Here is a 245,918-nt window from a genome sequence, read left to right as displayed (position 1 = left end):
GTTTCCAGAAAGAAATGGGTATCTGGGGAAGGGAGTGGAAGGGAGACTTACATTTTGGTGTATTTATCTTTTTATACTTTTCAAACTCTCTACTCTCTATATACATTACCAATTCAAAATAAAGATTGGTTTTAAAACTATTACATGTATATTTATTCATTTTAATCTCTATTATATTAGTGGCTTGAGTGATGCATTTTAAAATCAGCAAGGAAAATGTGGAATAATTTCCCATGATAGATTTAAAATAGATTTATTTTTAAGCTTTTTAGGGACCATTAGAAATACTAATTAAACAGGAAGCACTTTTACAGGGGACAATTTTACTGCAGCATCAATAACATCAGTGTAAATCCACGTAATTCTGAAGAGCATAAATGTGAAATTTCACTCAATAATAAAAGAGTACATAGTGCAGGAAGTGATTAATCTCTCCATACTAATATCCTTATTCAAATAGTATTTTGTAACTTGTGCTTGACTTCATATGTTTGGCTGGTGTGGAGCTGTCTGGTCTGAAAATCTGCATTAAAACAAATGTACATATGTTTTTTTAACAAAAAAACATTTGTTCATTTTAACCCTACATTTCTTTCTTTTCATCCCTCAAATGGTTTTTATGATAACAGAGTTTTTCAGACCACTTGAGGCGCTTCTGAATTATGCAGTAAGACAAAAAATGGGTATTGTAAAATTATCCCTGCCTTATGGTAGAAGAAAAAACTGTTTCCTCTGCAGAAATTTTTAACTTCTGAAACTGATTCTGTTCTTTGGCATTCAAGAGAGCTCTAAACATGTTCATTCACCAGACTTCATTAATCACCTTCTGTGTGCCAAGCACTGTACATTTGATTAGCAATCTTTTACTATGCATTGTGTTCATTTTCTACAACATTATTCTCATTACTTACTTATTTGATGCCTCAATTACCTAATTAAAAAATGTTGCTTTTATAATTCTTGCCATCCATTTATCTATCAAGAGCATTAAGAAGTAGCATTGGTATTTGGGGTGTAGGCTGAAGTAAACGAATAATTATCTCAATTTTTGTGAAGACATCTTAAACTATGTTAAAAGACAAGGTACAGTTAATTTCTTTGACTATTCCATGAGAGTTTGGAAAAAAAACCAACTGTATTCTTTTGTTATGTTCCAAAAAGATAATGATAAACTGGGAGAAATATAGAAAATGTATGTTGAACAAAATTTTATGCTTCCTAATATGGGGAGATTCTATGATTTGGCCCTAATTTTAAAAATAGGCAAAAAATATGAACACCAAATCTTCTAAAACAACATAGATGCTCAATAGATACGTTAACATTCTTCCTTGCTATTCCTTTCTATTGTTTTCCCATTCCTTATTTTCCTGATTTCTAGACTTAACTTTATTCCTTCTTTACTTATTATTTCCTTGGGTTTTTCCATAAAATTTTTCTTGTTTTTTTTTTTTTTTAAGTTGAATTCTTAGTTCACTTATTTTCATTCATTGTTTATTTTTTATTTTGATAAATATACTTTAATCAATGCATTTATCTGTATTCTATAAGTTTTGAAAATTTTTTTAAACTTAATTCTATACATTTAAAATTTTCTTTTTAATCAGGATTATTCAATGCCATATTTATTACTTTCCAGATATATGGATTTATAAGCCTATGTTCTCAATTTCTAATTACCTTGAATACTAATCAGAAAATATATTGTATATAATAGCAATCCTTTGGAATTTATGGGCTTCCTGGGTGATGTGGTTCATAGTCATTTTTTAGCCACTTTCACAGGTGTTCTATAAAAAAAATTTGTATTATCTATTCATTTATTCATTACATATATTTAAACTGTAAATCATACTATTAAATTTAGAAATTTGATTATATTTAGCTTATTTAATCTTATAGTATCTGAGAATGATTTGTTAAAAATCACTATTTTTTTTTCTGTTATTATTTTTGTTGCTGTTTTTTGTATCTGAAGCAATTTAGGGTGTAAATGTTTAAGTATAATATCATCTTCTTAATACTTATACCGGCAAATATTTCTTCATGACCCCCTTCATTACATTAAATTCTATTTAATCTGACACTGAAACCACAACCCTGATTTTCTTTTCATTCATGTATGCCTAATATATTTTCTTCTATTTATTTTCAATTGTTTGTATATCCTTTTGTTTTAAAAGTGATTCTGTAGACAACATATTTCTGGATCTTTAAGTCTTTATCTTTTGATCTATTAGAGTAACTAACTTACATTTAGTATGGTTACTGTATGGAGTTACTATTGCCATACTATTTTAAGTTTCCTAATTACCACACTTTAATTTTGTTTCCTTTCTCATCTTTTTCTCTTTTTATTCCCTTTCCTTTCCTACTAGATAGATCAATATTCTACTGACTTGAAAATCATACTTTTTATATCTAGTTTTCTAATAACTGTCCTTTATTTATTTCCTCTCTCTTCATCTCTATCTCCCAAATTTGGGAAAACTTTTTTTTTTTTTTTTCAGTATGAAGAGCAATAGAAACTGACTCTGAGAGCACATAGTATTCAAAATCTTTTGCCTTTGCCAGGTTCTTATCTGTGTTCTGCTGTGTCATCGTTTTCCTGAATAAGCAATACTTAGGTTGCCTGGGTTGGGAAAAGTCACAGGGAACAATTGGGGAAAGTCCTGATAGGATCTGAAATTGGTATTCAGTCATAAACACTTGTGCTCTGCTTACGATCTCCAGTCAGAACTCTACCACAATTTTGGAGAGGAATTCTGTTACTTTCTAGTATTTTTAATTAGCTGATGGATATAGTTAGTACATTTACCTGAAATTAGCTAATTAAATCATTTTGGCATATTGCCTCTGTGATGTTAAAAATCCTCTCTTCAACTTTAGATTCTTAAATTCTCATCTGCCATTTATTCATTTATTCACTCAATATTTCAGTTCAGTTCAGGTCAGTTCCTCAGTTGTGTCCAACTCTTTGTGACCCCATGAACCGCAGCATGCCAGGCCTCCCTGTCCATTACCAACTCCCGGAGTTTACCCAAACTCATGTCCATTGAGTTGGTGATGCCATCCAATCTCATCCTCTGTCATCCCCTTCTCCTCCCACCCTCAATCTTTCCCAGCACGAGGGTCTTTTCAAATGAGTCAGCTCTTCGCATCATGTGGCCAAAGTACTGGAGCTTCAGCTTCAACATCAGTCCTTCCAATGAACACTCAGGACTGATCTTCTTTAGGGTGGACTGGTTGGATCTCCTTGCAGTCCAAGGGACTCTCAAGAGTCTTCTCCAACACCATAGTTCAAAAGCATCAATTTCTGTGCTCAGCTTTCTTTATAGTCCAACTCTCACATCCATACATGACTACTGGCAAAACCATAGCCTTGACTAGATGGACCTTTGTTGACAAAGTAATGTCTCTGCTTTTTAATATGTAGTCTTGGTCATAACTTTCCTTCCAAGGAGTAAGTGTCTTTTAATTTCATGGCTGCAATCACCATCTGCAGTGATTTTGAAGCCCAGAAAAATCAAGTCAGCCACTGTTTCCACTGCTTCCCCATCTATTTGCCATGAAGTGATGGGACCAGATGCCATGATCTTAATTTTCTGAATGTTGAGCTTTAAGCCAACTTTTTCACTCTCCTCTTTCACTTTCATCAAGAGGCTCTTTGGTTCTTCTTCACTTTCTGCCATAAGAGTGGCATCTGCATATCTGAGGTTATTGATATTTCTCCCAGCAATCTTGATTCCAGCTTGTGCTTCATCCAGCCCAGTGTTTCTCATGATATACTCTGCATATAAGTTAAATTAGCAGGGTGACTATATACAGCCTTGACGTACTCCTTTTCCTATTTGGAACCAGTCTGTTGTTCCATGTCCAGATCTAACTGTTGCTTCCTGACCTGCATCTAGGTTTCTCAAGAGGCAGGTCAGGTGATCTGGTATTCCTATCTCTTTCAGAATTTTCCACAGTTTATTGTGATCCACACAGTCAAAGGCTTTGGCATAGTCAATAAAGCAGGAATGTATGTTTTTCTGGAACTCTCTTGCTTTTTCAATGATCCAGCGGATGTTGGCAATTTGATCTCTGTTTCCTCTGCCTTTTCTAAGACCAGTTTGAACATCTAGAAGTTCATGGTTCACATATTGCTGAAGATTGGCTTGGAGAATTTTGAGCATTACCTTACTAGCGTGTGAGATGAGTGCAATTGTGAGGTAGTTTGAGCATTCTTTGGCATTGCCTTTCTTCGGGATTGGAATGAATTTATAAAGACCCTAATAAGTGTCATCTACTGTAGTTTCAGCTGGAATAAAATACAGCACAAAACCAATAATCCTTTCTCTCAAGATGCTCTCTTCATGGTGGGGGGTGGGCATAGACAAATCACCCAGTAATTATAAATGTAATAAGAGCTACAGTAGTAAATGTAGTAAGAAAAAAAAAAAAAAGACCAAAGAAAATAGGGCCACTAACTCTGACTGGGGAAGTAAGAAATAACTTCACAGAAGACATGACTCTTGACTTGGGTCATGAACAATAGATGAGTATTTCTGTTGTGAAAGATGACGGAAATTCAAGTTGTTGGCTGCAGGAAGCAAGGGCAATTGGGGCGAAAAAGAAGCTTATGAAGCCCCATGAAGAACTGAGCATATAATACATTGAGAATCGAAGGATTATTTGGCTGAGGGAATGGGGGGACCATGGGCAGCAGTTATAAGACTAGAAAGATTTGTGCTTTGAGCTTTAGGAAATATGTATCTTTAGTTAGAGATTTTTGAGCAGGGAAGGAAAAGTAGATGTCTAGGGAGGACACAGAATGCAAGAGAGAGACAGAGAGACACAGAGAAAAAAAAGAGAGCACACTAGTGCCTGGAAGAAAGGAAACAAGCTAAGAGGTTGCAATGAATCTTTCCAATCTTATGTGCTAGCTTGGGCTCTTATAATTCTCATGTAGTACAATTTTTAAACTAGGATTTGACTGAATGTTACAGCTTCTAGTCAATGCTGAAAACATTATAATATTGGGATGGTAAAGGAGCACTTTAAAAAAATATATAAGGTACACTTTCGGATACATCGGTAGCAGTGCCTACAGGGCTGTTTAGTAGATACTTCTTCATATTGTCAGAGATGCATCTCATGAACATATGCTTTGGCCTTTTTGAGGGGTAGCAGTGGAAGTGGAAGGTTTGGGGGTGTCAGAGGATGATTTATTACCCCACCATTTAGTAAACATCATATACCTGCAGATTTTTGGTATAATAGCCACCAAACATTTTAAATTGTATCTTCATCCTCTTGTCCTTTTCTAAATTCAAGTGGTCAAACTATAACTGTATACTTTTTAATGTGCATACAATTCTCTAAGTTTCTGCAGGTGATACAATGTTAGTAAGAAAGTAATAGTTTACCATGTGGTTCATTCATGCAATAAACCAAATGTATAAATGATAATGTGTGTGTGTCTTACATCACTTCACTTGTGCCCAACTCTGTGCGACCCCATGAACTGTAGCCTGCCAGGCTCATCTGTCCACGGGGATTCTCCAGGCAAAAACACTGGAGTGGGAAGCCATGCCCTCCTCCAGGGGGTCTTCCTGACCCAGGGATGGAACTGGAGTCTCTTATGGCAGATGGGTTGTTTACCACTAGCGCCACCTGGGAGCCCATAAATGATAATAAGGCAAGTTATATAAGATATCTTATATACCATAGTATAATAACCTTACTGAACAGGATAGAATAGATTTACAGCAAGGTAACAAACAACTCCTGGAGAAGGCAATGGCACCCCACTCCAGTACTCTTGCCTGGAAAATCCCATGGATGGAGGAACCTGGTGGGCTGCAATCTATGGGGTCGCTAGGAGTCGGACACGACTGAGCGACTTCACTTTCACTTTTCACTTTCATGCATTGGAGAAGGAAATGGCAACCCACTCCAGTGTTCTTGCCTGGAGAATCCCAGGGACGTGGGAACCTGGTGGGCTGCCGTCTCTGGGGTTGCACAGAGTCGGACATGATTGAAGCAACTTAGCAGCAGCAGCAACAAACAACTCCACAATCCCAGTGGCTTAACAAAGTGAAAAAAGTTTATTTCCCACTCATAGGAAGTGTGCTGTGTGCCTGGGAGGTTCTCCAAGACAGCTGTCCTCCATGTGCTGATGCTATGATCACAAGAAGCCTTCATGGTGGACGTTTCCACCATGATCACTGAAGGGGAAGAGTCGGGCTGGACAGCAAGAGTGAGCTGGGGCCTGGACTACTGGCCTTAAATGCTTCTACTCAAGATGTGACCCAGGCCACTTCTGGTCACATTTTCCTGCCAAAACAAGTCTTATGATTTTGTCTATCTTCCCATGTGTCAGGATACAGAGAGGATCAGATATTGGTAAAAGTAATAATGCTCATTAATGCCTGATAAGATAAACATCACACAAAAAAGTCACAAAGAAATGGCTGAGGGCCTGCCAGAGAAGGAAGCAATCACGCTTAGGATGTTATGTAATAAAAGACAGTTCTTCTGTGTTTCTGTCAATAAGTAGATGTTGTTTATTGCATCGTGTTCTTTCACCAGTAGGAAATGGCCTGCCAGGGCTCCAAATTCAATCCTAGCTCCCACGCTTGTTGATTTGATAGAACCCACAAGACGTCTGTGCTTTCCCCAGATCTCTGTTCTTTTCTTTGTCTTTTATAGATCTCAAATATGTGGCCTAGGGAAATGGATCTGTATAAGAGTTTCTGATAAGGTTCTAGAATGTTTTAATCATATTCCAAGAACTTGTCTCTGCTTCTTGAGACAGGGTTCTACTTTGCACAAAGGCGTGGTGGTGTGAGTAAACCAGCTGAGTAAATCTAACCCATTAATAATGTCTTTATCTTGTAGCTTAAATTCTATTTATGAGAGCTATCAGGGTGCATCCAGAAATTCAGCATAGGAATAATAATTGATCATTGTGATCCTACATAAAGGATAAAAATAGTCCCAGAACTTTATAGAAAGTAAGAATACCATTAAACTGAAAAAAATAATAAGAGAGTGAGAGAAACCTAGATTTTCATTTTTCCTGTAAGTTCTTTGCAGAAAATTGAGAACTTTCAGTTTTTTTCCCCACTTCTTTTGTTTACTTTTTACCTCTTAATTATAATTCAATGAGTGAAAAGAACAAAAGTCCAATTTGCTTTTAAAAAAAGAACCTTCATATATATGGAATTTAGAAAGATGGTAACGATAATCCTGTATGCGAGACAGCAAAAGAGACACAGATGTATAGAACAGTCTTTTGGACTCTGTGGGAGAGGGCGAGGGTGGGATGATTTGGGAGAATGGCATTGAAACGTGTATAATATCATATGTGAAATGAATCGCCAGTCCAGGTTTGATGCATGATACAGGATGCTCGGGGCTGGTGCACTGGGATGACCCAGAGGATGGGATGGGGAGGGAGGTAGGAGGGCGGTTCAGCATGGGCAACACGTGTACACCCGTGGTGGATTCATGTCAATGTATGGAAAAACCAATACAATATTGTAAAGTAATTAGCCTCCAGTTAAATAAACATATTTAAAAAATTAAAAAAAAAAAAAAAAAGATAGCCAGACTTTCTGTTTAAAAAAAAAAAAGTAACTTCTTTCTTTTTAAAAATTAGAATGGTTAGATTTTCCCTAGAATGTTTTTTGTGTTCCTTGGAAATATATTGACATATTACTGCATATAAAAGGGTGAGAAATCTCTGTACTAGCTCTGAACTGGGTAGATACAATGAATAAAATGGAACTTTTCCATATTTTAAGAAATCGGCTGCACCAAAAGCTACGAAGATGCATGTTTGTCATACCATGTCATATCTTAAAGTGAAATTGGAGTTAAAAATACTTTATCGTGATTGTGTTTGCACGCAGTTTGCATGCAACTCTGTTTCCTTTCAGAGAAGTTGTAAAGCAAAATAAGTAGAGGGAGATTTTTAAAAAGATAATTCTAAAATACTATTGACAAGTAGTGCAGGTGGCTCTGACTTGAGCAGTAACTGTTGATCAGCCATCCTAAGGCAGGTTGGGGGGGGGGGTGCAGTTCTGAAGAGAAGGCAGGAAATATGTTCACCCTGGACATGGGCTAGGTAGAAGCACAGGCGGAAGTGGCAGTGCTGGCCCTGTAGGAAGATTTGGAGCATTTTCTGCTTTGTCATCAACAGGCTGCTGGAGGATGTCATGGCTTTCACCTGAGAGCACGTGAGAGCATATCTGAAGACCAGAACCAAGTTCTGGTGGATCAAAACTGGGTCTCCTGCATTGCAGGCAGATTCTTTACTGTCTGAGCCCCCTGGGAAGCTGCAAGATGGACAATAAAGTGTGCGTGTTAGTGGCTCAGTCACGTCCAACTCTTTGCAATCCCATGGACTATAGCCCACAAGGCTCCTCTCTCCATAGGATTCTCAAGAATACTGGAGAGGGTTCCCATTTCCTTCTCCAGGGGATCTTCCTGACCCAGGGATTGAACCCGGGTATCCTGCATATTCTTTACCATCTGAGCCACCAGATGGACAATCAGTTAAGTTCAGTTCAGTCGCTCAGTCATGTCCGACTCTTTGTGACCCCATGAATCGCAGTACACCAGGCTTCTCTGTCCATCACCAACTCCCAGAGTTCACTCAGACTCACGTCCATCGAGTCAGTGATGCCATCCAGCCATCTCATCCTCTGTGGTCCCCTTCCCCTCCTGCCCCCAATCCCTCCCAGCATCAGAGTCTTTTCCAATGAGTCAACTCTTCGCATAAGGTGGCCAAAGTACTGGAGTTTCAGCTTTAGCATCATTCCTTCCAAAGAAATCCCAGGGCTGACCTCCTTCAGAATGGACTGGTTGGATCTCCTTGCAGTCCAAGGGACACTCAAGAGTCTTCTCCAACACCACAGTTCAAAAGCATCAATTCTGTCACGCTCAGCTTTCTTCACAGTCCAACTCTCACATCCATACATGACCACAGGAAAAACCATAGCCTTGACTAGATGGACCTTTGTTGGCAAAGTAACGTCTCTGCTTTTGAATATGCTATCTAGGTTGGTCATAACTTTCCTTCCAATGAGTAAGCGTCTTAATTTCATGGCTGCGGTCACCATCTGCAGTGATTTTGGAGCCCAAAACAATAAAGTCTGACACTGTTTCCACTATTTCCCCATCTATTTCCCATGAAGTCATGGGACCGGATGCCATGATGTGGGGGGAGACCTCGGAGGAGAAAGTCTTGAATCACCTTCAGCATCCTAGTGGGGAAGCTGATGAGAGTGTGATGAGAGTGTGGGTTGTGCCAGAAGTCAGAGGAGAAAGCCAAGGGAATGTTGGTGGAGCTAGTCTGGCAGGTAGAGAAAAGCAAACTGTCCTGAAGGAGGGTTGACATTTACAGCTGTTGGACTGCACTCAGTAAGAATGGGTTGACACCTGGAGGAAACTGAAACAGCTCCTCATTTTCTCTATTCTGTTTTTACATGTATTTTTCTTTTGCTCATGTAACAGTCTCCCCTGGGCTTCCCTGGCGGTTGAGATGGTAAAGAATTCATCCACAATGTGGGAGACCTGGGTTCCCTCCTTGGGTTGGAAAGATCCCCTGGAGTAACCCACTCCAGTATTCTTGCCTGGAAAATTCCATGGACAGAGGATCCTGGCTACAGTCCATGGGGTCCCAAAGAGTTGGTCAGGACTGACCGACTAAGCACAAGCACAATCTGCCCTAGGGTCAGTGATTGGTGACCTTGATATGGGTGTAGATTGTCAGATGTATTTGGTTCATAAAAAATAACTTTTGTTTGGGAAATGCTCTCACAAGGGAAATAGGACTTAATCAAAACTTTTTTCAGTTTATTTTTGTTAGTTTGCGGTGTTTTGAAATGTTGGGCAAGGCCTTGTATTTTGCTGTTACCATGTGACCGGATTGTTTTCTGGAATTTTGGAGACTTGGGATCACAATCTTCCAACTTTAGAGGTGCAGTGGAAGGCACTACTTTGATGTAGTGGATGAAGAATGTAGGAATGAGACTGCTTTGGGTAAGACTGGGAAAAACCAAAAGACAGATGGACATGGAACATGGTGGGAATATATTTTGGAACTTGAATACCTCTGTGAGAGAAAGGAAGAGAGTGGTGTTTTGTGGCATATTGTCTTGTGCACACTGTATAACCTGTCAGGTGTGTTTATTTAGAAAACCCATTCCAAACAGATACGGGGTGGTAATATTTAAGCATTTCGAGTGAGGGGAAGTGGGTTGAGGAGGCAGTGGAAGGAAGTGGGTTGATTATATTGTAAGATATAATCTTACAATAACCCTCTCTTAGCTCCTTCCCTGGTGGCTCAGACAATAAAGAATCTGCCTACAATACAGGAGACCTAGGTTCGATCCCTGGGTTGGGAAGATTCCCTGGAGGAGGACATAGCAACCCACTTCACTCTTCTTGCCTGAAGAATCCTCACGGACAGAGGAGCCAGGCGGGCTACTGTTGGGTTTGGGAAGAGTCGGATGTGACTGAGTGACTAAGCGCAACTCTGACCCTAAAGGACAAAGCAGTTTGAACAGGGAATGATGGAGTACACTTTACTATTGTAATATTCTCACACAATAGAGAGGTTTAAGAGAACAGCATCAAAGAGACAGTCTACCAAGAGCCTTGAGAGCCTTGAGAAAGGGAAAAGCATATCAGAGCCAACAAAGTTCCTTCTAGGTCACCAGGGTAGTAGATCTGATTAGGACTTGAGGTCAAAATCAAACGTGTAACAAGTGTTCATTTCCCTTGAAAAACAAAGACCTAAAAAACCTTCCTTAAAAAAAAATATTCTTTGTTCAGATGACCAAAGCCCCTGTGTGTGTTAATGAAAGAATCATAAATTTCTTTTGAAATGGAAAAAAATTCATCATAATTTTGTGATTTAAAACATGAGTATTTTTTGAGATTATTAGTAAATAAGATTCAGAAATCATGTAGACTTTAGAAGGAACTGAAACCAAGCAAATATGATTACTTAAAAAAAAAAAGTCTTAGGGTCCCATTGAGAATGGTCCCCTCTCCAGAGGGCAGCAGAGACACCCAAAAGAAAACGGAGATCTCGGCGACCCGAGAGAGGACGAGTTGGTCGGGGCAGGGCCGGCGCTGGGCGCAAGACTGCTGCCCGAGGGGCGGGTTGGAGGAGCGGTCGGGGACCGCGGCCGGAAAAAGAGGCAAAGAGGTGACTTCTCAGATAAGCTTTCAGAGACGACGGTCTCCGCCCGCCCGCCCGTCCGGAGGCGGGGTGGCAGCCCGATTAAAGAAGCAGCCAGCCTGGAAGGAAGGAAGAAGTGAGGGAGGGACGGGAACAGTAGGAGGAGGAGCAGCGAGCTGGGCTGCAGCGACCGGAGGAGGAGCGGCCCCCGCGAGGCCGCGTTTCGTTTTTGTTATTTTCCACCGAAGTAGTTTTCGCAGGCCCTCCGGGGGTACCGATCGCGCCGAAGCCCAGGGACCCCGACCTTCCAGGTGACAGCCGGTCACCCTGGTAGGAATCAGCTCCGCCCCAAGTCACCCCCTCCCGCCCGCCCACAGCCGGTTCCCCGCCCAGCCTCCCTGTGCCCGCCCGCGGCGAGCGGCGGCCGCAGCGGCTCTGCAGCGCCGGAGAGGGCGGCGAGGGCCCTCGGACCCCGCGGAGCCGCGGACGAGGAACGGGAGGTCTGACCCCACGCGCGAGCCCGAGAAAGGAGAATGGCGATTTAACTCGCCCTCTTCAGCCAGTCCTGCTGGCCGGCGCTGCCCGGGTGCCCGCCGCCAAAGCCCGGGAGCCGCGCCCGGAGAAGTGCTGCATGGGGCAGGGCCGTTAGGGCGCGGAGTTCGGGGTCGCGCCGAGTAGGGCGCACGGCCCAGCGCAGCAGTTGGCACAGTTTCGGCGGCGCCTTCAACGCGAGAACTGGGGGGTGGGGGGCGCGGCGGGCCTTTCCCCCGCCTCCGTGCCCTCCTCGGGAGGAGTGAGTTATGGAGCCCCCCAGCTGCATTCAGGATGAGCCGTTCCCGCACCCACTGGAGCCCGAGCCTGGCACCCCGGCGCAGCCTGGCCCGGGGAAGCCGAGCGACAAAAGGTTCCGGCTGTGGTACGTAGGGGGGTCGTGCCTGGACCGCAGGACCACGCTACCCATGCTGCCCTGGCTCATGGCCGAGATCCGCCGGCGCAGCCAGAAGCCCGAGGCGGGCGGCTGCGGGGCGCCGGCGGCCCGCGAGGTGCTTCTGGTGCTCAGCGCGCCCTTCCTGCGTTGCATCCCTGCGCCGGGCGCCGGGGCCACTGGGGGCTCCGGCTCGACGGCCGCGCAGCCCAACCCGGCCGTGTTCATTTTCGAGCACAAGGCGCAACACATCTCGCGCTTCATCCACAACAGCCAGGACCTCACCTACTTTGCTTACCTGATCAAGGCTCAGCCCGACGACCCGGAGTCACAGATGGCCTGCCATGTTTTCCGCGCTGCAGACCCCAATCAGGCAAGACCGCGCCGCTCCGAGGCCCCGGGGAGGGTCCGACACACCCGGGAGGAGTGGCGGGGCTGCGGGCTCCGGTACCACCAGTTAAGGACCGGCTCTGGTCCGGCTGCTGGCGCGCGCCCTCCACGTGGCGCACTTGAGCGCAGCTGGTCCGGCTCCTCGGACCCCGAGTTCGGGAGCTGGCTTTTGGGGGCGGATGGGGTGGCGGGAGCAGATGACCCGCAGGAACGAGGAAGAGAGAGGGACGCTGAGTGGCTTCGAGACGGCAGAGGAGCTAGGACGATGCGGGGAGCAGCGCACGTCCTGGCAGGATCCCGACGTCTTGGGGTGTGACTGGAGAGATGGCATGCCCGGCCTTGGTCGAGGGTGTGAGTGCGTGCAGGTGTGTGTTTGAGTGAACGCGGGAGAGGGTTGGGTTCCTAAAGGCCCCCGCACTCACCCTGGGTCTTGGTCGAGCCCTGTTCCTTAGCCTCTTGGATGGTCGCATCTTCGTCACAATAACACCTGCAGGTCTCCGATGTGGGAAGATGTTTCAGAGCCGGGCTTAGGGAGAAGTTACTAGACACTGTCAGATTGTCAGCAAAATACGAACCCGCGTTTAGATGTTGAGCGGAAAGACTTTTTTTTGTGTGCCGTTTTTTACACACTAATTGGAGACAGAATCAATACCCACTTGCGTGATTTAAAAATCAGTGTCTTAGAAGAGGCAAAAAAATCTCTTTTCTAATATCATTTCTCTCGAGTTTACGAAATCGAGGTGCCTGTTACCAAACAGTACATTTTTACTTCCTTAAGAAACGGACACAATCCTTTTTTCTTCTGGAGAGAGAGATTTAAACAGTCTTTACCACATTTTGGTTGTGTCTTGAAAAACAACACCCCCTCCCCCCCTTTTTAAAAAAATGTGTAAGAGTTTTTTTTTTTTTTTTTACCGTGTCAAAAGTCCCTGAGATGCTGTCATTTTTTAGTTATTTATTTGTTTGGGCAAAGTACTTAGATTCTTTGGGAAAATAGTGATGTCTAAATGTAAATCAATAGTCTCAGTTGTACTATGTGGCCAGGTTCTTTAGCAGCTGGCCAATTAACAGATGAGAAAAACATTCTATAAGGAAGTCTTTAATTTTTGAAAATTCATATGATACTAGAATATATACATTTTCAAAAATTAAAGCATCTAGTATCTGTAACGGAGAAGGAAATGGCAACCCACTCCAGTATTCTTGCCTGGAGAATCCCAGGGACAGAGGAGCCTCGTGGGCTGCCCTCTGTGGGGTTGCACAGAGTCAGACACCACTCAAGCAACTTAGCAGCAACAGCAGCAGTATCTGTAACAGAAAGACTGTCTGTTTAATAGCTTTCCACAAAAGCCCTATAGTTCAGCTGAAGAAAATCAAAGTTCAATATCTTCTGATTCCATCAGTTACTTTGTAAGCTAGTTTAATATGCTCAGAACTCCCAGTGTGAAGAGAGCAATTTTGATTTATGGGACCTCTGTTACATTATGGTAAAATACCTTATTACAGATGATCTCAGAATCCTAACCATGGTTAAAATGAATTTCATTTCATACTTATCTGTTCAAAATTTATTTTTAGCTGTCAGCTATGTTGAAGTTGGAGGGCAGCATGTTCTTTATTTCCACTGTTGTAGTATTGTATTTATCACTATCTTTATTGTTTTAAGGTTTTGGGGTTCTGTGAGTAAGATGGAAGTAGTGGCATTTTTTAGGACTTTAAGGAATATTTCAAGATTCTTGATAGTTCTTTCCTTCAGGTCTGAAGCATGACACATCATTGCTAATTTCACTGATGGTCAAGGTTTGTCTCTGGATTATAGCACCTTAAATTCTCAACAGTAGCTATTGAGTTTTCCCTGGACTCATTGAAGTTTAATTAAAACATCCCATTTTATTTACCTTCCTTTTTGTGTTTAGATTTGAGAGCCTGAATGTGCGGTCACTTTACAAATAATAGCATGTGTAAGCTTATGTACCCGCTATGTAGGAGCAGTGGAAGCCAAATGGCTTTTTGATAAAAGAAGAAACAAATTTTTCCTGTTTATTGTCATTTCCTAGTTGAGTCTTTGATCTAAAGATGTAGATGCCTATTTGCCCCAAACCTAGAGAGCCCCTGGCAGAGGATCATTAATTTGAAAGGCCAGATGTTGTCTACTTAAGAATTATCTCCAGCCATAAATCAAGGGTTACAAACCTCCACGGCTGGGAGGATGGTTGAGTGAGGTCCATGGAGAACTAAATAGGGAAATTCTTTCTCAAGGTGCTGCTCAGCTCCAGATGGAAATTACGTTAACAGAATATAAGCTCAGTGTTGACCAAACTTCTGATTTCTCAAGAGAAAATGGAAATTTGGATTTTTACATATGAGTCCACATTTTAAAGTATTAGCAAGTATTTTAAACATTTAAGAATCCTATCTGGGCTAAACAAAACACATCTGAAGTTTGGCTTCAGAGATCTAAGGACGGCCACTTTTGATCTTGCGCATAAATATTTGTTGAGTGGCCAAGTGCAGTCATTAGATACTGTGCGCTCTTTGTCACATTTCCTTTTGAAATAGTGAGGAGAGTTAGAATGATTTGGAAGGCAGAATTTATAAGTCAGATTCCCAGTAGTGATGATTCCGCAGTTGAACTTGTTTGAGGATGAATTCACATTATTTCCATCCAGCAGTATACCTCATATAGCGTAGAATCTCTGGATTTTTCTGAGCACCTATGAAATGAGAAGGAAGAAAATTTGCTGTTTGCAATTCTACATTTGAAGTAGAGACTTATTTGTTCTTGTTTAGTCGCTAAATCATATCTGACTCTTGCGACCCCATGGACTGGAGCCCGCCAGGCTCCTCTGTCCATGGGATTTACCAGGCAAGACTACTGGAGTGGGTTGCCATTTCTTTCTCCAGGGGATCTTCCCAACACAGGGATTGAATCTGCATCTCCTGCATTGGCAGGCGGGTTCTTTACCACTAAGCCATCGGGAAACCCCAGAGAATTATTTAGTTGGACTTTAAGATTATGGCTAAATCTCCTAAGTATTTTCTACAGTTCCTGAACAAAATATGGAAGGTAGCCTGGAGCAGAAGTCCTGCAAACATCCCTAAGTAAACTAGCCTCTGCTTTGTCTCTCTTGCCTGTCCCTTTTCTGAAATAGACTTGTCTGTTGGTTGACCATGTAACTTATTGTTTAATGCAGGACAATTTTTATGAGAAAGGAGGCGTCGTTAAACTTACACCGGCATAACAACTATAAAACTGGACCATTTAGGGCAAACAGGAACATAAATGACCATAGATAAATGGAAAAGTTTGTGTTTCTGCCAAGTCACTGAAATGGAGGATAGTGGTTTCTGTATATAAAATGATGATGTTTTGCAGCATATCTACTCACACATCTTTTGTGGGGTGGATCTCTGTGTGACCTCAAAGATGAGAGTGCTGTGTGTATGCGAGTAGCTTGGGTCTGTTGTGGGGAGTTGCCATAGTGATGTGCCCTTTGGCTCCACACCTTCCTGGTGGGTAAGAGTCAGCCTGAGGATGCTAAACCTTAGTCAGCCTGGAGGAGAGCTCTGCCATAATGCTCTGATGCAGAGCTATTTCTCCCAGGTGCAAAGAGAGGTGTGGGTTGGGAGCAAGTGAACTAGTTCCAGTTCAAATATATGCCAATACAGATTGCTTCCCATTTATTCAAGCCTGTGTAGTCTTGCATGGGAGGAATGTCAGTCAGCACACATCAGCCAAGGTTGGATATTTGAAAAGTGCTTAACTCTGCATAACTTAAAAAACAATTACACTGGCATAAATTGAGTTGTAGACTTAAAACTGGTTGGAGAAACCAAGAATCTCTGATTCTATACCGAAAATCTTGGGAAGGTCACTAATATTCTTCAAAGTACTTACCTTTATCTACTTTCAGAAAGAGCCTGAATGTTGCATTCAGAAAATACTACATACTGAGCGACTTCACTTTCACTTTTCACTTTTATGCGTTGGAGAAGGAAATGACAACCCACTCCACTGTTCTTGCCTGGAGAATCCCAGGGATGGGGGAGCCTGGTGGGCTGCCGTCTATGGGGTCGCACAGAGTCGGACACGACTGAAGCAACTTAGCAGCAGCAGCATTATCTCCATTTCCCCATTAAAAAGCAGAACTTGTTTTATGTTATATATATATTTTTATATTAAAAATAAGAATTGTTAGTGTTTGTAACGCTTGTTAGAGATTACATGTATTTGCATAAGACTCAACAGCATATGTTTCAGATTACAGAATGAGTAGTCATTTAAAACACAAAAACATGATTGCTGTAATTTTCATTGATTTCGTTTGTGTATATATTCCTTGAAGCTCACAAGAATGTACTTTCAAAGAGATTTTACAAATTGTGTTCTTAAAATTAAAAAGTGAACCCGACATGGTTTATTTTCAACTCTAAGTTCTCTAAGCCTGTGGGTTTTTTGCTTCTTTTAAAATAGTATTTTCTGAACTTTGCTCAGATAACCAATTTTCACCCATATATTTTCAAAAGATCATTTTTAGTGTTGTCAGAGTTGAGGATCAGTGGATCTGGGAATATACAAACAAGGAAACCAGAGAAATAGAAACCTGGAAATTTTCACATCTCTCTCTATGCTTTCCAAGTACTTTGTGCTATTCTAGACAGGTAGCTCTCTTCCCTCGTGTTTGCTCTGGTCACTTTTTTTGTTCTCTCCCTTTCTAATCTGAGGTGGATCTAATCTGCTTTGGCTTTGTGGTAGGATCCTGACTACCTTATCTAGGGGAAGGGTAAAAATGTATACCCAGAGACTCCCACTTGTGAATTGGCGTGTTATAGTGAAGATGGTGGTGTTTGGTATCAAGGCTTGTTTATCATAAACCAGAGCTTCTCAAACTTGAGTGTGTGTCAGAATCACCTGGTAAGCTTGTTCGAACAGACCGGTGGCCCCCACCCTCAGTTTCTGATGTTATCAAGTTCTCTGATGATGTTCAGACTCTGGTCTGGGGACCACGGTTTGAGACCCACTGCCTTCAGTGATTCTGTTCATCTGGTTGGCTATATAATCCTTTCTATTCTCTTGGTTATTTTTGTAGCTGTTCTCAAACTTGAAAGCTCAGGGTGAGTGTGGGGAGGAATAATATCTACAGAAGATTTTTAAGAAACTCTTCATTTTATAGCTTAATAAGCTTTGCCTATTTTCTTTGCTAGATAGACATTATTCTGCCAGACATGCTGAGTCTAGCCCTATGTTTAATGAAAACATTACCTTTCAAGCCAACGTTTTAGGTTCTTCAGATGGCATAATCAATTTATAAGGAATATAGTCTAATGTTCAGTTATGATACAGTTTTGCAAAAATCAAAGCTTTATTTATTGAATCTGCAGAACTAACATGTAAAACATCAGTATGTGTAACATACTGTCTAGTAAGAAAAAAATCAGGCAAGAAGAAACAGAATTGATAATTTGGTGAAAAGGATTATGACTACTCTGAGTGATTATTGCAAACTTTTCTCTCCTTCCCCTTCTTCCTCCTCCTTTTTCTTTTTAAAATCTCACGGCTTTTGTTTGTTTTGTTAAAATCATCTGGATGGTGATTTTAGACGCCCATTTCTTTTGGGCTGTGTTGCCGTGTTGTTGTGGCTCCCCAGGTAGCGCTAGTGGTAAAGAACCTGCCAGCCAATGTAGGAGACAGAAGAGACACAGGTTCAATCCCTGGGTTGGGAAGATCCCCTGGGGAAGGGCATGGCACCCCACTCCAGTATTCTTGCCTGGAGAATCCCCATGGACAGAGGAGCCTGGTGGGCTAGAGTCCATGCAGTCGCACAGAGTTGGACACGACTGCAGCGACTTACGATGCACCACCACATGCCATGTTTTTAGTTAGAGATATCCCCCTGTAAAATGAGGGACAGATCAATTATAAACTAATTTTGTAGTACATTCAGAATTATTGACCAGATAAAGGATTTTGTTTGAATTGTGGTCTATATAAAATATTAACACAAATTTAGTAATTCATTGGGAGGCATCAACTAAGCATGCCATTGGCTTGTTACTTTAAGGGTGTAATGTGATTACAAACATACACAATAGTACGTCTATCTAAATAGCTTTTTAATGCTTAAAAGCTAACCTTTGTTGAGCTCTTGCTGGATGATATTACTGCCTTTAGTGCTTGTCCTAGGTAATCACATTTTATCCTCACAGTAACAGTGTAAAGTATGTATAAGTCTTCCTCCCATTTTACAGATGAGAAAACTGAGCTAAAGAAAGTTTAAATATTTCCCTAAAGCACAAAGCTTGTAATGGTAGAAACAGTTTTCAATCTGTGTGAATAGATCTCTTATCTGTTACTCTAAAAATATGATTTTAATTGTTAGTGATAGGAAGCTTTATGCTATCACTTTTTCCCCATTTAAAAAAAAATATAGTTGTTTTATTTTGTTTTCCAGTTTTACTGAAGTATAATTAACAAGTGAAAGTGTGTTAGTTGCTTAGTTGTGTCCAGCTCTTTGTGATCCCATGGACTGTAGCCTGCCAGGCTCCTCTGTCCATGGAATTCTCCACGCAAGAATACTGCAGTGGGTTGCCATTCCCTTCTCCAGGGGATCTTCCAGACCCAGAGATCAAACTGAGTCTTCTGCATTGCTGCTGCTAAGTCACTTCAGTCATGTCCAACTCCGTGTGACCCCATGGACAGCAGCCCACCAGGCTCCCCTGTCCCTGAGATTGTCCAAGCAAGAATACTGGAGTGGGTTGCCATTTCCTTCTCCAATGCATGAAAGTGAAAAGTAAAAGTGAAGTCGCTCAGTCATGTCTGACTCAGCGACCCCATGGACTGCAGCCTACCAGGCTTCTCCATCCATGGGATTTTCCAGGCAAGAGTACTGGAGTGGGGTGCCATTGCCTTCTCTGGTCTTCTGCACTGGAGGCAGATTATTTACCATCAAAAGTTGTACATATTTAAAGGTATAATGTAGTGTTTTCATATACATATCAAATGGAAGGATTACCACATCAAGCTAATTAACATACCCATCAACTCAGACAGGTATTGTTTTCTCTGTGTGTGTATGGTGAGAAAACTTAAGATCTACTCTTATGGCAAATTTCAAGTATACAATATAGTATTATTAATTATAGTCACCATACTCTCTATTAGATCTTCAGAACTTTCTCATCCTGCATAATTGAAGTGTGTTTCCTTTGACCAACATCTCCCTATGTCTCCCATCCCCCAGCCTCTGGCAACCACTTTTACTCTTTGCATTTATGAGTCTGACTTTTTAAATTCCATGTATAAGTGAGATCATGCACTGTTTGTCCATCCCCCACCCCACCCCCGCCCCACTTTTTAATTAAAAATCTCCACATTTAAATGTATTCACTGAATTTATAAAATAATAATGAAATGCTGAATGCATGCTTGGATATAGTTTTGCCAGTGTGTATTTTTGTTTCACTGGAAAGTGAAAAGTCTGCATGATCTGTTAGACTGGTGAAGCTGACCTCTAGTCTTTTACATTGTGTCTTTAGGAGTGGCAGGAAAGTAAACTGTGAGAGTCTTGTTTGCAACCTTTGTAGCTACTTTGAGGGGAAGTGTTGCCGCTCAGTCATGTCCTACTGGACTGTAGCCCACCAGGCTCCTCTGTCCTTAGAATTTTATAGGCAAGAATACTGGAGTGGGTTACCATTTCCTTCTCCAGGGGATCTTTCCAACCCAGGAATTGAATCTGGGTCTCCTGCACTGCAGGCAGATTCTTTGCTGTCTTAGCCACCAGGGAAGCCCTGATAACTACTTTAGTTTAGAATAAAAATTCTTTAGGATATGTATTTAAGAATGGGTACAACCATGCATTTGTTTTATTGACCCTTAAAGGATATAAATATTGTAAAGTATAACAAAGTAGAAAGTATAAATTATAAAAATGTAATATCAAAGTATATAATTATAAAGTGTGAAATTATAAAATATAAAAGTAGTGCATCTTACCATCATTATAAAACATATACAATAAAGCAAAAAATATTGGTATCAAGTTGTGCTATTTTAATTACCTTGGGTTAAAGGGAAAGAATACGTAAATTTTAAGGTTATCCCAGTGACCTGATGGGCTGATATATGATTTTGCAGGAGTTCAAGTAGGGAAAGGTGGTTCAAAACAGCATTCATAGGTTCACAATAACTTCAGCCTGCTGAACCCACGCTGTGGCAGCCAGTGCCATAGGCATGTGTTTGGGAAAATAACATCGTTCATCACATTGAATTTAGCTCATTAGTGTAATTGTTACTGGTTTTATACTTGTGTTTGTGGGTATTTTGAAAGTTGGCTTTGGTTTGAAAATTGTTTAAAAGCTAGAGCTGTAAGTATCTAAAGTTTATGTCTAGATTTTTGTGACCATATTTAAAGTAACAGTAAAATAATCATGTTAACATCTTAATTTATCTTCAAAAGTATTCTAACAACCAAAGGTAAGTTCAGAAAACTCCTGGCTTAAACTTTCAGGTGTTATTTAATATGACTCCCATCATCTATGATCCTATGACAGAGAGAGAAAAAAGTATGAGATTAAAATTTTGATGGGTTTAATTTCAGATAATCTTAACACAGGTATTTGCAGCTCTATGAAAAAGATACAGAGGTATTCTCCAAATTACTGATCCCTTCCGAGTTTTATTTCTTGTAAGAGGTTGGGTTGGAAAGAGGATCTCCTAGTAATGTGATCTTCCTGGTTAAATATAGAAGCCTAAATTTGCTGCTTCAGATCTTTTATTTTGTGGATGCCCTGGACGTGAGTTAAGTGAACTCCGGGAGTTGGTGATGGACAGGGAGGCCTGGCGTGCTGCGATTCATGGGGTCGCAAAGAGTTGGACACGACTGAGTGACTAAACTGAACTGAACTTAACTAGTTGGATAGTCCTCACTTTCAAACTCTTGAGAATTTTTACAGGAATTTCTATAATTGTCAAAGTTAGAACATAGAACTTTGTACTGTCAGTATTATATAACTTCTGAGTAGTTTGAAATCAATTTCAGATTGCAAGTCAAACAGTGTTTCTGGTTGAGCAAATCAAGTAATATTTTATGTCTCACAATTGTATCTTCATTCACATTTTCCATAATAGGTTATACAATGTGGACAGGTGTATTTATGGCTTAGGGTTTTACAAAGCAATAAGCAAATCTGTCTTCTGGCCTCAGACAGCTCCCAGTTTTTTCAATTCACCTCTTGCCCTGACTTCAGCCATTTAATTCTCATTAGCTCGGCAGCTCGAGGGATTTTCTTGAGTTTACCTGAAATTAAACTGATGGCTTTCCTTCTTGGTTCTGCAAGTATTTCTGTTCCTTAGATTTCCAGTGTCTTAATACCGGGCTTCCTAAGTGGTGCTAGTGGTAAACAACCTGCCTGCCAATGCAGGAGATTTAAGAGATGTGGGTTTGATCCCTGGGTCGGGAAGATCTCATGGAGGAGGGCATGGCAACCCACTCCAGGCAAGGCAGTGTCTCTTGCCTGGAGACTCCCATGGACAGAGGAGCCAAAGAGTCGGACAGGGCTTAAGCAACTTAGCACGCACGCACATTTCTTTATACCTGGTGGGATACCCCATTACTCTGTGTTGCATGCGCTGCATCCTCCACTTTGGAGACTACCCAGTGTCTACTGTCGGACTCTTAAATATTGTGCACTGCCTGCTTGATTGAATTTCTTTCCACTTTTGGAAGCTGGAGTTCCCCCTTCTGAGGGATGATCTGGTTGTCTGGTCCTTACCCCTTCCTGTTGGTTCCCTCCAAAGCTGTTAGCCATTATTTACTGATTTTATTTTGGCTTTCATATGGAATTTTGCTAAGATCTATTGGCAGGAACATAGCCTAGTAGTGATAGGTAGTAGGCACGATCCCTCTATATTCACCCATAATTCTATATCTAATTTGAGGAAGATTCAGTAGGCTGAATTTAGGAAACTAGATTTCTGTCTAGTTTCTAATAGTACTGATAAAGCAATATGAAAGTGGGTGGTGTTATATTTTATTTTTCGACAGCCCTTTATATTTTAACTTCCCCCATTGATCCTCAATTCAAATGGCCATATTGTTCTGTTAAAATAATAATGGCATTTGATAAAATTGCCTGCTCTATATTCCTTAAAAAAAAGTGTGTTAGTTATAGCAATAACTAATAACTAATATAACTAACCAATACCACTAACCAATAACTAATATGACATGTAGGATCTGGAAGTTAATTGATATTAAACCTTCATTTCTGTTGGAAGTTAGGGTGAAGATATGTTGAGATTATATTGTTCATTTTAATAACTGGAGTATGAACATGACCAAATTAAATCTAGCTTAATTAATATATGAGGTAGTATTGAAATTCTTTGGAATAAAAGTATATTAAAAAAAATCTTCAATTTCTCAACTATTCTTACCTAAGCCCGTCTTGTAGTTTAACAGAGTTTGTTATCTCTCTTTTGCTTGATCCACCACAATTATCCAGCATTTGATTCTATCTTTAGAAAGTATGCTCTAAACTTCTAGGAACCATGTTAAAAAATAATAGATATATATTCATGATAATATTAGCTCTAAGCAGTATATATGTGTTTAGTTTCTTTTTCAAACTTTGACTTCTTTCTTTTCCTCTTTTTATTTTTTAAATTGTGAAAGTATGATAGCACATTTAATGGGAGACTTGGAAAATACAGAGCAAAGTTACATATAGTTCCACTATATAATACAATTATTTTTTTAAGTAGACAAATTAAGATTTTTTTAGTTGGAGTTTCAATATGAAACTCAAAAATTAATGGAATGAACAGACAGAAAAGTAGAAGGTATAGTAGACCTGAAAAGCACTGTGAACCAATTCAACCTAATTAAGATGAATACAGTTTTCACACAACTGCTAAGTCACTCCAGTCGTGTCCGACTCTGTGCGACTTCATAGACGGCAGCCCATCAGGCTCTCCGGTCCCTGGGATTCTCCAGGCAAGAACACTGGAGTGGGTTGCCATTTCCTTCAGCAGGATGCAAATATGTTCGTTTTCTTGACTCAGATCAGATCAGATCAGATCAGTCACTCAGTCGTGTCCAACTCTTTGCGACCCCATGAATCGCAGCATGTCAGGCCTCCCTGTCCATCACCAACTCCTGGAGTTCACTCAGACTCACGTCCATTGAGTCAGTGATGCCATCCAGCCATCTCATCCTCTGTCGTCCCCTTCTCCTCTTGCCCCCAATCCCTCCCAGCATCAGAGTCTTTTCCAATGAGTCAACTCTTCGCAGGAGGTGGCCAAAGGACTGGAGTTTCAGCTTTAGCATCATTCCTTCCAAAGAAATCCCAGGGCTGATCTTCAGAATGGACTGGTTGGATCTCCTTGCAGTCCAAGGGACTCTCAAGAGTCTTCTCCAACACCACAGTTCAAAAGCATCAATTCTGTCACGCTCAGCTTTCTTCACAGTCCAACTCTCACATCCATACATGACCACAGGAAAAACCATAGCCTTGACTAGACGAAGCTTTGTTGGCCAAGTAATGTCTCTGCTTTTGAATATGCTATCTAGGTTGGTCATAACTTTCTTTCCAAGGAGTAAGCGTCTTTTAATTTCATGGCTGCAGTCACCATCTGCAGTGATTTTGGAGCCCAGAAAAATAAAGTCTGACATTGTTTCCACTGTTTCCCCATCTATTTCCCATGAAGTGATGGGACCAGATGCGATGATCTTCGTTTTCTGAATGTTGAGCTTTAAGCCAACTTTTTCACTCTCCACTTTCACTTTCATCAAGAGGCTTTTGAGTTCCTCTTCACTTTCTGTCATAAGGGTGGTGTCATCTGCATATCTGAGGTTATTGAAATTTTCCCAGCAGTCTTGATTCCAGCTTGTGCTTCTTCCAGCCCAGCGTTTCTCATGATGTACTCTGCATAGAAGTTAAATAAGCAGGGTGACAATATACAGCCTTGACGAACTCCTTTTCCTATTTGGAACCAGTCTGTTGTTCCATGTCCAGTTCTAACTGTTGCTTCCTGATCTGCATACAAATTTCTCAAGAGGCAGGTCAGGTGGTCTGGTATTCCCATCTCTTTCAGAATTTTCCACAGTTTATTGTGATCCACACAGTCAAAGGCTTTGGCATAGTCAAGAAAGCAGAAATAGATGCTTTTCTGGAACTCTCTTGCTTTTTGCATGATCCAGCGGATGTTGGCAATTTGATCTCTGGGTCTCAAACTTTAGCATGCATCACCTGGAGGGTTCATTTTCATGCTGATTGCTGGACCTCCATCCCCAGAGTTTCTGATTCAGTAAGTGTGGGGTGGGGCCAGAATTTGCATTTCTAGCAATTCCCAGGAGTTACTGATGCTGCTGGTGCAGAACCTCACTCTGACAACCACAGCTCTAGCCTGGGGGCTGACACACTCTTCCCTTTGTTTTTCTAAACACAGTTTTCTGTGAACACACCCCCCACTCATCTATTTACATATTGTCTATGGCTGCTTTCATTCTGCAATGACAGTACTGAGTGTTTTTGACAGAGACCCTATGGCCACCAAGCCCCAGGTTTTTATTACCTGGCATTTTATAGGAAATGTTTGCTGACCCCTTCTCTAGCAATCCTGTTAAAAATAGGTATTTTTATCTCCATTTAATAGATGAGAAAACTAAGTCAGTAATTTTCCTAAGGATGCAAGCCAGCAGTAGCAGCAGATCTGGATTTCCGAACCTCATGCCTTTTCTGAAGCCCACTTTGTAAGTTTTTTATCAATGGCCCTTAAATGTGTCTGTATAGCCCAGCCCTCTTCTCGGAGTGCCAGCTTCTTTCAGCATTTACATGCTTACTTGACATCTGCATGTGAATATGTAGTTGCTGATACTTATAACCTGGGAATTATATTTGAGTCCTAGTTTTCACTTCCCAAGTACAGTCCTGATGAAGAACAGTCCTCATTGAAGGAAGTCATCATGTTGATTCTGCTTTCAACACTGACTTTTTTTAAATTTTTGGCTGCACTGGGCACGTGGGATCTTAGTTCCCTGACCAAGGATGGAACTGTGTCCTCTGCAGTGGAAGCCCAGAGCCAACCACTGGACTGTGGGAAGTCCAAAACTTAGTTTTTAGTATGTCCATGTCTCTCTAAGACCACTGCCACCACCTGGGTCTAATTCTCGTCAGGTCTTTCTGGGACTATTAGACTCCTCTCAACTATTCTCCCTGCTCTACTTTTGCTCTCTTATCAGTCCCTTCTTCAGTGGAAGCACAAACCAGACCAGATTCCCTTTGTGCTGAGAGTAATATCCAAATTCTTCTCACACAACCCTGCATGGCTCCGCCCCCCCTCAGTCTCCTCTTGGACTGCTCCTCTCCACATGCTCCCTACATTTCAGTCATCCTTAGCCAAGTCCAACTCAGATCACTGCAGAGTCTTCACAAGTGTGGTTTCCATTCTTAGCCATTCTTAGGTTTCAGTTCTTTGCTTGACTCACAAATAACACATCCTCAGATTGGCATCTGACAACGGTCTATCTAATAAAGTCAGTAGATATCTCAATTTTTCACTTATATCTCAGCCCTTTATTTGTTTTCCTTTTGGCATTCACACATTTAAAATTAATTTAAAACACATTTTCTCTGAATACTGTCACCACCTCTAGAATGTAAGCTCCAAAGAGACAGCAATCTTGTCTGGTCATGGTTGTATCCTCAGATCTGCTGCTGCTGCTGCTAAGTCACTTCAGTCATGTCCGACTCTGTGCGACCCCAGAGACAGCAGCCCACCAGGCTCCCCCATCCCTGGGATTCTCCAGGCAAGAACACTGGAGTGGGTTGCCATTTCCTTCTCCAATGCATGAAAGTGAAAAGTGAAATCCCTCAGTCGGGTCCGACTCCTAGCGACCCCATGGACTGTAGCCTACCAGGCTCCTCTGTCCATGGGATTTTCCAGGCACGGGTACTGGAGTGGGGTGCCATTGCCTTCACCGATCCTCAGATCTACTCCTATAGTAAAAGTTCTTGCTAACAAGTTGAAATTAAGCAAAGTAAGAGTTGGCCCCTACCCTCAAGGAATTTAAATCCACTGGTGAGAACTTAAAGTCTCCTGGCAGTAATTTGCATGTGCTCTCATACTTGTTGCTTTTCCTTAACTTTAAGAAGTGTTGATTTTATTGGTTGTGCAATATTATTTTTTCTTATGAATACTTATAATTTTAAAGACATCATACTGCTTACAGTATTAAATGTGGTTTAAGCAGATATTTTTTAAATAAGCAGATATTTTAAAAATTAGTAAAGTTATGCAGTTTCTGAAAACAAAACTGTAAACTCATTTGAGATGGACCTTTCCCCTCCCATATCAAAACACAAGAATTTTAGTGAGGCTGCCAACATGAAAACGTGAATGTTTGAATAATGTGAATCAAACATTCAGGCACCTGGAAGGTGATCAGCAAGAGCGGTGTTGTGAATACACCCTTGCAAGATTTGGATATATTTTAGTTTCAGTTTAGATGTTATTAGGCTTCTCCATGGAAATAAGGTCTCATTTGGAAGGCTATTTATTTTCAAAATACTTTGAATGGCTTCTGTGTTTTACTCCCAAATCTAAAATAGACCTTTTAAACCTTATCCTTAAAGGGGCAGGGAAGTGCTTAAGAGGTGTCTCAAAAAAAAAAATTTTTTTTTTTAAGTCAAAAAAGTTAAGTGAATGAATGGTGAGAAGACACCAGGGTAACCAGGGATGGGAAAGAAAAAAAAAGATATGGCCCATGTCCACGGTGAACTGTTGACCAGTAATAAAATGTATGATTTGTATTCTGGATTTCTTTATTTGCTTAAATAGCATACCCTTGTGACAGAGTGTTTTTTGGCTTGTTTGTCTGTATACTTCCTTTGTATTCTTTTTATCTAATGTTTGTAATAAGAGCAGTTGATAGGTTAGTTTTAGTTTTCAGTGCCCACTGAGGCATGTACCAAGCCACACATAAGATAGTATTCATGCTTGGCAGCTGTATCTCCATGGACTGGAGGTCAGCTTTAAAGAAAGAAAAAAACGACACAAGGAAAGATGATCTTATTTTTCCAGGAAAAATAAGTGCCAAAGTTATTTACCTTTATAGAGACGCCCATCTCTTCTCTTCCTTAGGAAGGGCATATTCTCCTCATTCCTTCTTTGCCTTCAGGCATAATCTGTCCACCCATGAGCATCTCTGCAGTTTTTTGAATGTTGGTCCCTTGTATGGGGTAGGAGCTGCCTCTGCTTCATTGATGGAGCCCTGTGTATTTACTGAATGAGCATCTCTGTTTTGTCATTTCCCTTATTTTTAAGTGATGGAAATGATCTTTGAAAGCCAACTCTACATTAGTAGGCTTGGCTTGAAGATGTAGATATTGCTGATGGTACATTTTTCTTTTCTTTTTCTATTTTTTTTTAGCTGTGGGATCTTAGTTCCCTGACCAGGGATTGAAACCATGCCCCCTGCAGTGGAAGTGCAGTGTCTTAACCACTGGACCACCAGGGAAGCTGCTGATGGTGCCTTTTTTTCAAGCTAGCACATGTAGCTGCTTATTATGGCAAAAGGCAAATATGTAAATAGTTTAATAGCAGGTTTGCCTATTTAGCTTGTTGTTTTTCTTTGCTCCCAGAGTGGAAGAAAAACTCACAAGCCTGTTCTGAGGAAGGAGAGGCTGTAATGTACACACTAAGCTTGAAGGCTGGTGCTTGTTGGCAATGGATTCCCTAACCCTGTTCACATTACCCCCATTGACTTAGGAACCAGGAAGATGGACAGCTTCTGGGTGGATGTGGTTGCACCAATTTATTGTCTCTCTGGAGACCTTGTTTGCTGTGATCAGGCAGTGATTTTTTTTTTTGAGAGTGGAATCATTTCCAGACATTGACAGTGGGAACTGACATATGTATGCCCTGCAATTTTTTCTTACCTGTTTACATTTCCAGATGAATTATTTTTAAATGTCATGCTGTCACCATGAAAAGGAGTTAAAACAAATGGTCTGCAGATACTCAGAGATCCCTTAATCAAATGGAGACTTTGATTAGCTTACTAAAATTATTCACTTAAAAAAATGTTTAAATGTCCTCAGTACCTGATACTACAAAGGACTTTGTATATGTTTTCAGTGTGGAGGTCTTACTCTTAATGAACAAAGTGTTTGTCTAATGCGGGTGGGCTAACCATGGGAAAAATCCCATCCTTTACTCAAATCATTCTCTATTTTGGACATGTTCACATCTGATCTCTCTCAAAAGAAGTGACTGTCTCCTACTGGAGTTTTCATTTGCTGTTTGGTGACTTTGCAAAGAAGGAAGGATTATTGACTCTGCAGGTGTGACCATGTGGAACAGAGATAACAAACCTTCAACTAGAGAAGGCAGACTGGACCCAGGAAATTAAAGCTCTGGGCTCCACTCTTCTGTGATTAATCATGTAACACGAACACTCTGTTAATCTAGTTAGTTAGTTAGTGTTAGTCACTCAGTCGTGTCTGACTCTTTGTGACCCCACGGATTGTAGCCCGCCAGGCTCCTCTGTCCATGGAATTCTCCAGGCAAGAATACTAGAGTGGGTTGCCATTCCCTTCTCCAGAGGATCTTCTCAACCCAAGGATCGAACCCAGGTCTCCTGCATTGTAGGCAGATTCTTTACCATCTGAGCCAGCAGGGAAGCCCTCTGTTAATCTGGATCATGGCTTTACCACTTGCTCTTTTGTTCATCACCGCAGTCACTCATTTACTTATTCTCTCAACATCTTTTCATTTATTCAGTTCTCAGGGGAACTGAATGTTTCCTGTGTGCCTGGCACTCCATTGAGACTGATCTATATAAAATAAACGAATTCCCTGCTTCATGTTTCTTAGACTTTTGTGGAGGAGTCAGACAAAACTGTGAATAAAGAGAATAGCACATCGTAGTAGCTGAGTGCCTGGCCTCTGGAGTCTGATCACTGAAACTCAAAGCTCTACCATCATTGGGCTCCATGCTCTGGGGAAGTTCCTGCCTCTCTCTGTATCTTGGTCTGCTCATCTTTCATATGGAAAGCGTAGCATTGTTGTGAAAGTTAAATGAGTCCATTGATATAAACTGTTTAAAATACTGCCACCTCAAAGTACTCTGTAAATGTTAGGTATGTGTCCACCAGTGTCCAGTTTCGAAGGTGATAGAGTCTATGAAGGCAAAGACTGTGGTGCTATGAGGGAATAAAAGGAGGAAACTTTAGACTGGGTTGTGAAGTAGATTCTCCAGCTCTCTTTTCCTAATCAAATCTTATAATTCTCTTAAGCTGTCTCTCCCTCTGCCACTCAGCCCATGTGCTACAGAAGGCTGGTCTCTGCAGCTCTAGGATTTGCCCAGTAATCTGGTCCCTGGAGAAGGGAATGGCTATCCACTCCAGTATTCTTGCCTGGAGAATTCCATGGACAGAGGAGCCTGGTGGGCGACAGTCCATGGGGTCACAAAGAGTCGGACATGACTAAGCAACTAACGCTGGTCCAAAGCCAATTTATAAGCTTATAACTGGAGACCTAGTGGTCCCAGGGAATGCACCCGTTTGTGCCAGGGCAAGATGAGAGAAGTTTTCCCTTAGTTGTTGTGTGCAGAGTTAAAGCCTGGAACTGTAACTGCTGTTTCACTGCCAAAGTGATGGTGATACAGAGGAAAGTGCTCTGGAGACATCTGGGAAAAACTGTCCCTGAACTCTGATAGGAACAAGGCTGATAACCACCGACTTGCAGACTTTTGCAGTTTGGGTGCATTGAGTTGTGTTTTTGATGGTGGTGGTGGTTTACTCACTAAGTTGTTCTGATTCTTTTGAGACCCCCATGGACTGTAGCCCACCAGGCTCCTTTGTCCATGGGATTCTCCAGGCAAGAATACTGGAGTGCGTTGTCATTTCCTTCTCCAGGGGATCTTCCTGACCCAGGGATCAAATCCATATCTCCTGCATTGCAGATGGATTCTTTACTGACTGAGCCAGCAGGGAAGCCCATGTTTTCTTCTACTTGTGGTCAAAAGTAAGAGCTGAGTCAAGGAAGGCTTATTGTGGAGATGATAATTAAGGATGATTTCCAAGTTTTCTGACTCTATTTTTTAATTTTTGGCCTTACCCCATGGCATGTGGGACTTTAGTTCTCTGACCAGGGATCAAACCTACGCCTCCTGCATTGGAAGGCAGAGTCTTAACCCTTGGACCACCAGGGTTGTCCCCTGACTTTTTTTTAAACTAATGGGTGAGTTTGTTACCATTTACAGATAAGAAGAAGGTTGGTTGGAGGAATTGGGGAGAAATAGGTTTTAGGTCAGAAATCTTATTTGTAAAATGAGAGGGCTGGAATGTTAGCAGTGATTTGCACACCTTTTCTTTTTCTGACCAAAGATTCCTAAGAGAGATGACATCTTTCCATCAGTATTTGTGATTTCTAGACCATTGGCAACTATTTTGACCAACATTGGTCTGATCAGAATCTCAGCAGGGGTTATAAAGGGTGATCTGAGGATGTTTTCCAACCCAGTTGCACATGAGAACCTTGTGGGGAGTTTAAGGGAAGTATACAGTCTACTAGATTCTTGGGCCCCTCTCCAGAAACACTGCATCAGAATCTCTAGGGTGAGACCTGGAAAGCTATTTCAAAACTGGGACTGGGGTGCAGCCAGCTTGGCACTTACATGCAGCTTGGGTTTGGGGAGCCTCTGCTTTAGGGGGTGCCAGGTCCCTTCCTGTACAGCAGGGTCCCAAACCGGAAAGTGGACTGCACAGCAGGAGGTGGGTGCTGGGCTAATGCCTGAAGCTTCATCTGTATTTACAGCTGCTCCCCATTGCTTGTATTACAGCTCTGCCTCCTGTCAGACCAGCGGCAACATAATAAATGTAATGCCCTTGAATCATCCTGAAACTCTCCCTTCTCCCCTTGGTCCTGGGAAAAATTGTTTTCCATGAAACCTGCACCTGGTGCCAAAAAGACTGGGGACTATTGCTGTACTGGGTTTTATTTTTAAATTAATTAAATTTTAATTGGAAGATAATTGCTTTACGATGTTATGTTGGTTTCTGCCGTACATCAACATGAATAAGCCATATGTATACATATGTCCCCTCCCTCTTGGACCTCCCTTCCACCTTCCACCCCATTCCACTCCTCTAGGTTGTCACAGAGCACCAAGTTTGAGCTCCCGGTGTTGTACAGCAAATTCCCACGGGTTATCTATTTTATATATGGTCGTGTATATGTTTCAGTGCTACTCTCTCAGTTCATCCCATCTTCTTCTCCCACTGTGTTCACAAGTCTATCCAGGGTTTTTGATGACAACTCCAGGAACCAACTTCAGTTAGCTTAAGCCCAGGAAATAGCATGTACCATAGGGGTGGCTGCAGCCCAAAATGCCTCAGCTGCCATCAGGACACTATGGCTTCTTGATACTGCCTTTAGTCAAATTGTTATCATTGTTTCTGTCTAGAGTGAGAGTCAAAACACCGTGTCTGACTGCTGGTGATGTTGTGAGTATATTAACAGTTGCCAGATGCCTAGGTGTTTGATTGATGGTTATTAGAGCATCTGATACTTGAACAGCAGTTACAGTATCACTTCACTTATCAGTACCTGGGCAATTCCATGAGAAATCAGGTGGCAGATCAACCTCCAGTCCACAGGCTGTGCTCTGTAGTCACTGTGTGGACATTATTACCCATGCTCGGCCAAGTTAGAAGATAGAATAGCAATGGATGATGCCTGTCATCAACAATGAGAGGGGGGCTTGGAGAAGAAATGAGTCAAGGACGCACTGAAGCACAATTAGGTGCTGTGTTATAAGCAGTGGGGGGATGAGATGTCTGGGAGTGGGTGAGCCCATGGGGAGGGTACTGGCTCCAGAGCTGAGACAGGGCCCCCAAATGCAGAGATGCTCTGCAGGAAGCAATTTCTCTAATTAATGTAATTAAAGCTTTATTTATGGTCATTTGGGGCTGCACTGCAGCCAGGCAGTTTGCCCAAGGCAGTAATGATTCTCTCAGCTTTGGAACACGATGCTTCAGGCCTTTTGGGGGCGATTCAGCTCTACTTTGCCACATCTTTTTCTTTTTCCCCTCCAACATCTACTGTCACAGGATTATGAGTGGCAAAAGGAGAACATTTAATCCTGGAAGGAGGCAGCATATTAACTCTTTTACCTCCTAAGATAGATTTCTACTTTAACTTCCCCAGAAGGAAAACAGGTTGTAAATACAATAATCTTTCCTTTGCTTATTTGAGATGTTGGTAATTGTCTTAAGTGTCATATTAAGCTTTAGAACATTGGACACATACATGATTGTTCCTCTGGCTTCAATTTGCTCTCCCTAATTGAGCTGGCTTTTATATTTAAGCATTTGTCCATTGGAGAAGAGCAAGAATGATAATGGTGTCCATGAAGGATTTTTAGAGCATGATTTGGGGTTATGTGTTAGACAGTGGAAGCCATGAACATTTCATAGTTGTCAGAGTTTTAGTTTCCTTGTCACCACCATTGTTATCAGCTCCAGCAAGGCCATTTACAAATATTGGTTGAGGCTAATCAAGTGTAAGGTTGGTGAGTTAGCCACTGGGGATAAAAGGTTTGTGATTTCTGCAGAAAGAGATAAACAGATATAGTAGCGTAAGCTTGTGTTGATTACCTGGGAAAGCTCCTCAGAGAATACACACTTGTTGGGCCTCTCTGTATCCCCTGACATGCAGGGGATTACAGGCCCTGGTTCTAGAATTTAAAAAATGGCAAATAATAAGAGAGAGGTGTGTTTTTTTTTGTTTTTTGATGCATTTATGTTCCTAATGAAATGTGACTGTTAATTTGAGACTTTTTAAAGTCAGTACATCTATGTAGATGTAGCAATGAAGAACTCAGTGATTAGGACATTTTAAGGACAGTGTTTTTTTTTTTTTTTGTTATTCTTAAATTTCTATAAAGAAGGTGGCATTTATGGGTTTAATCAAGTAAAAAATTTGTTTAAATGGCTTCATGGTGATTTCCAAGAGCATTTACATGCTCAGAAATGTAATCACGCCACTTTGAAAACACAGCTACAAAGTGTATCGCACCTCATACTTTTTGAAGCTGTAGTATCAAAGAGATTGATAGCCTCATTATATATGGAAATGGGAGCTCAAGACTGTATGGTAACAGAAATCCACAGACAGTCCTTCACTTGGAGTCCTTTCTGGAATGTGGTGAGGAACAAATAACCATTGTCTTTAAGTCTTTTTTCTTTTGAGCTATCACTTGCATTTCTTTTAGGCTATAATGTATTGTAGATTCCAAGAGGTGTAAAAAACATTAAACAACAAAAGTAGTAGTAAGGTGATAACGAGCTCCTCATTGCTTTACTGCTTACTTTTTGTGGCACAGACACTCACTGGCCCCCAAACATAGAGCAGAGTTTTATTTTTGTGGAATCTTGGTTCCCCAACCAGGGATTGAGCCTGGTCGTGGAAGCTCCTGGCAGTGGAAGCTCAGTCTTAACCACTGGACTGCCAGGGAATTCCCATACAGCAGAATTTTAGATGGACTCTTTTGTGAGCTAGTGACTTAAGAAATCACTGATGGTATTGAAGGTGATGATGAAGAGTCATGTTGATTACTCGCGGAAACACTCCGAATGGGTGTGGCTTCATCTTCTAGAATGCTAGCGTCTAGGCCCTAAGACTCTAGTCGTGGATGGGGTAGATTTGGTCTGACTGTTGACTTCAATCCTTGTTTCTCTCCTTTTTGATGCCTAACCCAGTTACTCTGAGAACACCCACACTCCTTAATGTGGCTTCACTTCTGCCCCTTCCCCCGGCTCCCATCCTGTACCCCGGGTCTGTCTTCCAGCCTCTCGAAATTTTTTTACCATTTCTCATGCCCAGCTGCCCTTTCACATCTCTATGTTCACAGACTGGTCTTTTTGTTGGGAATGTCCTCTTATCCACTCTCCTGGTAGTGTGGTGTCCTAATCATCACAAATGCTACTCAACTCATTTCTGCTATGAAATCTTTGCGGTCAACCCCCAGCCCCCAGGTCAAGGTTTCTTCTCCTTCTCTGGCTCCCACCCTTGTGTATGATGAAAGTTATCTTACATCCTTAGTGTTCATTTGCAAGCCCTTCTCCACTGCTAGTTTGTAAAGGCATTGAAGGTGGAGACAATGCCATTTTTCTACTTTTTGTATCTGACACAATGACTCATATGTATTTCTCATTCATTGTATGCTTTGTTGAAATGATTTTAACAACATATATACTTTTTGTTGTTGTTTGGAGTGGTTCTTTCCTGAGTAGGACTGTGCTATGTGTCTAAGAAGTGTGACAGTTGACCAGGGCCTAAGGGGTTTATGTTGTAATTGGACGAGAAAAGACACAAAGGAAAAACATTAAATAATTAAAGACAGCGAATAGTACTACTTTTATTTTACACAAAGAACATGGAGAAAGCATATAGGTCCTCCATAGAGAACTGAGTAAAAGATGTTATATTTTATACAGAAGAGGAAAGGTATGGGGAAGTGAAATAGAGTATGTGCATATATTTTGGAGGAAGAAAATCAAGGAAAAAAGGCAGTGGCAGAGATCAGAGACCACATGGAATGAGGAGAGCTAGCAAATTCTTTCAAGTCTTTTCCCTTTCTATAAAGTAGGAATAATATTTGTACCTGTCTCTCAGAATTATGAAAAAGAAATAAGATGATTCATGTAAAGCATGCAGCAAAATGCTTGCAACAGAGGAAGGGTTCTCATGATAGTAATCCGTTATTATGATTGTGATTATAGTTGTGATGATTATTTTGGAGTGGCCAGGCATAAAAACACCCCTTTATGAGGGAACCGTAGAAATCTAAGCCAGACAATCTGTCAGAAATGCAGTTAGAGAAATAAAGGCAAGATAACAGGTCAGGGATCAGATGCAAGCGGGAATGAACACACTGGTCAGTGTTGTGGGGAAGGGAAGGCAGAGAAATGTGAAGGGCAGATGAGAAGGGAACACAAACAACTGGTGAAAAGAAGATGACCTTGAAGCTAAGCAGTGCTTGCCCCAGGCTGGTTAAAATAAAAAAAGATCTACTTCCTGCTGGGACGGGAGCCCATCTCTGAGCGTGCCCAGCCAGAGGGCCTGCTAGTAGGAGCAAGTGTCCCAAAGGAGTGAGCAGGTCATTAGGGGCACTTATGGACAGTGGGAGTTGCTGTAAGGGCAGATTGTGACAAGAGATAGGGCGTGGCTTGTTGAGACAAAAGATTGGCCAAAAGGTTTATTGGAAACAGGATCCCAGTTTAAGTTTACATAGGGCTTTCTCTAGAGCTTCTCTGGTTGCTCAGTGGTAAAGAATCTGCCTGCCAATGCAAGAGATGCAGGTTTGATCCCTGGGTCGGAAAGACCCTCCTGGAGAAAGAAATGGCAACCCACTCCAGTGTTCTTGCCTAGAAAATCCCATGGACAGAGGAGCCTGGTGGGCTACGTTCATGGGATTGCAAAGAGATGTGACTGAGCGAATGAACAACAACCCAGGGCTTTCTCTTTCTGCTGCCCTAGGTTTGAAAGGCAAGGTCTTGCAGTCCAGAGATGCCGTCTGTCTCCTGGGCCCCAGGGGAGTCCTCAGCCATTTGTTTGGTCTTTCTCAAAATATTAGAGAGCTCCTATGTCTGGTGTTTCAGCTTTGCAGTGGCGCTTTAGTCACTAAGTCGTGTCCAACTGTTGTGACCCCATGAGCTGAAGCCTGCCAGGCTCCTCTCTCTGTCCATGGGATTCTCCAAGCAAGAATACTGGAGTGGGTTGCCATTTCCTTCTCCAGGGGATCTTCCCGACCCAGGAATCAAACCCAGGTCTCTTGCATTGCATGCAGATTCTTTTCAGCTTTAGTAGATCTTTATTTTATTTTACTTTATGTTTTTAAGTATGAGCTAAAAAAGACAAAGCCTTGTTTATTATCCTTGTGGAAATGTTGAGAATTTTTGTCATGCAGTATAACCAAACATTTTCTACCTAAGGTGTATACAGGAGTCAGAGTATATTTCCAACTTGCATGTTTATAAAAAATCACCCGAGGTGCTTGTTACACAATTTGATTTCTAAGCCTCACCCCAGACCTTCTTTATTTCTAGTGAAAGCATCTTGGAATGCGTGTTTATAAGCATCCCAAATATTTCTTCTGATCAGGCAACTTGGATAAATATCGCTTGTGACAAATGGAAGTCTTTTAAATTCCCCTGTCCTTGTAGGTCAGGGATTCTAGTTTTCATTCTTAAGTCATAGTCTGATTGTGCTCTGATTCAGGCTTTGAGAAGTCATAAGAAAGGTTTACTATATTCTTCTAGATAGATGAAGAATTAAACATAGTGGTTCTCAGCTGGGAAGGGTACTGGATTTTTATTCCCCCAGGCAGCGTTTGGTGATGTCTGGAGGCAGGTAGCTTAGTGATAAAAAATCCACCCGCCAATGTGGGAGATGCAGGTTTGAGCTCTGAGTCGGGAAAGATCCTCTGGAGGAGGAAATGGCAACTCTCTCCAGTATTCTTGCCTGGAAAATTCCGTAGACAGAGGAGCCCGGGCTATAATCCATGGGGTTGCAAACAGTTAGACACAAATGAGCATGCATGGCACAGAGGCATTTTGGGGTGTTATACTGGGGCTGTGGGTGCTATCTGTGTGCGTGTATGTGTGTGTTACGTCACTTCAGTTGTATCTGACTCTTTTTGACCCCTTGGGTTGTAGCCCACCAGGCTCCTCTGTCCATGGGATTCTCTAGGCACCCACAATCTACAGTGAACAAAACCTCCTCCCACAAAGAATTATCTCGTTGAAAATATCCATAGTGCTAAGGTCGAGACTCTCTGGTTAACCCTTAAGGTCTGTCTGTATTAATTAAATTAAATTAAACTTAATTTAATTAAAGTCAATTAAGGCTTAAGTTGGGGTATAATATATATCTTCTTTGATCACCATCCATATTAAGATGTAGAACATTTCTCCATAAAAGAGTAGGTCAAGTAAAAGTAAAGCCGAACACTTGCTAGACTTTGAGGTAGGTCCACCTCAAAGCCTTTCCCTGGTGGCTCAGACGGTAAAGTGTCTGCCTGTACTGCGGGAGACCTGGGTTTGATTCCTGGGTCGGGAAGATCCCCTGGAGAAGGAAATGGCAATCCACTCCAACATTCTTGCTTGGAAAATCCCATGGATGGAGGAGCCTGGTAGGCTGCAGTCCATGGGGTTGCAAAGAGTGGGACACGACTGAGCGACTTCACTTTCATGTTAATGATAATGGAGTCTTTTTTCTATTTTTTTTTCTTACTAAATCATACTTCAAAGATTCCTTTAAAATGGAATCAGAATGTAAAAGCACTTATGAATTGGTTTGACTGTCAAGTCATCCTAAAGTTTTGCAATTTTTCTCATTTGCCTTTATGGCTGTTTCTTCTGTACTTGATTTGATAGCAGTTTTTTGTTTCAGTGACTTGCCTCAGTCCTGTAAGACATTTTTTTTTTTTAGGAAATTTTTATCAGTTTATATTGTAATTACTTGAATATGATTACAGTAGCAGCTATTGAATAGCTGTATAGTGAGTACAAACAGGACTGGGGACAAACACAACAGACTTAAAGATTTAACTAGGGGCACGGAGAAGCTTCCCTGCATGGAAGATGGGCCCCTAAATACTAGTTGGCCGGGGCTGTGGGCACATGGGACTTGCATGTTTTACAGAGGCACTGAAGGTAAGGGTTAAGTCATTAACTTATTTACGGGAAGGTTGATTGAGAAAGGTCCTTCAGTTTTCAGTGAGTCATGGGTGGATGGAGGGAGAGAAAACCAGATATTTCAATCTTTTTGATTCACTACATAGAAACCGTCTTTACTTTCTCTAACTTCTCTAAATTAGACAATGAAAATTTAAATTTGGATTTTTCGCCAGTTCATATTTTCTGAAAAGAATCAGAAGTAGATTAAAAAAGTAACTTTATATTTAATTAGGAAAAACAGGTGTTCATGTTTGCATTTTTCCTAGATAGTACTTAATTTTCAAAGTAGAAGGAATAGTTTGGGATTAGATAGATGAATCTGACAAATGTAAAAGACTATATTTGAGTACGTTTTCAATGTAATTATGTAAAGTACCTTGCAGATATATTTCAAAAGCAAAATATATCTTTTAAAGGTGTGTACCTTTAGGTCAAATCGTTGTAAACCCTGGGAAAAAGGACCAGGGACTTGCAGCCTCTTGTCAGGTCTTGCTTGTCTGTATTTGGAGTTAGCCTTGTACCAACATGCCAGATTCCACCCATAAATTCTATTGAAAAGTGGTCTGCCAATTTGAAGCTGCTTGTTGCTTAATAAAGTCTAGCAGCTTCTTTCTATATGTTTTCTGTAAAAGCTGAATACATATACCAAGATAAAAGTCTGTGTTTAATTTTGTAAATGATAGTATCTTTTACTTAAAATTCTTCAGTTAAAAGTTGGAAGCAATTTTTGCATGAAGTTTTAAGTCCACATGAACAATGTTTTTGTATATTGTAGAAGTCTTATAAAAACTTAAAATGGAATATCTATGCTAACATTGGTATCAATTTTAAGAACTAGAAAGTACCATATTAAATAATATAAGTAGATAGTTTAAGCTACACTTTGGAATAGTAGATTATATACTTAATCACAATTGAGATTTATTTTATGATGCACTTTTAGAAATAACTGTATTTCACAAAATATTCCTTTTGTTTTTGTTTTTGCATTATTTATTGCTGGCAATTCCAAGTATCAGAATCCCCTTATGATTTTTCTTTCTTTTTTTTTTTTTGATTTTTTTCTTGTTCACATCATTAAATGAGCATCTTTTAAAACAGAAAAAATTTTTTCTTCCTAGTGGAAGCATAGGCATTACTATATTTATAATTAATATTGTTGCAAGAAAATTAAATAACTTGGTTTAAATATGTCTAAGTGGAACTCAATTATTTGGCAGTAGTTGGGCGGGAAAATAGGAATTGGTGCACAATCCAAATCTGAGTTTTAATTGTATAATTTATTGTGTTGAAAACAAAAGTTATGATATATGAAATGTATTGCTTATTAGAGATTCTTAGGGAATTTGGATTTGAATAACCAACAAAATCTTGTAACCAGCTTAACTCTAAGTATGCCTCTCTATGCTTAAGGATACTTGGAAACAAAAACTGGTCTACCTAAAAATCTTATTTATATTATTCATAAAGAAGTGTAATATCAGATTTAATTAATTCAGAAGTCTTTCACTGTGACTAATTTTTGGCAGATGCATTGGAGATGTGAATAATAAAACTTGTGCAAGCTGGTAAGAGTTTTAATACATTTGAAAATAATTTTCTTGAAATTTTGCTTTTTTTAATAGAGAAGACTGTAATTTACTAGTACCAGTATTTTCATAATTCTCATTTTATGTGTTCATTAAACCTGTGTGTATTGAATTGCTACTTTTACATCATAGTGGTCACAGTTGCCATTCATTTCTTGTGCCTTTTGCCCTTGTTTTTTCTTCATTGGTTTGTGCTGTCAGATTTGCCATCTTAGCTCTAGAGGTGTACTTCATTTAATGCAATAACAATGACCCTAAGACTCTGCATGTATCATATTTTAATATTACTCCTTCCTTTACTTTATAATTTCAGAAAGAATTGTCAAGCCCTTTAGTGCAAAACCTTTTGATAACACCTTGGATATTTCTTTCATTTTTAACATATACATATATATATATATATATATATATGAATGTATGTATGTTATATTTTTTCCTCCTGGGAAATTACAAATGAAAAAGATAATATTGGTAAATTTACCTTCTTCTGATATGTGTTCAGAGCTCTGATTTACATCCTGAAACATAATTATGTGGCAATACACAGAGGATTGTGTATTAAGGTGAGCCAGGGAAGCTTTCCCAGTTGTCTAGAGTTTTACTTGAGTCTTCACTACATAGGCATGAATAATTGAACTCAGTCTCCAGCCCTCTCCCCTCTCAGGTTATCACAAAGCCCCACCCTCTAATTATGTGACTGGTCCTTCTCAGGAGTCTTCTTGTTGGGTTTACCACCCATCACCTTAGAATTGTAAACTATTGAGTAAGGGCTCAAGGACCCACTGTGAATAACAAGGATACTCCTATCACTTGGGAAACTCCAGGGATTTAGAAGCAAGACAAATTCTTATTACAGACTTTTTGATTCCCCCTGAAAGTATATGAGTAAATCACTTAACTTGTTTGAGTCTCAGTTTTCTTGTCTGTATAATGGAGGTAATAGGACTATTATTAGAGAAGAAGCAAATTGCCTTACAGTTATGTGCACATTTGCACTGTAATCAAGTGCTGTTTTTAAGAATCAATAGATAATTTTTAATTGCTACGTGTAAACATACAGCTAGGTCTGTCTTTGTGTAATTTGTTTCCCTATTTATAATATATATATATATAAAACCTATGTTATTATATATTTTACATGTTATATTAAATATGTAAATATATTAATATTTATGCAGCATGTTTTATATTATAATGTAAACATATAGTTAGAAATACATATGGAAGTGAAGTGAAAGTGTTTGTCATTCAGTCGTGTCTGTGACCCCATGGACTGTAGCCCGCCAGGCTCCTCTGTCCATGGAATTCTCCAGGCAAGAATACCGGGTGGGTTGCCATTCCCTTCTTCAGGGGATCTTGCCGACCCAGGGATCGAACTTGGGTGTCCTGCATTGCAGGTGGTTTCTTTACCATCAGAGCCACCAAGGAATATATACTAGAATGCAACTTATAATGTCTGGAGTTACTCAGAATGTACTGTTGTCTGCTCAGAAGTGGGCGACCTGATTACCTTTTGTACTTCCTTTGTAGAATATTTGGAGCTTATGACCAAAATACCCAAATTAATATAGGAAAGCTCCATATGTTCAAACTATGAGCACATGATATGAGCATATATTTAGGAAACTATGGGCATACCTTTCTAAAACTTGTCACATTGATTGGCAAAGCTGAATTAAAGCACCAATTTAAAAATGAACTATCATTACAAATCTTTATTATCTGTAGCAGTAAAAATAATAACAATTTGTGATTTATAGAAAAATCATCTTTGTTTCATATTTTTCTAAGAACTATTAGGAAATCAGTCCTAAATATTTATCGGAAGGACTGATGCTGAAGCTGAAGCTCCAATACTTTGGCCACTTGATGCAAAGAAACTGACTCCTTGGAAAAGACCCTGATGCTCGGAAAGATCGAAGGCAGGAGGAGAAGGGGACCGCAGAGGTTGAGATGGTTGGATGGCATCACCAACTAGATGGACATGAGTTTGAGCAAGCTCCAGGAGTTGGTGATAGACAGGGAGGCCGGGTGTACTGCAGTCCATGAGATTGCAAAGAGCTGGACATGACTGAGTGACTGAGCTGAACTGAAAAACTATTATTAATTTTTTCTGATTAAATATTAATCTACATTCCATTGCCTAACCTGTCTATAAAAGTTGTTGCAAATTGCCAACAAGTAATTTTCACCAGCGAAACTGATGGAGGTTAAACTATATCTTAAAACACTTCAGTCCTTCATATGTGTGTAAGGTGGACAGAAGTAATTATCTGGATCACAGGAGATAACATTTTAGTTGTGGTTTTCTAGAAATGTCATATGAAAGTCCTTTTTCTGCTCATAAAGTGTCTACTTCAAGCTTTCTATGTGGCCTGTGGTTTTAACTTGAGGGGGACCCCCAGGGCTATACTGTCTGGAGGTCTTAGACCCCTCACTAATTATCTTCAACTGGAACAGCTGGTTTTATTTGATTTATGTACTGGGATTCTATGAAAAAATCTTTGAAAAAAAGAGTTCCTTTGAGCCCCCAAAGCAGGCTCGTTCAGAAATTGCTGGTCCAAGAGAATGTTTACGGCTTAACATAAGCTGAGCAACTGAGAATTGTAGTGGAGCATAACGGAGTAGAGGGAGGGAGAAACAATACTCAGGGCAGAGAACAGATTCGTTTTCTCTCCACACACCACAGTGAAAATGGGAAGAAGGTAGTGTGATTATTTGGCAGCCAACCATATGCTACTTGCTGGGATTATGCTGTACTCTTTTTTAGTTGAGATAAAATTTGCAGAAAATAAAGTGAACTATTTTAAGTAAAATGTATAATTCAGTAGCATTTAGTACATTCATAATGTGGTGCAACTATCACCTCTGTTTTCATCACTATGTTGTATATTAAAATTTTATTTATACTGACCTTCTTTCTTAAAACTTTCTTCTTTCTTACTGGGCATCCCTGGTGGCTCAGCTGGTAAAGGATCCACCTGCAATGCAGGAGACCTGGGTTTGATCCCTGGGTTGGGAAGATTCAATGGAGAAAGGAAAGGCTACCCTCTCCAGTATTCTGGCCTAGAGAATTCCATGGACCGTGTAGTTCATGGGGTCGCAGAGTTGGACATGACTGAGTAACTTGTACTTTCTTTCTTAAAAGCGCTAGGAGATGGCATCCAGTAAAGACTGTTACTAAAACAGAAGTGGACAATTGGAACCAAGGAAAGGAGACAGAGGCTAATATTTTACAGATGTTAATGTCATGTTTATTCAGTGTCAGGGTTGATTCTTAGGCTTCCCAGCAGCAGAGCAATAAGGTACATCTGATAAGTAACCTAAAAGCAGAGAAAAATGACAGCTTCTCAGTGGAAACAGTTTTTCTCAACACTGGGTTCTAAATGAAATCTGTCATTTGAGACTTCATGTGACATTGGAGTGACTGCAGTTTTACAGTGGATACGGAAGCATTTTAAATATGACTTTTTGTGAAATAACCTTCAATAAAAGCTAAGGGCACATTGTTATTCTGTGAGATGATGGTAGGAATTTAGGTATAGCAGAATCACACGTATTTGGCTTCTACTTGCTTGATCTCCAATTAGTTCAGATACTTTTTTTTTTTTAAAACACTAGAAAAAGGCCGAATGTGAGGCCTTAAGAAGACCTCTGTCAGTAGGTCCACAGGTGATGGGAGCCTGGTTGGGCCGGGAGTATTTTTGTTGTTTTCTTTTTTAAAGATGTATTTATTTATCTATTTTTAGTTTTGCTCAGTAGTGTTCGACTCTTTGCGACCCCGTGGACTGTAACCTACCAGGCTTTTCTGTCCATGGGATTTTCCAGGCAGGAGTACTGGAGTGGGTTGCCATTTCCTTCTCCAGGAAGTTGCCCTGGGTCTTTGTTGCTGTGTGAGACTCTCTCTCGTTGTGGCGAGTGGGGGCCACTCTTGGTTGCAGTGCGTGGGCTTCTCACTGCAGAGCTTCTCTTGTTGAGGAGCACTGGCTCTGGAGGCGTGGGCTTCACTAGTCCAGGCTCCGGGGCTCTAGGATGCTGGCTCAGTAGTTGCGCCCCACGGGTTTAGTTTCCCCGCAGCATGTGGAATCTTCCTATATCAGGCATCGAATCCATGTCCTCTGCATTGGCAGGCAGATTCTTAACCACTAGACCACCAGGGAAGCCCAGAGGTAGGTTTTAAGTGAGTAATAAAATACAGTTTCAAAGCTAAAGTCTTTTTTTTTTTTTAATGAGGCATAGATGATATAAAGTATAAACCATGCTGTGCACAAATTTATACTACTACTGCACATGGTTCCAGAGGTTACTTGTTTCAGCCAATGGATGTTGTGGGTGGCAAACCTAGAAGTAACTGGGAGATATTACAGGCAAAAATTTCCTTATGTATATTTGGTAAATTTAAGAATTAGAATAGTTTTGATTGGTTCTACACACCTACTTTTAAGTTGCTTTTCCTAAGTTTTGCTAATTTATAGTGCAACTAGGAGTTTGAATCCAGTTTCATTGAATGTTTTTGTAAGTACCAAGTATGATCATTAACACTTTTTTCTAATTTAATACAAAAAAAAAAAAAAAGATTTAGAGGAGGGAACTAAAGGCCATGGTAACATAGTGACATCAGACATAAGCTATATATTTTTTACTTCAATTTTATTAAAAAAAAGTCTATAAAATGTGGAAAAAACAATACCATGGACACAGCATCCCTTCATGTAAAGCCACCAGTTTTTAACATTTAGGGACCTTTATATTACTTCCTTTACTAAATGCTGACCCATTTGAAAGTAAAATGTAGATATGTCAGCATGTATCTTTTAAAAACAAAGACATTTTTAGTCATTGCACAACCACCCTATTGTCATTATAGCTAAGACATTTAACACTAATATAATAAAGTTAATTGTATACAATTTGTCTTCTAATTTTTTCAGTTGTCCCAGAAATGTCCTTTTCCAATTTTACCGAGTCCAAATTCAAGTAAGGAGCATACCTGGCATGTAGTTGTCATGCCTTTTTAGTCCCCTTTAATCTAGAATCTCCCCTGCTGCCTTTTATCTTTCATAATATTGATGGTGTTGAAGAGTACAGGCTAGTTTTTATATAGAATGCCTCCAGTTTGGTTTCACCATATTGTATTTCCTGTTAGATTAAACATTATGACTAGAATGTTGTATAAGTGAGACTGTTCTTTCCATTTCATCACACCAAAGAGACATTCAGTGTCTTTTGTTCTGTTTTTGGTGATGCTGCATTTGATAACTAAGTTAGGTAGTATTGCCAGATCATTTACAGATGCAGTTGTAAATGAGGTTTTTTTCCTTAATTTTTCTTCCAGATAGTTTGTTAGTGTATGTACATACAACCGATTTTTATTTCTGGAAACTTTACTGAATTCATTTATTAGTTTGATTTCTTAGTTTTTAAAAAACATTTTTTACTTTATATTGAACATATTAATTAAAATAAGTATTTGATTTATGCTTCTTGGCTAAATAAATGAAGTGCTAAAATGTAAATCATAAAGCATGTGAAATGAGTAGGCTTTTTGTAGAGAAACCAAGTGTTTTGGTAATGAGAAAATAAGATAATAAACAGGCAGTTTTCTCCAGTGAGCTAAAACACTTTCCCAAGTCATGATTAGTAACTAATAAACTTTATCAAACTACCCCCTCATCTTTTAAAAACAAACTATACCAGTCTTTAAAGATGTAACATATGTAAATTTTAGTACAAGTTGCTCCAATTATGACTTCTAAAATGTGAAAATGTCACTCATATCACAGCTTGTGAAATTCCTATCTTTCATAAGAATTTTGCATATGCATTGACATATTTGAACTAAATGCATATAATTATATATACTATCTGATTATAATTAGGTACCAGTTCATTGATATTATATAGCATTAACACATATAATATTAACCTATATATCATAAATAATTTTTAATTTTAACCCCATGGACCGTAGCCTGCCAGGCTCCTCTGTCCGTGGAATTCTCCAGGCCAGAATACTGGAGTAGATAGCCATTCCCGTCTCCAGGGGATCTTCCCAATCCAGGGATCAAATCTGGGTCTCCTGCATTGCAGGTAGATTCTTTACTGTCTGAGCCACCAGAGAAGCCCCGATATTAATATATATATATATATATATATATATATATATATATATTATAACGGAGAAGGCAATGGCACCCCACTCCAGTACTCTTGCCTAGAAAATCCATGGACGGAGGAGCCTGGTAGGCTGCAGTCCATGGGGTCGCTAAGAGTCAGACATGACTGAGCGACTTCACTTTCACTTTTCACTTTCATGCATTGGAGAAGGAAATGGCAACCCACTCCAGTGTTCTTGCCTGGAGAATCCCAGGGATGGGGGAGCCTGATGGGCTGCCGTCTATGTGGTCGCACAGAGTTGAACGCGACTGAAGCGACTTAGCAGTAGCAGCAGCAGCATATATCATAAATAATTTGTAATTTTAATGAAATGGCTGGTGATATAGTAATGCCCTGTCACTGTTCAGATTATACAAGTATGGCCATGGTGCTACTACACTGGATGACCTTTAGTGTTCTGGTTTGTTCTAAAATAAAGATGCTAGTCTTTGACTTAAGTATATTTCATTAATTCTAAGATACCTATGTTCTCCCCACTTTAATATCTCTGCAATCTGGATGCGTCTTACTGTCTATGGCATCTTAGGTTTGATTGTATGTGTTAGTCGCTCAGTTGTGTCCGACTCCTTGAGACCCCATGGACTGTAGCCTGCCAGTCTCCTCTGTCCATGGAGTTCTCTAGGCAAGAATACTAGAGTGGGTAGCCATTCACTTCTCCAGGAGATCTTCCCGACCCAGGGATTGAACCTGGGTCTCTAACATTGCAGGCAGATTCTTTACCATCTGAGCCACCAGGGAAGCCTGGTTAAGGACAGGCTTATTATTAAGGATAATAATTATAGGAAGGTGAGATTACTGAAATGGTTTTCAAAGCAACCATGACTCAGGATTACCTGAAATAACTCTTCAAAAATGGAAGTTTCTAGACTTTCAGTCAAGCTTATTGAATGAGCAGTCATTGAACTAAACTGCAAGTATGAAAGTAAGATGGCAGCAACATTTGAGAACTTTCTGGGAAGCAGTGGTAAGTTCCACTTACTACTTGATGGCACTTTTTTGAGGCTTGAAAACTTTTGTGCCATCAATCGATGTGCCCTTGCATGTTGCGTGTTAATAAATTGTAAATTTGCCAATCCAGACTTTTTTCTTTGTTTTTGTACCAATCGTAAATCCAAAATTAGATGAAGTGAGTATTGGCAGTACTGGATATTACTCTGGGTGAGTAGCTGCTGTGAACCTGCTGGTTTTAGTGCTTATGTTCATTGATGGTTTAACAGTTTAGAAAGCATTATGCATATATTATGTCATTGGATGCTTGCAGTGGTGTCTGGGAAAAATACAATAGATGACTAGATGTTATTATGCCTTTTGGCACAAATGAGGCAATAACATGCTCAAGGTCCATATCTAGTTCATATGTCTCCACAAGAAGTCCACTGGGCCACTTGGACCAGGAAGTGGTCTGTTCTGCACATTTCAAGATGTTAAGTATTCTGTATCAGTCTACCACAGAAACCTAGCACAATATTGTAAAGCAACTGTACTCCAATGAAAATTAATAAAAAAGGTAATAAAAATTAAGATTGTTGCCATTTTGAGTAAAAATAAAGTTATTCAGTAACAACTTGAACATTTTCCAGAACAGTGGTGTGTTCTATGTGCTGTATGGGACACAGAGAATTACAGCATATACCTGAAGATTCTTTCAAATTCTGTAAAGACATAAAAGTGAGAAATAGCATTATCTGTGTGGTTACATCAAAGAAATATCATTCAAAAATTCTAGCTTCAATAGAGTATGAGGAAAAAGCATGGATTCACAGAACTTTGTTGCCAACATTTAGCTCTTTCATTGGTTAAATGTCTCTGACCTTGAGCAAGTGACTTTTTTCTGAGTGTTGTTTGAAAAATAGAGAAGATTGTATCTATTCACAGATTTTGTGAGGATTAAATGAGATCATGTACAAAAAGGAACTGGAAAATTTTCTGGTTCATTTCATAGGAAGGAATCAGTAAGTGGTTGTCATTAATATAATTTCCTTCCAGTAATGAAATATTAAAAGTCATAATTAATTCACATTATAAATTAATGTATTAACACAATACTAACACAAAACTTAAAATTAGGTTTATAAACAAACATACAGACTGCAGGGATAAAATGATCAACCCTAGAACCAGATACGTTTTATTTTATTTTTTTCTCCTTTGAGTTGTGTTACAGGTCTTTAGAAGGCTTATAGAAAAGCTGTGGAATACACTATAGTTTTTTTTTTTAAGCCCAAGATTCCATGTTCCATCAAGGTATTCAATAAAATAAATGAAACATGCACAAAACTTGACTTCTTATTTACAGTGTGAAATTATTAAACTTTTGAAGCCTTTTCTCCTATTCTTTTGCACTTTATATTCTCTTATAAATTGATGGTCACAGTGTTTCTTTATTTACTAAGGAGAACCATTGATATAGCAGCTAAATATTATTTTATTAGCAACTAAATATTATTTTACTTCCTTGAGCATTTGGGAGTGCCTAAAATCTGTGATTACTTTGCCTTTTTTCTCTGTTACTCTAACAGCTAGTGCTTTTTTCAGGTGTTTGTTTTTTTCCTAGTTTATCTGCTTATAAATGCTTTACACAAACTTCAAAAGTTACCCCTTCATGCCTCTATGTGTGTGCTAAGTCACTTCAGTTGTGTTTGACTCTGTGTGACCTTATGGACTGTAGCCCACCAGGCTCCTCTGTCCATGGGATTCTCCAGGCAAGAATAGTGGTGTCGGTTGCCATGCCCTCTTCCGGGGGATCTTCTTGACCCAGGTATTGAATCCGAGTCTCAGGTCTCCCTGAAATGGCAGGCATTTTTTTTTTTTTTTTTTTAAGCCACCAGTGCTGTCTTGGAAGCCCTGTCATGCCCCTTGTCCTAATTCCCTCCACCTGGATTTCAGAGTTGGTGGCCTGAAGTGCTTGACACACCAGGTGAAAATATGTCTTACCTTTAGATTCATTTTTCTTGGTCTCTGTGATTGCTGATGGCTATGCAATACAGGAGACCTGGGTTTGATCCCTGGGTCAGGAAGATACCCTGGAGGAGGAAATGGCAACCCACTCCAGTACTCTTGCTTGGAGAATCCCATGGGCAGAGAAGCCTGGTAGGCTATAGTCCATGGTCACAAAGAGTCACACGTGATTGAGAAACTAACACTTTCACACACATGATTCTAAGTAGGGCAAGTTCAGTTCAGTTCAGTTGCTCAGTCGTGTCCAACACTTTGTGACCCCATGGACTGCAGCATGCCAGGCCTCTCTGTCCCTCACCAGCTCCTGGAGTTTACTCAAACTTATGTTCATTGACTTGGTGATGCCATCCAACCATCTCATCCTCTGTCATCCCCTTCTCCTCCTGCCTTCAATCTTTCCCAGCATCAGGGTCTTTTCCAACGAGTCGGCTCCTCACAACAGGTGGCCAAATATTGGAGTTTCAGCTTCAGCATCAGTCCTTCCAATGAATATTCAGGACTGATTTCCTTTAGGATGGACTGGTTGGATCTTCTTGCAGTCCAAGGAACTCTCAAGAGTCTTCTCTAATACCACAGTTCAAAAAGCATCAATTCTTTGGTGCTCAGCCTTCTTTATAGTCAAACTCTCACATCCATGCATGACTACTGGAAAAACCATAGCTTTGACTAGATGGGGCAAAGCAATGTCTCTGCTTTATAATATGTTGTCTAGGTTGATCATAGCTTTTCTTCCAAGGAGCAAGTATCTTTTAATTTCATGGCTGCAGTCACCATCTGCAGTGATTTTGGAGCCCAGAAAAAATAAAGTCTCTCACTGTTTCCATTGTTTTCCCATCTGTTTGTCATGAAGTGATGGGACTGGATGACATGATCTTGGTTTTATGAATGTTGAGTTTTAAACCAGCTTTTTCACTCTCCTCTTTCACTTTCATCAAGAGGCTCTTTATTTCTTCTTCACTTTTTTGCCGTAAGGATAGGGTCATCTGGGTATCTGAGGTTATAGATATTTCTCCTTGCAGTCTTGATTCCAGCTTGTGCTTCATCCATCCCGGCATTTCGCATGATGTACTCTGCATATAAGTTAAATAAGCAGGGTGACAATATTCAGCCTTGATGAACTCCTTTCCCGATTGGAACCAGTCTGTTGTTCCATGTCCAGTTGTAACTGTTGCTTCTTGACCTGCATACAGATTTCTCAGGAGACAGATAAGGTGGTGTGGTATTCTCATCTCTTTAAGAATTTTCCACTTTGTTGTGATCCACATAGTCAAAGGCTTTAGACATAGTCAGTAAAGCAGAAGTAGATGTTTTTCTGGAACTCTTGCTTTTTTGATGATCCAGCGGATGTTGGCAATTTGATCTGTGGTTTCTCTGCCTTTCTAAATCCAGCTTGAACATCTGGAAGTTCATGGTTCAGGTACTGTTGAAGCCTGGCTTGGAGAATTTTGAGCATTACTTTGCTAGTGCGTGAGGTAAGTTCAACTGTGTGGTAGTTTGTGTATTCTTTGGCATTGCCTTTCTTTGGGATTGGAATGAAAACTGACCTTTTCCAGTCCTGTGGCCACTGCTGAGTTTTTCAAATTTGCTGGTATATTGAGTGCAACACTTCACAGCATCATCTTTTAGAATTTGAAATAGCTCAACTGGAATTCCATCACCTCCACTAGCTTTGTTCATAGTGATGCTTTCTAAGGCCCACTTGACTTTGTACTCCAATATTTCTGGCTCTAGGTGAGTGATCACACCATCATGATTATCTGGGTTGTGAAGATCTTTTTTATATAGTTCTTCGGTGTATTCTTGTTACCTCTTCTTAATATCTTTTGGGAGAGACTGACTTTGGGGGAAATTGGGTCTTGTTCTGATAGGGCAAGACTTCCTGGCAAATACAACGTAGTTTTAGGGATGAGGTAGAAGAAGAAGGCATCTCTCTGCTCTGTGAGGATGGAGCCTCCCTGGGGCTTCTGATGAGCTTTCTTTCTTTCCCCTTAGATGAGAATCACCGATGTAGAAAAAAGAAAGAGCGACAAGTGCTTCTGCTGCTTCAGTTATGGCTTCAGCTCTAGAATGGTGGCTGAAAGGCAGAGCTTCATAAGTGCTTGGTTGACCTCTAACAGGGAAACCCAGCTCCCCCATAATCTGGAAATGCTGTGATGAGAACTTTTCCAACCATTTCCTTGATCTTGCCTACACTTGGCAATGTGCTTTGATTTGTATATAATTATGTTTTTGTTTCATGTTACTACTTTCAAATGATTCTAACCAAAGTACTGAAACATTTTGTGAATTCATATGGAAGTGCAAACATTATCTTGTTAAAAACCAGACATCTGACAAAAATCTAACTGCCTTTGTGTCTGTAATTCTAATTTTCATGTTTTTTTTTAGTAAACTTTAGAAACTCTGTGGCAGAACTTGCCTTTTAATTTCTTGATGGTTAAACTTAACAGGAAACAAAGCCGTTTACAAAGTTATTTGTAAGTGACAAATTGTGACCACTGTATTCTCTTTTTCATCTGCCCACGTTCAACTAGGGGCCTCTAAGCCTAAGTAACTAGTTATTTACATAACCCCAGAGAAGTTATGATGATATTTATAAAATCAACAGAGAAGTAATTACCTGTAGCAGTTTATCTGCAAAGGTGCTCTCCATCAGGCTGAGTGTTGCTGCTGTTTTTAGGAGAGATCAGGACACCAGCAAAGGGGCCTGCCTCCCTGGTGGCTCAGATGATAAAGAATCTGCCTGCAGTGCAGGAGACCCGGGTTCAATCTCTGGGTCGGGAAGATCCCCTAGAGAAGGGAATGGCTATCCACTCACTCCAGTATTCTTGCTTGGAGAATCCCATGGACTGAGGAGCCTGGTGGGCTGCAGTTCATAGGGTTGCAAAGAGTCGGACACGATTGAGAGACTAACGCTTGTACAGGACCCCAGGAAACAGTTGTCAGCATTGGCAGAATAGGGAGTCTGCACTGTTTTCTGTTTTTCTTTTTCTGTCACCTTTCACTGTCCTCTCTTCATTTCCACCCCTCTCCCAAATCAGTCATACTTAAATCTAAATGTTAGTTTTACAATATATTCTCAAACCAAAAATAAGTGATTTTACAGTTGTTTTCTATTTTGAGGTATTCTAGTATTGCTGTATTTTGTTACTGATGATCATTAGACTCTTCATTATAGTAACATTATATTAGGATTTTCATTATAAAAACATTAGTTCTAACAACCACAATGACTAACATTTATTAACATTGATTACATGCTAGATTCTCTACTAAACATTTTATTTCATTCTAAGACTATTCTGTGGATGGGTTTTATTATTAGCACTGTTTCACAGATGAAAAAACTGAGGTTTTAAGAGGTTAAATGTGAAATGGCATTTGATAAAAGCCAAATACCACTTCCTCTTCTTCGAGACCTGACATTTTTGTTTTGAGGTTACTGATTATATCATTGAGGAAGCTGGAAAAGTATCCAGGTATAGTGTATATTGTGATGTTTATAAAGTATTCAAATGTTTTCTGAATCATTATTTGGGTAGCCTTAAAATGGAAATGTCAATCATTATTCGCTATATTTAGTTCTGTTCTCCTTGTCACGTTGACTGAGCTTAAAGACTGCGTGTGGCTACACTGCAGCGTTAGGTACACGGTGTGTAATGAGTCTTGTTTGTCTTTTTATGAGCGGAACACACACATAAACTGTATCACAGATCACGTTGTGATGGTTGCTGTAGTTTGGGGGGTTGTGTGGAAATTGCGGTGGGAACAGAGAGAATGTGACGATTGATTTTTACTGGCAGGATGGGGGGAAGCTGTAGAGTCTGTCTCTGTAGTTAACTGATCTTGTTAAAGCTTGTGATTTTAAATTAGTTCAAATTGTCACGACTGTAATTTTCCAGCAAGGTCGATGTTGAACGCTATCTGTGCCCTGTGTCACACAGGCCTTCTTGAGTTAAGGCAAAGAAGAAGGTATATTTTTAATCTCCTTAGAGAGATTAAAAAATGTAATGCTTTTAAGGTACCTCTGTGTGTGTGGGGGGGGCTATTTAAATTTTTTTTATGAGAAAGCAGTTACCTCCATTTTTATTTTTGAGATTGATTGTGTGTGTGAGTGAAGTCACTTCAGTCATTGTCCTACTCTTTGCAACCCTATGGGTGGTAGCCTGCCAGGCTTCTTTGTCCATGGGGTTTCCTAGGAAAGAGTACTGGGAAGCACCTTGAGATTGATTAGCTTTTGATTTTTGAAAAGTAAGCACATTATAATCATTTCTTCATATTAATTTGTGGCTCCTGTGGAATGAATTTGGTGCCTACTCTTGAAAATATGATTTCTAGATGAGTCCCCAGAGATACTTCCCCTGTATCCATTTTGTATATTGTTGTGTATACAGAGGTATAGTTTTTTTTTTTTCTTAAAACCACTGATTATGTCCTAGTCTCTTTTTTTTTTTATCACCTAGCACTTAGCAAAGCACCTGGTTAATAGAAGGTAATCATTTGATCACTGAATGTTGAATGAATATTAAAGTATGGTGGTTACAAACATAGGTTCAGGCTTCATTGTATATTTCTTGCTTTTAGGCTAGACTTTACACTTTCAGAGCACACGTTGTTTTGTTTTTTTTTCCTTCTAAAACTTAACTCTGTCAGTAACTCTGCTACTCAACCCCCCTGTCTGGTTTCTCATTACCTGAAAGGTGAAGTCCAAGTTTATGCATGGCTTACAGCCCACTTCACATGGGACCTGGCTCAGCGTAGCCTCAGACTTTCTCAAGGGACCTACTCCTTCTTGGAGATTTAGCCATTTCATTTGTATACTCCCCACCCTCAATGGAAATGTCCTTCTCTTGTTTCCAAAGTGCTTATTATCTTATTGTAAATGTTCATTCACTTGTGTGACTTTCTGGAAGTACTTGAAGGTGAGACTTTCTACCTTGATATATTTATATTGTACATCTTTTAAATACCAGAGTTTGGTAAATAGTGGATCAAAAAATGCTTGTCTAAAGATAGTGAACTGTCCTCAGAATTCCTCATAAAATCAGATATTAATTTTAACATTTACCATATTATTTTCTAAGTAGTTTTGAATATTGTATACATACAAGTTTATTTCATACTGACCGTTTGTAGGTAATTAAAAAAAATGATTCTGTTAGTTTCCTATTGCTACTGTTACCAATTAATGAAAACATAGAGGCTTAAAACAGCACAAATTTATTGAATATAGTTCTGGAAGTCAGAAGTCTGAAATAGGTCTAAGAGACTAAAGCATTGACAGGGCTGCTTTCCTTCTGGAGGTAGAAGAATCTGGAAGGAAGTATCTGTCCCTTGCCTTTTCCAGCTTCTGGAGGCCGCCTGCATTCCTTGGCTTGTGGCTCCCTTCCAGCCATTGCATCATTTCCACATCTGTTTCCATCCTTCTGTCTCTTCTCTGCCTCCCTTGCCTGTCTCCTTCCCTTATAAGGACGCTTGTGGTTACATTAGTCTCACTGGGATAATCCAGGATAATCTATCTCAAGATCCTTAATTTAATCACACCTGCAAAGTCCCTTTTGCTTTGTAAGTTAATGGGGATTACAACATGAACGTCTTTCATAGTTGGCATTATTCTATCTATCACTGGTTAAATTCTCTTAAAAACTAGTTTTCCTAAACAGGCAATAAAGCAGAAATAGTAATTGACAGAAAGAAGACTAGATTCAGAGGTGGATTCTAAGCAACCACAAGTGAAGTCTTTATCTATGCTGAGATTTAGATATAGTCAGCGGTTTATAATTTCTGTTAAACATTCTCCATGTTAGACACCCTTATTATTTTGTATATATATTATCTTTGAGTGAGTAAGTAGTATAATTTGTTTATTGGAGACAGAACACAAGGGCAAACAATCAAGCATATTGGTTTTCAGAGTTCCAAGTCATCATTCAGGCTGATGACACAGTATTAAATATGAACTGTTAAAAGTAAAAAACATGAATTTTATCACAATACTTGGCCTTAAATGAATACAAATCAGCATAAGATACTCTAAGAGCTAAAATTTATGTGTAAGTTTAGCATGAAGATGGCAAATTTCATTTGAAGTTTCCATCAAGAAACTGGAATTAGCTCTTGGGTGAGAAACAAGACAAATTTTCTAGAGATTTTCTCTTTGGGAAATATATTTATAGAATGTTCAAAGAGAAGCATTGATTGTTATGTTGCTTTAGCTTATCTATAGCGGCAGCAGCTAAACTCTTTGCCCTCAAAATGTATGGTGCACAGAATGCTACAGCGTGTTAAATATTTGGTACTAAAAATGTAGCTCTCCACCTAAATTACCTCAAAGCATAAATATTTTTATCTCATCCTATGCCCTTCTTTACTAGATAGGCACATAACTGTAGGAAACTATTTCTATGTTTTCTAAAATATGAATCTAAGGCAATTGGATTAGCCACTGTTTATCTATAGTAGACGAAGTCAGTATTAAACTGCTACAAAGAGTAAGTGAAGAGACTTGCATGCTTTTGGATGAAAATCTTAACATTGTAAAAATGTTCCAGAATATTTTACTGTTTATAACTTGGATATTGAGTGTTATGTGGCTTTCCATGTGCTTGCCTTTTAGATCTACCATTGTTATAGAATTCAGTTACAAGTTTGATGGCTGTGCTTCCTAAAACTTTAGGTCCATGGAGGATGTTGTTGGGTTTGCCCCATTTTATACACTGGGCGGGGGTGCTTTCATTTCCCCATCTTTAGGCAGTTACAAGTGACGAGGCTTTCTTAAGGTGGGTATTTTAGGAGCAGCTAATATTCAAAGACATGTTTCTAGAGAAAACAGAATGTAAGCATTGCTCAAATAAATTGGAATGTGTTTTTCTTTAATGGTCAAATTAATAGAGGTGCTTATCTGCTTTATTCTTTATCAGTTGTAAGTTTCCAGTAGTTCCCAGGAAATTTTAATGAACGGAATATATACAACTTCAAGAGAAAAGTCTGACTATGAAAATTTAGAAGGGGGAAGTTATCTTTTTAAAGAGCAGTTCACCATCATTTTAACTATTGGATAAAGCAGAGTGACAAAAAGTTTATGAGGGTAAATTGGAATGTGATGGGAAAGTCTACAGATTTTCTTTTTGCCATGCTGTGCTGTGTTCAGCTGTGTCTGACTCTGCAACCCTTTGGTCTGTAGCCCGTCAGGCTCCTCTGTCCATGGGGTTTTCCAGGCAAGAATACTGAAGTGGGCTGCCATTTCATTCTTCAAGGGATCTTCCTGAGCCAGGGATTGAACCCACATCTCCTGTGTCTTCTGCATTGCAGGCGGATTCTTTACCACTGAGCCACTGGGGAAGCCTTTTGCATATTAGTTTAGTTTTTTTGAGTATCTTCCAGGCTAACACCATTTCCCACAATTTGTAAAAACTGCAGATATATTTTCTCTAAAATGATTTAGAAAAGATTTTAAAAATCAGGTTTATAAATGATTTGTAGCACCAGTAGAGACTCTTTAGGCAGACCTCGGCCTGCAACCAAAGTTATGGTATCTTCCAATAGTTCACAGGGAATAATAGTGATTTCTCAGTGATGAGGTCAGGACACATGACAGCCTGCTTGGTTTGTAGAGGAATTAGCTGCTACTGGTGAATTAGCTATTTTCTGGGCTTCTGTTATCCACTGGAGAACTTTTAAAGACACCAGCTACTTTTTAGTGTATCAAGTCTGAAAAGTTGCATATTGATGTTTTGTGGAAGAGTTAGAAATAACTCCACATTTTGTATTGACCTAATGAGAGTATAACTTCAAAGAGTTTACTTGAAGGGAGTAATATTCCTGTGGACTTAAGGAATGTGTATACCTCAGCCAACTGAAGTAGAATTTTTTTTAAACTACTTTTAAAAAGTTTTTTGTTTGTTCTGAAATAATTTCAAACTCATGGAAACATTAAAAAATTGCAAAGAACTTTCCTCTCGCTCAGATTTTCCACTTATTAACTTTTTGCCAAGTTTGCCTTATAATTCTCTCTTAATATATTTTAACATTTTTTTATGACTTTTTGAACTATTTGAGAGCAAGTTGCCCTACCCAGTTAATACTTGTGTGTTTTTCCTAAAAACAGACACCCTGATATAACAGAAGTGCTAGCATCACTCTCAGGAAAAACCATTGATCTATTATTACCATTTAATCCACAGACTTCATTCAGATTTCATCAATGATCTCCATAATACCCTTCATAGGTCCAGGATCCAGATCTAATGTCTCTCTAGTTTCCTTCAATCTGAAGTAGTTCCTTAATCTTTTCTTCTCTTGACATTTTTACACAGCATTGCTTACTTCTTGAAGAGGCCAGTTATTTTGTAGGATGTCCCTCAATTTGGACTTGATATTTCCTCCTGATTAGATTCAATTTATGCATTTTTGGAAGGAATACCACATAGGTGTGTCCTTCATCATACTTGGAGACACAGGATGTTGGTTTGTCCCATAGATTTGGTGATGATAGCTTTTATCACTTGGTCAAGATAGTGCCTGCCAGATATCTCCAGAAAGAGAATTTTGTTAAGAATTTGTCCTTGTCATTTAATCATTAGTATTTTGTGAGGACATGAGTTTGAGCAAACTCTGGGAGATGGTGAAGGACAGGGAAACCTAGTGGGCTGCAGTCTATGGAGTTGCAAAGAGTTGGACATGACTGAGCAACTGAACAACAACAAATTTTGTGAGGAGATACTTTCCAGGTTCTTATGCATTAGCTTTCATTGATAACTCTTTTTTAAACTTAAATTAATTTTTATTGATGATTCTCACCTGAATCCATCATTACTATGATGGTTGAGAAATGGTATTTTTTTTTAAATTCCATTATTCTATCTTCTGCAATTAGTTGGCATTCTGTATCAAGTTGAGCTATACTCTGTCTGTTTGTCTGTCTGTCTGTCTATCTATCTGTATCTTTCAATCTTTCTATTTTTCTACTGGCAGAAATTCATGGATTCCTATTTTGGGCAAGGAGCTATAATCTGTTACTGACATTATTGTTTTGGAGATCAACTTGTCTCAGATTTGGCCATTACAGCTCCTTCATACTGACTCCTATCTCGTTTTCGATGCCCTTATCATTCTTTGAACGTTTTATTCCGGTACGGAAGCACATTTCAGGCTCATTTACCCTGCCCCGGTCTGAGAATCAGCCATTTCTTCAAGCAGCCCCAGATTCCTGTAGTGGAGGATGGTGTTCAGAAATCAAGACCTGGACACTTGGTGTGCTCATTGCTCCTGGGCATCTTAGCTTCTAGGATCTCGCAGCCTACAGACTTACAAGTTATATATATGTATGTGTTGTCTTAGTTCAGTTGGGCTATTATGACAAAATACTACTGACTGGATGGCTTAAACAACAAGCATTTGTTTCTCAGAGTTCTGGAGGCTGGGAAGTCCAGGATCCCAGGGGCTGGTAGATTTGGTGTCTGGTGAGAGCCCTCTTTCTGGCTTGTTATATCCTCATGTGGTGGATGAGGAGAGAGAGGGAGCACAAGGGAGGGCTTTCTCTTTTCTTTTAAGGGCACAGATCCCATCATGAGGACTCTACTCTCTTGACCTCATCTGTGCTTAACCTACTGAAGGTCATATCTCCAAATACCATCACTTTGGAGATTAGGGCGTCAACGTAGGAAGTTTCAGGAGATGCAGTTCAGTCCATAACATGCATATACATTTATATACATCTGTTTCTGTGACTGGACTTCCCTCGTGGCGCAGTGGGAAAGAATCCTTCTGCCAATGTAGGAGATGCGAGTTCAACCCCTAAGTTGGGAAGGTCTCTTGGAGAAGGAAATGGCAACCCATTCCAGTATTCTTACCTGGAAAATCCCATGGACGGAGAAGCCTGGCATACTACAGTCCATGGGATCTCAAAGAGTTGGACATGACTTAGCGACTAAGCAAGAATTTCTGTGGCTACATATTTTTTATCTGTTAAAAACTTTGAGTTTTTAATATTATTAAAGATATTTACTAATTTTAAAACCATGTAGTCACACAAATACTTCCAATTCCAACCCAACACTGCAGATTATTCTATACTCCCACTTTAATTTTTTACTCCCTTTTTCATCAGTGGGAAACTTGTCTTTCCTTATCCTCAACTGTTAATATTCTCAAATATTTACATATTTGCTTAATCTCCCTGTATGTAACAAACCTTCCAATTGAGTTGGCTGCTTTCTTCATCTTTACCATGTAGTCCCCTGATCACATGTAATACCTCTTTGGCCACAACCAGACCGGCTGAAGCTTCAGCCTCAATGAACATGTCAGATATGCCAGCCAAGTAGCTGATCATCCTGGCAACTTCACATGAATAGGCAAATGCATCAGGAATAAGGTATTATCTCTGTTTTCTGTGGCAGGTTTAAACTTGTTGCATTGAGAAACTTAATCTCATGTTTTAAAAGTAAGCAATAGAAACAACATGATACCCTTGTGATATGATTTATTGCTTGCCTTAACATTTTAATTTCATATTTGAAGGTTGAAAAGATCAAATTAGAAACGTCTGTTAGAGTTTTTATTGATGAAATCTTCTTTTGAAGTTAACATGAAGGAATCATGTCTGTATTTGAAGAGGTTTTGATTATATCAGTGGTATCAGGCTATTTTTTTTTTAGGTGTTGCAATTGTGTATGTTTTCTCTCTCCTCTTTATGTGGTAAATGTAATTAGAAGTATTGAAAGTAACCATTTATAGGTCTGTGAAGTTCTCTGAACTTTTTCATTCTACTGATTAAAAAATATACAGTGTCTCATATCCTTTCTTAGACTGAATCTGCATTATTAAAGTGTTTTGAAATCTTATATGTCAAATATCTTTTAGTTATCTGTTCGAAGCTTTATAACTTGCCAGTGAGTCTTTTTTACCTTTTAGTATGAGTCTGTGTAAGATAGTATTATATATGGTATACAAATGAGTCAAATATATTAGGAAAAATCTATCTCTCTTAATTTATTTACTTTGCCTTTATGGCAACGTTCTTTGCCTTTATGTTACACTCATATACCTCAATGTTTGTAAAAGAGGAAAAAATCTTGGCATTTTCATTTCTTAACAAGGAAAGTTGATTGTTTTTATTTTATGACATACTGTGTGTGCATGCGATGATAAAAATATTAACACAGAAGTGGGAACAGATTATGCACAAAATCTATAAGTTCTTTAAAAATTCTATTTTGCACTTTATTTCTTGTCTAATGTCTCCACTGACCTGACAGGAGGTACCGGTCTGTGGCCCAGAGGTTGGGGACTCCTGTTACAGGTTAAATCTTCAATCTCAGTTTTGTTGTTGTTTAGTTGCTCAGTCGTGTAGACTCTGCTGTCCCATGGACTGTAGCCTGCAAGACTACTCTGTCCATGGGATTTCCCAGGCAAGAATACTGGAGTGGATTGCCATTTCCTTCTCCACAATCTCAGTTTACCTAGCATATGGTTGGTATTATCATTTTCCATTTACGGATAACCCATCTCAGTTTACTCATCCGTAAGTGGAAGATGATAATACCAACCATATGCTATGTTTATGAGGAGATAGAAAGTATGTCCAACTCAAAAGCATCAGTTACCCTCTTAAACAGTTTATATATTAGTGTCACCTTTTGAATTGTTTTCTCTGTGCCATTTTCGTTTTTATCTGAAAGTGGCTGTAAATGCCCACACCTCCTCAGTCCAAAGTTCAGCTTCCCATATCGTGCTAACTGAGTGCTGGTACCTCTGTCTTCTTTGTACTCCCTAATGCTCTTCTCTGCCTCGTCCATGATGTTCCATTTCAGTGGGTGGTTGTTGACATTCTTGTTGTGTCATGGGCATTGTTTTGTCTGTACAGGGCTGCAGTCCACTACAGAAACCCATGCCTCAGAACATGTGGTTTTAGTGAAACTTGCAGTCATGGTTTCTCCTGGCTCCCAGGCTGGAGTGCCTCTTCTGTGCAGATGGCTCACTTACATCTTGCCCACAGCTCTAGCTCTGGGCATGGGCCAGACCAGATAGAACTCTTCTCTGGATACTTCATGTGTGAGTCCATGCTTTTCTGTGACAGGACTGGAAGGGGCTCCTGCAGCCAAGAGGGAAGGAAGCCAAGGGTGGCAGGAGAATGGAGGATCCCTGGTTTCAGCTGTCTATAAAGCCAGTTCTTCACTGACCCTTTCTGGTTAAACAAAGAAAATGAGTTCTCTTTATTTGCTTAAGCCAGTTTAAGTTGGGTTTCTGCCACTTTTCACCAGAGAATATTTGCCTGGAATCTTTTTCTCTCCCACTCCAGTTGACTACATTTTACTCATGCAGTAGGCTCACTTCAGGCTAATTCAGTTCTTTGAAAAAGTCCACTCTTAACCCTGAGACTGAACCAAGTTGCCTTTCTCTTTTCATAGTTCCTCTCAGTACTGCTTTCTTAATGTTTCGCATATTATTTTGAAATTTATATGTGCACAAGTTTATGTTTTCCTCTGTATTCTGTTCCTGGAATATAGTCTGAAACCTTTAGTACCAATTCAGATTCAGGTACGCTGTAAATTCTTAATTTTTTTTTTTTTTTTAATTCACTGAATGACAAGGGAAGGATTTGCTGACTGGTAATTATATGTGGGATTTGATTGCAGAACTCCCACAGGACTGGGGGAAACAGAGACTCTTGGAGGGAACAAACAAAATCTGGTGTGCACCAGGACCCAGGGGAAAGAAGCAGTGACCCCACGAGAGACTGTGCCAGACCTGCCCGTGAGTGTTTGAGGGTCTTCTGCGGAGGCATGGGTCGGCCGTGGCCTGCCATGGAGACGGGGGCACAGCCAGCAGCGGTTCTGGGCGTCGTGTGTGGTCGTAAGTCCTATTTGGAGATCGCCAGTAGCCCTACCTTAGAGCTTATAGACTCTTGGACTGGGTTACTTCAGGCCAAACAACTAACCAGGAGGGAGCACAGCCCCACTCATCAGCAGACAATTGGATTATATGCAGATGATTCCTTAATAAAGATCTTTGGTAACAAGAATGAAACTTAAAATGCCTTTTGTTTTTATCATTCCAGTTGTTGCCTAACACTGAGCATTAAAGTAATGATGATCATTTAGAAAATGTACCAAAAATCTTCCTATAATCCTACCACCCGTATGCTTGATAGTCTTATGACATGTGTTTCCTCAGAGTTCTCAAGGCTGAAAATTGCATAACAAAACCAACATCCAGGTTGCTCATAATAATTAGTACATATTACTTGCTTCTACAAATCAACTAGAAAATTCTATCAGTTATAATTTCTAGGCTGTCTTTTATAATTGATTGTTTAGAAGTGTTTAGGAAAGCTGTTCAAAGCCCACTGCAACCTCATTTCCCTTTTATTCTCTCTGGAACACCCCCAGAATTAGCTCAGCTTAAGCTTGCCATGGGTGTTTGCTTGCCAGTGTTCCCCAGGACCTGATTTTGAGTCCAGCCCATTTTAAGCCACAAGACTTTGCTTCACCTTGTTTTTGAATGAGAACCAGCAAGGATTTTCTCAGTTACATCAACAGAATTGTGGGGAGTAGTGTGAGAAGGCAAGTTTGAGCAAACACACCCAGGGAAGGAACCCAGTTGGCCATATTAAAGGGAGGTGTGGGTGGACAGAGATGGGGTTGCTATGCCTTGGGGGAGCATGTGTTCACATCCACTCAGATCAAATGGGATCATACAGGAATGCAAGATTCGAAACAGAAACAGCCATCTGTGTGTATGATAAACATTTGGTAAGTTGTGATTTCTCCATCTGCCTCCTGATGAGCTGGGGTACTAGGCTGGTGCAGAGAAAACAACACTTCACAAGAAAAGCCCTTGTAATGACCTCTTTCCTAAATTCACATGGTGACTCTTTGATTCTACCTGGAAAAAAGATGGGGCTATAAGAAATAAAAGAGATGTGAAGTGTGTGCTTAGGTGAGGTGAGGGAACAAAGTAGAGAAATGGCTTCTTTAGTTTAGAAGTCACAAAATCCCATTTATTTCATTTTGAAGCAATGAAACCACGCTAAATTAAACTCCATTTGCAGACTAGGAAGTGTTCAGCCTTTAAAGACATGTGTGTTTCACAGTGAGAAAGGAATGTCTTCCAACTTTAAGTGTAATTTTTGTCATCTCTTCATCCAGATAATAAAGTGTTGTAATTTCCAGTTACAGAGTAAATCCGTGATAAGATATAGCTACAGATACTCTGAGAATGTTCCCTGTAAACTCAGATTCTCCACTGTCACATTCATTTGTTCTAATTTTATTTTCACCAGGGTGCTCACTCATAGAATAATGAATAAACTGTTCTGCTCAATCTTTGGAGATTTAGAGTGAAGTACCTTTAGCCAATATGGATCATTCTATATGAACTAAGACTAATTTTAGTTCTCCTCCTTCTCCATAAGGGTATTTTGGGAGAGTGAAAGTGAAAGTGAATGTGTTACTCACTTAGTCATGTCCAACTTTTTGTGACCCCAAAACTGTAGCCCACCAGGCTCCTCTGTCCATGGGATTGTCCAAGCAAGAATACTGGAGTGGGTTGCCATTCCCTTCTCCAGGGGATCTTCCTCACCCAGGGATTGAACCTGGGTCTCCTGCATTACTGCAGGCAGATTCTGGTATTACCATCTCAGCCGCCAGGAAAGCCCCATCTGGGGGAAGTTTATTGTATAGATTACAAGTTCTTCAGGACTACTCCATTCTCTGGGTTCTCAACCTGTGGTTTTTCAGGGATTGTCTTTGCATTTCACGGTTGTCTTAGTCCATTCAGGATGCTTTAACAAAAATTTCATAGACTGGGTAGCTTAGAAATAACAAACCTTTTTCTTGCAATCTGGTCCCTGTTAAGTCCAAGATCAAGGTGGTGACAGATTCATTGTTGCCATTTCTGCCAGGTGGGAACTCATAGGTGGCTGTCTTCTTACTATAACCTCCCTGGGGTATCTTCACACATGAGGGCAGAGCCTCATGAGGCCTAATCACTTCCCAGATACTATCATGTTGAAGGAGTAGGTTTCAACATATGAATTTAGAGAGGTCACCAGCATTCAGTTTTATAGCAAGTATATTAAGGTTCCCCCCCACCCCCATTTTTTCTGGTTTGGCCCAGAGATTTTCTTTTTTCATTTTGAGAGCAGTTAACCATAAATAGATTTGGGGGTCATTTAAATTGATAACTTTTATTTTACCAGGGATTTCTTTTGAAGAAAAATTGTCTAGACTTTCTTATCTGACAGAACTATAAACTCCTACGCATGGAAGTCCTGACACATTGCACTACAGTTGTTTCGCCTTGAAGCTTTGGATGTGCAAGGTCAGACCAGAAGATCCTGAAAGTGCTGGGTTAAGCCTGGATCATTGTTTTTTTTTTTTTTTTTTTGTCTTATATAACAGGGTATTTTTTTTTTTTCTCTAATTTTACTTTATGTTTAAACTTTACATAATTGTATTAGTTTTGCCAAATATCAAAATGAATCCACCACAGGTATACATGTGTTCCCCATCCCGAACCCTCCTCCCTCCTCCCTCCCCATACCATCCCTCTGGGCCGTCCCAGTGCACCAGCCCCAAGCATCCAGCATCATGCATCGAACCTGGACTGGCAACTCGTTTCCTACATGATATTTTACATGTTTCATTGCCAATCTCCCAAATCTTCCCACCCTCTCCCTCTCCCACAGAGTCCATAAGACTGTTCTATACATCAGTGTCTCTTTTGCTGTCTCGTACACCGGGTTATTATTACCATCTTTCTAAATTCCATATATATGCGTTAGTATACTGTATTTATGTTTTTCCTTCTGGCTTACTTCACTCTGTATAATAGGCTCCAGTTTCATCCACCTCATTAGAACTGATTCAAATGTATTCTTTTTAATGGCTGAGTAATACTCCATTGTGTATATGTACCACAGCTTTCTTATCCATTCATCTGCTGATGGACATCTAGGTTGCTTCCATGTCTTGGCTATTATAGACAGTGCTGCGATGAACATTGTTTTATAAACACAGCCCAGAAGTTCTGTCCCATGGTAGGACCTTGGGTTTACTAACTGAGCTGTGCAACTGGATTCTTTTTTGTGATCAGGTGGAAGTAAGGTTTGCTTTCAGTGATGGAAAGGGAGGTTTGCTTTATCTTCTTATGGAAGATATCTTCCATAAGATAAGATACCTTATGGAAGGGGAGGTTTCCTTTATCTTCTCTAGGCTGTTGATTTCCATACTGACTTACTTTAAAGAGTAGGGTAAGACATTTATAAACTTGTAACTTTGTGTGCTATGTTACTTGAAAGAAAACATCATCAAACCTAAGGATATCATAGACAAGAAATAGTAATAGAAGAAATAGTAAGTAAGTAAGTAAGAAATAGTAAGTAATGATGACTTAGAAATCCCATATAAAATGTTAAAAGATATTGATTCTTTTTATTATGATACTTCACTGACTTTATAGATTCTTACTCCACAGTGTGGTTTCCCTGAATCTATTTGCTCTACTCTTATACAATTTTCTTTAGACATTGGCATGGGATAACAATTCAGTAGTTGCTCAGGCATCAAAATTGGAGTATTTCTCTTTGACAGTCTATCTTAATCTGCTTTAACTCTAGAAAGAAATGAAAGTAGTAGCTAATATATTTGGATATGATTTTTAAAGCACCTTTTTATAAGTCATGTCATATGAATCTTTCAACTGCCAGGTAAGTAGTCATGATGAATGTCTTTATCTCAGTCTTATAGATAGGAAAATAGATTTTGTCTGAGAGTTAAATTTCATGCTGGAGATCACACAGCAGCTTCAGTGACAGGGTTGAGATCAGAACACAGAATTCTTGCTTGGCTTGATTTTTTTCTTTCAATCACTGATGTTCCCTCTACAATGGAGACTATTCATTTTATAGAAAGATATTCAAGGTCACTGTAAATTGCTATACAGGATTTCTTTAAATAACCAATTTCCATAAACATTGATAACTTGATTTATTGATGTTTGATTAACAGGGTGATGGAATTATTTTCACATTGGAGTTTTAAAGGCAGTGTTGATGGCATGATCAGTCTTGAGGTTTGTAGTGAAAATGTGTACCCTTTCTTAAGTAGGACCTCCCCACTCAATATGCTTTTAAGAATTTTACCTAATGAATGAAGTGACCAGGGGATAGTGGTAGGAATCCTGATGCAGGATGGTAGAATTCTGGTGTGGCATCTGTAATTGCCGTATAGCTTTAGAATTGCATTGTTCCACCTTAAAAGAGTTGTCTCTGAAACCTGTCCCTTGACCACCTCATTTGTTCATTTATTGATCACTTTAAAAGACATTTAATTTTTTTAATCTGGTAATTCCTCCAATCAATTTTGTATTTTCTCTTAGGCTTATTTGTAAAAAAAAAAAAAAAAAGGGAACTTTCTTAGTTTCTTTTTAAAATTTTTATATTATTTGGGTATCGTTGATTTACAATGTTGTGTTCATTTCTGCTGTATAGCAGAGGGGTTCAGTTACACATATGTGTGTGTGTATACACACACACACACACATATATATATATATTCTTTTTCATATTCTTTTCCATTATGGTTCATCACAGGATATTGAATACAGCTCCCTGTGCGATACAGTAAGACCTTGTTGTTTATCCATTCTATATATAATAGTTTGTGTCTGCTAATCTCAAGCTCCCAATCCATCCCTTCCCCACTCCACTTCCCTTGGCAACTGCAAGTCTGTTCTCTATGTCTGTGAGTCTGTCTCCTAGATGAGTTCAGTTGTGGCATGTTTTAGGTTCCACATAGAAATGCTGTCATGTGGTATTTGTCTTTCTCTTTCTGACTTACTTCGCTTAATATGATAATCTCAGTTTCTTCTTTAGTATGGTAATTTTCTCTTGAGACTATCCTTTCTAGTTATCATAGAGTTCCTCTTCAGAGTATATAAAACAATAATTAATATTTTAGGTTGCTCAGAATACTCTTAGATTACTATTAATTAAAATTTACAGCCATGAATGTCATACTTATGGTTAGTGAGCCCTCCTGGAAAAGTCACAAAATACCTCAGTTTCAAGAATTGAATTTTTATCACCAGACAGATAATTTAAACAAAAGTAATACTTAAGAATATGTATCAAAATTTTACTGTCCTCAAATATTGTAGTTTGCTTTAATTTTGCACTGTTATAGTTTCTGATATATTCTATACATATTTTATTAAGATGAAAAATGGTATTAGAAAATGAGCATTGGCCATTGAACAGAATAAGAATGATTAGATTTTATGTCTTGTGTACAGTTTTTGTAGAAACCAGTCTAAATTCTTGGGCACAGTGAAATGGAACCAATTCTTCATTGGTCAAAAGGTGAAAAAACAAAAAAAAAGACATTTACAGCCAGTAGCAAAAGGGAACCTGCCAGTGGAGAGCTGGCATTTGAAGAGGACGCATCTTCATTCAGCTGTCTGGAATCAAATCCAGGTCTCCCACATTGCAGGAGGATTCTTTACCATCTGAACCACCAGGGAAGCCCTAATTGATAATAAATATTATATAAATTGGCTTCCTAATTTATAGGGACGCTGGTGGCTCTAGCTTACTAGGTGGCACTAATGGTAAAGAATCTGCCAGCAAGTGCAGGAGACATAAGAGGCATGGGTTTGATCCCTGGGTGTGAAAGATCCCCTGGAGGAGGGCATGGGAACCCACTCTAGTATTCTTGCCTAGAGAATGTCATGGACAGAGGAGCCTGGTGGGCTCCAGTCCGTAGGGTCACAAAGAGTGCAACATGACTGAGGCGACTTAGCACAGCACAGCATTATATAGATTATAGGAATGCAATATAGTGATTTGCAGTTTTTAAAGGTTATACTCCATTTATAGTTATTATAAAATATTGGCTATATTCCCATTGCTGTACAATATATCCTGTAGCTTGTTTTATTTATGCATAGTAGTTTTGTTTATGCATAGTACTTCTTAATCTCTTACACCTATTTTGCCCCTCCTCTCTTCCCTCTCCCCACTAGTAACTACTGGTTTGTTCTCTATATCTCTGCGTTTGCTTGTTTTTAGTTCTAGCCACTAGTTTATTGTTTTTTTTTTTTTTTAATATTCCACATATAAGTGATATCATAAATATTTATCTTTCTCTGTCTGATTTATTTCACTTAGAATAATACCATCAGTTCCATCCATGTTACTGCAAATGGCAATATTTCATTCTGTTTTATGACTGGTAATATTCCACTGCATATATGTACTTAATCTTTATCCATTCATCTGTTGATTGACACTTAGGTTGCTTTTCTACGTTGGCTTCTATGAACTATTTTTGAAATAGTATTTTTGTTTTTTATGGATATATGCACAGGAATGGAATTGCTGGATCATATGGTACTTCTGTTTTTAGTTTTTTGAGAAGCCTCCATGCTGTTAGACACAGCGGTTGTACCAGTTTACATTCCCACCAACAATGTAGGAGGGTTTTCAATTCTCCACATCCTCACCAACATTTGCTATTTGTGTTCTTTATTCCATGTGATGGTACATGATGAAATGGTGAAATGATATAAAGATGTATGCATATTTGCTCTTTTCCATCCATGACCTTTGATAATGGACATTATAATATGAATAAATGTCTTCTGCCTCTTTGCACTGTTTTCCTCTATGTTTATGCATTTATATGTGCATTCCTATCCCTAAGCATGCATCCACACACATGCAAAGGCACACAAAATGCCAAGTTTGAGCAAATTACTGCTGTGATATTTTTGATATTCACAAACTATGAATAGGGACTTGATGTCTGTTATAGGCTTGATCCTTTTTCTCAGTTCAGTTCAGTCGCTCATCGTGTCCGACTCTTTGTGACCCAATGGACTGCAGCACGCCAGGCTTCGCTGTCCATCACCAACTCCCAGAGCTTGCTTAAACTCATGTCCATTGAGTCGGTGATGCCATCCAACCATCTCATCCTCTGTCATCCCCTTCTCCTCCTGCCTTCAATCTTTTCCAGCATCAGGGTCTTTTTCAATGAGTCATGTCTTTGCATCAGGTGGCCAAAGTATTGGAGTTTCAGCTTCAGCATCAGTCCTTCCGATGAATATTCAGAACTGATTTCCTTTAGGATTGACTGATTTGGTCTCCTTTCAGTCCAAGGGACTCTCAAGAGTCTTCTCCAACACCACAGTTCAAAGGCATCTATTCTTTGGCTCTCAGCTTTCTTTATGGTCCAACTCTCACATCCATACATGACTACTGGAAAAACCATAGCTTTGACTAGATGTACCTTTGTTGGCAAAGTAATGTCTCTGCTTTTTAATATGCTGTCTAGGTTGGTCATAGCTTTTCTTCCAAGAAGCAAGTGTCTTTTAATTTCATGGCTGCAGTCACCATCTACAGTGATTTTGGAGCCTCCCCCAAAATGAAGTCTTTCACTGTTTCCATTGTTTTCCCATCTATTTGCCATGAAGTGATGGGACTTGATGCCATGATCTTAGTTCTAAAAGTTGAGTTTTAAGCCAACTTTTTTGCTCTCCTCTTTCCCTTTCATCAAGAGACTTTTTAATTCTTCTTCACTTTCTGAATAAGGGTGGTATCATCTGCATGTCTGAGCTCGTTGATATTTCTCCCAGCAATCTTGATTCCAGCTTGTGGTTCATCCAGCCTGGCATTTTGCATGATATACTCTGCATGTAACTTAAATAAGAAGGGTGACAATATGCAACCTTGATGTACTCTTTTCCTGATTTGGAACCAGTTTGCTATTCCATGTCCAGTTTTAATTGTTGCTTCTTGACCTGCATACAGATTTCTCAGGAGGCAGGTCAGGTGGTCTCATATTCCCATCTCTTTAAGTAATTTCCACCGTTTGTTGTGATCCACGTAGTCAAAGCTTTGGCGTAGTCAATAAAGCAGAAGTAGATGTTTTTTTTGGAACTCTCTCACTTTTTCAATGATCCAGAGGATGTTGGCAATTTGATTTCTGGTTCCTCTGCCTTTTCTAAATCCAGCTTGAACATCTGAAATTTCACAGTTCACATACTGTTGAAGTCTGGCTTGGAGAATTTTGAGCATTATTTTGCTAGTGCATGAGATGAGTGCAATTGTGTGGGAGTTTGAACATTCTTTGGCATTGCCTTTCTTTGGGATTGGAGTGAAAACTGACCTTTTCCGGTCCTATGGCCACTGCTGAGTTTTCCAAATTTGCTGGCATATTGAGTGCAGCACTTTCACAGCATCGTCTTTTAGGATTTGAAATAGCTCAACTGGAATTCCATCACCTCCACTAGCTTGGTTCATAGTGATGCTTCCTAAGGCCCAAATGATTTTGCATTCCAGGATGCCTGGCTCTAGGTGAGTGATCACACTATTGTGGTTATCTGGGTCGTAAAGATCTTTTTTGTACAGTTCTTCTGTGTATTCTTGCCAACTCTTCTTAATATCTTTTACTTCTGTGAGGTCCATACCATTTCTGCCCTTTATTGTTCTCATCTTTGCATGAAATGTTCCCTTGTTATCACTAATTTTCTTGAAGAGATCTCTGATCTTTCCCATTCTATTGTTTTCCTCTATTTCTCTGCATCGATCACTAAGGAAGGCTTTCTTATCTCTCCTTGCTGTTCTTTTGGACTGTGCATTCAAATGGCTATATCTTTCCTTTTCTCCTTTGCTTTTCGCTTCTCTTCTTTTCTCAGCTATTTGTAAGGCCTCCTCAGACGATCATTTTGCCTTTTTGCATTTCTTTTTCTCAGGGATGGCCTTGATCCCTGCCTCCTGTACAGTGTCAGGAACCTCCATCCATAGTTCTTCAGGCACTCTGTCTGTCAGATCTAATCCCTTGAATCTATTTGTCACTTCCTCTGTATAATCATAAGATTGTACATTTGATTTAGGTCATACCTGAATGGTATGGTGGTTTTCCCCACTTTCTTCAATTTAAGTCTGAATTTTGCAGTAAGTAGTTCATGATCTGAGCTACAGTCAGCTCCCGGTCTTGTTTCTGCTGACTTTATAGAGCTTCTCCATCTTTGGCTGCAAAGAATATAATCAGTCTGATTTCAGTATTGGCCATCTGGTGATGTTCATGTGTAGAGTATTCTCTTGTGTTGTTGGAAGAGAGTGTTTACTATAACCAGTGTGTTCTCTTGGCAAGACTCTGTTAGTTTCTGACCTACTTCGTTTTGTACTCCAAGGCCAAATTTGCCTGTTACTCTAGGTAGCTCTTAACTTCCTACTTTTGCATTTCAGTCCCCTATAATGAAGAGGACATCTTTTTTGCATGTTAGTTCTAGAAGGTCTTGTAGGTCTTCATAGAACTGTTCAACTTCAGCTTCTTCAGCATTCCTGGTTGGGGCATATAGAATGGTTTGCCTTGGAAACAAACAGAGATCAGTCTGTCGTTTTTGAGATTGCACCCAAGTACTGCATTTTGAACTCTTTTGTTGACTATGATGGCTACTCCATTTCTTCTAAGGGATTCTTCCCCCAGTAGTAGATATCATGGTCATCTGAGTTAAATTCACCCATTCCAGTCCATTTTAGTTCCTAAAATGTTGATGTTCACTCTTGTCATCTCCTGTTTGACCACTTCCAATTTGCCTTGATTCATGGACCTAACATTCTAGGTTCCTATGCAATATTGCTCTTTACAGCATTGGGCTTTACTTCCATCACCAGTCACATCCACAACTAGGCATTGTTTTTGCTTTGGCTCCATCTCTTCATCTTCTGGTGTTATTTCTCCACTCTTCTCCAGTAGCATATTGGGCACCTACTGGCCTGGAGTGTTCATCTTTCAGTGTCCTATCTTTTTGCCTTTTCATACTGTTCATGGGGTTCTCAAGGCAAGAATACTGAAGTGGTTTGCCATTCCTTTCTCTAGTGGACCACATTTTGTCAGAACTCTCCACCATGATCTGTCCATCTTGGGTGGCCCTACACAGCATGGCTCGTAGTTTCATCGAATTAGATAATGCTGTGGTCCATGTGTTCACTTTGATTAGTTTTCTGTGATTGTAGTTTTCATTATGCCTGCCCTCTCAGGGATAAGGATAAGGGGCTAATGGAAGCTTCCTGATGGGAGAGACCGACCAAGGGGGAAACTGGGTCTTGTTCTGATGGGCAGGGCCATGCTCAGTAAATCTTTAATCCAATTTTCTGTTGATGGGCGGGGCTGTGTTCCCTCCCTGCTCTTTGGCCAGAGACCAAAGTATGGTGGAAGTAATGAAGATAGTGGCGGCCTCCTTCAAAAGGTCCTATGTGTGCACTGTCACACTCAGTGCCTGCGACCCTGTAGCAGGCCACCACAGACCCATGCTTCCACCGGAGACTCTGGGACACTCATGGGCAAGTCTGGGTCAGTCTTTTGTGGGGTCACTTCTCTTTTCTCCTGGGTCCTGGTGTGCACAAGGTTTGTGCCCTCCAAGATTCTGTTTTCCCAGTCCCGTGGAAGTTCTGTAATCAAATCCCACTGGCCTCCAAAGTCAAATTCCCTGGGGGTTCTCAGTCCCTTTGCCAGACCCCCAGGTTGGGAAGTCTGTTGTGGGTCCTAGAACTTTCTTAACAGTGCAAGAATTTGTTTGGTATAATTGTTCTGCAGTTGGTGGATCATCTGCTCGGCAGTTCTATGGTGGGATTAATGGTGACCTCCTCCATGAGGGCTTATGCCACACCCAGGACTGCTGCACCCAGAGTCCCTGCCCTTGTGGCAGGCCACTGCTGACCCGTACCTCCACAAGAGACACTCAAGCACTCAAAGACAGGTCTGGCTCAGTCTCTGTTGGGTCTCCTGTGTGCACAAGGTTTTGTTTGAGCCCTCCGAGCGTCTCTGGCAAGTATGGGGTTTGATTCTAAATATGATTTTGCCCCTTCTACTGTCTTGCTGGGGTTTCTCCTGTGCCCTTGGATGTGGGGTATCTTTTTTTTTTTGGTGGGAATCCAACATTCTCCTGTTGATGGTTGTTCAGCAGTGAGTTGTAATTTCAGAGTTCTTGCAGGAGAAGATACCTGGCCTCCTCTTCATCTTTCCACTGGCAAGCAAATTGTGCAAACCCCTCAGAATATGACTTCACCCTTTTCTTTCTGCCAGTTCTCCCCAAAGCTCTGAGAATCGGGGTGGAAATGAAACAGAGTGAGATCTTGTGGGACTCTTCAGGTACAAATCTTTTCTGTGTCCCCCTTTTTATTTGCAGGAAAAAGACTTCAACCTCCTTAACCTTCCTTGAGTTCCTTTTTCTAGTGGGTGATTTTATGATATGAAGGCATGGTGTGGTAGTTTTACTTGCTCATTGATGCTTAAGAATGAAACACCAAAAACTTTCTCACGCAAAGCTAGGATTGACACCACTTTGACTCCATGCAAGGAGATCCAACCAGTCCATTCTGAAGGAGATCAGCCCTGGGATTTCTTTGGAAGGAATGATGCTAAAGCTGAAACTCCAGTACTTTGGCCACCTCATGCGAAGAGTTGACTCATTGGAAAAGACTCATGCTGGGAGGGATTGGGGGCAGGAGGAGAAGGGGACGACAGAGGATGAGATGGCTGGATGGCAACACCGACTCGATGGACATGAGTCTGAGTGAACTTTGGGAGTTGGTGATGGACAGGGAGGCGTGGCGTGCTGTAGTTCATGGGGTCGCAAAGAGTTGGACACGACTGAGTGACTGAACTGAACTGAATGGTAATCTGGACATGTAGTATGAGAGATTTGGTGACAGGTGATTCAGCAGTGGCAGTTTCCACAGTTAATGTATTCTTATCTTTAGGACGCTTCGGTTTTTAGCTAGTGGGCCACCGATTATCATTATTTTTCTTAAAGTTAGCCATTAAAGACCAAAGTTGTAATGGTTGGAAATATGGGAGCCCTAGGAAATGTGTGATGAAAAGGGTCTCAGTGACAACTTGTGTTCTCCTATTTACTTCTCTCTCCATCTGCCCTGAGGGTGTTAGTGACAGGCTCTGTTCCAAGAAGGCAAAGGCGTTGTAATACTGCCTCCTGTGCTGTATGATTCCATTTCAGAGTGAACCAATGAACTCATTCAGGGAACTGTGTCTCCAAAATTACTTTGGAATAAAATTGTTTCTCATTTGCCTATTATGTTTTTGTTCCTGTGCTGTTCAGTCTTTGATTCTATACACAGAGTGATTTACTAAGAATATTAGTTTTCTTTATAAGAGTTAAATGCAATGGTTATACATTAATTCCTGACTTTTTTTTTTTAAGGAAACTCTCTTATAGATTCAGATCAGTAAACAGCATTCCGGTTTTCCAATAGTTGTTATTATATATATGATTTTAAAAAGTAAGGATAGAGCAGAAACGTGCTGGATGGATATGCAAAACACATGACAGATTCCTAGGTAAATTCTCAAATTTTCCTCCTTAAAAAGTCTGATTTGGTAGTTAACATCAGACCTTAGTGTAGAATGCTACAAAACAGATGTATGTTTCAGATCTGTCTCTTGCGAGAAGCTTTTACACTGTAAAGTGTGAGCTTTGCTTGTTTTCCTCCTTGTCCTCCCCTCCCCCCACCCCACACCCCGCAAAACCCTCCCAGTTCAGTTCAATTCAGTTCAGTCGCTCAGTCGTGTCCGACTCTGTGCGACCCCATGAATCGCAGCAAGCCAGGCCTCCCTGTCCATCACCAACTCCCGAAGTTCACTCAGACTCACGTCCATCGAGTCGGTGTTGCCATCCAGACATCTCATCCTATGTCGTCCCCTTCTCCTCCTGCCCCCAATCCCTCCCAGCATCAGAGTCTTTTCCAATGAGTCAACTCTTCGCAGGAGGTGGCCAAAGTACTGGAGTTTCAGCTTTAGCATCATTCCTTCCAAAGAAATCCCAGGGCTGATCTTCAGAATGGACTGGTTGGATCTCCTTGCAGTCCAAGGGACTCTCAAGAGTCTTCTCCAACACCATAGTTCAAAAGCATCAATTCTTCGGCACTCAGCTTTCTTCACAGTCCAACTCTCACATCCATACATGACCGCTGGAAAAACCATAGCCTTGACTAGACGGACCTTTGTTGGCAAAGTAATGTCTCTGCTTTTGAATATGCTATCTAGGTTGGTCATAACTTTCCTTCCAAGGAGTAAGCGTCTTTTAATTTCATGGCTGCAGTCACCATCTGCAGTGATTTTGGAGCCCAAAACAATAAAGTCTGACACTGTTTCCACTGTTTCCCCATCTATTTCCCATGAAGTGATGGGACTGGATGCCATGATCTTCGTTTTCTGAATGTTGAGCTTTAAGCCAACTTTTTCACTCTCCACTTTCACTTTCATCAAGAGGCTTTTGAGTTCCTCTTCACTTTCTGCCATAAGGGTGGTGTCATCTGCATATCTGAGGTTATTGGTATTTCTCCCGGAAATCTTGATTCCAGCTTGTGCTTCATCCAGCCCAGCGTTTCTCATGATGTACTCTGCATAGAAGTTAAATAAGCAGGGTGACAATATAAACCCTCCCAAACTATAATAAACAGTACTGAGGTACTCCTTTAATAAAGGCTGCATTTTAGCAATCTTTGGTTTTTATACCTATAGAGAATACCAAGTATTAAAAACCAAGTTTTATATTATTTGCTTCCTGACTTTATTTTTGTGGTTCATACTTTTGTTCAGCTCTTTTTCCTATTGCTAAAGAAGGAAATGGCAACCCACTCCATTATTCTTGCCTGGAAAATCCCAAGGATGGGGGAGCCTGGTGGGCTACAGTCCATGTGATCACAAAGAGTCAGACACGACTAAGTGATTAACACACACACACACACACTATTAGGAGTGCATTCTAAGTTACTTCAAAACTATTAGGGGGGTGTTTACCAAAGTGCATCAGCAATTGATGAACAGCTCACAAAATGAATTATTAGGAGAAACATAATTTAGCATTTCTTTTTGCTCTTCTAAGCAACAGAAAGTTATTTAAATTGTGAATAAAGCACTGTTATAAATGCTGTAGTGGATGCAAAGATGAATGAGACCAGTGGTCCCACCCCTTTCGTGATCATCAAGTCTGGAGGAGAGTGATGTTTGTGAGTAATTTGAGAAGGTGAATGTGGGAGTAAGGGCAAGTGCCCATGAGGTCTCTATGCAGCAGGGGCCAGGCTCAAGCCTCAAGAGTGGGTGACAGCAGTGTGAGGTTGATGGGCTACTTTGAAAGATTTGTCTTAATAATGTTGATGTACATGGTACTTCAAAGTTAGTGTTTTGCCGATGTTCACTCTTTCTCCTTTTGTTTAAAGACTTTTGATTTGGGGATGTTTCCCCTTTGATGTAGTTTTTGGACAATCAAAAGCCTTTTGTGGTTATTACCAGCCATGGGGTTGAGCAAGACTGCTTTCAAGCCTGTGTAGACATTTGTTCCATGAGGTAAGAACTTGAGCCAGTGGCTGAGTAGTTCCTAGAATCTCAACTAGTGTTGCTCAGAAATGGATTTGAATTTGAGGTGACAAAGAAAAGCATTATTTGATTTATATGTGTTTATTCTAATATGTCTAGAATCACAGGGTTAGCAGTAGCCAAACATAACAAACAAAAAGCTTAACCTCCACTCAGTTGTTAGCTGTATGCCTGATGCTTCTTGTGAAATCATGTAGTGACAGGAATCAATCACTGTGTTAGTTTTGAAAAAATGACTTGCCTTAAGCATTATCTAAAATAATTTTTAAAAGGTCATTGCAAAAAAGCCAATATAACTAAAAGATTTCAAATTTATTAAATGACTGTGTTCTTGGATCAATGTTTTGTAATTAAAAAAAAATTAATTTATATTGAGAGAGAATAAAACCTGTGGTATAAAAATTAAGTAAAGACCTGTTCCCAAAGGAATTATACTAGAAAAGTCTTAAAATGGAGACTGAGCAGAAGTAGCTATGGCGTTACTAGATCATGTAAGTTTTTGTTTATGGTCTCACAGAGAAACCTTCCTTCCCCAGCCTTCAGTACCTAGAATTGTAGAGTAAATAGTGTCTGGAATTGATTGATGTCTTCACCTGCTTGGGTTTATTCCCCCTCCAACTTGGTTATTCAATTTCCTTTCTTTTTTACAGTTTTATTGCCTTTTTATATATTTATTTTTTCAATTTGAAAAGAAAACCCTCTCTCTTTCATAAATTGTAGCAAGTTACTAGTCCTGACCAATCACCTCTTGTTTAAGTGCTTCCTTGTGTTCTTACTGCTGTATTAACCAGGGGGAAAATATACATGTTATTGTGTCCCTTTCTTTTGGAAATCAATTATATGGAGATTTACTGAGATATTTCCCTAAAACTTACCAGTTAGCTTTAAACAGAGAAGAGACCCTTAAATATATAGATTTCCATATAAATTAAGCGTTAATATAGGTAAAATTACAATAAAATGGTAGCAACTTTCTCTTGACTGAGGACAAATACCAGCTGCCTGTGTAGATCTAGTTTGTGATTATTACTTGGGACTAATGTTTTTAGTTTCTAATTTAGAGTGTTATTGGTTTTTGAAACTTTCCCTCCCAAGATTAGCTATGGTATAATTTCATTATAATACATTTTCTCTGTCAATTAGGTCATTTAGTCTAACTAGTAGGGATTGCAGCTCTAAAATTGGCCTGACTTTTTGAAAATATAATTTGAGTTAAAACTATAAGGTAAATTAAAGGAAAACTGGTAAACAGATGGTGGCTAGACCTACAAACTGATGGAACACTAAAGCAAAAATTATTTTAAAACCTGAAAATAGTTGACCGAATTCTGTATTTTCCTTTATAGACAAAGTATCACATTAAATATCTCCTATTCTGTGACATTTAGAAATGCATTGAAGATCCCTCCATCCTTATTTTTATTAGAAAAGACTATTTTTCTTAGAAGACACATTACATTGATGTTACCTTTAACATAAATGCCCAGAAAAGGTCCTTTTCACTGTCTTCCTGGACAGTTATAAAAGATAACTGGATAAATGTGTAATAGAAGTATAGCAATTTTTAAAAGATGGATTTAAATATTGGAAAGGATTGAACTTTTGAAAGAATTTTCTTTGATAATGAAAAATATACAGTAGAAATTTTCAATGTTTTCAAAGGAACTTCTGATTTTTCTTCTGATCCAAAAGTAATTAATTTTCCACTTGAAATGATTAATGGATCATGGCTTTATAAATAGATGATAGAAAACATGCTATCAAAGGGTATTTTAAGATGGAAATAAAGGAAATAGTTATCTGATGTTGTTTGTTACAGCTTCTCATCTTGGTTATGAAAAAAAAAAAGGATGCTCTAATATTATCCTGTAGTTGTCCCAGAAGCAGTGGCTTTCTGATTTCAGGCCTGAATTATTTTGACTTTTTTTCCCTTAATACTGTATTTTTCAGACAGCATCCCAAGGAACTCCTTGAGGTCAGGGGACAGATGGACTCATCTTTGCTCAGCAGTTCACAATGGATGTAGATCAGCAATATTAACCCCCTAAGTGTTAATAAGGTCTTTGTGTATTACAATGTGTTTTAGTGGCTCAGTTGTGTCCGACTCTTTGCAACCCCACCAACTGTAGCCCACCAGGCTTCTCTGTCCACGGAATTCTCCAGCAAGAATGCTGGAGTGGGTTGCCATTCCCTTCTCCAGGGTATCTCCCTGACCCAGGGATTGAACTTAGATCTCCTGCATTACGGACTTCCCAGGGGGCACTAGTGGTAAAGAACCCGCCTGTCAGTGACACTGGTTCGATCCCTGGATTGAGAAAATTCCCTGGAGGAGGGCCCAGCAACTCGCTAAGTATTCTTGCCTGGAGAATCCCCATGGACATAGGAGCCTGGTGGGCTGCAGTCCAGTGAGTTGCAAAGAGTCAGACTTAGTACGCACCCACGCTCCTGCATTATAGGCAGATTGTTCACTATCTGAGCCACCAGGGAAGTAAGGTGGAAGTTGCTCAGTCGTGTCCGATTCTTTGCGACCCCATGGACTGTACAGTCCATGGAATTCTCCAGGCCAGAATACTGGAGAGGGTAGCTATTCCCTTCTCCAGAGGATCTTCCCAACCCAGGGATGGAATCCAGGCCTCCCACATTGAGGATGGATTCTCTACCAGCTGAGGCACCAGGGAAGCACAGAAGGTGTCATTAAAAACAGCCCTTAGTATACAAATATATGTGTGGCTGGGTCCCTTCACTGTTCACCTGAAGCTATCATAACGATTGTTAATCAGCTATACCCCAACTCAAAACAAAAAGTTAAAAAAAAATAGTCCTTTGTTTACTAACTGTGCATTTTAGTGCACAGTCTTTATAACCCATGAGCCTATGCTGGGGGCTTCCCTAGTGGCCTAGTGGTAAAGCATCCACCTGCCAACGCAGGAGATGGGGGTTTAATCTCTGAGACAGGGAGATTCCCCGGAGAAGGAAAAGGCAACCCACTCTAGTATTCTTGCCTGGGAAATCCCGTGGACAGAGGAGCCTGGTGGGCTACAGTTTGTGGGTTCGCAACGAGTCGGACACAACTGAGCCACTGATACTTTCATCTTCTCTTTTGCTAAAAATGTTGTCGAAATACTTCCTTACTTGTTTTCATTTTTAAAAAATTTTTATTTGTTTTTAATAATAAAGGAAATGAGGCACATTTCTAAAGCCCACAATTGCTGCATTGAAAACAAGATTTATTAGAGAAGTTCTATTTGTCTAGTCTATGATATGCTGATTTATATCATGTTTTTCTTCCAAGACACTACACACAACCAATGGAATAGCTGTGCTCCTTTGAAGTGTAATTGTTCCTAGCAAAAACAGTTATTCTGCAATCCTTGTTATAGAACATTTTGTAATGGGAGAGTATGTATAAATATACTCCAAAGAAATATTTAGCAACAGGGCTTCCAATTCTACAAGAAATCCCTGAAGACTCTATACCAGACCCTTGGGGGTTGCAAACATGAGTGGAACTCAATGCCTGTCCTCAAGGACTTTGGTCAAGTTATTTCGGGATAAGACCCCACAGTTAGGGAGACTGAAAATAGGGTCAGAGAGACCAAAACCAATGACGGTCACAGACCAGAACCAATGATGAATTCAAGGATGGAGAGATTGTAATGTGGCCAAATAAAATGGCCAGAAAAGACTTTGTGAGGTCAAGGGTTTGTTTTATTGTCAGTGTTCTGAGGCATCATTTGTGCCCTTGAAAGATTTGCAGCTGTGCTGTGGTGCCCAGCTGTTCCTGTAGCTCATCATTTCTCTGAAAGAAACTTGGAAAGCCATTGTGACACGGCTGCCAAGATGTTCTTAGTGCCTCATTTGGGGTAAGTGGGTAGGGTTTCTGTTGAGAGGTAAACATCTAAATTTTGAATGAAGAGTTTTATTTGTTGACTGTCTGAATACCTGAGGTTGGGCTCTTAATAATAGCCAAGTGTGTAAGCCTGCTTAAATCATTCCTACTTTTATTAACTTCTTGGCGTGTTCTATTCACTCAAGTTCCGTGTTCTATTAATAACTAATGGCCTTGTTCAGCCCCTGCATGTGCTGTGTTTCCTTCGCTAGAGGTTGTTCACTCCTTCCTGAACGATTTCCTGCTTTTATGTTTTCTTGCTCTCTTCCTTGTTCCCATGGCATCTGGGTACTTCAGTCTATTAGGTGTGACTTGTTACATTCTTATTGGATAGAATTCACAAGGATCTCCCAAGGCAAAATTGTATGGGGTTATTTGAAACTTTTGTTATTTCTGATTATGTTCCAGGGAGCTTTAATAGCCGTCTGATTAAGATTCCGGCTTATCTTCTTGCAAATAGAGAGATCTGCATTTCAGATTGTTTTTAGCACTTGTAAATTTCTCATTTACTTACCTCATCAAATCCCCCTTGAGACTTGGGTAGTTTCGAACTACAGAAGGAAGGCTGCACATGTAGATTGTGTGACTGTGTATGTACTGCAGCAGCACTCTGAAAAGAAATTCAAACCTTTTAAAATTCAAAACTTATGCTCAAAACCAAAAATTTAAAATCCCAAACTCCATGCTTAGGATTTACATATTATAGATAGGGCCTTGTAGTTGCAGGGCTGGCTGCAGCTGGTGAGGACTGGCTGGGAGCCGTCAGTCAGTGGAACTTCCTTCGCTGGGATCAAATGTTTTTGAAATAAGAGGAGTCCCTTTTCCTTTTTGTTTTCTGCTGCTCCACCCAGAACTCATCTCTCACTCTTTTTGGAGGAATTCTCCAGATCCAAGCTCTTTGTCATTCTCTGGTGCTATCCTTTCCTCTAAAACATGTTACAAGCCATTCTTTATTTTCCCCCTCTTCGTATTTGTTAATGCAATCTTCTTCCCATTTCTGCCCCATGAAATCCTGCTCTTTCCTTTAAAATCTAGCAAAAAGCCTCTTCCTGTATGAGGTCTTCTAATCCTATCAGAAAATGTAATCTCGTAGTGGCATATTCTTTTAGTGCTTATTGTTTGTGGTATTCTGTGGTTATTTGTATATATCTCACCACCCCTGAGGACAGCCACTGTATCATATAATTTTTAAAATATTCTTTATAGCATATAGCCTGGTATCATGCACATGGTAAGCACTCAGTAAAGATTTTTGAATTTAATGCAATTTGTGAATCCCAAATGTACCACCACCCGTAAAGTAGTGATGACTGGGAGGCCACAGTTAATATATGATGCCTGCTTCAGTCTTATCCTTCAGCAGATTGTTATTCACTCATTTACCACCATGTGCTTCTCATTCATTTCCTTCATTTGTTTCTTTGACTGCACTGGGTCTTAGTTTCAGCACACGGATCTTTGATCTTCAATGGGCATGCCAGTTCTTTAGTTGCAGCACGTGGGATCTAGCTTCCTGACCAGGGATCGATACCGAGCCCCCTTCACTGGGAGTGGGGAGTTTCTGCCACTGGACCACCAGGAAGTCCCTCATTTCCTTTTTAAAAAAGTTTTAAATTTATTTTTGGCTGTGCTGGGTCTGCGTTGCTGCATGTGGGCCTTCTCTAGTTGCAGCCAGCAGGGGCTACTCTAGTCGCGGTGCATGGGCTTCTCACTGCAGTGGCTTCTCTTGTTGGGGAGCGCGGGCTCTAGGGTGCACGGGCTTAGTTGCCCAGCGGCATGTGGGATCCTCTCAGACCAGGGATCAAACCCGTGTCCCCTACATTGGCAGGCAGATTCTTAACCACTGGACCAGTGGGAAGTCCCGCTCATTTCCTTCTGTAATGTAAGAAACAACATCTGTTAGAGTATTTGGAAGAGTACTTTTCCTCATTTAATATTATTTTAAATAGCTTTTCCTATATAACATCAGTTCAGTTTAGTTCAGTTCAGTTGCTCAGTCGTGTCTGACTCTTTGCGACCCCATGAATCACAGCACGCCAGGCCTCCCTGTCCATCACCAACACCAGGGGGTGCTTAATCTGAACTAAGATATTTCATCTGGTCTGTTTTTTCTTAAAGCTGGTAATAGGCTATAAGACTACAAAGTTGGTAGAATCTGTGATCTTAACTAGATAGATGCATTTTTAGGTAGCAGTCCAAGGAATTAGGGGGGTAAGAATGTTGCAACATCTTCAACAACTTTTTTTTTAATCCAGCACTGGAATTGGAAGAGGTCAGAACTGTAAAGAGGCCAGATGATTGCTTAAAAACACCTCTCAGATTGCAACAGAACCTTGACTAGCAGATTAAGCTCCATCCAAACTTTCTGAAGCAATTATCTGAGGGAATTATAAAGTCAGTTGCATAGTAAAGGGGTTCCTTGGGTAAGGTTCATATTCAAATTTGAATTACTGTAAAAGTGCCTTGAGTTATTTATATTTATTATGTCCATTTGTGCTTATGAGCAAGAGTCAGGGTGGGAGGAAGGAAGGGAGAGAGAAAGAATGAAAAGCGAGCCTGATCGTGTTCTCTGGAGCTTGGGGAACAGAGAGAACCATGTAACATTTATGCCAGAGGAATCTCAAGGGAAGAAGCTGGCTGATGGAGACAGTGGCAGAGAGTAGAGAACAGTGGGTGGGGAGTCTGTTTTCCCACTGACAATGGGCTGGAGATATTCCATGGAATTGTAAGTGACCATCCCAAGAAGGTATGCTGGCGTTGGTCACAGATGGGTCAGGGAGCCCATATGTGGGTGGAGCAGACATCTCTGGGCATCTGAATGGCAAAGCAATATAGGTATTTGTAGGGCAGTTAAGAATTTCTCTGGTGGCGCAGATGGTGAAGAATCTTCCTGCAATGCAGGAGACCCGGGCTTGATCCCTGGGTCAGGAAGATCCCTGAAGAAGTGAATGGCTGGACTTTCTCTGTGGACAAAGGAGCCTGGCAAGGTACAGTCTATGCGATCGCAGATAATCAGACACGACTGAATGACCAACACATTAAGACTTTCTCTGCCTCCCCAAGGGGGTCGCAGGCAACTGCACAGGAGCCAGTAGGATGTGCCAAGGAAAGCTGCTAGTCAAGGGAAGAGAAAACGGCAGGTCTGAGCCAGGGGAGGGCGACACTCTACTTTTGCATGAAGTACGGAATTTGGTTTCTATGTGAACTGGGTATTTAATTCCGGAATTGAGACTCTTTTAGAGACTTTTCATTATCCAACAACACCTGGCACCCAACTGTGAGGCCTTAGATTTAAGTCCAGAGGAAGATTCAGCCTGCCTCAATGGATTTGCAGGGCTCCTCTGTCCATGGGACTCTCCAGGCAAGAATGCTGGAGTGGGTTGCGTTTCCTTCTCCAGGAGATCCTCCCAGTCCAGGGACTGAACCCACGTCTCCTTTGGCTCCTAAATTGGCAGGTGGATTCTTTATCACTGAACCACCAAAGGAGAGGAAAAGTTGCTTTATGACTTTGTGTATTGTACTTTGTGTCCTCAGTCTTATCTCTTCTCCTGACATTAAAGTCCTTGAGGGTGAGACCTTGGAAATTAGAGGGAGTTGATGTCTTTCTGGAGAAGGAAATGGCAACCCACTCCAGTATTCTTGCCTGGAAAATCCCAAGGACAGAGGAGCCTGGCAGGCTGCAGTCCGTGGGGTCACAAAGAGTTGAACACAACTGAGTGACTGAGCATGCATGTCCTGATGTCTTAGTCCTCAGGTCTTAGTCATCTTTGTGTATTGTGTATAGCTTAATATACCCATTTGTTCAATATGTATGTATCGAATGAATATTTGGTTGTGAGACTAAAGCAAAACATGACCTTTAAAAAGCATAAAAGTACAGTGATTTTTTTAAATAGAATTTTAAATTTTAGAGTCATTTTAGATTTACAGAAAAATTACAGAGATAGCACATAGAGTTCCTCCATTCCTCATGGTCAGCTTCTCCTTTTGTTAACATTTTATGATTTTAGTATGGTATATTTGTCACTACTGATGAATGAGTGATCGCTTTTTATATGTGCAAATTCTACTTCTTACAGTAGGAGGAAATAAAGGAAAACATGCCATAGTATTTATTGCAAAGAGTAGTCATTTTGATTTGTAGATCAAGGGTTTATACCAAGTATTTGTTAAACTTCTTCATGAGTTTGCTTTACATAAGTAATGTGCTTCCTAATTTCAGTTATAAATCAAAATATATTGCAAAATTCCTAGCAAGTCATATCACTCAGTTCCTTGACCCTTGAATTTCACAAAGTAGTTATGCTTTTTTTTTAAATGGTTAAGGAGGAACTTGATATTTATGTGAGCTGTCATTTTCTTTATTCCATGATGGATTGTTTCCTGTTGCTGCCAGAAATAATACGAATTAAAAGTTAAGATTATTTTTGGTTCAGGTGGTTGTATACCAAACCAAAAATATCAGGAGATGATCAAGTAAAACTCTTTAACCTAAGAAATTTTCCTCCTTGTATACCAGCCTTAATATTTTTGATCCAAACAAATTGTGTGCTTTCTCACAAGATAATTGGAAACAAAAAGTCATTTAATGTAAGAAAAATATTTGAAAAACCAAAGTCTAAAATAAATTCAAGCAACAGAATGAATTTTATATTCATAATGTGATGCACACTTTGCTGTTTGCCAGAACTACATTTGGTGATCTGTTATTTAATATTTTTGTGTTCACAAACACAGTTTAAAGCATTAAGGTAAAGAGTGCCAAGGTTAGAAGTACTTTCAAATGGTATGTCTGTGTAAAATGGCTTGATAAACTTGTTTTTGCAGAATGTAATGACCCTGAGGGAAATTTCATCCATCTAATACTTTTCTAGTGTTAGCCATTCTCAGCAGTGTGGTAGTCACCGGGTCTCTTACATCATAACTGCTACCAGTGCTGGTGACTGACTGTAATTGAATGTCTTACGCCTCTCCAAACTCAATGTGTCTAAAATGAATTCATCTTTTAAAGTCTTGATTATTTCTTCTGACATCCCTCTTTAATCTATGGTAGTAACCACCCTTATGGAAGAAAGTGAAGAGAAACTAAAAAGCCTCTTGATGAAAGTGAAAGTGGAGAGTGAAAAAGTTGGCTTAAAGCTCAACATTGAGAAACGAAGATCATGGCATCTGGTCCCATCACTTCATGGGAAATAGATGGGGAAACAGTGGAAACGGTGTCAGACTTTATTGCTTTGGGCTCCAAAATCACTGCAGATGGTGACTGCAGCCATGAAATTAAAAGACGCTTACTCCTTGGAGGGAAAGTTATGACCAACCTAGATAGCATATTCAAAAGCAGAGACATTACTTTGCCAACAAAGGTCTGTCTAGTCAAGGCTATGGATTTTCCAGTGGTCATGTATGGATGTGAGAGTTGGACTGTGAAGAAAGCTGAGCCCTGAAGAATTGATGCTTTTGAACTGTGGTGTTGGAGAAGACTCTTGAGAGTCCCTTGGACTGCAAGGAGATCCAACCAGTCCATTCTGAAGGAGATCAGCCCTGGGATTTCTTTGGAAGGAATGATGCTAAAGCTGAAACTCCAGTACTTTGGCCACCTCATGCGAAGAGTTGACTCATTGGAAAAGACTCTGATGCTGGGAGGGATTGGGGGCAGGAGGAGAAGGGGACAACAGAGGATGAGATGGCTGGATGGCATCACTGACTCGATAGATGTGAGTCTGAGTGAACTCCGGGAGTTGGTGATGGACAGGGAGGCCTGGCGTGCTGCGATTCATGGGGTCACAAACAGTCGAACATGACTGAGAGACTGAACTGAACTGAACTGAATTCAGTGACCTCTCCTCAAACCTCATACTTTACCATGATTTTCTTTCTTTCTACCCTTGCATTCAAACATTCTTCACATTTTGACTTTGAATAGTCTTTGTATGCATTTCTTCCTTTCTACTTCCAAATCCTTAGTCCACAGCTGGATTACCTCATATCTGGATTATTGAGATGGCATCCTAACTAATCTAATTGTGTCTATTTCTAAGTACTTCTATCATTTCAACATACTAAAAATCTTTCAGTGGATGGTTCTTCCTTCCTCTAGAATGTGATATAGGCTTCTCAGTCTGATTTTGTAGGCAGTTCACCTCTTAGTAGACTTTATTGAGAACTCTTCTTTGCCATGCCCCTGAGTTTTTTCCATATGTAGAAGGAAATTTCAGTGCTCTTTATTGAGACTTTCTACAATGAACTAGTGTTTGTTTAATAAAGTCAACTCTTTTAACAGCATCATCCAGGACTCAGTTGGAATTGTCCACCGGCTTAGGTGTACAATCCTCCTTGTCTCACATAAAAAACTGAGAATATACTCAGGCAAGCTGACTCATTTATCCTTGCTGTGCTGTGCTTAGTCACTTCAGTTCTGCCTGACTCTTTGCAATCCCAACTGTAGCCCTCCAGGCTCCTCTGTCCACAGGATTCTCCAGGCAAGAATACTGGAGTGGGTTGCCATGCCCTTCTCCAGAGGATCTTCCTGACACAGGGACTGAACACAGGTCTCTTTGTCTCCTGCATTTCATGCAGATTCTTTATCCACTGAGCTATCTGGGAAACCACCCTTAGTCTTCTGAAAATTTTTAGGATTAAGTAAAGTTGGTATTGCAAGTAGAGGTAATACTTTTTGAGCCCTAGGGTCTTAAGAGACACTGTTAGCATCCTGTGCTTGGGGCTATTACTACAGTATTATACAACAATTCCAGCATTGTTCTTTCTAAACACTTTCTTTGTTCAAAATGTCCCAGCCTCTGAAGCATTTTTAGAAAAGTCCTTTCCCTCAAATGTTTGTAAGCTTGAGAGGGATCCTAAAGGCCTCACGGGGCAAAGGCTTTTGTAGGTATATCATATATTGATATATAATTATATCCGCTATAACACTGATAACATTAATTGGGTTTTACAGAAGACCTCACATTTCCTACCAAGTGGTAACTAGTTTCATTTTGTTACATTACATTGTGAAGGTGAGAAGAATGATAGTGTGTATTTTATTTACTCTATCTGCATTAAAATTTGAGTTGTTGTCATGTTTACCATCTGCTTCCTTTTTGGGCTCAGTAAATAAAAGTAAAGAACAGCTTTGAAGAAGAAGATTTATATCACTTGCAAAACACACTGCACAGCATTAGGGTACTTTTGGCCTCTTTATCTCTGTGGACTTATATAGCCTTTGCCACTTGGAGTCATGGTCTGTGTGAAGTGTCTGGCATTTGAGATTGGTGAAAATATTTTATATCTATGCTTGAAATATAGGTTGTGAACTTCCTCTTTTTAAGGCAGTTGATTTCACTATTAATTTCCATGTGGTTGTTCTGAAACAAAACAGGTGTTTAATTTTTTGACTGCACATCATGTAATAGTATTCTTTGCGGTGTGCCATGACCCATCTTCTTAAGCAAATATAGCACGTGTGGAGTTTATTTATAGTTTTGACCTCTAGTCTTCATTGGCACCTAGTTTATTTGGGGCATAATTCACTAGGGCTATAGGTTGCAATTGTTAAGGAGTCAGCTGAGGAGAAGGAGACAGAAGGCACATTGTCCTACTGTGTATAACACTGAGGTGTGCCCACCCTCAGATTACTATACACGTTAAGGGAGGGTGTGGTTTCAGCAGACTGTAGAGGAAGACAGACTGAACAACTTTGAGTATGGAAGGGGGAGATAATATAGTAAAGTTTTGAAAATGTATTAAATAGAGCTAATTGGAGCTACCATCTATTGAGTGATTATCACCAGCATACGCTGTGTTAAGAGCTTTATGTATATCAGCTTATTTAGAGCTCACAACAGTATTCCCAGAGGACTTTGATTTCCTTTGAACAAAATAGGCAACTGAAGTTTAGGTCTGTGGCAAATAGGGATAAAGTAAACAAGAATGAATTTGGGGAACAAATATTAAAATCCTGAAACTAAGGACATTTTTTATAAATTCTGTGAAATAGATCAGAACATTTTTTTTTTTTTTTTAAGATCGGAACATTTAAAAGGTTTGCATCAGATTCATTTCCCCCAGAGGCGACAGAACAGGATAAGGATAAACTGATAGCAGTGTCTTAACATCCTAAGATTAGAAGGGGCTTTTTACAGATATCTAAAAGATGGATTACAGAGAACATTTATGCCCTTTTTGAAGATGTTTCTAGGCAGCAGAATATTAGTTTGTTAAAGAGATTTATGGTTTTGTCCCTTAAAGCTATATTTAGGAGTTTGTTTATTTTACTGTGAAACTTCACCAAGGATTAGTCTGAATCAAACTGTGCACCTCAAGCTGAAGTGAACTAATCAACTTGTAAAAATTCAAGAAGGGCTCAAATACTTTAAATTATCTATCAACTAGAGTATTTTGAAGGAAAAAAAAGTCTAATGAGTAATTTTGAATGAATTCACACTGGAAAAGTATCAAATGTTTTCTAAGACTACGGAAATGAATTTATACTAACTGAAATTATAGTCATTTTCTTAGTCTTAAATTGAAGCAGTTGACAAACTTACTTGACAGAAGTGAAAAAACACTTTAAAAATTGAATTAAAAAAATAGAAACAAATTGTACATATTAATTATAGAAAAAATTTGAAAACAAATTTAGCAATGATGAAAAAAATTGCCCATAACCTACCATCATTGTAATATGAATGTTGGTAAGATTCTGTTTGTAGATTCATTAACTGTAAAAAAAAAACACAGATGTGTATAATTATATACACACACATGCATATATTCAAACTAAAACATCTAATAAAAGTTTTCTTGAGGGTAAGACTGATAACTTACCAGTAGCTCTTTCTGAAAAACTGGAATTTTAATATGTTTGGAAGCAAGGGAGTGAGAAATGGAGAGAGAGAATCTAGAGTTTGCTCTAGATGAAATGATTAAGACCAGAAATTTCCATCTGGCAATAAACAAGCCAAAAATGATGTTAAAAAAACAATTACATTTACACTAGCATGAAAAAGAACAAAACAGAAATAAATTTAGGAAAAGAAGTACAAGACTTGTTCATTAAAAACTACAAAATGTTATTGAAAAACAATGAAATCTACTAAATGGCAATTCATCTTTGTTCATGGATTGGAAAAATTAATATGGCTAAAATGGCATCCTCAAGTTGATCAAGATATTCAGTGCAATCACTTTTGGAATCCCAAGGGCTTGTTTTTTTGTTTTTGTTTTTTTTTTCAGAAATTGGCAAACTTATCCTGAAATTCAGGAGACCTAGGATACTCAAAGCATTAAAAAAAATTACAAAGTTGGAGGACTCACATTTATCAGTTTCAGAATACAAAGTTATAGTAATCAAGACAGTGTGGTACTCACATCAAGATAGACATGGATCTATAGAACAGAATTCCAAGATGAGAAATAAACTCTTACATTTATTGTAAATTAACTTTTGGCCTGAGTGCTAAAACAGTTCAGTGGGGAAATAAATGATCCTTCCAGTGAGTGGTGCTGGGAAAGCTGTATTGTTGTTGTTTTAGTTGCTAAGTCATGTCCAACTCCTTAGTGACCCCATGGACTGTAGCCACGAGGATGAACTTGCAGCCTACTTCACATACTATCCAAAAACTAACTTAAAGTGGATCATAGATCTAAATGTAAGAGGTAAAACTATAAAACTCCTAGAATAAATGTGGGAGCAAATCTTCATGACCTTGGATTTAGTCAATGTTTTTTTAGATATGGCCTCCAAAATATAAAGGTCAAAAGAGAAGACTAAGCTGGACTTTATCAAAATTAAAAGGTTGTGCACTTTTACCTTCAAGAAAATGAAAGGACAATGCGTAATATGAGAGAAAATATTTGCAAATCATATGTCTAAAGGGACTTATAACCAGAATATATAAAGAACTATTACCACTCAATAATAAAGACACATCATCCAATTAAAAATGGGCAAAGTATTTCAATGGCATTTTCTCCAAGGAGATATGCAAATGGTCAAATGCTCAGTGTCTTTTGCCATATTGAAATGCAAATCAAACCCACAAATTATTACTTGACACCTACCCGAACAGCAATGACAAAAAAGACAGACAGTAACAAGTGTTGACAAAGAAGTAGAGTCATTGGAACCTTCACACATTGTTGACAGGAATGTAAAACATTAATCATACAGCCACTATGGGAAATAGTCTGGAATTGCTCAAAAGTTTAAACATAGAGTTACCATATTACTCAACAGTTCCAAGAGAAATGAAAACATAGTGTATGCAAAACTTATAGATGAATGTTCATAACAGCATTGTTCATAGAAGCCAAAAAGTGTAAACCACTCAAATGCCCTTTAAGTGATGAATAGAGAAACAAAAGTGTTATGCTTATACAATGGAATATCATTTGGCAATAAAAAGGAATGAAGTTTATGAATTACTAATACATGCTATGTAGAAGGCAATGGCACCCCACTCCAGTACTCTTGCTTGGAAAATCCCATGGACCGAAGAGCCTGTTAGGCTGCAATCCATGGGGTCGCTAAGAGTCGGACACGACTAAGCGACTTCACTTTCACTTTTCACTTTCATGCATTGGAGAAGGAAATGGCAAGCCACTCCAGTGTTCTTGCCTGGAGAATCCCAGGGATGGGGGAGCTTGGTGGGCTGCCGTCTATGTGGTCGCACAGAGTCGGACATGACTGAAGTGACTTAGCATAGCAATACATGCTACAACATAGATGGATCTCAAAAAGTGCCAAGTGAAAGGAACCAGTCATAAAAGACCATATTGTGTAACAACCATTTATGTAAAATAATAAAAACTGTGAATAGAGAAAATAAATTAGTGGTTTCTAGGAGTTGGGTGAGAGGGGAAAGGCTGAGGATTTGGAAGTGTGACTGGTAACAGGTACAAGGTTTCTTTCTGGGCTGTTGAAAATGTCCTAAAATTGGGTAATGGTGATGACTGCAGTGAAAGAGGAGAGTGAAGAAGCTGGTTTAAAACTCAATATTCAAAAAACTAAGATCATGGCATCCAGTCCCATCACTTCATGGCAAATAGATGGGGAAACAATGGAAACAGTGACAGACTGTATTTTCTTGGGCTCCAAAATCACTGCAGATGGTGACTGCAGCCATGAAATTAAAAGATGCTTACTCCTTGGAAGAAAAGCTGTGACTAACCTAGACAGCATGTAAAAAACCAGAGACATTACTTTGCTGAAAAAGGTCCATCTAGTCAAAGCAATGGTTTTTCCAGTAGTCATGTATGGATGTGAGAGTTTGACCATAAAGAAAGCTGAGCGCCAAAAAGAAAAAAATTGATCCTCAATTCTGATGCTTTTGAACTGTGGTATAGGAGAAGACTCTTGAGAGTCCCTTGGACTGCAAGGAGATCCAACCAGTCAATCCTAAAGGAAATTAGTCCTGAATATTCATCGGAAGGACTGATGCTAAAGCTGAGGCTCTAATACTTTGGCCACCTAATGCAAAGAACTGACTCATTGGAAAAGACCCTGATGCTGGGAAAGGAGGAGGAGAAGGGGACGACAGAGGATGAGATGGTTGGATGGCATCAGCAACTCGATGGACATGAGTTTGAGCAGGGTCCTGGAGTTGGTGATGGACTGGGAAGTCTGACATGTTGTAGTCCCTGGGGTTGCAAAGAGTCAGACACGACTGAGCCACTGAACTGAACTGACCTGATGACTGCATAACTTTGTAAATACACTAAAAATGAATGAATTGTATGCTTTAAAAAGGCAAAATTTGGGATATGTAAATTATATATTCACAAGACTGTTAAAAAATGCAGTAGCTTATTTTGTGAGATTTCCTGGCTTATTCTTTCTTCTTTTCTCTGGACCTTCTCTTTCCTTTTCCTGTTCTGCTCAAGTTTGATTTCATGTCTAGCAGTTTCTTGTCAATCTGAGTTCCCATCTTGAGTGTGAGCGCTGAGGGGAGCAGTTTCCAGAGTTTAGCCCCTTAGACTTGGCCATCAGCTTTCTCATTCATCTGTTTTTGGAGTAGCCAAAAGCCTTCCAGTTTCAGATGCTGCTCTGACGTTGGCCAGCAAGGCTTTGTAGTAAGTACCTGTTGGTTACTCTGGTTCTCAGGCTCCTTAGTCACCTTACTGCTTCACTTTCTTCCTTTCTTTAGAGATTCAGGGGCTGTGCAAGTCTTGCAGCTGCGTGTGATTTCTACCAAATGATTTGTATTTTTTGGGGATTCAAGAAGATACTCTCTCACCTGGTTTTGTTGTGGATGTTGTCCAGGGTTTTGGTTTTGGTATTAGTTGTTCTGTTTTCATGTGGAGATTTGGGAAGATTCAAAGCTATGCTTCCATTGCTATGACTACCATTTTTCTAGAATTCAGAAATGTAACCTTTCTGACTCCTTGAGGAAGAGGTTTGGAAAGAGTCTGGCAAAAACAGGACATCCTCCTGGAGATTTAAATATCCTTGAAAGAAGAGCCTGTGGCTCATTGGCCTTCTAAATCCAGCACCTAGCACAGGCCATGGCATAGGATAACACCCAGATAAACATGTGTTGAGTGAATAGAAGTGCAGAGTGATGAACAACTTCTTGAAGGAGAGCATGCTAGAATTTGTAGCCAGCACCCTCTTACCAGTGTTGACAAATGGGGGCCTGTCTAGATGGCTTCCTCTCCTTACACATGTAGATCAGAAACATGTCTGAAGCTTTGGGCAGCTATTCAACTGCATTACCTGCTTCAGTTTATCAAGAACTTTTGAGAAATGATAAGAATTGTAAGTTTTCAGTATTCTTAGGGTGTTGATGATCTAGGTTGCCTGAATTCTAAAAGTACCTGAATGACGGTGTTAGATCCTTCATTGTCCCCGAGGTGTTGGGTCTCTGTCCCAGAAGTCTTAGATTCCCTTAGGTCCTTCATAACCTTAGATTCATTTTCTAACCCTAAACTACGCTAACTAACCTTTCTTGTGGGTAAATAAACCACATGTATGGGATAGTATCTTGCCATGCAGGATCTTTTCAATCTGATACAGGGGAAAACTGCCTGATCTTTCCTGAGCTCTCTGCTTCTCTAATAAATCACTTTTATTTTTTCTATTCCTAGGAACTTTGAAAACTTAGTAAATAGAGCTATATATCTTAAAAAGAGGAATTTCCTCAGGTCTCATCATTCTTCTGAAATTTCTGAGTTGCCTTGGGCTGGCCATGCCATGTCTTTCCTGAGTCTCTTAGCCTCATCACCACTGACTTCCCAGGGTTCCATTTAGTTTGATGAAATTGTGCTGAGATAGAAATGGAGTTTCAAGGCATAAAATGTGCTGTCCGTTATTTGTGTTTTGACAAAGACTTGCAATGCTTTAACTCGGAGAAGTTGAGTTGAGTAGAAACATGGATACCTTTGCCATTTTTCAAGTCCAGATGATGTCTGATGATCTTCGACATAATAAAAAAATAAAAAATACAATTACAAGGAGCACAGCATTCACTGTGAGTAGCTGTGAAGATGATTACTGTTACATCTCTGGGTTGGACTCTTGAATAGGTTTCTTCACAGATTCTCTTGAGATATGTGTATCAAATCAGCTTATTAAAAAATATGGGCATATTGCCTTAACAGTTGGCTGCCTTTAGACACTGCAGCTGTTGGAAAGGCCTGAGTGAACTAATTAAATTATGGTTGAAAAGCCCCTCTCTCTGACGTTAACTAGTACTTGCCATGAACACCCTTCTTAAAATACTGGTGGTTGGGGAGAGAAAGATGTGCAAAGAATACAGACAGCTGCATTTATTTTCAATTTGAAAAAGGAACTAAACGCACAAAAATGCCATTTACATTCTTGAAAGTTGAGTGAAGAATTGTAATCTTGGTATGCCATTTCTGAAACTTTTTGAAACTTCCTTCTTTTGGTTTACTCTTTGCAACTCTGCCCAATTTTGTATATGGTGGTTAGTTTAACTCTTTAAATTGATGAATTTTTGGCTTAAAGCTTCCCTATATTTTAAAGTGCTTTTTAAAATGATAAAAGATGCTTATGGCAAAGTTGATGTAATATGAAAAAATGAAATGAAAGTGTTAATCATTTCATTTTTTCATATTATATAAACTTTCCATAAGCATCTTTTATCATTTTTAAAGAGCATTTTAAAATATAGAGGAGCTTTATGGTGAGGTTTATATAATATATCAATGTATAAGCAGTAAGAAAGCCAAAAATCAACTTCCCTTTTAATTCTCTTTTCCTTCAGGAAGTTGCAGACTGATGCACACCCTTCTAGGCTTAAAAAATACATATATGAAATTGATTTGACATTTATATATTCTATTTATAAAAATTGTGCCTACCATTTACACTGTTCTGCAACTTGAATTTTTTTTCACCTAATAGTTCATGATCTTTTCTCCACATAGATTAGAATGTAATGGGCTGAATTCTCCATTTTCATATACATAATGGTATATTGCTTGTTGCCCTATATATAAGAAAGATGTCAGAAAGAATGACAGCCCTACCCAAACAGTTTGCCCTTCTCTGTCTCTAGCCTGAATAGATGCACCAGTACCTAGAAGTCATTCAACAGCTGTCAAATCAATTACACGGCTTCTGGTGACAAGAGGAGAAGCAGCAGCTGGTAGACAAGTGTAGCCACCCCATTTCTGAGCATGGGAGGAGGGACAGCAGATGACATATTTCTGCTATTGTTCCATTTTTAACTATATGATTTCTTTTTAGGTGTTTCCTTTTATAATAATAAAAATGATTTTAGTGAAGCATTTAAAAAAGTGATTTAGGTCAATGACAGAAGAAAAAAATTACTCATAGACCCTCATTATTCAACTTAATTATTGTTAACATTCTGGTTAACATTTTGTTAAATTTCTTTTTTCCCATGTTATCTCTTAAATATGTTGTTGGAAACAGTACTTTCCTTCTGTGACCTTTCTCCTCAAAACCCATCATAACCATGAGAAAAAAATAAGGGAAGTCCCAATTAAGGAATATTTTACAAAATGCCTTGTATGTCTTAAAGCTATAAATAACAAGGAAAATATGAGATACTGTCACAACCAAGGGGTGCTTAAGAAAATATGACTACTAAATGTGATGTGAGATCCTGGAACAGAAAAGGACATTGGGGAAAAGCTAAGGACATCTGAATAAAGCATGTAGTATTAGTCGCTCAGTTGTGTCCAACTCTTTGCAATCCCATGGACTGTAGTCCGCCAGACTCCTCTGTCCATGGGATTCTCCAGGCAAGAATACTAGAGTGGGATGCCATGCCCTCCTCCATGGAATCATCTCAACCCAGGGATTATACCCGGGTGTCCCACATTGCAGGCAGATTCTTTACCATCTGAGCCAGCAGGAAAGTCCCTGAATAAAGCATGGACTTTGGTTAAAAAAAAGTATCATTATGGGCTGATTAATAGTGATAAGTTCACCATGCTAGAGGAAGATGTTAACCACGGGAGAAATTGGTTTTAAATTATATGGAAAGCCTTCATATTACCTTGACATTTTTTCTGTAAATCTAAAACTATTCTAGAATAAAACAAAAAAGAATTATGTTGTAATGATACCATGTATACAGTTTTGTATTCTACTTTTTCTTACTGTGTCATCTTTTCAAAAACTAATGATTGTTTTTATTACTCAGAATGAATACACTGTAATTCACCTATTTCTTTCATGTGGGATATATATATCATATAAATTATTTCTAATAGTAATGCTCTGAAGAATGGCTGTATCATTTGTTTATATCTTGTTCTAAAAGGATTTTTGAAAAATAATTTATTTTTAAGACAAATTTAATAATTTTCAGAAATATTTCTATATTTAATTTGAGGTGGTGGTGGCTAGATTCCTAAAAGTGGAGTTAAAAAGTTAAAAAGTCAAGTTGTATGAAGGTATTAAATATTTTGCCCAATTGTTTTATGAAAGCCTATTCTTAATTACAGTTATACCATCAAGGGCTCATTTTACTGGATCTTCTCCAGCACTGTGTATAATTTTTTTAAATAATCTTTTCCAAAACTAACATCTTCTTGATTTAATCTATATTTCTTTATTTTTCAATTATCTTTATTTTACCACTTCTCCTAAGAATAATCTGCTCATGATTAGAAAATTGGCAGAAGACCTGAATAGACATTTTTTCAAAGAAGACATCAGATGGCCAACAGGCACATGAAAAGATGCTCAACATCACTAATCATCAGAGAAATACAAATCAAAACCACAATAAGATAGCGCCTTGCACCTGTCAGAATGTCTATCATTCAAAAGACCACAAATAACAAATATTGGCAAGGTTGTGTGGAAAGGGAACCTTATTATTCTGTTGGTGAGACTGTAAATTGGTGCCATCACTCTGGAAAACATTATGGATGTTTCTCAAAAAATTAAAAATAGAGCAACTATATGGTCTAACAATTCTGTGATTGGGTATGTCTGAGGAAAATGAAAACATTACTTCAAAAAGATACATGCACCCCAGTGTTCATAGCAGCATTTGTTTACAATAGCTAAGATATGGAAACAACCTGAATGTCTGTCAACAGATGAATGGATAAAGAAAATATGGTGATATAGACATAGTGGAATATGACTCAGTTGTAAAGGAGAATGAAATTATGCCATTTGCAGCAATGGATAGACTTAGAGGGTATTATGTTTAGTGAAGTAAGTCATGCAGAGAAAGATAAATACTGTTTGTTATCACTTAGATGTGGAATCTAAAACATAAAGCAAATGAATTAATATAACAAAACCAAAGCAGACTCACAAAGAACAAACTAGGGGTTAGCAGATGGAAGAGAGAAAGGGGAAGAGGCAAGACAGGTGTAGAGGTAAAGAGGCACAAACTACTAGGTATAAAAAAATGAGCTACAGGGATATATTGTACAACACAGGGAAATGTAGTCAATATTTTATAACAATTTAAATGGAGTATGATCTATAAAAATATTGAATCACAATGTTATACACCTGAAACTGATATAAAGTAAATCAACTATACTTCAGTAAAAAAAGGATTATACATTCATATCCTTTGTCCTACTTGAATATGTGTTTTTCTTCTCAATTTGTTTGAGTTCTTTAAATGGTAAACACAACAAATTTAACAGAAAACACAGAAAGATGAAGTATTGGGTTCTTTTATAATAATGTCATAGTACACCTAGGACGAGGGAAAAGTATAAGTTCCCATGATAAAATCTAATGCAATTGAAATTTGTATCATAAGAGATATAGAAATGATAGTAACCAAATCATGTTGTAAATCTAAAACTGTGTTGTATATCAATTATATCTCAACAAAACTAGGTAAAAAGCTAATAATAATCAGTAGTAAATTACTTTCTTTGTATATATATGTATTAATTATTTTGCAACAACATGTGAATTTTGAAAATGTTGGTATCTTTAGCAAAATTATTTACACTTGTCTTTATCCATTAAGGTATCTACCAGATCAAAATTAGTAAAAACTTAATAAATTGTGAACATGTTAATGTCCCCCCCCAAAAAAAAACCTACACAACCCCCACAGTATTTCAGAATGTATTTTAAGCAATATAAGTAAATGGATATCATAATAAAAACATTTTGTTTAGCAATGATAAAAGCTAGTTGTTAGTGAACATTTTTATTACTATCTGTGAAATTAGAACTAATAATTATTTTCATGCTGTTTCCCCACCAAAAGAATCCACACATTTTTCTCTGAAAAATAGTGATGATGTGAAGCTGAGGATGTGGTGGACAGGGAGGAATTAAAACTGTTGATTTTGGATCTATGATACCTGGCCAGGTACAGGAGTAGGTCGTCATCCATGGGTGAAAGGCAGTTCAGTGTTCTGGTTTGGTTTATCTTGGACCTGCATTCCTGGAGCAGCCCTTAAGAGAGGGGCCCTGGAGCATGGGAGCTGCGTGCTCTTTCCTCATGACTGCAAATGCCAGAAATTCTGTGACACTGGACTGTGCATTTCATTCACCCAAGGCCCAAGGGCTGGCTTGCTTCACACTTCCTCTGCTTTTGACTGGAGACAGAAGTTCAGACACCTTGTGTATATAACTTTACCTCTCTGTGAGTTCTATTTTTATTTTTTGTTCTTAGGCAGTGTATGTTTTTAGGTATAAAAGCGTCCTGTATCTCACTTTTACATTTTTTGGGTCAGTTTATTGGGGTACCTTTATTCTGTGCTCGTCTGAATTAAAATTGCTATGTAAAATGACTTACAGAAATCTTTTTATCACAGATTATAATATTTTGTGTGTGAGTATATGTTTACTCCTAGAGGAGGGCATGGCAACCCACTCCAGTATTCTTGCCTGTAGAATCCCATGGATAGAGGAGCTTGGCAGGCTACAGTCCATAGAGTTAAAAAGAGTTGGACATGACTGAAGCGACTGAACACACATGCATGCATTTACAAAAGAGTGGAAGACTGCATGGAAAATGTTTTTTAAAGTTTTAGGTACCAAATAAAATATATAGAATCAGGTAGGCAGATGACCTTTAAAATAGAGAACATGATGAGAAAAGTGAAGTGAAGTTGTGTCCAACTCTTTGCGACCCCATGAACTATAGCCTACCAGGCTCCTCTGCCCATGGGATTTTCCAGGCAAGAGTGCAGGAGTGGGTTTCCATTTCCTTCTCCAATGATAGAAATTTACCTTTAAGTATTTTATCCTTTTCTTTGCTGCCATTACCTGAGAATGGAAGCATTTTATTAGAGCAGAGTCATCATTATGTAATGGATCTTTCTTACATTGAAAGAATGCTGAAATGTTCTATTCAGTCTTTTTGAACTTTTCAACCAAAGCTTTAGGTCAGAGGAAAGTGAAGCTGTACATGTGGAGAGAATGGGGGTGACAACTTTGCAGTCTGCTACAAGCTCTAAATTTCTTTGAAGTTTTGCTTATGTTAAGAATTAATGCAGATTTTAGTCTATTTTTTAATACATCCTGTTTATTTTCATATAAAAATGTTTTAAATTGCTTGCTAATAAAATTATTCAACCCCTTCCCTCCAATCTATAAGTAGGAAAGATTCTGCTAGGATTCATGTCATGTATATCCTTGACTTTGGGCACACTTGACTGACATCGTCCATCCTAAAGGAGATCAGTCCTGGGTGTTCATTGGAAGGACTGATGTTGAAGCTGAAACTCCAATACTTTGGCCACCTCATGCAAAGAGTTGACTCACTGGAAAAGACCCTGATGCTGGGAGGGATTGGGGGCAGGAGGAGAAGGGGACGACTGAGGATGAGATGGCTGTATAGCATCACTGACTTGATGGACATGAGTTTGGGTAAACTCTGGGAGTTTGTGATGAACAGGGAGGCCTGGCGTGCTGCGGTTCATGGGGTCGCAAATAGTCAGACACGACTGAGTGACTGAACTGAACTGACTGACATTGTTAGACATCCTACAGAACACACATAGCTTTGTTTAAGTAACTTTATAAGAGATAGAAGAACAGTTCAAGATCTACATGTTTTCAGAGGTGCTAGTCTGAATTTTTATGTGAAATGTCCTTTTGAGCAAAAGTCCACAGGTTCTCATAATTTGAGTAACACCTCATTGCTTCATATTCCCTTTCATTAACTCGTTCATTAGTTTCACAAATAGTCTAGTCTCCAGGACTGAAAAAGCATCCATCTTCATGGAGCTTACAATGTAGTTTTATTTACGACTTCAAGTTTTACAGACACATTCTGAAAGTAGTTTGAATTTGTTGCCTTTACTTTCTAGGAGTTTAAAAAAAGTAATGTATAAAAACATCTTCCTTAATCTGGCCAATAAATATGCTACATTCTGTGGGTGACAAATTGTAGATTAATCTGCAAATGCTACTAACTATTTTTAAGAAGGAAATGTCTCCTTGCCAGAGTATTATATTTTTAAACTTTATACATAACTCTTGATAGAAAAGAATTGATTATGTCTCTGAAGTTAGAATATTGTGTTCTTTCTGATTGTACTTTACTTTCAGCTATTGAAATACTGCCTAATGTCAAGATCACTCAGTGTCATGTACTGACTTGGAAATATTTCTAGAGGTGATTCTTGCCTGTGAGGTACGTGACTCATAAACAGTCATGCGTACAAATTCCAGCAGGTACCCTCCCCCTCTCTGCTCACCCCATCATCATGAGGGTGACCATGAGAAGGAAGCTTGGGCTTTGTGAAGATAACAGGACAAAGTAAAAGAGGAATTAAGAACAGATAAGGAGAGCTGATCCTGGAGACAAGCAGGCAGGAGGGTAGGGCTTGGGGCCAAGGAGAAGGATGGTATGTATAAGTTCCCCTTTGAAACACATTTTCTTTCTTTCTAATTTCCAAAATGCAAGTCCATGGGGTTGTAAAGAGTTGGACACAACTGAGCGACTGAATAGCAACGACAGCAAAAAATTGTGGGAATTACAGCATACAGAGATGGAAAGTGAAGGAGAAATCATCTAGTTCTTGTCTAACACTAATTTGTGTCTGACTCTTTGTGACCCCATGGACTGAAGCATACCAGGCTTCTCTGTCCAGCACCAACTCCTGGAACTTGCTGAAACTCATGTTCATCGATTTGGTGATGCCATCCAACCATCTTATCCTCTGTTGTCCCCTTCTCCTGCCTTCAATCTTCCCAGCATCAAGTCTTTTCTAATGAGTGAGTTCTTTGCATCAGGTGGCCAATGTATTGGAGTTTCAGCTTCAGCATCAGGCCTTCCAGTGAATATTCAGGCCTGATTTCCTTTAGGATTGACTGGTTTGATCTCCTTGCAGTCCAAGTGACTCTCAAGAGTCTTCTCCAGTACCACAGTTCAAAAGCATCAATTCTTCTGTGCTCAGCTTTCTTTATAGTCCAAGTCTCACTCCATATATAGCTACTGGAAAAACCATAGCTTTGACTAGATGGACCTTTGTTGGCAAAGTAATGTCTCTACTTTTTAATATGCTGTCTAGGTTGGTCATAGCTTTTCTTCCAAGGAGCAAGTGTCTTTTAATTTTATGGCTGCAGTCACCATCTGCAGTGATTTTGGAGCCCAAGAAAATAAAGTCTCTCACTGTTTCCATTGTTTTCCCATCTATTTGCCATGAAGTGATGGGACCATAAGGCATGATCTTAGTTTTTTGAATGTTGAGTTTTAAGCCAACTTTTTCCCTCTCCTTTTTCACTTTAATGTGTATGTAAAGGAAGCTAAAGTCTATCTCAAGTGATTGCCAAGTTCATAGGGTTAATTGGTGGCAGCCTATATAATACCTGTGGCTTCCCTGGCTGGCTCAGCGATAAAGAATCCACCTTCCAATCCAGGAGACATGGGTTCAATCCCTGGGTCAAGAAGATCCCCTGGAGAGGGACATGGCAACCCACGGACAGGGGAACCTGGTGGGCTACAGTCCATGGGGTTGCAGAGTCGGAGATGACTTAGCGACTGAACGACAACAACATATATGCCTCTAGATTCCAGAACGTATGCTTGGATTTTTCACACTTGACATTCTTTTTCTGGAGTGCTCATTGCCCGTAGGAGACAATGGGCTGTAGAGCTGAAAAGGTGGTCTGAATCCAAATTGTGGAAGGTTTTGTATGCATGCTGAGATGTCTCTTATGTGTGTGGGAGAGCTAGTGATGATTTTATGCATGGGTGTGACATTAGATTTGCGTCTAGAAAGGCAACTTTGACTGTAATTTGGAGAACGATTAATGTCCAGGGTAGTGGTGAGTGGTAAAGGGATATTAGAAAGTTACTGGAGTAATTCATTCAAAAAGTGCTTAGACTGAATATAAACAGTGGGAGTAAAGAGAAGGGTGAACTTGTTAGAGCAGTATTGGGGAGGTAGAGAGAGAGAAATTAGTGAGATTTTGTATATTGTTGGTAGTTGTCGTTCGGTCACTAAGTCGTGTCCAACTTTGCAACCCCACAAACTGCAGAGTGAAGGGAGAGGGAGAAATTAGACGTTTTTTACTTTCTTGGGTGCATAACAGGTCACGTTAAAATTGGCCTAAGCCGATACCTATTATTTAGTTGTCACTATCGCGCAGTTTGGGCAGGACTTCGTAAAGATAGCTCTCTCTGCTCCATGTGGCATCTGACATAGTTGGAATTTTCAGCATGTCTTCTTCCCTGTCTGGTGCCTCAGCTGAGGTCACTGTCAACTCGGAGTTGGCCGGAATCTCTCTGGTGTCTCCGCATGGCCAGTTTTAGCTTCCTCATAGCGCGTCAGCCTCATGGTAGTCTGACTTCTTATATGGCAACTATTTTTTCATCAGCGTACAAAAATAGAAGCTGAAGGCTTTCTTAATGCGTGGGTTTAGAAATCTCAGGACGTCATTTCTACTGCATTCTATTGGTCAGAGCAGTCACAGGTCCAGGCGAGATTTAAGACATGGGAATAATTTATTCCCATGAAATAGTTTATGGACATATATTTAATCCACCACAGTCTGAATTCTGTCCACAAATTATTTACATCCTTTGACATGAAAAATATACTCACCCATTTCTAAGATGCCCAGCAGTCTCATTCTATCACAACAGATAGAATGCTGTGATTCAGACTCAAACAGCAGAATCTCATTTGCTAAATCACGTCTAGGTGCAGATGAAGTGTGTTGGGTATGATTTCTCAGATGCAGAAAGCTGTGAACTAAGAGAAGTTACCTGGTCTTCCTCTCCAATATAAAATGAATTTCACTTATAAGTGGTATCATACAGTATTTGTCTTTCTTTGTAAGTCTTACTTCACTTAGCATGAAACCTTCCAAGTCTACCCACGTCGTTGCAAATGGGAAAATTGTATTCTTTTTTAATATATTCATTCATTCTTTTTTATATATATTATATGTTACACTTATAGGAAATAAAATGCAAAAATGTTTGACGTATCCCCTTTGTCTTTAAGAATCTCTTTGTTTTTACCCTGGTGAGATAAAGGGTAAGTGTTCACAGCTTGTTTCAAGACAATTTGTCTCTGAACTTTATCTTTTTAAAAAAAATTAATTTATTTATTTTAATTGGAGGCTAATTACTTTACAGTATGGTAGTGGTTTTTGCCATACATTGACATGAATCAGCCATGGGTGTCGATGTGTTCCCCATCCTGAACCCCCCTCCAACCTCCCTCCTCATCCCATCCCTCAGGGTCATCCCAGTGCACCAGCCCTGAGCACGCTGTCTCATGCATCGAACCTGGACTGGAGATCTGTTTCACATATGATAATATACATGTTTCAATGCTATTCTCTCAAATCATCCCATCCTTGCCTTCTCCCACAGAGTCCAAAAGTCTTTTCTTTACATCTGTGTCCCTTTTGCTGTCTTGCATATAGGGTCATCATTGCCATCTTTCTAAATTCCATATATATGTTAATATACTATATTGGTGTTTTTCTTTCTGACTTACTTAACTCTGTGTAACAGGCTCCAGTTTCATCCACCTCATTAGAACTGATTCAAATGCATTCTTTTTAATAGCTGAGTAATATTCCATTGGAGAGGGTGCAGAGAGAAGGGAACCCTCTTACACTGTTGGTGTATGAATGCTAACTATGGAGAACAGTGTGGAGATTCCTTAAAAAACTGGAAATGGAACTGTCATACGGCCCAGCAATGCCACTGCTGGGCATACACACTGAGGAAACCAGAATTGAAAGAGACACGTGTACCCCAATGTTCATCGAAGCACTGTTTACATTAGCCAGGACATGGAAGCAACCTAGATGTCTATCAGCAGATGAATGGGCAAGAAAGCTGTGAACTTTATCTTTTTAAAGCACTTCTTTATCCATTCATCTGTTGATGGACTCAGGTTGCTTCCATATCTTTGCATTTGTAAATAATGTTCTATGTGCATTCGGGTACGTGTATCTTTCCAAATTAGTGTTTCTTTAATGGTATTTATTAAAATTTCCATGTCAATTCTACAACCTTTGCCTTTTAAAAATCTCTCTTCTACTTCCACTTTCTAGTTTCTGGTGTCTGTACTTTTTTATATTGATAAAATTGATATTGTTACAGCATGATGTGCCCATAGTTAATTTCATGCTTTGTTTTTAGATTGATTCTAAGATTTAATCATTAGTAATAGGTCATGCTGTTGTAACTCTGTAAACATTCACCAAAGCATCAGTGTGCCATGATTATATGTCTTTTGTTTTACAGCTTTTTTTGGTTTGCTTTTTGTTTTCCCGGAATCTCTACCAATGTTTTCTTGCCCTCTCTGCTGTAATTATATCCTTTAATTCTTCTAACATTTCAAGCCTACTAGCCAGCCTGAAAGCCCTTCCTTTCCTAGGTACGGGACTGATGGCACCTGTGCCTGTGGCACAGCCCTTGAGATTGGAGTCACTGTTTCCTTCATCCTGTGACTTCCTGTCTCTTATTTTACTGTGTTGTTTTGTTCAAGCATATTTTAAAATAGCTTCTCCAAAACATTTGTATGGGTGAACCTTCTGAATCTTTTTTGGGTGGGTGGAGATCAAGACATATGATTGAGGGGCTTTGGGGGAGGGTTGAAGGACCGGGAAGACAATGAGATCCGATGTGCTCCAAAGCTGGGATCTTTCCAGATTCACAGTTGCTGAAAACCCAAGTCTTTTCTCATCTGAAAATGTGTCTATTCTTTGACAAGAATATTTTTTCAACACTGTAGAAGAAGAAATACCTAAGTACTCAGAACACTCTATGCTCTAAATGCCTTGCAGTTACGCTCTTAATAAATGTAAAGGATGTGCTACTTGGTTTGTGTTTTTCCCCCCAAAATCTATGTTAGAATTGTTTGTCTATTTCATCAGTTTAATTTTTCTTTTTGGTGTTCATATTTTTGAATTGTAGGAATTGCATTCGGACATTCATTGTTGTGTTTATTTATTGATAATTAATTCTGTTAGATGACAAACTTGTAAAAATTTTTCCTGTATGGAAATCATTCTCATGAAGCAAATAGATAAGCCTCCTTTAGGGGAGAAAAATGCCAAAAGGTTTGAAGTATCCTTTTTCAGTCTTTATTTAAGAATCTCTTTACTTTTTTCCCTGATGAGACAAAGGCACATTGTTCAGAGCTTGTTTCAAAACAGTTTGTCTCTGTAGATGAACTTGAACTTTATCTTTTTAAAACATAGTTAACAAGATCTGAAAAGGTTTCTGAGCGATGGTAGTGGTGCTGCTCTTGGGTCAATTCTATTATCCCCCCTTTGAAAACAGCTGTTCAGATGGTAAAAGGTTGAGATATAAACTCCATTAACAGCATTCATGCCTGCAAGAAAAATGCATTTTATTGTTTTAGTATAGTGACTAGAACTGTCTGTGAGTCTGTACTGAATTTTTTTCTGCACCTGTGGAGGTGTGAGATTTGAAGCTTGTGATTTATAATGAAGGAGACTGGATTAAGCATTTACCCTTTACCTAGGTTATCAGCATGGGAAATAACCCTGTGGAAAACATTGCCTGAAAGCAGGAACTACATTAATAGCAGGTCATGAGACAAACAAGGTGCCCCGTCGGAAAGTGCAGAGCCAGTGCATTGCAAAAACAATCTGATCCTGTACACAAATGAGGAAACTTAAAGAGGCCAACCAATGAAAATGGAAGTAACACAAAAATTAATTGGATCTGGAGCGATCCAGGATACATACCAAGGTGCTATTTTTTTTTTTTTTTCTTTAGTGGATTGTGAACTGCTTTAACTGTTTGTAGGTTCGCTATTTCTAGTAACTCATCATATAATACAAAGACTCATTATATACATAGCCTTTAATAGGATAAGGGGCTTCCCTGGTGGCTCAGATGGTAAAGAAACTGCCTGCAAGGCAGTAGATCCAGGTTTGGTCCCTGAGTCAGGAAGACCCCCTGGAGAAGGGAATGGCTACCCACTTCAGTATTCTTGCCTGGAGAATCTCGTGAACAAAAGAGCCTGGTGGGTTACAGTCCCTGGGGTCGCAGAGTTGGACGGGACTGAGCAGCTAACACTTGATAGGATAAAGCTATTTTTATTATAATGTTGGAGGAATGCATTTCATATTATGACTTCTGAACTTCTGAACTTGGAGAAGGCAATGGCACCCCACTCCAGTACTCTTGCTTGGAAAATCCCATGGACGGAGGAGCCTGTTAGGCTGCAATCCATGGGGTCGCTAAGAGTTGGACACGACTGAGTGACTTCACTTTCACTTTTCACTTTCATGCATTGGAGAAGGAAATGGCAAGCCACTCCAGTGTTCTTGCCTGGAGAATCCCAGGGACGGGGGAGCCTGGTGGGCTGCCATCTATGGGGCCGCACAGAGTCGGACACGACTGAAGTGACTTAGCATTTGCATAGTGTGCTATGCTTAATTGCTCAGTTGTGTCCAACTCTTTGAGACCCCATGGATTGTAGCCTGCTGGGCTCTTCTGTCCATGGGAATTCTCCAGGCAAGAGTAATGGAGTGGGTTGCCATGCCCTTCTCTAGGGGATCTTCCCAAATCAGGGATCAAACCCAGATCTCTGGCATTACATGCGGTTTCTTTACGATCTGAGCCACTAGGGAATCCCAAGAATACTGGAGTGGGTAATCTATCCCTTCTCCAGGGGAACTGCCTGACCCACTCCAACCCGGGTCTCCCGCATTACAGGCAGATTATTTACTGGCTGATCTACCTGGGAAGTGCTTTATAGTGAAGAGTTAGCATTTTACACGTCATTCCTGGTTAGATATTCTGCAGAGATAAGAGCCACAGCCTCTATGGGAAGCAGTCACTGGGGAGAAACAGCAGTAGATGAATCCCTTTCTGGCCTAACCTTACCCACTGCCTGGTTGACACAAACTGGTACATGTACCTCCTGGGTTCCCATCTCTTTGGACTGTATTCATTTATTTTAAAATTTGTATTTATTTATTTTTGACTGTGTGGGTCTTCGTTGCTGCGCAGGCATTTCTGTCTTTGTGGCGAGTGAGGGCTAGTTGCACTGCGCGGGCTTCTCATTGCGGTGGCTTCTCTTGTTGCAGAGCACAGGCTCAAGAGCTGTGGCGCACGGGCTTAGTTTCTTCATTGCTTGTGGGATCTTCCCGGATCAGGGATTGAACCCGTGTCTCCTGCATTGGCAGGCAGATTCTTTACCACTAAGCCCCAAGGAAGCTCTCTTTGGATTTTAGAAAATTTATACTTTGTCCTTTAACTTCCCTCACAAGACTACTTTAATACTTAAAGGAATGACAATATTTTTTCAGAAAATATATTAAAATTTGATAAATTCATTTTTTAATTCACACACTTCTGTGTGCAAAATCTCCATGTTTAGTGCCTCTCCTCTGTAAATGGCTTTTTGTGTACTTGGCAAGCTTTATACTGAATCTAATAACACAATCTTTTTTTTTCCTCTTGAGATAATCGTCTTTTAAAACTGATTCTGTAAAATTGAGGTAACATTCGTTTATAACTGGATGCAATCTTTTTGAATATGGTGATATTTCCACCCACTGTACACTTTGCCAAATCTAACAAGAGTTTTGCACATAGCAACTGCTTGATACTGTTTGTTGAATGAAATTAATTAGATATAGTCCTGCTTCTATTGTTGTTTCTCTTCAATTCAAAGTCCACATTATGTTTGTGTAGTAAAAGCACAGCAGTGTTGCTTCCAGAGTTCAGAGTCACCGGCAAAAAACATATTTGATTTGACTTATACTGAGAAATAAAATAGGAACTAGACAAAACAGCTAGCTACACTCTTTAATTTTCTTAAAAAGATTGGCTGGCAAATCTGGCTTCTATTGTATTTGAAATATGAAACAATTATTTGCATTATTTAGTAATACTCTAGCAAGTATTTGACATATAGGTGATTCTCGCTGAGCACTCATTTTTTCTTTTTTGATTTTTTTTTATTTTCTTTTTTGTTTCACTTGAAACATCTAACAAACGGATTTCATAAACAGCCAAATGTACCATTGTTCTTTTCATGAATGTCAATGGTTTTGATGACCTTCTGTGTTTGATGATGATGTTTATTTTTCAGAGTTGATAAAGACCATAGCAAGATCTAAAATCTGTGTGATCTAGATGATGATTCTGCTAAAGCTAGGTTAATAAGTAAGAAAATAATATGGTGGTATGAATTCGAGCTCAAAATAAGTTGGTCTGAGATGATAGTAAACTTGTGTTTGCTTCTCAAAGTTAACTATAACATGTTGTCCTTATAAGGTAATTTTACAAGTCAACCTAGAATTAATTGAAAAGCACTTTATAAGGTACTGGAATGTCTACATTTTGTAGACTTGGCCTGTTCATAGCAACCAAATGGGTGGTAGTGGGCATTATATTATCTGGTGGATCTGATAAGCTAAGCCTGTCCATCAGTTGGTATTTGTCAAAATGTTTGAAACAGGGCCTGGCACACTATAAGCCTTATATACTTTTTATTATATAAATATTGAAAACCAAGAAGACCTTAATTGCTGTAGTTAACGGGTTGGTAAGTGTAGCATTCCAGAGACCAACTTAGTAGGATGAGGGTCAAAAACTCAGAAGGCACAGGTTTCAGGGGTAAGCAAGAGGTGATGGCCTCTGATGTCCAAGGTGTGTGTGTATATGTGTGTTTCTGCCTTCACCAGCAATGTGTTCATTCATAGTATGGGTGGCAAGGCAGAATATAAAGGCACAAACATGCAGCTAGGCGATTAGACGTGGAAAGAGGAACTGGTGAGAGCTTTTTTTGGATATATATACAAAAATAATATGTCTTTTGTCTATCTATCCATCTATCCACACACACACACACACACACACATACACACACACACTCACATACACATATACAATGATTCCGACAAAACAAGTTATAGAGAAAGATGAGGCTTTGTCTTTTGATAACTGCTGACTCATATATTAATACTGTAAGATCTGCTGTAATTTTCTGATCTCTTTGTAAATCTCTTTGACGTTCACATGCAGTATCCTTAAACTTTCATTCCAAGCCTTGACATCCTTGAAGAATATCTACAACCCTGGAAATACATCTTATGGTTTCAGCTGTGAGAAAGACAGGATTCAAGTAGGCATATTGCTTTCCTGTTTTAAGTATGAGAAAAAGAATCTGTAATATTGGAATCTGTCCATTAAAAAACCAAAATATTTGAACCCAGGATAGATGATGAGAAACAATGGCTACCATTTAGTGAGCACTTATGTGCCAACCATATATATTCTCTCATTTAATCCTTACAGTAATCATTTGAAGCAGGTCTCATTAAGCCATTTTATACATGAAAAAAAGATTAAAGTTTTAGAGAAGTTAAGAATACATTTGTATAAGACCACAGAGCCATAAATTGGAGAGCTGGTATTGGAGCCTGTTTGAACAATTTTGGAAGGTATTAAAATTTGATTATAACCTATATGTCCTTAAGTTTAACAGATAATTGAATTCAGTGGAGATAACTTAGGTTAATGTTTTTATACTTTATTGCTGTGGGCATGGTAAAATACTCTATTAACCGTGATTCTCAAATATGGTTGTGTATCTCTGGGTTCCCTGAGATGCTTTCAGTGGGTCAGCAAAACTACTTTCATCATAATGTTAAAATGTAATGTGTCCTTTTCACTATGTTAGCATTTGTACCGCTTGTCTGGAAGCAGTGGTAGATAAAACTACTGATGACTTAGCACGAATCAGTGTAGTGGCGCCAAACTTTACTAGTAGTCATTATATTTGTCACCACCAAGAATTCACAGTTAAAAAAAAGGCCAGGTTCATTTGAGAATATCCTTGATGGATCAGTAGAAATTACTCAATTTATTGAATTTTGTCCATTGAGAGCACATCTTTTTAACATATGTGACACAATGAGAACTGCATACACAAATACAGTGGTTGTCTAGAGGAAAAGCATTTGTGCATTTGTATGGGTTGTATGGTGGGCAGAATAATGACCCCAAATATTTTGGTGCCCTATTCCTCGGGACCTCTGAATATATCACCTTAGGTTGAAAAACTGATTTTGCAGATGTGGTTAAGGTTAAGGATCTTGAGATGGGGAGCTTATCCTGAATTATACAGGTAGGCCCAGTGTAATCACATGTGTCCCTAAAAGCAGATGAGGAAGGCAGAAGAACAGCTTACCAAGATGTGATATAAGAGGGACTGGATCCCTGTTGTTGGCTTTGTAGGTGGAGGAAGGAGCCACAAGCCAAGGAGTGGGATTATTCATTATTTTTAGTGAAATTACATCATTTAAGTTCATGTGTAAATAATTTGTTGTTAAATGTACTTTATTTAAATGTATTTAATTTAAATGTAATTTTAAATGTATTTTATTTAAATGTATTTTAAAGGAATTAAAAATATTTAAAATTTTCTCAACTGTAATTTCTAAAATGACAAATATTAACATAACCACAAGCACAAAAGTTCTTTGAAGTCTTTCATTTTAAAGAATGAGAATTGCTGTTCTAGAGAGCCCTTTAAAAAGGATGATAAAGATGTATAATTATTGACATGGAAAATGCTTAGGGCATGTTTTCAAACACAAAGGAGGTCACAAAACCGATGCTTAGAACCATCCTATTTATTCAAAATATTATTCCTTAATTATATGTGCATAAAAGAGATCTGGAGGATGTTCACTAAAATTTCATTCATTTTTGGATGAGTTTTTTTCTCATTTGTACTTATCTTTATTACTTTATTATTTTACAGTGAGCACATATCATTCAAAAAACAACAAAGCTATATAAACCCGCATTTTATTATTTATTATTATTATTTATTATCAACCCTGGGTCTTCTACATTGCAGGATGATTCTTTACCATCTGAGCCACCAGGGAAGCCCAATAGGAAAACCATATAAAGCATGTATAGTGTGTTCGCAAAAACTGTTCTTATAGTGCATTCTTTTTAGACATGCTAAACGGTAGTTGAGGTTTGTGGTCCAAATTTATTGCCCTAAACTTTAATGTAGTAATTTGAATTACATGTTTAATTAAGGTGATATTATTGGTAGCTTGACCTAGTAGATACTGATATTGGATATTTGGTAATGTGACTGTACGTTAGCAACTTTATGAACCTTTTTGTTTTCTGTCTAGTATTTGTGGATAATCCTTGTAAGAAGGAATTAAACTGATGATGTTTATAAAAACACTGCAGATTGTTTAAGATCATAGCAGGTTGCAGCGACTTTGTAGTGTACACAGTTAATCATAAGAAACCCAGTGTTTGATATCAACTTACTGTTATCATGAAATCACCTTTGATCTTATCCTGTCAAGGTTGGAAATTGTTATCTTCACTGTCTTGATCCAGTTAGCATGATTTAGAGTGTGGGTTATATAAATCTACAAAATCTAGGACAGTTTCTTATCTGTAAAATGAGGATAATAATAGAATTACCTCCAAGATGTGAGGATTTAAGGGATAAAATATGTAAAGCATTTAGAACAGTGCCTGGCACATAACAAGTACTTGATAAAAGCTACTGTTTTCTAGAAAGTGCACAAAGTAAGTAGGAAGCAAATAGTACTTACAAAGAGCTGACTTCTCCCAATATTTATTTGCAAGTTGTTCCTGTATTTATTTTAGTGATGGCTATGCAAAACCTCTTATCAGCTTTTCCTTTTAGAGTGGGCACCTGCTTTTAGAGTAGGTGGCATTCATGATTTGATTAGTACTGTTTCCCTAAGTGAAGACGCTCTGGTTTTGAGCAAGAACTTATTTAGTATTCTGATCTAGGAAGGCAGGCACAACCACCAATTTTCCTTTGTTTGTTCATTCATTTGTACACTCACTTTTGCAGACATACATTGAATGTGACCCATATGTGCTAGGGTTTGTGCTAGAGACAGAGAAAAAGGCATGAGACACATCTGGGCAGAAGCCATTGGTAACTAAAAACGATACATTAAGTGTCTTTTGGGGGGGACGCAGTGGATGCCATGGGCGATTTGATTTGAAGGGCTGTGTTATAGCTACTGGGTTCTTGAGCCAGGCACCCATTGGAAAGGGCTCTGAAGGGAACTTTTCTCCAGGGGAATTGTGTTAGTCAGAGGTCAGTGTAGGCAAAGGACCTCCCGGGCTGAAGCGCGGTATAGCTTTGTTCTTGGTCTCACTTGTTCCAGTTCTCTGAGGACATCTTATCTTTGCTGATATGGCAGTTATGCCCTAGAGGCAGTATGCAGGGAAGATTTATTTGTGATACTGCTGTGTTCTTCACGTTCTGTTCACTGGGCTAAAAGACAGCATTTGTGTTTATCCAATATTTATAGGTCATCAAAATCTTTAGGAGTATTTCAGAAAGGCAAGGAGGTTTCTGAAAGATTTTTCCTTTAGGTTCTTTTAATCATACCATAACTTGAGGGGTTTTTAAAAATATATATAATTTAGAGATTAATTTTATTTCAGAAATGTTGAAGAAATGCCTCTCTTAAAATACTTTTTTCCCTGAATCAGTCCACAAACTCATAGATGAATCACAAGAAAACCATTCAGCTGACATTAGTATAAGAAAATATTTTTTATTATAATTGAATTTTCATAAACGTGGGCTCATATTCTTATCTTTCGCAATCGTATGTCTTTGTACTGGTTTTTTTTTTTTTTTTTGGCCCCTTCATCTTTTCACGTTGACAAACTGAAGTAGAATTTTTAAGAAACTGGAAACTTCCTGCTAAGTTGATTTGAAGCAGTGCTGCATGGGTGTCCAGGAAGGAATATAACTCACTGGAGATAAGTTTAGAAGTGACTTAAGAGCTGGACAGCAGGAGACGAGAAAGAACAGTTCAGGGAAGTGGACAGATGGTGTGTCCAGGAAATAGATTATGAGAAAAGAGAGAGTTTTAAGCAAGGAATTTCAGAATCTTGTAGGAGACACATGGAAGAAGTCAGATTACATACGAGTCAGAATTAAGTACCATGAGGCTAAAAACAAAGTGTTCATGCAGCTTATTCAGTAGGTATTTATTGAGTGCCTACAGTATGCCATGAGTGGGAGGGAGATAATTTCTATTTGAAGAATTCAGGATAGGCTTTTGATAGAGTTCATAAAATTTAACTTGCCCATGAATGGTATACAGAGGACAGAATTCTAAGGCAGTGCTGTTCAATTGAAATAAAATGTAAGCCACATATGTCATTATAAAAGTTCTAGTAACCACTTTACAAAAAGAAAAAAGGAGTTTAAAAAGTACAAACTTGCAGCTATAAGATAAATGTTGTGTGGATGTGATATATGGCATGGACATTGTAGTTAGTAATACTGTATTATTGAAAGTTGCTTTACGAGTAGATCTGAAAAGTTTTCATCACTAGAGAAGACATTTTGTAATTTATGGTGATGGATGTTAACTAGGCTTTTGTTGGGATCACTTCACAATATACGTAAATATTGAATCATTATGTTTTATCAGTTCAGTTCAATCACTCAGTCGTGTCCGACTCTTTGCGACCCCATGAACCGCAGCACACCAGGCCTCCCTGTCCATCACCAACTCCCAGAGTTTACCCAAACTCATGTCCATTGAGTTGGTGATGCCATCCAGACATCTCATTCTCTGTTGTCCCCTTCTCCTCCTGCCTTCAATCTTTCCCAGCATCAGGGTCTTTTCAAATGAATCAGCTCTTCGCATCATGTGGCCAAAGTATTGGAGTTTCAGCTTCAGGATCAGTCCCTCCAATGAACACCCAGGACTGATCTCCTTTAGGATGGACTGGTCGGATCTACTTGCAGCCCAAGGGACTCTCAAGAGTCTTCTCCAACACCACAGTTCAAAAGCATCAATTCTTTGGTGCTCAGCTTTCTTTATAGTCCAACTCTCATATCCATACCTGACTACTGGAAAAACCATAACCTTGACTAGAAGGACCTTTGTTGACAAAGTAATGTCTCTGCTTTTTAATATGCTGTCTAGGTTGGTCATAACTTTCCTTCTAAGGAGCAAGCGTCTTTAAATTTCATGGCTGCAGTCACCATCTGCAGTGATTTTGGAGCCCAGAAAAATAAAGTTAGCCACTGTTTTCCACTGTTTCCCCATCTATTTGCCATGAAGTGATGGGACCGGATGCCATGATCTTAGTTTTCTGAATGTTGAGCTTTAAGCCAACTTTTTCACTCTCCTCTTTCACTTTCATCAAGAGGCTCTTTAATTCTTCTTCACTTTCTGCCATAAGGGTGGTGTCATCTGCATATCTGAGGTTATATACCTGAAACTAATATGTTAATATATCAATACCTCCTTGCTCATAACATTTGTTCAATAAAATTTTGCTGAGTCAAAGGATTTAAAAAAAGAAGTAAAAAGAAATAGGTGAAGTTAGTTTTAATAGTATACTTAAGTATATCTAAAATATTGTAATTTCAGCATATAATCAGTATAAAAATTATTAATGAGTTCTATTACATTTTTATCCTATGTGCTTGAAATCTGCTATGTGACTGTACCAGAATAATATGAAAGGGGTAGGTTCAGGTTGAAATAAGATTTATGGTTATTTTGTGCATTGGTGCCCCATTGCTACCTCTTAAGAACTGTAAAAGTTGACTTTGAAACCACCAGCCAACATGGTTCTATTTGGAAAAAATATTTATAAATTTCAGTGTTGGCTTTGAATGGGATTTACTGTCATGGCCATCAGAAGTGCTCTGTTGTCTTTGAGTGAAAAGCTGTAATCTCATGATTGTCTTGGAAGGTTGGTCAGAAGATTTTCTGCTTCTTCCCTTTGGGAAAGATGTTGAAACACCTCGTCCACTCTTAAGGATGTATTTCTTCAGTTTTGACATAAAATCCTTCTTTTTAGAACTGTTCCATGATTTAAACACTCTGACCTAGCTAACCTCCATTTTTCTTTTTTGATTAGCTCTGACTGATGCCTTTTTTCCTGATGAATCATCGACGATTATGACAAGAATGCAGATTGTTCCTGATTTCTGTTCTCTCTTCTTTTTTAATAAATAAAATTTTAAACTAGGTATGTGGCCATCCAGAAGCAGGACTACATTTCTTAGCTTTCCTTACTGCTACAACTTTCTCTAGTTTTGGCCAGGGCAGGTGTAAGTAGATTGTTTTGAGGGGGCAACTTCCTTAAGAAACCTTAAGAGTGTCCATTATATTTGTGTGTGTGTGTGTGTGTGTGTGTGTGTGTGTGTGTGTACATACCTCTTGCTCTCTTTTTCTGTTATTTGCTCCTTACTCCTGCTGCTTGCAGTACAGTTGCCACTGTTTGGGACAATGGGGTTGAGTCCCCCAGGGCGTAGCGAGAAGATAAAAGGAACCTGAGTCTTTGATATTTAATGACACAATGTCAAAACAAAACAGCCTTGGACTGTCAACTGACTTTTTTTATGAGACAGAAAAAAACTTCTGTTTTGTGTAATCAAATGCTGTTTTGTGTTTCAGTCATAGCAGATGAACCCCATCCCAACAATTGGGTTCAACAGGTTATATGTAATATTAACAGCTTTTTAACATCTATGTTAATGTATATTCTCATAGACTTATATACTAGTCAGGACTCCTAGAGGCAAGGGTGAAAACCCTCCACCCTATGAAAAGATCCTGAGTGACCCCAGAACTGGAGGAGAACAAGAGCACATTTAGGCTTCCCTGGTGGCCCAGCTGGTAAAGAATCCCCCTGCAATGTGGGAGACCTGGGTTTGATCCCTGGGTTGGGAAGATCCTCTGGAGAAGGGAAAGGCTACCCACTCCAGTATTCTGGCCTGGAGAATTCCCCAGACTATACAGTCTGTATGTATATAATATACAGACTGTATATATATATAGACAATATACAGACACAACTGAGTGACTTCTGCTTTTCACTTTCCCAGGTGGCGCTAAGTGGTAAAGAACCCACCAGTGCAGGAGATGTAAGAGACATGGATTCAATCCCTGGGTCAGGCAGATCTCCTGGAGGAGGGCATGGCAACCCACTCCAGTATTCTTGCCTGGAGAATCCCCTGGACAGAGGAGCCTGGTAGGCTACCATCCATAGCGTTCCAAAGAGTCGGACATGAGCAAAGCGACTTGGCATGCATGCAACAACACTTTAGTCACATCTCCAAGGATGTCTACCGCCTGAGACCCCAGGACTCTCTTTCTCTAAGTCTTGGCTTTAATTCTGTCTTTCTTTAGGTTTCATTTTGTGTTACTCTAGACTAGTTTTCTCCAGTGAAGTGATATGGCCACCTGTTTCACCAGACTAACTTCCTCAACAGCTCGAGAACTCACATGGAAAACAGTTGTATGAAAATCTCACCTCCTGTTTGAAAAATACTAGGGAGTTACTCAGATTGACCTGGCTTGGGTCACGTGCCCACCCCTATATCTGTCACTGGATCCACTGAGATTACATGCTTTCCACTGTGGTCTGCTTTGTGGGGGGTGGGGGGGGTGGGGAGATTGGGCTCTGGAAGGGTGCAAACATTGACAGCATCTACTAGAACCATTTGTTCTAAATTGAGGTGGGTGCTATTTAGATAAAACAGTGCCTATTTCAGCTGATAAGTGATAAGAATCATCTTATTCTTTCTTAAAAGCCGTCACATGTATGAAAAATGAGGACTGCTAGTATGAGGACTGCTAGTTTGCTTTGAGTTTGCTTTCTGACTTTGACGTTGTGAATTTTTGCAAGATATAACACAGGTAGATCCCATGGAAAATTTTAATGAAAAACAATTCTGGCCACTTATCACAGTATACAGGCTAATTATTAGTTGCCACCAAACAGATTTCTTTAATTTCTTTTATCTGCAGTCAAGTTGATTAAAATGTCAGCCATGAAGCATTGCTGTAACTATTAATCTTTTTGAAATAGATATGAAAATGCATTTGGGGTATTAAAAAACTAAGACTTTACAACATGAAGAATATTTCAGTGCCAAACATTCTATTTAGAATTCTCAAATGAGGGTTTCCTTCAAAGAATTAAAATTTACCAGTTAAAAGTTTTACATACATGAAATCTGGTAAGTAAAAATAATTTGGGGGGCAGAGGCTTTGAGTTACCAATGTTTACTTGAAATCTTAACAAATTTATGAAAGATCAATTAATTGAAAAGTAACAGTGTCATATGATTGATTTCTGAAGGGGAGAGGAGATGTCTGTCCACAGGTCATGTCCAAGGGTGGATAGGACTGTGCTTCTGCTGGGTAAAGGCTAGTCATGTCACAGTACGCTCATCCAGGTGGTTTCAAGTGATCTGGTGACATTTCAGAGACCTCAAAGGTTAAGGTTTATTGCTTGGGGAGTACTATATTTATTAATCTGATTTTAAGTCAGATGCCTGTAAGGTGCACAGCCAGAAAGTGTTCCTTCTCTAGGTCTGAAAGACTCAATGTTTTCATTGTTTTCTGCAAAGATGACAGGAACCTGGAGTGGTTTGGATCCCCTTAATCATTACATGAATTTGAGCAAACGTGGGGAGATGGTGAAGGACAGGGAAGCCTGGCCTGCTGCAGTCCATGGGGGTCACAAAAAGTCAGACATGACTTAGTGACAGAACAACAGCAATCATTATATGGTTTCCTTTGGTATCATTTAGCCAGATCACACAAAGGGCAAGGGGGAGATCTTTGATATTTACTGAACAAAGAAGCATATCTTTAAACAGCTTATATCAGCTCTGAAAAAAATTGTTTTTCTGGTGAGAAACTTTTCTAGGTACAATCACCACGTCTTTAACAGAGAAAGAAGGAATGATGGTCCCAAAGGCAAGTCTTGATACAAGATTTTATTGTACTAATTTTTCATTTCTCTGAGTGCCTTATGACACACTGTTTTCAGGAGTTTACCTCCACTGGAAGGGCTGGAGAGCACAGAGAGCATTCCAAGGTGTATAGTCGCTGTGCGGAGACACAGTCCCTACGTGGAGACACTCTTTTCCTTTCATCCACGGAGAGGACAAGTCAGATCAGAGATCCAGCATGTGGTTGCTTGCTGTTTTTGACTGTGCTGGTTCTTCAGTGCTGTGCACAGGCTTAGCTGCAGTCTGTGAACTCAGGTGCAGCATGTAGGATCATAGTTTCCCGACCAGGGATGTAACCTGGGCCCTCTGCATGGGGAGCAGGGAACCTTAATCACTGGGCCACCAGGGAAGTCCCCTGGATGCCTGTGATTGCCTTTCCTTCCAGCCTAATTTTGGAGAGTAGCAAATGTACGTTTTCCTTTTTGTCCTTGAATAGCAGGCAGCTAGGACTTTTTCTTCTTTGTGTAAGGAAGAAATTCGCACATTTAGGGGTTAACGGTAAGGTCTACAAGTCACCGATGCCTCTGAACACAAGTTCAAGAATGTTGGATTATTTTCCTTCGCAAGATGCTCATTCATCACTGCTGTAGGGTATAAATATCTGAGGTAATAAGGAAGGTCAGGACAAAAATAGGTTTCTGAGAAACTCATGACACTTTTTGCTTTTTGATAACATTACAGCTTTATCGTCTAATCTCAGCTGGAGCTGGTCCTGTCCAGGTCCCTCTGGGTTTAACCTCTTGTCTTTGGCCTCTTTTCCAGAGTTCGTTCTGTTTCACAACCCAGCATTGCTCAGAAAAGCTCACTTCTCAAGAGTTCAGACGTTTCATAAGTTAAAACTACTTATCAAGTGTCCAGTTTTAGCGTTTTGTTTAGGTGACTGTTCTTTCATATGTTATGATAAAGAACCAAGACATATCTTTTTTATTAGGTTTATTATGTCCTTTTTGAAAATATCTAATAGATTAAATGTTTTGAAGGGTTGATATTGACATACTCTAATTTTTTCAGTTTATTAACTTATTAATTTATCTAATCAGTTAAAATTCCAGTTAATTTACTAGCCGATGGTTAATATTCTAAGACTAAAATGGGAGCAGTGGTAATAAATGGTATTTCATAAACAGTGGTATTTTTCAGTATTATAAAAACTTAAAATTTTTTCTTTTTTTTTTGCTTAGGTAAACTAGTTCATGTGGGAAAGCTCCCTCTAGTGTTTGTTGTAGTAAATACAAATGTTGTTGAACTATATTTTTTGAAAACAGATTTTATTTCTGTAGGGCAATTTAAAGATTTGCAATGTAAGGTCCAGAGATTTCCTGTACGCCCCTGCCTCCCCACATTCACAGGCTCCTCACTGTCAGCATCACTTATCAGAACTGTCCATTTGCGCCTACACTGACACATCATCGTCACCCAAGTCCCTAGTTTACCTTAGGCCTCCTCTTGGTGTTGTACATTTTGGGTTTCGACACATTTATAATGACACACACCCACCATTACAGTCTCACACAGGGTATTTTCACTGTTGTAAAATTCTCTGTGCTTTGTCTCCACTATCTCCATTCCTGCAACCATTGAAACTTTTTATTGTCCCCATCAGTTCAGTTCAGTTCATTTCAGTCGCTCACTCGTGTCCGACTCTTTGCAAACCCATGAATCACAGCACTCCAGGCCTCCCTGTCCATCACCATCTCCCGGAGTTCACTCAAACTCACATCCATCGAGTCAGTGATGCCATCCAGCCATCTCATCCTCTGTCGTCCCCTTCTCCTCCTGCCCCCAATCCCTCCCAGCATCAGAGTCTTTTCCAATGAGTCAACTCTTCGCAGGAGGTGGCCAAAGTACTGGAGTTTCAGCTTTAGCATCATTCCTTCCAAAGAATACCCAGGGCTGATCCCCTTCAGAATGGACTGGTTGGATCTCCTTGCAGTCCAAGGGACTCTCAAGAGTCTTCTCCAACACCACAGTTCAAAAGCATCAATTGTTCAGCGCTCGACTTTCTTCACAGTCCAACTCTCACATCCATACATGACAACAGGAAAAACCATAGCCTTGACTAGACGGACCTTTGTTGGCAAAGTAATAGTCTTTGCCTTTTCTAAAACATCATATAATTGGAATCATGCAACAGGTAGCCTTTTCAGATTGGCTTCTTTCACTTAGTAATATGCTTTTAAGTTTCTTCCATGTCTTTTCATAGCCTGATGGCTCATTTCTTTTTAGCCCTGAATAACATTCCATTGTCTGAATGTACAACAGTTTATTTATTCATTCACCTACTTAAGGACATCTTGGTTGCTTCCAAGTTCTGGTAATTTTGAGTACACTTGCTTAAAACATCAGTGTGCCAGTTTTTATGTTGGTATAAGTTTTCAATTCCTAAATACCAAGGAGCAAGGTTGCTGGATTGTATAGTAAGAGTATGTTTAGTCTTGTAAAAAGAAACCCAATATATTGGATTTCCCTGGTGGCTCAATGGTAAAGAATCTGCCTGCCAATGCAGGACACATGGGTTCGATCCCTGGTCCGTGAAGATCCAACATGCCCTGGAGCAACTAAGCCCACGTGCCGCAGTTACCGAGCCTGTGCTCTAGAGCCGAGGACCTGTAACTCCTGATGTCCGCGCCCCGCCTAGAACCTGTGCTCCACAACAAGAGAAGCCGCAGCACCGAGAAGCCAGCACTTTGCAACTGGAGAGTAGCCCCTGCTTGCTGCAGCTACAGAAAAGCCTGCACAGCAACAAAGACCCAGCACAGCCAATAAATAAGTAAAATTATTTTTTTTTAAGTATGTTTAGTCTTGCAAGAAATCACCAAACTATCTTCCAAAGTGAGTGAACCATTTTTCACTCCCACCACCAGTGTATGGAAAGTTCCTTTTGCTCCATATTCTCATAGCATTTGGTGTTGTTAGTGTTCCAGATTTTGGCCATTCAGTTAGGTGTGTAGTGGTATCTCGTTTTCATTTGTATTTCTCTGATGACATATGCTATGGAGTATCTTTTCATAATGGTTATTTGACATCTGAATATCTTTTGAGGGGAGGTGTCTGTCAAGGTCTTTAGTTTATGTTTTAAGGTCTTCTTTTATTGCTGAGTTTTAAGAGTCCTTTGTGTATTGTCAACAAAGGTCCGTCTAGTCAAGGCTATGGTTTTTCCAGTAGTCATGTGTGGATGTGAGAGTTGGACTATGAAGAAAGCTGAGCACCAAAGAATTGATGCTTTTGAACTGTGGCGTTGGAGAAGGCGCTTGAGAGTCCCTTGGACTGCAAGGAGATCCAACCAGTCCATCCTAAAGGAGACCAGTCCTGGGTGTTCATTGGAGGGACTGATGTTGAAGCTGAAACTCCAATACTTTGGCCGCCTGATGCAAAGAGCTGACTCATTTGAAAAGACCCTGATGCTGGGAAAGATTGAGGGTGGGGAGGAGAAGGGGATGACAGAAGATGAGATGGTTGGATGGCATCACCGACTCAATGGACATAAGTTTGGGTAAACTCCGGGAGTTGGTGATGGACGTGGAGGCCTGGCGTGCTGCGGTTTAGGGTCGCAAAGAGTCAGACACAACTGAGCGACCGAACTGAACTGAACTGTGTATTGTGGATAACAAGACTTTATCAGCTGTGTCTTTGGCAAAATGTTTTCTCTCAACCTGTGTCTTGTCTTCCAATTCTCTTGATACTGTCTTTTATAGAGCAGAAGTTTTAATTTGAATGACATCTACCTTATCAATTTTATCATAGATTGCATCTTTGGTTTTGTATCTAAAAAAGCATGACCCTACCCAAGGTCATCTGAGTTTTCTAGATTTGAGTTAATTTTATAAACAGTGTAAGGTCTGTGTCTAGATTAATTTTTTCTGGCATGTAGATGTCCAGTTGTTGCAGAACCATTTGATGAAGGGACTATCTTTGCTCTGTTGTTCTCTCCTCTGTCAAGGTTCAGTTGACTATATTTATGTGAACCTATTTCTGGGCTGTCTGTTTCATGAATCTGTTTTTCTATTCTTTGGCCAGTTCCACACTGTCTTGATTATCATAGCTTTATAGTAAGTCTTGAAGCCAGATAGCACCAGTCCTCCTGCTCTGTTCTTTTCCTTCCGCTTTGTGTTAGCTATTCGGAGTTGCTTGCCTCTACATATAAACTTAAAATAAGTTTTCCAACCTGCTGGGATTTGATTGTGATTGCATTGAATTTATAGATCAAGTTGATATCTGGGCAACAGAGAGTCTTCCTACTCATGAATATGGAGTATTTCTCCGTTTATGTAGTTTTTCATTGATCATGTTCATCAGAGTTTTGTAAATCTAGTATAGATCTTATACATATTTTGTTAGATTTATACCTAAGTATTCATTGTTGGGTTGTTAATATAAATGACATTGGGCTTTTAATTTCAAAATTCACTTGCTCATTGCTCACATATAGAAAAGCAGTTGACTTTTTTATATTAACCGTGTATCATGCAAGTTTTTTTTGACTGTACCACCTGGCCTGTGGGATCCTAGTTCCCCAGCCAGGGATAGAACTTGCATCCCTAAGGTGGAACTGCTGAGTCTCAATCACTGGATGCCAGGGAAGTCCCTTGTGTATCCTTGCTATAATCACTTATTAGTTCTAGGAGGGGTTTTTTTGGTAAATTTTTATTTCATATATTCTGCAGACAATCATGTCATCTCAGAACAGTATTATTTCTTCCTTTCCAATCTGTATACTTTTAGTTTCCTTTTCTTGACTATTAGCAAGGACTTCTAATATGATGTTGAAAAGAATGGTGAGAGGAACACCCTTGCATGTACTTGATCTCAATGGAAATGCCTTGAATTTCTTACCATTAAGTATGATCTTAGCTGTAGTTTTTTTTCCTAGATCGTTGAAGAAATTTCCTTCTATTCTTTATTTGCTGAGAGTTTTTACCATGAGTGGGTGATGGATTTTATCAAATGCTTTTTCTGCTTCTATTGATATGATCATGTGATTTTCTTTTTCAGTCTGTTGATGTGATGTGACATTAATTGATTTTTTAATGTTGCACCACCTACATACTTGGTATATAATTCTTATTATACATTTTTTTTGGATTTGTTATGCTAGTATTTTGTTAATTTTTGCATCTATATTCATGAGAGATATTGTTTGTAATTTTCTTATGATGTCTGTGCCTGGTTTTGATATTAGGGTAATGAGTTAGAAAGTATTTTCTCTGCTTCTGTCTTCTGAAAGAGATTATGGAGAATTGGTATCACTTTGTTTTCTTAAGGGTTTGACAGGATTCACCAGTGTATCCATCTGGGCCATGTGCTTTCTGTTTTAGAAGATTAGTAACTAGTTATTCCATTTAGGCCTATTCAGATTATTTATTCTTGTCTGTGTTTTGGCAGATTATGTCATTTAAAGAAATTTTCCCTTTCATCTAGGGTATCAAATTTCTGGTCATGGAGTGGTTCATAGTATTCTCTTATTATGCTTTTATTTTCCATAGGATCTGTAGTGCTGTTCCCACTTTCATTTCTAATATTAGTAATTTGTGTCCTCTCTCTTATCTCTTAGCCTTGCTAGAGACTGATTGATTATGAGCTGTATATTTTTAAAAGTGTCAGCATTAAGCAAATAATAGGACTGATTTGATGAATAGAAAACCTTCTGTTGAATAAACACACAGGGGGTCGATCTTACCTTGAAAGTGTTTTGTGATTGGGTGGAAGGTTATGCTGCATTTGAAAGTGGGTTTCATAATGCCGGCATAAGTAAATAAATAGCAGCTTTTCAGGATTGTTTCTTAGATGCCTCATTCTGTTTTTCTACAGTTTAAAAATGAAAGATTAACTTTCTTGATGACATGGCTGCAATAAGGTTGATTTTCTTGCATTGATGCCTGTGCTTACTTCACCTGTTTTGGTTGTATCTGTATAAATATCCATATCTGGAAAAAAGAAATATAAAGTTACTTTTCACAAGTGATACAAATATTCTATATTCACACTGTGTTATTCTTATTTTGGTAAGGTACAGGACACTTTTTTCCCCTACCACATGCAAACCTTTTCCAAAATTTATTTCTTATACATGCATACATGCCTGCTCAGCTGCTTCAGTCATGTCTAACTCTTTGGAGTCAGACATGGACTGTAGCCCGCTGGGATCCTCTGTCCTGGGGTTTTCCAGGCAAGAATTTTGGAACGGGTTGCTATTTCCTCCTCCAGGGGATCTTCCCAACCCGGGGATCAAATATGCATCTCCTGCACTGGCAGGTGAATTCTTTACTGCTGAGTCACCTGGGAAGCCCCCTGTTTTTATACAACTATTACTTGTATGGGTTAGCTCCCCATCTCATCCTAGGCAGAAGAAATAGTTTACCTGTATTATTTCACTTCAGGGTGCAAAACCCTGTCTTCTAATTTCTGGTTGATTCCTGAATTTCATCTAAGATACTTGAGTTCTCAAGTTAAACCTTCAGTTAAATGCAAATTTCTCCATGAAAGAGTTGTAGGAGTCACGTTTCTACATCATCACAATACAGAAAGTGTAGCCTGAGAGTTCTAGAGATAACATCACTTCACAGTTTTGCCCACAGTAAGCCTTGAATTAAATGATTACTGATCAATACTTATTTGATCTTCTTCCCGTCCTTACCTCAGCTGATCATCATGCTTTCAGTTTTCCTAAGAAATTACAGCATTCAGAGGTGAAATTCTCCAAACTCTGACCTCTGTGTCTTCCTCAATCTGCACCTTTTGAGATGAACTATCCATTCCTTGGGTCAGTTCAAATTCTTCCACTGATTCCCTAGATTCAGTCCCCTCTTGCCTACTTAAAGATGTTGCTAGCAATTCTACTCTCATTCTCCACATCATCCATTTCTTCTTCACTATTGAAAACTGAAGGCTTCCCTCGTGGCTCAGACACTAAAGAATCTGCCTGCCAATGCAAGAGACCCAAGTTCAGTCCCTGGGTCGGGAAGATCCCCTAGAGAAGGGAATGGCTAACCACTCCAGTATTCTTGCCTGGAGAGTCCCATGGACAGAGGGGCCTGGCAGGCTACATACAGTTCATGGGATCTCAAAGAGTTAGATGTGACTGAGTAACTAACACACACTGGAAATTCTGTATTAAAAATTGTCATTTTGACTCACTTGTACCTCCAGCTACATCCCTAAAAGGTTGCCTGTACCTAATGTTTGGATTTTGTTCCTGAAATTTTCTTTTGAACCTACTCCAGGAAGGCTTTTGCCCTAAGCCTCACCAAAACTTTTCTTGTCAAAATCACCAATGATCTCCTAGTGCTTACTACTTCTTTCTGGGAAACTTCTCCTACTTGGCTTCTGACTACCATTCTTTTCTGGTTTTACCCTAGGCTCTTGCTGTATTTTCCTTATGGCACCCCACTCCAGTACTCTAGCCTGGGAAATCCCATGGACAGAGGAGCCTGGTAGGCTGCAGTCCATGGGGTCGCTAAGAGTTGGGCACGACTGAGCGACTTCACTTTCACTTTTCACTTTCATGCACTGGAGAAGGAAATGGCAACCCACTCTAGTGTTCTTGCCTGGAGAATCCCAGGGATGGTGGAGCCTGGTGGGCTTCCGTCTATGGGGTCACACAGAGTCGGACACGACTGAAGTGACTTAGCAGTAGCAGCAGTATGTTTCTCCATCTCCCAAACTATAGGCATTGTGCATCAAACGGCTTGGTTCCTGGAGATATTTCTCTTTGTGTCTAGCTCATCTCTAATCTCTCCCTCTTGCTCTGTCTCTCTGTGTCATCTGTGCTCACTTTTTTGATTAACTCCTCTAATCTCATGGCTTCAAATGCCATTGATATGCATTCCAGTTTTTCTTTCTCAGTTCTGTCCACAGCCCTGAGCTCTAGACATGTATACTTAACTGCCTACTGACATCACCCCTTGGATGTCTGTAAGCTTTTCCAAAATTAACAATCTAAAATGAAGCTCCTACTTCTTAAGCCACCCCCATCCCTCATCCTGTTTCACGGCAGCTCCATTTTTCAAAGTCCTCTGGCCAAAACCCATCAAGTTAATTCATGCCTCCTCTTCTTTTATAGTCCATCTTAGATCCATCAACAGATCATGTAGACCATGGCTTTAAAATGATCTTTAGAAGCCTGTACCTTCTTACACCTTCCCTTGCTGTTGCTCTTGTGTGAACCACCCCTGGCTCACCCTGAGAATGGTAGGCTTCTGCACCCCCTGCATCCTTGCCATCTATTCTCCATACAACAGGCAAAAAAATAAAAAAGTGTTAATCTCTCAGTCATGTCTGACTCTGTAGCCCACCAGGCTCCTCTGTCCATGAAATTCTCCAAGCAAGAATACTGGAGATGGTTGCCATTCTTTTCTCCAGGGGATCTTTCTGACCCAGGGATCATACCCCGGTCTCCTGCATTGGCAGGTGGATTCTTTATCATCTGAGTCAGGCAAAGGGATTCTTTAAACATGTAACTCAGCACTCTGCAATGGCTTTCTGTCTCACCAAGGGGTCAAAGCCAAAGTCCTTTCAAGGCCCTGCAGGATGTAGATGCCCCCTGCTCCCCACAAGGGCCGCCAATAATCTTCTGCTCTCTCACTCACATCCAGCCACATTGACTCCTCACTCTTCCCTGAACACACCAGACGAATCTCTGCTTCATGGCCTTCGTACCTGGTGTTCTATCTGCCTGGAATATTCCTCCCCCAGATACCTGTAAGGCTCACCTTCTTGCTGACTTCAGCTTTTTACTCAAATGTGTTATATAGATTCTTTTCTTTAAAATTGCAACTATTCTGATGTCTCCTCCAAATTTTCTGTACCCTTTTCCTTGCATTATTTTTCTCATTGGCAATTTTCACTATCTCAGATCCTTTATGATTCATTTATTCATTCTATACCCGCTACTACAATTTAACTTTCATAAAGGGATTTTTTTTTTTTTAATCAGCAGCTTCTCACTTCCTCCATCTCCTTGCACAGCACATGTCAGACTTACAGGTTAGATTTAATTAAACATTGTTGAATGCTTTCATTGTCTCAGCACTGTGTCAGGCACTTTGCACATTTAGTTTAATTTCCCTAGTTTACCTTTGAAATAAACATTGCGATTCTCATTTTGCAGATGAAAAACCAAGAGACTATGAAAGATATGGCATCTTTTCTACAGACAGTCATAGCTACTGGAATGAGCTTTAAACACTAGACCTCTTAACTGCGTGTTATGTGCTTTTCTAATATGCTGTGCTACAGACTAATCTACTTTTAAAAGAGTGATGTTTTTGAAATGGAATTTGAAAAGGACTGTCCTTGTCTATCCTTTGCCATCTAACTTCTCACCCATCCCATCTTCTGTCTTATTTCCCTGTTTATTTATTCCCTGTCTTATTTCCCTAAAGTCAGCCACTACTAAGGATATTCCATTCTCTTAATAAAAATCATGAGTCCCTGCAGGGAGCTCAAACTGGTGCTCTGTGACAACCTAGAGTGGTGGGATGGGGTGGGAGGTAGGAGGGAGGTTCAAGAGGGAGGGGACATATATATATACACCTATGGCTGATTCATGGAGAAGGAAATGGCAACCCACTCCAGTATTCTTGCCTGGAGAATCCCAGGGACGGCGGAGCCTGGTGGGCTGCCATCTATGGGGTTGCACAGAGTCGGACATGACTAAAGCAACTTAGCAGCAGCAGCAGCATGGCTAATTCATGTTGGTGTATGGCAGAAACCAACACAATATTGTTAATTATCCTTCAATTAAAAATAAAAATATATCTATATAAAACATGAGTCCTTGGATTTCCTGTAAGTTACTCTTATTTATTTTACATCTGATCACTTATTCAAATTTTGAATGGTCATAGAGGCATAAGTCATATCTTTTGGGGAAGGAATCAAAGATATGCAGTGAGGCAGAATGGAAGGGCAGCCCTTGGTAGGAAGTTTAAGGACTTTCTGTCTCTGATGCTTGAGCTAATGCAGAGGCCGCCAGGAAAGAAGCAGAGAAGAGGTGAGCCAAAAATTCATTTGGAGCAAAGGAACTGAGAATATCTAAGAACCAAAGTCTAGTCTGAGAGGAAACTGCCTTGGCTGAAGCCCAAGATTCCAATTCAAGCAACTTGTCTGACTCCAGTGTAAATGGTAGAGATATTCTTGCTTTCTTTGGCTCCAAAGAGTCTCTCTACTTGTAATCTCATTATTTTCTTCTTTCTTGGTTTAACTTTTAATGTAAACCGTTTGTTTCCACATCTGTAAAACAAGATAGTAGGGACTGGTGATCCCATAAGGGACCCTTTAAGTTTAAAATTCTGTGATTTTAAAATCACTGCATTTTTCTATTCAATTTTGATTCTAGACCTAGTGATAATCAGATACTTTTTTTACTGTGCCAAATTTACCATAGAATAATAACATATATTTAACCAAATACAAAGAATCACTGAAATACTTTTGGGTAAAAGTTAAAATGGTTTAAAAATCAATTTTATTTCTTAGTGAGATTATCAGACACCCTCACCTTAAGAATGATAACACAGACTGAGAAGGCTTCCCAAGTAACTGGAGCTGGAACATCTTCATGGGTTCTTCAATAATGGTGATTTTTTTCCCCTTGATGTAAGTAAGCTATTTCAGGGCACATATATAGCTTCCAAAATTACTTTCCATTGGTCGAAGATGAAGTTTTAAAAGCCAAACAGAAATTATAATATTTAATGACCAAATTAGTCTTTTCTTAAAATGCTGAACTAATCTTAATAGTTTCTTAAGTAAAACAGAATTAGAAAGGAAATCTACCTGTTTCCTAATGGCATATACTAGTTTCAAAGCAAATACATTTTCTTTTCCTTACTGTCTCTCTCCTCGACTGGGACTAGTTTAAATGATCAGTTCTTCTCATTTGTCAGGTTTTTGCAGTTTACTTGAAATGCTTCCTAGTATTCTTCCTCATCTTTTCTTAAATACCCTTCCCCTATTTTTTGTGAGGGCTTCCCATGTGGTGCTCAAGGTAAAGAACCCGCCTGCCAATACAGGAGAGACATGGGTTCGATTCCTGGATCGGGCAGATCCCCTGAGGAGGGGAATGGTAACCCACTCTAGTATTCTTGCCTGCAGAATTTCACGGACAGAGGAGTCTGGTGGGCTACAGTCCACGGGGTCGTAAAGAGTCAGATATGACTGAAGAAACTTAGCACACACCTCTTTTTTGTGCTGACCAAAATCTTGCTGTGCCTACTATAATTATTATAAAAAGATTAATAATGAATCAAGCAGCAAAGATCATTTTAGTTGTGAAAGAATTTACCCAGTTATTTTCTTTACTTTGAATATTTTTTTACTTTAAGAAGCTTATTTTCATTTCATATTTGTATCCACTTTTTAAATGTTTGCTGAAGTTCATCTGTTTATCAGTGAATTCTATGAGGAAAGAAGACATTGTAGATTAATTTTCTCCTACTTTCATAATTAAAAAGCCTTGGACACTTACACTTATTTAAATAGCATAAGAAAGACAATGGTATTCAAATTTAAAATGCTTCTTTTTAAAGAAAGCTAAGAGAGTCTATTCTTTAGCCCTGAACAATCAGTGTGTTTCCTGACTGTACAGTCAGGAAATACTTTACTTTTGAAGCAATAACGGTTATTCCTGGGAAGTTTTATAATTGGCTGCACAGTGATAACGTGGACTTGAACAAATACAGCAAAATTACTGCTGGCTTATCTAGAATGAAAGAGAACTTCTTAAGTGTGACAGAGTGCTACTACTGAGGATTATATCAGTTTGGCATATTCACAGCTCTTGGAGAACTGCTCCAATTTTCTGCTGGCTTCCTGACCAAAGGTATCTTTTCCTTTGTGTTTTTCAGCATCCTGATAATTTTTCCACCCCTGGGTTTGCTTAGGCCTTTAGACATCAGCATGGGGTGGCTGTAGAATTTATTTTATTTTGAAATTAAGTGGAGAGTTATTTTTACAATACCATTGGATTTCTTGGAGTGTAATAACTAATTATGGTAATTAATTAATGAGAAACAACAGTCTGACATCCAGGGACCTAGGGGCAATTTTTTTTCTCCAGAGTGAGGAATCGCTTTAATGTCTGAATTTTGATATTTGAGCTTATATCCTTATTTTTCTCTTAGAAATTATACTTTTAATAAATTTCTATTTTCTTTTTTAAATTAATTTATTTTAATTGAGGATAATTACAGTATTGTGATGGTTTTGCCATACATCAAAATGAGATCCCTGAAAGTGTAAGGACAAAACACTGGCTAAAGGTGGCACCGTGCTTTTTCTAAATGTCATGAGGCATTTGAATAAAGCCCAATTTATTTTATCATCTGTTGAATTGGTTATTGTATGTTAATGGAAATGAATAATGTCAATAACTTGCAATATTTCTGGCTTAATGACAGAGATGATTTTCCATCTCCTTTTAATGTATATTATTTTGTTCCCATATTGGCATCAATGTAGAAATGAGCTTGTAGAAATCTGGATTTAGATGAGATCTTAATGAGCATCTATCTAGTCTTCCATTTTACTAGGGAGGAAATTCAGGTGCAGAATGACACAAATTCCTGGCAGATCTGGGGTAGAGTATAAATCTCTTAATTCCTGGGTAGAGCGATTATTCATTCTTTTAAAAATATTGTTATTGTGCACTGCCATACAATAAAACTTTTGCCTTGAATTGGCACTGAATCTGCATCAGACTCTTTGCAACCCTGTGGACAGTAGCCTGACAGGCTCCTCTGATCATAGAATTCTCAGGGTAAGAATACCGGAGTGGGTAGCCATTCCCTTCTCTAAGGGATCTTCCTGACCCTGGGATTGAACCTGGGTCTTTTGCATTACAGGCAGATTCTTTATCATCTGAACCACCAGGGAAGCCCATAAATCTTTTAATTCCTGAGTAGAGGGATTATTAATTCCCTTTTTAATATTGTATTTGTGTGTTAAAATTATGTGCTGCCATAGAATAAAACTTTCGTCTTGAATTGGCATTGAATCTGCATCAGACTCTGTGACATGTAGGCAGATTCTGAGCAGTGGTGTGTCCATGACAAGAGTAAGAATAACTAGAGTTATTTTTTTAATGAAGTCTCAGCATCTGGAGACATTCCTGCCACACACATTCACTTCCTAGCTGGAGCGAGCACTGAGGAGAGTAGAAAGCGTCAGCTCTTCATTTTGGGGAGTGCCAGGTTTCTCATGAATTAGCAACAGGAATTTGCTAAACCTATCTCAGTCCTGGAGAACTTTCATCAGGGTTCTTGGTAGTTGTTCACTATTTGTATACTTCTGTTTGCTGACAGCTGTCAATCAGTTTCTTCTGAGCACGAAATTCTCTCCCAGTGGTCACATGGAAAAAAACTCTAGTTAAGACACAAAGTCATCCCAACTCAGTCTTTCACTTATGGGCTTACAGTATAATATTAGAGAGAAAAAGAGATGTTGTAAGATGCAATACATTCAAGGAGTCAAATTCATTCAAAAGCACATATAAATCTAAATATATGTCAGTTAACACCCAGTGGTAAAAAATCTTCCTGCTAATGCAGGAGACACCAGTTCAATCCCTGGGTCAGGAAGATCCCTTGGGGAAGGAAATAGCAACCTACTCCAGTATTCTTGCCTGAAAAAGTCCATGGACAGAGGAGCCTGGCAGGCTACAGTCCACAGAGTCACAAAGAGTTGGACATGACTGAGCACTCATGCAACATAGAATAATACTGTTTTCCCAAAATGCCTTGTGTATGTGCAAGTACTGGATAGAGATTTTTTTCTCTCGTGTTGCTTCTGATTGATCTCTTAAATAAATGTCTCAGCAGAAAGTTTTTGTGGTCCTCTAATAACTCTTTTTCTCACCAAGGACATTTTACTGTCCTTGCTTTATCAGTGTGTCCCTTTGGTATGGGTGCTGATTGTGTAGGCACAATCTCCAGAAGGTCTTCCTGACCCAGGGATTGAACCCAGGTTTACCTGCACTGCAGGCAGACACTTTACCCTCTGAGCCACTAGAGAAGCTCAATTGTGTAGGCAGGGGCTGTATAATATTAACTTACATGTGTGATTACACTTAGAAGAAAAAATAGAGTGGAATGCTGTTAGATCAGTTTCATAGCTGGAGCCTCTTTGCAGCCCAGGTCATTGAAAGCTGCATTTAGTCCTGACCTCAGAGAGGATATTAAAGGATATTAGAATCTATGTCTTATGGTGCAATTAATAATTCAAATTATTGGAGGATTAAATTACTTAGCTTAGTCAAAGTGATAAGCTTTGCTTCTATCAACTGAGTTATTAACTGGATTATATTTAGATGTTGAGCTTTTACTTGCAGTCACGGGGAAGTGTCCTGTGGGACTATAGAAATTCAAGCACTAATCAGTTCTTCACATAATATCTCTCAATATAATAGTAGAGAAAAAGTACAAACATATAATATTGAGGAACTGATACAACTAATGTTGAACTGACTATATTTTCAGTCTCAGTGATAGGATATGACTCTAATCATCAGTAAAATATTTGTCACAAGATAAAAATTCTGCAGGTTCAAAAACATCCTACAGATAATATTTTTCTTATTCTGCACTCCATAGAGAGACTTTGGAAATTTAATTGCACTAGAGTTGCAAAATCGGATGAAAAGTATTAGATAAACTATGGTTAGTGAGGAAGGAGGGGTTTTGCCTAACCCACTAGAGTCACTGTATAGACATTCTACAGGGTTGAATGTCTAGGTCAGTCTCCGGCCCTTGTCAGATACTAAAACAAAAAGAAAATGAGAGAGGGCTAAGGTTGCTGATCATATGTTAGTACAAAGCATCTGACTTCCCTGGAGATATGTCAGTTGTTCAGGGTGAGTCACTGAAACTATAGCATTTGGACTTTATTCTTTCCCAGGAAATATTCTGCTAGCAAATGGAAAGTCTTGTAATTTTAAACTGTGAAAACTCTAGCCATATATCCCGAATAATTATGTGAAAAAGAAGAAATTCTGGTTTTAGAATGGTTGCTGGTAGATTTAAATAAATACCATATATGTCTGAAGGTGAAGCAACCCTGCATATAAAATGATCTGTTTCCCAAAGGTAAAAATTACCAGAAAAGGTTTCCCCTTTCCCAAGTCCACATACTGAGGATCTACTTTATACTCGAACTTATTCTAGGCTATGGGGATACAAGGAAAAATGTGGGAAAAACCCCAGAAATCACCACCCTCCTAAGGGCTTCAGTTCAGTTCAGTTCAGTTCAGTCGCTTAGTCATGTCCGACTCTTTGCGACCCCATGAATCATAGCATGCCAGGCCTCCCTGTCCATCACCAACTCCCGGAGTTCACTCAGACTCACGTCTATCGAGTCAGTGATGCCATCCAGTCATCTCATCCTCTGTTGTCCCCTTCTCCTCTTGCCCCCAATCCCTCCCAGCATCAGAGTCTTTTCCAGTGAGTCAACTCTTCGCATGAGGTGGCCAAAGTACTGGAGTTTCAGCTTTAGCATCATTCCTTCCAAAGAAATCCCAGGGCTGATCTCCTTCAGAATGGACTGGTTGGATCTCCTTGCAGTCCAAGGGACTCTCAAGAGTCTTCTCCAACACCACAGTTCAAAAGCATCAATTGTTCAGCACTCGGCTTTCTTCACAGTCCAACTCTCACATCCATACGTGACCACAGGAAAAACCATAGCCTTGACTAGACCAACCTTTGTTGGCAAAGTAATGTCTCTGCTTTTGAATATGCTATCTAGGTTGGCCATAACTTTCCTTCCAAGGATTAAGCGTCTTTTAATTTCATGGCTGAAGTCACCATCTGCAGTGATTTTGGAGCCCCCCAAAATAAAGTCTGACACTATTTCCACTGTTTCCCCATCTATTTCCCATGAAGTGATGGGACCAGATGTCATGATCTTTGTTTTCTGAATGTTGAGTTTTAAGCCAACTTTTTCACTTTCCTCTTTCACCTTCATCAAGAGGCTTTTTAGTTCCGTCCAAGGTAAGAGAAACCCAAGTAAGACGGTAGGTGTTGCAAGAGGACATCAGAGGGCAGACACACTGAAACCTAAGGGCTTACATTCTGGCAAATCAATTACATAGAATGTTCAAAGGGGTAAGTGCTATAGAGAGTAATAAAATGTGGGAGAGGGGGTGGAATTCCAGGGGAATGCTGGCTGTCAGAGCATGTATGTGTGTCTTTTGGGGTAGGGGACAGATGCCACCTCGAGGTGACACTAGAGCATGGATTTAAAGGAGGTGAGGAGTGAACTGTCCAGTTATCTAGGGGAGGAGCTTGGAGTTCAGAGACCTTCAGGGAAGAGTGTGCCTGGCATGTCCAAAGAGTAGCCAGGACGCCAGTGAGGGAGAGAGCTGGGAGGAGTACGGTCAGAGGAAACGGGGTGAGGATGAAAAGATGAAATGCAAGTTGAGCATCTCAAGGTCACACGGAGGATGTGTAGCCACAGTGCACATTTAATCTGTTTGTTTCTCATGTGCAGAGAGTGAGGGCCCTGTAGGACAATGTAAGGATTTTGTCTTTTACTCAAGAAATGGGGAGCTTGGAAGATTTGCAGATGAGCACCATGACAAGTTTAAGAAGGATTCTTTTTACTTTTGAGAGTACGTTAAAGGGGGCAAGGGATACCAGTTAAAAGACTGTTGCAGAAAACCAGACGGGAGATAATGAGTTGTATTCCATTTTATGTGAATGTACCACTTTTGGGCTTCCCTGGTGGCTCAGCTGGTAAAGAATCCACCTGCAATGTGGATCGACCTGGGTTCGATCCCTGGATTGGGAAGATCCCCTGGAGAAGGGGAAGGCTACCTGCTTCAGTATTCTGGCCTGGAGAATTCCATGGACTGTGTAGTCAGTTCATGGGGTCACAAAGAGTCTGACTGAACGACTTTCAATTCAGTTCAATTCAATTAGCTCAGTGATAAAGAATTGGCCTGTCAATACAGGAGAAGCAGATTCGATCCTTGGGTTGGGAAGATCCTCTGGAGAAGGAAATGGCAATCCATCCCAGTATTCCTGCTTGAGAAGTCCATGGACAGAGGAGCCTGGCGGGCTACAGTCAATGGGGTCGAAAAAAAGTCAGACACGACAGAGTGACTATCAGCAACAGTACCACCTTTATTTTATCTGTTCACTGTTTTCCTGTCAGTTTTATTGCGATATAATTGACATACAGCATTGTATTTAGGTCAAGGGGTACAACATAATGATTTGATACAGTATATATTGCAAAATGATTAACATAAGTTAACACCACTCACCTCAAATGGTTACAGATTTATTTTTCTTGTGAGAAGAACTTTTAAAATCTACTCGCTTAGCAACTTTCAATATACAATATGGTATTATTAACTCTAGTCACCGTGCTGTACAGAATATGCCAAGAACTTACTTTTCTTGTCACTGGAAGTTTGTACTTTATATTTTCAAGTTTCTATTGAGCTTTCTATTTGTTTTCATATCCCCAAATATTTTGTTCATCTTAGATCTTTAAAAAATCATAGCTATTTAAACAATATTTGATGAGTGACTTAGCTTCTTGTTCAAGTCATATAGTAATATATATATATATATATATATATATATATTTATTTATTTATTTAAAGGCTACCCACTCTAGTATTCTTGGGCTTCCCTTGTGGCTCAGCTGGTAAAGAATTCGCCTGCAATGCAGAAGACCTGGGTTTGATCCCTGGGTTGGGATGATCCCTTGGAGAAGGGAACGGCTACCCACTCCAGTATTCTGGCCTGGAGAATTCCATGGCCTGTATAGTCCATGGGGTCACAAGGAGTCAGACACAACTGAGCGACTTTCACTCACTTTCACTAGGTTAACTTAGGTTGTTTCCATGTCTTTACTGTTGTGAATAATTCTGTGATGAACATGAAGGTGTAGATATCTTTTTGAGAGAGTAATTTTGTTTCTTTTGAATATATACACAGAAGTGGAATTGCTGGATCATATGATAGTTCCATTTTTAATATTTTAGGAATCTCTGTACTGTTTTCCATTGTGACTGCACTGATTTACATTCCTACCAACAGTGCTCAAGGGTTTCCTTTTTTCCATGTACTCCCCAGCACTTGGTATCATTTATCTTTTTGGCAATTATCTTTCTATCAGGTATAAGCTGATATTTCATTGTGTTTGCTTTACATTTCCTTAACAATTAGTGATCATTCACTTGTTGATGAATGTTTGAGTCATTTTGAGTTTGGGAATGTTGTGACGAAGGCATCTGTTAATATTTGTGAACAAGGCTTTCTATGAACATATATTTTCAGGGCTTTCACCTAAATATCTAGGAGTGTGAGATCGATCTGTCTAATTTCTAAGCAACTGCCAAATTCCCGAGGTGCTCGTGCCATTTTACATTCCTGCACACAACGTACGGGTGTTCCAATTGCTCCATATTCTAGTCGGTACTTGTTCTTTTTGATTTTAGCCATTCTAATAGGTGTGTAATAGATAGTATCTTTCTATGGTTTAAATGTGCATTTTCTCTGATGGCTAATGCTGGTGAGGGGTGTCTGCATTTTAATCTCTTCATTCAGAAAGTTAATTTTAGTCTTATTGTTGAAACTTCCATTCCTTTCAGCTGAAGCTCATAATAATTAGTTTATCTCAGTGGTGGTTGGTACTTTAACCATGTTACACTTTATTTTTTAAATTTAATTTTAACCTTTTGTTCCCTTATAATACCTTTATGTTGTTGTTCAGTCGCCAAGTCGTGTCTGACACTGCGAGCCCATGTACTGCAGCAAGCCAGGCCTGTCTGTCCCTCACCATCTCCTGGAGTTTGCCCAAGTTCATGTCCATTGAAACAGTGATAATAATACCTTTTAGAAGTACTCAAAGAGTACATTGTAGTAATTTATTGAAGGTTTAGCCACTTGTAGAGTCTCATGGCTTTGTTTTGGGGAAATGAATACATTTAAAAGGGGAAATTATAAAAGTGATAAAAATTTTCAGTCTCATCTTTATATTACTTATATCCGATAGTGTAATTTAAGTTTATGCTTTGTCTTGTGTGCTTAGCCGATCAGTCATGACCGACTCTTTGTGACCCCATGAACTGTAGCCCATCAGGCTCCTTTCTCCATGGGGATTCTCCAGGCAAGAATACTGGAGTGGGTTGCCATTTCCTCCTCCAGGGGATCTTCCCAACCCAGGAATCGAACCCAGGTGTCCCGCATTGCAGGCAGATTCTTTACTGACTGAGCCACCAGGGAAGCCCATACTTTATCTTATGTAGGGTCTATTACTTTCAGTATTTTATCACTTACCATGAGAATGCATTGCGTGTGATAATAATAATTGTTCTGAATTCTCTTCCAGGTTCCTGATGTTATCAGCAGCATAAGGCAGTTATCGAAAGCTGCCATGAAAGAGGATGCAAAACCCAGCAAAGACAACGAGGACGCCTTTTACAACTCTCAGAAGTTCGAGGTCCTGTACTGTGGCAGGGTGACCGTGACCCACAAGAAGGCGCCGTCCAGCCTCATCGACGACTGCATCGAGAAGTTCAGCCTGCACGAGCAGCAGCGCTTGCGGCTCCAGAGCGAGCCGCGCGCAGGGGACTCGGGCGAAGACCAGGCGGGATCCGAGGCCCGAACGCCGGCCTGCCCCGTCGACGTTCTGTCGGAGGAAGGGGATGGCGTCGCCGACACCCACCCGGTCTTCCCTGCCGCGCCCAGCCAGCCTGGGCCATCTAGCTCGCGAGTCTGCTTCCCTGAGAGGATTTTGGAAGATTCGGGCTTCGATGAACAGCAGGAGTTCCGGTCTCGGTGCAGCAGCGTCACGGGGGTCCTGCAAAGGAAAGTTCACGAGAACAGCCAGAAGCCGCAGCCGCGGCGGAGGCATGCCAGCGCGCCCAGCCACGTGCAGCCCTCGGACTCGGAGAAGAACAGAACCATGCTGTTTCAGGTGCTGTCCTGGCCGGCGGCTCTCCCCGTGTTTCCCCATCCTTTGCTATAGCCGGAAGCAGCCCAGCGGCCAGCTTCTCCCTGGTCCTCAATCTGGAAGCATCCAACTTTTCTGTCATGTCCCCCAGGCAGCAGAGAAGGCAGGTTGGAGAAAGAGCAAAGGACAGTAGTGAAGGGGAATGTAAGAGAAAAGGGAGCAGGGCAGGGAGGGAAAGAGAGAGAAGCACTTTAAGGAGCATCAGGGAAAGTTGGTTGGGGAAATTAGCAGAGATTACCCAGATGGCGCTAGTGGTAAAAAACAAAACAAAAAAACCCAGCCCGCCTGCCAGTGCAGGAGACCTAAGAGACGGGGTACCATCCCCGAGTGGGGTAGATCTCCTGGAGGAGCACATGGCAACCCACTCCGGGATTTTTGCCTGGAGAATCCCATGGACAGAGGAGCCTGGCAGGCTACGGTCCATAGGGTCTCAAAGAGTTGGTAACTACTGAAGCAATTTAGCACGCATGCCATCTTAGCATCACCAGCGTTTGCCTTAGGTTGATTCTTCACTAGGGCCTCCCAGGGTGCTCAGTGGTAAAGAATCCTCCTGTCAGTGCAGGAAACACAGGAGATGCAGGTTCAATCCTTGGGTGGGAAGATTCCCTGGAGTAGAAAATGGCAACCCCTTCCAGTATTCATGCCTGGAAATCCCATGGACAGAGGAGCCTGGCAGGCTACAGTCCATGGTGTGGCAAAGAGTTGGACATGACTCAGCACACACGTGATTCTTCAGTAAATGTTGCTATTTATTATTATTATTTTTTAATGACTGCAGAAAGTCAGAAGGGTTTAAAGATGTGAGTCTGGGAGAGTGTGAATCTTCTTGAAGGAGAGAGAAGTTTCTAGAGAGAAGAAAAGTCCAGAGACTCATGGTTGTATCTTCAGATGAGGATACACCAATTTACTCTCATACAAAGGAGAGGTTTAGGAAACATCGTAGGCCTGATAATTTATTGGATCAGTTGTTAAAATCATTGGGTGCAGGTTGTATTATAGGTGTAAAACACGATTTTTAATTCTAAAAAGTAGTTTTTGAAGTTGTACAGGGTATAGAAAGTGTCCAATTCCACTTGAAAGAACTGAATTCCTAACAATGCCCTGTAGAGATTCTTTAATTAATCCTCAGCTTTGAGGATTAGAGTTTTCCTCAGATTTGAGTTTTCTTGAAAAAAGGAGTGACGGTCCTTTTGTCCCATTGCAAAGAGTCCTTAAGAAGGAAATTGCACTGTGTACCTTGGTAAATAGTCCCAGGATGTAATATTTGCTTTATCAGAAGTTCATGGTTGTTTTGTTCTGTTTTGTTCTTGATAACTTGAGGCATGTGATTAAAGTGTCTATAGTCTTTTCTTTGCTAATACATTAACTGAGTTTCTTCTCTTTTTTTTTTAAGATTTTTTTTATGTGAATGATTTTTAAAGTTTTTATTGAATTTGTTACAGTATTCCTTCTGTTTTATGTTTTGGCTTTCTGGCCGCAAGGCGTGTGGTATCTTAGTTCCCCAAACAGGGAGCAAACCAGCATCCTCTGCCTTAGAAGTTGAAGTCTTAGCCATTGGACCACCGGGAAAGTCCCCTGAGTTTCCTCTCTTGATTTGTTCTTTTTCTTAGCTAGCCAGAGTCCATGTTGTTAATTTTTTTCTAAATGGTTATTTATTTAAAAAACTAAAAAAAAATTTATCTGCCCAATTGAAAGTATATCTTTCTGTTGATCCTTTGTGAGAAAGTAAGATTTTAAATTATAAAGGTTGCTTTTTTTTTTGAAAAGACAATAATTTCTAATTTGGAAAAAAATGGTTTCTTTTAAATTAAGAGCAGCTTATTTCATGATTTCTAGATGAAAGGAAGAATTGTTTTCAGACGATTGATAACTGAGGTTGTAAATTTGATGGGGTTAGGTATTGACACTGTATATTCCTATACAGTCCATGGTATTCTCCAGGCCAGAATACTGGAGTGGGTAGTCTTTCCCTTCTCCAGGGGCTCTTCCCAACCCAGGGATCCAACCCAGGTCTCCTGCATTGCGGGTGGATGCTTTACCAACTGAGCCACAACGGAAGCCCCAAAATACTGGAGTGGGTAGCCTATCCCTTCTCCACTGGATCTTCCTGACACAGGAATCAAACCGGGGTCTCCTGCATTGTAGGCGGATTCTTTACCAGCTGAGCTACCAGGGAAGCCCATATATCTTGTATAGAGTATTTGAATCTGTATTATTAGTCAAATATTTAATTGTAAACTAAGATATTAGCTTCTTGGTAAGTTGAAATTAATTGGAATGCTTTATTTTTAAGGTTGGGCGGTTTGAGATTAACCTTATCAGTCCGGACACTAAATCAGTTGTGCTTGAGAAGAATTTTAAAGATATCTCGTCTTGTTCCCAGGTATGTATTGAAGTAGATTATAGTATTTGAGGAAACCAATTAAGGCTTGTTTCTCAATTAACCAGAAAAATAACTGGGATTGAATCCCTTCAAATTTTATTTATTTTTTAAAAACTTATTTATTTTAATTGGAAGCTAATTACTTTACAGTATTGTGGTGGTTTTTGCCAAGTGGATTTATCTTCAGAGTGTTCGTGTGTTTGGGTCCAGGTCCTCAGTATCCTAGTATTTTGCGCTCACTGTCATCAGCCCTGTCTCCTCGTAGCACCCCTTCATCAAAGGGCTGAGTGGAATTTTTGCGCTGGTGAGTTCTTTTGGAAATATCTTCTTGATTAGTTTTCCTCAGAATCTTGGGCAGTGGGTTTTGGCATCACTGAGTCATGTTTGCTCTTTATGCCATAATAGGTGATAAAAGGAGAACCAGTACTTTCAAGTTTATTGTTGTAAATGTTAAAGTTTGAAAAGAAGGTTTGTGTATGTATCGTTGGCCTTTTACTTGTTGTTAATTCTTATATTGTGTATATAAAAGTTTTAAAAATAATCAATACAATTATATGTGGTTGAGGTCATATCAGGCATAAAGTAGTATTCTAAGTACCATAGTAATATAATAATTTAGTACAGCTATCCAAAAATTAGAGCTGCCTAATTATATGGCAAACCTAGGAAGAATTTCTGAAGATGTTGGAATGGAGGGAATATCTAAATCTGAATATGGGAAAGCTAAAAATGCAAGGATGCCTCTGAGGCGGTCCCTGGAATAGAGAAGCAATAACTTATTTCCTAATAGGTGTACCTTAGAGGTACCTTCAGGGTCTTGGATCTTGCCAAGGCCCTTTCCTATATTTTAATGTTGAAAATCAAGGCTGCCTATTAAAAAATTTTTTTTTTGAATTTTGGAGTTAGCACTGCCATAGGTAGGATGTTCAGATATTCTTCTGTTGGAAAATGACAACTTTTAGTACATCTTGTTAATTACTCTCCTCAGACTCAGCTAATGTAGTTTCACTTCCAGTGTTTTATTTTAATATTTGTTCTGTTATATGGAGACCTAGAATTATGTTCTGAAGATAAAAGCTTTCTACTCTAATAATTGAGAAAGGCAGCATCTGACTCTAGGGTGAATATATTGAAAATTTCTAAATTCCTATTTAAGGGACAAAAAATTTGGTAGAAAGATGATTCACTTTAACTGAAAAATAGTATTTACTAAGCATTCTCGTAACAACATGTTTCCTTGGGGTCTTTGCATAATCATAAGGTCTGTGAGGGTGGGTGTCTTATGCTGTAGAGCCTCAGAGAATAAGATGTGTTAAGACAGAGCTTAATGCTTAGGTGTTCAATAAATGTTGAATGAATATTTCTGTATATTGGGCCTCATGCCCAGTGTTGAGGAGAGAGTTGTGTGCAAAGCTGTGTATTTCCTGTTTCCCAGAGCAAGAGTCACCATTGGAAAAGACTGTGCCTCTTCCTAGCCCCACCCCAAGTCTTGCAGGAAGAAAACTAGCAATGCTCATTGACCATTTAAGGGAAAAAAAAAATTGAAAAAGAAGAAAAAAAGAACCAGCCAAACCAAATATGTAAACTTGCAGTTCAAACAAGATTTTTCCTTTCCTTTTCTTTTTTTTTTAAGCAAGCTTTGTAGTGACATTAAGAATTAAGAAAAAGAATTGACTGAAATATGAGGAAGCTTTGTGTAAAGGCCTTTGATCAGAATAATTGTCAGGTTAATCTCTGCCCCTCACTGCGTGGCCAGCTCCTATTACTTTTCCACAGAATTGCACTGATGGAGGATGGCTGCATTTGGGAACAGGCATACTTTTAAACATACGACGTGATGTGACTCTTTGCGACCCCATGTTCTGTAGCCCACCAGGCTCCTCACATGTACCCCTATGTATGTTTCTTTCTTCAAAATCAGTAGGACTGGATTTTTGGCAAGCGTGAGGAATAAGGGAGTGGTTTTCTTTACTGGAACATTGCCACTGCCTGAAAACTTGGTGAGCTGGTGACGTACTATGCATTTTCCCCATTTAATGCCAAGTTAGTCAAAGATTTTTTCTTAAGATGATGCTATTTCTCCATTTTATTTTATTTACTTATTTTGATTTTGGCTGCACTTTGCAGGCATGTGGGATCTTAGTTCCCCGATCAGGGATTGAACTCATTCCCCATGCAGCAGAAGCACAGATTCTTAACCTGGATCTCCTGGGAAGTCCCAAGTCAAAGAAATTATATAATCATGAATGAGTTGTATCAGATGGAATTTACTTTTACCTCATGGACTGTATAACTTTATTCTTCCTATTAACTTTTTCTTTTTATAGAGTTGATTTCCTTTTTCCATATCCACTGGATAGGTGAGGCTTATTAATACAAGAATTGTGGTTACTATTTATCAAACATGCAAAGAACTAAGATATTTCTTAGTTCTGAATCTGAAAAATTTTGGGGAATAGGTGCCATGACTACTGTTTTATAACGAGAAGTGGAACTTCCGAGATACTTTTTATCAACACATCACAGTATCTCATACCTAGTAAATTGCTTGAATTAAGGTGGAAGCACAAATCTGACTCCAAGCCTGTTTCCTTTTCCCTGGAATTCAAGTGATTGCAGGACAACTTTAAAGTTTTGGTTTTCATGACTTTGGCAAAGTACCGTGCTTTCTGTTAAAGCAACAAGGTGCTCAGTTCAGTTCAGTTGCTCAGTCGTGTCCGACTCTTTGCGACCCCATGGACTGCAATACGCCAGACCACAAGGTGCTACTGGCTGCTAATTGGTGTGTATATATTCAGGCTGATTGAAGTTCTCAAATGATTCAGAATTTTTTTATAAAGTGTAGCTGAGGTTATTTAGCTTGTGTTCAGAAAGTACAGATTTGTGAATTTGGATCATTGACGTCTGCAGTAATTTCTTTAATGTATTCATCTTCTAACAGTTGTGACTCCTTGAATGTCTATAAATAGACAAATGTTCTAGTAGTTCTAATGCAGGCTTTAGGGAATTGCATGTCATTTCAGTAGAGCATTGTCGGTTTTATGATTCTTAATCTCAAGTAAATAAGAACAGGGTTTATGATGAATCATCAGACTGCTTGCTCAATGACGACCAATAAATTGAAAACTCTGGTACTGCCAAACACTGGGTAGTGGTTTTATTACAAGAGACAGTGGATTGTGCCATCCTGCTTTTCCTTCTGTGGCCCCGAGTCACAGAGTGTTTGCCAGAAACAAAGCAATCTGAGCTGGTTTTCTTTATTTTATGTATCAAAAGTCTGCCATAAAAGTTTGCTCTGACATTATGTCCCCTATCACAGTGCCGTGAAGGAGAAATTCATGAAAGTGTGAAAGCACAGAACTGTTTGCATAGTGTTGGTTAAATGGACATAATCTTATAAACTCCCCACTTCTTCTCTCTCTAGGGTATAAAGCATGTTGATCACTTCGGCTTTATTTGTCGGGAGTCCTCGGAGCCTGGACTGAGCCAGTATATCTGCTACGTGTTCCAGTGTGCCAGTGAATCTCTGGTAAGTGGGGTGACTGCTGTCCACAGGCTCCTCCCCAAACCTCTGACTCCTGGGAGACTTGCCTCTGACAGACCCAAGCCTCACAGAATGGCCATCAGTGGAAAAAGAGGAGGGCAACCAGAGATGAGTTTCTGCCCTTTGAGGCAGAACCACAATAGAAAAACAAAACCAGATTGTCTTGGCAATTTTTTAGCCTAGATAATTTTCTTGATTTTAACAAATCCAGAAATATTACTGAGAGTATTTTTCAAAGGTGGTGCTTGTTGTTGTTCAGTCGCTAAGGCGTGTCTGACTCTTTGAGACCCCATTGACTGTAGCATGCTAGGCCTCCCTGTCTCTCACCATCTCCCAGAGTTTGCCCAAGTTCATGTCCATTGAATCGATGATGCCATCCAATCATTTCATCCTCTGCCACCCTCTTCTCCTTTTGCCTTCAATCCTTCTCAGCATCAGGGTCTTTTCCAATGAGTTGGCTGTTTTTTTTAAAAGGTAGGAAAAGCTTGATCATGGAAAAAGAGTGGTTACTTTTTCCATTGCTCATGTAAGAAGATAAAGAAGACCTTTTATTCTCTCAGTTGCTCTAACATTTCAGGGTAGATAATGCTTATTTCAACAGGGTAGACAGCGATTTTGTTTTTTTCTCTGTATTTCATCAGCCCCTGTCCTCCTTTTAAAAACACTTTCTTTATGGTCTTTTTTTAGCCTTGATTTTCTTTCTTTGGAATTTGGAAGCCAATTTTTCTCTCCAGCGTTCTCACTCCCTCTTTAATGGGAACAGTTAGAATTTTCGAAGAAATATGTAAGACGAAGTTGGAAATGGTTCTGAGTGACTAAAAATATGTCAGTGTTTTCCCCTAAATTTTTTTTACATATTCTTCCTTTTTACATATCCTTCCTGAGTTACCTCTCCTAACCATTTTAGCACAAATCTTTAGATGTATACATTACCATTCTTGGAAGCACGGCATTTATTAGACATACATCTTCCCCCTTGATTTTCCCCAGGGAAATACCACCACTTAGAACAGAGTAAGCCAGGCTGCATTCTCCTCAATTCCTTAATGCATGTTGCCATCCTCTTTGCTAACTCATTTTTAAAACTTTTTGTTTTGTATCGGGATATAGCCAATTAACAACGTGGTGTTAGTTTCAGGTGAGCAGCGAAGGGACCCAGCTATACGTACACGTGTATCCATGCTCTCCCAAACTCCCCTCCCATCCAGGCTGCCATATAACATTGAGCAGAGTTCCCTCTCCTATACAGTAGGACCTTGTTGGTCATCCATTTTAAATCCTCCCTAGTAACTCCTTGGGAGTCACTGCCTTCCGTGTTCCCAGCGTGGACACTGAGTTGAGGGATAATGAAGAAATGGAGATGAATTGGTGCCAAGACACTTTCTGACTAGGGAATGTAGCATTCAACGGTTTTTACGCAAGAGGGGTCCTTTTAAAGTTTTGCTCTCACTTTAGGCAGTTAGCCATACCAATGAAAACCACATGTTGATAGCCAAGTGGACACTGTATTATATAGGTTTAGTTTAGGGCTTGGGATAGAAATTTAAGGGTCACTGGGTAAAGAATGATTGAAGGTGTGGGGGTTGATGAGCACACAGGGGCAAGAAAAAGAGAGAAGGCTAAAGAGAGCCAAGGATACAATCCTGGAAAATGCCAACTGAATAAGACTTAGGTAGAAAGTGAGAATGTAGGGTAATCTTGCCCCATTCCCCACCCATCCACTGCCTGACTCGCCCCTCTTCCTTCCTTCCTCAGTCCCTCCTCCGAAGACTGATTCTTCCTGCACTGCAGATCCTTGCTCTCCTACCCTTCCAAAACCTGCCGTATTTTGTTTTGACTGTTCCATTTACACAACTTCCATATTTAGAAATCATAATGCATCCTTTTGTACCATCTATATCCACCTGTTTACGAAATCCTACAAACCAGCAGTCCCCAACCTTTTTGGCACCAGGCTCTGGTTTCATGGTCCTGCTGCTGCTAAGTCTCGTCAGTCGTGTCCGACTCTGTGCAACCCCATAGACGGCAGCCCAACAGGCTCCCCCGTCCCTGGGATCCTCCAGCCAAGAACACTGGAGTGGGTTGCCATTTCCTTCTCCAATGCATGAAAGTGAAAAGTGAAAGTGGAGTTGCTCAGTCGTGTCCGACTCCTAGCAACCCCATGGACTGCAGCCTACCAGGCTCCTCCATCCATGGGATTTTCCAGGCAAGAGTACTGGAGTGGGGTGCCATTGCCTTCTCCGACTAGTTTCATGGGAGACAGTTTTTCATGGGTGGGGGCTGGAATTGGTTTTGGGATAATTCTTTAAGGACCTTGTAACTGGGAGATATATGTATAATTATGACTGATTTTCACTGTTGCATGGCAGAAACCAACACAACATTGTAAAGCAATTTTTATCCAACTAAAAAAAAGGAAGGAGCATGCAATCTAGATCCCTCATGTGCAGTTCACAGTAGGGTTTGTGCTTCTATGAGAATCTAATGCCACCACTGATCTGACAGGTGGCAGAGCTTACGTGGTAATGTGAGTGATGGGGAGCAGCTGTAAATACAGATGAAGTTTCGCTCACTTGCCCACCATTCACCTGCTGCTGTGAGGCCCAGTTCCTAATAGGCCATGGACCGGTATCAGTCTGTGGTCCCACAGTTGGGGACCCTTGCTATAAACTCGAAGGTAGAATGTCCCATATGTCCATCTCGCTTTCCTTTTTCTCTCTGTCTGGTATCTAAGTCTGGGCCTTCTTTAGAAAGATAATCGCCTTCGTGTCCTAACTAGTCTTCCTGCCACTGCTTTAATCTGTCATCTGTCTATAGCCTACCTTACGTTGTAGTTTTTTTCTCACGAAGGACCAGTTTATGGCTCCTTACTAAGAGACAAAATCTACATGGTCTAGCGTGGCAGAAGGGCCTACCTCATGCTTCTCCATCCCCCCGAAAGCTCTCCCTCTCTCCGCTGTGTCCTCCCACATGCTGTCCCCTGCACTCAGCTGTCTCTAGGCCAGACTCCAGAGGCTGCTGTGACGCCTGATGTGAGGCTGCGTTTATTTGGCTTCCTACTGAAGCAACAAATGATTCATGCATAGGACACGTGAGATCAAGGAGATAGGTGGGTGGTGCGGCTCACAGAAATGCCGCTGAAATTCTGAGCTGCATGGAGTGAGGGGTCTGCCTGTCAGAGGAGGGCAGAGCCAGGGCTCACTGCTTTCATATCATCGGGTGGGGAATGCAACTGTGCCAGCCTTGAGGGTCCACCCAGCTGCTATACAAGGAGACTGTGTATATTCTCTTTCTGTATCCGTTTTCACATTCTTTTCTGGGAAGCAGGCCTCCTTTGCTCTGCTCTGACTCGAATCCCTTTGCCCTTCTTTTCTACTGTGTACTTTTTAGGACCCTGTTTAAAGATAAACTCCCAGTAACCCCTTTCCTGACACCATTTTCCAGGAATTGACCCCTTTCCCTGCTTTGTTGTAATTGCTCTTGCTGTGCCTTGGTCATAGATCTCTAACAGTTCCTGCAAATCCATTATCTTGTGTGTTTGTTCACATAACTTTCCACCCCACTGGGTGGTGACTCCTACAAGGTCAGGCTGTCCTTACTGTTGTATCCCCCAGTAGTTTCTAGAAGAGCAGGGGTTGGTAAGTGTATTTTTGAGTGATAGAGTGTGTTACTCTTAACTTCAGGTAATCTTTTTATATGTGCTGGTTAATCTCTGATTAGGGCTTCTCTCATGGCTCAGATGGTAAAGAATTGCCTGCATTGCAGGCAGGAGACCCGGGTTTGATCCCTGGGTCGGGAAGATCCCCTGGAGGAGGGCATGGCAACCCACTCCAGTATTCTTGCCTAGAGAATTCCATGGACAGAGGAGCCTGCTAGGCTACAGTCTGTGGGGTCACAAAGAGTTGGTCATGACTGAGTGACTAACAAAAAGAACAGTAACAAATTTCTGATTACTGGATAACCTCCACCAAGAAGAAAACTGTAAAACCTTCTGATTTCCAACCTCTTTTACAAGTTTTGTTTTGCTTGTATTTTTTAGTATTTTTATTTTTCCCTCGTGTACATAGGATGAGTTTTCAGAACAGGAAGTCAGAGTTGAGAGTCTAGGAACATGCTGCATTTTTCCATCTTGAGAAGTTCTGTGGCTCAGGCAACAGCCAAGACTGGCTGAGAATGTCTTCCTGTTACATTGAAGTTGCATCAGAATATTAGTGCTGGCATCATTATTCTTAAGGAGGGGCCTGTGCTGGAATCTTTGAAATCCTGTTCACTTGTTTTTATCAGTAACCATCTTAACTGAATGGTGAGGCATCAGAATTGCAAGCTACAGGAAAAATTAAATGTAAATTTCCTGTATAAAGGAGGATGGTTCAAGCAGCTGACATATAGAATAAAACAGTCAAATATTATATAGGTCTAAGCAGTGTTATGTTTGATGTGGCTTGGTAGTTGTGAAAGACAAAATATTGCAAAACTACACATGCTGACTTATCTACTCTGAGCACAGAGAATATGCAACTAGCTTTTTCTCTTGTTTCTTTGTAGAGATTGTTATGAATGATAAACAGTGCAGTAAGTCCCACACGTACGAGTTTCATTTTGAGAACTTGTTTGTAAGTCCAATTTGTTCCTAAGTCCAACAAAGTTAACCTATGTACCCAGCTAACACAATCAGTTATATAGTACTGTACTGTGATAGGTTTCTAATACTTTTCACACAAACAATACATAAAAAACAGACAAAAACAATAAAGAAAACACTTTTTATCTTATAGTGCAGTACCTTGAAAAGTGTAGTAGCACAGTACAACAGCTGGCACACGGGGGCTGGCATCGAGTGGACAGGCAAGAAGAGTTACTGACTGGAGGAGGGAGAGGAGGTGGGAGATGGTAGAGCTGAAGGAGTGTCAGCAATAGGAGATGGAGGGCAATCTCAAATTTCACTCACGCCTCATGCTGATGGCACAGGTTCTGCTTCCTTGCTGAATTCAATTCCATCTACCCTCTTGAAAAAACAATCCAGTGATGTCTGGGTATTAGCTCTTTTTTTTCCCACCATAGATAACACAGTAACACTGGATTGCATTCTGAACAGCTGCTGCAATCTTTATGTACGGGTCTACATTTGGGTCCTGGGTCTCAAAACTTAACAGTGCCTGCTCAGATAAAATACCCTTGCCGTTTCCTGTGTCATGAATCTCTTCGGTTCTTCAGTTACTTCTTCTTCCTTTCGTCTTTGTCTTTTTTCTGGGCCTCCAGTTCTATCAGGTCTTCATTAGTAAGCTCTTCTTGTTGCTCACAACAGTCCTGTGCAGTAAAGTACACAAAAGCACAACCACTTGTAGAGGACGGACGCATGTGACAATGTACGCCAGGCATGTGTGCTAACTTAACGTGATTTGACACGTGAACGCATGTTCATGTCTTTGAAAGTTCCCAACTTGAAGCGTTCCTGGATAGGGGCCTTACTGTATAGCGTTCACGTGGGCCCTGGAGGGTTACTCCAGAAGTTTAGATGCTCAGTGCTCCTCCTTCCCTCCTTCCCTTGCTTCCTCCTTCCCTCCCTTCCTTCTTTTGTAAAGTAACGCAAAGCAAGTGGCTTAATCTTGTTTAACCACATTTGAGATTTCTGGAAAATATCATTTCTGCTTTCTCCAAAAGTGGTTTAAAAGGTATGAAAAAAAATGGAACTGACTACTGTTCATAGACAGAAAAAGTAGAACTCCTCAGATCCACAGATCCCCACAATAGTATCCCGGGAAAGTAAAACTAGTAAAACAAAGAAACCCCCCCAAAATCCACATTACCAAGACCCAGGCTTTGTGTGGGGTTAAGAGTGTAGATTTTTCCAGAGAATGAGGCTAGATAATCTTTTGAAGTCCTTATGTATTCTGTGATTCTCATTCTTAAATGCCATACAGAACTTAAGTTTGGTAGGGAAATGTTTATGAGCACTATTTTCATCATGGAATTTCCCTTTAATTTCATAAATTAGCTTTCTTTGTTCCATCACATAATTTTCTCTGGAAATTTAATTTTTCCTGATGGTCACACTAAGAATAGTTTCTTTTTGTTCCATATGGTTGATTTCTCTTTACTCATTCCTTTAGTGTTAAACTTTTAACATTTCCTAGGATTTTTTGTTGTTGCTGAATCTAAACTAAAACAATTAAGTTATTCATAATACTGATTTACCTTCCCGGAGTTTGAGCAAACTCAGGGAGCTGGTGATGGACAGGGAAACCTGACATGCTGCAGTCCGTGGGGTCGCCAAGAGTTGGACATGACTGAACAACTGAACTGAATTTAACTTCATAGTACTAATTTAACTTTTAGTTGCTCTGATACCATCATAGAATTTATAAACCATCTATAAAATGGTAGATTAAAGCAAAGTAAAACACTGAAAATTTTAGAAATAAAATTTTAGTAATATTTATGGCTGGGAGAAATCAGTAGCCACATTTCAGTCACCATTGAAATGATCTCGTTTCATCTAGAAATGGATTAAAAAATCATGAAAGTTCAGTATTTCCATTGGAGGCCTTTTACATCACATTCTTACCAAATAACAAATAATAAACTACCTGAAAGTTAAACAGGTGACTAACCCCTTCACTGCCTTAAATTAATGAGAAACAAGAAAACAATAGTAAATATCAATGTAAGTCATTGAAATTGCTTTTGAATACATAACAAGGCAAATGAAATGAAAATGCAAAGTTACTAAAGCATGTAGTGCTTTTATTTTTGAGCGTTAGAACTTTTTTATTTTTTTAAATTATAGTATAAAAGAGCAGATTATGGATACTCCATTTTTTGTACATAGAATGATATGAAATTATTGATGAGCCTTTTAAAAAGTTATAGTAAAACATAGCTGACTAATCACTGGCTACTTGGTCCTTTAAGCAATATCAGAAGAATAAAGTGTCTTTTTAAATTTTTTATTGGAGAATAATTGCTTTACAATGTTTTATTGATTTCTGTCATACAATAATGTGACTCAACTATATATATACATATATCCTCTCCCTCTTGAATCTCACCCCCATCCCACCCCTCTAGGTTGTCACAGAGCACCAGGCTGAGCTCCCCGTGTTACGTAGCAATTTCCCACTAGATTTCTATTTTACCCATGGTATTACATCAGGTGGCGCTAGTGTTAAAGAACCCACCTCCAGTGCAGGAGGTAAGAGGCTTGTGTTTGATCCCTGGGTCAGGCAGATTCCCCTGGAGGAGAGCAAGGCAACCCACTCCAGCACTCTTGCCTAGAGAATCCCATGGACAGAGGATCCTGGCAGGCTACAGTATGTAGGGTCACACAGAGTCAGACATGACTGAAGCAACTTTGCATGCATGCATGCATTATATTTCAGTGCTGCTCTCTCAGTTTGTCCTACCCTCTCCTTCCCCCACTATGTCCAGGTGAATGGATAGAGAGGTTGTGGTACATATATACACTGGAATATTACTCAGTCATAAAAAGGAACAAATCTGAGTTAGGTGAACTGAGGTGGACAAACCTAGAGCCTGTTATACAGAGTGAAGTAAGAGAAAAACAGATATTTTGTATTAATGTGTGTATATGGACTCCAGGAAAATGGTGCTGATGAACCCATTTGCAGGGCAGAAATAGAGATACAGAGAATGGACTTGTGGATGAAGTTTCTTTTTATTCCAGGCTCTTCATACACTCAGATGCAACAGTGGAGTAACTCCATTAAGTAATAACTTTTTCTTAAACCAGGCCGTAAGGGAAGGGAGAAAAAGGTCTTTAAAAATGGCTGTGTGTACGAAGGGTCTTTTCCCTCAACATCCTCTCCAACAATTGTTATTAAATATTTCTTGTCTTTTGGGTAATAGCTATTCTGATATGTGTGTGAGGTGATATCTCAATTGTGGTTTTGATTTGCATTTCCCTAAAAATTAGTGATGTTAAGCATCTTTTCTTGTGCCTGTGGCCTTTTGTTTTGGTAGAAATATAAACTGGTGCTGCCACTATGGAAAACAATATGGAGATTCCTCAAAAAATTAAGACTAGAATTATCATGTGGTCTAGCAATTCCATTTCTGGGTATTTATCTGAAAAAACTAAAAACACTAATTTGAAAAGATATGCACCGCTCTGTTCATTGTGGTTTACAAGAGCCAAGATATGGTATCCATGGAAGTGCCCATCAATGGACGAATGGATAAAGAAGATGTGATGTGTATATATATGCACATGTATGTTCTGTGCTTAGTTGCTCAGTCATGTCTGACTCTTTGTGACCCCATGGACTGTAGCCTGCTAGGCTCCTCTCTCCATGAGATTTCCCAGGCAAGAATTCTGCCATTTCCTTCTCCAGGGGATCTTCCCAATGCAGAGATTGAATCCAGGTCTCCTGCATTGCAGGTAGATTCTTTACCATCTGAGCCACCAGGGAATATATATATATATATATATATATATATATATAATGGATTATTATTCAGCCATGTAAAAGTATGAAATCTTGCCATTAATGACAACATGATGGACCTAGACCTTGAGGGTATTACGCTATGAGAAATAAGTATGATTCCCTCATATGCAGAGTATAAAAAATAAATCAGAAACAAACACACACACTCAAAGAACAGATTGGTGGTTACCAGAGGGACCAGGGGTGGGAGAGAGAGCAGAATGGTAAAGGGGTCAATTGTATGGTGACAGATGGAAGTGAGACTTGGGTGCTAAGCACACTGTGTATACAGAAGTTGAATTAAATTTGTACCAAGAAACTTATATAATGTTATAAACAAATGTTACCTCAATAAAAACAGAACAAAACAAAGCATAGTTTATAAAGCGTGTCAATGGTTTTGAATATCAGAGAGAGTTTGGATGAGGCGCTGGTACTTTACAGCTCCCCATGCAGGTTTTAGACTTTGACCTCAGTTCTACAGTGGGTGAGAAAACTACACTTTACTCTGATGATTGTGCCACAGAGGAGGAAACCTGGCCTGAAGTTGGCTTAACAATGCCTGGAGGATGAGCTGTTGGTTGACCTCGAAGAAACAACCAGGAAATGAGAATGCTAGAGTCCAACTTCTTGACTAAGTCATTGGAAGAGCAAGGAAGAGACAGGCTGGCAGTTTTCAAGCTCTTGACCTAGTGGTGAGACCCCGCTGTTAGACAGGAAGATGTCAGCAGTTCTTAGTGTCACAAACCAGAAGCAAAATGTGAATATTAATAAATAGAAGCCATAGAGAAAAGACAGGAGTTCTCATCACAAGGACAGAAAAAATTCTGTTTATTTAATCTTGCATCTATGTGAGATGATGATGTTCACTAAACTTATTGTGATAACTATTTCATGATGCATGTAAGTCAAATCATACTGTACACCTCAGACTTATACAGTGCTGTATATCGATTATATCTCAGTAGAACTCTAGGAAAAGAAACTTCAGCAGCCTTCATAGAATTTCCCCAAGATTATTATTTTTTTAATTTTTAAAAAATATATTTATTTTTAATTGGAGGATGATTGTTTTACAATATTATTTTGGTTTCTGCCATACGTCAACATGAATTAGCCATAGGTAAAAATATGTTTTCTCCCTCTTGAACCTCCCTCCCACTTACCATGTTATTTATTGAGCTCGTTTCTCCCCAGAACTTTGGTTAAACACATGTTCACTTGTTGCACTAAAAATGATCCAAAAGGATAAAATCAATAAGATACTTATTAACACAAGTTAATGTTAGACTTATTTTGTTGCTCCCTATGTATTGCAGGCAAAACTTCCAAAGAGATCTTTATCTGATAAACTACTTTAATTTAATAAAGACCTTAGATAACCAACAATGACCTACTGTATAGGACAGGGAACTCTACTCAATATTCTGTGATAACCTATATGAGAAAAGAATCTGATAAAGAATGAATATATATATGTATAACTGAATCACTTTGCTGTCTACCTGAAACAAAACTAAATCAACTATAATTCTATAAAATTTTAAAAAAGAAAACAAAGTTCTGATTGGCTATCATTCAACTGATAGCATAGTACTCAGTGGGATTCAGAAACAGCATTCAAGTAACAGGTCAGTATTGTTGTATTATACACATTAAAATAGTCTTATTTCATCCACTTTCCAATTTTATGTATAATTAATTGAAGGTCTAACTTCAAGACAATGTTTTCTATCATCAAAATTACATTATTAAGATTTAGTAGGCATCAATGAAGCCTCGCATTGCTGTTGGGCTTTTAATATGTTACCCTGAAGGCAAACGTTTGCAGACCTGGCCTCTGTTTTTCTTGTAGGTTGATGAGGTAATGCTGACTCTGAAACAGGCTTTCAGCACGGCCGCTGCCCTGCAGAGTGCCAAGACCCAGATTAAGCTGTGTGAGGCCTGCCCCATGCACTCTTTGCATAAGCTCTGTGAAAGGATCGAAGGTACAGTATAAGTTGGCCTTGGCAGAGAGGAGTTTGCTTTGGCGTTGAGGAAGTGAGAAAGTTGCTACTGTTGTTGAATGCGTCTTTGTTTCGAGGTAAACCAAGAGCCCTAAGAATTATTTCTCACATCCAGTCAAATTTGTGCAGTCAGTCTCTCCTAGGTGCTGGGCTCTTTTTCCTTTTTTGTTTATTTTTTAACTTTTTTTTCCAGAGGCAGACTCCAGGGAGGAACTTGCATTTCCCACAGTTCTTAAGACTCTACTGTGTGCACAGTGGGAACTGACCAAATATTTGTTGAATGAATGAAGAGAGGCAAACCCTCCCAGAATGTTGACTGTAGATTTTTTTCTCTTCTCACTTGATGATGTGTTCTTTTTTCCCTAAAGGTTTAGAACAGGAATGAAACTTTCCTAACTTTTGAGGGACATTTGAAAATCACCCAGATAATAGACATGATGTCATAAAGCAAGTTGAAAAAAAAAATGTGTTTTGAAGAGGGGGAGGGACATGAGGAAGAGGTGACTCTGACTCAGTTTTCCTCTCTTCTCCTTGTCCTCTAATAAAAAAGGTTGAAAGCTACTGCACCCGAGAGGATACACAATTTAATAGATACTTGTTAAGCATCTGTTGGGTTGGCCAAGAAGTTCATTCAAGTTTTTCTAAATCTGCTTATGGAAAAACCCAAACGAACTTTTTGGCCTACCCAAAATCACGTTCTGGGTAGCGTGCTCAGCACTGGGGATGCAGAGATGATTGAGATGCGGACTGTGCCTTCAGGAAGCTTATAGTCTGAAGGGAAGGCAGGCTTGGGAGCAAGTAAATGTGATTCAGTATGATAGATGTTAGCGTTGATGGGGAGAGGTTGAGCTGTAGAATAAAGCAGAGAATGTATGAGCCATAATAAGTGTAACTTGTGATATCTGTTAAGTAGGCAGGAAAATCAAAGGCACATGGCAAAATTTATCGAATTTCCACTCAACTGTGTGAATAAGGACTATTTAAATGTAGTAGTCAAATTTAAAAATTTATAATATTTTACAGAACATGCCTTGTTTTCAAACATATATATAACCTTTACAAAAATGGAACAGTTTTTGGTGTATGGTAAAGGGAATATAAATCTGGGGAGAAAAGGCTGAGTGATTCAAGAGATGGTGTTGAATCAGTTTGCCATCCAAAGATTCCTTCTATGTATCTACTGAAAATACATTCTAGAGGGATCAAAGTCTTCAATGTAAACACGAAAAATACTAAAATCATTAAAATAAAAATGTTATTTTGTCCCTAAACAAGAAAGCCTTTATTAAGACACAGAAATGCAGAAACTACCAAAAGAAGACATTGACAGATTTGATTTCATAAAATCTTAACATTTTTACAAAACAACAACTGCTTACTTGGAAGTTAAATGATAAGCAACAAATGAGGAGATAGCAGATTGCTGTTCAGAATTTGTGAGGACTGTTATTATCTATAAGAAAAAGATAAAACCACCAGTAGGAAATTATGCAAATCATATTAAAAAAAAGCTCCTTTAAAAATTTTAGTTTTAGAGATCTTTGTAAAGAAAGAGAATGCAAACTATACATCCAGAATTAGTAGGGCCCTCCCAAGATCTTGAATGGACTGAAATTTAAGGTCCCCAACCTTCAAGGTATGTATGTATCTGAACGGAGCAAAGGAAGGGTTCTTATTGACTGAGAAAGATTCACACAGATTCTTTTCCCAAGGCTTTGGCTAACACCTTCTGATTCGATTTTTTACCCTTGTCTTTGGCATTAGGCTAAGAGAACATAAGATAGGGCAGTGCTCTGGTAGTAAAAATGAAAGGAATAACTTAAGACAGATACTCTCATAAGACTTACTGTGCCTCAGCACTATTGTGGTTTCCATGTCTTGGACCACTTCAGTTCAGTTCAGTTCAGTCTCTTAGTCGTGTCCAATTCTTTATGACCCCATGAATTGCAGCACACCAGGCCTCCCTGTCCATCACCAACTCCCGGAGTTCACTCAAACTCACGTCCATTGAGTTGGTGATACCATCCAGCCATCTTATCCTCTGTCATCCCCTTTTCCTCCTGCCCCCAATCCCTCCCAGCATCAGAGTCTTTTCCAATGGACCACTTCATCCATATAGAAATCCCACAAGATAGGTGCTATTTTTAATTCTCATATTACTCATAAGGAACAGGCACTGAGATGCATAGTGAGTAATAACTATCACATCCTCACTGCTTAGGAGGGGCAGAATCAGGATTTGAACTTGTTCAATCTGATTCCACAGCAACTTGATGCTTCTTTCTGGAAGCATATCAGAAAGCAAGGATTTTCAGGATCACACTGTCCTGAAGCCATGACATCAATGTATTTCCCCAAAGGCTGTTTTCACTGGGGCAGGATAACTGTGGATTCTGAACTTGTGTTGTGTACAAAGTATAAAGCTGGAAAAAGGACTGTATTGAGATTCAACACAAATTAATATGAGTAGAAAGTGAGAAAGATAGGAGTATATACAAGTATTTAGGAGTATCTAGATATTAGTATCGGAGAAGGCAATGGCACCCCACTCCAGTACTCTTGCCTGGAAAATCCCATGGACAGAGGAGCCTGGTAGGCTGCAGTCCCTGGGGTCGCTAAGAGTCGGAGACAACTGAGCGACTTCACTTTCACTTTTCACTTTTATGCATTGGAGAAGGAAATGGCAACCCACTCCAGTGTTCTTGCCTGGAGAATCCCAGGGATGGGGGAGCCTGGTGGGCTGCCATCTATGGAGTCGCACATAGTTGGACACGACTGAAGCGACTTAGCAGCAGCAGCAGCAGATATTAGTATTTCATATAGCTTACTCAGAATTATAGAGTCCTGTCAATACATTTGGCTGCATTAACATGGAGTTCTTTTTCTACTGAAAAAGAAAGAAAGAAAGGGAGTAGATACATATGCCAGCATAATCTATGCCTATGTTAAGGGCATAGACCGGGAAGAGTAGCACAGTCATGTTGAATGTGAATCCAGGAAGTGAATCCAGGAAGCAGTGTCTGAGGGCACCATCTCTCGAGGACCATCCTCAGCATGTGAAACTAAAGTGATGCTGAGCATTGTGGAGATGGAACAATTATCCTCAATCTTGTTTTCCTACAATAACTTGTGTGAGGGCTAAATAATATACTTACCTCTCAGGACTGGTTAATTCACTAATCAGTGATTCCAAATTGGAAGCCAAATCAAATTCAAGGCAGTGTAGGGGGCATGCATAGTTTGAAAATAAATAATATACAGCTGTTTGCAATTCTTCCTTTGAAATGAAAGACTGAGGAAACTTCCTGGGCTATAGATTTAGTTACATACTTCAAGTAAATACCCTGTTTACTTTTCTCCTTTTTAATCTTTTGTCCTCCTACACATGCTAATAACATACTGGAATAATAAACAACATAAAACAAACAAACAAAAAAACGCCACTTATGTGAATCAGTTTCTTAATGTACTGCCTGAGGAGACTTTGCCAGCAAATAATAAGCTGTGGTAGTGTGTGACATCACACCATCAAAATGAATTTGTGTTTCTGAACGTGATCACAGATTTTCACAGCATTTTGTTGTATATTGCACAAAGAAATGTAGAGCTGAGAAGTTTCTAGAAGCTTTTCTTCTTTCCAGTTCCCATCATATACTACACAGTGGTTTAAAACAGGTCCAGTGGTGGCCCTGTACATGTTCTACACACCAGGATAGGAATTCTAGTTGTTTTGTTTTTTTTTAAACAATGCATATTTTGAGGCACATCTCTCCTAGGGATTTTAAAGTGCAGTCTACATTTAAGAGTCATTAAATATGAATAGCTGGATATCCTCTTTCTAGTCACAGTACAGTAGCAATGTTATAAGTGACCCCTAACTATGTAGATCTGTTTCTGAAAAATGGATGGTCAGGCAAATCATTATTAATATGAATTTCACTTCCCCTTTTAAAAAATTAAAAATGTTTTTATGGAAAAGATGTTTCCCTGAGGATTTAACCTAAATTATGTGTAGAAGTGCAACAGATATATGAATAACATGATATAAGAATATAAACAGTTTGTTGGGAAAATTGTAATACTAAAAAATGTCCCTAAGTAGTAATGATGTCCTTGAAGTTTCATTACCAAGACCTGCATAAAGGGGAGAGCTTCTTAGCTAATACGGTCCAGGTCTGCTTTTTAATATTAGTAGTTATTTTTTTCTTTTTTGAATGTCCAGTTTTAAGCTTAGAGATTTTGGCCAAGGCTAATAGTCACCTAAGAGTTTCTACGATGGCTGAGTTTGTTAGTACCTTCAGCGGTGTCTGAAGTACCTTCATGGTGTAGACACATGATACCAAATCAACAGCTAACCATGGAAGCTATTTTTCATGGCAAATAGATGGGGAAACAGTGGAAACAGTGGCTGACTTTATTTTTCTGGGCTCCAAAATCACTGCAGATGGTGATTGCAGCCATGAAATTAAAAGACGCTTACTCCTTGGAAGGAAAGTTATGACGAACCTAGACAGCATATTAAAAAGCGGAGACATTACTTTGCCAACAAAGGTCCATCTAGTGAAGGCTATGGTTTTTCCAGTGGTCATGTATGGATGTGAGAGTTGGACTATAAAGAAAACTGAGCACCAAAGAATTGATGCTTTTGAACTGTGGTGTTGGAGAAGACTTGAGAGTCCCTTGGACCGCAAGGAGATCCAACCAGTCCATCCTAAAGGAGATCAGTCCTGGGTGTTCATTGGAAGGACTGATGCTGAAGCTGAAACTCCAATAACTTTGGCCATCTGATACGAAGAGCTGGCTCATTGGAAAAGACCCTGATGCTGGGAGGGATTGGGGGCAAGAGGAGAAGGGGATGACAGAGGATGAGATGGTTGGATGGCATCACTGACTCAATGGACATGGGTTTGGGTAGACTCCAGGAATTGGTGATGGACAGGGAAGCCTGGCGTGCTGCGGTTCATGGGGTCGCAAAGAGTCGGACGCGACTGAGCGACTGAACTGAACTGAACTGAGACATTTTTTGTTAATAAGTCTGACTTCAAGATCACTCATAGGGCTCGTTGCTTTTGGTGAGGAGATTTTCCATTTAATTATTTCTTTGCAGTGTTCCAAGGTTTGTTGTAGGCAGGGACATAACTCCTTGAGAAGGTTTAACTTCAGAGCCTGCTGGTGAAGGGACAAGTGGCAGTGTGTTTTATATATTTATATTTATATTTGAGTGGTAAAGAATCTGCCTAGCAGTGCAGGGTTCAGTCCCCAGGGTTAGTGTTTCTGAACATGATCACAGATTTCCCCAGCATTTTGTTGTATATTGCACAAAGAAATGTAGAGCTGAGAAGTTTCTAGAAGCTTTTCTTCTTTCTAATTCCCTGGGTCAGTCCCTGGGTTGGGAAGATCTCCAGGAGAAGGAAATGGCAACCCATTCCAGTATTCTTGCCAGGAAAACCCCATGGACAGAGAGGCCTGGAAGGCTACAGTCCATGGGGTCACAAAGAATCAGACACAACTGAGTGACTAACATATATATCTCTGTGGCTAGAAGCTGTTTAACACGAATCCCGATCATTTCCCTTAGGTCTCTACCCACCAAGAGCCAAGCTGGTAATACAGAGGCATCTCTCATCCCTGACAGATAATGAGCAAGCTGACATCTTTGAACGCGTTCAGGTAACATGATTTATAGTCCTCACAAATAAGATATAAAGAATGAGAATTGGATCCTGTTTTTTGAGTTCCTTTTTCCATTTCTCTATATGAAACGAAAGATAGGTATCCCACTATATTCTCTGATAGTTACTAGAATCCCTTTTGTTCCTAAGAGCAGCTACGTGCTTAGCTTTATTTATATTTGTCTACCAGACAGATAAAATTAAGTGAGAATAAAACAGTGGATGTTGTCTTCCCATAATGTGCTGTTGGTCTGTCTTCAACAGAAAATGAAGGCAGTCAATGACCAGGAGGAGAATGAACTTGTGATTTTACATCTGAGGCAGCTATGCGAAGCCAAGCAGAAGACACATGTTCATATCGGGGAAGGCCCATTGGTGAGACGTTTGCTCCCTGACTGATTTTTGTTTTTTGCATATATTCAATCAAAATTTCATAGAAGTTGTAAAAGGAGTTTCTTTGCTTTGTGTTCTCATCTTTAGGGTTAAGCCCTAATCATCCTTTTCCTCCTAGCATCTCAGAAATTTTATAGTAAATTTTAGCGAGCATTGGCACATGGAGATAAAATTGTGATGCTTTTAAAATGTAAAAAAATTGTGAATTTTGATAGAAAACCAGTGATAGCAAATGCTCATGATTTGGAACGAATGTACGTATTTTAGTAATACTAATCCATTATTTTATTTCAAATCCATATGAACATCTTATTGCATTAAAAACTTAGACAGCCTTGAGCGGTAGAAGGCAAACATGCAAAGAAGAAGTAATGTCATGGAAACAGCTCTCCTGACTGCAAACTAAGAGATGATGTTTCTGTGCACGTGGTTTAGAATGTGTTCTCAGCTGCATGTAGATAAAGCAAGACCAGTGGCAATGACATCTAAGGAAATTATGACATATTTACCTCAATAACACTAATTCAGGTTATATTTTTATTTCATTTTATTCAGAACAAATCACATACCATGTGATAAGTGATTCCTTAATTATTTATTGTACAAGTACTTCTAGAGGACTTTCTATGAGCCAAGCTATATGTTAATGTGACAAAAAAGACATCAATGATGATGCAGCCTGCAGAGAGGACCTCAAATAATCCAAAAGGGAATGCAAGCCTAAATATTAAAAGTGAAAAGTGTTAGTTGCTCAGTCCTTTCTGACTCTTTGTGACCATAAATATTAATAGATACATGTAGTACAGGCAACAAGATAGCTTTTTAAAAGAATGTGCAGTGAACACGAAGTGGCTATGTGTTTGCTTTGGAACCAGAGCAGAGAGTGAGGGAAGAGGAAAGCATGAAAGAATTGGAGAGGAAGAGACTTTGGGGGGAGGGTGGGGCTGGAATTTTAGGGGAGATAAAATTTTCTAATCAGAACAGTTGAGGATTTGTGTTTTAAGAAGGAACACTGAGCAGTTAAGTGGTAACTTTGTCACCATGAGTGAACATACTCCTTGCAGGCCTTCCAAGGACATACTGGCTTTTTAGGGTTTGCTTGGGGGTCAGGAGGAGAAGGGGACAACAGAGGATGAGATGGCTGGATGGCATCACCGACTCGATGGATGCGAGTTTGAGTGAACTCCGGGAGTTGGTGATGGACAGGGAGGCTTGGCGTGCTGCGATTCATGGGGTCACAGAGTCGGACACGACTGAGCGACTGAACTGAACTGAACTGGGAATTGATGGGGGATAAGGCTGGAGGCTAAGCAGTGGTGAGATGATAAAGAGCCTTAAGTGCTATGCCTGACTTTGTCATTGAAGGATTTCAGGTAAGAGCAAGAGAAAATCAGATTTGTACTTTAAAGAGACAATTCTTCTGTCATAGTGATGGTCGGTTTGTGGGGCTGGTTGGTGAGTGAGGGGGTTGACAGTGCCAGGACCGAAGTCACATTTTCGAATTGGGAGACTCTGGTAATAGACTGTGTTGGAAGTGATTCATTTATCAAGTGCATACTATGTACTAGGCAATAGAGATGAATAATGACAGCTCTTTTCTGACCTCTAACTGTTTAGAAGGAAAAACCAACATGTAATCAAATGAAGTGAAAATGAAAGTACAGTGTGGTTTGTACCATGATATATAAGAATGTTTTAGACAGAGATAGCACTGGGACATAAAGAGATTGAATAATTCTATCTTGAAAAATTTATTTTGTCTTAGAGAGAGGCTAAACTAGAGCCCTGGAGATGTAAGGGAGGCACTGAGTCAAGAGCTATTTGGGAAGCATGATCCTTAGGATAGATATGTTTAGGATGGGAGAGGGTCTTGCTGAGAGAGACTTTAAGGTTTCAGATTTGGAAGAACTGGGTGCAATAGCTAAGAAATACACAAAGAAGACAAGAGTAGGGCAGAAGATGGAAATAAGAAAGAAGAATTCAATTTTGCAAGTGTGTTTGAGATATAATTAGAAAATGGATTTGGTGCTCGTAGAATATGAGTTGACTTTATAAATACAGAAGACAGTGAGCTTTGGCACAGGTTTGAAGTCAAAGGCGGGTGTTCTGAGGGATACCCACATTTTAGGCAATGAGTAAACTAAAATGGAGCCAGTAAAAAAGGACTGAAAGGGAATAATGAGGTAGAAAGATTTATTATGGTATGACCAAGGTAGGAGAAAAGTTCAAGTAAGAAGATCAACGATGTCCAATGACACAAGAAGGTCAAGAAATTTAAAGAGTAAAATCTGTTAATGGGTTTGCTTAAATCAGTCATTGATGATAATAGTCATGTTGACCAGAAGGCCAAAGGCAGTATGTGAGTAGTGATACAAATTTTCTATATGATGGAGAGAATTCAAGGTCACAGAGGAGATTTTAACAATTTATGTATGTTTTCCTGCCAGTATACTTAAATTCCTTCCTCTTGCTCTCCTTTGTTCTTTCTTTTCCTTTCTTCTTTCCACTAGTATTCACTGAGTGGGTTCCCAGGTGGTTCAGTGGTAAAGAACTTGCCTGCAGTATAGGAGATGTATGTTTGATTCCTGGGTTGGGAAGATCCCCTGGAGAAGGAAATAACAACCCACTCCAGTATTCTTGCCTGGAGAATCCCATGGACAGAGGAGCCTGGCGGGCTACAGTCCATGGGGTAGCAAAGAGTGGGACGTGGATTAGAGACTAAACAACAGCAGATTCACTGAGGAGCTGCTCTGTCAGGCATTGTGCTCGGTGACAATACGATTTCCCCATCTCAGTCGTGTCATTCCCCCCGAAGCCTTAGAATAATGAGTCATCTTAGTCCTTATACATAGCCAGAACCCAGTCCAGCCCACATTCCGATCCATTGTTTTCCTTCCTTTTGGATGGCAGCCGTGTTTATTTTATCAGTAACTCCTTAGAAGATCCTGTGGCGCCAACTCCACTACAGACCTTTGTTGTCTCCTGTGTAGACTGTGCTGAAGCCTCCTATCTGATCTTCCAGTCTCTGATTTCCCAGTCCTTTGGATGACTTTGAACACTCTTTTCACATAAATTTTCCCCAAACATTACTTTCATAGTGATGTTCTTCAGCTTATAAATTGTAATCAGTGATTCTTCCTAATTACCCAGCATTTAAGATCAAGGTTTTATCTCCAGCTTCACTTTCCCACTTTCCACTCACTTCCTTCTGTTTTAGTCAACTATCTGTACTGACATCCCATCCTGTGAGCATCCCAGCCTTTATGATTTTGCCAACATCATTCCCAGTGTTGGGAAAGTCTTCACCCTTTTTTTTTTTCCCTGCCCGCAATAAATCCTGTGTATCTTTTTCTTCCTAACCATTGAGAGCCACAGCTCATGGTTCCATGTTTGATACTTATGTATTGCTTCTTTTCACTGTTAAATGTGAGAATATTTCCTCCACAAGCAAAGGATAAGTGTTCTCTTTTGGAAGTTTTCTGGCACGAAGAACCGTGTGATATACATAGTAGTTTTTTATGTCTGTATAGGATAAAATATTTAGAGAATCTCAATTTATATAGTGGACATATTGTAGGTTCTCATACAGTTTAGTACTGTCAGGGAGTACTTGCTGATCAAAAAGATAGATGACCCACTCGCAAATGAAAAGTGAATTATAACAAAGGCATTAGCAGAATCCAGCTTTACTAAAAGATTCTTTGTTCTTTGAAAACTGTTTCTTGTGTTTTCCTTGGTAATTTGGATATAAAGTATGCAATTTGGAAAGGCATGATTATAGTTATTAATCAAAATAACAGCAGTAAAAAGTGACATCTTTAGTTTTTGTTAAATGCAGCAGGAATATATTAGCAGAGAGGAAAGGCATAAATCAAAGATCTTATTTCTATCTTTTTATTACTTATAATATTAAAAATTAAACCCATTTGCTTATAATCTGTGTGCTTATGATGTGGAACCTAAATTATTACTTCTTTAATAGAGCTCCAGAAGAATTCTTGTGCTTTTTAATGGTTTAATCATAAGCCTGTTTTTAAAGCTTCATTTAACCTTGAGTTTTTCCAAACCAAAATTAATGTTTTTCTTTCCATAGACTATTTCAAATAGTACAATCCCGGAAAATGCGACAAGCAGTGGAAGGTTCAAACTTGACATTCTGAAAAATAAAGCTAAGAGATCCTTAACTAGCTCCCTGGAAAATATCTTCTCAAGGGTAAGATTAAACTGAGGCTCTTCAAGATATTATGTGTTGTCTAATTACTCTGCTTCATTCTCAACTGGCTTACAGAAGATTTCCTTCAAAAAAAAAAAAACTACTAAGATAACTTTAAGTTAGTTCATACTTATTTAAAATAATCTCTCAAAATAAGTTTTATTCTCAGATCTAGATTTATTCTTATGTGTCTTCTGTCTGAATTTGAACAGTAGTCATTTAGTAGTTGAGATATATGTATAAAGAGGGGAAATAGAATATTGATGTCCAATCCTGTATGAACTTTTTATCATTTACCATTTAAAGTTATAATGGAGGTCTTTCTTTTACTGATTCTTAGGAGCTGAGAGGGAATGCTGGAAACTTTAAGCATTTCTAGATTCCATATGTATGCATTAAACATTATATTTGTCTTCCTTTTTCTGACCTACTTCACTCTGTATGATAAGCTCTAGGTTCATCTACCTCATTAGAACTGACTTAAATGCATTTCACTTTATAGCTGAGTAATACTCCATTGTGTATATCTACCACAACTTCTTTATCCTTCCTTTTTCAATGGACATTTAGATTGCTTCCATGGAAGGAAACCATCGCAATATTATAATTATCCTCCACTTAAAAATAAAATGAAAAAAATTTAGCTGTAGTTTAACAGAAATGTGTGTATTCTTCAGTGAATTTATTTATTCTGTTTAAAAATAGCATAGTGTTGATGTATGGCAAAACCAATGCAATATTATAAAGTAATTAGCCTCTAATTAAAATAAATAAACTTAAATTAAAAAAAAATAGCATAGTGATTTCTTTTCCTCTTCATTTTCATCTTCCTAAACAGTTCACTCCTGAAGCTACTAGACAAGACATAGCAAGGTATATGTCTTGGGTCTGTAAGGCAGAGGAGACACAGTGGCCCAGGGCAGGGAGACAGCCTGAATGGGTGCTGTATGTGGTGGCGGGGGTGGGTGTCCCAATGCAGCGTGCAGAAACCAGAGTGTGGTGAGGAGGCTGTCAGCCTGTGGGGGCAGTCTGGTTTCTACAAGTGGAGCATGAGCAGGTGAAGAAGGTGCCCCGAAGCAGGATGGCTCAGTGCAGGGTGTCAGAGGCAGAGTGGAGGGGAGAAAGCATTCCAGGTGCCCAGTACAAGGATGGTGCCTTGTGTGGGGCTGCTGGAGCTGGGTGGGGTGAGGAGAGGGTGAGGTGCCAATTGTGCGGATTGGTTACATACAGGGAACTGACCAAATATGTAAATGTTGAAGGATAGTGGGATTCTGGGAGAAGGGAATTACAAAGTTAAAAGGGGAGAGGGAATTAGAATGAATTCTGCTGCTGTTGAATTCAACTCAGAGATAGCGGTATGGAATCTTGGTTTTTCTGTTTTGAGCAATAGAATAATATATACATATATTATACATATACATATAATATGTATGTAATATGTGTATTAATATATGTGTATGTGTATAAATGTGTATATATGGTCCACTGATAGGCACTGGGGACAGCTTTTCTATATATGTCAGATAATACATTAAGCCTGGTTGGGTGACCAGGTTAAAGTCTGTTTGGGTGACCAGATTTTTGATTTAGGACTCGGATTTCGGTTTCTGTACAGAAACAAAGAGGGAACCAGGATCCTGGCAGAAATGGCTAGTTCCAGGACTATATGGAAATTAAGAGAGAAGTCCAGAGCACCTTGGCATTCTAGATAATAAAGAAGTTGTCAAAGAGAGATGGCAGGATGTCACAAAGACATAAACACCTTGAAGGATTCCAGTGGTGACATCTGAGACAATTTAAGCGTCAGAATAGTTGACGGCGACAGACAGTAGCCTGTTGTATAACAGGAAGGTACTAAGGCGCTTAGTCGCCCACTTGTGTCCGACTCTCAGTGACTGCATGGCCTGCAGCCTGCCAGGCCCCTCTGTCCATGGAATTCTTCAGGCAAGAATGCTAGAGTGGGTATCCATTTCCTGTATGAAAGGAAACTGAGTCTATTCGGATGTGAAAAATAAATTGACAACTTGATCATTATCAGGATATTTACTGGATAGAATGAATACTTAGTAATTACAAAGGGGAAAATAGTAACTTTATGATGAAAAAGGCTGACAGGCACCTTGACAAATGGAACGTCATCAACAATGGACAAAATTAAAATCCTGTGCTACAAAGAATACAGAAGCACTTCTGTGGTATTCCTCCCAGAGGGGCAATGCTTGAATCTAATCCTAAGGAAACATCAACAAACCCACTTTGAGATACAGTCTACAAAATAACTACCTGTTATCTTCCAAAGTGTTAAGGGCAGGAAAGTCAATGCAGTAGTACATTGGAACAGTGACTTCTGATGTCTGGTATTCTTATTTTTATTTCTCTGCTAGAACTCAAAATCCTTTATGGGTATTTCTATTAATGATGGAGAGTCTTCTAATTTTAACAAAAGCCCTACAGCAATCATGGTCATCTGACAATGCTGTTATTTTATTAGCAGAAAACAGAACCTAGGAAAAAGCCTCTAGAAGATTTATCAGAAGTGTGTTAATGTAACTTCTCATAAAACTTCCTTATCTCCTTGTCTTCAACATTTATAAATCAGTTAGGTTCTTTCTTTCTCTCTCAGTCCTTCCCTCTCTCTTCTCCCTCTCTCCCATGTGTTTAGTGAGAATTTTAGTAGACTGATCATTTATGGGGTGGTCAGGGATCTGAATTCAAGATCTTGCCCAAGCACGTTTTATATTTATGACTTTGGACAAATTATTTACCTTTCTAAACAGTTTTTTCTCCACTTGTGAAATGGGAAAACATTTCCCATCCATTCTGATTGAGCCCATTGCCGTGAGGATGAAATGTCAGAATGTTGGGAAAATGTCACACTGTGGATATGAGGTGGTACATACAGCAGTGGTCAGCCCTGGAACCTGTCATTGGCAAATGACACAAGGGTATTATCCTACCGAGTACCTTGGCATTCCGCACAGTACTTACGTGACGGACTTTGAAGTGCCGCTCCATAGCCTTGATCAGCTGTAATGAATTTCCAGCCAGGGCACTGCCAGTCTATTCTGGTCAAGGTGGATACTGTAGCTTTTGTGTCCCAAAGTGCTGCCAAATGCCATAAATTATGTGACCTAACAAGGTCTTACTTGCAACATATGCAGAAGAATGGACTTCTTGGAAAGGCTGGCAGCTAACCATGTTGTTTCAGAGGTTACATAGAAAATGGGTTTTGCCTACTTCTAAAACTTGTCAGTTTATTTTTTTTCTCTCTGAGTGATACAGTAGAAAGTTGACCCTCCAGTCATAGTTCGGCTCATAATTGCTGCTATTTTTAAATGCTGGAATATTTCATTTAATGAACGATAGCTGTTTATGAAATAGGATACATTTTCAAAATGCTTTAAAGCTCAGTTCATAAACAATTAAAAAGTGAGTCCAAAGGAAAAGGCTTGACACATGCGTTACTAAATCATAATGTAGTAAAACTGAAAAAGCTATCTGTTCAAAAATGAGATGATGGAGTCTTGTATTCTTGTTGTTTGTCTGTTGCTTTTTCTCAAATTGAAGTTTTTCAAAAGAGGAATATTTACTAGTATATTATTATTCTAAAAGAGAGCTATTAATATAAAGTGTGAGTTGGGAAAAAGTCCTTATTTTATGTTTTCTTCAGAGTAATAGCCATTGTCCTTATTTGTTAAAATGTGTGAGTTAACAATTGTGGTAAATTGTAAAGTAAGTTTATTTTTCTTTGTGTTTAAGAAAAATTTGTGGATGAAACACTCCTACAAGTAATATGTGTGACAATGTTTTTTTAACAATGGAAATGGTTTGATGTCCATCTGAATGCTTTCTCTATCGTGAGCAAATAGCCTAAAATAACCAGGCCAGTTGACATATAAGTAGCAGCTAAAAAAATAGCAGAAAGCGACATGGCCCATTTTTCTTGCCCACAAACTCAAACCCCATGATTTATCAGCCACATGTATAGTTTATCATGTTATAGTATAGAACCGAAGAACTGAAAGAGCCTTGATCAAATTCTAGGACATTTATAAAATCACACAGCTAATGTAGGCTAATTGGTTTTATTTGTAATTTTACTTTTCACAAAGCTCTATCTTTAGGAAATAGTATTGAGCTCAAGAGCCTCACTTTAAAGTTGTCCTCCCTGAATTCAAATTGCTCCTCAGTCTTTAAACTGTGTAAATGTTGGCTACTTCAGCTACCAGAACTTCAGTCTCCTTATCTATAAAGTTGAGCCAAATTAAGTATCTACCTCATTAGAACTGTTGTGGGGATTAATGAGGTAATGCCTGATAGAATACTTTACATAATACCTGGCACATGGTAAGCATTTGGTAATATTAGATGCAGCTATTAGTTTTATGATTGATATAGCTGGTATTGACAGAGCCACCAGAGATAGAAAACTATAATTGATATATACACACACATATATATGTGATATATATACATATGAGAATAAGTATTGCTTCTATGAAACAAGATGGGCTACCATAAATACAAAGAGGCAGTTAAGAACAGGATAGAACTTTTATAACTTTCTGATAGTGAACATAAAAAGAGAAATTCAATAGAAGACAATGAAACTAAGTTGAAAAAAATCTTCCAGAAAGTAAAGCAAAATGAGAAAGAAATGGAAAATAAGAGAACAATGTAAACAGTTAAAGAATCTGTCTGGAGGTCCAAAAGCCAAGGGGTAGGAGTTCCAGAAAGAAAATACATGCAGAAATTTTCATAGAAATCATTGAAAAAATTTCTCAGAGCTAATGGACATGTTTCAAACTTTAATGGACTCAGGAAATACACAATAGAAAGACTGAACAAAGCCATGCCAAGGCAACTCATTGTGAAATTTCATAATGCCCAAGGGTAAGCTTAGATTCTGCTCCATAGAGAAATAACAGGGTCGTACGGGTCAGGTCACAATGACATTAGACTTCTATACCAGAAGACACTTGAGCACTGCTGACATAGCCTGAAGGAATGTTTCCAAGCAGAACTGTATATTCAGCACAACTATTAGTGTAGTATAAATAAAGAACAAAGGCATTTACAGACATATATTGATACATTTAAAAAAATACTTCCCAGTCTCCCTTTCTCAGAAAGCACCTGGAATCTATGTTCTGCTAAAATGAAGAAGTAAGCTGAAAAAGAGGAAGACATGGCCCAGGGAAACAGAATTTTCAACATAGGATAGCATCAAAGGAAATTTCTAGGTTGATAGTGAAGGAGAATACTGGAAACATCTATTTGGCAAACCTGAATTTCTACCAGTCCAGACTGGGACAGGAAGACAGAAGTCTCCAAAATGGCTTGCTCAAAGAAAAAGAAAAAATGTGATTGACGCATTATGTGATGGATGCCCATAATGTGGTTTGTTGGTGCTGCTGCCTCAGTTGTGTCCGGCTCTCTGCGACCTTATGGACGGTAGCTCTCCAGGCTCCTCTGTCCGTGGATTCTCCAGGCAAGAATACTAGAGTGGTAGCCATTCCCTCCTCCAGGGGATCTTTCCGACCCAGGGATTGAACCCATGTCCTTTGCATCTCCTACACTGGCAGCCGAGTTACTTACGACCAGCACCACCTGGGAAGCCCTGATGGTGATAAATAAATGATAAACAAATAAATTAGTAGTAATAAGTTAGTGATTACTCAGGTAGTTATGGGACTTACCTGGTGGCTCAGATGGTAAAGAATCTGCCCTGCGATGCAGGAGACCTGGGTTCAGTCCCTGGGTCGGGAAGATCCCCTGGAGAAGGGAATGGCTATGCACTCCAGTATTCTTGCCTGGAGAATTCCATGGACAGAGGAGCCTGGTGGACTACAGTCAATGGCATTGCAAAGAGTCGGACACGACTGAATGACTAACACTTTTCACTCGTTTCAGGTGATTCCCTGAAAAACAAATTGTACAAGATGTTAGTTGTATTAATAGTGAAATATGTATGTAGCTCAGGTGCAGACAATATTTACAAGGTCTAAAAATCTAAGAACCAAGTATTAGTTTAACTGAAACTTGTGATCTAAGTTTACTGGGAAAAGAAGGGAAGAGAGAATTGTGTATGGTGATGGGTAATGAAGGAGTGATGTTGAAGCTGAAACTCCAATACTTTGGCCACCTGATGTGACGAGCTGACTCATTTGAAAAAACGCTGATGCTGGGAAAGATTGAAGGCAGGAGGAGAAGGGGACTACAGAGGATGAGATGGTTAGATGGCATCACTGACTCAATGGACATGAGTTTGGGTAAGCTCCGGGAGTTGGCGATGGACAGGGAGGCCTGGTATGCTGCGGTTCATGCAGTTGCAAAGAGTTGGACATGACTGAACTGACTGACTGAATGAAGTTAGAACTAAAGTCTCATCTTCCAGAGTAGGAGGTCAATAGATAGTGCCTGAAGCTCCAATACTTTGGCCACCTGATGCGAACAGCTGACTCACCGGAAAAAACCCTGATGCTGGGAAAGATTGAAGACAGGAGGAGAAGGGGACGACAGAGGATGAGATTGTTGGAAGGTACCACCAATTCAATGGTGAGGGATAGAGAAGCCTGGTGTGCTTGGGGGTTGCAAGTCCATGGGGTTGCAAAGAGTTGGACACAACTTGACGACTGGACAACAAAAGCATTAAAATGAACAACAGAAGCATTAACATAAATTTAATTTCAAGTGCTTACTTTTGAAGAATGGGATTCAGTGTATGAGAGACGGATCTGGTGATTGTCATTTATCGTTATAAGTTTTGTAGTACAGTTTGACTTTTTTTTTGGTTGTGCTGGGTCTTCGTTGAAGCACATGGAGGCTTCTACAATTGTGGCACGTGGGTTTAGATGCCCCTTGGCATTGTGGATCTTGGTTCCCCAACTGGGCATCAAACTTGCATCCCTGGCATTGGAAGGTGAATTCTTAACCACTAGACCACCAGGGAAGTCCCTAGTTTGACTTTTGAAGCTTTGTGTAGGTATTACTTTGATTAAAAATTAAAGTGAAGCTTAATGCCTTTTCCCTCCCCACCAAATGAAACCCAAGAATGTTTGGAGACAGTCTTTAATGTTGTAGAGCACTATAAAAATATTGGGTGTTTTTTCATTGTGCAGAGTCACTGTCACACCGACTTGATGTATTTCTAGTTACTCTTTTCAGAACTTTCCCATGTATTTTAGAGTTATGTAGAACTTCTTAGTCTGCTATTTTGTCTCCTAAGACCTTCTATGTGATGTGGCTCCCAACCAGCCTTTCCGTCTTCTTTCCTTCAATACTTGGCTTCAGTTTCTTCCTATGTAAAGTGAGGGAAATAGATGAGATGATCTCTTTGGTTCTTTTCTTAGATCATCTGTGAAATCCATATGAAGGGACGGTGTAAAAAGAAAGTAAAGAACCAATCCACCAATACCGAAGCAGACTCTTATCTGGTCTTCTGGAGAGAAGTGCTTTCCTGAAGTAGTTTTGTTTTATGGAATAATGAATGAAGATAAATTCATACATTTTAGGATGCGTTTTTTTTTTTTAACCTGTGCTTATTATCATCCTATAATGTAAGTTATGATCTAGCTTATAGGGAGCTGTATGTAATAAGCCATTTTCTTTATAACTGTTGTGGTTTGCTGTGCTTTACTTTCCACGTGTGTTTACCTCTTTGTGACATCACGTTCATGGAACTCTCTTATCTTATATGTGAATAATGTTTAACCTTGTAACCAAAATCACTTCAGTAGCTTGGTCTGAGTATTTGGTTATCTGACGGCTGATCTAGAAATAATGGAAATAGATGGTGAACAGTTCTGTTTACCATGTTGGAATGGCTGTTAATCAGTTCAGTTCAGCTCAGTTGTCAGTCATGTCCAAGTCTTTTGCGACCCCATGGACTGCAGCATACCCGTCTTTCCTGTCTATCACCAGCTCCCAGAGCTTATTCAAACTCATGTCCGAGTCAGTGATGCCATCCAACCATCTCATCCTCTGTTGTCCCCTTCTTCTCCCACCTTCATACTTTCCCAGCATCAGGATCTTTGCCAATGAGTCAGTGCTTTGCATCAGGTGGCCAAAATATTGGAGTTTCAGCTTCAGCATCAGTTCTTCCAATGAACACCCAGGACTGATCTCCCTTTAGGATTGACTGGTTGGATCTCCTTGCAGTCCAAGGGACTCTCAAGAGTCTTCTCCAACACCACAGTTCAAAAGTATCAGTTCTTCAGTGCTCAGTGTTCTTTATAGTCCAACTCTCACATCCATATGACTACTGGAAAAACCAAAGCTTTGACTAGATGGACCTTTGTTGGCAAAGGAATGTCTCTGCTTTTTAATATGCTGTCTAGGTTGGTCATAACTTTTCTTCCAAGGAGCAAGCGCCTTTTAATTTCCTGGCTGCAGTCACTATCTGCAGTGATTTTGGAGCCCCCAAAATAAAGTCTCTCACTGTTTCCATTGTTTCCCCATCTATTTTCCATGAAGTGATGGGACCAGATGCCATGATCTTAGTTTTCTGAATGTTGAGTTTTAAGCCAACTTTTTCACTCTCCTCTTTTCACTTTCAAGAGGCTCTTTAGTTCTTCCTTGCTTTCTGCCATAAGGGTGATGTCATCTGCATATCTGAGGTTATTGATATTTCTCCCGGCAGTCTTGATTCCAGCTTGTGCTTCATCCAGTCTGGCATTTCTCATGATGTACTCTGTATGTAAGTTAAATAAGAAGGGTGACAGTATACAGCCTTGTCGAACTCCTTTCCCAATTTGGAACCAGTCTGTTGTTCCATGTCCGTTCTAACTGTTGCTTCTTAACTTGCTATACAGATTTCTCAGGAGGCAAGTCAGATGGTCTGGTATTCCCATCTCTTTTAAGAATTTTCTACAGTTTGTTGTGATCCACACAGTCAAAGGCTTTGGCATAGTCAATAAGGAAGAAGTAGATGTTTTTCTGTAACTCTCTTGCTTTTCCAATGATCCAGCGGATATTGGCAATTTGATCGCTGGTTCCTCTGCCTTTTCTAAATCCAGCTTGAACATCTGGAAGTTCATGGTTCACATACTGTTGAAGCCTGGCTTGGAGAATTTTGAGCATTACTTTGCTAGCGTGTGAGATGAGTGAAATTGTGCAGTAGTTTGAGCATTCTTTGGCATTGCCTTTCTTGGGGATTGAAACAAAAACTGACCTTTTCCAGTCCTGTGGCCAGTACTGCATTTCCAAATTTGCTGGCATATTGAGTGCAGCACTTTCACAGCATCATCTTTTAGAATTTGAAATAGCTCAACTGGAATTCCATCACCTCCACTAGCTTTGTTGATAGTGATGCTTTCTAAGGCCCACTTGACCTCTCATTCTAGAATGTCTGGCTCTAGGTGAGTGATCACACCATTGTGATTATCTGGGTCATGAAGATTTTTTCTGTATAGTTCTTCTGTGTATTCTTGTCACCTCTTCTTAATATTTTCTGCTTCTGTTAGATCCATATCATTTCTGTCCTTTATTGTGCCCATTTTTGCATGAAATGTTCCCCTGGTATCTCTAATTTTCTTGAAGAGATCTCTGGTCTTTTCCATTCTATTGTTTTCCTCTATTTCTTTGCATTAATTACTGAGGAAGGCTTTCTTATCTATCTCTCCTTGCTATTCTTTGGAACTCTGAATTCAAATGGGTATATTTTTCCTTTTCTCTGTTGCCTTTCACTTCTCTTCTTTTCTCAGCTATTTGTAAGGCTTCCTTAGACAACCATTTTGCCTTTTCGCATTTCTTTTTCTTGGGGATGGTCTTGATCCCTGCCTCCTGTACAGTGTCAGGAACCTCAGTCCATAGTTCTTCGGCACTCTATCAGATCTAATCCCTTGAATCTATCTGTCACTTCCACTGTATAATCGTAAGGGATTTGATTCAGATCATACCTGAATGGTCTAGTGGTTTTCCTTACTTTCTTCAACTTCAGTCTAAATTTGGCAATAAGGAGCTCGTGATCTGAGCCACAGTCAGCTCCCGGTTTTGTTTCTGCTAACTGTATAGAGCCTCTCCATCTTTGGCTGCAAAGCATATAATTAATCTGATTTCAGTATTGACCATCTGGTGATGTCCATGTGTAGAGTCTTCTCTTGTGTTGTTGGAAGAGGGTGTTTGCTATGACCAGTGCTGCCAACAAATTTGAGTGAACCCCCAAAAGATGAATTTCATACTAACACAAACAGACAGCTGCCTTTTATAATTTCAAAGTAAAAATTCAAACCGTGTGAATGATTTAATTTTACTCTTCACACAGGGAGCTAACAGAATGAGAGGTCGGCTTGGAAGTGTGGACAGCTTTGAACGATCCAACAGTGTTGCTTCAGAGAAGGTATGCACGTGGAGTTCTCCTTTTTTTTCCTGCTGTTTCAACTTGGCAAAAACAAACACTAATATGGTATTATGCCTGGTTAGTTATTTTGTTATGAGTCCTTCATGACTTCTAAAAAATAACTCATGAGCCTTTATTATTTCAAAGAAGATTCTGTATATTAGCTCCTTTCTGTCAACTAAAAAAAGATCTACAACTTGAGAGTTGTGAGTTAAGTTTTATTTGGGGCAAAATGAGAACTGCAGCCTGGGAGGCAGCATCTCAGATAGCTGTGAGAGACTGCTCCAAAGCAGCAGTGGGGGAAAGACAATATAAGGTTTTGGTGAAGGGGGAGTTCAATACCATAAGCACTGAGCCACAAAAGGGTTTTACAAAAGGGTTTTTGTTAGTCAGGAGGATCTGATGTCACCATGAAGGGATTTAGTGCTTCTCTAGATATGAGGAGATGCAAGGATTGAGATAATAAAATCTGTTCCTAAAAACATCCAACTATCTAAAGACCTGTCCCACCAGATTCCCTGGAGCACAGAGTGCCTCACTCCACTATGGACTCCCTCAGGGGCTGTTGAAGGTCAACAGCTGTAGCAACATGGAGTTCAATCTCCCTCTGTTGTCCCCTTCTCCTCCTGCCCCCAATCCCTCCCAAGCATCAGGGTCTTTTCCAATGAGTCAACTCTTCGCATGAGGTGGCCAAAATACTGGAGTTTCAGCTTTAGCATCAGTCCTTCCAATGAACACCCAGTACTAATCTCCTTTAGAATGGACTGGTTGGATCTCCTTGCAGTACAAGGGACTCTCAAGAGTCTTCTCCAGCACCACAGTTCAAAAGTATCAATTCTTCAGTGCTCAGCTTTCTTCACAGTCCAACTCTCACATCCATACATGACCACAGGAAAAACCATGGCCTTGACCAGATGGACCTTTGTTGGCAAAGTAATATCTCTGCTTTTGAATATGCTATCTAGGTTGGTCATAACTTTCCTTCCAAGGAGTAAGCGTCCTTTAGTTTCATGGCTGCAGTCACCATCTGCAGTGATGTTAAGGCTTAGATATGGTCAATTACACCCTCCAACCCCATTGAAGGCACATGCACGCACACACACACACACAAAAGCTGCTAAATGGTCATACTAGTAGAATACAAATCTTTGACCCACTGGGGTCATACCAGAGATAGGTTGGTTGGGGTTACCTCTAATTTGTTAACATGTATGACCTTAAATTCATGGGAATCCCTGGTTACACCTTCGTATCCATCCCAGTAGATGTCAAGGCCATAAATTAGTACCACAAATCCACTGAGTTCCATACCAATCACTCTCTCTAAGGGTAATAACAGGCATAGTTCATAAAGTACTCAGCCTTGTCTCATAATTACTAGATTGATCATTTTTAGTGTGATTTAACCATTCCCAACATAGAGGAGCCTTTAAACTTAAATGACCATAGCCTGGTATTAACCATGAATTTAAGGTCATACATCTGAGATGCTGCCTCCTGGGCTGCAGTCCTCATTTTGCCCCAAATAAAACTTAATTCACAACTCTCAAGTTGTACATCTTTTTTTAGTCGACATTTCTATCTGTTCAACTGAAGCTTTCTCTTGGTGGGACAGAACACAGTTTTGGCTGACTAACTCTGTTTTCTCAGGCTTTTGACTGTTTGGAGATAGTATATTTTGGGGAACAGTATTTGACAACTATTGATCCAAAGCCATAGAAAAAGGAACCCTATAATTACTGTACTTATAGGGTGATCTTTTGTTCTCTCCTCATATTACTTCCCCCTCCCCTATGTTTAACCCTTTTAACTGCAACATTAGGCTCTTCTTTATCTCATAGGCAATTCTCACTAGGTTTGGTTTCCTGTTTCCTGTAACATGTAACCTGAGGCAGATGCAACCTATTTGTTTTTAATGGAAAAATACTAAAATATTTTCACTAAACTTTTTGTGGGTAGAATTGAGGACAGTTATGAGTCCATGAGCCCTAACCCATGTTTATCAAGCTACAGATTTCTACAGCAGAGCCCGTTCTGGAGAGTATAAACAGCATACTTGTCTAAATTGAAAGATTTATGTTGTCCACCCATGCAGTATGAGAGGCATTCCGGCATAGCTCACTTTTCATTCATTTCCTGTTTTTCATGTCTTTAAAATTTTTTTACCTCAGGGACCACGTAGTTAGATAGAAACATCCACTGTGAGGGAGGATACTTAACAGGCTTTATTTTATTTTCCTGACGTCTTTGCCATGAGACTTGGACCCTTAAGCGTTGTTATATTGTTTGACAGTACAGGAAGCGTGCAACTGAGATGTCACGGAAATCAGTAGATATATGAATACAGACTCCACCCTCTTTTGGTCAGGATCTCTTTTCATCTTTCTGGTAACAAGAAGAGTATAGTAGCTTTGTAGCATTTTACCATAAGGGGTGAGAGGGAAGAATACCTTTTCTTATCATCCCTTTCACTTTCTGGCCTATCTTTACGGATGCTGTCTTACAGCTGCTTATCAGAAGAAATGGGCTGTGGTGATAGTGATTAGGCTTCAGCATGGATTGAGTAAAAAAAAAAAAAAAACACAACAGTTTCTCATGACTCAGGAGGCAGAAGAGACACTCTGTCCCTTTTGAGCTGTGTCTGAACAGGTCTGCCATGATCCATGTAGGAAAGAAAGGCCTGACTTCTTGCGTTTCAGGACTACTCGCCAGGAGACTCTCCGCCAGGGACCCCGCCAGCTTCCCCCCTGTCCTCAGCTTGGCACACGTTCCCTGAGGAGGATTCCGACTCCCCGCAGTTTCGAAGACGGGCCCACACATTCAGCCACCCACCTTCAAGCACGAAGAGGAAGCTGAATTTGCAGGATGGGAAGGCCCATGGGGTTCGCTCCCCTCTTCTGAGGCAGAGCTCCAGTGAGCAGTGCAGGTAAGTCCAAACCTCTCTCCAGAAACTGGAACCAAATTCCCCTGTCCCTGTTCTGACCACTGTGGAGTCGAGAGCTTTTGTGACTTCCTGCTCTAGCCAGTATTTAGTTTTCAGGGAGACCAGAAAAATAAATTAAATTATCAAAACCTTCATCACCAAGGGAAGCAGGCAAGCTTTAAGGCATCCCCAAAAGAGCAGGGTTCAGACATTTTAGATGCAAGTATTTTTTTTCCTAGAAAAAATGGAGAATACAAGATATCATGCCATTGTTTTATCTGAAAAACCTGCTGACAATACATGTTCCTCAGTGTCTCCTTGATGAAGGTGTTCATGAAGCAGCAAATTCGAAAATAACATAGCTGAGCTTCCTGTAAGCTTACAATGAAAAACACAAGGGTTGAAAAGAAGCACTCATTACCTTTCTACATGGGGTCAAATTTGGCTGTTATTTAATTTCATAAAAAATTATCACCAAATGTGAACAGTGTTAAAATTGTATCTAGAATAAAATGATGTTTATAGAGAAGAATGCATATACTGTAATTGACATGAGCATCTATTAGAAATTATCTCACATGATGTTTAGGAAATACTTTAACAAAATAATTTAGCATTTGATAACAGATAATAAAATTTGCAATTATAGAATGATTATACTTCTTACTGTGTAGTACAAGTCAGAATTTATATCCTAGGACTAATTTTGTTTCTCTTCTTTACCTGTGAGTTTGGTTTAGGAAATAGTTTGATGGGGATTCCAGTCAGAGGGGAAAAAATAAAATCAGAACTCTTAAGTAAAAAAGAAGATTGATTTTTAAATTAATTGCTATTAAATTTACCAGCATATCTTTTAAAAATATAATTGAATCCTAATTTTTTAAAATAATTTCATATTATAAATAAGATATTTAAGATATATAAAAATAGTAGAACTAATTATCCTCAGATTTTTCTTTTATGAAAAAGAACTAAGTATTCATGTATATAGCAAGCATTTTTTATGATCATTTATATTTACCCAAGGCATTAAGTATCTTTTTCCAGGAAAAGTTATTTTCAATAATTTAAAATATTAAAGGATAAATGGTGTCTATATTTTCTTATGTTTTCCACATTTTGTAATGTATATACTCAAAGAATTTCTGTCAATATGAGAAGATGCTATTTATATCATGGTAAAAATTTGCTATGAAAAGAATCTTCTGGAAAAAAATCTTTGTAGGCCACTTAAGGATTCAGATAAAACCATGGCTGCACAATTCTACAGGCTGCAAGAAAGAACATGGACATTAACATTCATTAAGCCAAAGGTATTCTGATGACTCCCAACAACCAAACATGTTGTTCTTAAATTTTTAGAAGCGTTTATATCTTTAAAATAATTAAGTCTTTGAACTACTGATAATCAGTTTTTCCTTCTGGAGCTTGTTTCCTGTAATTATTTGTGCTTTCCTACTTTTTCCCCTTGAAGTATCTTTTGCAAGTCAAAATAAACACTTTCTGTCCTAAAATTGTTAAGAGCATTTTAGAGACAAACACATTTGCTGAGAAACACTGCATAGATGAGGAATTCAGTTTGTGAAACAATGAACCGGGTCATCATCATCTAATAGAGAACTGCATGCATATAAATTTTTTCCATATAAATTCAACTTTGATTACATTAATAGCAAGAACCTGTGTATATGCTATTTCATAGTGAATGAAGATTGTTCCAGAATATAACTTAAGACGAATTTGCTGTATTTTCTGTACTCAGCATCCTTCCACCAGCTCGGCGCATGCACAAGGAGTGTAATTCTTCCTCCAGTCTTCCAAGTCTTCACACTTCCTTCTCTGCCCCTTCCTTCACTGCCCCCCCTTTCTTGAAAAGCTTTTACCAGAATTCAGGTAGACTATCCCCACAGTATGAGAATGAAATCAGGTGAGATCAGTGTCTTCTGTTTGCAAAGCAACCTTTCTGCAGTGATATACTGATATGTTACTAAAAAGTGGCTAATTGATTTGAGTGACATGAATGCATCTGTGTGTTGTGCCTGTTCTAACCAGTTTCTAATATATTGGCTCCAGTTCCAATTAATTTGAAGAAAACCTTTACAAACAAGTGTTTCAAAGCTTTTTGATGACATGATTATCTTACTTTGGGGACTATATTTTTGTACTCTTTGTGTGTTTCTTTGCCTTGGGCCCCACAGTCGGAGCTTTATTTTGTTTGGGGTAAGACCTATGCAAATATATACTAAGCAAACCTCCCCGATCATGTTTCTCTCTTTTTTTCATTTTTAGCTTCTCTGGACATATAAAGCCACTTATTTAAACAGCTGTACTAAAGTAATGGATATTATATATTTTTATTATTAAATATATAGAATATTTCCTAGGTGTTTCACTGGTTTTTCAATGACATAGACTTACTTTTCTGAATCTGAGCATAAGTCACATAATGGCTACAGGATCATATTGATAACAACTCCTTCTGGCAGCATGAGGGATCTCTTGAATTATGTAGATGTTCAGTTTTGTTTTTGTCCCCAGTATTGAAAATGCGTAACCTATTAAATCTTGTTCCTTACTGTTATAACTACACAAAATTAAGTGTGGTGATTTTTTGAGAATTACCATTAGATAATTTTTGAAATTCTGAATTCTTACTGATCTTGCAGATTCTCAATAGGATATTCTAACCTTTGGAAAGCAGTGGATTAAGCTGGAAATTCTCAAGGGGTTGTTGTTGGCTTAGAATTTTCTGAGATTCATTTTTATTTTTACGTGTAGCTTAAGCCATCCTTTTTTTATTACTGTATAATATTCCATTTAATACATCACAATTTATCCATTCTCTTGCTAATGGATATTTGGGTTGTTTCTATTTTTTGATAATTGATAATTCTTGCAGTCAAGGAGAGGGATACATGCTGTCAACCAGCCGGTGTGCCACTAAAATCTTCTTGGGTGTTCTTTTGGCCTCCTTTCTTTTAGACATAGGGAATTCAAAAAGTTAGTATAATTAGGCAATGTGCATTAACTTGTTAAACTATAATAACCCTTGAATTATCTCTGAATGTCTTTTGTCCATGTATGTTAAGCTGTTTTCATCCCAAGGCAGGCAATTAATATTGGATTAATAAAATTTTGAATCTGAACTGTCCTTTGAGTTAGTACAAAATTATGCCAAAATATTGAATTTCTATTGAAGAAAGTTGACAAAGAATTGATTTCAAAAGGTTTTTACAGGCTCAACCTTATGTGAGAAGAATAACACCATAAAAATTGCATTATGTATATGGAATATGCAATGAATTTAGAGAACTGATAGTTTAGATAATTGAGAACCGAGAAAACATTTTACACATGTTAACATTAAAAATTTCAGTCTACCTCAGCTCTATAGTTCTACCTATTGATAAGAATACAGCACTTTCAGTGACACCCGTTTTCAGGTTCCTGCTGTTATATTAAAGAGAACATCTAGAGAATTCCTGTTTTCTTCCAGAAACAGAACCACGTCTGAAGGTGACAGTTAGGGACAGCCACCAAGAAGGTCAAGGATTAGCTGTGAATAGGTTAGAGAGTACAAAAGCAGTGACTATAAAAGATTATCATAGTTGTTAATTTCGGCTGAGGTGTGTGTATTATTCTTGTGCCAAGCTTCGCTTAGCCCACTACACCTCATTCTAATAGGAGCGTATTGAAGTCAGAGGGCAAATATTTAATTTTGCATTGAAAAAAATGTACCTCCTTGTGGTGATCTTCTTTTAAATGCTATATTTAGGCATGTGGAGAACTTTTAAGTTTATGGGATCATTAAAAACATCCTGTCTTCTGAAATGTGTAGTGTTTTCTTGGTTCTGAGGAATTCTAAAAAATCAGAGAGCACGTTCTGGTATGTTTTTGTTTCCTTTTTGTACAGTGTTTTGTAATTTGACAGCTTAGAATCAATAGGCCAAAAAGACACTTAAAATTTCATGAAAGATTATGCCAGTTGTAAGCATCTGGCTCCATGGATTATCACAATGAACATCCCACATCACCCCCACTCAGTCAACACATGGAATGCTGCCAGCACCCTGGCAGCTCCTCCCATTTTCCCACCCAATCTCTACCCCTCATCCTGACCTCAGATACTATAGTTTAGTTTTGCCTGGTTTTGAACTTTCTATAAATGGATTGATACAGCATAAATTCTTTTATATCTGGCTTTTTCCACTGAATAATGGTTTATGAGCTGTATTCTTTTATGTGTACTTCAGTTTATTCATTTGTATTGCTGAATAGTATTTCATTTACTACATCACAATTCATTCCTTTTCCGGTGGACATGGAGGTTATTTCTAGTTTTTTGTTTTTTATAGAGTACTCTCCCTGGATAGGGGTTTCCCAGGTGACTCAGTGGTAAAAAATCTGCCTGCAAATGCAGGAGATGCAGGAGACATGGATTCTGTCCCTGGGTCAAAAAGATATCCTGGAGGAGGAAATGGCAACCCATTCCAGTATTTGTGCCTGGAGAATTTCACGGACACGGGATCCCGGTGGGCTACCATCCATGGGATCACAGAGTGTTGGACACCACTGAGTGACTGAGCATGCATGCACACTCCCTGGATATTATCCATGTCTACATTGGTACATACTTGTGCATTGTTAGTAGCTATCTACACAGTAGCAAAGTTGTTGGACAGAATTCACTCTTAATAGGTTTATTTCAATTAGTCAGTCACTTTGACATAAATTTACTACAGCCTTGGAGAGAGATTTTTTTTAATTAGTATTAGAAAATAGCTTAGATTTACAGGAAAATGCAAAACTATTAGGGAGAACTGTTAAACCTTTATCCAGATTCATCCATTTTTAACATTTGCCACATTTGCTTTATCATTCTGTTTCCATGTATACATGCATATGTATATGCATATATATTTTGTTATTCTAAGCCATTTGTGAGTAGATTGCAGATAACATGTCCCTTTACTCTGAATCCTTCAGTGTGTGTTTGCTAAGAATGAAGATATTCAAGACTGTGGCTTTAAGCCAGGAATTTCTGAACTCTACATCTCTCATTATCACTGGTTTCAGAGAAAACATCATATGCTCACAATTACCATGATATCTGCAACTATTCAAAATAGAAAGAAAGAGGTCCATAAAACTATGTAATATAATTTTCATTTGGGTAGCTCATATCTTATTAGAGGCATAGTGTGGATCTATAAATATTCATATTTAAGTAAAGTATAGAGTAGGTTAGTTAGCAAATACTATTTAAAGAGCATGATCATTTGAAATTTGAAATTCAGATAGGCATCCTTCTCCAGGACCACTATTTTGAATTATTAAAAACATGTAGATTATTGTTGTTAAGCAGGCTGAGAAAAAGAAACCAAGATACTTTGAATATCATGGTTTACTTAGTAGTAGGTTCATTTGTATAACAGTGAAATGCTAAAGGAAAGGGAGTACATATATGTTTCGTTTTACCTTACTTCAAGTTAATTCTTAAAAATTTGATGTTATTTCATTGTGTAGTAGCTGAAATATAATTATGCATAATCTGATGGTATATTTACATAACATCCATTTAGCAAATATAATATATCCTTTTATAAACAAACATCTGTTTCCTCTTATTGTTGCTTCTCAGCTTTTGTGCCTATATTTGAAAAATTTGTATTGAAATTCACTGGTCAAATGATAGTCATTACATCTGCTTCTAAAACTTTTCAGCGACAAAATAGGTTTTTGCTGACAAGTACTTTGTGGTATAGTTTGGTTCTATAGTTTTCTCATATTATCTGATAAGAAAATAGTGTAATTACTCATGGTACAATATTGAAATTATTTGTACTTTATTGATGTCTTATGGGAATGCCTTTTTATTCTAAATCCTGGTTTTGGACATCACTCTTTTCCTGTGCTAATTCCGTTCCTTGTTTTCCTGTGGTACTAGACAAGACACTGCTTCAGAATCAAGGTGATTAGAGGTCTAAATATTTTCATTTACTAATTTATTAATTCTTCCAACTGATTATTACCATTCACTTAAAAAATCAGTTTTGGCTGTCTTCTCCATGCATGGCATCCTTCCAGTGATGTGAAGGGTATATAGTAGGGGAAAAATGACTCCTGGTGTAATCAAAGATTATGAATGATCATATAAAAGATTGATTGTAAACAAATCCTGTTTCTACTCTATTCCACATTGACATTTCCTTAGGACTCTGCTGTGGCCCTCAGTAGAGATTAATTCAAATTTGAAACTAATGGAAGTAAATGAATTTGCTAGTTTGGAGGTACATATGTACATTTAAGGAGTCTATTTCAAATCCCAAGTAGATGCAGAAATAAGAATCCTAAAAGAAATCAAATCTGATTTTCACTGAAAAATATTCTTAGTCTATTTCTGTTCATCTTAATTGCTGACACATGGGTTACTTTGAGACACTGCTGAGGCCTTCCAGACCTCCCCCTGGGCTGGACACAGGAAAACACCTACTTCCTTTTTATGGAAGTCTGACCACATCTGTGATGACATTTCTTCCTCCTGACACACACGCTTTTTGTGGTAAATGTCCAGAATCACTGCTGAACAGCTTAACTGAAAATGATTATTCTTTCCTAGTTTCTGTGCTTTGCTCATGTCACAAGCCCAGTGGAAAACAGATGTTCCTGTCTTCCTGTTGGGGTCACTTACATTTAGATTTCTTTCTAATGGGAGTTAAAATCCAGTATAAAAGATTGGGCTAGCATGAGATGTTCAAAGAAAAAAAATTATTTGGGGCCACATTGATAAGATAAAAAGTGACTGAGACTTGTAATTGACCTACATTTTTTAATGGTTGCATGTAAGACCATTTCAGTAATATTTCTTATCTACTTCCAAAAGCCTAACAGAAATGTTAAGATTTTCTGTGTCCTTCTAGAAGGTTCTACTATAGGCATGGAACTAGGTCTGTGTTTTACCTTAGTGGTCATCTGGCCTATTATTTTATATATGGTTAGACTGAACCCCAGAAATGTTTAATATCTTGCTTGATATAATTTATGTAAAATTAAGTTATAAGAATGTGAGTAAGCAAATGAGCTCCCTAGAGATATTTTAAATTCCAATGCAAAGAACATAATTAAAAATTTTTTTCATTTAGTATAGAGTTTAGGAAATAAAATTCTTTGTTCTTGTTCTTTTTTTGTTTTACACATTGATGAATCTATCTCATTTGATTCAGCTTAATTGATTTCCACTTGATTAGCTTATTCTTAGTTTTATTTAATTAGTAAAGATATTCCATAGGATAATAGATGGGTACCCAGTTGAAACCAGGGCTTACATAAGCTATTAGTCCACCTAAAGTAATTATGAATTAAATTGTACTATGAGCCTTGTGGGAAAAACTCTCAAATTGCAACACTGTGTTATTCCATGCAGCCTTTCTTGAGGCATTTGCAAAGAGAAAGCCTTTTCAGATTTCTGTTAAGTGGTTTTCTTTTTGTTGTTATGGTTTAGTGGATTAGTTGTGTCCAACTCTTTTGCGACCCCATGACCTACCGGGATCCTCTGTCTATGGGATTTCTCAGGCAAGAATACTGGAGTAGGTTGCCATTTCCTTCTCGAATATATGTTGGTATATATATTAATGTGTTTTCTATTTGATCCTCCTATTTTAAAATAAAAAAGTGTTTACATTTTGAAATCCAGTGGTTTCAAAAGAAAACGAAGTGAGACATTTTACATAAATGAACACATAATATAATAATACTCTGTAATAATGTAAAATGACATTATTCCATTAAAAAAAAAAGGAAAGAGAAGTACTGACCTGAAGACTTAATGCTAATTACAAACTGATTTTTTACCCTAGAAATACAGGGGAACCTGGGAGTCCCGACAGCTTTATCTTTATGAACCAATACGGCTTTGTCTGAACTAATGCAAAGGGTGTTTACCTTGACATAGTAAACTACAAAGCCTAAGTGCCTGGATTCTGGATTGCCCGGGTTTGAATCCTGACTCCCCCACTATATCCCTGAGACTGTGGGCAAATGACTTAGCTTCTTTCTGCCTCAGTTTTCTCACTAAAAACAGGAATTGTAATACCATCTACCCCATAAAGTTGCTGTGAGGTTGAAATGAGTTCATACTTATGAAATGCCTTGAAGAGTGCCTGGCACATTTTAAGTTTTTAGGATTTTAAGTTTTAGATATTATGAAATTTTCAAATAAGCGAGCTGATATAAGGGTACATTATGCACCAGTTTTATAACCTATTCCCCCAAAATTGTATATTTTACAGACAATAATGAAAATGACATGAGTTCTTCACAATTGTACTTTTAGTACTACCCAGACACTTGCTATGTTATTAACACGGAATTTGAAAAGATCTTTTTAATTCCAGCATTAAAATACAAAAGTTTCAGAATCCCTTTGCTTTGGTTTATTCTAATTTTGTTATTATATATACTAAGCATTAAAAGAAATTACTATTTATTGAACACTTATCCCGTGAGGCCTTGAAATTGTTGCTTTTACATAAGTCACTTAGCTTCCTAGGATTAACTTATAAATTGGATACTGTTAGGTCAATGTGTTACTATCTGGAAAAAAAAAGCCTTATGTTTTTTATTATGTATTGTCATTGTTAGTACCTACCATTGACACCTTAGTCTGTGCTTTTGGGAAATGAAGCTATTAGAACTTTTTGCCAGAAAAACTTGAAAATCATGACTATCAACAAAAGATTTTAAGAAGGTAGATCTTTTATTTATTCCTGACCTGTCAAGGAATTTATTCCTGACAAGCCAAGCCAACATGAGTTTGATTAAACTCCGGGAGATAGTGAAGACCAGTCCATGGGGTCACAAAGAGCTGGAGACTACCGAGTAACTGAACAACAACAGCAATATCAATGTATTCCACAGATATTTGTTGAGTTTGTTGTTCAGTTGCTAAGTCGTGTCCAATTCTTTGTGACCTTGTGGACCATGGCACGCCAAGCTCCTCTGTCCATAAAATTACCAGGCAAGAATACAGGAGTGGTTTGCCATTTCCTTCTCCACGGGGTCTTCCTGCCCCAGAGATTGAACCCGTGTCTCTTGCATTGGCAGGTGGGTTCTTTACCACTGAGCCACCAGGGAAACCCCTTTGGTTGAGTGCTTACCATTAATTACCAGTTGCTATACTAGGAGCTAGAAATACATCCTTGAGTTGGGCATTTAACACATAACTGCCAAACAGTTACACAAATAGTGTTATACAAATGAAGATACAGGGTACGGTTAAGAATGTTTTTTAGGATATAGCTATTACAAAGAATGAATTATAGTTCCCAAAAGGAAAATATTGAATTAAGGCTTTCCAAAGGGGAAGTAAAGGTGGTCATATCCAGTCGGTATTACAGAGAGTGGTGAACTGTGGACACAAATTAAGGTTATAACATTATCCAGGATACATAACAAAATGGGCTTGACTCTACTGGGATGTGCGTCAGCTACTTTCTGAAGTATCATGTCACTTGCATGTCACTTGCTGTCTGTGAAGTAGCTCAAAAGTAGGTCTTTTTCCTAACCTTAATTTACCTAATCTAGAAAGATAGATCAAGATTAGAAACAACTGAATGACCCGATAACTGTGAGTATGGATATGCAAAGTAAATACAAATACTACAGACAAGGGCTGACTGGGTTTTCTGAATTCTGATTGTCTCAGCCTTAGGGAGTTCCTCTGAGTATGTTAGTGAGGTGGTGGCTTTTCTAGCTGAGTTTCATTTCTGCACTAACACTGCTTGGTTCCATCAGAAATTTCGCACCTTCACTTGTTGGAATCACCACATGCAAATATTGTTCATCATTCTCTTAGGAAGCTCAGAGACTTTAAAATGTAAAACAGCAAAATATTCCCACCACCATGAGTGGCAACAGTTATTGCATGGTGTTTCAGCTGCTAACATAATTGGTCTCAAAAGTTAAGTTTGAGTCATAATGACCTTCTAAAAAAAAAATGACCTTTTCCTGCAGATAGCCCCAGCAGAATTTAGAGTACTCTTTTCTAGAAAATGAAATTCTTAGAGCAGACCAGCATTACTGTATGTTCATATTACCAAGCATTAAGGTAGAAAGATGTGACATCCCCAACTGCCTACCTCACCCCTGTTCCCCTAAGAAAGTTAAGGAAGGTGATTCTGGGGTCAAATAATTAAAGCAAGTTAGGGAATTCTGTATACTATTTGCCTTTGGTGAGTCACAGTGCATGCCTGCATATTATGGTCTCTAAGAAGTCCTGCTCTAAAGAAATCTGTTTAGTATTTTAAAATGCAACCTATCCAGTTGATTTGGCCACACTTTTTTCTTTAGTATCACTTAGCAGTAATCCCAAGGTTGACTGTCCTGTCTGTCTTCAGGTTACTTTCTATCATGATCCAACTATTGGTGGTTAATACTTAGAGATGAATTGTAATAGTTACAGGCAACTAGAAGCTATTTTATCAGTCCGTTCTATAAAAGCTATAAGAAAAGCTCTTTATGATCTTTTAATAAAGTATTTACAATGTTTAGAATATACTACTTATTAAAATTCTTTCAGCAAATGATGAGGTCATTAGTTAAGCAGCCTTTGCTCCTCTGTATAAGCGCTCCTATTGCTCAGGATAGAACTTGGAATGGTTGGCTCCTATGGAAAGAGTAGAAACAGGTGAGCTTCTGATAGGTGGGCTGTGCCTGGACTGCACCTGTCCCGGGATGTCGTGGCCTGGGTGATCCGTGTGCCTCGCGATGCATCGCTCCATGTTGCCTGTGGCTTGTGCTTGCCCCTGGTAGAACTTGTGAATGGCTTGTGCTACCATTTTGTTATGAAAGATCACGTTATGCGGTTTCCTTTACAAGTTATCTATTTCTGTGCTTTCCACAGTGATGGAGAGGGGAGAAAAAGGACCTCGTCCACCTGCAGCAATGAATCCCTAAACGCTGGAGGAACCCCCGTCACTCCTCGCCGAGTTTCCTGGCGGCAGCGCATCTTCCTCAGGGTTGCTTCGCCCATGAGGAAATCTCCCTCAGCGATGCAGCAGGGTTCGTTCGCCAGTCACTTACCCCTCACTACTATCGTAGACTCAGAAATGGAAGGGGTGCTTTTTGTACAAAGAGAATTAAGTGATTACGGTAGAGAAGTAACGTCTCTATTTTACATCCGAGCTAGTGGATATCGAGATAGTCACGTATCATTAGAACCTGTTAGACATACAGTGAATGCTGTTGAATGAAGGAAGGAAGGAAGGAAGGAAGGAATGAATGAATTTCCAAAACCTGTTTGGGGGCTTACTTCATCATGCAGAGGGAATTAGAGTAGTGATAGAAAAGAAGTCAGAGATCTTTTTATTTTTGGAAAAGCAGCATTTTTTACGAGTCACACATAAAGTCACATAGAAACACTGAACGATAAAGAAGTGGATGTAGGTACGCTCCGTAGACATCAGCCAGCAGAGAGCTCCTGCAGCTCTCTTTCCATATTAGACCTATAAGAAATTAAAGCGAAATATACAAGGGGGCGAAGTAAGTGTAACAAGGAACAGAAAGATTTAACAATGATGAGAATACTAAAATAACACTAAAGAGAATTTGAGAGAGAAAGGAATAAATAACTTTCATGGGAGATTTTAACATACTCCTCTCTGAAAATTAAATCTAGAGAAATTAAACATAGATAATATTTGAGAAACACAATTGAACAAGCTTGATCTGATATTTGTATAGAACCTTGTCACCTATAGAGAAAATTTATTTATTTTCAGCACACATGGAATAGTTGTAAAAATTATTTATGTAATTGGCTGTAAAGATTTTTAAATGAATTCTAGATAATCTTGATTATTCATACTATATCCTCTGATCACACTGCAGAAGGAAGAAAGGAAGGAAAGGAGGAAAGGAAGAGGAAGAATTAGAGGGTAACTAAAAAATGTCATGTGTTTAGAAACGGAAAACTGTTTTCCTAGAAACAAGAAGGAAGAAAATATGATTGGATCCCTATGTGTCAAAATTGAGTGGTATTTAGAGGGCAGTTCTAAAACCAAGAAAGCAAAAAGTTTTAAATTCATACAGTAAGATTTTTAAAAAATTATTAAGGAAGTAAATAATAAGAGTAGTGAAGTGATGTTGCTCAGTTGTGTCCGACTCTTTGCGACCCCACGGGCTATAGCCTACCAGGCTCCTCTGTCCATGGGATTTTCCAGGCAAGAGTACTGGAGTGGGCTGCCATTTAGGGAAGAGGTCAATTAATAAAGAAAACAACCCAAGAAAACAACGTTCCTAGAGGCAGAATTAACTCTGCTGGGGTGGTCAGAGAATGTTTTTCAAAAAAAGTTAAGTATTTTATTTAAACTCATTGCTGGGAGACATCTTTTGAGAAAAGGGACCAGAAAAACACTAGAGTCATTGCAGAGGACTTTGTGGGTCAGGGAGTCATGAGAAAATCAGCATCGTGAGGGCAGAGGATGGAGGATGGAGACAAGAGGTTGGAAAGATTGAGGCTAAAGTCTAAAGCGATCAATGTGCTATTCCCGGGAGTTTGGACTTTGGGATATATGCAACCACTGAAATGTTTTAAGACACAGAATTATGTTTGTTAATAGGAAAATAAATTGGCCAACAGTGCAAATGATGGCCTGGAATGAGGGTGAGAATGAACTCTGGAAACTGGGGAATAGTGTTGCAGGGGCTTCCTGGGTGGCTCAGGGATAAAGAATCCACCTGCCAACTCAGGAGACATGGGTTCAGTCCCTGGGTCAGGAAGATCCCCTGGAGAAGGGAATAGCAACCCACTCCAGTATTCTCGCCTGGAAAATCTCATGGACAGAGGAGCCTGGAGGGCTACAGTCCATGAAGTTGCAAAGAGTCAGACACGACTGAGTCCCTTGTTTCAGGAGTGAGCAGAGAGTTCTGAGCCAGGCTGTGCCCAGAGTCACTCAGTTGTTTTTTGTTTTGTTTTGTTTTGCACACTCAGAGAATATACATAGATGTCAATTGCAGAAGTGTTGAACCCTGGGGAAAGGCCAGGTCATTTTGGAGCACCTATCTTATAGGTCATTTTGTGCAGAAAGAAGAAGTAGTGACATCATCCATGCTTTCATTTCAGCAGAGAGGGAAATCTGAAAGGGGAATTCAGTCTAGTGAATTGACTCACATCATTAGTTCCAGAAACTGACAGTTTACTGGGAGGGCAGCTTTGTGTACAGCTTTAAAGGCGCAACACAGGAGGAGAGAGCGTCAAGTCCAGAGAGGACTTGTGTGGCCTGGCTTCTGACTTTGGAATGCCTCTCACTGTTTTCTTCTCTGCAGATGGCCTGGACAGGAGTGAGCTGCTGCCACTGTCCCCTCTTGCTCCAACCATGGAGGAGGAACCTCTAATGATATTCATGTCTGATGAAGATGACCCAGAAAAGGGTGAAGAGAGAAACAAGTCGGAGGAACTGAGGTGTTTGTGGAGAAAAGCTATACACCAGCAGATCCTGTTGCTTCGAATGGAAAAAGAAAACCAGAAACTTGAAGGTTAGCTATTCAAACGGGGCCAAAGGGCATGATATGATACTGTAATTTAAAGGTGTAGTTTGTTAATACTCCACCCCACACTCATTCTCCATCTGTATACACACTTTTACTAGAATAGCTACTGATGAAAATTGTTACTTTCTAGTTTTTGAGGTGGTCATGACAGGGGAAAGGTTAGCCTAAGAAATCTGTATTTCTGTTTGATAGATTTAAAACATCAGATGCCTTTTGAGTATATTTGTGTGATAGAAGGTAATAGAATGTATATAATATGAAGTCAGTGGCTTTAATATGACTGAAAGTTTAACATCTTTGTGTATAATTTAAAAAAGACTTAAACATGAAAAAGTAAATTCTCTTCAAATATGATTTTCAAACTTCAGGTCAATTGTATTCATAATATGAGAAATATTCCTATTTCAAATAAATTATATTGTATCCAATACAACCAATTATCTATTAACAAATCAAAAGTGCTATGTTTTGTTACTATTTTATGAATTTTCTATTTAAAAACCATATTGAAGTCATTAAAATTTTAATTGGACAGTTTATAGCAGCTATTGTACTATTCATAGTGCTTGACTATTAAATTTATGAATACCAAATGCATTAGAATGTGTTTTCCAGACTCTGAAATAATGATGTCATTTACCCCAGTGCTGATAGAATCACACACAGGGAGATGTGTAGACAGTACCAAAATCTGAAACATGTATTAAAGCCCTTATCTTGGGCAAATCACTTAATAGAAAGGGCCTTTTTTCACATTTATAAAATGAATGGCTTAGCTTATGCAGGCCTTTGACTTTTAAGATTATTGGAAAATTATAATCTAGGTTTTTCTCTGACTTGCTTTTATTATGTTGTCTTTCAATGAAGCTTGTTTTAGTATAGGCAGGTATTCACATTTCTGTGTTCACCATCTAAAGATTCCTCTTACTATATCTATTGTTCAACTAAATTTTTTACTTTTTAGTTTGCTAGGGCACAATTTATTTTTGCTTAACGCTATATTCTTAGCAGAATGAAAAGTTTATAAGACTTTTAAATATCTTTAGGAAACAAATCTTTTCTTTCAAATTAAAAAAGCAATTAATTGTTATTAACATAGCTTTTGAAAGTTTGATGTGATAAATGATATGCCCACTCAAGCTTCCATAGATTTTGAAAGGAATTTATGTTTTTTGTAGTTGATTATATCTTGAACTAACTCATAAACAGAAGAAGAGGTTGAAAAAAGATGGTTATCATTTTCTTAAAACATTTAAAGCATGAAATTGGATTTCATTAACAGGAGTATGTGCAGTAGAGTATTATATTAAATACTAATGGATAATTTTAGAATCATAGACTGTTTGAACTGGAAATGGCCTTAGAGATTATTTAGTTCCATTTTTCATTCTGCAGCTGAGTTAGTGACTGGCTTGGGGATGCTAAGAAAATTAACCTAAGGTCAAACAGTGTTATACTGGCAAACAAATATGAAAATTCCAGTTTATTTACCACAGTTTTTAGGCTTTTTCCCAGTACACCATATTGTATTTCTCAAATATATAGCTAATATAAAGAAATTGAATGTTTTACTATAAATGACTGCATATTCTGTGTATTATATATGGCTGTATAAGTTGACAGAATAAAAGAAGAGGTGACATTTAGAATATATGATCAGAAACCTTTGTCAGTTCTGTTTTTATTTCTGTACTTAAGTAACAAAGACAAAAAAAAACAGCTTAACATATTATAAATGTTAGCCAATGGATAAGCATTTTTTCATAGTTCTTTTGTTCTTACCTCGTTAACCAGGGCAGATATTAACTATTCTTACTTAGCTATTCCTACTTACTATTCTTACTCAGGGTGTAGATGATGGTTATTATTATTTTAAATGAATAATGATCCAGAGAAGGTTGGAGAAAAAAAATCTGAGGAAATATGCTTCATCCATTATGAAAAATATAATTAGTAAAGTTATATATAGGATTATGTTAATTATTAGCTTTCTCTATGATAATCCTAGAGAAATATAAAACAAATTGTTGCAGTTCAGTTGCCAAGTCATGTCTAACTCTTTGCAGCACCCCAGGCTTCCCTGTCCCTCACTATCTCCCAGAATTTGCCCAAGTTCATGTTCATTGAATCGGTGGTGCCATCTAACCATCTCATCCTCTGTTGCCCTCTTCTCCTTCTGTCTTCAGTCTTTCCTAGCATCAATGTCTTTTCCAATGAGTCAGCTGTTTGCATCAGGTGGCCAAAGTATTGGAGCTTCAGCTTCAGCATCAGTCCTTCCAATGAATATTCAGGGTTGATTTCCTTTAGGATTGACTGGTTTGATCTCCTTGCTATCCAAGGGACTCTCAAAAGTCTTCTTCAGTATCAGAGTTCAAAAGCATCAGTTTTTTGGCAGATACTGAAAAGCAAAACTAAACTATGCTAGAAAGCCATCTAGTGGTATCTAGGAGGAATTTTTGATAGTTTGATTTATCTTTTGATTATGTGTGGACTTATTTTTACTGCCCTGCCAGAATAGTAGTCTATTATAAGATGCTTTAATTCTTTTGAAATGGCTTCAACACTAAGTAAAGAGTAATACTCATTCTGCTATTTTTGTGCTGTCGAGGACTTTGGATGCCTGACAGAGATTTGTGTTGCAGGAGGTAAGCTGGCTGAGCCCTGGAGCTTCAGTGATTACAGATTACACTTAGAGCTTCTGTTCCATGTGGTCCTAATGAGAGAGAAGAAATATGCTTCCATGTCTTTTCACCCTTCTCCCCTTTTGGAATCAATTCTTCAAGATAAAGCTGAGGTGTAGATACTGGTTGCTTTTATAAACATTTCTTTTAATGAACTCTGGGCTTAGATTTTAGACAATCAAGTCAGAGAAAATTTTGTATTATTTTGAAAAATGAAAATGTTAACTTCAGTGAAATGCACTTTCCTCTTAAAGATGATTAAAAATGGACACAGGAATATGTAACCTAGTGTCTGCGTGGCTAAAGACAGTGTGGGTAACTCTGGAAATAATTATAAAAATGTATCAGGCTATCATGATCAAATATTTATCAAATCAGGGTTAGCCTGAGGCATTATTTTCTCATAGATATAGGATATAAAATATTAACATTTTAATGGTATTAACAAACTGTCACTTTTGTAGTTATCTATCACATTTGTCAAATATTTGAAATTTCTAGCCTGGAAAACATGGTTTGTTTTTTATGTCTAGGAAATTTGTCATCTGTAAGATATAGAGTAAAACCTCCTTAGAAGTTATTCCTGTGTCTTTTTTTTTTTAATACATGAAATGACTCAAAATTTGAGAACTTTTCATGTATCTTTCATTTTTTACAAAAATTTTCATTTTGAGAAAATGTTAGTGGTTGATTCCTAAAAGCCATATGCTGAGGTTTTACAAAGGCAATAAAACATTACAAATTCTGTGTTTTAAAACTTAATAGTCTTAATGGAAACTCTTTCTTTCTTAGCAAGCAGAGATGAACTGCAGTCCAGAAAAGTTAAATTGGATTATGAAGAAGTTGGTGCATGTCAGAAGGAGGTCTTAACAATCTGGGATAAGAAGTTGTTAAACTGCAGAGCTAAAATCAGATGCGATATGGAAGATATTCATACTTCTCTTAAAGAAGGTATTCTGGATCATCTTAATCATCTTTTTTTTTTTTTTTGAAAAGTTTCAGAGATTGTTTTGACTCATCCAGCTTAAGCATAATTTTCTCTTTGTCGTTTCCTATAAAAAAAAGGAAAGTAGTTTGTTTCCTCCTGTAGTTAGTGACTATGTTGGTAGGAACATGGTGCTAACGGAAGTCCTATCCCTGAGGAGATAGCAGGCACGTTTTCTACAGTTTCCTGCCTCTTCAGTCAGCTGTTTTCAACTGAAGAGTTATCACTTACTAAGGAAAGAGCATGTGCGTTAGTACAAATCTTTAATCGTATCCATAAAAATATCTCGAACTTATAAACTTGACTCGTTCCCTTTATTTGCTCAGAAGTATTTATATATATATATATGTTCACCTACATGTATGTGTTTAAACAAATCTATATTATTAGCTAGCAATCAGTTGTCCTACCATCTATTTTTTCTTTTATTTATTTTTGAAACATTGCTTTTATTCAGCCTTATATTACACTGCCGCTTTGTCATATAAAATGACTGACATTTAAACTTCTTAAATTTAAAGTTAAAACTAACGTGTGAATTGCTTACTTGTGGTTTCTGTGACTCAGATTCAATATATTAAAATGAGAATCTCTATGACCTGCTGGGCATAAAATAAAGATCCCAAGTTAACTTGACCATGAATCTTAAAAGCCTATGATAATGTGAAACTGTTACATAATTAAGTTAAAATTAAGGTTAATTTTGTAAGATGCTGTGTTTGCAAACCTGGTACATGTTCTTTTTCCTTGAAGATATGGACCTCCCAAAGATTTCTACTGAATGCACTGTTTGGGAGACAAAATAGTGGCTAATCAAATGTGTGTGAGATGTAGATCACACTGTTCTTCGGTATGACTTGCAGAGATGTTTTAGAGGTGCTCATCTTCCCATTTCATATAAAACAGAGTTGAAACTTCTTAGCACTGTGCCCACAGCTCTCCTTGATCTCTCCTTTCATTTCTCACCTCACTTTCTACCTTTCCCTACCTTGTAGCCTGTGCTTTGAAGATGCTAACTAATCTGCATCCTGGTATGACACAGGCCATTTCTTTATTTCTTCCTTTTTTTTAAAATAAAGATATTCTATATTTTTTAAAGCTTTAAGTTTTTGCTTTTCATATTAACCCTTAGTCTTTTCAAAAAATAATTTTTCTTTATTTAGTTTTGGTTGCACTGGGGTCTTCATTGCTGTGCACGGGCTTTCTCTAGTTGTGGTGAGCAGGGACTGTTCTTTAATTGCAGTGCGTGGGTTTCTCATTGCTACGGCTTCCCGTTGGAGAGCATGGGCTCCAGGGTCCTGGGCATCAGTAGTTGTGGCACACGGACTTGGTTACCTCTCAGCATGTGGGGTCTTCCCGGACCAGGGATCCAACCCACGTCTCCTGCATTGGCAGGCGGATTCTTAACACTGGACCACCAGGGAGATCTCCCCAGCTCTTTCTTGATTAGATGCTCCCTTCCCTCCCTCTTCTGTCCTCTCTACCTTCTCCCCATTTCCCGGCTCCCCTTCTTTCCATCACATGTTCTTCTCACTCCTCCTCTGTGCCCCCTTTCTCTGCCCCTCTCAGGGCCTCCATACATTCTTGCCAAAGTGATTGCTGCCTACACTCCCAGCCTGGAGAATCCTGTTCTCCCTCAGCAGTCATTAAATACCATTTCCTCAGAATGTCCCACCCCCCAACCCCAAATAAAATAGTTTTGCTTTGTTATTCTTTCTCATGATTTTTTCCCTTTAATTGTGCTTACCATAGTTTATAATTTTGTATCTACGTGTTTATCTGTTAAACGTTTTCTCACTGCCCCCCTACACTCCTAGCACCCAAGACAGCATCTTACATGTTATTTACTAAATGAATGAATGAATGAATGAGACTAATTTTCCTGAGAATGGATTTATTCAACTCTCAATGATGAGGTTTCTTCAATGCCATGCTCTATTCTCTGCTATATGTTAGATGCTCAATAAATATTTAACTAAGGTGAATTACCAGACTTCTCTGGTGGTCCGGTGGTTAAGAATCTGCCTGCCAGTGCAGGAGCACAGATGTGTTCCCTAGTCTGGGAAGATTTTACATTCTGTGGGGCGACTAAGCCCAGGCACCACAACTACTGAGCCCACGCTTTAGAGCCAGTGCTCTGCAGCAAGAGTAGCTGCCACAGTGAGAAGTGGACACAGTGCAACAAAGAGAAAACAACTGTTTTCTCGCTGCAGCTAGAGAAAGCCTGCATGCAGCAGTGAAGAGCCGACACAGCCAAAAATAAATAAGGTGAATTTCCTTTTTGAAATTGTTATTGGATGGTTAACATAACAGCCCTCTCCTTAACAGTGATCCATTTAATGGGCTAATGAAAGTTACCCTCTAAAAATGACTTTTTATGTAAGATCATTCATTCATTCAACAAATATCTAAGTAGCAAGGTATATTCTTGGATTTCATCATTCAGAGATGAAAATATGCTGATTATTCTCAGGGAGTTCACCATCTAAGTGAGGAAACTAGACAGACATAACAGTATAGCACTAACTCTAATCCAATATGCTAATGTTACAGTCCGAGTCACATAGTATGTGAGAAGGGAGTCTTACTCCTAGAGATGTTAGGGAGAGTTTCTGCAGAAGAATGACATACAGGCTCATTCCTTAAAGACAAATGGAGATATAGTAGGCGATCAACTGGAGAAGCTTGGAATTCCATAAAGGTAACAGTAGAAACAAGAAACTGGAGGTCTGGAAATAACCATAAGCTTCTTGAGTATGTGAATACTTATTGTATACTTAATATGGCAGGGAGTGGGAGGTAATGGAACTAAAAATAGTAGTTTCAAGGCATACCCTGTGGAGGACCTTATAATTCATGTTCAGGAGCCTGTGGTGTAGTTTTTGGGCAAGAATACTTTCAGCTTCTGCAGACTGTGACATTGCATTCCAAAAAGATTAGTGCCATTAAACCTTCCTCTACCCAGCTAGATCTCAGGAACCTATCCCATATCTAGTCTTTTTGGACTGAAAGCAGTGAAATAAAATTACCTTTCCTGCAGAGAATTGAATTATGTCCCTCCCAGTGCTTTACTTCATGTCCCTTAGCATAAAAAACATAGTTTTAACATACTGTGAATTGCTTGTTTTGGTTTTCAAGCACACTGGAGTTACTATTTCATTATACATGAATGAAGCATTATATAGCCTAGCTCCTTTCTTCTCAAAGGCTGAGTGACATTCTGGAGCACTCCCTTTGTATTGTGTTTACCATTTTTATTTCATTTTTTTGTGGACCGTAAAAATGCTATTTAATTCTCTTTTACAAAGTTACTTTTTAATGACAGATATTTAGAAATCAGAGTATGAATATTAGCATTTGTTACTAGCTTTAAACCAAATAAAAGGTGAAAATAAGCAGTCATACATTTCAGTATTTTACAATTTGGCCTCTGAAACTAGAGTTTGGATTCTCAACTGCACTAGCTATGAAGACCTGGGAAGTGACTTAGCCTCTTTCCGCCTCAGCTTTGCCATCTGTAAAGTATAGATAGTAGTAATTATCTGTCTCATTAAGTTATTTTCTGAGCACCTGTGAATAGTTGAGGTGCAGTTTCTGTAATTGCAATGCTCAAAACCTTCTGCTGCTGCTAAGTCACTTCAGTCGTGTCCGACCCTGTGACCCCATAGACGGCCGCCCACCAGGCTCCCCCGTCCCTGGGATTCTCCAGGCAAGAACACTGGAGTGGGTTGCCATTTCCTTCTCCAATGCAGGAAAGTGAAAAGTGAAAGTGAAGTCGCTCAGTCGTGTCCAACTCTTAGCGACCCCATGGACTGCAGCCCACAAGGCTCCTCCGTCCATGGGATTTTCCAGGCAAGAGTATTGGAGTGGGGTGCCATTGCCTTCTCTGGCTCAAAAGCTACACCTCCTCAATACATGTTGTATTAGGTTCTCAGTCAGTAGTGGCTGGTGTTCTTGTTACTATTGCCATTATTTTCCTCATTATTTGAGGGTTTCTTTTGTAAGGCAGCAGCTAGAGGGTTAAACTCATCAAAATATGCTTGCATCCTGTGTGGCTGTAGCCTGGCACACAGGACACGTGTATGTACGGCTGTGTGTATGTAGTAGTGTGGCTGCATTACAGTTAATCAATTGTGATTTAGCAACATCATTCCAGTCTTCAAGGCCTTGCTTTCTTATCTCTTTGATTGCAGGTGTTCCCAAAAGTCGACGAGGAGAAATCTGGCAGTTCCTAGCTTTGCAATATCGTCTGAGACACAGATTGCCTAATAAACAACAACCTCCCGACATATCCTATAAAGAGCTTTTAAAACAGCTCACGGCTCAGCAGCATGCTATCCTCGTGGATTTAGGTATGTCTGCCGTATTGATTCTAATTTACGAAAGTAAACAATAGGTCCTTTTGTTGAGTTTTTTTTTTTTTAATTTGGTTTTTGGTGTTGATAAAGATGATCTGTTGGTCTGCAGAGTTGCTGACTCTGTTCTTTCCTGAGGGCATATCGGCCTTATGTCTGGTTGAAGATACCCTAAATGACTGCGTGTGGAGTGAAGTCTTTATCCTCAGACTTGTACTCTGAAAAGAGTCATTTTGTATTTGAATCGTTATAAAGGTCATGTTCTCGGGTGCTCTCAGTTCTTGTTTTTGAACAACTGACTTTTTTGGGGGATAGACAATTATTATTTTAGTCAGCACTGGTCTTGAAATAGGCTAGAGCAGGTTTAAAGGGGCACCAGAAAATTTAACAAAGTCTACTAAATATTCTGGACATATTGCTGAAAACAAGCTTTTGAATAAGCCTTTAAAAAGCAATACGTATGTGGTATGTGGTTAGGTTGTGGAAAATCATGAATACATCTTTGGAGGATGAAATAAGAATTAACTGTCTTACTGTTATGTGAATTTCCAGCATTTATGGCAGCATTATAAAGTCACCCTTTTAAAAGCTGAGTTTCAAATAACTTATGGAAAGCAAAATGGTGTAATTAAAAAATAATGTCTCTAATTTTTCTCTAAATTAATGTTATATTCTGTTATTTAAAAATATGTAACTTACTGAATTAAATTGACATTGACATTTGAATTATCTTATATATATCCCTAAAAGTTGATTTATTTAAGGTGGCCAGATATGTTATTTCAGCCCATATGGGAAAATAAGGGATTACTTTACATTGAGAGGTCACTTCATTTCAGGTTGTATAAAAATCACAGGGCAACACTGACCTCTGCTCCTTTGGATGACAAACAACTTCTGTTGGGAAAAGGCCAATTAAGTTAATATTTTTTGAGCCCAGTAGAATTGAAAAGGAGAATTTTACTGAGAAACTGAAAACTTCAGTTTTTGTCCTGATGCTACCACTGAACAGTAGTTTTAGGGAAATTACTTTGCTTCTGAGTTTCAATCCTCTCTCTTAAATGAGGACAATGAGCCAGTCAATCACTGTGAATCCCCGCAGATGTGTGGTTCTGTGACCGGAAATGGATAATGAGTCTAGAAATTGGGATGTCGAATTTAGAGCTAGTCAAGATACCCTAAAAGATAAGGAGATGATGAGATCATGTTACAGGGGGGAAAAAAAGCATGGTCAGAAAAAAATGGAACCAGAATTAATGTCTTGAATAGACAGTATATTTATAGTTTTCTGTAGCAAGCATTTTAAGTGAAAAAGGCCATTTAAGTGAAATGATAATTTTAAAAATTGCTTATTTGACTTTGCTCATAGTCATCTGTGTTTCCTCAGCACATTCTTGTTAATTTCTCATATCTTTCCCTTTATTTGCTCTGCAGAAATAATCTTATCAGTTCCTGGGTGTGTGTGTGGGCAAATCACTTTTAAGCAAATCTGGTGGAAACATTAAAAAATCTGGCCTTCTTACAAGTTCTAACCCTCATGAGTAATCATTGCACAAGGAAGCTAACACTCCCTTCATTTTCATGACGCAAGGAAAGTCCCAAACCACTGTATACAGCTTTAGGGTGAAGATGGGTTTGTTTCAGTGTTTAGTACCAACTTTTTAGTGATCCAGGACTAACTTGCTTGCTGAAGTGTCTCTATGGTATTTTTGTACACAGAAGTGAATTTTAGAGGGGAATTTATTTTAAATCAGCTTGGCCCTTCATTATCCTTGACCTTCTTGGATTATACTGAAAATAAAAGAGGTCTGCATGGCTCATAGATCAGTTCAGTTCAGTTCAGTCACTCAGTCGTGTCCGACTCATGGATGGAGGTAGTTTAAGAAACAGGAAGCCAAGAATACTTGAAAAAAACAAACAAACAAACAAAAACTGGGGTATTTCCTGAATGATAGACTGACTATAAAAGAAAACAACCCCAAAAAGTCCCTCTTCTGTCATAATGTAAGAAAAGCAGAAAGGAATCTGCTATGGACTACTAAGATTTCTTCTTAAATTATATGATACCACCTGTAGAATTCTGATTTCAGTTGTTCAGTTGCTAAGTTGTGTTCTATTTTTTGTGACCCCATGGCACACCAGACTCCTCTGTCTTCCAGTATCTCCCGGAGTTTGCTCAAATTCACGTCCATTAAGTCGGGGATGCTATCAAATCATCTCATCCTCCGTCTTCCCCTTCTCCTTTTGTCTTCAATCTTTCCCAGCATCAGGGTCTTTTCCAATGAGTCAGCTCTTTGCATCAGCTGGCTAAAGTACTGGAGCTTCAGCTTCAGTCCTTCCAGTGAATATTCAGGATTGATTTCCTTTAGGATGGACTGGTTTGGTTTCAGTTAGTGGGTGGTTTCTATGTGAACTTAGAATTAGCCTTGATTTACAATCAGAGTAAGTTTTATATTCTATTCCCTGAGATCTTTTCTGCATATGTCTTTGATTTGTTTATGAACTTTTTTTCCCCCTAAAAATAAGTGCTTATTAGCATCAGTTATTTGCTCCTCTATCACATACATGGAGATGGGGTGATGGTCTGGCAGGTAGGACTTGGGACTCTCTAGAGGGAGAAAGACTCAATCAGAGGGGTAGGTACTCCAGGCGGTATTCAGTATTGGAAAAGAGCGTTGATTTATTCCTCGAAATTGCTGAATTGCAGTTTCACTCTGGACTCCAAAGCATCAGGGTATCTCAAAAATATTTTTCTTTTTTCTTCTGCAGGGAGAACATTTCCTACTCATCCTTACTTTTCAGCACAGCTTGGGGCAGGGCAGCTGTCGCTCTTTAATCTCTTGAAAGCCTACTCATTACTGGACAAAGAAGTGGGTTACTGTCAGGGGATCAGCTTTGTGGCTGGAGTCTTGCTTCTACACATGAGTGAAGAGCAAGCCTTTGAAATGCTGAAATTCCTCATGTATGACCTGGGCTTCCGCAAGCAGTACCGACCTGACATGATGTCGCTGCAGGTGAGTGGTGGGTCTTCACAAGAAACGGGTAAAAATCTTAGCGGAGCCCTCTTCTGATTTATAGTGAAAATTTAAAGAAATTTGGGCCCATTGTCTTGGAACTTGGATAAATGCAGAGGCATGTTTTAGTTCATGGTTTTACTGTGGGATTTGCGATTTTGCTAAACCGGTAAGTGTATGACACCCATATGCAGAGTAACTTTTCCACAGTTTCTGAAGCAGATAAATAAGCCATTCGAGTGTGTCCTCAAGTCCCTATTTCTTAAGTCTACCAGTTGCCTGGAGAAAGTATCATCTTTGCTCACTTTCCCTCATCTTATCAGTTGAAAAGAATCATAGATATTTTATTTAAAATCTAAAATTATAATGCCTTATTCTTTTACTTTGAGTGCATCATTGGCAAATATCTATATTGTGTTTCTTCTCAAACTTTCTATCTCCCCCCCAACCCCCCCTTATCTTAATAGTAGACAGGCCTTTATAGAGGAAAACGTGTTCAGCGTCGGTGGCGCTTTTTCAGTCTGCTTTTCTTATGTTCTGAAGAAGAACATTAAGATTTTTCAGTTAAGTAGTGTATTCACTGCCATTATTATATTTCAAACTTTCTGTTTATACATTTCTCCTCTCTAGTTTAAACTTCACTTTCCTTTACATGCTGTTTTCTAACAAAAAGTTCAAATTTTCACTGTAGATACGATATCTTAAACAACCACTACCTTGCAATTTAAAGCTTTCAGACATAAAAATATAAGGGAAGGCTTTAAAGAGAAAAATGTGTCAGGGTTCTCCTCCCGTGAAATGAGGTAGACATGATGCCGAGTTCCTTATAATATTATGCTTTAGATAAGAACTAAAATATTTTAAAATATAAAATATTTTTATAATTACAAAAATATACTTTTAAATATACTTTGTACTGGTTCCCAGTGATCAGTATTTGCATGTAGTATTTCAATCTTACCAATCCTTGGGCAAAATGATACTTTATTTTCACTCTATGAATGTTACGGTAAGTGGCGTTTTCTTGAGAGGATGAGTGGAGAGGGAGTGCTCCATTTTTTATTATTAATACTTCTTCAAGATGGAATTTTTGGTGGGGAGATAAGGCTTTGCTCTCAATGTTGGGTTTCAGCTGTGAGTTCTTATGAAGGGTGTACAGAAATCCTGATTTCAGGGTAGAGAAATCAAATACAGTGATTCATGAAAGTGAATGTCTCTCAGTTGTGTCCAACTCTGCGACCCCATGGACTTACACAGTCCATGGAATTCTCCAGGCCAGGATACTGGAGTTGGTAGCCTTTCCCTTTTCCAGGGGACCTTCCCAACCCAGGGATCGAACCCAGGTTTCCCACATTGCAGGTGGATTCTTTATCATCTGACAGTTGATTCCTAGTTGATGACTATTCGTAGGTCTATAAACATTCTGCAAGTGAAATAGTAATAACTATGGAAGGTTTTATTTTTTACTTTATTTCTAAACAGTTTATTGTGCCATATTGTATAGGAAGCATTTGGTACCCTTGTATTTTCAGAAGTAACAGTTTGGAATCTGCCATTAAAATTTCAAAGAAAGGAGTCACATGGTCTTGATTCATAAATTAAAAGGGTAGATACAGATATCACTTTAAAAATGCAACCTTTTTCCAATTTGAAGAAATTCCTCATCAATTTGGCATTATAAAAATTCATATACACTGGATTTATATGTTGATTTAATATGACCCACAATTACCAAGAAATATTTCCTGTCCATAGTTATGAAAATGAAGATGTTTAAGCATCTGTGGGGACAGTGTTCTTAGAGGCCATGAGACTGGGAATCTTAACTGGAAAATAGAGCCTTTTGATCTGTAAAGTGAGATGCAACACTTTTCTACTTTCTAGAACAGAAAGTGTTTCTTTTTCAATCAACATGATATTCAGAACTGGAAGTGGCAACAGGCTTAGGATCACTTGATAGGATTTCTGATTACCTGCATGGTGTGAGCTTGGGCACTGCAGTTCAGTTCAGTTCAGTCACTCAGTCATGTCTGACTCTTTGCAACCCCATGGACTGCAGTACGCCAGGCTTCCCTGTCCATCACCAACTCCCGGAGCTTACTCAAACTCATGTCCATTGAGTTGGTGATACTATCCAACCATCTCATCCTCTGTCGTCCCCTTTTCTTCCTGCCTTCAATCATTCCCAGCATCAGGGTCTTTTCCAATGAGTCAGTTCTTCACATTCAGGTGGCCAAGGTTTTGGAGTTTCAGCTTCAGCACCAATCCTTCCAATGAATATTCAGGACTAATTTCCTTTATGATGGACTGGTTGGATCTCCTTGCAGTCCAAGGGACTCTCAAGAATGTTCTCCAACACCACAGTTCAAAAGCATCAATTCTTCGCTGTTCAGCTTTCTTTATAGTCCAACTCTCACGTCCATACATGACTACTGGAAAAACCAAAGCTTTGACTAGACAGACCTTTGTTGGCAAAGGAATGTCTCTGCTTTTTAATATGCTGTCTAGGTTGGTCATAACTTTTCTTCCAAGGAGCAAGCGTCTTTTAATTTCATGGCTGCAATCACCATCTGCAGTGATTTTAGAGTCCCCCAAAATAAAGTCTCTCACTGTTTCCATTGTTTCCCCATCTATTTTCCATGAAATGATGGGACCAGATACCATGATCTTAGTTTTCTGAATGTTGAGTTTTAAGCCAACTTTTTCACTCTCTTTCACTTTCATAAAGAGGCTCTTTAGTTCTTCACTTTCTGCCATAAGATTGGTGTCATCTGCATATCTGAGGTTATTGATATTTCTCCCGGCAGTCTTGATTCCAGCTTGTGCTTCATTCAGTCCAGCATTTCTCATGATGTACTCTGCATATAAGTTAAATAAGCAGAGTGACAATATACAGCCTGGATGTACTCCTTTCCCGATTTGGAACCAGTCTGTTGTTCAATGTCCAGTTCTAACTGTTGCTTCTTGACCTGCATACCGATTTCTCAGGAGGCAGGTCAGGTGGTCTGGTAGTCCCATCTCTTGAAGAATTTTCCAGTTTGTTGTGATCCACACAGTCAAAGGCTTTGGCATAGTCAATAAAGCAGAAGGAGAGGTTTTTCTGGAACTCTAGTTTTTTCAGTGATCCAGCGGATGTTGGCAGTTTGATCTCTGGTTCCTGCCTTTTCTAAATCCAGCTTGAACATCTGGAAGTTCATGGTTCACATACTGTTGAAGCCTGGCATGGAGAATTTTGAGAATTATTTTGCTCGCATGTGAGATAAGTGCAATTGTGTGGTAGTTTGAGCATTCTTTGGCATTGCCTTTCTTTGGGATTGGAATGAAAACTGACCTTTTCCAGTCCTGTGGCCACTGCTGCATTTTCCAAATTTGCTGGCATATTAAGGGCAGCACTTTCACAGTATCATCTTTTAGGATTTGAAATAGCTCAACTGGAATTCCATCACCTCCACTAACTTTGTTCATAGTGTTGCTTCCTAAGGCCCACTTGACCTCTCATTCCAGGATGTCTGGCTCTAGGTGAGTGATCACACCATTGTGATTATCTGGGTCATGAAGATCTTTTTTGTATATTTCTTCTGTGTATTCTTGTCATCTCTTCTTAATGTCTTCTGCTTCTGTCATACCATTTCTGTCCTTTATTGAGCCCATCTTTGCATGAAATGTTCCCTTGGTATCTCTAATTTTCTTGAGATCCCTGGTCTTTCCCATTGTATTGTTTTCTTCTATTTCTTTGCGTTTATCACTGAGGAAGTCTTTCTTATCTGTCCTTGCTATTCTTTGAAACTCTGCATTCAAATGCATATATCTTTCCTTCTCTCCAGCAGGCACTCATTTTATCTGTAAAATAGGAGGTTCGGGGCTCTTTTAACTATGGACAGCCCATCATATTTGTGTCTGCTGTTTTCTATGTTAAGTGTAAAGCATCTTTTTATTTGAAGTCTTTGGTCTCTGCTTTTTCTCCCCCACTCTCTGCATCTCCCTTCCTCCAGTTCTGTCTCTTCCATTGGAAGATTTTCATGTTATCTCTAAGGTAGAATTGAAAAATTATGTATTATTAGCAAATGGCATCTTGTTATGAAAGTTCCTTGGAAGGAAGACTGAGTTATATTTTGTCAAAATAAATTTAATGTAAATATACCTTGATGGAAGAAATGTTCTTAACCCCCAGTTTAGAATGTAGGGAAAAAATAAGGTTCTACCAAAAAAAAAAAATATATATATATATATATATTGCTTCTGTGTTAAGACAGTGGACGAATAAGGACAGAATGTTTTTGATGATAGGCTTTCTTTTTATTCTGCTAATTAGATGTCTTTGATTTTTGTACTGCCAACAACGGCAATACTTAGAGCCCAGTATGTCTAGTTTCTAAACTGTAAGTGGCCTAATGGAAATAAATATATGATGTTTTTTCAACATGACTTAATGAGATTATAATCTCATTTTTTAAAACCTCTTTGCTTGACTGCTGCTAAACTTCTTATTTTATATTTATGACTTCCAGTGGCTCTTTAATTCTTTCCTTTTACAGCTTGTGTGGATCCTTAGTTTCCACAGATAGAGATCAAACATTTGCTATATTTATGTATAGTACTTTGATTTTTTAGTTTTGTGCTCTGAAAAACAGTTGAATTCATAATATAGTTGGTTATTTTTAGCTATTTTTATACTACTTAAGAATGATATTTTGATGCTGTCTAGAGAAAGAAGTTCTGCTAGATTTAGGAAAATGTTGAATGTATTTCACACCAAGAAGTTAAGCTGATATAACTGATCAAGGACTCATGACTCAATCTGTTACTGTGTAGATAAAAATTTAAATTAAATCACAAATCATGGATTTGTTTATTATTTGCTACTGCTTTACTTTTAACTACCCACATGTAAGACTTTAAAAGTTACTATAAGCTGTCTTTATAATATTTTTTTAAATATGAGTAATCAGCTCAGTAGCTAAATGAAATAATTTCTTTCTATAAACATTCGGACTGTACTTTTTGCTTGAATCTCCTTTGTCAAGAGAAAATATGCTGCTGGAATATCTTAGATATTAGAAATCACAGTTCAGGTTTCTGGCTCCTTTACCTTCTAAGCCTGACAGTGTCCTAGCATGCAGATTGCCTGGTGGGTTCTGTCGTAAATCCAATGCTGGCCCCAGCAAAGACAGACAGGGTCTTGCTTTTGAACCAGATGTGGTCGATTCTTTTGGATGGAAGCTTTTCTGGAACTGGTCTGAAATTAGAATGGCCCTTCCATGAGAGTCCTGAGCCGGGACGGTTCTGACTAAATTCCAAAAGCCATACCTTCCTACAGGAAGAATAATTACCATTTCCATGTATACATGGCTATACCAAAACACACGTGATAGAGAAATGTGCTGTCTAGTCATAGATGGACTTACAGTGACTTGCTGTATGATCTCAGTTAAATGAACTTGGATCTGTCAACTTTAACATAATAATAAAACAATATTGCTTTTGTTTCTCTAATATACATGAATTAGTTCTTAAATATTAGAGTAATGACATTAAACAGTATTTGTTTTATGTGTACTCAGATAAATGCATAATATGTTATTTTTCTTTTCCAAATTAACTTTAGATTCAAATGTACCAGCTGTCCAGGCTCCTTCATGATTATCACAGAGATCTCTACAATCATCTTGAAGAAAATGAAATCAGCCCCAGTCTTTATGCTGCCCCCTGGTTCCTCACGTTGTTTGCCTCTCAATTTCCATTAGGATTTGTAGCCAGAGTGTTTGGTAAGAGATACCAATGATCAGTTGGAACAGTGTTATCTCTTCCAAGGGGTATACTTCTAGCCATAAGGTGCTTCAATTGTTTTATCTAGCATTGTATCACAGAATCACAAATTGCTAATGGAATTTAATAAATATGCCTGGCTCCATTCTGAGAGTAATTTGAAACCATCTTCGTCTTAAATTGAAACGCAAAGGGAAAGAAGAAGTGCTGAGCTCCTGTATTTGAGTAAACTATAATGGAATTCTTATTTTCATTTATACCTAAAAAAGTCACAGTATAATTTTTAAAAAATATGAACTAAGGATTTCTACTGTATAATTTTTTTCGTATTTTTATACACATCTTTCCTATCTCTTTTGTTTTTCCTTCCCCATTGTCCTCTTCAACCTGGATTCAAAACACAGAGAAACAACATGTTCTCTGACTGGGTTAATGGAAGCACCTCTTTCAATGTTGTTTTTAATGGCACTTGTTAATGTGACTTTTTATTGTTAACAAGGTAATTGGAATTCCTGTTTTATTGCTTTAAGTGCCCTCCTGTCATGCCAGTACAGAGGTGATGCCCATCTCTAACACTGGGTGCACAGCTGGTTGGACCCAGGGCAAGTTGTTGAGATGCTGTTTTGCTCCACAGTGTAGCAAAAAGAGAGTGTGACACAGCTTATGTTACCTTATGAGGCTTTTACATCTATCATACCTCTTTAGTTAGCTTTGTCTAAATCTGTTATTTAAAAAGCAAACCATCTTTTTAAAAAACGACTCTTTAGCAGAGGTTTATTCTAATGTTAAGAGCTTGATGACCTCAGAAGAGGCTTCCAGTTTTTATGTTCCACTCATCTATCTGGCACCTGTAGTGCAAATAGACAGTATTTATATCTGTGCTTTTGCTAAATTTGAGCTTTTGGTCAAATTGGAAGTATTGGCCTGATTGTAGGTCATTACCAGGATTGAAAAACATGAACTAAAATAGAATAAAGAGAATACATCAGTTATAGGGAAAAAATGTTATTTGGAGAAACTTCAAATTTGAAGATATATCCTCCTCCAGGGGATTTTCCCAACTCAAGGATTGAACCCAGGTCTCCTAAATTGTGGCCAGATTCTTTACCATCTGAGCCACCAGGGAAGCCCAAAGATATATTAATACATGTAATATGTATATATAACACCAGATTACAGTGTACTGTGTCCTTCTTACTAGGGGCTGTGGTTTTAAAAATTAGACACTGCATTAGTGCTGTTACAATTTGTAGGCAAAGTGCAGCAAAAGAGTAAAACAAGGATGCCCAGAATCAAATATTTACCAAATATCCATTTTTATATTGAGCATACACGATTGCTTTTTCTCCAGGGAAGTTTTCTTTGGAGCTTGGGTTTCTATTTATAGGTCTTCTATAAATCCTTTCATTTATATATTTTCTTATCAGGAAATAGCTTATCAAATCTAAAATGATATTTAGGGTATCTCTCTCTGACTTACCCTAGGAAGCTTGATATCTGAATTCAGGAAACATATTTCCCCAGTCATCTGTTTTTTGCTAAGAGAATATGAATGATGCTGTCAGCTCTACAATAGCCACACCATTCTTAGAATTGAGTGAAGAACAGAAACTGTCAGCAAAGGGAAAGATGTATGAGCAAGAAGAATGACCATGTTTGAAGTGATTGTTTTATGGTTCCCTCATTTTTAACAACCCCCTCTTGTTTATTACTGACTACAGAATGGCATGGATTAAGAGGAATGCTCATACAAAAGTATTTAGTACTTTTCAAAACTATTGGTTTACATTTGTTTGGAGCAAAGTTCAGAGTCAGGGTGAAACTCTGGTGGCTCAAACGTAAAGCGTTTGCCTGCAATGCAGGAGACCCGGGTTTGATCCCTGGGTTAGGCAGATCCCCTGGAGAAGGTCGTGGCAACCCACTCCAGTACTCTTGCCTGGGAAAATCCCAAGGACAGAGGAGCCTGGTAGGCTACGGTCCGTGGGATCGCAAAGAGTTGGACAGGACAGAGCACCTTCACTTTCACTTTCAGAGTTAGGGTAGCCTTTCTTTTTCTCTTCTGATTTAGGTTATACCCTGATTTTGATTTTTCTTTTAAAGTTTTTTTTTTCCTTAAAGTTTTTTCTCTAGTACAGGTTTCATTACATATTAACTGGTTCTTGTAGTTTTTTATTATGGTAATGAGAGTTTAATCCTAAGCTATTGATTATGTTGATTTGTTTTTGTATTCTCCTCATGAAGAAAATCTAAATATAAGTCTCCATTAAATTTGCAACTGCTGCTGCTGCACTAAAAATTATAAATATGTGGACAAACAAATATATAATTTATCTTTTTCTTTTTACCCTGACCTTATCTGAGGTTCCTAAATAAGTAAAAAGAATAGTTAAACAACTGTTTATTTGTTTTGGTCATATTATTATTTATTTCAAATCTAGGTTATTTTGACCAGTTTTATTTTGCAAAATATTCTGTGGTTCTGTTGCAGTAATTAAAACAACCACCATACACACACACACACACACACACACAAAACCATGCAAAAAACCCCATTAACACACAGAGGTCACGTTTTACAATAGTAGAGGCATAATTTTGATCATGAAAATTATATATCTTTTTTTTTTTTCAGATATTATTTTTCTTCAGGGAACTGAAGTTATATTTAAGGTTGCCCTAAGCCTGTTGAGCAACCAAGAGACACTCATAATGGAATGTGAAAACTTTGAAAATATTGTTGAATTCCTTAAAATCACTCTCCCCGATATGAATTCATCTGAAATGGAAAAAATAATCACCCAGGTATGATTTAAATGGTAATAATAAGGTATAAGATTATATAGCAGTTTCTCTACTAATTATATTATTAAATGTTTTAGCATAAACCTGTGTTTTGCTTGACCATTTTTAAATTTGATCAGATACATTTTATCTAGAAATGAAACTATTGTGTAATTTCTCCTTGTGACATTGTGTGGCTGTGCCCAGGCAAGGTGTTCAGTCCTTGCCTGTGATGATTCATGAGTTTTTCAATTTAGATCGGTGATAAGACTGAAGATAGAACTAAGAGAGTTAGGAAGACCTGATAAATGAATAAGCTGAGACGCGCTCAGCTTTGTAATATCGTTGTGTGTATTGGTCACTTAGTTGTGTCCGACTCTATGACTCCATGGACTGCAGCCCACTAGGCTTCTCTATCCGTGGGGTTTCCCAGGTAAGAGTACTGGAGTGAGTTGCCATTCCCTTCTCCAGGGGATCTTCCCCACACAGGGATCGAACCTGAGTCTCCTTCATTGGCAGGCGGATCCTTTGCCGTCTGAACCACCAATTCTGTTTTAAAATATATGAGGAGTACACATGACAGGAATGAAGACTGGAATCAGACAGTCTTGGATTCCCCATCAGCTTCCAGATCTTTTATTAGTTGTCTGTCTTGTACACATCACTCTAATGTTCTCCCCTGCAAAATGGGACAGTTCTGACCCAAGAGGTTTTGTGAGGCTTAAATGAGACTTGCTTTATTAGTCAGGGTCCCTTGCAGGAAACACAATCTACCTCCAGCAGCTCAAGGGAGGGTATGATTTACAGGAGTGCGGGCAAGGTTAAGGGAACAAGATACGATGTCCAGGTGCTTAGGAACCAGTGACAGAGGGAACTGTTCATATCCCTGGTGCTGCATCCGGAGAAGGAGGATATGATAGTGCTGCCAGGCCCAGTGAGTGCCGAAGTCTGGAGGCAGGCTCTCTGGAGGTTGCTGTGCTCTTGGTGAGCAAGACAGGGAAGGAGCAGGGAAGAAGTTACCAACCTATTTCTTCTGCCCCTTTTGATCTCCTGATGACCTTTGCCATTGGCTGTACCCAACCAGAAGTCATGAGAAATGCTGGGCTGGATGAAGCACAAGCTGGAATCAAGATTGCTGGGAGAAATATCAATAACCTCAGATATGCAGATGACACAACCCTTATGACAGAAAGTAAAGAGGAACTAAAGGGCCTCTTGATGAGGATGAAAGAGGAGAGTGAAAAAATTGGCTTAAAGCTCAACATTCAGAAAACTAAGATCATGGCATCTGGTCCCATCACTTCATGGAAAATAGATGGGGAAACAGTGGAAACAGTGACAGACTTTATTTTGGGAGGCTCCAAAATCACTGTAGATGGTGACTGCAGCCATGAAATTAAAAGATGCTTGCTCCTTGGAAGAAAACTTATGACCAACCTAGACAGCATATTAAAAAGCAGAGACATTCCTTTGCCAACAAAGGTCCATATAGTCAAAGCCATGGTTTTTCCAATAGTCATGAATGGATGTGAGAGTTGGACTATAAAGAAAGCTGAGTGGCAATGAATTGATGCTTTTGAACTGTGGTTTGGAGAAGACTCTTGAGAGTCCCGTTGACTGCAAGGAGATCCAACCAGTCCATCATAAAGGAAATCAGTCCTGAATATTCATTGGAAGGACTGATGCTGAAGCTGAAACTCCAAAACTTTGGCCAACTGATGTGAAGGACTGACTCACTGGAAAGACCCTGATGCTGAGACGGATTGAAGGCAGGAGGAGAAGGGGACGACAGAGGATTCAATGGTTGGATGGCATCACCAACTCAATGGACATGAGTTTGAGTAAGCTCTGGGAGTTGGTGATGGACAGGGAGGCCTGGTGTGCTGCAGTCCATGGGGTCACAAAAAGTCAGACATAACTGAGCAACTGAACTGCACTGAACTGAACCAGAAATCAGCAGGAAGAAAAGTGTGGGGAATGCAGGTCAGAGGGGTCTGCCTCCTAGGGTACCGAGAATGGATGAGGGCAGAGAATGGAAGCAAACGGAGGGTAAACAGTATATCGTATACCTAGTCCCTGATTCTTCATAGGGACCAGGTAAGTGGTAGTTATATACTGTTGTTTGGATGACATGAATATACTTAAGACCAGATTTGTAAATAAAGCAATCATGCCTTATGAGTACTGATAAAATTTACCACTTTCCAAGAGGCCCTTGGGATAGCAGATAAAAGACAGAGTTTAGAGCAAGAGAAAGGGAGTCTGAGATCTTGTGCTAGTGTTCAGCTATCTACTAGCTGTGTGACTTTGGGCAAGTGAGGGCAACCTGTCTGAGTCTCAGCTTCCTTCTCTACAGAATGGAAATAACATTGTTTTTAGGGGTAAATGTAACCAACTCAGTTGAAGAATTTTGTATCATTCTATACAAGTCTATCACAAGAACTCATTTTATTACATGTAAAACTTTCTTTCTACCACATGTGTGGAATTGAAACCACAAGCAGATTATTCTGTAAATACCTGTGAATATTTTTTATTTGTTAAGATGCTCTGGAAATAGAAAAATATAAATTTTATTTACATATTCACTTATTCCCCAATTCTTCAGAAATATCTTTTGGGACTGGCAAGTAGTCAGAGATTGTGGTTTTGGAGAGAGATGAAGTTTGATTTGAAATTAGATCACCTTTCTTTTCTAAGATTAATGAGGAAATTGCCTAGCTTTGGAGATTATTACTGTGGTTATTTGATAGAAGTTATAGGCTGGTAGATTTGGACTTGATATTAAAGATAACTTTCTAGCCAGTAGAATTGATTAACTATGGAAAAATACTTTGGCCATCTGACGTGAAGAGCTGACTCATTGGAAAAGACCCTGATTCTGGGAAAGATTGAAGGCCAAAGGAGGAAGGGGCAGCAGAGGATGAGATGGTTAAATAGCATCACCAACTCAATGGACATGAATCTGAGCAAAATCTGGGAGATAGTAAAGGACAGGGGCACCTAGCATACTGCAAAGAGTAGGTTTCAAAGAGTAGGACACAACTTAGCAATTGAACAAAAATGAACTGTTAATATTAAAGGAGACTTTGATGAGTTTTATTTACTGTAAAAATGCAAATAATGTAGAACAGCACAAAGAAGAAAGTGAAGTTACAAATCTCAATAGCTTGAGATTTAAAACATCTTAAACATCCTCTTAAAATCTCTAATTATACTGTACATGCTGTTGTGTAATGATTTTTTATTAAAATAGTTGTAGAGTATCAGACATTTTTGCATGCCAATAAATATATTCATGCTCTTGTTTTTAATGGTTGTATAGTAGTCCAGTGTGTTCATACTCACTGGGTAGGGGGAAAAAAGATGCTTATTTAAAAAGAATAACCATATTGTCATGAAATATCATTTCAATTCTAAGATTTGAATATCTCTAATAGTAGTAGTGCAAGTAAGTCAGTGAGATTTTTTGTGGTTTCTTCTCTCCCAAGAGTGTTAGTGTGGATACCAATGCTTAAATGGCAGCTCACTTTCTCTTGCAAGTTTAGACTAAGGAGGAGTTACTTGTTCTTTAACTTTGAAGCAAACTGTCTTCCTAATGGGTGACAATACGGGAGAGCAGAGGCAGCTGCAATTAAACAGCTCTATACAGTGCCCAGTTCCCAAGTGGCTCGGTGCTACAGAGTGCACCTTCCAATGCAGAAGACGTGGGTTTGATCCCTGGGTCAGGAACATCCCCTGGAGAAGGAAATGGCAACCCGCTCCAGTACTGCTGCCTGGAAAATCCCATGGGCAGAGGAACCTGGCAGGCTACAGTTCATAGTGTCACAGAGTTGGACATGACTAAGAGATTGAATACGTATGTACAGTTTCCAGGGTGTGCAATTTTAAAGATTCTCTCTCTGGTAGGATATGTTAGTGAATTCTAAGAGACTTGCATGGATTAGAAAATGGATGAAAATATTTAATACAAGCCCTTTCTACCTCCTTGACAAATAATTAGAAGGGCTTTTGATCTTATTAGTATAGAAATACCCTATGCAGTTTTTGGAGAAGGCAATGGCAACCCACTCCAGTACTCTTGCCTGGAAAATCCCATGGACAGAGGAGCCTGGTAGGCTGCAGTCCATGGGGTCGCTGAGAGTCGGACACGACTGAGCGACTTCACTTTCACTTTTCACTTTTATGCATTGGAGAAGGAAATGGCAACCCATTCCAGTGTTCTTGCCTGGAGAATCCCAGGGATGGTGGAGCCTGGTGGGCTGCCGTCTATGGGGTCGCACAGAGTCGGACACGACTGAAGCACCTTAGCAGCAGCAGCAGTATGCAGTTTTGCTTATTAACCAGCAAAGATGATCTCCAACTTGTATAAGAGTTACTCAGTTATTCATGTTTATCTGGTAGGCTACACTTTGGGAGACCATTCCTAGATTATGTATATTTTGGTTGCAAAATATCTTTGGACATTAACTTTCTCTAGTGTCTTGGCCTCCTCCTGAGAATGTGTCAATTGTGTAGAAATGATCTGTTTGTCTTTATTTGACAGTCACATTTGTTACAATTCCCTTTGTTTGGTATGTCACGCTGTTCCTCATTAAGAAGTATTGGGAAATGCACCTTAGATACACAGATGTATCTTTGTGTACATCCTGAAAGTCAGACTGACCCCTGTTTTCACTGCAGGTTTTTGAGATGGATATTTCTAAACAGTTACATGCCTATGAGGTGGAGTATCACGTGCTACAGGATGAACTCCAAGAATCTTCCTATGCTTGCGAGGACAGTGAGCCCATAGAGAAGCTGGAGAGGGCCAACAGCCAACTGAAAAGACAAAACATGGACCTTCTAGAAAAATTACAGGTAAAGAGATAGTGATTTGACCATAAAAGCTGTAGAGTGCCTCCTCTCCTGCATAGAACCATCCCAGGAAGGATAGAGCTGTGGTATAGATTGAGCCATTGCTGACTGTTGACCTGTGTATCAGATTGTGTCCAAGTGCCCTGGGGGCTGCAAATGCACATGCTGATGTAAGTGTCAGTTGGGAGAGAAAATCTCCTCTCACAAAATAATTAAATGGCAGTTCAGAGCAGAATCTGATTCAAAACTTACTGGGTATTGCACGTGTTTGGTTTAAGTTCAGGTTGGGAGGGATTGACTAGAGGAAACTGGGAAAGCTCTGGGTGTCTTGGGGCTTGAGCTGGACTCTAGAGGCTTGGTGGGAATAAGAGAGGAGTGTTGAAAGCTGGATGATATGGCAGAACTTAGAGGAAACATATCCATTTAAGATTTACATTGGGGAGAAGTGGGGTAAACATGATGGAGGCAGATTTATAAATAACTTTCAAGGTCAAGAAGAAGAACACAGCTTTAATCACGTTGAGAGAGAAATCTCTCAAAAATTTTGAACCATACTTTAGGGAGATCAATCTGGAAAAACCTTGATGAGGACAGATTAGAACGGGGAGAGAAGGTAGGGAGACCAGCTAGCAATTATTTGTAGAAATCTGATTGGGGAAGATGAGAACTGTCTAGACTAAAACTCACAGAAATGGAAAGGAGAAAATTGAATGAAAACAGGTAACATGTAATCCTTGCCATGAAGGAATTTGCAGCTGATAGCTTTAATGTGGTGATCTCCAAAGAAGATTTAGCCAGGGCCCAGGCTTGATTGCTCAAGAGCTTTTGTGTAGCAGAGTTTTATTAAAGTGAAAAAGGGACAGAGAAAGCTTCTGACATGGACATCAGAAGGGGGACTGAGAATGCCCCCCTTATTAGTCTCAGCAAGAGTTATATACTTTTTCAATTGATTATTACAGTAAATCAAAAGAATGTCTCAAGGTTGTAAAGGTCTTACCAGACCCACTCCCACAATTTACATTTTAAGATAACAGGATTGGAGCTAACAATAGAAAGAAAGGTTTTACCAGACCCACTCCCATAATATACATCTTAAAATAACAAGATTAGTCAGAAGGCTCTTGTTAAGGAGAAACATGTCTTTGAGCAAGATACATTGTTATATTGACTAAGACAAAGCAATGTAGAAAAAAAAGGTCTCTGCTTTTCTCCTCTTGAGAACCTCAGACCCCTTTCTCCTTCCCTAAGGCCTTGGACCCCTTCTTCCTCAAGGGCCCTGGATTCCTTATCAACCTACCTAAGGATGGGCTCTCTCATAGTTATTTCATAATAAAAATTATGCATTTATTTATCAGTGCACTCTTACAAATGTGATAAGTGATTTAGTGTAAAGTAATATTGCACATCTGTAACCTATATTAAGTGTGCTATGTATCCAAGCCTTAAGGAATGGGGTTTCCGTGATCAGAGGAGGGGGAGGGGAGAAAGTAAAGCTTCCAGGGAGCCTAGGGGTTGGGGGTAGGGAGTGTGGGGAGAGGGATTCTGAGTTAGAACTTAAGTACCCAATGAATGGCTCTTTGGTTTCTGCTTACCTGTCACTTCGTCAACACATGTCTCCAAACTAGGGAACACTAAAACCCTGCTTTGATGTGTGGTAACTCCTCTGAAGGATAGCTGGGAGAGTAATAGCTTAGAAATGAGGGGTTCCTAGAGTAATTGCTCCCCAAGAAGAAACACTGGCCTCCTTCATTTCATCTGTATTAGCTCTGGCCCATTCAACATTTTATGCCTTTTTCTATTCAAAACAATGCCAAAATGTTGTGTTAGTGCATTGCTAAAGATCATTTTTTTAAACAAGATCTGCAAATTCATCCATACCATTTTTCTACATTCCACGTATAAGCAATATTATGCGATACTTGTTTTTCTCTTTCGAACTGACTTCACTCTGTATGACAGTCTCGAGGTCCATCCACATCTCTGCAAATGGTACTATTTAGTTACTTTTCATGGCACTGTGTACAGGTGCCACATCTTTACCCATTCCTCTGCTGATGGACATCTAGGTTGCTTCCGTGTTCTGGCTATTCCGAGTAGTGCTGCAATGAACATTGGGCTGTATGTATCTTTGAATTATGGTTTTCTCTGGATATATGCCCAGGAGTCGGATTGATGGATCATATGGAAGCTCTATTTTTCAGTGTTTTAAGGAACCTGTATACTGTTTTCCATAATGCCTGTGCCAATTTACATTCCCACCAACAGTGTGGGAGGGTTCCATTTTCTCCACATCCTCTCCAGCATTTATTTACCAAATTATATCTTTGTTTGAGGTGTTAATTATATGAAAGTGAAAGTTGCTCAGTTGTGTCTGACTCTGCGACCCCATGGACTGTAGCCAGCCAGGCTCCTCTGTCCATGGAATTCCCTAGGCAAGAATACTGCAGTGGGTAACCTGTCCCTTCTCCAGGGGATCTTCCAGACCCAGGAATTGAACCAGAGTCTCCTGCATTGCAGGCGGATTCTTTACCAGCTTAGCTGCCAGGGAAGCCCTCCAGCACTTATTGTTTGTAGATTTTGTGTGTGTGTGTGTGTGTGTGTATGTGTGTGTGATGGATACCAATGTGGAGGAGGAGGAGGGGGATGAACTGGGAGATTGGGATTGACATGTATACATTATGGGTACTGTGTACAAAATAGATAACTAATGAGAACCTACTGTATAGCCCAGGGAACTCTACTCAGTGCTCTGTGGTGACCTAAATGGGAAGGAAATCTAAAAAAGAGGGGATATATGTATATGTATAACTGATTCACTTTACAGCAGAAACTTACATAACATTGTAAAGCAACTATACTCCAATAAAAATTTTTTAAAAAGAGACAACAGTGTCTGTTTTCAGAAAGAAAAATAAACAGGCTATTGTCCTTTATTACTAGGATGTTTCAGTGATGATTAGTTGAACATTTTATTTAGGGAAAGTGGGTTTGCACCTACTTTATGTTATAATGATTTTTATTAATGGTTACAAATTTTTTCATTCACAGTTCAATGCTGTCATCACCTCTGGGTTCCCAAGTTATATGGGCACATCCAACACCTGTAAAAACTGATAAGATCCCATGTATGTGTTGAGCAAACCCTGTATTTCCTTCAGAGGGCAAAAAAACCTCTTTTAACACCTTAGGGCAGTGTCAGGAATCTCCTGTTTTTCCCTGTCAGATCCCAGTCACTCTTGGAGAAGGCCTGTGTGTGGAGTGAGTACCCTCACTACTGAGGGATGATGATTTAATATTGCATTTTTGGTGTATTCAGTGAAATGAGATGTATTTTGTTAGGACTCTAGTTATATTTTTGAGAACCATAAAAAATCGCCATGTCGTGGACGGTTTCAGAGTATTTGCTTCCTATACTATTGTACTAAGTAATATGATATGATTAGCTAATATATGTAAGTTCTGACTGCTGCTGTGATGATGAACCAAAACCTTCAGATTGTTGATTTGGCGGATTTTGTGTGTTTTTGTTTTTGCCCCAAACAGATAGCTCATGCTAAAATTCAGACCTTGGAGTCCAACCTGGAAAATCTTTTAACCAGAGAGACCAAAATGAAGTCTTTGATCCGGACCCTGGAACAGGAGAAGACGGCTTATCAGAAGGCAGTGGAGCAGATCTGGAAGCTGCTGCCTGCAGATATTTTAGCCAACTGCGAACCACTGCTGAGAGACTTAAACTGCAACCCTAACAACAAAGCCAAGACAGGAAACAAGCCATGAAGACTTGCCACCTCAGCAGGACGTGACCATTCAAGGATGCTACAGTCTGGAGGAGTCTGCATGCTGCTGGCCCAGTGCTGGACACCAGAGCTGACAATCACTGAATTGGTTGTGAGCCCGTCAGAGCCAGTGGCCCTTGCTCTCCTCAGAGCGTGCCACTTCTAAACCATTGTACATATGTAGACTGTTTTTTGCTGTTCTTGTTGACTATGTACATATATATAAAATGGACATAAAGAGTTGATGCTTTCAGATAAAAGTAGATGCATACTTAGAGCAATTTTTTAAAAAAAGAAATCAAAACTTCATGAAATCCACACCAAAGGGAAGTTAAAGTGAAGTTCCCCTTGGACACGTGTGACATCAGTTTGTCTTTGCAGTGAAACAAAGCTAGAACATCTTTGTATATTGAAATATACTTGAAAAAAATGAATGTATTTTTTTCTCCAAAGAATGGCATGTTTCACTCAGTGGTGGAGAGGTGGAAACATTTGTGTAACTTTATGTGCATCTGTCTTAAAATTTACTGACATTATATATATATGAGGAAAATGACTGATTGCCAGTAAAGCTCCTCTGAGTTTTTCAGGAAAGTAGGGGCCTTCCCCTGCTGCCTGCTTTGTGCCAATGAGCATGTCGCATCTACATGCATTTTGAGTCTGGTCAGGCATTACTTTAGTTGTGTGTAAGGAGGAAACAAGACAGTGGCTGAGTCTGCCCATCCAGCTCAAGGTGAAAGAGAACATTACTAATTTTCTAGTAAATTAGACCAGCGTTTTGTTAAACTAAACATATCAGTCCTTAAAAATTAATTTAGGACCTAAATTATCTAGCCCTGGAGTAGGAAATGGCAACCCACTCCAGTATTCTTGCCTGCAAAATCTCATGGACTGAGGAGCCTGGCGGACTACAGTCCATGGGGTCACAAAGAGTTGGACACGGCTGAGCGACTGAGCATACATAAATTGTCTAGATTAACTTTCTACCTTTTTATTGAAATTTCTCCTGAATGAACTACGTGGTGCCATAGTTAGTGACAAGGATTTGCCATTTCCCACTAAAATGTGGGAACTCTTGACTTAGTTCTCTCTACCTTAAACGGAGGGTAAGGAAGTGCAATTATGATTGGTTTTCTGAAGATGAGATACTGTGTTGAGATATTTTTTTTGTCAATTGACAGTTCTGATAAGGTTGTAATCATCCTCCCCTTTTCACATGAGTGTTTATGAGAACTGTGGAATGTTTAAAACAAACTTGAAATCTATGGGAAGGGAAGGAGAAAGCCTTTCTAAAACCTACAGTTCTGCATTTGGACTCCTTTCTCAGTCTACAGAGAGATTATAACAAGACATTCATGCATGCTGGGTGAATGGAAGGAAAGCAATTTTTAACTTACACATGGAATTTCTCCATTTCAGAGATGATTCTATGACAGTGCCTCGGAAAGTGGATGTGGCAATTTTGCCTTTCCAAACAATATTTTTCATCACTGCTTTTTGCAGTACTTGTATTATCACAGATGGATTATCTGGGATAATTTTCTTCAAAGGGAGTTTGTTATACACAAGCTACAGAGTAGAAAAGTAAAGCTCTAAAGGTTTCAGAAACATTTGATGAATGGATAAGCATCTGAACACCCCCTCCCACCCCCCGACCGCCCAGTTACTCAGTGGAATGTAGTGACTCAGTGCCGTGTAGTAAATGTAATGTTACAATCAGCACGCCCTCTCATCCAGGCAGTTTCTCAGAAGAAAATGAAGTCTTACTAGTAAAGTTAATGTAATTTCTAGATTCTAGAAAATGCTGACCTAATCAGTTGGGGCCACCGACCGTTTTGTTGCTTGGATTTCCCTCAAATTTCTCTATTTGTAGGAGAGGTATTTTCTTATGAGGAATATGATAAATATCATCTGATTACTGTCTGGTGATGAAAATTATCTGGTGTGTATGAAACACAGGTGGTAGCCAGGGAGCCTTCAAGTTGGGAAAAGAAACTTTTTCTTTCAGTTGTTTGGTTTAAATTTTATTCTGGATCTTCACAGTCAATGTTATCAGTTGTATTCTGGTGTTCAGGGCTTGCCTTGGATACAATGTTTCTTTTGAAAATGAATTTTCTTTTTATTTTGTGATCTTTTAAATGTTGCATCAATTATGCTTCATGCATTGTTACATCTTCATTTGGTTAATGTAATGTCTAGTTCATTTCCAATAAATACGTTGCTGCCTGTTTCCTTGGCTTATTGGTTTTGCCTTTTTAATAAGAGAGAAGACCTTGGTTAGAGTCCTTTACAAAATCTGCATGGGTTGGATTGTTGCTACTTAAAATTTGTTCACTGATAATTCTTTGAATCAGAGACAACAAAGATAATTTTTAGAAACATTTATGAAAGTACATTCAGTTCAGTTCAGTCGCTCAGTTGTGTCCGACTTTTTGGGACCCCATGGACTGTGGCACACCAGGCCTCCCTGTCCATCACCAACTCCTGGAGTTTACTCAAACTCATGTCCATCGAGTAGGTAACACCATCCAGCCATCTCATCCTCTGTTGTCCCCTTCTCCTCCTACCTTCAATCTTTCTCAGCATCAGGGTCTTTTCCAATGAGTCAGTTCTTCACATCAGGTGGCCAAAGTATTGGAGTTTCAGCTTCAACATCAGTCCTTCCAATGAGTATTCAGGACTAATTTTTTTTTAGAATTGACTGGTTTGATCTCCTTGCAGTCCAAGGGACTGTCAAGAGTCTTCTCCAACACCACAGTTCAAAAGCATCAATTCTTTGGTGCTCATCTTTCTTTATAGTCCAACTCTCACATCCATACATGACTATTGGAAAAACCATAGCTTTGACTAGACAGACCTTTGTTGGTAAAGTAATGTCTTTACCAATGCTGTCTAGTTGGTTATAGCTTTTCTTCCAATGAGCAAGCGTCTTTTAATTTCATGGCTGCAATGAAAGTACATTGTCTGTTACTAATTTTCAGCTGCTTTCCCAATGGAACCTTTTGCTGATAGGTATAAAAAGGCAAAAGATAACCATATGGACAGATCTGCATTTACCCCTTTTGTTTTCTGTTTACCCACATAGATAGTAAGTGAGAGAAAGAGGAAAAGAAAATACAAAACTAAAAGAGTTAACTCCTCAATAAAAAGATTAAGGGCATTTGTTGATAGATATGATATAAATGTGTTTACATAAAATAGGTATCATCAGAATATTTTCAAGTGTATTTGTAATTCAATAAATGGATACTGTATCTTCTTCCTAACTTTAGGACTAAAACTTTGAAATATTTTGTACTACATGTAATTAAGCATTTTGAGGACTCAGTGTAGGCCTAAGTATTAATAGAATGGTCTCTTAATATCCAGATTAATTTACCCATTTTATTGCCATGTCACCATTTTACTCTGCTAGATTATAGAAAGGAAATCTGCCATCTGAATTATTTAGTACTCTACCATGATGTATCACTCTTATTTGCTGTGATATGTTGAGAAAAGCACTAGATTTAAGGTGGGGGTTGAGTCTTGGCTCTACCCCTTTTATTTTTTTCATTCAACAAATAGTTTTTGTAAGCCAAGCTAGATGCTGAGTATTCAGAGGTGGAGAAGATACAGTCCTTGACCTCCATGAGCTTGTGGTGTAGTTGCAAGGAGTTAATTAGAAAACAAGAGAATTTACACTATAACAGGTATGCTGGGCAATCCACACCAGACTCGATACACGCAAGCTACCAGGAGGGGCTCATAGTGCTTTGGAGTGGGTGGCAAGTCCTCAAAGGAGGTGATGCCTTCCCTGAGCCTGGAAGAGCCAGTAGAAGTGGAGTGGCCTCTGTTGAACAATAGATGAATGAGAAAGGATGGCATATTTCTGAGATCACAACTCATTCCTTAATCCCAAAGTACAGGTAGTGTTCCCATGGAGGTGGGGCAGGGTGGTGGTGGGAGACAAGTCTCTCATCATGAAGGTTGTAGCTATTAGATAGCTAATAGATATTTAAAAGAGTTTGAACTTCACCTATTGAGAAATGGGAGCCATTAAGGCCAGTAACCTGGCAAGTGACATGCTTTGATTTGCTCCAATCCACCTAGTATGTTTGGACAGAAGCTGGGGACTGGGAAACTGCAGTTAAGTGAATGCATTCAAAATTTAGGCCAAAAAAGAGTAAAAGCCTGGTCTGTGGCAGTGACTTTGGGAAAGAAAGTCAGCCTAGACTTCTCTCCCTCTTTGATATAGTTGGTTGCTGAAATCTGCTAGCTTTGTCCGCTAAATATTCGTCCATTTCCCCCTGAAATCCCTGAAACCAAGGGTAGTCACCAGACAGATCTGTTACACTGTGACTGTCTGCTGAGTTGCTTCAGTGGTGTCTGACTCTTTGTGACCCCAAGGACTGTAGCCCACCAGGCTCCTTTGTCCATGGGATTCTCCAGGCAAGAATACTAGAGTGGGTTGCCATGCCCTCCTCCAGGGGTTATTCCCCACCCAGGGATCCACCGTATCTCTTACGTCTCCTGCTTTGGTAGGTGGGTTCTTTACCACTAGCGCCATCTGGGAAGCCTGATTGGTTAAACAACTTACTTTATAACAAATTTAACCTGCCTACACTAATCAAGGTAAATTTAATTGTTTTTAGAAAAACTTGCATGTCCTCCAAGCATCAGGTAGCCTAAACAAAATGACATTTGTGCAAACTTGTTTTCAGGAACTTCAAATCAGCTGTGTCCAGTTAGAGCTCCAGCTGCTTAGGACTTGCTTGGATCAGTGCTCCTCCAACTGGGCATGTGCTAGTATCAGATAGGGAGAAGGCAATGGCAGACCACTCCAGTACTCTTGCCTGGCAAATCCCATGGATGGAGGAGCCTGGTAGGCTGCAGTCCATGGGGTTGCAAAGAGTCCGACACGACCGAGCAACTTCACTTTCACTTTTCACTTTCATGCATTGGAGAAGGAAATGTCAACCCACTCCAGTGTTCTTGCCTGGAGAATCCCAGGAACAGGGGAGCCTGGTGGGCTGCCGTCTCTGGGGTCGCACAGAGTCGGACACGACTGAAGCAACTTAGCAGCAGCACCACCAGCAGTATCAGATGGGTGACGTTTCAGAGGGCCAAACCTCCACCCACAGAGCACTGGTCCCCTGTTAAGAAGCGTGCAGCTTAGCTGCACCTGTGCAGAATGATAATTACCGCACGTTTTCCTTCTCTCCATTTGGCTTTCCACGCTCCCCGTGTCTCAGCTTCATTGCGAGCCCCTCACCTGTGAGGCACGTTTGAGGTCTATTCTGCCATCTCCTCTTTTGGCTGTCTCAGGGGCAAGCCCTTTCTCTGGTGCAAACCTCGGCGTTTCAGCATTTGGCTCGCTGTGCATCCAGGAATGTGGTTCCTTGACAACCCCATCGCTCTTGCAGGTAGGTGCCTTATTCATATCCTTGCTAGAGTTTAAACTGAGACCAGCACCCATTTCGAGGGGCTCCAAAGTCACAGATATTGAGCTACTTGGTGTTTGTTTGATCCATGAGGAACCAGATTTGCCACAAATCCTACGTGGAGGGCATGGCAAAGGGAGTCTGTCCAGATACGGGTTGTTACCACGTACCCAAACTGCGCTCACCTTGGGCAGAGGGAACTTCCTAAAACGTGACTCTCAAGTTTATCCTCAGTTTAAAACCCTTTCAAAGCTCCTCCTTCTTCCCAGGATCATCCAGTCTTTGAGGTGACACGCTTGCCCTTCCATGAGTGTGTCCCTGTCACCTGTCTAGCTTGTCCTCTGCCCTTGTCAAATGGTTAAGCTCCATCTTGTTTCCTGAACCAGCCGCCCTTTAGCTTTGCACTGGCCACTTCTTGTCCTGGGCGGTCCCGAAGGGCTCCTTTCTCCCTGTACTCTGTCCGGCTCACTCCTTCAGGACATGTTTCCGTCTGTATTGTATTGTGGGAGGAACTGAACTCCCCCACTATAGCCCAGGGTGTAAGGTCATTGGTTACCCCGAGGGTCCTGCTGACCTTCACACAGGACTCAGTGCCCCCAGAAGGGATTATGTATATATATATTTAAAAAGTTAACATCGTCATTGCTATTGCTGCTGCTAAGTCGCTTCAGTCGTGTCCGACTCTGTGCGACCCCATAGATGGCAGCCCACCAGGCTCCCCCGTCCCTGGGATTCTCCAGGCAAAAATACTGGAGTGGGTTGCCATTTCAACATGTTAATGGATTTTAGGTCAATTGAGAGGTAGGCTTAATATTATTTAGCGTTTGTGTTCCTTGGTGGCGTAGTATGGGTCACGTACTTTGGTAGATGTTGGAACCTCAAAAATGTCTCTCTCCTAGCTTCTTTGAGTAATTTCTTACCTGACAAATTCACAGTTCCAATGGGAAAAAAAAAATCAGAATATATGGAGTGATATTTCATTAAGTTGTAAGGGGACTCTGGTGCTTTACGTTTATCATAAATATATCCTAAATGGCATGTGCTATAAATAATTTATGTCATATTCAGTGTATTAGACTCTACCTTAAACTTATTTTAATACATGCTACAGCTATAATAGGGCTCTCATGTTGCCTAATTCAGGAACATTATTTACCAGACTGTGATATGGTCCCTGGAGCTGTGTAATACAGCAGTTGATAAACTATATTACATATTAAATATTTACACATGTATGTATTATACTGAGAACTGAGATCATATATCCTGCACAGCTAATGGGCTACAAGAACATGATTTTACTATTGTATTGTTTTCACTGGCATACTTTTACTATTCTGGGAGACTCTTATTCAGGCAAATTAATTTATTTTTCATTACAGGAACTTCCCAAAAGACCCTTCAGCATTTCAATAGAAAATTTATACCCTGAAACACTTTGAATTCCTTGCTTCAAAATTCTCACCTTGCTCTTTCACCAGTCTGAAACTATTATATCCTGATCTTTATCAGTCTTAATCAAGTTCTACATTGAAATACTTACCTGAAACTAAACTTGGCTTCTGAGATACAAACCAAGCTCTATAGAGTTGGTGTTCTCCCTTACTGTGATAATAAGCTCAGCTCTATTTATCTACAGGTTGTGCTGGTGAGATTTGGTGATATTATCTGTTCTATACGCATATACTCCATAACACACACACTTTTATTTTCTCTCTATCCTTTTGTATTGTATGTCATGCTTCGTTTCTGTTTTCTTACGCTGGTCCCCCTTTCCCTAAGCTGTGTTTTGTCTCAGATTTCCTAGTAATTCCCATCAACATTTCATACCATAATTGGTGGCTCCTAAGAATAGAACTTAAGTGTTGACCTTCAGTACCAATAGTATAAAACAGAGGAAAAAGTTTGCTTTGAACTAAATATTTCGTTTACTACCATGGGTAAAATGTATAAATGTCAATACCTGGGCATTCCAAGGAAATATCCCCTGAAACCTCATATAAGGAAACATGAGATCTTTTAAAGTGAAATCAACAGTTTTTGCTCTCATCTGTAAGGTTACTTTAGACTGAATAGCACTTGAGTCTGAACACTTCAACTGTGATCTAATTGAATATAATTTATATATTTTTTTTTTTTTTTTATTCTTCCAATTTTATTTTATTTTTAAACTTTACATAATTGTATTAGTTTTGCCAAATATCAAAATGAATCCACCACAGGTATACATGTGTTCCCCATCCCGAACCCTCCTCCCTCCTCCCTCCCCATACCATCCCTCTGGGCCGTCCCAGTGCACCAGCCCCAAGCATCCAGCATCGTGCATCGAACCTGGACTGGCAACTCGTTTCCTACATGATATTTTACATGTTTCATTGCCATTCTCCCAAATCTTCCCACCCTCTCCCTCTCCCACAGAGTCCATAAGACTGTTCTATACATCAGTGTCTCTTTTGCTGTCTCATACACCGGGTTATTGTTACCATCTTTCTAAATTCCATATATATGCGTTAGAATACTGTATTTATGTTTTTCCTTCTGGCTTACTTCACTCTGTATAATAGGCTCCAGTTTCATCCACCTCATTAGAACTGATTCAAATGTATTTTTTTTAATGGCTGAGTAATACTCCATTGTGTATATGTACCACAGCTTTCTTATCCATTCATCTGCTGATGGACATCTAGGTTGCTTCCATGTCTTGGCTATTATAAACAGTGCTGCGATGAACATTGGGGTACACGTGTCTCTTTCCCTTCTGGTTTCCTCAGTGTGTATGCCCAGCAGTGGGGTTGCTGGATCATAAGGCAGTTCTATTTCCAGTTTTTTAAGGAATCTCCACACTGTTCTCCATAGTGGCTGTACTAGTTTGCATTCCCACCAACAGTGTAAGAGGGTTCCCTTTTCTCCACACCCTCTCCAGCATTTATTGCTTGTAGACTTTTGGATCGCAGCCATTCTGACTGTTCCTGGTGGTTCAAATGGTAAAGAATCCACCTGCACTGCGGGAGACCTGAGTTCGATCCCTGGGTTGGGAAGATCCCCTGGAGGAGGGCATGGCAACCCACGCCAGTATTCTTGTCTGAAGAATCCCCATGGACAGAGAAGCCTGGAGGGCTACAGCCTTTGGGGTCGCAAAGAGTTGGATGTGACTGAGTGACTAAGCACACACACACTTAGAGCTAAGGAATGATAGGGTTAATCAGAAGAGGACTAATTAGTCTTAGAAAGACAGAAGAAAGAAAACCAGGCAGGTTTAGGCAGTCCAGAGGAGAGAACCTCAGCCAAGACCCCTGGCAAAGCCAAGTCCTCGTTGTTAAAATGGACACAGCGAGTCCCGACCTCCAGAATCCGAGTGTTCTGGCCGGCTCTCACAAGTCTGTTCCCAACGAGAGAATGACATGTCTGTGTTGGACAGAGGCCCCAAACGTACAGTTCATTGTACTCCCCTTGGTTGAATATATGTCCTGAGAGCAGTCTTTCATTTATGATTTAGAGATTCACTGTGTTATAGAAGCCAGGCTAGTTACACAGGCACAGATACTGGAGCCCCTGCCAGAGTCTGTATTTTTCATGTAAGTTAAAAACAGGAATTTTTAAAATTATAAAAGACACATAACATAAAATTTAGCGTCAATAATTTTTAAGTGTATAGTTCAGTGGCATGAAGTATTCACTTCCTGCCACCATCACCACCATCCATCCATCCATCTTTTCATCTTGCAAATCTGAAACTCTGTACCTTTGAAATGGTAATTTCACATCCCTCCTCCCAGCCACTGGGCAACCATTGTGCTTTCAGACTGTATGATTTCAACTACTCTAGTACCTCATTTCAGTGGATTCAATGTATTTTTCTTGCTTGTTCGTTAATGGCTAATTTTAGTCAGCAAGTCTCCAAGGATCTTTCATATGTAGTATACATCAGAATCGCCTTCCTTTCTAAGGCTAATATTGCATTGTATGCGTGCACTACATTTTGTTTACCCATTTACCTGTCGTTGGATTGCAATCTGAGTTGCTTCTACCTTTGGCTATTGTGAGAAATGGTCCTAGGAACATGGGTGTATAAATCTCTCTTCAGGTTTCTGATTTTAAGCATCAGTCTCAGGACTGAGTTTTTGGAAGTCCACCCACGAGAGGTGAATCTGTGGTTTGTGTACTAAAGAAATCAATTGCTGAACCTTCAGGGCCCTGAACTCATTAAGGTAAGTGATATATTTTAACCATTAAATTTTTTTTTATATTGGAGTATTATTGTTTTACAATGTTGTTAGTTACTGCTGTACAATGAAGTGAATCAGCTATATGTATACATGTATCTCGTCCCTCTTGGACAGTCCTCCCAACCCCCCATTCCACCCCACCTCCATCCCACCCATCTAGGTCATCAGAGAACACCAAGCTAAGCTCCCTGTGGTATACAGCAGGTTCATACTAGCTATTAGTTTTATACATGGTAGTGTATATATCTACAAATGAAGTGTATATATCTAAAAACTAAGATCATGGCACCCGGTCCCATCACTTCATGGCAAGTAGATGGGGAAACAATGGAAACAGTTCACTTTATTTTCTTGGGCTCCAAAATCGCTGTAGATGGTGACTGCAGCCATGAAATTAAAAGATGCTTACTCCTTGAAAGAAAAGCTATAACCAACCTAGACAACATATTAAAAAGCAGAGAGATTACTTTACCAACAAAGGTCTGTCTAGTCAAAGCTATGGTTTTTCCAGTAGTCATGTATGGATGTGAGAGTTGGACTATAAAGAAAGCTGAGCACCAATGAATTGATGCTTTTGAATGTGGTGTTGGAGAAGACCCTTCAGAGTCCCGTGGACTGCAAGGAGATTCAACCAGTCCATTCTAAAGGAAATCAGTCCTGGATATTCATTGGAAGGACTGATGCTGAAGCTGAAACTCCAATACTTTGGCTACCTAATGTGAAGAAGCGACTCATTGGAAAAGACCCTGATGCCGGGAAGATTGAAGGCAGAAGTAGGGGACAACAGAGGATGAGCTGGTTGGATGGTATCACCAACTCGATGGACATGAGTTTGAGTAAACTCTGGGAGTTGGTGATGGACAGGGAGGCCTGGTGTGCTGTAGTCCATGGGGTCCCAAAGAGTCGGACATGACTGAGTGACTGAACTGACTGCCAATCCCAATCTTCCAGTTCATCCCACCCTCCCCTTCCCACCTGTTTTAGATGATTGTTTTCATTATACAAAAAGAACCCTAGAATGTGTAGCTTGGATGTTGAGCAGATTGGTTTTCTTAAAAATTCTACTGCTTTATAAAACACAAGGAAAGAGTATTTTTTCTAAGAGACACTGAAATATTGTTAGCATTCAAGTTGTCTTTTGCAAAGTAAAATTTTTATGTAGTCTTATATTGTTTCTCTTCTCAATCTAAGTTAATTTGTACACTCACAAATGTTATTTTCAGTACCACATGATATTATTTAGACATAACCATTTCACTTAAATACACATCTTACAGTCTAAGCTCAGGAACATCTCAGGGACTTTACAAAATGAAATGTGGGAATTACTTGGGCACATTCAGTTTTCCTTACACATTTATATTCTATTTTGTCTGGCCAATAATCACTCTGTCTGAATCCTCTTTGGCCTCAAGTTAGTTTTTCTGTAGTAAATTGGGTACTTATGAGAAGAAATCACCATTTACTGTTTAATAAGTCTATTAAAGCTATGTAATTAGGGCATTCATTAGTACTTTAATAGCACTTATTTTAAAGTCACAGGGCAAGGCAGGAAGGGATGTACCAGTGACATGAATCAGTTAATATGCTTGGTTTTTCTTCCCATTTCTTCTGAAGCTAAGTTTATTATCAAGCATGTATGCCTTCGAATAAACTGTCCTAGATATGAAAAAAAAACAAATTAATACACTGTGTATGCTGTTTCTATAAAAGGATTGCAGACCAGAAGACAAGCACAAATTTGGAAAATATACTTGCTTACAGTTGTATTTTTCTGTTCCTCTGCTCTTCCTAAACCTGGAGGAAGTGGGCAAGACTTATTAAGAGCAGAGTCCTCTGCTTAGAAAGTCTTTGTCACAAGCAAAACACCACTTCCTGAGAGAGGGCACCAGTGCTCAGAAGGATTGTTGGAAGGCATGACAGCTGTGCACCGTTTTGTTGTGCAGGGTGCCTTTTCTTGTGTCTGGCACAGTCTGATAGCCCCAGTCCACGTTATGCTTTCGTGGGTATTTTATTGAGCTGAGTTGTCACCAGCCCAAATGTACACGTGTCCATGGCAAATCACATAGAAGAAATGGTTCCCCCGGTGCATTTTGGGATCAGTAAAAACATGAATTGCTGGAGCATCTGTGAGATCTAGTCCCTGTGGTTCCGTAGCTGGGATCCTTGGGCTATCTCAGGATTCCCTGAAATTTATTCCCGGAGAACATTTATAGCTGCTAAAAGCTAAACAGGTTCCATGGCCAAGTAAGTTTGGGAGACAAGAAATTGAGCAGCATTACCAGAATTCTCTACCACAGGGCTTCCCAGAACCTTAAACCTACCTTGACTGTTCAGGAGGAGTGTGGACTAGACAAAAAGGATGAATTACCCAATGTCAGGAGCATGGATTTGTCAACATGTAAGCCTGGCTGAGTTCTGGCTCCTCCACTGAGTATTTGTTGACCTGAGGCCAGTGAGCAAACTCACTAGAGCTGAGTTTTCTCGTTTGTAGAAGGATGGATTTCAACTGGAGCTTAATCGGCTTCCACAGTGGCTCAGCAGTACAGAATCTGCCCGCAGTACAGATGTGGTAAGAGTTGTGGGTTCTATCCCTAGGTCAGGAAGATCCCCTAGAGAAGGGAATAGCAACCCACTCCATATTCTTGCCTGGAAAATCCCATTGACAGAGGAGCCTGGCGTGCTACAGTCCATGGGGTCACAAAGAGTTGGACACGACTTAGCAACAAGACGGCAACAAACTAGAGCTTAATGGTCTGCTCAATTGTGTGATTTCTTTGGTAATCGATTTTCCAAAACTCCAGCTAAATTAAGGCACATGGAAAGTGAATTCCAGTTTTGCTATTTAGTCTGTCATAATCCATCTTCATCTTGTAGATGGCTTTCTAAAAAAATACTACAAAACTAATGCCCCTAGTAAAATTTTGTTTTGACTAATATTACAAGTGAAGTAGTTGAAACTGTATGGTTAGCTTTGTTTTTTAAAAAAGATGAATAAGTTATTTTCCCCTCTTTATTCTTGGTGTTGGCATATAGGGACTTCATTTTCTCTATAGTCTTGCCTTTTTTCATTGGAATGGTGGAAGTAGAAGAATGCTACATATTTTCTTCTAGTTTAACCAAGAAAATAAATTTCATTTGAAAATTCTAGTTTATTTTTTTTTAAAGTCTATAATCTGAACAGATAAATGCTGTATCTTCAAGTGTATTTCTACAAATGCTTACCTCTTAACTGTTGCCCTCATGAATCTATACTCAGCTTCTGTCTTGTGGATGATCATCATTCTGTGAATGAATAAGCTTGGCAGATAGAGAAAGGCCCATTTGTATAAGGAAAGCATTCCTGTGTTTCTCCTTTACCCACAACATTTCCAAACTCCTAACACTTCTAATGCCAGATTTGTGGGTTTTCTACAAATTCAGTAATCAATTCTGTGACACCAACTGAGAATCCTATGATTTAATTCCATTTTGACACAATTTACTTGGAGTTAGTATTTGATTCTCCAGGCTAAGGCTTCAGTCCTATAAGTCTCTACCCATTTAACACAACAATGGCAGGTTCCACTCTGTCACCTGTACTGGGAGATACCATGAACTGCAGCCTGCTAGACTCCTCTGTCCATGGGATTTCCCAGGCAAGAATACTGGAGTGGGTTGTCATTTCCTTTTCCAGGGGATCTTCCCGACTCAGCTTCCAACTAGGATCAAACCCAGGCTTCCTGCATTGCAGGCAGATTTTTTACTGTCTGAACCACCAGGGAAGACCTTAGTTGGTATAGGGAATTGCAAAACCCTGAAAATTTTAAGAAAACTTACTTCACGACTACAAATAACTATTAGTACATTGATATATTAATATTTCTTTTGTCATCATTTCTGTGCATTATAACATATAGTCATAAACACAATTCTATACCTGGTATTGTTAATATTATAATGTACACATGTCTTTAGAAATCTCTAAAATCTATAAGCTTAATATTTAAATGGCTACTAAAATTAACCAAATTTTACTAACATTTTCCATACTTACATAGTTTTATACATTCTTCAGATAGAATCATGTGATTTTAGTCTTTCAGCTACCTACAATGAATTAAAAATAACCAACTGTTTCCTATTTCCTAAAATCTGTGCCTTAGAGATTATACTGTATTTGGGATTTCCTTCATTATTAAGTAAACCAATGCTTAGACTGCACCTCCTAGTAGTATATGGTGAATTAAGCTTATCTGTAGGTTATCTCGGGCTTTCCAGGTGGCACTAGTGGTAAACAACACACCTGCCAATGCAGGAGACGCAAGAGACATGGGTTTGATCCCTGGGTTGGGAAGATCCCCTGGAGGAGGGCATGGCAATCCACTCCAGCATTCTTGCCTGGAGAATCCCAGGGACGGAGGAGCCTGGAGGACTAGAGTCCAGAGGATCTTGAAGAGTCAGACTGAAGTGACTTGGCATGCACACACATCGGTTATCTAGGTAGAGCAATGTAAATTAAATCATTTTTTTTAAACAGAATTTCAGTGTTCCATGCATTTTAGATGCAGTTTGGCCACTAGATCATAAGACAACATCTGGAAAATAATTTTTAATCTAGTTCAGTGTCTCCCTGAAAAGACTAGAGAATTTATGTACCATGGGTAAAATAATAAAATTTGCTGAATATATACAAGGTCATACTTCTATTGAAACTGTAATCATTTTCCACTTTGGGCAGTATAACTTAAATTTTTGCCAGAGCCCCGTGTAATCCATTCTTACCTTGCTGTAGCTTTCAAATTTCACACTGAAATAAATTTCTTGGGGGAAAAAAAAGACCCAGTTTATAAACCACAGCTCTACTTCTTAAATTCTCTTGGCTCTCCCACAGCTGGAATCGTTCACTCTCAGCTGTCTACCCAAACTCTCCCCAACACTCATCCTGAGCTTTCCAGTTCTCTATTTTAGAGATCACTCCGGCCTCTCTGCTTCTTTCAGTTTTTCCCTATCTTCATCCAGTAAGCAAGAATCTTTCCCTCCAGAAGCCCAAGGAGAAGGAAGAGAAGGATATTTGAGTATGGTTGGTTCTGTTATGTAGTTGTGTGTCTCTGTGTGTGTCTGTTATGTGGCTAGTGACTCATGGATAATTGGAGAGAACCTTACTTCATTCAAAGTGAAAGGAGAAGGCAATGGCACCCCACTCCAGTACTCTTGCATGGAAAATCCCATGGACGGAGGAGCCTGGTAGGCGGCAGTCCATGGGGTCGCACAGAGTCAGACACGACTGAGCGACTTCCCTTTCCCTTTACTTCATTCAGATTAACGAATGTAATAGGACACCATTCAAAGGGCCAAGGGTCAGCATGCCTGACGTTCTCAAGAAGTTTGAACCTATTCTTAACTCTGCCTCTCATTCAATTGATAGTCAACTAGTTTAGTTGTTCCAGTCAAAAGACAGATTCTATGCTATGCTATGCTTAGTCGCTTCAGTCCCCAAAGACAGAAAAGATGTGTTAATATAAAGGATTATGCAGATTTGGTAAAAATTAAGTCTATATGCTAACCATAACACATTCAGATCAGTTCAGTCGCTCAGTCCTATCCGACTTTTTGAGACCCCATGGACTGCAGCATGACAGGCCTCCCTGTCCGTAACTAACTCCTGGAGTTTACTCAGACTCATGTTCTTTGAGTCAGTGATGCCATTCAACCATCTCATCCTCTGTCGTCCCCTTCTCTTCCTGCCTTCAATCTTTCCCAGCATCAGGGTCTTTTCAAATGAGTCAGCTCTTCGCATCAGGTGGCCAAAGTTTTGGAGTTTTAGCTTCAGCATCAGTCCTTCCAATGAATATTCAGGACTGATTCTTTAGAATTGACTGGTTTGATCTCCTTGCAGTCCTAGGGACTCACAACAGTCTTCTCCAACACCACATTTCAAAAGCATCAATTCTTCAGCCCTCAGCTTTCTTATAGTCCAACTCTCACATCCATACATGATTACTGGAAAAACCATAGCCTTAACTAGACAGACCTTTGTTGGCAAAGTAACGTCTCTGCTTTTTAATATGCTGTCTAGGCTGGTCATAACTTTCCTGCCAAGGAGTAAGCATCTTTTAATTCCATGGCTGCAGTCACCATTTGCAGTGATTTTGGAACCCCCCAAAATAAAGTCTGCCACTGTTTCTACTGTTTCACCATCAATTTGCCATGAATTGATGGGACTGGATGACATGATCTTAGTTTTCTGAATGTTGAGCTTTAAACCAACATTTTCGCTCTTCTCTTTCACTTTCATCAAGAGGCTCTTTAGTTCCTCTTCATTTTCTGCCATAAGGGTGGTGTCATCTGCATATCTGAGGTTATTGATATTTCTCCCAGCAATCTTGATTCCAGTTTGTGCTTCATCCAGCCCAGCGTTTCTCATGATGCATACTCCTTTTCTTATTTGGAACCAGTCTGTTGTTCCATGTTCAGTTCTAGCTGTTGCTTCCTGACCTGCATACAGATTTCTCAAGGGGCAGATCAGGTGGTCTGGTATTCTATCTCTTTCAGAATTTTCCACAGTTTATTGTGATCCACAAGTCAAAGACTTTGGCATAGTCAATAAAGCAGACGTAGATGTTTTTCTGGAACTCTCTTGCTTTTTCGATGATCCAGCGAATGTTGGCAATTTGATCTCTGGTTCCTCTGCCTTTTCTATAACCAGCTTGAACATCTGGAAGTTCATGGTTCATGTATTGTTGAAGCCTGGCATGGAGAATTTTGAGCATTACTTAACTAGTGTGTGAGGTGAATGCAATTGTGCAGTAGTTTGACCATTCTTTGGCATTGCCTTTCTTTGGGATTGGAATGAAAACTGACCTTTTCCAGTCCTGTGGCCACTGCTGAGTTTTCCAAATTTGCTGGCATCTTGAGTGCAACACTTTGGTAGCATCATCTTTTCAGATTTGAAATAGCTCAACTGGAATTCCATCACCTCCACTAGCTTTGTTCATAGTGATGCTTTCTAAGGCCCACTTGACTTCACATTTCAGGATGTCTGGCTCTAGGTGAGTGATAACACCATCATGATTATCTGGGTCATGAAGATTTTTTTTGTACAGTTCTTCTGTGTATTCTTGGCACCTCTTAAAATCTTCTGCTTCTGTTAGGTCCCTACCATTTCTGTCCTTTATCGAGCCCATCTTTGCATGAAATGTTCCCTTGGTATCTCTAATTTTCTTGAAGAGATCTCTAGTCTTTCCCATTCTGTTGTTTTCTTCTCTTTCTTTGCACTGTTCACTGAGGGTTTCTCATCTCTCCTTGCTATTCTTTGGAACTCTACATTCAAATGGGTATATCTTTTCTTTTCTCCTTTGCTTTTTGCTTCTCTTCTTTTCACAGCTATTTGTAAGGTCTCCTCAGACAGTCATTTTTATTTTTTGCATTTCTTTTTCTTGGGGATGGTCTTGATCCCTGTCTCCTGTACAATGTCATGAACCTCCATCCATAGTTCATCAGGCACTCTGTCTATCATATCTAGTCCCTTAAACCTATTTCTCACTTCCACTGTATAATTTTAAGGGATTTGATTTAGGTCATACCTGAATGGTCTAGTGGTTTTCCCCACTTTCTTCAATTTAAGTCTGAATTTGGCAATAAGGAGTTCATGATCTGAGCCATAGTCAGCTCCTGGTCTTATTTTTGCTGACTGTATAGAGCTTCTCCATCTTTGGCTGCAAAGAATATAATCAATCTGATTTTGGTGTTGACCATCTGGTGATGGCCATGTGTAGAGTCTTCTCTCATGTTGCTGGAAGTGGGTGTTTGCTATGACCAGTGTGTTCTCTTGGCAAAACTCTATTAGCCTTTGTTCTGCTTCATTCTGTACCCCAAGGCCAAATTTGCCTGTTACTCCAGGTGTTTCTTGACTTCCTACTTTTGCATTCCAGTCCCCTATAATGAAAAGGACATCTTTTTGGAAGTTAATTCTAGAAGGTCTTGTAGGTCTTCATAGAACCGTTCAACTTCAGCTTCTTCAGTGTTACTGGTTGGGGCATAGACTTGGATTACTGTGATATTGAATGGTTTGCCTTGGAAATGAACAGAGATCATTCTTCCGTTTTTGAGACTGCATCCAAGTACTGCATTTCAGATTCTTTTGTTGACTATGATGGCTACTCCATTTCTTCTAAGGGATTCCTGTCCACAGTAGTAGATATAATGGTCATCTGAGTTAAATTCACCCATTCCAGTTCATTTCAGTTCGCTGATTCCTAAAATGTTGATGTTCACTCTTGCCATCTCCTGTTTGACCACTTCCAATTTGCCTTGATTCATGGACCTAACATTCCAGGTTGCTATGCAGTATTGCTCTTTACAGCATTGGACCTTACATCCATGACTGGGTGTTGTTTTTGCTTTGACTCCATCTCTTCATTCTTTTTGGTGTTATTTCTCCATTGATCTCCAGTAGCATTTTGGGCACCTACCAACCTGGGGAGTTCATCTTTCAGTGTCCTATCTTTTTGCCTTTTAATACTATTCATGGGGTTCTCAAGGCAAGAATACTGAAGTAGTTTGCCATTTCCTTCTCCAGTGGACCACGTTTTGTCAGAACTCTCCACCATGAACCGTCCATCTTGGGTGGCCCTACACGGCATGGCTCATAGTTTCATTGAGTTAGACAAGGCTGTGGTCCATGTGATTAGATTGGTTAGTTTCCTGTGATTGTGGTTTTCAGTCTGTCTGCCCTCTGATGGAGAAGGATAAGAGGCTTATGGAAGCTTCCTGTTGGGAGAGAATGACTGAGGGGGAAACTGGGTTTTGTTCTGATGGGCGGGGCCATGCTCAGTAAATCTTTAATCCAATTTTCTGTTGATGGGTGGAGCTGTGTTCACTCCCAGCTTTACCTGGGGCCAAACTATGGGCTTCCCTGGTGGCTCAGAGAGACCTGGGTTCGATCCCTGGGTTGGGAAGATCCCCTGGAGAAGGAAATAGCAACCCACTCCAGTACTCTTGCCTGGAAAATTCCATAGACTGAGGAGCCTGGTAGGCTACAGTACATGGGGCCGCAAAGAATCGGACACGACTGAGCGACTTCACTTTCACTTTTCTCTTTAAACTGTGGTGGAGGTAATGAAGATAATGGCGACCTCCTTCAAAGGATCACATGCCTGTACTGCTACACTCACTGCCCCCAACGCTGCATCAGGCCACCACCAACCCACACCTCTGCTGGAGACTCCTGGATACTCACAGGCAAGTCTGGGTCAGTCTCCTGTGGGGTCACTGCTTCCTTCCCCTGGGTCCTGGTGCACAAGTTTCTGTTTGTGCCCTCCAAGAGTCTTTTCCCCAGTTCTAAGTTCTGGCAGCTCTATGATGGGGTTAATGGCGACCTCCTCCAAGAGGGCTTATGCCATACTCACGTCTGCTGTACCCAGAGCCCTGGTCCCTGTGGCAGTCCACTGCTGACCCGTACCTCCACAGGAGGCGCTCAAACACATTTCTCTCTCAGTCTCTGTGGAGTCCCCAGGTCCTGGTGTGCACAAGGTTTGTTTAAGCCCTCTTAGCATGTCTGGCGGGAATGGGGTTTGATTCTAAGTGCAAAATTGCCCCTCCCGCCATCTTGCTAGGGCTTCTTCTTTGCCCTTGGACGCAGGGTATCTCCTCACAGTTGCTCCAGCACCTACCGTCTTACTGGGGTTTCTCTGACCTTGGATGTGGGGTATCTCCTCATGGCTGATCCAGTGAAATGCAGCCTCTGCTCCTGACCTTGGACGTGGGGTATCTCCTCACAGCCGCTGCTCCTGACCTTGAACATGGGGTATCTCCTCTCAGCAGCTCCAGCGCCAAGCAGCTGTTGCTTGCTGCTCTGAAGGCATAAAAGTTAGGAATCATGAAGGTGTTTGTTGTTGTATCTAAGGAGCCATGTCACCTGCAAATTAGGAAGCTGTGTTTTCTACTTGGGACCCCTGCTTCCCTAATCACCAACTCCCTCACCACCCACTGTGCTGTCTTAAATAATTAATATTCATAGGCACCAAAAGTAAAATCTGTAAATATAGTCTTTTTGTAACGTAGACCACAGAAAGAGAAGAGATTCATGATCTGTAAATGCAGCTTTATTAAAGAGTGAAAGTGAAAGTTGCTCAGTCCTGTCGGACTCTACTGGAGGGGGTAGCCTTTCCCTTCTCCAGGGGGTCTTCCCAACCCAGGGATTGAACCCAGGTCTCCCTCATTTCAGGCGGATTCTTTACCAGCTGAGCCACAATGGAAGCAGCTTTATTAAATGCAGTTGTGAAATATGTGATGTTTCTAGTTCATCCTGTCTCTACAAAGGGATGTCTCTGCCACTGCTGAAACAGTTGGCCCTTGTAGCAGATGACCATTGAACAGCTGTGAGAGAACACTGAAGGATGCTCTGATCCGTGAACAATTATACTGTGAAAAAGTACCATGTGAAAATAAGAAAAAAATCATAGTTAAACTCACCTTGGAGCATCTCCCTGGAATGAAAAGCTTCTGACAGAACAACAAGCACATTAGCAAGATTAACTGTCACTGTTGATAAGTAACCATATCAATGCACTTCATATGCATTATCTCATTTAATTTTTGTGATATTTCTATGAAGTAAAGTATAATTTTATCTTTATTTTACAGAAGAAAAAACATAAAATTACACATCTAGTAAGTGATGGAGTTGGGGCTCAAATGCTACATGTCCTGATTGCAGAATTTTTCCTGTCAATTTTTTGGCAATCTACTGTAGACCTCCTTGGGTCAGCTAGCAGTCTTTGCAGGTTTATTTATATTACATTATCTTCAAGTCTCAGAAAATCTTGCAGTGCGGGGTTTCTTGTTCAAGTCGAGAATGCTTCTTATATTGGTTTACTGAGGTAATCAATTTAGGAATGAGCCATAGAATAAAGACGGGCTTCCCAGGTGGCATTAGGGGTAAAGTACCCATCTGTTAATGCAGGAGACATAAGAAATGTGGGTTTGATCCTTGGGTTGAGAAGATCCCTGGAAAAGGGCATAGCAACCCACTCCAGTATTCTTGCCTGGAGAATCCCATGGACAAAGGAGCCTGGCGGGCTGTAGTCCACAGTGTCTCAAAGAGATGGACAGGATAACTGAAAGACTTAGCACTCATGCCCGCAAGGCAGGGATGAACCCACGTGGTGCCTTTAAAACAAAGGATATTTAAAGGTTGAGGGTGGGGTCAAGTTGTGGGGGGTGAATAGGAAAGAAGGGAGAGATAATTAATTTTTCTGGTCTCTGACCTTAGTGTTCAAAAGTTATGTGAAGAGGACCTTAAAGAAAGCCAGAGAGGGACTGTGAACTCCTCTTGATTTCTTACAGGATTCCTATATCTGAATTAGCTTACAACCCTTAGGGATTGTTTTTTCCTTGTAGCTACACAGTTAATTAAAGAAATATCCACCTCCGTTCTAATGGATTTCTCTTAAATGTTAAGAAAATCCCTGGGTAGGAATCTGTATCCCCCAAGTGCCATCCCCACTCAAAAGCCCATATGGTGGTCCACTTTGGGGATTTGGGGGGAAGGACAAGAAGAGGAACTATCTTCATGTTCTCTAGCTCTGCTCCTCATCTCTTTCTCTAGTTTTGCCCTCTGACTCTGACTTGAAAAGATGGTCATTGTAGGAAGGAATCAGAGTTCCAGTGTTTTGTTCTAATGAGCTTATGGATGGGAAATGAAACTGTGGAAACATTCTGAATACATAGACTCAAGATGGGCCATAAATCAAATTTATCTGTCGTTATTCCAGATTTTATGTGTATGACTGAAAAGAAACTTGTCTGACTTGATCGAATCTGAATCTATTTAGGGATTTCTAGGGACATGGATGTGTGAGGTAGTAAATAAATTTTGCTTTACTTCAAGAAACAATGTGGAAAAAGAAGGGGCCAATTAGATCAGATGTGGGATTTCTGAGATTAGACCTGTGCTTGGCATTGTGCTGTTAGCTGACTGGCTAGATGACTTGTTGAGTGGATGGAAGAAATGGCAATGTTTTGCCTCACTGGTGTTTGATTAGGTAATTAAGCAGTATTATTAGGAAATGCTGGGGAAAAGAAAAGAAAATATTGGGTCATTTTCCCTCAACAGAATGATCTAAACTTTCTACAAAATTGGCTTCCTTTTTATTAGGAGAATACAAGATGGAAAATGACTGACTGTGGCTGTAACTTCTGTGTTAATATCATTAAATGAAAGTCATTTCAAAACACTGTGTTGATGTGTTTGATTCTTTGATACCTAGTTTGTCTTCAAATCATCTTTGGGGGAATTTATTTTGTTAGATTAATAGATGCATTATGCAATGTAGAATTAATGTCTATAAAATTGAAGTTGGAAAACAGTACCTCACTTCATATTAATAATCTCATTGTTAGAACTTTGAATAGGAGGAATCGTCACCCACAAGGTTTGATTTAAAGAGCGATGACTAATCTCAGGTGTTTTTTTTAACATCTGAAATTGGCATCATTTAATTCAGCTTGCATTTAGGGAATATCTAATGTGTGCACTACTTGGAGAGAGAGACAGAGAAAATACTTACATTTCACTTTGGTGAGTTCCACAATAAGATATGTTTTAAGATTTATTTGTGCAAAAGTGAGGAAAGAATTACTTGAGCCTGGGAGGGCAGGCAGAAAAGCAGTTGAATGGAAAAACCTTGAAGAGTCAGAAAAGGAGCAACAGAGACAGTTTGGGGTGGTGGGGGGAAGACATGTGAAAGCATGAAGACAGACTGTTGGGCAGGCCTTGGTATTTCTTGATGAGCAATTCCTCAAAACACACTACATGTGAAGTCGCTCAGTTGTGTACAACTCTTTTCAACCCCATGGACTGTAGCCCACCAGGCTCCTCCATCCATGGAATTTTCCCGACAAGAATACTGGAGTGGGTTGCCATTTCCTTCTCCAGGGGATCTTCCTGACCCAGGGATCGAACCTGGGGCTCCTGCCTTGCAGGCAGATGCTTTACTGTCTGAGCCACCAGGGGGCTGACTCTACACGTGAAGTGTAGAGGTAACTAATTCTGCTTCTTCAACATTGTGATGCTGAGGAAGAAGGTAACTTGAGACACATGTATCCCACACGTTTCCTTTAAGAAGACAATCGCCGCTCAGTGGTGGACTTACCGGGACTTCCCTGGTGGCTCAGATGGTAAAGAATCTGCCTGCAATGCAGGAGACCCTGGTTTGATCGTTGGGTCAGGAAGATCCCCTGGAGAAGGGAACGGCAACCCACTCCAGTATTCTTGCCTGGAGAATCCCCATGGACAGAGGAGACTGGTGGGCTACAGTCTTTACTGTGAAGCCCGTGTTTCAGAGTTCCTTATTTGCATGAGATCACCCCCAAATTGTGGAGAAGGCAATGGCACCCAACTCCAGTACTTTTGCCTGGAAAATCCCACGAACGGAGGAGCCCGGTAAGCTGCAGTCCATGGGGTCGCTAAGAGTTGGACATAACTGAGCGACTTCCCTTTCACTTTTCACTTTCATGCATTGGAGAAAGAAATGGCAACCCACTCAGTGTTCTTGCCTGGAGAATCCCAGGGATGTGGGAGCCTGGTGGGCTGCCATCTCTGGGGTCACACAGAATCGGACACTTATTTTGTCAGACACTTAATTTTGTATTAGTGATTTCATATTATTTCTTTTGAAGGGGAATCCCATGTTATAGAAACTCCAGATCACACAAAACTGATAAGTCCCTAGCTACCATTTATTGAATAGTGTATCCATCAGGGTCCAGTCAGGAGACACAAACCACAAGTAATTTGAATAGGGACCATGTAATACAAACATTTGGGGCTTCCCAGGTGACTCAGTGAGTAAAGAATCTTCCTGCCACGCAGGAGACACAGGCAGACATCAGTTCGATCCCCGGGTCCAGAAGATACCCTGGAGGAGGGCATGGCAAACCACTCCAGTATTCTTGCCCCAAGGACAGAGGAACCTGGTGGGCTATGGTCCATGGGATCAAAAAGAGTCAGACATGACTGAAGGGACTGAGCATGCATGCTTGCAATATAGACATTTATTAACTGGAACAGGGAATTAGAGTAATGGGAATTGACTAGTAAAGGGTAAAAAGAACTGTTGAGAATAAAAGAAGGGCAGATATAGGGGGCACCCACTGAAGGCTAAGGGAGAGCACCAGGGAAGGAACAAATCAGGAAAAGCTGTTGCAGCCATTACCTCCTCATCTCAGAACTGAAATCCAACTTCGTTGGAGAAGGCATAGCTGAGGCTTCCTGGGCGAGCTCTCTGCAAAGCTCCCCAAGGGGGTTTCAGGGAAGACTCTTATGGGAAAGTGCCAAGCCAGTGGCCATCCACAGAGAAGCGCTCCTAGGGAGTGGGGGGAAGACCATGCTTGGAAGGCACCATGTACTGGTGGCCAGCTAGTGCTGCAGAAGGGGGGCCTGTGAAAACTTCGTCTGCTGCAGGAGCAGACCCAGAGGGGTACCTGCAACCAGGAGGCAGAACCCCTTTGTACCCTAGTGTCCTCCCAGCACCGTCTGTGACAAAGTTAAAATTTTATCATCATGCAAGCTGCAAAGGTAGAGTATAAGGTCCAGTTTGATTATTGCAAAGCAAATACAGAGTACAATTAAATCTCAAAAGCAATCCACTGACAACTGGCACCTTTCTGCCTGTGTTAACAAGGTGGCTCAGGGCTTTCCTCGTGGCTCAGAAGGTAAAGAATCTGCCTGCCATGCAGGAGACCTGGGTTCGATCCCTAAGTTGAGAAGATCCCCTGGAGAAGGGGATGGCATCCCACTCCAGTATTCTTGCCTGGGAAATCCCATGGACAGTGGAGCCTGGAAGACTACATGGGATCACAGAGAGTCAGATGTGATTGAGCGACTTAATATACCTGAACTCGTTCACTTTCGACAAGATCTTGTATGTCCCACATATGTTTTACTGGCATGAGGCACTGCTTGTGTCTTAGTCTGGGCTGCTGTAACAGAAATATCACAGACAGAGTGGAATATAAACAGCATTTACTTCTCACAGTTCTGGAGGCTGGGAAGTCCAAGATCAAAGCGTTGGCAGATTCAGTGTCTGGTGAGAACCCACCTCCAGGTTCAGAGATGAGCTGTACTATGTCCTCAATGGCAGGAGGGGAAAGGAGCTCTGTGGTCTCTTCTTTTAAAAAAAATTTTTCAAATTAATCATTTTAGTTAATTTGGCTGAACTTGTGGAATCTTAGTTCCCTGATCAGGGATTGAACTGATACCTCAGCAGTGAAAGCCCAGAGTTCTAACCACTGGACCATCAGGGAATTCCCTGGGGTCTCTTTTATAAGGTAGTGATCTTATTTCTAGTCAACCTTAAAGGAAATCAATCCTGAATATTCACTGGAAGGAATAAGGTGGAAGCTCTAATACTTTGGCCATTTGATGCAAAGAGCCAACTCATTGGAAAAGACCCTGATGCTGGGTAAGATTGAAGGGAAAAGAAGAAGAGGGCGGCAGAGGATGAGATGGTTTAGATAGCATTACTGACTCAGTGGACATGAATCTGAGAAAACTTCCGGAGTTGGTGAACGACAGGGAAGCTTGGTGTGCTACAGTCCGTGGGGTGGCAAAGAGTCAAGACACAACTCAGCGAGTGAACAGCAATGACAGTCTTATTTCTGAGAGCTGCGCCTATGATCTCATCACATCCCCAGGGCTCCATGTCCAAATACCATCACATTAGGGATTAGGTTGCAATCTTGGAATTTTGGCAGCATACATTCAATCTGTAGTATCTTGTGAACCTAAGCTTTCTGACTGACAACAAAGCAGGGGTGAGGAAAACCACCAAAAACAATGTGGTATTTCCCAGAAGGTTTACTGAGAGAGGCACATGGAAGAGACTAACAGTTCAGTCGGTCACTCAGTCATGTCCGACTCTTTGTGACCCCATGAATTGCAGCACGCCAGGCCTCCCTGTCCATCACCATCTCCCGGAGTTCACCCAAACTCATGTCCATCAAGTTGGTGATGCCATTCAGCCATCTCATCCTCTGTCGTCCCCTTATATGCAGAGGACACCACCCTTATGACAGAAAGTGAAGAGGAACTAAAAAGCCTCTTGATGAAAGTGAAAGTGGAGAGTGAAAAAGTTGGCCTAAAGCTCAACATTCAGAAAATGAAGATCATGGCATCTGGTCCCATCACTTCTTGGGAAATAGATGGGGAAACAGTGGAAACAGTGTCAGATTTTATTTTGGGGGGCTCCAAAATCACTACAGATGGTGATTGCAGCCATGAAATTAAAAGACTCTTACTCCTTGGAAGGAAAGTTATGACCAACCTAGATAGCATATTGAAAAGCAGAGACATTCCTTTGCCAACATAGGTCCATCTAGTCAAGGCTATGGTTTTTCCAGTGGTCATGTATGGATGTGAGAGTTGGACTGTGAAGAAAGCTGAGCACTGAAGAATTGATGCTTTTTTTGAACTGTGGTGTTGGAGAAGACTCTTAAGAGTCCCTTGGACTGCAAAGAGATCCAACCAGTCCATCCTAAAGGAGATCAGTCCTGGGTGTTCACTGGAAGGACTGATGCTGAAGCTGAAACTCCAATACTTTGGCCACCTCATGCGAAGGGTTGACTCATTGGAAAAGACAAGGGCCGCCAAAAGGTCTTGTCAGTCATTTTGGCCTCTGATCCTTCT

At 39.5% G+C, this 245,918-nt stretch overlaps 1 protein-coding gene across 7 annotated transcripts; it reads left to right on the top strand.

Moving 5' to 3' along the window:
* Positions 1–11,337: 11,337 nt before the first annotated feature.
* On the top strand, positions 11,338–221,837 carry TBC1D4 (TBC1 domain family member 4). Of its 7 annotated transcripts, NM_001206310.3 has the most exons (21): positions 11,983–12,480; positions 137,294–137,881; positions 140,211–140,300; positions 143,725–143,829; positions 154,147–154,279; positions 159,876–159,967; positions 160,234–160,344; positions 164,456–164,575; positions 174,840–174,914; positions 177,614–177,840; positions 179,600–179,764; positions 183,785–183,808; positions 188,738–188,895; positions 191,161–191,370; positions 194,859–195,017; positions 199,245–199,403; positions 202,176–202,420; positions 208,026–208,185; positions 210,819–210,988; positions 215,651–215,827; positions 219,368–221,837. In NM_001206310.3, exons 1-21 carry the CDS (start codon positions 11,983–11,985, stop codon positions 219,599–219,601), a joined length of 3,900 nt encoding a protein of 1,299 aa, NP_001193239.1. In that variant the 3' UTR covers positions 219,602–221,837. The 7 variants fall into 7 exon arrangements, with proteins under 7 accessions (XP_005213901.1, XP_024855682.1, XP_005213904.1 ...); XM_005213844.5 differs by lacking the exon at positions 183,785–183,808 and having other exon boundaries at positions 11,338–12,480; positions 219,368–221,830; XM_059892078.1 differs by lacking the exons at positions 11,983–12,480; positions 183,785–183,808 and adding an exon at positions 12,547–12,862 and having other exon boundaries at positions 219,368–221,830.
* The last annotated feature ends 24,081 nt before the right edge of the window (positions 221,838–245,918 follow it).

The sequence above is a fragment of the Bos taurus genome, chromosome 12 (assembly GCF_002263795.3).
Source record: "Bos taurus isolate L1 Dominette 01449 registration number 42190680 breed Hereford chromosome 12, ARS-UCD2.0, whole genome shotgun sequence".
NCBI lineage: Eukaryota > Metazoa > Chordata > Mammalia > Artiodactyla > Bovidae > Bos > Bos taurus.
Note: the sequence above shows the minus strand (reverse complement) of the source record. Positions and strands in the feature narration are given on the sequence as shown.

Bases quoted from the DNA above. Each gene is read 5' to 3' on its own strand.
- TBC1D4 (NM_001206310.3), top strand. From the start codon at position 11,983: ATGGAGCCCCCCAGCTGCATTCAGGATGAGCCGTTCCCGCACCCACTG. The intron at 188,896-191,160 runs GTTCGTTCGCCA...TCTTCTCTGCAG, and splicing joins TCCCTCAGCGATGCAGCAGG to ATGGCCTGGACAGGAGTGAG. The intron at 202,421-208,025 runs GTGAGTGGTGGG...AATTAACTTTAG, and splicing joins CTGACATGATGTCGCTGCAG to ATTCAAATGTACCAGCTGTC.